The sequence below is a fragment of the Ictidomys tridecemlineatus genome, chromosome X (assembly GCF_052094955.1).
Source record: "Ictidomys tridecemlineatus isolate mIctTri1 chromosome X, mIctTri1.hap1, whole genome shotgun sequence".
In the NCBI taxonomy this organism is placed as follows: Eukaryota; Metazoa; Chordata; class Mammalia; order Rodentia; family Sciuridae; genus Ictidomys; species Ictidomys tridecemlineatus.
Window position 1 is genome coordinate 88,481,966 of NC_135493.1, and position 288,358 is coordinate 88,770,323.

The 288,358-nt window shown below is 37.9% G+C and overlaps 4 protein-coding genes and 3 pseudogenes across 15 annotated transcripts; 2 read left to right on the top strand and 5 right to left on the bottom strand.

Moving 5' to 3' along the window:
* Window positions 1-14,534: 14,534 nt before the first annotated feature.
* On the top strand, window positions 14,535-154,948 carry Slc9a7 (solute carrier family 9 member A7). Its single transcript, XM_040276594.2, has 17 exons — window positions 14,535-15,042; window positions 79,060-79,259; window positions 81,639-81,716; window positions 88,165-88,241; window positions 91,493-91,605; window positions 101,885-101,990; window positions 102,989-103,130; window positions 104,993-105,098; window positions 106,931-107,019; window positions 107,111-107,224; window positions 109,540-109,651; window positions 113,071-113,224; window positions 122,825-122,884; window positions 130,150-130,213; window positions 138,398-138,480; window positions 143,430-143,535; window positions 148,321-154,948. Exons 1-17 carry the CDS (start codon window positions 14,715-14,717, stop codon window positions 148,570-148,572), a joined length of 2,184 nt encoding a protein of 727 aa, XP_040132528.1. The 5' UTR covers window positions 14,535-14,714; the 3' UTR covers window positions 148,573-154,948.
* A 786-nt stretch (window positions 154,949-155,734) lies between these two features.
* Window positions 155,735-174,784, bottom strand: Chst7 (carbohydrate sulfotransferase 7). 2 transcript variants are annotated; one of them, XM_005324000.5, is made up of 2 exons: window positions 173,100-174,784; window positions 155,735-156,364 (listed from the first exon to the last, which is right to left on the bottom strand). In XM_005324000.5, the coding sequence occupies exon 1, from the start codon at window positions 174,585-174,587 to the stop codon at window positions 173,130-173,132; it is 1,458 nt and encodes a 485-aa protein (XP_005324057.1). In that variant the 5' UTR covers window positions 174,588-174,784; the 3' UTR covers window positions 155,735-156,364; window positions 173,100-173,129. The 2 variants fall into 2 exon arrangements, with proteins under 2 accessions (XP_005324057.1, XP_040132625.1); XM_040276691.2 differs by lacking the exon at window positions 155,735-156,364 and adding an exon at window positions 172,388-172,516 and having other exon boundaries at window positions 173,100-174,783.
* A 37,519-nt stretch (window positions 174,785-212,303) lies between these two features.
* Krabd4 (KRAB domain containing 4) lies at window positions 212,304-267,318 on the bottom strand. Of its 11 annotated transcripts, none has more exons than XR_013431862.1 (7): window positions 266,976-267,318; window positions 264,311-264,355; window positions 261,540-261,666; window positions 261,127-261,222; window positions 214,766-214,876; window positions 214,107-214,479; window positions 212,304-213,290 (listed from the first exon to the last, which is right to left on the bottom strand). XR_013431862.1 is itself a non-coding variant. In XM_078034916.1 (7 exons), exons 1-6 carry the CDS (start codon window positions 267,105-267,107, stop codon window positions 214,421-214,423), a joined length of 570 nt encoding a protein of 189 aa, XP_077891042.1. In that variant the 5' UTR covers window positions 267,108-267,318; the 3' UTR covers window positions 213,302-214,280; window positions 214,373-214,420. The 11 variants fall into 11 exon arrangements, 8 of the variants coding, with proteins under 8 accessions (XP_077891042.1, XP_077891041.1, XP_077891043.1 ...); XM_078034916.1 differs by lacking the exon at window positions 212,304-213,290 and having other exon boundaries at window positions 213,302-214,280; window positions 214,373-214,479; XR_013431864.1 differs by lacking the exons at window positions 212,304-213,290; window positions 214,107-214,479; window positions 214,766-214,876 and adding exons at window positions 252,018-252,101; window positions 253,693-253,736; window positions 254,091-254,114 and having other exon boundaries at window positions 266,976-267,254.
* LOC120890570 (testis-expressed protein 13C-1 pseudogene) lies at window positions 219,195-223,032 on the bottom strand (annotated as a pseudogene).
* Window positions 229,608-231,456, top strand: Znf674 (zinc finger protein 674). The gene is given in 6 exon segments (XM_078034153.1): window positions 229,608-229,627; window positions 230,456-230,725; window positions 230,727-231,068; window positions 231,070-231,129; window positions 231,131-231,308; window positions 231,310-231,456. Coding segments are annotated over 6 exon segments (1,017 nt in total).
* Window positions 232,619-251,828, bottom strand: LOC144371762 (mRNA decay activator protein ZFP36 pseudogene; annotated as a pseudogene).
* Window positions 267,319-279,682: 12,364 nt separating the features above from the next.
* LOC106144828 (histone H3.3C-like) lies at window positions 279,683-280,096 on the bottom strand (annotated as a pseudogene).
* Between the last annotated feature and the right edge of the window lie 8,262 nt (window positions 280,097-288,358).

Sequence of the window (288,358 nt, forward strand, 5' to 3'; positions counted from 1 at the left end):
AGGATGATGTCTGCAGAAAGAACTCTTAAGGTATATTGTAGTTTAACCCTAAATAAGGTCTGAGATAGCACCTTTGTAACATGGCTACTGAATCATAAACATACAGTCTCTATGCATTTGTACAGGCATGAAGGCAATGGTGCTTGGGTATTCCCTGTGTCTTTCTGCCCATCTTACTTTCAGAAAAGGATCATCTATTTATACCTATGGTAGTCAACACATTCAAGAAGGTTCCCCAGGGGCTGTTTGACCTTGCCTATCATCAACTCAGAGTGGTGCACTGCAGTGGGAGCTCTGGATGGAAGCCCAAATCTGGAGGATGCTAAAAGGAGCTGAAAATGCAATACCTACATTTTACTTAATGTAGTGAGACAGAAGCAGGAAGATACAAGGAACAAACTTGAACTGTTTGTTACATCTTTAAGGAGTATCTTGAACTCTCAATAGGCTCTTTTTGATTTTAAAACATCATGATAATAAGGATATTCTCACAAGCATTTGCTTAAATATTTTCCAATGACTTTAAGATAATTAAAAAAGAATCTGGAAGTTTCCCAAGGCTTTGCTTAAATGACTCACATTTAGAAGAATCTTGATGTGTATAATGAGAAACATAAAACAAAACTACAAGTGTCTAGAAATGACTTTGCTTTTGTTCTAGAGAATCTGAATTGAGACTGTTTTGCAGTTTAGTCAGGAAGTAGAATTTAAAATGAACAGCTCTGATTTGGGGATGATAAGCAGCTGAAAAAAACCAAATCTTTTCTTTTGTATTTAAAAGTAGCTTTAGTTTAACTTGGAACATGTTATGTGGTATATTATAGCACTAAATATACAAAAGATATTTAAACTCTTCAAGTTTCCCAGGACTACACTGAATTTTAACAATCTGTATTTACCAACACAGATCAACTAAGCGAATGTTGACAGCTGATATTCCATAGAGACACAGCAACAAATGTAAGGAGGGAGCAGAAAAGATATTAGACAAAAGGGAATGATAACTAAGATATGAATTGTAAATAAAGTAGATGATCAAGAATCTACAAAAATGATTCCCAATTAAATTGCATTTTATATATACATATGAATATTTTTAGATCCTGCTTTATATATTTGATATAAAATCAACATTTCTTTTTTTATGTTATTTCAAAAAAAATTTTTAGTTGTCGATGAACACAATACCTTCATTTTATTTATTTTATGTGGTGCTGAGGATCAAATCCAGTGCCTCACATGTGCTAGGCAAGCACTCTACTACAGAGCTACACCACCAGCCCCCAAATCTACATTTCAATAAATATCTCTTGAACATCTACTATGTACCTGGCATTGTGCTGAATGTGTTGTTTTGCTAGAGCTATATAAATGAACAAAACAACAAAATACAACAACAAAAAAACCCACAATTACTGCCTCCAAAGAGCATACTGTAAAGTGAGGATATTAACAAATAATCAGATAATATGATACAACATGGGAAGTGTCATATTAGAAGTAAACATGGGCTATTAGGGGAAAATACAGGAAGTACCCCAAACCCAGATCCAGAGACTTCCTGGAGTAAGTAGCATCTGTACTTGACTTTGAACAACTAGCAGTAAGAGTCAGGTCAAAATGATTGATAAGGCAAAAGGAGGAGCATATGTTGTTGCTCAAAGATGTAATATATCTTGATGTACTTAGGGAACAGTGAGAGAGGAAGAACAGTGGCTTGAAATTAATCAAGAGAGGTAGGCAAGGGAGAATGACAAATACATTCATCAAGATAGACGAGATTATGTAGTCAAGCCTCTGTATCTGTGAATTTTGCTTCCATAGCTTCAACCAACAGTGGATTGAAAATATTCTGATAAAGAAATAAAATGTTACTTTGTTGATGACATGTACTTAGGCCTAAGATTGTTGGATCTGTCCTGAACATGCACAGACATTTTTCTTGTCATTATTCCCTAAACAATACAGTATAACAACTTTTTCCATAGCATTTACATTGCATCAGGAATTGAGTCATTTTGTGTCAGCTTTCTATCCCTGTGACAAAGTACTTGAGATTAAAAAAAAAAAAAAAAACTTAAAGGAGGAAAGGTTTGTTTTGGCTCATGGTTTCAGTGGTTTCTATGCATGGTTGCTTGGCCTTGTTGTTTTGGGCTGATGGTGGCATAGTACATCATGGCAGGAGAGCATGGTTATGGAGGCTGCTTACCTCATGGTGACTGGGAAGAGAAAGAGAGATATAAACAGGAAGAGGCAAGAGTTCCAATAGTCCCTTCAACGGTATGCCCCCAATGACCTAACTTCCTCCAACCCTGGCCCTACTTTTTTTTTCTTTTTCCTTTTTTGTGTCAGGGTTTGAACCCAGGGGCATTTTACCACTGAGCTACTTTCCCAGCCATCTTTTATATTTTATTTACATACAGGGTCTCACTGAGTTGCTAAGTGCCCCACTAAATTGCTGAGGCTGGCTTTGAACTTATGATCCTCCTGCCTCAGCCTGCTGAGTTGCTGGGATTACAGGTATGTGCCACCAGGTCTGGCCTGGCCCTACTTCTTAATTTAAAGGTTCTATCACTTCCCCACAGTGCCATGGTCTGGGGACCAAGCTTTGAGTACTTGAATCTTTGGGGGGCATTTCAGATCCAAACCATTTTTACGTATCTAGAGATGAGTTAAAGTATACAGGTAGATGTGCATGGGTTATTAGAAAATACTCATCATTTTCTATAAGGGACTTGGGTATCTCTAAATTTTGAATCCTGGGACCAGTATCCTGTAGATACTGAGGATAGCTGTATTGTAGTAACAGTTCAAAGAAGCCCTAAAATAAAATAATTGTAATAATCTCCCAGACCACATGTTGTACACAGGTTGTCTGCCTTAGAATGATGCCACCTCAACCTGAGGCTCCAGTACTCAACACTGAAAGTGGAGAGAGCACAGAGAATCATGCATTTGCCCTTAAATACATGCACCTAAAACTGAGATTCACCACTTCTGCTCTTCCTTCATCAGCCACAGCAAGTCATAAAGTCACCAAAAACTTCAAAGAGGTGAAAATGTAATCCTCCCTGTGTTTACAAGAAGAAAATAGGAAATATTAGGAACTGCCAGCAAAATCCTCCATAAGCCTCATGTACCTTGCTTAGGAATTGTGATTCTTATACTCAAAAACAGGAACAAATGCAAGTCAGAGGCAAAAGAAATATGAGGAACTCATGGTCAGTCTTACCTTTGCTTGCCTTCTTACTTTATGCTTTAGGTTTCCAGAGACTGGACTATCAGTCAGGGAAACAAAATCACTAGAGGTTTTCACAGAGGAGGGTTAATGTAGGAAATTGGTTACATAGGTATTGGAAAACTGAGAGAGTGAAAAGGCTACTCTGAGAGAACTCAGAGATAATAATTAAATGGGGCAACTACTACCTTTAAGGTTGGGAGAACAACAGGGAAGACATGGGATTACCAGAACCTGGGGATTCAGAGTAAAGTGAGGCCCTGGGGAATTAATATTAAGGCTCCTTAGGAGGTCTGGTTGCTGGGCTGAGGCTGGCTCTGAAAGTGCTGAAAGAAGCTGCAAACTAGTGCTTGTGGAGCAAGGCAGACAAGAACAGCAAGAACCAGGAAGGAAGCCCTTTCCCTGTCTGGCTGCCTGCCATCTCCCCCCATGAATCCCTTCCATGGATAGCATCTACCATGACAGCCTGCTATGGTGCTAGCTTTTCTCATATGATCTGATCCCAAGTTTGGAAGGAGAAGGGAATAAGAACTATCAAACTCCCTCCTCTTCGTCTTTCCAGCCAAGGGCCTTCTTTGTGCTAATCCCTAGTAGTATATCTTGACCCCTAGTTGGTGTCTCAGCTCTTCTATCAACTGTAGAACCAATTACTTGCATTAAATTTTCTCCGTTGAAAATACTCAGTGTTCTTTTCATAATAAACCCTGAATAAATTATTAACTCTCCAACTTATTTATAAAAGTCTACCACAGAGCTCTTTTTGGACACTTCTAATTCTACAAAAGAGGTCCTTAACCATGCAGCTAATGTTTATGGGCTGGGGATGTGGCTCAAGCGGTAGTGCACTCGCCTGGCATGTGTGTGGCCTGGGTTCAATCCTCAGCACCACATTCAAACAAAGATGTTGTGTCTGCCGAAAACTAAAAAATAAATATTTAAAAAATTCTCTTTCTCTTAAAAAAAAAGATTTTAATTCTCCTCACCTGCTACATCCTAAAACATCTCAGGCTAACTGAACTCAAAGCATAGCTCTTGGGATTTCTTGAGGCCTTCATTCCTTCCTTGAACTAATATAAAATTGGAGAATGCCCTACATCCTTGCCAACATTTATTGTTGCCTGTATTCTTGGTAATTGCCATTCTGACTGGAGTGAGATAGACTCTCAGTGTGGTTTTAATTTGCATTTATCTAGTTGCTAGAGATGTTGAACATTTTTTTTCATGTATCTGTTGACCATTTGTATTTCTTTTTCTGTGAAGTCGTTCAGTTCCTTTGCCCATTTATTGATATTTGGCTTTTTGGTGTTAAGTTTTTGAGTTCTTTATATATCCTGGAGATTAATGTTCTATCTGAGGTGCAGGTGGCAAAGATTTTCTCTGATTCTGTAGGTTCACTATTCAAGTTCTTTTTTTTAATATAACTTTATTTTATTTTTATGTGGTGCTGAGGTTTGAACCCATGGCCTTGCACATGCTAGGCAAGTGCTCTACCACTGAGCCACAACCCCAGCCCTCAAGTTCTTGATGGTTTCTTTTGCTGTGAAGAAGCTTTTTAGTTTGATTCCATCCTATTTATTGATTCTTGATTTTACTTCTTGTGCTTTGGGTGTCTTGTTGAGAACTCGGTTCCTAAGCCAATATGATAAAAAGATGGGCCTCTGTTTTTTTTTTTTTTCTAATAGGCACAGGGTCTCTGGTTTAATTCCTAAGTTCTTGATCCACTTTGAGTTTTGTGCATGGTGAGAGACAGGGGTTTAATTTCATTTTGCTACATATGGATTTCCAGTTTTCCCAGGCCATTTGTTGAAGAGGCTATTGTTTCTTCAATGTATGCTTATAGCACCTTTGTCTAGCATGAGATAACTGTATACCTGTGGGTTTGTCCCTGTATCTTGTATTCTGTTCTGTTGGTTTTCATGTCTGTTTTGGTGCCATTTTTTTTTGTTACTATAGCTCTGTAGTGTAATTTAAGGTCTGGTAGTGTGATGTGTCCTGCTTTACTCTTCTCACTAAGGATTGCTTTGGCTATTCTGGCCTCTTATTTTTCCAAATGATCTTTGTGACTGCTTTTTCTATTTCTATGAAGAACATCATTGGAATTTTAATAGAAATGGCATTAAATCTGTATAGCACTTTTGGTAGGATGGCCATTTTGACAATGTTAATTCTTTTTTGTTTGTTTTCATAAGTTTTTTTATTAGTTGTTCAAAACCTTACAAAGCTCTTGACATATCATATTTCATAGATTTGATTCAAGTGGGTTATGAACTCCCATTTTTACCTGGTATGCAATGTTAATTCTACCTGTCCAAGAAATACATCTTTTTATTCCCTTAAAAGTGTATTTTATAGTGTAAAAGCTTTTATTTATTTATTTATTTAGGTACCACAGATTGAACCCAGGTGCACTAAACCACTGAACTACATCCTCAGCCTTTTTTTATTTTTTATTTTGAGACAGGGTCTCTCTAATTTGCTTAGGGTTTTGCTAAGTTGCTGAGGCTAGCTATGAATTTGCAATTCTCCTGCCTCAGCCTCCTGAGCCACTGGGATTACAGTCATGTACTACTATGCCCAGCCCCAAACTTTTATCAGTCTTTTGGCAATTTTTTTTTTTTACAGAAGAGTTGTACATTTGGTGTTATGTCTAAGTACTCTTTGCTTAGCTCAGATCACGAAGATTTTCTCTGTGTTCTAAAAGTTTTACATGTTACATTTATATCTATAATTTACTTAAACTAATTTTTGTAGAAGGCATAAAGTTCAGTTCAAGGTAGATTCTTTTTGCATATGGATGTCCATTAATTTCAATCCATTTTTTGAAAAGAATGTACTTTTTCTATTAGATTATATTTCCAATTTTGTCAAAAATAAATTTTGTTTGTAAATTTATTTCTGGATTCAATTCTGTTTCATCAATCAATCCATAATAGTCCTTACTCATATCACCCTCCTTTGATATCTTTGCTACTTTATATATTAGCTTTATACTGAATATTAAATTAAGTATTGTGAGGCCTCCAATTTTGTTCTTTTTCAAAATTGTTTTGGCTATTGTACTTTGATTACTTTGATTTTCCTATTCATTTTAGATTTGCCTTGTCTATATTTACTAAAACTTCTGCTGGGATTTTTTTTATTGAATTGCATTAAATATAAAACATCAATTTGGCGAGAATTGATATCTTTGCTAAGTTTAGTCTTCCAATCCACGAACATGGATGTGTCTGTATTCATTTTAGGTCTTCTTTGATTTTTGTCATTAATATTGTGTAGTTTTCAGCATATATATCCTAAACATGTTTTGTTACATTTATATCAACGTATTTTTTAAAAAACATTTTATTTTTAGTTGTAGTTGTACACAACATCTTTTATTTTATTTTTTTATGTGGTGCTGAAGATCAAACCCAGGGCTTTGCATGTGCCAGGCAAGCGCTCTACCATTGAGTCACAACCCCAGCCCATATATCGAAGTATTTCCCTTTCTTTTGTGTGCTATTGTGAATGATATATTTTTAAAATTTTCATCTCCAACTGCACATTGCTTGTATATAGAAATATATTTGCCCTTCATGTGCCAACCTTGTATCCTGAGATCTTCCTAAACTCGCTTATTTGGTTCTAAGATTTTATAGTTTCCGTGGAATATCCTCATTATCCTTCTTTTTACAGCATAATTCTTCTAGAGATGAAGTTTTAATAATCCACATGAACTTATTATTCACAATTTTTTGAAGACTGACAGGCAAAATGGTCTCTCTGTTGTTAAGAGTGTCAACAGAGCCCAATTATGCAGAGTTTCTTATAACAATGGAGCAAAATGTGCATACTTTACAGAGGCAGGGTCAGCAGCCACTGTCACCCTTTCTAGGTAACAGAAGAGGAAATTCACACATTCCTCCATCTGTCCATACAGTCATTCAGGGTTTACTGGGCTCTTATTATATACTAGGATGGTAAAGTGCCGGATAAAAATGCTAAGATACAGAACTTTAGTCTCCCAAAGCTTACAGTTAGTTGAAATGTCAGCAGGGGATTTCCTTAGAGTGTGAGAAATTCAGGAGGGGAAATTCTCCCCTCCTGCCCATCAGGCAGAAAGTTGTCTTGGTCCCCTTCTTAAGGGTTGTTCACTTCATTACTGGAACTGAGATATTATAGGATCAAGAGCCTTGTCCCTAGTGGGTGAGTGTCCCATTCCTTCTGTTTGGGGCCTGCAGAAATAATGAGAGGGGAGGGGACCCTCACTCCTTGGAATCTTCTAAGTAGACAATAATGTTATTTGAGGATAGGAGAAATATTCAAATATCCCTCGAGACCACTTCTTTTTTTTTCCTTTCCTGTCTTTTTAAAAAATATATTTTAGACGTTGATGGACCTTTTTTTTTTTCATTTATTTATATGCAGTGCCGAGAATCAAACCCAGTGCCTCACATATGCTAGGCAAATGCTCTACCACTGAGCCACAACCCCAGCCCCTCCTGACTTTTGTTCTCTGTTTTTTTTTGTTGTTTTGCCAATATTACATTGAAATTTATATATCGTGATTTTTTCTCTATGTTTATACTTTGTATTTTCCTTTTTATGCCTCATACACTGATTAAAAATTCCAGTACAATTTCGAATCTGAGTGGTGATAGTGGATTTTCTTGCCTTTTTCCTGATCTTAGGGAAAGAGAATTCAATCTTCTACCTTAAGAATAATACTAATTATTTTGTACATGCACTTTATCTGTCCTATTTTGCTGAAAGTTATCATGAATGGATGTTGCATTTTGTCAAATGCTTTTCTGAATCAATAAATATATTATCATGTGATTTTTCTTCTTTAGATAGTTAATATTGTGGATTGCATTGATTGGCTGATGTTGAATCACCCTTGCCATCTCAGCATAAACACCACCTGGTTAGTGGATATATTTCTTTTTATACATTGTTTGATTTAATTTGTAAATATTTTATCGTGGACCTTTATGTCTGAGTTCATGAGAGAGAGAGAGGACTGTAACTTTCTTTTCTTCAACTGTCATATAATATTTATGTCAAAAAATGGGAAGTATTTTCTTCTCTTATACTGTATAGAAGTGATTATGTCATAATGATTAATTTCTTCATCCTGAAAGCTATTTTTTACTGTATATATTATTTGAGGTTGCTAATTCTTTGATCATGTAAAAATGCTTTGTCTTTTTTTATGATCCACTTGGTTCCTGATGAGAAATTCATATTCATTCAAATAGTTACTGCCCTACATATGATGTGTCATTTTTATCTTTCTGCTTTAAGGATAATTTGTTAGTTTTTCTTTTCAGCAGTTTGAATATACTATATCTGGGCATTGAGTCTTTTGGACTTAACCAGTTTGTGGTTTGCCAACATTCTTGTTTCTGCAGCTTCATGTCTCTTGCTAAATTCGGAATGTTTTCAGTTATTATATCTTCATATATTTTTGCACCATGTTTTTCCCTCCCTTTCAGACTCCAAAGACAAACATTTCAACTGTTTTTTTATTATCCTACAGGTTCTTGAGGCTCTGTTGATTTATTTCTCATTTTTTCCTTTCTATTTCTCGGATTGGATAATTTCTATTGATCCATCCTCAAATTTAATGACTCATTCACTCCATTCTTCTTTTATTCCCACATTTTTATTGGTACATTAGATTTGTACATAATGATGGAATTTGTTGTTACATATTTTCATGCATGCATACAATATAACAATATAATTTGGCTCCCTAGCACTTCCCCGATCCCTGCCCTCCTCTCACTCCCTGGTCCCTTTTTCTATTCTATTGATCTCCCCTTGATTTTCATGAGATATCTCACCAGACCTTTCTTTTTCTTTTTCTCTATAGCTTCCTTTTATGTAACAGAAAACTTAGGACCTATGGCCTTCTGAGTATGGCTTATTCCACTTAACATAATGATCTCTAGTTTCATGCATTTTCCTGCAAACAGCACAATCTCATTCTTCTTAATAGCTGAATAAGACTCCATTTTGTATATACACCCCATTTTCTGTTTCCATTCATCCATTGATGGACACCTAGGCTGGTCCCATAGTTTGGCTATTGTGCTGCTATAAACGTGAGTATGAATATATCATTATAGTATGAAGATTAATAATATAATAGTATAGTATGATTAATTCTTTAGGATAAATACCAAGGAGTGGTTCATTTCCATTCTTATATTGCATTCATGTAAAAATTTTAGTTTGAATTGAATTTCAGTTTGAATTTTGTTGAAAATCTAAAAATTCAGTTATTATAATTTTCTGTTTTTAAAATTTAAATTTTTTCTTTCTTTATTCTTTTCTTCTTTGCTTAAACTTTTAATCTTCACATTCATTTGAAGATTTTTTGTATTTACTTGTTGAGGCATTTTGTTTTGTTTTATTTTTTGGTACTGGGTGCTTAACCACTGAGCCATGTCCCCGGCCCATTTCTAACCTTTTTATTTTGAGACAGGGTCTTGCTAAGCTGCTTAAGTCCTCACTAAGTTGTTGGGGGCTGGCTATGAACTTGTGATTCTCCTGCCTCAGCCCCCCAAGCCACTGGGATTAGAGGTTGTTGGACCATTTTTATAATAGTTGCTTCAATATTTTTTTCAGGTAATTCCAACATCCAGGTTATCTCAGCATCAGTGTCCATGAATTGCCTTTTCCACTCAAGTTTAGATTTTCAAGTTCTTCAGGTGCTGAATAATTTGGAATTTTATCCTCGATATTTCAAATATTACTTCATGAGAACTTGTAGCCAATAGAGGAATGTTTGTATTTTTGTTATAGTTTATCAACATGATTGGGTTTAGATCACAAGTTCTGATCACCCTTTTGTGGATCATTGCTTCAAAGCCAAATCAGTTTTCAAAACTTTTGCAGTGCTCTTCAGATCTATTCTACCTGTGTTTTATCTAGTACCTAGCCTAGGACTTGGGTGGAGATATGTTTCTTAGTTATCACAATCTTTGGCATGATTTTTAGTATCAGATCCATGGAGAAGGTCAAGGTGAACCTAGAAATTTGTAAACACCTTTATGGAATTTTTTTAAAATTTCTAATTTTATTTGGACACAATACCTTTATTTTCTTTATTTATTTATACATGGTGTTGAGGATCAAACCCAGGGCCTCTCACATGCTAGGCGAGTGCTCTACCCTTGAGCCCCAGCCCCAGCCCTGGGCTTGTTTTTTAATATAAACTAAATTGTACTTTTTTATAGCTTTATTTTATTCATTTATTTTTATGTGGTGCTAAGGATTGAACCCAGGGCCTCACACATGCTAGGCAAGTGCTCTGCCACTGAGCCACAAACCCAGCTCAATGTGCTTGTTTTTTTGACCTTCTCCCTCTCCACAATTTCTCTGGTACTTTTTGATTTCTTGTAGTTCTCTTCTTGATCTACTAGCAAGAATCCTGGGTCTTTATTTACTCTTCTTTGCCATGTACATAATGCAACTTTGCCCATATTTTCTTCCAGGTAACAGTAGAGAGAGAGAAAAAAATATCATTGAGGGTTTGCCCCCACTGTCTTGATGATATGGGATCCTGGGATCTTTTGACTTGATGATGATGAAAATGACTTCAAGTCAGGTGAGTGAATAGGCAGGCAAGGCTTTTTAATGGGGCTTCCATTTAGGAAGGGAGACACAGTTCTGACAAGATGTCTAGCTGGCTCTGAAAAAAAGAAGGGAGCTTGTTTTATTGATTATTTGCAGGTGTGCAAATGCTAATTGTCTTTAGATGTACTCAACTCAATCATTTTACCCTGGGCTAGAGATAAGTTCCTGCAGCTGTTCAAGAGAACACATACAGGGCACCCTGATCTCATCAATGCACAGTTGATGGTGGTTGAGGGTAGTGAACACCAAGCCTTCTGGGGTCTGCTGTCAGGCCATGAAGCAAGGCCAAGAAGTGCATCTGCCCTTGGTCCCTATGGCAGTCCCTGTTGTTAGGACCACAACCACTCCAACCAGGGGGAAGAATTTTCCCTCTCTTGGCATTTTGAATGCTTGTGGGTTCTGTGTCCTCCATTATCACTGACTCAGCTGCCACAGTAGCATTGTTTATTGGTTAAGGCTTAAGAGAATTAATAGTAAAAAAGGGAAAATGGTATTTATCAGAGTTTTCTGAACATTAGGTGACTTATTTCCTGCTCTTCCTGAAGCTCTCTCTGTCCATGTCAATCCCGCTTCTGGGATTTTGGATTTCCTTGGGTCCAGTCCAGTGTAGACTGGAAGAAAAAATGGTAAACTCAACACCAGTTTTTACTTCAAATTCTGATTTTCTTCCTAAACTTACCTAACAAAATTACTTTTCAGAACCTGTAAAGAGTTCCTCTGTGCATTCTATTAAGGATTTTCTCTCTCTTTTTGAGATGGGGGGTCTCACTCTGTTGCCCAGGCTGGTCTTGAACACCTGGGTTCAAGCAACCCTCTTGCCTCAGCCTCCCAAGTAGCTGGGACTACTGGCACATGTCCAGATCTGTTTAGGTTTTATAGCTGCATTCATTGGGAGAGAATGGGTTGATTAAGATTATTCTGTATTAACTGGAATCAGAAACCTCTGTGTTTCATAAGTTAGTTTGCATATATATGTATAGATAATGGAGTGTTTGGCGTATATTTATGAAAAGTCAGGTGGAGATTTTCATGTTCTGACTTGACTACTTTATACAATAATTACTCTTCTGATTATCTATTACTGTGGAAGAAGTCACCTTCAAACTCAGTACCCTAACTTAAACTAACATCAATCATTTCATCAATCAGGTTCAGGTGTTTAGGCTCAGCTAGATGATTCTTTGGTTCATCCTTTTTAAATTTTTTTTAAAATTTTTTGTTCCGGGGGATTGAATCAGAGGCTCTTCACCAATTTATACCTGAAGCCCCCCCTTTAAATTTTTTTTGTAGTTGTATATGGACAGGATGCCTTTGTTTTGTTTATTTTTATGTGGTGTTGAGGATTAAACTCAGTGCCTCATGCATGCTAGGCAAGCGCTCTGCCGCTGAGCTACAGCCCCAGCCCACCCTGCAGACCTTTTTTATTTTTTATTTTGAGACAGGGCCTCACTAAGTTGCTAAGGCTGGCCTCAAACTTGTAATCCTCCTGTCTCAGTCTCCTGAGTCACTGGGATTATAGGTGTGCACCGCCATGCCCAGCAGCTAGATTGTTCTTGCTTGTGGCCTCTCATAGATTTATAGTAAGATTGTGACTGAAAACAAAATAATTTGAATGCTCAGTAATTAACATATATGACATTTGGGCTAGGAATACTAAAAAGTTGGGGCTCCTGTGACATCTGCTTCTATTGATGGATGGGCTTTCTATATGAATTCTCTTGCATGGCAGCTTCAAGGTAGGTAGATTTCTTACTTAGAAGCCCAAAGTTTCAGAGTGAGTGGAGAGTGTATGAGAAGGAAAGTGAGACTGAGAGCAACACACACATAGGAGCTAGACCACCTTTTCTGACCTAGCCTTACAAATCACATCAATTGCTACTTTTTGTTCTTTGAGATAGTACCAAAGGTTCATGTAAATTCAAGGGGAGGGAACATAGATGTCATCTCTTGATGAAGTGTGCTAAGGTTCTAGGATTGAAAATACAGTTGGAGTCCATTTTTGGAAAATACAATCTGTCTCAAATACTAAGAAATCTGTACTATTTTTGTACCAGGGATTGAAGCCAGGGGTGATTAACCAGTGAGCCACATCCCCAGCCTTTTTTGTATTTTAGTTAGAAACAAGGTCTCACTGAATTTTTTTAGGGCATCACTAGGTTGCTGAGGCTGGCTTTGAACTCAGGATCCTCCTGCCTCAGCCTCCTGAGCTGCTGGGATTACTGGCATGTGCCACCATGCCTGGCTCAAAATCTGTACTTTTAAGGTAGCTTCAGCTACAGGGAAAAATCCTGTCCTTGATTTCTGGGAGTTCAAGAGGGCATAAGATTATGATTGATTTGACCAGTTTTTAGTAAAGACAGCCTTTCCGTAACTTTCCTGAAATTAGATCAAAATTCCCCATTGTTGTCTAACCATCTGGGTTTTTAGTATTGGCAGTTTCACTGGAACCTGCATAGGACTTCTAATTGCATATGAATTTTTTTTTTTTTTTTGGCAGGGGCTGGGTGACAGTCTGGAGGAGTAGAGAAAGGCACTGACTAAAATATAGATGAAGAGATTTCCCTGTCATAAAGAGGGCACTCACTGGACACTCTTGGCAGAATGTTCACCTAGAAGGGAACAGGGGAGGCAGCAGTGATCTGAATAGCTTTCCTAACTTCTTCAATGAATTTTCTTAAAAATGCAAAATCCTCTGGGAGAGAAAACAAGGAGAGTTGATGGGAATTATTTCATAATGATTCAATAAACATTTTTGAGCATAGTACTAAGCATCAGGACTTCAATAATTAAGTTGATTTCTCTTTTTTTCTTTGACCAGAGGGACAAGATGGATTGGAAAATTCTAGTTTCTAAGGATTTGTTTCAAGAGGCTTGTTGTGAGGCCAATTCATAAATCTTTTCAGAGTTGAGCTTTGTTCTAAGATTCAAAGACTCCCTGAGCTACCAGGAAGTCAAAATAAAAGGGTCATCAGTGTAAACCCCCTCCCATTGGTCCACCGATCTGTCTTAGGGCCACCTGCTACTCATCTATCCGGTGTGGTGTGTTCACTTCTTTCTGGTTCAAACTTCTTCCCCAAGGGACTTAGCTGCAGTCTTTTTCCAAGAATGTCAGTCTATTTTTTTCCAAATAATGAAGGAGGTATTTCAACGCCCTCTCCCGATTCTGACCTCTATCAATCCTCACATTGACCCAGACTGGAGCAGAGGTTTGAATGAAGCCTAGCAGATTTTGGGGAGTCCTAAGAGATGGAAAGCGATATGAAAGGAGAGGAAAGAGGTCTAGGGGGTTATTTGGCTTCGTGGGTCCTCAGTTCCTTCAGGGTTCCCACTTTACTGGGCCCATACTGGCGTGAGATCAAACTGTTTGCGGAGGCACCAAGAACAGGACTAGAGACCACACCGCGAGGGAATCTAAGCTGATGCTCCTGGCTCCTGCCAGGAGCAGGCAACCTCTGCCGTCCCGTTTAGGCAGCGCGGTGGCGACCCCAGAAGGTCTGGCCAGGTACGCCAAGACCTGGTCAGGAACAGAGACAGGCAAAGGGCCGGCGACCCGCCCGTGGATAGGAAGGCGACAGCTGGCCACGCCTCGGCTGCCTGGTCTGCGCAGGGCGCGGCTCCGCTCAGCAGGGGGATGAACAGGTGCGCGGGCGGGGGGCGGTGCTTGGGGATCCTGCGCACTGTGCGCGCCCCTCCCCCGCGCAGCTCCAGGCGCAGTCCCAGCCCCGGCGCGAGCAGGAGGAGGAGCTGCGGCGGCCACGGCTACTCCAGCAAGTCCGCGGCGCCACGGTAACCCGCCGACGGCGCGGGCTACTGGTACCCGCGTGGAGGAGGCGCAGGCGGCCCTGGGGCAATGGAGCCTGGTGACACGGCGCGCCCGGGCCCTGGGCGGGCTGTCCGTGCGCTGCGGCCACGGCTACTGCTGCTACCACTGTTGCCGCTGCTACTGGGTCGGGGGCTGCGTGCTGGGGCCGCGGCCTCCTCTTCTGGGGCGGCGGCTGAGGACAGCAGCGCCATGGAGGAGCTAGCCACTGAGAAGGAGGCAGAGGAGAGCCACCGGCAAGACAGCGTGAGCCTGCTCACCTTCATCCTGCTGCTCACCCTCACCATCCTCACCATCTGGCTGTTCAAGCACCGCCGGGTGCGCTTCCTGCACGAGACCGGACTGGCCATGATTTATGGTGAGCACCCCTGCCGCACCCCCCACCCCCACATCCCTCCAGCAGCGGGGCCCCTGCGCTCCTCCCAGCGCTGCGCGGTGCTCCCCCTTCACTTGCCAACGTGTTTGGTTTCTTTTGCGTTTCCCGCTGCGACGATGTGAGCTCCCAAGGTCAACTGTCTGCCTTTTCTGGCTTTCTACTACCGTTAAAAAGAATTCCACCCCGTTTCGACGTTTCTTTACCAGGGACCAAGGAAAATGAAAGGCATAGAGATGGCCCAGTTCCTTCCGCCCGGTTCTGTCTCTGTTGCGCCCCTCTCCATCACCCGCCTCCCCACCCCAGTTCAGATCTACATAGAGTGTGTGTATGGGCCAAAGGTGGTTGACTTTTTGGGAGGCCACACCACGTAGGGGTGGGGATGAGGGCTGAAGGTGTCTCTGCTTGGATATGGGCTGGCCCGGCCTCTTATTTGCCACATCCACAGTCAACCTAGGTAGGCGCCCACTTATGAGGTCCGTGTTCCCAGGTCTCTTGTTAATAATAAAGCCAGAACATTAAATGCTGTGATAGGTGAGTTTGGTCCATAACCCAGAGTGATGGCACCACCGTGTTAAGCTTCTAGACTGGAGACAAGTTCACGTCCTTCTCTTAGATCCCAGTGGGAAGTTATACCTAGTTACTTGCTTTTACTTAAGCAGAGAGGAGCTTTTGTATTCCTAAAATGGTAACATGGAACAACTTTGAATATACATTTCTGAGTGTGTGAAGAGGAAAAGTAGTGGTTTTAATTTGAGAGTCAACCTGATTTTGTCGTTAAGGATGGGCTGCTGCCACCATCCTTTTCTGGATTTAACAGGACACTGTGTTATATGCGTGGTGGTCAGTATAAATCTCCTGTTATTATGTGGATAACAACACAGCAATAATCTGAGTCATCCCTCTCCTCTATACCCCCTCTTATTCCCCCATGATTCCAAACTAGAGCCACATACATGTTCTTTTGAATTTAATTCAGTGATGTTAAAGCCCATGCTGGCATCCTCCAGTGAAATAGGTGAACCACTTAATGACTGTTCCCAAGTAGGAACGTTTTACTTCATCACTTACACTGAAAGGATTTATTCACTCAATTTCTATCCAGGGTTTCCTGATAGAGTGGAAAGCAGACACCTTCATATATATATATATATATATATATATAATTTTTTTAAAATTTGTGGTTGTAGATGGACAGAATGTCTTTATTTTATTTGTTTATTTTTATGTGGTGCTGAGGATGGAACCAAGTGCCTCTTGCAAGCTAGGCATGCACTCTACCACTGAGCTAAAGCCCCATCCTTGACACCTTAATCTTTAATGTGCAAATTACCCTTGGCCCTGGGCATTGCTTCTCCTGGTTCTTGGTTTGTTGCTGACAGCCAGGGCTCATGACCTTTTCAGACAAATTTTGTTAAGAGGCAAATGCTTTCAGGAGCCCTCCAGCCTTGAAGAAGTAATGGCTTAAGCAGGTCTTGAATCAAAACAACCACATCTAAAATGAAGTTAGTTATCGTACATCATAGATTTCAGGAGAGACTTTGGCCTCCATACCTTCCTGTTCTTGAGCCCTGTGCTTTGGGACACAAATGACTGATGTGAGGGTGGTAGGTAAGCCTAGAGAATTCCTGAGTAGGGAATTAAAGCATGTTGTCATTTCAGGTGATTGACTGAGAGCCATGTTGCAAAGAAAGACTACCTTTATATGTATGTAGATAGCCATGAAAAAAAAATATATTTATTTTATAGGCCCCAGATCCATCTCCTTAAAGGACAATGTGCAACAGAAGTAGATTTGACAGGCTCATAAATGCATGTGCTCAAGTGAGGATTTAAAAATATATTTTCTGAGGAGTACTCCATGTTCTTAGGGATTTGGTCACTTATGTTAAGGCTTAAAAACAACAGTGGAATTTTCCTTTGCTGATATATACTGGTTTGTGGTGTGGGGACTGAGCCTCATGTATGCAAGGCAAGTAATCTACCATTGAGCTATGCCCCCAGCCCTGCTCCTACGTACTTTAAAAACTCACCCTAACCTGTTAGTCATTAGGGATGTGCGCCTGTGTGTGTGTGTGTGTGTGTGTGTATGTTATGGACAAGGCAGCATCATCTTATAGCATTCCTATGTCATTTTGTTCTATATGTTCAGTTCTTGGTGTTACTTTTAAATGTATCAAGAAATTTATTTTGTCAATGTGTAACATCTGCGAATGTCCCAAATATTGATATTTTGATTTGCATCATTTGTAATCATAAGAAAACATTTTTCTTTTTCTCTCAGGGATATTTGGTCTTCTGTTTCAGTCTCCCCCATCTGAATTCTAAAGTCATCTGATTAGCTAATTATTCATTATATACTGCAGATTATTGGCATGGGGATTCTGTTAAAATTCATTTTGATAATATTTTTAAAATTATCTATTTAAAAAGGTGTGCAACATGATGTTTTGATATACACAGTGAAATGATTACTACAGTTAAGCCAGTCTTTGAACGTTTAAGTGAATGCAGTACAGATTTTTCAGGACTTCCCCTTTTAAATAGTAAGAAATCAGATTTTTATTTCTTGATATCAGTAGAGGAAGTGAGTAATTTTTCAATTGGCTTTGAGTAATAAAGGACAGAAAGACCTAAGTAATCATTTGTTAAGTATCAGCTGTGCGCTTGGTACTTGTTAATTTCTGGAGGCAAACAATTAGATTTTTAAATGTTGGTAAATTGTTTTAAGTCAAAGAGTTCAACTGTGAATTTTAAAATGCTTTATGTTGAAAAAAATTTAAAGTATAATTTCTATTTATATTGAAGTGATGCTTCAATTTGAGAGGGGTGTTGTTAAATATTTAAAAAATACATATAAGCTGGTATAATCATAAACTATTTCTGGAAGGGCATGCAATAGACTAGTAATATTAGTTTCCTTGGGAGGGAGGAACTAGCTGGACATGAGATAGGAGTGGGAGGGTGATGTCACTGTATACCCTTTTATGGTTTTTGGTTTTTGAACGATGGAAGTGGAATCACCTGATAGTGTGTCCATGTCTCCATTCTGTGTCACTTGTGATGGTATTTTAAGGTGTTCCTCAAATCCCTCAATTTCACACCCACTTCCCCCTGTTTAAATCACATGTTATCATTTTTCTGTGCCCTTTCAGTTCCTGAGATGGAGATAAAATGGGGCAAGAGTTTCCTTCCTCTCCTCCTTATTATTCCCATTGTCCCCAGGGAAGAGCTGATGTTTACTTCAGGAGAGGTATGCCCAAATAGACCCTGTTGTAAATGCTTGCTGGGATGCAAAGGAGGTGAGAACAATAGGAGACATGTTGTGCAAGCTTAGCATTTAAACAGAAAGGAACTCCTCTAATCAGCAAGGTACAGTTCTAAGCTCTTCTGCTAGACCATAGGTGGAGGCAGCTACAAGAAAAGAGTCCCTCCAGTGAGGTTGAAAGCAGCCCCCAGACCCTACCATGCCAGCTGCAGGCATGGGGCAAGGCATCAGTCTGGCACCAGTCTAACCTGTTTTGTCAGGCCAGGGAGCTCCGAGCTGGCTTTGTATGTGATTGAAGTGGCATCCTATAGTTACTGAGCCCCGCATGTCTGCACAGCAGAAACAGTAAGTGGTTGAGGTATGGAAGGGTGGCATAAACAGGCTTTGTCAGTAAACTGTGATTCTCTCTTAAGTGTATGATAGTTCTACTTCCTCCACGATATTTGTTTTTTTTTTTTGGTGACAACTGATATGGGTTCAAAATATCCACAAGACCCCACCACCTGCTTCTCACTTCCCCTTCCTCCACTCCTATCAGTTTTCTGAGGACTTGTTGATTTGCCCCTCTGGGTTCTGTGGATCCTGGGCTCATTGCTGCTCTGTTGCTGGGTTGGAGCTGGATTGCTAAGCACAGCTTGGGAGTGGGTTCCTAGGGTAAGTCTCAGAGGGGAAAATATAATTCTTTGAAATAACAAGAAATTAACATTTGAGCCTGTGAATAAACATTTTAGAACCACCGTCTTCCTGCTTAATCAGAATTCCTCCCCGTCCTTTTTAAGGAGCCCCTCACTTTGGCCCCCATTTGGGGCAGCTATGTATGGTCTTGCTTTGGTATCTTTTACCTCTGAATTCAAATGGTAGTCTTGTTCCTTATAAAGCTTGAGCCTTTGTTTCCTCTTTGGGAAAATGTAGATAATGTTACTCAACTCAAAGGATTGTTAAAGTATTGTTGAGATATTTTAAAGGGTCAAGGGTAGTGTCTGGCACTTAAGCACTTGGTAAATATTAGTTCCCATTCTCACTTTTGACTTTGTTCATTTTTTTCTGGTGTGGGGATTGAACCCAGGGCCTTGTGCATACAAGGCAAGCACTCTACCAACTGAGCTATGTCCCCAGCCCTCACTTTTGACTTTGTGATTCTTTGGCAAGCTATGCTACTTGAGGTTTGTTCAGCAGAGGCCCTCTGTGATTTTAAAATGCATTAGGACACAGTGGGAGTGAGGAGAATTGTGTGTTTTTGGTGGCCTATTTATTAATACCTAGAAAAAGATCTACAATGTACCTACTCCCCCCTTTTATCCAACAGTTTCAAGACTTGCACTTTATCCTTCAGAAGTACTTGCATTGTATTATATAGACAGCTGTTTTAGTCAGCTTTTTCACTGGTGTGACCGAAAGAGCTGACAAGAACAATTTTAATGGAGAAAAGTTTATCTATTGCTCAGGGGTTCAGAGATCTCAGTTCATAGATTGCCGGCTCCATTGCTCTGTGCCTAAGGTGAGTCAGAATGTTAGGGCAGAAGGTCATGATGGAAGAAATTATCTCAGGACATGACAGTCAAGAAGCAGAGAGTGAGTTTCCCTCACCATGGACAAAATGTATATCCCAAAGGCATAGCCCCCAGTCCTCCAGCCACACACTGCCTGCCTATAGGTACCACCCAGTTAATCCATACAAGTGAATTATTGTGTTAATCAGGTTGAGGCTCTCATAACCCAATCATTTCACCTGTAAACTTTCTGCTTTCTGACATTGTCTCACACATGAGCTTTTGGGGGATACCTCATACCCAAACCATGATAACAGCAATATTAGTTTTAGCAGTAAAAATTTGGACTACTTGTCAGGAAAGGACTGGTTAAATTGCAGCACATTCACATTAAGGAATACTATGCAGCTGATAAAAAGAGGTGTTTTGAGATGTGTGTGTGTTTTTTTTTTTTTAGAGAGAGAGAGAGAATTTTAATATTTATTTTTTTTAGTTTTTGGCAGACACAACATCTTTGTTTGTATGTGGTGCTGAGGATCGAACCCAGGCCACATGCATGCCAGGCGAGTGCGCTACTGCTTGAGCCACATCCCCAGCCCCTTGAGATATTCTTTTAAGGCAGCTGTTCATATAATAGTGGTATGGGGAAATAAGGGATAGAATATTATGTATATCATCTTCTTTGTTTTTCCAATAATTATATGCTATATGAACATAAACAAGGATGGTTATCCTTTGGGAGTAGGGCCAAATGTTGGGAGAGAGAGTGGGGAGATGTTACTTTTTCTTTTACGTTCTTCTGAATGATCTGAAATTTAACATTGACACATTACTTTTGCAATTTTTGTTAAAAACTGTGGTGCTGGGGATTGAACACAGGGTTTGCAAATGCTAAACAAGGATTTACCATTGAGCTACATCCCCAACCCATTAATTTTGCAATTATAGGTTGTTTTAAAATAAAGTAAATAACTTATGCAGCAAAAAATGCATTAGAACTATGAGTTGTATGTTTGGGCAGGATCCTCTTGAATAGTATAATGTTCTTTCTAAAAAAGTCTCTGGGCATAAAGCATATTTTTACTTATTTAAAAGTTATAAATGGAAGTGAGATGTTTTTGTCTTAAAATTAGAAAAATGGTATTTCCTGAAAGCATTTGTTAGAGCTTGTAATCAGTGGAGGGTTTGGTATTGGGGATTGAACTCAGGGGCACTTTACAAATGTGCTGCATCTCCGGTCATTTTTATTTTTATTGTTTTTAATTTTGAGACAAGTTCTTGCCAAGTTGCTTAGGGCTTTGCTAAATTGCTGAGGCTGGCCTTGAACTTGGGATGCTCCTGTATCAGCCTCCTGAATCACTGTGATTAGAGGCATGTGCTAGAACTTGTAACAAGTTAACCTTTTTGGAATTTTTTAATTAAAAAATCACCATTTGTACTCCCCACCCCAGTGATAACTGATTTAGGCAGGGGTTTTCAATGAATTCTAGAGTTAGAGGTGAAAGTTTGTTAGGGAACACAGTACTTGTATGGAGTTGAGTATTACCCCACAGATCACTTGTCTATTGCAAAGGAAAGAAGTTATCTTTACAACGGAGAGGTTTGGTAGTTACCATCTTATAACCAAGTCATCAAATTTATCCTGACTCATCATGGGACTATCTGGTATTATGTGCCCTGTGATACGATGTAATAGGAAGCATACAGCTTCACCTGTGTAGTGTTATTTCTCTGAATGTTTACTCTGAATCTCATCAAGGATTTAGACACAATTTTCAGTTTACAGGAAATACAGGCGATAAACAAGTTATAGAACAATGAGAAAACAATCATACAAATCCAGAATATGGGACAAATTTTCGAATCCTGCTCTTTTAAAAAAGTCAGTGTCAAGGGAAATAGAGTGTTCTAGATAAAAGAGACTAAAGAGACATAACTAAATGTAGCACAGGAACCCTGATTGGCTCCTGGTCCATGAAAATGAACTATAAAAGATGTTTTGGGGACAGGGCTATTTGAATGTGGACTGGGTATTAGATGATACGATATTAGGGAATTATTAGTATTTTTCTAAGGATAATTCAGGTCGTGGAGGAGAATGTACTCTTTCTTTGGAGATGTAGGTTAAACTATTTAGTGGTGAACTATATGAGTCCTTATGCATGCAACTTTTCAGAAAATTTAGTCAGAAAATATACCACATTTATGAGGAAAACAAATATGACCACATACTAGGAATTATTAAATCTATGTGATGGGTGAAAGGGTGTGCATTACCTTCTTGTTTCAACTATTCTTCACGTTTTGAAATTTCTTAGTAAAATAGGTTGGGAAAGAAGTTAGCGGCCCCCCCCCCCCCCCCCCCCCCCCCGTTAGCTCACCCTTCAGGTGAGGCTGTATACTTCCTGTTACTTTCCTTATCTTTTTGACACTTATCAACACTTTTTGACTAGATGGGCACTCTGGCACACACCTGTATTCCCAGCAACACAGGAGGCTGAGGCAGGAGGATATCAAGTTCAAAGCCAGCCTCAGTAACTTAGTGAAGTCCTAACCAATTTAGTGAGACTCTGTCTCAAAATAAAAAAATAGAAAGGATTGGGGGATGTGGCTCAGTGGTAAAACACCCCTGGGTTAAATCTTTAGTACCAAACTAACATTGTTTGACATTAGTTTACATGAGATAATACTATTCTTAACTGACCTGATAATAAGTGACTTCTTTTTAATTTCATTTTTTGTATTGTTTTCAAGTCCATTTGCTTTACTGACAAGAGAATATATGTTTGGAGACTTCTGGCTTTTAGTTAAAGCATTATACTTGGCTTTTAGTCAATGCAGATGGTTATATTCGGGTAATGCTAGTTGTTAAAACAAACTAACCCCATTTCAGTGACCAAAAGTAATAGAAATTCATTTTTACTCATATCATGGGCCATTGCAAGGGACTGGTAAGTGGTTCTTCATATTGTGATTCAGAGACCTGGTACCTTCTATCTTGTGGTTTCCTCAGCCCTCAGGGCTTTGGAATCCTCCCCTTCCAGATGATGAATGAGGAAAGGAAAAGAGGACCAAGTGGGAAAGACACATGTGCTAAGTGTGGAAATGTTGTATGTTTCTTTGTCCACTTCCGTTGGACAGAATTTAGCACAAGGCCACATCTAATTGGAAGGGAGCCAGGGAAACGTAGTCTACTTGGAGGAAAAGGAACATATTTGGAAAGCAGCCAGCCACTCTGTTGCAGTATTTGATGAATACTTTGTCATACGTAATCCAGAAAAGATAAATAGGTAGCAGCATTTGTGTGTAGTTTATTTTTTATGTGTTGGTTGCTGATAAACTAAATTCTGTATTTTAAACAATCCAGTTGGCAGAGAGTATTGTCTTTGAGTTTATGAAATTGTTTTCATGGTTCCACTTAGTGATGCTATTCGAAGTGGTCCCCAAACCAGCAGCATCAATGTCATTTGGGAGATTGTTGATAGTGAAAAATCTTGCCTCCAACTTACCCAGACATTTTGGGTAGGGCCCAGAAATTTGTGTGTTAACACACTGCCAGGGTTTTTGCTTGTTTTCATTCTGAAGTCACAGACTTACTGGTATAGAATAATTTAAAAAAAAGACTTTAGTTTCTAGGGCAGTTATTAAGTGCACAATAAAATTGAGCAGACAGTATAGAGATTACCCATATATTCCTTGCTGCCAAATGTGCATGACCTCCCCAATCATTGGTATCCCCACCAGAATGGTGGGGATAGATGAACATATATCAACATTATTACCCAAACCTGTAGTTTACATAAGGGTTCATTCTTAGTATTGTACATTCTATAAGTTTGGATAAAAATATTATAACATATCCATAATTAATACATCATATGGAGTAGTTTTATTGCCTATAAATCCTCTGTGCTCTGCCTGTAAATTTATATTTCCCTCCCTCATCCCTCTACCTCCTGGCCACCACTGATCTTTTTTTACTGTCTTCATAGTTTTGCCTTTTCCAGAATGTTATATACTGAGAATCATACAAAATGTAGTTTTTCCATATTGGATTCTTTCATTCAGCAATGTGAATTTAAGCTTTCTCCATGTCTTCTCATGGCTTGATTCATAGCTCATTTCTTTTTTAGCACTGAATAATATTCCATTATCTGGATGTACCAGTTTACATTCACCTACTTCCTGAAGGACATCTTGGTTGCTTCCAACTTTTGGCAAATCTGAATAAGAAAATGTAAACTTTTACTGTTCAAATACATTCACTATGTTTTTCTTTTGTAATAAAATGATAGTGCTCAACTGTTTATTGAGCATTTGCTATTATATCCAGGCACTCTTTTAAGTATTTTACCTACATAGAGTTACTAAACCTTCACATCAAATGTGTTGAGATTGTATTATTAGTCGCATTTTGACAGAAGAAGAAATTGAAACTTAGGTCGAGTATCTCCTGTGGTCACTGTCACAAGCTTGAAATTTGGAAGTGGGGGTTTATTAAGGCATGGGATCAATATGGCTTAAGAGGCATTTGACCAGGATAGTTAGTGTAGAGCCTGAATCCTGCTCCATTACCTGTTTCTAGGAGGTCTCGGGGAAATTTATGCCCAGAGTATAAAACAAAGCAAGGTAACTTTTATGTTAGCTGAGGCTTTAGCCCCAAACTCCAGTGCAGAACTACACAGAGTGAGGTTGACTGATGTTGAAGACTCAGTTTTCCTATGCTAGATCGGGCTGAGGGCTCTAAATCCACGTGGAAGCACAAAGCCTGCTCCTTTTCAGCCCAAAGATCATTATTCCAGGTGTTACTCCATTGATGACAGACGGCTACTAGTATTTTATGGGAATAGAAAAAATGTTAAGAGAAGTGTTCAGAGTGGCTGCCCCAGGTCTTCTCAGGTAGAAGGAGTTGCTTAAAAGCTTTCTCATCTCAACCACAAAAATAGGATCCTAATTAGAATAAATTTTACTCCGTGTATATACAATATGTCAAAATACACTCTACTTTCAAGTATATCTAAAAAGAACAAATAAAATTTTTTTTTTGGAACTGGGGGTTGAACCCAGAGGCACTTAACTACTGAGCCACATCCCCAGCCCTTTTTATATTTTATTTTGAGACAGGGTCTCACTGAGTTGCTTAGGGCCTTACTAAGTTGCTGAGGCTGGCTTTGAACTCAGGATCCTCCTGTCTCAGCCTCCCAAGCTGCTGGGATTATAGGTGTGTGTCACTGTGCCCAGCTAAAAAAAAATTTAAAAAGCTTTCTGAGCTCTATAACTTGCTTTTATGGAGGTGGATAGGGTGGGGCCTGTGGCTTTCTTTTGGCTGTCTTCTCTTGCTGTGATATTTGTGCCTGGTGTATGAGAATCTGCTCATGAGCTTTTACAAAATACATTAAAATGTAAGCCCTGGGCAGGCATGGCATATCTTTTTTGTTTGTTACTATCTCTCCAGCCTCTAGAAGTCTGCTTGTCACATTGTGCGTGCTCTGAAATATTGTTCAATGCATTATTTTCTGCAAAAAAATAAGGTGCTCTAATGCCATTTAGCATTAGGTCCTTCCTTCAGGTTCTTGTGCCTTAGATTCACAGTGATGGTGAAACTTCTGAAAAGGAAACCTTTGTGTATGAAAACGTCTCCCTGAATTGAAGTGGACTGTTTAAGGAAGGAAAATGAAAGGATATGTAAGTATATGAATATCCATGTTTGTAGAAAACTGTATTTGGCTGATGAACCACATGGCGTTTTCTTGTCTTTTTTTTTTTTTCTTCTTTTGGACATGCATAAAACTTCAACTTAACCTTAACCATTTTAACAACAATTTAGTAGGGTTTGTAACATTCATACAGTTGACCCTCACCACTATTTCCAAAATTGTTTCATCTTCCCAAATATAAACTCTGTATCCTTTAAGCAACAACTCTCCATTCCTCTCTCCTAGTCACTGACAGCCTGTAATATACTTTTTGTCTCAAGGAATTTGCCTGTTTTGGATATTTTATGTAAGTGGATTCCTCTAATATTTGTCCTTTTATATCTGGCTTATTTCACTTAGCATAGTATTCTCAGAGGCCATCTCTGTTGTATAGCATATGTATTAACTTCACTCTTTTCTATGGCTGAATTATATTCCATTGCTTATATACATACCACATTCTGTTTATTCATCAGTTGATGTACACTTGGGATATTATAAATTATGCTGCTATGGGCATTTACACACAAGTATCTGTTCTCCCTGTTTTTCAGTCCTTCTGAGTATCTACCTAGGAGTGGAGTTGCTATGTCATATGGTAGTTCTGTTTGAATTTTTTTTGCAGTACTGAAGATTGAACCCAGTATCACTCTCCCACTGAACTACATCCCTAGCCCTTTTTATTTTTTGTTTTGAGACAGGGTCTCCAGAAATTTCTGAGGGTCTTGTTAAGTTGCTGAGACTGGCCTAGAACTTGTGATCCTCCTGCCTCAGCCTCCTGAGTCATTAGGATTACAGGTGTGCTCCTACCACACCTGGCTGTGTTTGATTTTCTGAGGAACTGACAAACTGTTTTTTCATAGCAGCTGCACAATTTTGTATTCCCACTGCAATGTACAAGGATTCCAGTTTTTCTCTATTATGTCTAAAAATTGTTATTTTCCATTAAAAAAAGAAAAACAGTTATAGCTGGACACAGTGGCACATGCCTGTAATCCCAGTGGGTTGACAGGCTGAGGCAAAAGGATCACAAGTTCAAAGCCAGCCTCATCAGCTCAGCAAGGCCTTCAGCAATTTAGCAATAAAATATTTTGTTTCCAAAATAAAAAAAAAGCAAAAAGGGGACTGTGGCTCAGTGGTAGAGCTCTTGCCAAGCATGTGTGAGGCCCTGGGTTTGATCATCACCACTGCATAAAAATAAATAAATAAAGTAAAGGTTTTGTGTCCATCTACAACTAAAAAATCCCCCCAAACCAAAAAGGACAGGGAATGTGGCTCAGTGGTTAAGTAATCCTAGTTCAATTCCCAGTACCAAAGTGAACAAACAAAAACCAATTATAGTTACCCTAGTAGATGTAAAGTAGTATCTCATTGACTGATGATATTGAATATCCTTTCATATGCATATCTTACTTGGAGAGATGTCTATTAAAGTCCTTTGTTCATTTTTAAATTGGTTTAGTTTCTTTGTCGTTGTCCTTATTGTTGAGTTGTAGGAGTTCTAAATATTAATCCCTCAACAAATATGTAATTTTCAAGTATTTCCTCCCATTCTGTGTATTGCTTTTTCATTCTATCAGTCTTATCTGCAGGGAAAAGCCTATCCTAAAACTCAATAGTATACTAACATTCTGCTCTTACAGTTTGCCCCTGTCCCTTTATATTATTATTGTTAAATTTTATATCTTTATACGGCATGTGCCCATTAACAGATTTATAATTATTGTTTTGCATTTGCTTTTTTAATCATAAGAGAAAAAAAGCCTTACAAACCAAAAGTTTAAAATTTACCTATTTTTTAATGTGGTACATATATACACAATGGAATATTACTCAGACATAAAAAAGAATGAAATTATGGCAGTTGCCAGTAAATGGTTGGAACTGGAGACTTATCATGCCAAGTGAAATAAGCCAGTCCCAAAAAACCAAAGGCCAAATATTTTCTCTGATATGCGGATGCTAACTCACAATAAGGGTAGGGTGGAATACAAGTTCATTGGATTAGACAAAGGATAATGAAGGAAAGGGAGGGGGATGGAAACAGGAAAAACAGTAGAATAAAATGGACTTAACTTTCCTCTGTTCATATATGAATACATGACCAGTGGAAATCCACATCATGAACAACTGCAAGAATGGGAAGTGATACTCTATATATGTATAATATATCAAAGTACATCACATTCTACTGTCATGAAAAACTAAAAAGAACAAATAAAAGGTGAATTGAAAAAATTATCTGTTTTTGGAAAACCAGTGTTTTTTTCTTCTTCATATGACTTTGAGTTACTTTCTAGAGTTCTTTCATTTATTCAGTTGAGAAATCCTTCAATATATCTTATAGCACAGGTCTAATAATAATTGACTCCCTTACCTTTTGTTTATATGGGAATTTCTTCTTTATTTTTTAAATTTTTTTGTAGTTGTAGATTGACACAATGGACTTTTATTTTATTTATTTTTATGTGGTGCTGAAGATCAAACCCAGTGCCTCACATGTGCTAGGCAAGTGCTCTACCACTGAGCTATATCCCCAATCCCTCTTCTTTATTCTTGAGGGCTAGTTTTGCCAGATACAGAATTCCTGGTTGACAGAGGGTTTTCCCTATTTGATTGTTTATTTATTTATTTATTTTTTTACTTTTGGTACTTTAAATATTTAGTCATCCCACTTTTCTTCTTTCTTCCAAGGCTTCTACTGAGAAATCAATTTTATCATATTGAGGATCCTTTGTATGTAGCAAGTCACTTCTCATTGCTCCTTTTTTTTTAAAAAAGTATTTCATGGATGTTTATTTATTTATTTATTTATTTATTTATTTACTTATATGCAGTGCTGAGAATTGAACCCAGGGTCTTTCACATGCTAGGCAAGTGCTCTACCATTGAGCCACAACCCCAGCCCCTCATTGCTACTTTTAACATTCTTTCTTTGTTTTCCATCAGTTTGATTATAATGTTTTCCAGTGTGTATCCCTTTGAGTTAACCCTGCTTGGAGATATTTTTGAGTTTCTTGTATGTATAGATTCATGTATTTCATTAAATTTGGGAACTTTTCCAGCCATTAGGTCTTCACATATCCTTTGTAACCCTTTTTCTTTCTGTTCTGGAATTTTCATGATGTGGATGTTGGTTTGCTTGATGTTTTCCCACAGGTCTCTTAGGTTCTGTCATTTTTCTACATTCTTTTTTTCTTTCTGCTTCTTAGACTTGATCATTTCAATTGTCCTATCTTCTAGTTTGCTAGTTCTTTCTGCTGCCTGCTCACATATGCTGGTGAGCCACTCTGGTCAATTTTTCATTTAAGTTACTTTACTTTTCAACTCCAGAATTCGAGTACTTGGTTTCTATAATTTCTATCTCTATCAATATTTCCATTTTGTTCATACATTGTTTTCCTGGTTTCCTTTAGTTCTTTATTCATGATTTTCTTAAGTCCTATAAGCAAAAAAGATATATGCCTTATAGTTGTACATATTAGTGGGGCTCATTTTGACATTCATAAGTGCATTTAACATAATTTGCTCCCATTTGAATCCCCAATCCCCACTACTTCCCCTTTTCTTCTCCCTCTCCCTGGTCCTCTTCTCTACTCTACTGGTTTCTAATAGTTTTCCTTCTATTTTATTTTATTTTATTTATTAAATAATTTATTTTATTTATTTTGATACTGGGAATTGAACCCAGGGGCACGTAAACACTGAGCCATATACCCAGCCATTTTTAAAATGTTTTATTTGAAGACAGGTTCTTGCTAAGTTGCTGAGGCCTCATTAAGTTACTGAGGCTGGCTTTGAACTTGTAATTTTTCTGCCTCAGCCTCCCAAACCACAGGGATGAGAGGTGTGTGCCATCATGCTTAGAATGTATTGTTTTTAAATTGGTACATTACAGTTATCTTTAATCATATTTAGATTTAAAGTTTTGCCTAATAAGTCCAGTGTCTTAACCTCCTCAGAGATGCCTCCTGTTATTTTTTTTTCTCTGAGTGAGCCATTCTTTCCAGTTAGCTACTGGTTTTTCATCTTCTAATGATTTAGAACAAAGCCTACTGCTTCTCTGCCATGAGTGACAGAGTTGGGCACCTTGAGTCATTTGTTTGTGTAATTCCCAAATAGGTTAGAAAAAAACAAATGCAAAAAATTTCAAATCAGTCTATTTTGCTCCCTCTGGAACCAGACACCAGGGCCCTACACAGGCAATGTGGGCTGCTGTCTTTTGGTTCTGCTACTGAGCTAGGGACAGGGTGAAGAAAGGAGCAAGTAAAACGACACAAAGCTTTTCTACCATTTTAGAGTTGGCTTGTTCTTGAGTCAGCTGTAAACCTTTTACTGTTTCCCAGGATCCTGGCAAAATTAGTTCTGACAGTTTCTGCTTGTTTTTAAATGCTTCTGTGGAAGGATGGAAATTTGGAGCTGACTATTCTGCCATTTTGCTGTCACTCCTTACCACATGGTATTTTTAAAAATTAAGATTCTGTATATTTTCAGAGGCACTACCATCTCTGGGGAAGAATAGTGTTAAGCCTGGTGTTTTGTTAAACTTGTTTAACATGTTACTAAGATAATAAGTGTCATGGGGTATTCTATTGAATTTTGCTGTAGGCTCCTATCACATTTTTGCTAAGAAGCTGCAAAGTGAGAAACTTCTAATTAGGGTGTCAGTTTAGATTTATACCCAACAAATTTTCACTTCTTATCCCCTTAATACTTCCCTTACATAAAGATACATACTGAGTTATTAATGAATTAATTCTCAGATTACTTTGTGTTAAGAGAACTAACTAGGTATAGCAGAGACTGCAGTTACCTCGTAGTATACATTCTCCCTTTCCTTGTTCTATCAGAATCCTGAGTTTTAGCTCGACATATTGCTGTGCAACGAAAGCACAATATTTCCTGGATTCTCTTGCAACTAGGTATAGTCATATAACTAAGTTCTAGGCAGAGGTAGAAGGACAAGTGTTGAGTGAGGTTTGTATAGAGTATCCTTAAAGGGAGGAGCATGCTCTTGTTCAGTGTCTTCTGTCTTCTTGGAGTATGGGTATAATGGCTAAAGCCCAGCAGCAGTATTAGATCAAGAGATAGCCTTGGGAATGGAAAACACTTCTGGCAATGCAATAAAATAGCACTAGAGCCTCCGGCAGCATACAGCTACCATTCCGGGCTTGGATTGCATACTTATGTACTTCTTGAAAGTGAGAGAGAAATGAGTCTGTTATTTTCTTCTGAACTTAATTGTAACTTAGACACCAGGCCCTGAGTTCCACTTGGAACTTAAATGTGACACACAGGGATGTTTGTTTTTCCCCATAGTTTTTATTGTTGCTTTATAGTTGTACATAAGGATGTGATTTGTTGTTATATATTCATACATGCACACAATATAACAGTATAATTTGGCTGACATCATTTCCCCTTTCCCCATTCCCCCTGGTCTTTTTCTTCTACTGGTCTCACACAGGGCTGTTTTGAGGACCCAATACAGATGTTCATACTTACTATGGATATGACACTACTTGGGATTCTCTGGGATGCCAAAAAGTAGGCAGTATAGGTTCAGAGAAAGGGTTTAAGGGAAGGGTTCAGATTAAAATGGTACTGTAAATTTATTTGTTGACACTTTGGGGCACCTGACAACTACCTACACGTTAAATGAAAAGAATCACAGAATTCAGAAGCATTTGTACTCATGGCTATGACTTATTACAGTGAAAGGAGACAGCAGAATCAGCAGGGGGAAAAGACATAATGAAGGGAATCTGGAAGTGTCTAGGAGTGGGCTTCCAAAGTTCTTTCTTAGGGGATTGAGAGTGAGGTTGAACAGAGCAAACTACTTCTTCCAGCAATTAATTACAACAACATCCTCAGTGTTTCTCTTTAGGGAAGCTTGCTTAGGACTCAGGCTTTCTTATTGGAAGCTTCATAAGCACTCTTACTGAAACTTCTGATATCCAGAAAGAAAGCAGATGTTCATGCTGGTGCAGTGTGGTGCACACTTGTAATCCCAGCAAATTGGGAAGCTGAGGCAGGAGGATTCAAGGTTCAAGGCCAGCCTCAACAACTTAGTGAGACCCTGCCTCAAAAAAGGGCTGTGGTATAGTTTGTGGTAAAGCCCTGGATTCAATCCCCACTGTCCTCCCCTAAAAGAGAAAGCAGGTGTTCACTATAAGTCAAATGTATATGAACAGTCTAGTCAGGCCATTATAGCAAAATTAACAGTGTTCTAGATACACAAACCAACCTTATCAACTGTGTGCATAGGATATATCTCACAGGCCAGGTATCCAGGCGCTGTTGCAAGGATTAGTCATATAAGCAGGCCTCCCTAGAATTAGTAACACATGGCCTGTTATACTAACTTTTTCCTTTAGAGTAACGTGTGCTGTCAACTGCTTATTAGCTTTTTGTGTTCTTGAGGCTTCCTTAGGTTTATATCCACACCTAATTTATTGTATTTATTTTATTTATTGTTTTGGTATTGGGGGTTGAACCTAGGGTCTCTAAATTGCTGAGGCTGACATTGAATTTGTGATCTTCCTGCCTTGGCCTCCCAAGTTGCTGAATTATAAGCATTTGCCACCGTGCCCAGCACACTCCTATATTTTTTAATCATTACCTTCTTAGATTTATTAATTTTAGTTTTGCAGTAATCACAATTAAAATGGACTTTCTACTTATGACATACAGTTTTATGAATTTTAACATATGTTTAGATAGGTAACTACTACCGCATCCAAGATGAAGGCTACTTTCATGCTATCAATTCACTCAAGCAATTGCTGTAGTTTTTTTTTCTTTTCAAGTATGTTATATAAATGGAATCATACAGTATAGCATAAGGCTTTTGAGACTCACCTTGTTGCATCCATCTATCCAATAGGTCATTTTTATTGTAGTGTGAGATTGCACCTTATGGATATAGCATTGTTTATTTATCCATTTGCCAGTTGAAAAATATTAGAGTTGTTTACAGTTTTTGGTGATTATGAATTGGGCTGCTATAAACACTATTGTATAAGTTTTTTTTTGTGTGAATGTAAGTTTTAATTTTTCTGTGGTGAATTATGAGGAATTGGATTGCTGGATTATAGAGTAAATGTGCTTAATTTTATAAGAAAACAGTCAAACTTTTCTAGAACAGTTGTACATTTCATCAAGCACATGTGAGAGTTCCTGTTGCTCCACATTTTTTTTCCCAGCACCTGGTATTGTCAAGGTTTTTCATTCATTCATTATTCCTGTATTGGATCTTCTGACTCATGAATCTATCTTTTCATTTACTTAGGACTTCTTTAATTCATTTCAGCAGTGTTTTCTAGTTTTAAACACACAGGTCTTGCACATATTTGATGGTATGTGTTTAACATTTGTGATGGTGGTGTTATAATTGGTATTATTTTTATAATTTCAATTTCCAGTAGTTCATTGCTATTATATAGAAATACAATCAATATTTTTTTTTGCATAAGGATCTTGTATCCTGTAACTTGGCAAAGTCAGTTTTTAGTTTTAGTAGGTTTTGCTTATTCTATCAGATTTATACATAGTTACATCATATGTGAATAAAGACAGTTTTACTTTTTTCTTTCTAATCTGAATGTCTTTTTTTCCCTTGCCTAATTGCACTGGATACAACCTTAGTACAGTGTTGTCTTAGAACTGGTTTGGGAAGTCTGTCTTGTTTCTGATTTTAGAGGAAAGCCCTCAGTGTGTGTTTCACCATTAATGTTATACATGCCCATCATCAAGTTGAGGAAGTCCCCTTCTCCTTCTATTCTGCTGAGTGTCTTTCAGGAATGGATATTGCAATTTCTCAAGCGTATCTCCTTCTATTGTTTTTGTTTCGCAGGGTAGAGATTAACCGTGTTATGCAGGTGCTCTACCACTGAGTTACGCCTCCATATCCTTCTGCTTCTGTTGAGATAATTATACAATTTTTCTTTTTTATTTTGTTAACATTGTATATTATACTAATTTTTGGAATAACAAACCAACCCTGGATTCCTGGGATTAAATCCCACTTGATTTTAATATATTGTTAGAATGATTTACTCAAGTTTTATTTGGATTTTTGCATTTATGTTTATGCATGACATTGGTCTGTAGTTTTCCTGTCATGTCTTTGTCTGTTTTAGTGTCAGGGTAACACTAGCTTTTTTTGGATCAGTTTCATTTGATTGATTATTCTCCTTACTATAGGTTATAGTTCCTTTTTGCATGCCTTCTACTCTTCAATTGGATTCCAGATGCTACAAGTTTTACTTTGTTAGGTGCTAGACATTTTTGTATACCATAAATTGTCTTGAATTTTATTCCTAGCTGCAATTAATTTCCTTTGAAATAGTTTAATTATTTGGGGTCTTGCTTTTATGTTGGGTTACGCAGGTCTAGAACAGTCCTCAGTCTAGGGTCAATTATTCCCACTGCTGAGGCAAGACCATCTTGACTATTCTACCCAATGCCCTATGTGTTGTGAGTTTTTCCAATTTGATTGGTAAGGACAGGCAGTCTTCTGAGACCTTCGTGATTGTCATGAAGTATTCTCTCTAATCCTTTCAGTTAGAATGTTTTTTCCCCTTATCTGCATATGATAATCTCTCCTGAATACCTGAGGGAGAGATTTTCTATGTATCTCCAGGATATTCTCTCTGTGCAGGTCTATTTTCTGGTACTCTCACCTTTGAATTTTAACTGCCTTTGTATCTAGACTCTCAACTTTCTCAATTAGAGAGGTCTGCCAGAATTTGCCTCTGTTCCCCCTCTTTTTTCTTTGGGCTGAAAAGTCTCTCAAGGCAGTAAGATGGGCAACCAGGGCTCAACTCATATTTTCTCATCCCTCAGGGACCACTGTCCTTTATTTCCTAATTACCACAATCTTGCAAACCATTATTTTATGTATTTTTGTTGTTGCTGCTTATTTTTATTTATCCTAGGCATGAGGATAAATCCAGTCCCTATTTCTGTCTTATCTGAAAATAGAAACTTTAATTCTATAAAAGAGTTTGGATCTCTCTTCTTTTTCATACACATACACATTGTCTTTTGATATTTATCTTTTTTTGTGCTGTGGCCTTGTGTGTATGTATATGTGTCTTTATGTAGAATGTGTGTTTAAGCATGTTTCTATACACACTGCCGCATGCCTAAAACATGCCTACCATGGATTTTCTTTTTCTAGTCTAGGACTCTGTTGGCTGCTGTACATTTTTGCTGCTGAGAGAGCTGGGAAAAGAAAAGATTGCATTGATTCATTAATAGAGTAGGCTATGAATGTGCCAGAGTGATTCTCAGTAGTATGAATAAGAGAATTGTCTATTTTCAGTGACATGTTGTGCAGATTCGTTATGGTAGCACTGAAGAGAGACACAGACAAGATGGTAAAACTGCAGTGATTTTTATCCATTGCAGGGAAATCTGGTAAAGAATAGAGTTCTGATGTGGCAGATGAAGTCCTCCTAGTCCAGTCAGGAAAAAAGAAGTAGGTAGTTCAGTAGGAGACAACTGTTAACTAAGGCATTGAAAGAGCTGAGAAGTCACATAGAGTGTTGAAACAACTTAGAGAGGAACAACAACAGACAGCCACTTTCACCCTCCCAGCTAACACAAGGAGAAGGTAGTAGTATTTATTACCAGAGCCCAGGAATGAGGTCACCTGGCAGGGACCGGAACCATGATGAAGGCTGTATGGTGAGATATGGGATTTATAGAAAGGGCTCTGTGGTGGGAGCTTCAGCCATGGAGAATGAGAGGGAGGGAAAGAGAAGAGGAAGAAGGAGGAGAGGGAAAGGGAAAGATATAACAGCCTTGATCTCTCCCTTCTTCCCACTCTCTAGTCTCTCACCTGTGCCTCTCATGGGATGAATCTAATCTGAAGCTACTTGGAAGGGCATGTAGAAATGTAGTTTGCAGGAATTTCCCTGTCCCTTCATCCCTTCCCCTCTGCAACATGTAGCAGAGTAAGACAGTGTACAAAGTACATCTGAGTGCACTTAGGCCCAAGACTGGCATGAAGGTCTGTCCTCAAACTGAGTGCCTATTGTAGGGTGCAGTATATCCAATATTGGGGCACAGCCCAGAATAGAGGGGAAATGTTGTATGATCAGGGTCAAGAATAATCCATATCCCTATCAGCAAATTCTTCTAGAAAGGAAATCAGGTGCTGAGGCACAAGCTGAAGATGCTATGGGAATATATGCTAAAGGGTAAGATGAGGTAATTATAATATACATTTGTTCATGTTTAAAAGATCTAGCATATGCTTTCGAAACTTCACATAGACTATTTTGTAAGCTTACCCATTAGTGCTATTTTATTGAGTTCATATGTATTTGGGGAGAGGGGAGTGGTTGTATATAGGAGGGAAGGACCCTTTTTATAGTATAGCAAATATTGTAATTTAATGCTTATCATTAATCTTTGTAAGTAAATTGGTATTTCTGTAACAATGTCTTTTTTCACAGTGATCTCACCAGAGATACCCTGGCAGTCTCAGGCCCCTTATGGATGAGTTCAGCCAGGGAAACTATGCCTGGGGAAGGTACTAATCTCTTTGAATCAGTGTTGTTTGTCTTTATAGTGATGTTTCTTCAATTCCTTACAATTCAAGCAGTGCTTGAAAAATTCCTTATTAGACTTGGGTTTCTGTAAAAGACATTTCCGTGGGAGTAGGGCAACCAAACTGCTGCTGGGTTCTCATTCCCTCCTATTGGTATGGAAGGCCTGGCTGAGCCAGAGATGCAAGATCATAGTGGGGTTGGAGCATTTTTTTCCACCTCAAAAGGGCAAATGGATAGCAAGTATTGATGTATTACAAGACCATACAAGTTAATGAGAACAAGTGCTGTCTTTAATGGGAATTACGACTCAAGTGAGAATTACTTGTTTCAAACTGATCAGAATCCTGAACTGGCTATTAATACTATAGGAATTTCTAAACTTTCTATGTATGTCTGATAAACAAAGTGTTTAGTGCATTACTACTTACTATATTATAATTTACTTGTTATAGTTTTTAAGTATTTCAAATATCCAGTCCTTGTGGGAAAAGATTTTATATGATATATAAGTACACTTGAAAAACTAGTAAATAGACATCTGGTTTTAGCTCTGAGATGTCATGCATGCAGTTTTTATTCTTCAAACAAGAAAAGGCTGGACAAATAGCAAATTAATGACTTTTGTTGAACCCAAAAGAAAACGAGTTTTCAGGCAAACAACTGACCCCAAATCATAGGAGAGAGAGGGGAAATCTTAAGGAGAATCAGGACCTGAGCATTTGCTTGCCTGGGACAAACACTGCTGAATGGCACATACTCCAGTAAGAAGATTAAGCTAGAAAATTTTAACAATTTGTCAAAAATTGGGCGGTCATAGGTATAGGGGGTTCTCACCCTCTTGCAGGCTTTTCTTCCAGGATTTCTACCACGAAGAATCCTGACAAAGTTTACTCCATATGGTGACTGGGGTAGGAGAAAAATAGCCACTGCCAAATCTGCCCAGAAATCACTCCCAGTCCCCCTAAGGAACAAAAGTTTTAATCTGTAGGAAGAAGGATAACCAAAACCAAGGGCGCTGGGGGACATTGTATGTGGGATGGGACAATAGGAAAAACAAAGAAGCTCTACTCTTACAGAGGGATAGGAATTACCTGCTAGGCCTAGCATAGCTCATGCAGGAGGAACAAGACCCAGGTTCACAGTGTCTGCCTGATATTGAGCATCAATTGGAACATCAGGGAATGTGCCTACCTTCTACTTCTCCACTACTGAGCTAACAGGCATCAAGCAAAAACTGTAATGGAATATAGCTTGGAGAGCTACAGGAGAGAGATGGGCAACAGTGAAAAAATTCAGAGCCATTGGAGAGACTCAGAGCCAAGTGAGGAGAAAACATTGAGAAAAACCTTGCAGCAAATTACTGTACTTCATAACAAGAAGGTACCACTAGAGGAATTTGAAGGCTTTTGTGACCTGAATGTAACCATAGAAACAAAAACCTTCAAACCCAGCCTACCTCCTAATTATATTGTCACAAACAAAAAAGAAATCTTGAACAAAAAAAGAAATGTTGAAATAGTCTTTAAGGCTTTATGACGTGTGTGTAGAACTTAATAATATATTGTTTAGTCTTGCCTATTTTTGCCCTTCTGAAGTCTTTTTTGCAATATTTTGAGCCAGGGTCTTGCTATGTTGCCCAGGCTGTCCCTGAACTCCTGGGCCCAGAACATCTTCCTGCCTCAGCCTCCTCTGTAGCTGGGAATACAGGCATATACTACCATGCCTGGCTTTTTTTCATATATGTATTTATAATTTTTTTTGAATAGGTAATACATTTACATCGTCCACATATAAAAGGAAATTTAAGAGGAACGTAGTGAAAATGGATACTCCTTTCCATTTCTCCTTGACATTATATTTAATGTTTGTTGTTCTGTTGTTTGTTTATATAAATATAAGCAAATATAAATACATGTGCTAATGCCCACCTTTTCTCTCACAAAAGATAGTGTGCCATGGGTTCTGTACTGTACCGTGTGTGTGTGTGTGTGTGTGTGTGTGTGTGTGTGTGTGATTTAAGTTGTCCAGTTAGTGCAAGTAGTTATTTCTCATTCTTTTCTTTTATAGCTGCACAATGATCTGTTGTGTGGACATGCCATACTTTTAGTCCGTTGTTGCTAGGTGGAAGGGTTTCTAGTCTTATGGTAATCAAATAGTACTGCAGCAGATAACCTTGAACATCTACATATACTGATATATCTGTGGGATAGATTCTTAGATATGGGATTGCTGGATTAAATGGCAAACACATTTGTAATTTTGGAGGTTATGGCTTGATTCTTCTCACTAGAGATTATATAATTTTTTATTTTCACCTTCAGTGAATAAAGGTGCCTGTTTTCCCATGGTCTTGCCAGTGGGTATATTGACAAACTTGGATTTTTGTCAGTGTGAGAGAATGGTATTTCAGAGTTGTTTGAATTTGCTTCTCTTACAAATAATGAGTATCTTTTAAAAAGTTTGTCTCCTTCATATTTTTCAGTGAATTGCCTACTTAGTTTTTTTTTCTGGTTTTTTCCTATGATCTTGACCCTTTCTTGAATCTAAAACTTTTTGTACATTAGGGAGGTTAGCCTTTTATCTGTGATAAGTTGCAAATATTTTTTTCAGTTTGTCATTTGTTTTTGCTTTGCTTATATATTTCCCCTCTTTGTTGCTATCCAGTAGTTGAAATGTTCCATTTTTTTAAAAGAGATGTTTGGACTTCATGACTAGAAAGGTATTCCCCAAATGACTACTACGTGTCCCAACACCATATAGATCCCACTGATTTGGTATAATTTCTCTATCATATAAGAAATACTTGCATGTATCTATAGACTTTCCATTCTGCTCCTTGTTATGTCTCTGTGAATTAATACTGCAGTACCAATCACTAAGGCTCTTAGAATATATTTTTAAATCTGGTAGGGTAGAGTCCTCTCATTACTCTTTTGTTCTTTATTTTCCTGGTGGTCTTGTTGGTTTGAATTGGCATGTGACTCTAAAATCTCCTTGTCTAGTTGCTGCCAAATGTGTAGTGGTGCTTTTATTAGGATAGTATTTAATTTATGGGTGAACATGGAAAAAATCATTTTTATGGTCTTGATTTTTCCTGATTCAAGGACCTCCTATGCTACCTTTCCATTGGTTCAAACCTTTTGTTTTCTTCTGGAGGGTTCTTGAGTATTCCTCAAGTTTGGCACATTCTTTAATTTTATCCTTACATATTTTGTATTTTTGTTACATATACATAAATATTTTCTTTACTTTGGTTTATTTAAATTTTATTAGTATTATAAGTGAGATCTTTGCATCCATGATCTTTTTTTTTCAGTTGTAGGTGGACACAATGCCTTAGTTTATTTGTTTGTTTGCTTATTTATTTATTTATTTTTATGTGGTGCTGAGGATCAAACCCAGTGCCTCACACATGCTAGGCAAGTGCTTCACCACTAAGCCAAAACCCCAGCCTCATTATATATATTTTTTAAAGTTTAATTTTTTTTTAGTTGTCGATGAACCTTTATTTTATTCATTTATATGTGGTGCTGAGAATCAAACCAAGTGCTTCACACATGCTAGGCAACTGCTCTACCACTAAGCCACAACCCCAGCCCGCCCCCCCCCATTATGTCTTTAAACTATAGTTGTTCTGGATTTTCTTTCTTTTAAAAAAAATTTGGGCTGGGCATGTAGCTCATGGGTAAAGTGCTTGGCTAGCATGTACGAGGTCCATCCTGGGTTCTAATCCCCAGCACTGCAGTCAATCAATTAATAAACAAGCAAGCAAAAAATTAAATTCTAATTTGGATTTCTAGCATAAATGTTGGTAATGCCGTGTTGATCGTAAGTCCCTAAAAGGAGGGAAGTGTTTTTTGACATTGGTTCTGTGGAGGCTGACTGAGCATGGACCAAAACTTAAAACCTAAGAGTTAGCAGCTTGGTCACTGAATAATTATGTTGGTTAAATATTGAATGGCAAGTGTCAGTATTTGGGTAAGGCCAAACCAAAATATTACCAACTTTGAATGAAACTCTGAATTAAATAAATCTGAAATTTTATTCAGAGATATATGATTATTAATAATACTATAGTTTTCATTAAAAGTGTCAATAGTCATTTTAAAAGTTTCATGTTTACAGAGCAAGACAATTTCTTCGCACCATCAGCCACTAGAGATTGCATGTGAATTTGTTAGATTCCCTGCATTTAAGAAATCAGATGCAATTCTAAAAGTTGATTTTGTAATAAATGCTAATGCACCAAACAATTCTACAAAGATTAGAATTTTGGTATAATATGATATGCATTATTTTATCTTATAGTTACTTAAATTTTTAGATATTTGTTGTCCTAACTGGATATATTATTTCTCTTTATATTCTTTAACTATTAATTTATTTTTTATATTGTTGTAAGAAGCCATGTTTATTGAGGCATAATTTACATATAATAAAATTTATTCCTTTAAAATATATAGTTCAGTAAGTTTTCACACCGTGTACACTTATCTAACTAAAACCACGATGTGAAGATACAGAATATTTCTATCCCTTCCCGTGAAAAATCCTCATGCACTTTTGCAGAAGATGCCTCTGCTACTCATGAGCTCGTGGCAGTTCAAGTACTGATCTATTTAACATTTTTATAATTTTGTCTTTTTTTTAGAAATTCAAGTAAACTAGGTAGGTATCCTTGTGTTTCTGACTTCTTTTCACTTCGCATAATGCTTTTGAGATTCCTTCATCCATGTTGTCTATACAAGTAGTGTGTTCCTTTTTTGTTGCTGAGTCGTATTCCACTACATGAATGTTTCACAGTTTACTTACACATTCACCATTTGTTGAACATTTTGGTTGTTTTTACATTTGTGGTATTATAAATAAAGCTGCGATGAACATTTGCCTACGCATCTTTGTGTGGGCATGTATTTTCATTTCTGTTGGATAAATATCCAAGAGTGAGATTTCTGGGTTGCATGGTAAGTGTATGTTTAACTTTATAAAAACCTGGCAACCTTTTTCAAAGGGTCTAAACACTTTTTTTTAAATTCCCAGTAACAATGTATAAGATTTTCAATTGCTCCACATCCTTAACCAATGTTTATTACTTTCAGCCATTCTAGTGTAAAGTAATATCTTATTGTTTTAATTTTGTATTTCCTTTTTAGCTATTTTCATTGGACCTTTTCATGCGTATTTGTCATTGGATATATTCTTTGATGAGGTCTGTTTATTTTTTTGCACATTTTTATTCTTTTGTCTTCGTTTCTGTGTATGCTTGGGGATTTGATCCCAGGCCTTCATGCATGCCAGGCAAGCACTTTTCCACCGAGCCGCATACCCAACCCTTGTCTTGTCTTTTTTTTAATATTTAATTTTTAGTTGTGGTTTGACACAATATTTTATTTGTTTATTTTTATGTGGGCCTGAGGATCGAACTCAGGGCCTTGCACATGCTAGGCGAGTGCTCTTCCGCTGAGCCCTATCTGCAGCTCCCCTTGTTTTGTCTTATTGTGTGTTTTATATTTTCTGGGTTCTTATTCTTTATCAGATAAGTGGTTTGTAATATTCTCTCCCTCTCTGTGGCTTGTCTTTTCATTTCCTTAGCAATTTCTTTTGAAAAGTAGAAGTTTTAAGTTTTGATAAAATCTATTTTTTTCCTATATGGTTCGTGCTCTTTGTGTCCACATTAATGCATTCTTAATGAGTTACTATTTTGTATGTAAACTGAACAGCTCTCATTCATTAATCATCATTCTATTCTTACAATAATAAAAATGAATATATCCCTCAAGAGATGGATATAATTTATGCATGTAAAACACAAGGCAATTTTCACTTCAAATTGGAAATACACTTAATAAATACAAATGACACATCTAATTTATATTACTTAGGTTGCTATGCTGTTCACATGTGATAATAATCTTTGCTTATCACATGGTCCTTTGTCACTAATGAATTAATGGATACCAAAAATGATATTCTGGGAGACATTCAGTTACTTTTGAATCCTGGAAATGATTTTTGCCTAAGTCAAACTTTGAGACATTCCTATTTCATATTGTTCAGTTTCTTGTGTGTTTATGTTGGTACTGTCTCTAAGTACAGATTTCAATCTGTGAAGAGACTTTGCTAAGCTCAATCATGATTTTCACAAGATTAAGTCATAGGTGGAATATCTGAATGTTTATTGACTTTTTTTTGTATAGGGGTATAGACCACACTCACAAGGATTGGTATGGGAGTGCTGTATACAAGGGGTTATTAAGAAATTAGGTTTATGAGGTCAGGAATCTAGCTTAGTGGTAGAGCATGTGCCTAGCATGTGCCAGGTCCTGGGTTTAATCCCCATCATTGCACAACCAAACAAAAGAATACAAAACCAAAACAACAACAACAGTAAGAGAAAGAAATATAAATTAGTTTTATGATCCCTTTGGGGCTAGTTCTTCCTCCTAGGAATTTGAGAATGGTTTGGATGAGATTTGTAGCCTTTAACATTCCTGTGTATTAGGATCACTATCATCCAGGCATTGGGACTTAAAACAATTCTGTAACTTTCCTTCATTCTAGCAGAATATTTGTGACACAGCTTTGTTGGTTGTTTAAATACAATTTCTGTTTTTCTCAGTTTTAATATTTGAGAGAGTGTACTATAGTGCTTGGTGCTAGGAATAGGAAATAAAGAAAAGGTTTCTGGGGCCCTGGGTTTGATCCTCAGTACCACATAAAAATAGGTGAATGAAATGGATATTGTGTCCAACTACAACTAAAAGATAAATATGAAAAAAAAAGAAATGGTTTCTTCCCCCAACAAATGACAGTCTGATTAGGGCACAGCTGAGTGTGGCTGAGTTAAGAATCAATCATGGAGATGAAATAGGAAACATTCAGTGAACAGACTGTGAGTGGGGCCCTCAATTGCCCTTTTAGGGCCTGATCCTCCATTAATTAAAAAAACAAATAAGTGTTGGCATTCGTGATGAGCAAAGGCTTGGGATGATTTAGGCTTGTCTGCAAATGACCTTGGTTTCCCATATTTTGTGTCTTTGAAAACAATAAAGATAATTGGGGGATGTTATAATCTGCTATGGTGGTTGTATGGAGTTGCCCCTGGGTATGCCTAGGGTATCAAAGATTGGCAGAAAAGGGGTCTGTGGTTTCTTTTCATCAAGAAGTCCCCCAAATACATTGCTTGTCATCTGTGCCAGCATAGGTGACCTATGTGGGTGAGGAGGTGGAAGAAGCAGTGTATCTGAGCCTCTCAATGAGATGCAGCTGGTTTTCCTGAATCCTTTCAGAAAACTAAGTAAATGTTGTCTTAAATGGAAACCTGTTTGTGTCTTCAGGAGTCTGGTTGCCAGCTTGACCCCATCACCATATCTGTTCTGCTGCCCTGATGCCTTGAACTGAAAGGTTAGCATAACAAACTAGGATTCTGTCAGGGATGAATGGGGGTCTGATCCAGGGTCAGGGCAACAATAAAGTGAGAAGAGTGAGGAATATCTGCCCTTGTGACAGTTGCCAAGAGTCCTGTCAGCAATTCTGGAGGTGATCTGGGGCAGAAGGGAGAACAGAACCAACTAAACCTTGGCAAGAGGTCTGAATGGAGCCAGAGGTTCTTTCTACTTGTATCAATATTTTTAAAGTTTTATTTTGATTAAAAAGCTTAACAGTACTTAATGTGGATATTTCTCGACTTGTAATAGGGTTACGATCTGATAAACCCATAAAGTGGAAAATATGTTGAATTCACCTAACTTACTGCACCAGCTTAGCTACACAGCTGAGCTGTTTCCCCTTGTGATCTGAGGGCTGACTGGGAGCTGGGGCCCACTGCTCCTGCCCAGCATGGGAGAGACAATTGTATTGCTAGCCTGGAAAAAGATCAAAATAGAAAATTCAAAGTACAGTTTCTATTGTATGTGTGTCACTTTCACACCACTATAAAGTCAAAAAAACTTAAGTCAAACCATAGTTTATTTGTTTGTGCCAAACAGTATTCCAAGCATTTTATAAATATCAACTCGTTAATTCCTTATAACAACTCAATACCATTTTCACTTTTTGATGAGAAAATTGAGGTATAGAGAAATCAAATGACTTTCCCAGGTCATCTGACTTACTAAATTGTGAAGCTGAGCTTTAAACCCAGGCAATGCGGCTTCAGATTCCCTGCTAGGAACCTTTCAATTCTAGTAGTTTCTTTTCCCCATTCTTCCTCATAGGAAATGAGTGGAATTAAGAGTTTTTAAAGTCATTATTGATGAATGAGTCAGAACACTCACGCAGGTTACAGCTGCACAGGGTTATATTATTGTGCAGTTCTACAGGAGCGTGAATCCCTTCTGCCTTGCTTAGGTGAGGGTAGTATCTACCATTTGGCTTGTTTCTCCATCCTACTACCAGATAAGGCTGGTGTTATGGTTGTAGGACCTTTAATCATTTCTGTTTACTCTCTTGCCTACTGAAACAACCCCCCTCCCAAATTCTTGGGCACAGAAGGCGTATTTTCTGTTCCTCTTGACATCCTTTGCAGAAGTCTCTTTTGCCTCTTCCTAGGATGCTTTAGGAGGAAACCATACAAGGTTTGCACTTGTGGCTTTCTCATGGGTTCAGAAATTGCCTTATGACAGTGTTTCTGGAAGAAATCTCATTGTTAGTACATAGGCTGCCCCACCCAGTCATTTTAGTACATAGCAAAGGAGGCAGATTGTTTTCTAAAAGAAAGCTCTTAATGCATTATTACTCCTTATATAAAGTCCTCCCGTTTTGTGTGGTGCTGATGGTATTTTATCCATCTTTCCTTTGTTAGGTGGCTAGATTAACTGTAGCTTTTTCATCATGATTTTCATTCCTTGCTATGAAGCAGTGATTTGGTTTCTGGGTCGGCATGGCAAAGCAGCCTAATGTTTTATCACAGCTGTCCAGCTCCTCATACTGCTAGCTGAACAGAGGCTGCGGAAATTGATTGAACAAGTTTTTTTTTTTTTTTAACTCATATTTTGTACCGAATGAAGCATGACATATCCCACTCTGTGACAGAAGCTGTGAGTGACAATTGGTTTCATGTGGTGGCCTAAGATGACAGAATTTTACCTGCTGACTAAAAATCTTCTGGAGGTTGTTCCTGTGCCTCTGCTTTCAGCCCACCACGGAACTTGCATAAGGCCTATAGTAAATTTCAGATCCAGTGTTACAATGACTTGCAAGCACTGAGGAGGAGTAATTTTGTCATATAAAGCTTTGCAGTTCTCAGATCACCTACTTAATGTTATTTTAAAGCACCCATCTCTCCTTTGATGACTTTCTTTATTATTCCAGTTCCTTATGTGTAACACTCAAGTGAAATATCATAAACAGGGTTGATGAAAGTCTTTCTTTGCTTCATGGAATAACCTTAGAATGATTCAGGTAACTGAGGTTTCAGAGGGAAACAGTACTTATTACTCTCTACTTTCTATTTTTCCTAAAATAACTTTATTAGATAGATTAATAAGTATTGTCATAGAAACAGTGCTTTTAAAGAAACTATTGATTACTACACTTACATTTATCAAAAATCCATAAACAGACAGGCTTTCTTCCTTATCAGGCAGACTTTAGTGGTTATTTAAACATTAAGCTAGTGACTATTCTAAAACATAATGAAACTCTAAGGCTTTGTGTTTATTTTGAAATCCATATTCATAGGCTACTTTTATGTAAAACATCTTTGCATTTTGGAGCAAAGTGCTAGTAAGGCTATTGTTGACCCTACTACCCAGTACTCCCCCCACCCTTCCAAAAAAGCAGAGGCAAATTTTTCTTAGAGCCCAAGATCATCAAAATAGTCTTTAAATTTATCAATCCTTGGACTACAATAGGAAACCCATCTTCCTTCTGGTCTCTGTACATTTAACAGTTCAAACCATGAAATTTTATGTTGATTGAGGATGTGGGAAGCAAAATGAAAAAAGATGCATCTTGCCAGCAATGCCAACTGCCTTCACTAACTGCATTTACCACAATGCATCATCATGTTTTTTTTCTTTATTTACTGGCTGCTCCTCCCTTCCCACACTAGATTGTAAGGTTGCTAAAGGCAAAGCCCTTGATTGACTAGTTCATGATTGCACAAATGGTGGATATATGAGTCTTCACAGCCTTTGGTGGATTGGTGGTAAAGCATGGCAGGGAGTGTCTTTTCTTAACTCTGGGGCTTCACTTTATTTTTTTTTTAATTTTAAAAAATATTTATTCTTAAGTTATAGGTGAACATAATATCTTCATTTTACATTTATGTGGTGCTGAGGGTGGAACCCGGGTCTTGCCTTTGCTAGGCGAGTGCTCTACTGCTAAGCCACAATCCCAACCCCTGTTTTTTGTTTTTTTGGGTTTTTTTTTAGTGTTGTGGATGGAACCCAGGGCCTCCCATACTCTAGGCAGATGGTTTATCACCATCTTTGGGCCTTCACTTTGGAAGCTGTGCTGTGTTTTGATAATTATAACTTAAAACCTGCAGCATCTGAAGATGACTCCACAGGAAATCAAATTTTCAGGCAAACTTACTTATTTCTTGGAAGCTTAATGGATAGTTGTTTTTTTTTTAAGACTCATTTACTTCTAGCTTTGGAAACCAGAGAAACCAGAGTCTGAGGGGTGTGCCAGGTGTTTTTTCCCCTCAGTCTCCTATTCTTTTGAAGCTCTAATTTCTATCCAGGGTAATATGACCAAGGGGAACTGTTTGCATCTTTGAAAATTCCACTCTTCTGCTTGGTGATTGGAGTAGAACAGTGGACATTACCAAAGTCTCTTTCTGTCAATTTTCATTAAGTGATTTAATTCTAGAAGTGGAAAGAACTTTATATATTGGAGCATATGAATCTAAACAGAGTATTCTCTTGAATTCTTTTAAGAATTATTTCTTGGGGCTGGGGTTGTGGCTCAGTGGCAGAGCGCTTGCCTAGCATCTGTGAGGCACTAGGTTCAATTCTCAGCACTGCATATAAAATAAACGGTCCATCAACAACGAAAAAATATTTTTAAAGAATTATGATTTATTGGAATTTTATAAGTTCAACTCCAAGATAAACTTGACTATGTCTTTACAGAGGACCACAAAGATAATTTCCATCATCATAAGAAGTATTTTTAAACCATTATTAATGTCACTGTATATGTTTGGACTAGAGGTGATCATTTTGTGAGAATACTGATTTGAAGTCCTTTGTTCAGTCCATTTATTCCAGGAAATGTCACCTTCAACATCCACTCATGTGATGATGTATCACTCTTTGGAGAAGTTTTGTTCTAGGAATCAAGATATAATCTTGGCAGTATAAATAGGTGGATGGTATATCAGAGCACTGATCATCTCCGAGATCCTCATGGTTTATTTGGAGGATAGGCTCCATCAGCTGAGAGCTCCATTTCTGCCTTTTCTCTGCCAGTGCTGGGAGGGTGGTCGTGGAGGTCAGAATTGCCAGATAGAGGAGGACAGCAAGGTGTGTGGGGGAGATTCTAAGGAGTGAATAAGACAAGTGTTTATGTGTGGGGACAGATGGTGGTAGAAAGTGAAACTGGAGAATTTGAAGATGCGGCATCTATATGGGCCTTGAATGCCATGGTAAGGAACTTAGATTTTGTTTTCCATGAATGATGAAGTCACTCAAGAATTTTAAGCATGGCTGTGGCATGGTTAGCTTCATTTGTGATTCAGAGAAATTCTTTTGGTGGCTGTTGGAGAATGGATGGTTAAGTTAAGAAGCAAGGGAGGATGGTTAAGAAATTATGGGGAAGTCCAGGCAGGAAACTTGAACCACTGTAATGATAGTGAAGAGAAGAGGGAATAACCTACAAAAATGCATGAGAAGTAGAGTTGCCAGGACTGGAAAAGAACAGGATGTAGGGCTGATGATGTGCTGCTCAGTGGTACCAAGTTTCTGTGCTTGAATCAAATAATTGTTTAAGTCCTTGAACCAGAGTTGCTTTCTGAGGAAAATCTTGTTTGTGATTTTAGAATCTCTCTTCAGCAGGCAATAATATGAAAATCAATTTTTAGTACAATAAATATTTTTATTAGAGCATTATAATTATACATAGTATTTTGGTTCACTTTGTTAAACAATACATGCAGGGAATTTGATTTCATTCCCCAATAGGTTCACACATACTAGGCAAGCACTCTACCACTGAGCCCCAGCCCCAGCCCCCCTTTATTTCATTTTATTTTTGAGAGAGAGAGAGAGAGAATTTTTAATATTTATTTTTTTAGTTCTCAGTGGACACAACATCTTTATTGTATGTGGTGCTAAGGATCGAACCCAGCATCTCGCGCATGCCACGTGAGTGTGTTACTGCTTGAGCCATATCTCCAGCCCCCCTTTATTTTTATTGGTATTCTCTACATATACATACAGGTAAAATTCTTTTGGTACATTTATATATGTATACAATATGCAGTTGTTTAATTCATTCAGTATTTTTACTCCTTTCCCTTCTTTCCTCCCTCCCTCTCATTCTTCTTCTACTCTATTGATCTTCACTTTATCTTTATGATATCCTATCTCCTCCTCTGCCACTGTCTTTCCCTTATTTTGTTCTAGCTTCTACGTATGAGATAAAATGTTTGCTCTTGATTTTCTGAGTCTGGCTTATTTCACTTAGCATGATTTTCTTTCTTTCTATCCATTCACCAGCAAATGCCATTATATCATTTTTCTTTATGGCTATATAAAACTCCATTGTGTATATATGACACAGTTTCTTGATCCATTCATCTATTGACAGGCCTCTGGGCTGGTTCCATAGTTTGGCTATTGTGAATTGTGCTGCTGTAAACATTGAAGTGGTTCTATCACTATAGTATGCTCATTTTAGATCTTTTGGATAAATCCTGAGGAGTGTATTTTTTTTTCACAACTGACATACTTGGAAGCTGTAGTTCATAGATCTTTTAAATTATCAGCCATTGAGGACCTTAGTAATAACCTATTATTTTTGTCGTCCATTCTGCTCTTTTTAGAAGCCTGTCTGAAAAGCTTGGTGTTTGAGAGAGGAATGTTCTTAATATTACTTGATAGTTCTTAAAAAAAAGGTTTAATCCAAAGTATCAGGAAATTGGACCATGTTATTTTGCCCTCCAATCTTTCATCCCTAGAATTGCCCTTAACAATCTAAGCTAACATTATGTCTCTCATTTTCTGTTATAGATTCTTAGACATGGAAGGCCCTCTCATTTTAGAGAAAAATACTATTAAGGCCTTTGGTGATCTTAGTGGCCCCTTTCTCCCACTTCCCACAAAAACCCTGAGATAGCTTCTTCTTAGACCTTAGGGCCAACAAAATAAATTTTTTGATTTATTAAAACTTAAACTAGAACAGGAGATCCATTCCAGTTCTAGTGTTTTCCATTTTGTTCTTGTCTACAAGAAACACAAAGTTTTAAGCTTATTTTCTTTATTTTCCCTGAGGCAACTTTTTTTTTATTATCTTGTCTTTTCTTCTGTTCTTTTATTTATTGGACTCATTGATGTTTTAACTGGATTTGTGTTTTTAATGTCTCTTGATAAGTTTGGTAAATATTTAAAGAACTTTATAAGTGAATGAAGATTTTAAATGACCCTACATCAGTATTTTTTGGGTTATTTAAGAAAAGGCCTACTCAAACATCCTTGCCCAGTCATTTTTTCCCAATAACTTCAAAACAGTTTACTGCACAAACATAAGGGAAATTAACAAAAGCAATGTTAGGGTAATTTTGTGGTATGACATGGATTTTTGATCAGTTAACCCCCTTGTGCAATTAATGTGATAATGTTTCTATTTTATGAGGCTTTGAGCAACTCTTGAGTATTCTGCAGGAATATATAATGTAATTGCAACTTTGCTTTGTATGACATAGTTCCCATCTGCAATGCTGATTATTTGCTCAAGAATGGGACACTCTTTTCCCAACTGTTGCATTATTTCTTTGGGAAAATGAAATTTGATTATTCTGGTGAATGCATCTTGGTGTAACTCATATGATCAAATGTTCAGGATGGAGAATTAGGGTATGTTTTTATGTTCTGTTTTTGTCCTGGGCAGAACCTTATCCATTTGGTGATAGTTTGGGTATTATTCAGAAGAACAAAAACAATTAAGAAAAGCTAAGTTATGATCAGAGTAGCTTCAAATAGGGTTTTTAAAGCCACTTAAGCAGTATTCAACTGTTTATATGAGACTCATCCTATTTTAATCTGTTTTTTTTTTTTTGGTGGTGGGATACTAGGGGTTGAATCCAGGGATGCTTAACCAGAGAGCCACATCCCCAGCCCTCTTTTTTATTAGGTATTTATTATTTTTCTTTTGAGATAGGGTCTCACTAAGTTGCTTAGGGTCTTACAGAGGTTGGCCTGGAACTTGCCATCCTCATAACTTAGGCTCCCAAGTTGGCTAGGATTACAGGTGTGCACCATGGCGCCCAGCTAGAGTCTTCCCTTTTTGTATGAGTAAGAATTCATTAGATCTCTGATTTGCCAATTGTTATGGTCCATATTTTGAATCAGAAGATTCCATGCCTTTGTGATAGGCTTGGAGTCTGCACAGTTCTATAGTGTTTAGGGGGTGGTGTGAGTCAGTGGGGGAGTTCTGGAACACATCTGACCAAGGGAATCCCCCTCCCCTGCCATGCTTTGGTAGCATCTGTTTCTGTCATAGCACCTTGTGCCATATGCTAGAGCTTCTGGTCTTGCTGAGGAGGATATTACCTGAGTCATCTCAGGGCTTGCAGCATCTACTGGCAAAAAAAAATCAGTGAAGGTTAATCAAAATAAGGCAGGCATCAGGGTTACCTTTCTTGGTTCATCAGTGTTTCTGTCTTAAATAAACTGTGATTTTTATTTATATGCACAAAATAAGCATAATTTTCCTAAATATTACTAGAAATCAGAGCTCTTTAATGTTTTACAGATGTTCAGTTTACCAGTTAAACCCCTTGGCAGTGCATAAGTTCATCTAAGTCTGTGCATCTGGGCTCTGGCTTAGGACCCAGAAGTCTTGGATCTGAATCACTGCTTCTCTCTTCAGTACTCATCTGTACTTCAGCAAACCACTTAATATCTCTAGATTTCAGCATCTTGATTTGCAAAACAGGATCAATATGTATACTGCCTACCTTAGAAGGTTTTTGCTAAGGATACAATTAGTAATGTGGGTGTAAAGGCTTCTCAAGATTGAAAAATCCAATTAATTATTTTGAGCTAAATAAGAAGAGAGGCACATTCATAAAAATTTCATTAGATGAAGAACTTAACCTTATACCAGTGGACTCATAATTTAATTTTGAGACCAATCACTCATAAGGTTGTTATTACAATACTGTGACTATATCCAGAAGCTTAACTATACTTGGGCCATTGTGGGAAAAGCTGTTTGGTTATAGTGACCTATAAATATACCAAATCAGTCAAATGGTTATTGAATGCCTACTATACACCTGGTACTTATGCTATTTGATGTGGGAAATATAAAAAAAAATCTTATTGCTAAGTCTGATCCTCAAGGAATTTATAGTCTAGTTAGGGAGATGGAATAATTTAAGAACTGAATTAATCTGTAATACAAATACTTATTCTTTTAAAAATTATATACAGGGTACTTGTTGAGAGAAATGATATATCCACATGAATAAGGGTAGACATTAGAGAGTTGACGGTAATCCTTGGAATGTAATGCAAGTAAAAAGGAATTTTGTGATGATCCAAGGTGGAATAATTGTATTTAGCACAATGTCAGGTACATAGTATATGCTTAGAAATATTAATTTGCTAGGTGAATGAATCTCTTTCAATAAGTTAATCTTCTAATTTGCCAGTTTTCTCTTCCACTGTGTCTAGTCTGCTACTGAACTTGAATATGAAGTAAAAATCCTAAAAACATGTTTTTTTTTCTTTTTTGCATTTTTCTATTGGTTCTTTCTAAAATCACAACCCTCCTTGCCACACTATTTTCCTTAATTCCCCACTCTGCTTTATTTTCTGTCATAGCACTTACCGTATACTAACATACCATGTAATCTACTTATTTTGTTTTTGTGTTTCTACCCTCTTTTTCTTCCTTTCTCCCATCTCCATATACATAAACACACCACACATACCTATATATACATACATACATATATACATACATTCAAGAAGAGCAGGAAATTTGTTTTGTTTACTGTTATATATATCTATACACTAGAACCTGCCTGGGACATAGTAGGAACTCAATAAATATTTGTTGAATGGATACTCAACAAATAAATGTGTAGATAATGATGAAACCCACCAGATTAGATTAGAGTAGAAATAGGATCCTTGTAGAGTCCAGTAGGAAATAAGATTTTTAGAGGGGGTCTCATTATGACCAGATTATACCAAGTAGCCTAGTGTTAAGGGGAGGTTTGGGATTTCATCATAGTAGGCACATAAATTATTTAAAATCTGAGTGAAAATATACCCCAACTTTACTTGTCATCTGGAATACATCAGGAATTAGCAAAAAGAACAAGTTGGAAGTATGTGAGTTTGAATCTTAGTTCTACAGTTTATCAGCTATGTGATCTTAGGCAAGTCATTTACTCTTGAAGATCCTGTTTTCTTGACTGTAAAGTGGTATTACTAATCCCTACCTCATAAAGTTGTGGTGAAAATTAAGAGATAATATAGTAAGTAAAATCCTTAGTACAAAGTGGGTGTTCAGTGTTTCTTAGACTGCCATGGTTGATTTGAAACTCTTGTTTCTTGACATACTAAAATGTAGTTTTTCTGTTTAGGGCAAAAACAAAACCAAAACCAAATGATATCAAGGGTAGAATATTGGGGTAGATTCACATAACTATGGTTTAAAAAAAGAGGTTTTTTTTTTTTTGGTTTTGTTTTGTTTTTGGTACTGGGGATTGAACTCGGGAGCACTCAACCACTGAGCCAAATCCGCAATCCTATTTTATATTTTTATTTAGAGATAGGGTCTCACTGAGTTGCTTAGCATCTCACTGTTGCTGAGGCTGGCTTTGAATTTGTGATCCTCCTGCCTCAGCCTCCCGAGCTGCTGAGATTACAGGAGTTAACCAAAAAATTTTTAAAAATGTTTAAGGAGATAGAAATGTTTAACTACCCTGACTTGACCATTACACAGTGTAAACATGTATCAAGTTATCACATGGTACCCTATACATTTTTACAATTGAGATAGTAATTAAAATATATAGTGAAAGAAAAAAATTACCATATCCAAGTAAAAATGAAAAGAAATATACTATATTTGTGTATTTCATAGTCATGGAAAACAAAAACACAGAAATAACCAGTGTCTTTTCACTTCTCTAAAATGGATTGAAACTTTGAGTTAATTACAGAAGAAAGGAAAAATCCCCTAATATTCAGTTACTAATTGTATGGTCTCTGAAAGTACCAAACCACAGGGAAGCTACTAGGTCCCAGGGGAGACTCAGTCTTTCTGAGTGTTCAGGTGTTCTTAGGTGTCCCCTTCTGGGCAGCATTCCCATATTGACATTTACCTGAGGCACTAATCTGACCACGAGTAGGGAAAAAAAAACCTTTCAACTCTTCCTCCTGTAAGGGTCAACCAAGAATCATTCTCCTAGAGAAGCCTTATGCCTTTTTTATATAATTGGTTGGAAAAAACGTTACCCTTTCTTGCTAGCTGAGCCTTGGGTAAGGGCTAATGCAAAAGTTTCGTTTTAGTATTTAGGACTAAACAAACATTTATTTCTCTTAACTGGTTTATTTCCTTTTATCAGATGATGAGAATTAAATGGCACACAATATTTCCCTTTTTGTTCAGTTGTCAAGAAACCCAGAACACTATGCAGTTCTTGATTACAATAACAGAAAGTCTGGGAGGACCAGAAATTTATTTCCTCCTTCTATATCCTTCAGTATTGTCAGTTTCTGTTTTAATTGGCCTGCTGTAGAGCACTTTAAAAGGTTTACAAAACAGCCAGAGTGTACCTGAGACTGATCCATATAATTTAGCTTTTAACTAATTTTACATTTCTCCTGATGTGATTCAAACATTTTGTAAATATATTGTGTCTAACAGTAGGGGAATGGTTGACTAAATTGTGGGGTATTTATATACTGTATTTACAGTTTAAATCCTAGTTTCCAAAGCAAATCTGTTACCTGAGCCCTTATATAAGATTTAGTACACAATATGCAACTGAACAGCATGTGCATTTTTTACTTTTAATGAAGTGATTGGATTAAGAGAAAATAGGGATATTGTAGGTTCAACCTTAAAACAAACAGGAGGATAGCACCATAGTTGTCATTACAGGAGCAAACTGTGTAACTGAACTGGAAAAATAGATGCTGTTGCAGTTGGATATTAAGGCCTGGGGCACAGGTGTTGCTGGCAGGCTGCAAGAAGCATGGCCCAGACTCTAGACATTGACATTGCTGGGTTAAAAGCTGTAATTGTCAGCAGTGTGGTGGCTGACCATCTCTCAGTGCTGGCTCATGTTTACCAGGTTCAGAGAGCCTGAACCTAAACTGAGTGCCAATTGATTCATTTATGATAAGAAATTTGATGGTTAAGCAGAGCAGGAAATAGGGTCAGGCTGAGCAGAGCATTTTCTTTTGTGTAGGTTAGCAGCTGGAGACTTAGCAGAAGGTTGCTTAAAGAGGAACACAGGCATTTGGTTATGTCTGCTCATACATAGATTGGGAAAGGCTGATGAGTCCATCTCCTTTCTGGGATGGTCTTATTCCCTCACTCCCATTTGGCCCAGGCCAGGTCCTGTATCCTCAGATGGATGGTCTCACCCTCTGACTTTTTGAGGTTTTCTTTCCTTCCTCTTTTTATTTTCCCAAAACTGGATATCACACAGTGGACTGGGTTTCCCTACGTGAAACTCGGGTACATTCCAGGTGAGTCACTTTGTGGTTTGTGAATTCTTAGACTCTTAAAAGCACATGAACTGCTGAGCACTGGGTTTACTCCCACAATTTGCCAGTCAAATCTAATGTCTGCCAATTTGGCTGGCTAGCACTAAGGAAAACCTTCATTTTCTTCCCTGTAAATCTGTGGGGCCCTTTCACTCTTCACTCCCCGATTTCAGGTACATTCCTCAGTGCATTTACTCATCCTATTTTTGAACGAGGTTCTTCCTGTCACATAGTCCTTCTTTCTGCCCAGTCATCTGTGCTTTCAATCTGTTTGTCTAAATGTAGAGGTGCCCAAGGGGCAGACCTTGCCCTGATATTTTTTCCTCTCTGATTTGTGGCTTTATATGTCATTTTTGCATGGCTGGCTTCAAGGTTTTATGTTGAGTCCAGTATGTATTCCTATAATACAATCCTGAAAGTCAGTAATTTAAAAAATTATTTTCATTTTTAAAAGAGATGGAGTCTCACTATGTTGCCCAGGCTGGCCTTATACTCTTCTGGGCTCAAGCAATTCTCCAGTCTCAGCCTTCTGAGTAGCTGGGACTACAGGTGCAGGCCACCATACATGGCTTTAAAATTAATTTTGACAAGACAATATATATATCATAGTATAGAAAAGTTAAGAGAGAAGACAAACTGAAAAATCAGCCTCCTCCTTTCTCCCTGGAATGAAATTTATCACCTTCTCTTCCTTGGAGGCGAATATTCTCATCATTGGGCCATTTCCCGTTGAACATGCCATTCTCTGAAATCAATATATGCAATAACATAGTTATAACATTGCATTTTATTTACTTATTTATATACCCAAGCATTTAAAAAATTATTGGTTCTTGTTAGTTATATATGACAGTAGAATTTATTTTTATATATTTGTACAAACATGGAATATGTCTTATTCTAATTAGGATCCCAGTCTTCTCAACACTGTGTACATTCACCTTGCACTTTTAAAACCAGCTGTCTCACTGGACCTTTTCACTTTTGAAAGTGATATCCACATCTTACCAGTGCACATGAGCTCAAAGCCTTGAGCTTTGACTTTTTCCTTGTACCTCTCTATGCCTGTTTGCCTCATTCATATTTTCTTTTTTTTAAAATATTTTTTAGTTGTCAATGGATCATTAATTAATTAATTAATTAATTATTTTATATGTGGTGCTGAGAATTGAACCCAGTGCCTCACACATGCTAGGTGAGCATTCTACCACTAAGCCGAAACCCCAGCCCTCATTCATACTTTCTTAATCACCATATTCCATTGTTTCACTCCTGATTGTATGTTTTGCAAGAGATCTGTCCTTCTGTTGCACTAGACTGCTGTCATATCTTTGGGTGCCCTCCATTCCCTCACAGTGTTTAACTGCCTGATGGTTCCCCTGAGAACCTTGAGCATCCCACTGCCATAATATAAAGTAGAAGTATAGTTGATGGAAGTTTTGTCTAGTCTTTATTTCTTTTGCACTATTGGTCTTCCATGGGTCATGGACTCTCAGTGGATGGAACCATGGTGTAGTATTTCTGGCTTACACCCTTTCATGCCTTAAGACAGCTTTTAAAAGAGAGTGGGTTCTCAGTATACATGTTTGCCAAATGATGAGATGAACGCTGTTTTGTTGTTGTTGTTGTTGTTGAAGTAATAGATGTGGGCATCTTATTTTTTAAGAACTTGGAAAAAAGTAACTGTGGGCAGATGATCAAATGGCAAGAAGATAAGCAGATAATCTGTTACATCATGAAAATTTATCACCTTTTCTTTCCCACAAAACCTCATTTCTGGCTCACTGATATTGCAACACTATCCTACGCTGGCACCACCCATGACACTCCCTGGGTTCCTTCGTCCTTTATTTTCCTTCTTACTACTCATAACATACCATTTTACTCAACCTTATTTTAAAATTCTTCCCCTTACTAGAATGTGAGGCATATAAAGAGGGGCAGGATTCTTGTTCCTCTCGTTGACTGCTGTATTCCCAGAACCTAGCATGTGGTAAGTTGCTTAATAAATATTTGTTGCATATATCACTTGGGGAGATACCAATTGCTGTGTTGTCACTGAATTAATTGCTATCACCAATCCTAGATTTCTCTTTATTCTGTTCAGCATTACTGGATATCAGTACTTTGAGGCCAGGGAGACATTTTTTTATCTGTCTGCAAGCACAATCTTTAGTTTGGGACTGAGCGACTGAGAGTTACTTGGAAGGAAGAAATAAACAACATAATTGATGGAGCTGGAAAAAACATCTTGAGCTCTGCTCTCAGTGACTGACATTCTCCAAACATCTCCACTTGTACTTTGATAACCTAGTTTGAGTACCTTTAATAAAAGTGACTCATGTCTCTAATTCTGGTCCCAGAGTATGTCCTTTTCCATGGCTTGATTTCTTCACTTTTTTTTTTTTTTTGCTAATAACTGTTGATCCTTTCGCTAGGGTGCTGTCACTCTGATATTGAGGAAGAGGCCAGTTAGTTGGGTTTGAGTTTGAGCCATTACTAGATCATTTAGTCTCAGAGAAAAATACTGTTTTGTGGTGAGATTTGGTCTAGGTGGTCAGGCAGCTGCCATGAATGTGTGGGCCTTCAGCTCTGGCTCCTGAGGGGCAGTCGGGTAGGTAGGTCTTGGCATGGGTACAACACTGAGAAGGATGCTGTCTGGTGATGGTGGCTTTCCACTAAGGGCTGCCTGGCCACTTTGCCTTAGGAAATCCCCTACTATGACTGTGAACATCACATGCCTGCTGACTGTGTCACTCACTAATCAGATCTTTCATTAGCTCTAAAATGGCTTTCACGTCCTTTGTGAGGACTGAATTCACTAAGATGGTGTCAGGAAGACCTTAGCCCCTTATGAACGTGAAGAGATCCACAGATTTTGCTTTGCTGAGGAGTCAGGCTTTTGTCCTCTTGATGGCAAGGAGCCACTATGTACCTTTAAGCTAGGCAGAGAGATTCCTTTTAGAATTACTATCATTGCAGCAGTTTTGAGGTAGACTGCTGAGGGTTGTGATGTGGATGTAGGGAGGTGAAGAGGCTGTGAAAAAAAAGTTGATGTGAGAATAATGGCTGCCACTGTGCAGAAGCTAAGTGACTCCTGTGGGTGTAAATGAGTTAAGAATGACTCACGGGTAGCTGGCTTTTGCAGGGACAGGGAATGGGGAAGAGAAATAATGCTTACAGGGAGGAGTGAGAGTTACGTCTTAGACTTGTTGAGTTCAGGAAGACAGTGAGCAGATATTTGGATGAACGTTCTGGAGCTCTGGGGAAGAAATCTGTGCTTGACCTACCATTGCTAAGCCACTCTATAAAGTGTTATGCTAGCTGGGTGAGTTTTTAAGCTTAATTTTTTATTATTCAAAAGTTTTAAACACATAGAAACAATAAGATAATAAACCAAATCCATGTGCCCACTATCCTACTTCATTAATTACCATCTCATGGTCCTCTTGTTTTATTGGTACTCTCCAGCTACCTTTTCTTATGTCAAAATGATTTTGATAAAAATTCCAGATATTGAGTCATTGTATTTATAAATATTTCAGCATCTCCAAAACATAAGGGATCTTTAAAGGTATATAGCCATAATACATCGTCATCCATTAAAAAATCACAGTAATTTTACAATACTTGTCAAATATTCAGTGAATTCACATATTTCCAGTTGACTTTTTTGTAATTTGATTTAAGATCCAAATAAGGTCCTTCTAACAGCATTTGGTTGCTATGTCTCTGTCTTATAAGATTGGAATGGTAGCATTTCAGAACATTCAGACCCCTGTTTGTGTGATCCTGAACAATAACCAGCACTTGAATGAAAGAAAGAGGTGGAAGAATATGGGGTTATATTGAGATCTTCTGCATTGGAGGAAGGATGCTTTTAGGAAAGTCCCTAAACTTGTAGCCTCTCTTTCCTTCAGTTAATTCTCCATTCTACTGCTATAAATAGTATCTTCCAGAGTCAGGCCTGATAGTGTGCCTTTCTTTGCCCAGGAGTCTGTGGTCTCTGTTTCCTATGGGGCGAAGTCTGATCTCATGAACTTGGCTCAAAGGGATGATTGTCTTCCTTGTACCAATCTCACTTCTTGACACTTGGTCTCCAGCCTTTTTCTGTCTCCCTGGCATCAGCCAGCTCCAGACATGCTGCTGTACCTACTGTTTACTTCCTGCCACACCATCACATGCTGAAGACTTTCTCTGAAATCTAATTTATGGCCCCCTTCCTCTTTCTTCCAAACAGTCTGACTCATCTTGAAAGGCCCAATTGAGAAGTCACCATTTCTGTGAAGTTTTCTTCCACTACTTTTTTCACATGAGAAAATTACTTATTCTGTGCCTCACTATCTCAACTTTTTATGCCTCTCTTTTTGTAGTACCCATCACAGCTTGACTGTCTTCATTTTTTGTTATATGTGTACAGAGGGGACAGATGTGTGTGTCTATGGTAGGGCTCAGGAAACCAGGCCCTGTGTCTTGGCCAGCTCTGTGTCACTTTGCGGACACCCAGCCTAGACTCTCCCCTCCCAGAATGCAAGGTCCCCTGTTGACACAACCTTTAGGAGGGTGAACAACAGATTTTCTCTTATAGTTACTCCACTCTGTGTTTGTTTAACATAATTTTATTGGGTAACCTGTTCAATATGACATAGTCTCGGCTGAATTAAAACCACTATGCAATTATATTTTATTCTGCCCTTGTAAACACATAAAGGACTTTGCTGAGTATATGATATGAAACATTGTTTTTTGTGTCATTAATATGATTCTGGTTGCTGACTTTGGCTGCTTCCCAGATACCAATTTTGTGACTTAGGAAATTGCAACAAAATTAGAAAACTCTAATCTTTCTAGATACTGTTTGGTTGCCTGCCAAAACCTGGACATAAATTGCAGGGGAAAAAAGCATTATGTTCATAATTTAGGGAACTGATGCTTCCATTTGTGTATAACCTGATAATGTTATTTGTAGTCAAATCACAGCTTTGAATTTTTATGATTTCATTCTTTCAGCAAAAATTAATCAAGTAGTGACCACATTCCAGGCATTGTGCTGGGTTCAGTGGAGCTTTTGGTCTTGTGAGCCAGACACACAGTAACAGCTGTGTGGACAACAGCAACACAGAGGAAAGAATGGTTGATTTTGCGATAAAGATGGTACTGTTTCAGCCAGTCTTGCAGGGTGAACAGGAACTAATGAGGTAGATAGGAGAAGAAGTTTGAGGAGTAAGAGACATACCTGAAAGAGGACAGTGTATGCTAAGTGTGGACAGATAGCAAGTGGCCTGCTTCACTTTAGTATGTAGCTATCATTTTTATTTTTATTTTTTTTAATTTAAAATTGTAGATGGACACAATACTGTTATTCTATTTATTTATTCTTATGTGGTGCAGAGGATCAAACCCAGTGGTGCCTCACATGTGCTAGGAAGATGCTCCACCACTGAGCTACAACTGCAGCTCCACATTTTTATTTTAAATAGGAAATATACATATACATTGTACATGATTAAAACTTCAAATGACTTAACAGTGAAATAAAATCCTATCTTTTCTCTGACCCCCTGCTACACAAGTCTTCTCTATAGAGGCAACAATTGTTACCCTTTTGTGACTACTGTTTTAGAGATTTTTGATGCATTTATACATTGGAAGTAGATTTTCTTTCTTATCTCCTATGCTGATGGTAGCATGCTATCTAATCTGTGTTTTGCTGTTTTCTGCTTAATGCTTAGGACCCTGAGTTTCCATATTCTTTTTAATATATTGGCTATAGACTCCATTCTCTGAGTGGGCCATGGTTTATTTAGTTGGTACTCTTTAAAGGAGACATTGAGTCCTTTTACCTGTCCTCTGAAGTACATTGGAATAAATGAGCAAAAGCCACAGTTCAGAGCTGAGGATTATAAATATTTCCAACTCTGAGTTCAGATTCTGTTAAAAAATTGGGCATTTTGGAGAAAGAACCAAATAGAATTTGAAGAAGCAAAAAAAAATAGTCTTTAAAATTGCAAACTGAGTAGATAGGATAACAAACTGAAGAGAAAATTGTTGAACCAGATGATAGATGTGAAAAAATTATCCAGAAGGTGTCACAGACATGCTGGAATACTACACAGCAATAAGACTTCATGAGCCAGAGCCACATATCCATATGGATAACTCCCACAAAAATATCATGGAGTGAAAAATAAAGTTACAGAGTAATCCTTGCCATACGTAATTCAGTGATATGCAAAGTTATATGACATATATCTTAAGTAATACTCTAAGAGCATAATAAATACCAAATTCAGACTAGTGTGTCTAGGGAATTGAGGAGGGGAAATGATGGACTTCATTGGGAAAGGACACAAGAGAGTGCTTAACCTTCTTGGTACTGTGTTGATTAAGCTGAGTGGTAGACACAAACATGCCTGGTGGACCATTCTTATCCTGATAAATTCTTGCAAAACATACTAAATATGCAAAATAGTCTATGTAATATGCAGGTAAGAGAATAGAATAACTAGGTCTGTATTCTGTCCAGGTAAAGAAACAAAAATGACCAGTACCTTTGAATACCTCCCCTGTGTATTTCTTCTCAATTATAGTTTGTCTGTTATAGTTTGTCCCTTCTGTGCTATATTTAGTCTTTTGTATATCAGATACATTTCATAATATTTTTTTTAAAAAAGGATGTTCTATAGTTTTCTTTTAGTTATCTTACCAGTACAGGTTGAGCATCCCTAATCCAAAAAAATCTGAAATCCAAAATGCTTCAAAATCCAAAACTTTTGAGCACCAACATGATGCCACAAATGGAATATTTCACACCAACTTCACATGAAAATGCAGTGAAAATGAAATCACACCAAAAATAGTGTGTAAAATTAACTTCAGGCTATGTGTATAAGGTGAATATGAAACATAAACAAATTTCCTATTTAGACTTGGGTCCCATCCCTTAGATATCTCATTGGGTATATGCAAATATTCCAAAATCCACAGTATCCAAACCACAAAACACTTCTGGTACCAAGCATTTCAAATAAGGATATTCAACCCATATATGTAATAGTCAACTTGAACTTAAATATTTGTCTCCCCTTTTTAAAATTGTTACATTGGCCATCTAAGTAAAAGATCATGTTATGTTTCTATGATTAAAACATTTTTAAAATATATATAGTGTTTTAGTTATAGGTTGACATAGTACCTTTATTTTATTTATTTATGTGGCACTGAGGAACCCTGTGCCTCACAATTGTTAGGCAAGTGCTTTACCACTGAGCCACAGCCTCAGTCCCCCTGTGATTAAATTTTAAACACGTATTTTCAGCATCTCCCAAAATATGTGATATTTTAAAAGCATTTATGAAAATTAATCCTTCCTTTGACCCCATCAGTTTTGAACAGGGAGAACAGAGGCATGGTAGTTTATTGGTTAGTGCCTTAGGATAATACTTCCTGTGAAAATGGAGTTTATGCCAGGAAGTCATACGGTGAAAGTTTTTTTTGGAAGATCAGCAGATCATATTGTAATGGTAGTATAAGGAAAGGAAAAAAAAATCTCTAGAGTAGGGCTTAGGGACCCTGTGTTGGAGTGGTGGAAATTTAACTTACCTGTAAAAGAAACATTTCCTCCTTGGGGGATGGAGTCTAAATTAGCTATAGGGATATTGTTGATGGTCTACAGAAGTTGCCTTCAGTCTCCCCAAAAGATAATGTATTAGCTTGGACTGACATGACAAAATGTAGGTGAATATCCCTTATGCAAAAGGCTTGGGACCAGAAGTGCTTCCGAGTTTGGAACTTTTTTGAATTTTAGAATATTTGAATAGACTTTATTGATTGAGCATCCCTAATCTGAAAATCCAAAACACGAAACTTTTTTTTTTGGTACCAGGGATTGAAATCAGGGGTGCTTAACCACAGAACCACATCCCCAGTCCATTTCATAATTATTTTGATACACCACTAAGTTGCATAGAACCTTGCTACTGGCCTCAAACTTATGATCCTCCTGCCTCAGCTTTCAGTTGCTGGGATCACAGGAGTGCACCACCATGCCCAGCTAAATGCCAAACTTTTGAGCATCATGTCAGTGATCAGAGAGTTTTGGATTTCAGAACGTTTTGGATTTGAGATTTTTTAAGTTTAAAAATGCTCAATGTATAACACAGATTGGGTGGTTTAAACAAGAGAAATTTATATTTTCACAGTTCTGGAGACTGGAAGTCCAAGATTAGGGTTGCCTGCATGAGCAGATTCCAGTGAGGGCTCTCTTCCGAGTGATATCTACATTGTGGCTTGAAGGATGTTTAAGAGTTAATCTGGTCAAGGTGTTTAGGAAGGTGAGTGGGAAGAAAGTTACAGGCACAGGCTCACAGGAAAGACTGATGGATTTGTTTTGAAGCATTGCTGGTGTTTGGTGAAAAATCTTGGTTAGGACTTCCAAAGAGTAATAAGCAAGAATCTCCTGTAGTGACCTGTGTAGTCTTTGGGTAACTGAATTGAAGTTGATTAATCTGTTTAATTAAAGTAGAAATACACAAAACAGTGATAAAAATGAGTGGAATGAGAACTTGGCTACAGGCACATGGTCCTTAATTTAGGAAAATGTCAACTATGAGGCAGAAACAAGTAAATATTCATATATCTGATTTCAAATTGAAAACTGATCCTATCATTCAAAGGTCCTCAGACCTAATCTAAGACTCTGCTAAACTCCCATTATCAACTATATCTGTGAGTTCAACTATATCTGTGAGTTATTTTAAAAAATTAGATAAAATGTGTTTAAGAAGATCTCAGGTGTGTCGCTGAGTGGTAGTGCTTGCCTATCATGCACAAGGCTCTGGGTTGGATCCCCAGCACTGAAGGAAAGAAAGAGGTTATTGACAAAGTCCAGGCAAGAGATGAGGATAGGATGTGGATTGGCACATTGCCTATGAACAGTTCTGGGACTCTGGAGCCAGACTTACCTTCATTTAAATCTTAGATCTTCCATTTGCATGTGACCCATGTGCAAATGGGAGCAAAATACTTGGTTTCTCTTTCTCAGTTTTATTTATTTATTTTTAGCTATACAATGGGGTTAATAATTGTAATAATAGATAAATTTTAATTCTGAAAGAATTGTATTATGTCAGTTAACATGCACAAGTGCTTAGAATAGTTATGGCACATGTGTGTTAACAGTATTATTTTATTTTATTGGGATTTAACCAAGGGTGCTTTATCACTGAGCACCCCCTCTTTTAATTTTGAGACAGGGTCTCATTGAGTTGCTTAGGACCTCACTAAGTTGCTGAGGCTGGCCTTGAACTTGCGATCCTTCTATCTCAGCCTTCCAAGCTGCTAGGATTACAGGGGTGTTCTACTGCACCTGATAGTATTATTGTTTTTTAAATCTGCTCTTTCAGACTATAAACTCCCTGAGAGTAGAATACATGTTTTACTACCATGTCTAAATTCTGCCATAGGGCCTTATGCTCAAATATTTTTGAATGCATGAATGAATGAAACATTATTAATAAGTACATTAATATATAAGTAAATAGAAGAGGTATGGAAGGAAAGAAAGATGAAAACAGGAATGAATATGAACTATGTTTAGTAGGCAAAATTTGGGCTATGATATTGGATAGTTTTCACAGAATAGAATTAGGGATTTATTTTTCTGGTAGCTCCCAAGTGCTTGGCTGGTAGAAGTTTTCTTGTATTGTAATGCTAAAGCTCTGTTTTGGGAGCAGGGTCGTAGGGGATGGGATTTTCATTTAGGAACATCTGTGATTCAGGAATATTAGATTTGTTTTTTTTGTTGTTGTTTTGTTTTTTTTTGTCCAGGTGGCATTTCCTTTATTTTAAAGTTGGAGAAATAAGATCAAAAGAATTTTTTTGTTGCTCTTCTGGGGATCAAACTTAGGGCTTTATATGTGGTAGACAAATACTCTACCACCAGTCACATTCCAGCCCTTTTTATTTTATTTTGAGACAAGGTCTTGTTGAGTTGCTTAGGGCCTTGCTAAGTTGCTGAGGCTGGCTTTGAACTCATGATCCTCCTGCCTCAGTCTCCCAAGCTACGGGTATTACAGGTGTATGTCACTGTGCCTCGATCAGCAGATACTTTTTGAACACCAAATATGCCAGGTACTTCTAAGCATTAAATAAGAGAATTCCAATATACACCTTCCTCTTCCCTCCATGGAGCTGATAGTGGGGTCAACTAGTCAGACATACTACTTAAATGCCTTTAACAATGCACAGTGCGATGGGAATACAAAGCCTTGGGATCTAACCTAGCCTAGGGAGTCGGGGAGGGCTTCTTGGAGAAAGTAGCATTTTAGACTGTTATTCATTGGGAAGGTAAGCATGAAGTTACATTTAAATGTACTATCTATATAGTTAACCTGCTGTTACTTTCTGAGTCATATATACATTCCTTTGTGTTTCTTCCAGTCTTGAAGAATTGTGGTTTGTGTATTTGACCTGCTCACAGATAATTCATCATGAAGCCCTTGAAGTACAAAATATATACTATGCTGGGCTTACATTAGTTTGGTTCTCCCTTTGAGAGACCTTAATGGAAAAGCATGGAGTGCTAATGCTGGAAGGAATTGCAAATGTGTTCTCTAGGTTCATTCTCTCAGCCCTTCTTTGTAAAACTACTTTCTTATATGGCATATAATTGACATATCATAAATTCATTAATTTGTATATATACAATTCATTGATTTCTAGTCAAATTACTAAGTTGTGCAACCATGACCATCATCCAGGTTTAGATTTTTGTTTTGTTTTTTGGTACCGGGGATTGAACTCAGGGACACTCAGCCACTGAATCACAACCCCAGCCCTGTTTTGTATTTTATTTAGAGACAGGTCTCACTGAGTTGCTTAGAGCCTCACTCTTGCTGAGGCTGGCTGAGAACTCATGATCTTCCTGCCTCAGCCTCCCGAGCCACTGGGATTACATGTGTGCGCCACCATTCCTGGCCCAGTTTTAGACTATTTTATTTTTATCATTCCAGTAGGATTCTTCCTGTACTAGCCTCCGGCCATCACTAATCTACTTTCCATATATATAAATATGTTTGTCCTAGACACGTCATAGAAAGGTAATTATACTATGTATGGTATTTTGTGACTGGCTTCTTTTACTGAACATGTGCACTCAGCGTAGTATCTTTGTTTCATCCATGTTGTGGCATATATGTGGAATCCATTCCTTTTTCCACTATATGGATATGCAACATTTTATTTATCCATTCATCATGGACATTTGGCTTGTTTCCATTTTGAGGCTACCATTTTACATAAGGGACTTGAATATCCATAGATTTTTGTATGGTGGTATGATTGTCCTAAAACCAGTCCCCCACAGATTTAAGGGATGACTGCAATCTCATGCTATAAAACTTGAAGATCAGTAATTCTCATTTCTGAGTGTGTTGGAACCAGATGTAGAATTTCTTTCAATATAGGTGCCTCATCTATTCTTCAAGATCAGAAATTACATGGGAGACCCTGGGCACCTGTATTTCAGCAAGTTCTCAGGTGACTGACTCTGAACACCACAATGTAAGATCTATTGTTGGACAGAGTGTTTTATAAATGTGATGGTTATACCACATAGCTGTACCTTCCAACTGTGACATTTTACAGTGGCATGAAGTCTGGATAAAATGAATATAGGGCTACTACAGCCATTCTGTATATGTTTAAGAAACATAGGGGGAGGGCTTATCCTTTGAAAAACAGATAGGACCTGTGGGTCTTTTTGTGATGGGCCTCAGATCTCAATTTCAGGTGGTTTAGTGTCAGGGTTGACTCTCAAGCAATACTGAAAAATTATTGTTAACAATACAATACAGATCACCTGAATTTAAGTGACCCAAATGCATTAAAGACATTTAGCAATAAAAATCAGTGACTTGTGTTTTTCTTGTTGAGTTAAGCTTATTACATGGCAGATAACTTCTCATTCTTCTGGTTGTATGTGATGTGGAATTACACCAGTCGTGTAGTCATATATGCACACAGGGTAATAATGTCCAATTCATTCTACTGTCCTTCCTATCCCCTTACCTCCTCCCCTCCTTTCACTCCCCTCTGCCTAATCCAAAGTACTTCTATTCTTCCCTAACCTCCCTCTTATTGTGAATTAGCATCTGCATATTCAGCCCTTGTTTTGGGGGGGATTGGCTTGATTTGCTTAGCATGATATTCTCCAGCTCCATCCATTTATCTGTAAATGCCATAATTTCATTCTTCTTTAAGGCTGAGTAATATTAGTTTGTATATATATACCAAATTTTCTTTCTCCATTAATTTATTGAAGGGCATCTGGGTTGGTTCCATAGTTTGGCTGTTGTGAATTGAGCTTCTGTAAACTTTGATGTGGCTGCATCACTGTAGTATGCTGATTTTAAGTCCTTTGGGTATAAACCGAGGAGTGTGATAACTGGGGCAAATGGTGGTTCTATTCCAAGTTTTCTGAGGAATCTCCATACTGCTTTCCAGAATGGTTGAACCTATTTGCAGTGCCACAAGCAATGTAAGAGTGTATCTTTCTCCCCACATCTTCACCAACACTTATTGTTGCTTGTATTCTTGATAATTGCCATTATGACTGTAGTGAGATGAAATCTTAGAATAGTTTTGATTTGCATTTCTCTCATTGCTAGAGATGTTGAACATTTTTTTCATATATTTATTGATTGATTGTATTTCTTCTGTGAAGTGTCTGTTCATCTGTTCAGTTTCTTAGCCCACTTATTGATTGGGTTATTTGTTTTCTTGGTGTTTAGTTTTTTGTGTTCTTTATATATCCTGGAGATTAATACCCTGAGGTGCATGTGGTAAAGATTTTCTTCTATTGGGTTGGGGATGTGGCTCAAGCGGTAGTGCGCTCGACTGGCATGCATGTGGCCCAGGTTCAATCCTCAGCACCACATATAAAGAAAGATGTTGTGTCCACCGAAAAACTGAAAAAAATAAATTAAAAAAAGATTTTCTTCTATTCTGTAGGCTCTCTTTTCACATTATTGATTGTTTCCTTTGCTCATAAGAAGCTTTTTAGTTTGAATCCATTCCATTTATTGTTTTAAAAAATGTTTATATGAATATATATATATGAATATATGAAATAAATGAATACCCTTATTCATTTATTTTTATGTGGTGCTGAAGCTCAAACCCAGGGCCTTGCACGTGCTAGGTGAGCACTGTTCTGCTGAGCCACAACCCCAGCCCTATTCATTCATTTTTTTTTTTAGTTGTAGATGGATACAATACCTTTATTTATTTATTTTATATGGTGCTGAGGATTGAACTCAGTGCCTCACATATGCCAGGTGAGCGCTCTACCACTGAGAGCGCTCATCCACAGCCCCAGCCCAGACTGTATTGTTTTATTACTGGCTGTTATGTACTGTGGGATTTAGATTCGAAGAATCTTCTAAAATAGAATCAGCATTTATAGATAGAGAATGATGACTACCTTGAAATTTCCCTCTAGTCAAAACCCTTTTTAGCTGTAAATTGTCACACAAATGCTCATTTTATTGACACCCAGAAAGCTGCTAGATGGGCAAATAAGGAAGTTATGGTATCTTGTCCCTCTACTGGACAGGATAAGTTCAACAAGAGAGGGAGTCTGTAGTGACTTTTCTAAAGGGGTATTTTTCCTACTGCTCCTCCCATATATCACTTCCCTTCCTAATTCCTGTTTCCCCAATAGGCAATTTTTTTTATAGCAATAGAGGTAATGCAAGGAAAAATAACTCTTCTTTAGGGCTTATAAAAAGCAGCATTTGTGCAGCCTTTGACAATTTATAAAGGTTTTGGTATAACATGTTCCCCCTGCATTTTTACAACAGCCCAATTTTAGAAATGAGTAGCAAAGAGATACCATGCACTGGATGGCAGCTAAGTAAAAAGTGAATTTACAAACCCAGGTTTTCTGTCACTAAATCTACCAGATTCTTCTCCTTTTTATTACTTTATTTTCCATTTACTACCAGAAAAAGTAAATATATCAGGAAAATTGTTATAAAGTGACAAAATGCATTAGAATTAATTTGCTATAACATACACAACCAGCGTTTTCTGTAAAATAGTGGTATAAACTAGCAAAATAACAAGCATGGAGAAATTCTCTTGTTTGTGCTCATACAGATAGTGAGGGTACATGATTTATAGTAGGACTTTGGAATGGCCATATGAGTTCAACAAATCATCTCCTCAAACAGGGCAATAAAACTGGAAAACATGTCAAAAATAACAATTTAAAGTCTATGAAAATTGACCAGTGATTGAGTAACAAACCGGGGGGTATTTATTCAAGAAAATTTACTGCATCTTGGTAAAACAATGGGTGTATGTGGCGTTTAGACTTGGGACTGCTCCCATCCTCTCTAGTTCCATGTTTCAGGCAGATGGAGTGAACTATGATGACCACCAGATCTTGTTTCTCTCACCAGCTCCAGAAATAAACTATTATGTTCAGTTGATTTTTTTGAAAAAGGTACTCTTATGTTTTAGATATGAGGTGTTCCCCCAAAGCTCATATGGGAGACAAAGCAAGAATGCTCAGAGGTGAAATGATTAGATTATGAGAGTCATAAACTGATTAGTGAATTAATCCACTAATATGGATTAATTGGGCAGTAACTGTAGGCAGGTAGAGTGTGGCTGGAGGAGATAGGTCATGGGGAGGTGTGACTTTGGGGTTTCTTTTTTGTCCTTGGTAAGCAGAATGCACACTCTTTCTCTCCCTCTTTCTCTCCCTCTCCCCCCTCCTCCCTTCCCCCCTTCCCCCTCCCCCCCTCCTTCTCCTTCCTGGTTGTCATGTCCTGAGGTGTTTTCTTATACCATATCCTTCTGTCATGATGTTCTATTTCACCTTGGGCCCAGAGCTGTGGAGTCAGTGGATCAGGGATTAAGTCTTTGAAACTGTGAGCCCAAACAAGCTTTTCCTCCTCTATGTTGTGCTTAACAACTTAGTCACATCCCCCGACCTTTTTTATATTTTATTTAGAGACAGGGTCTCACTAAGTTGCTGAGTACCTCACGAAGTTGCTGAGGCTGGCTTTATCACCTCATTTTGTTCAAACTGTGGTGTATGCTTTTTTATTTTCATTTTCCTTTTGTTTGTTTTTAAGATATTCTTTAGGGAATGCCTGATATATGTTAAAAGTAGAAGTAGTAAAATACAACACATTTTGTAAAGATCTTTTTGTTAAAAATCTTTTTTTTGAGAGAGAGAGAGAGAGAATTTTTAATATTTATTTTTTAGTTCTCGGCGGACACAACATCTTTGTTGGTATGTGGTGCTGAGGATCGAACCCGGGCTGCACGCATGCCAGGCGAGCGCACTACTGCTTGAGCCACATCCCCAGCCCTGTTAAAAGTCTTATGAGATGTTTTAGGGAGGGGGCAATAGCCAGATACCCTGTTGAGTAGTACATGTTGTGTGCTGGTTGTCCACAGCGCCATACCAATGTACTTGTAATGAGGCAAGAGTAAACAAATTAATCTGTGTGTTTCATTTTATTGTGCTGCGTGCATAGTGTATATAAAGGAAAATGAGTCTTTATGTCCATTTACTCTTTCTAGATGCTAAAGAGGTTGGCAGTGTATGACAAAAGTAGAATTGGTGTTTTAGTCTGTTTTTTGTTGTGCCAGCAGAGGTACGGACACAGTTGCTGTGACTAAAAGAACTGACAAGAACAATTTTAAAGGAGGAAAAGTTTATTTGGGGGCTGAGTTTCAAAAGTCTTAGTCCATAGACAGCTCCATTCCTCATGACTTGAGGTGAGGCAGAAGGTCATGGCAGAAGAGTGTGAAAGAGGGAAGCAGCTCACATGATGATTAGAAAGCAGAGCGAGACTCCACTCACCAGATACAAAATATATACCACAAAAGGCATGCCACCAGGGACCCACCTCCTCCAGCCATACCCTACTTGCCTTCAGTTACCACTCAGTTAATTGTGTCATGGGATACATTCACTGATTGGGTTAAGGCTTTTCTAACTCAATCACTCTCCTCTAAACCTTCTTGCATTGTCTCACACATGAGCTTTTGGGGGACACCTCATATCTAATTTATAACAGTTAGTAAATAGATTTTGTGGATTTTGTGTTAAAATTCCCAGGAAGGATTGTCTTCTGAAAATTTAAGCACTATAGCCCACTGAGTCTGTGAAGGGCCAGAATGCTCATATTTTGAAGACTTCATTTTCAAATTAGAACTATTGTTACATGTGTGCAGTTTATTCAAGACTATCATGGACATAGTGGACAAATTGAGTTCTTACTTGAAACATCTACTCTGTCAAAATGTTTAGAAGTGCCTGATGTATGTTAAATGTAGAGGTAGTAAAAAAGCTAAAGTCATATGAAATATCATCGCAAATCATGTAAATATCTAAAATATCTAAAATCTAAATATCTAAAAATATGCTAAAATTCATATGAAATACTCTCTTTGAGGAATGGAACTGTTAAACCACCTCTGTGAGAAGTACAGTACCATCTGTACTTGTTCAGTGATATGGAGGAGGTTGGAGGGAATTGCAAAAGGAAATATGTTAGTGCAGCCATACTTGGATATTCTCAGACATCAGTTTTATGAATATTTTGTGCATTTTGTTTTGCTCTGTATATAGTGTATATAATGGACAAATGAGTCCTGATTTTGTAACATCTAGTCTCTAAATGTTAAAGAGGTTGCCAGTGTATGACTAAGTAGTTAGTAAGATTAGCACATTTTGTACATTTTGTGTTGAAATTCATAGGAAAGCTTGTCCTCTATAAATGACTTCTGGATATGAATTTTTCAACCATCTCTAAGCATAACATATGCCTATACTTGTCCACTGGATTGAAGGTAGAGAGAAGGAAGTGAAAAGGGGAAGGTTCAAAGACAAAATGGTCATATTAGAAGATACTTCAGATTATAACCATTGCTACATGTGTACAGTGCTGTACGCACAGTGGACAAGCTCTTATGTGGAATATCTAGTCCTTCTAGATGTTTAGAAGTGCTTGATTTATTTAAAAGCAGAAGAATTAGAGTAAAACTTGTACATAAGTTTTAAAAACGGATGGGAAATACTGAGTTTGGAATTGTTAAACCACCTCTGAACAGTGTACTCTCTGTACTTGTTCGTTAGGTTGAAGGAGGTGAGAGGGAAGAAGTTGCGAAGATGTTTTGTTAGAGTGTGCTAGAAAACTTAAGCTTGTCCATTGCCCTGTAATGTACATTTCATTTAATTTTGCTCTACTGTGCATATTATATAACATGGACAAAGTAGCCCTGGTTTTATAATATCAAGTCTCTAGATATTAAAGAAGTTGCCAATGTAAAAAAAATTAAAATAGGTATAATCATAAGACAATGATAACTGTTATTGAGCCTGTAAACAAACTATAAGTCCCATTGCTAGTGGGAGTATATAATGGTACAGTTTCCCAAATGGAAAACAGTTTGGCAGTTTCTTAAAGTATTAAACAGATTTACCATATGACATAGCAGTCTACTCTTGGTTAATACCCTAGAGAAATGAAAACATATGTCCACAGATTTGTATGCAAATGTTCATAGCAGCATTATTCACAATAACAAAAAGGGGAAACGATGCAAATGTTCATCAACTGTTGAAAGGATAAGCAAATGTGGTATAGCCATACAATGAAATACTACTCAGCAATAAAAGTAGCGAAGTACTGATCTATACCACAGCATGGATGAACTTTGAAAGAAATGAGACACAAAAAGACCACATATCATATGATATCATTTATATGAAATGTTCAGAGAAGGTAAATCTTTAGAGACAGAAACTAGGTCAGTAATTACCTGGGGATGGGGGTAGAAAACAGGGAATGACTATGAATGGAAATATTACAAAATCAGATTGGGGTGATGGTTGTACACCTCTGTAAATATACTAAAAATCACTGAGTTATACATTTGAAATGGATGAATTTTATGACATATAAATTGTACTTCAATAAAATTGTTTTTAAGTGAGTGTTTCAGCCAGGCACAGTGGTATAGGCCTGTAATCTAGTAACTTTAGAGGCTGAAGCATGAGGATTGCAAGTTTGAGGCAGCCTCAATAATTTATACCTCAAAAAGTAAATAAATAAATAAAAAGGCCTGGGGGTATAGCTCTGTGGTAAAGCACCTCTGGGTTTAATCCCCAGTACCAATAAACAAAATGAATATTTCACTGACTGCATTTTTCAAAACAAGCAACAAAATATTTTGAATTAATTCTCCTTGATGAGTTTTAATAAATCAATGAATAGCATGGCTGCATAACAAACAAAACAAGTAGACAAAGGCATTGAAAAGATCTGTAGCACTCATTCTTAAAACCAGTCATGTAAATGACCCCCAAATGTGAAAACTAATTATCAATGCTGGAATCTGTTGGATTCTTTATTCATTGGATTGGAAATACAGTTTGAAGGAAATAATCATATAAATCATTAAGTTTAACTCTTCTGTGCATACAACCAATATAAATATAGTTGACATCCAGATAATGAGATAAAATATTTTGTGGTATGTGTTTAGACATACCACAATAACTTTGTCATGAATAAATAATGTCATTAGATTTCCTTTATACAGGGTTTAAGTAATCTGTCCAGTTTTACCAAAATAATTTGGCAAAGATTATGTCAATTTACATTTCTGCCAACACTTTTAAGTAGGTTCATTTCTCTATGTCTTACATAACATTGGATATTATCAAATTACCTAAATCTTTGCCAATCTAGTAAGTGCCTCTTTCATTTTGATTTATATTTCTTTGTCAGTGGTGTGTATCTTTTTACATAATTATTGTAGATTTGTATTTATTTTTCTAATAACTATTTGTTCCTTTGTTTCTTTTATTTCTATTGAAATATTTCAATACAATTAATAAATTAACAACAACAACAAAAACAACAAAAGAAATACAGTGGAAGGGGAAGGAAAGGGGGATGGGGTTAGCAATGATGGTGGAATGTGATGGTCATCATTATCCAAAGTACATATATGAAGACACAAATTGGTGTGAACATACTTTGTATACAACCAGAGATATGAAAAATTGTGCTGTATACATGTATAAGAATTGTAATGCATTCCAATGTCATATAAATTTTTAAAAAATAATAAAAAATAACTAAATGAAAAAAGAAATAGAGTTTGTTCATCTTGTTATGGTTTGGCTATGAGGTATCCCCCCAAAACCTTATGTTTGAGGTAATGAAGGAATATTCAGAGGTAAAATGATTAGATTATGAAAGCATACTCTTATCATTGGAATGGATTGCTGGATAGTAACTATAGATTGGGGCATGGCTGGAGGAAGTAGGTCACTGGGGTAACCACTGGGGGTGTGCCCTTAGGAATTACTTGTCTTGTCCAGGACTCCTCTTCTCAGTCTCTCTGCTTCCTGGATATCCTGACCTGAGCAGTTTTCCTTTGGGCCCAGAGCAATGACTTCAGCTGACCTTGGATGGGACCTCTGAAGCCGTGAGCCCATATAAACTTTTCCTCTTCTAAATTGTTCTTGTCAGGTATTTGATCACAGCAATGTAAAACTAACACAATCTCTAATCTCAAAGTCTGAAGTGTTCCAAAAATCCAAGACTTTTTGCATGCCAGCATAAATCAAAAGGTTTTGGATTTTGGAGCATTTCAGATTTTGGATTTCCAGATTAGGGATGCTCAACTCTTAAAGGCCATGCAAATATTCCAAATTCTGCCCCCCCCCAAAAAAACCCAACCCCAAACTCTCAAAAACAACTCTGAAATTTGAAACACTACTGGCCCCAAGCATTTTGGATAAAGGGTACTCAATCTGTAATTATCACTGTCTTCAAACACTTTGTAACTGGATGCAAAATGGGATGCTTTCTTTTCTCATTTCAAATGAAACTTTGGAACTCAGAACAATCTGTATTATATTCTAAACAACCCTAAAGTGGTGACCAAAGTGATCTAGTGATCATCTATCCTTAGTAGCTTATAAGAGAGAAGGTGAGGTCTCACTAGAAGAGAACAGTACATCCATGCACCTGTTCCCCTTCTTCTTAACAAAGGCTTATTAATAGAGATATGCACATATTGCAGCTGGTGGATGACTGTCTAGAATTACACCTTACTTCATGTCCACTTGTTCAGTTGCACTCCTAACAATCTTAGTCACAAAAGGAAAACTGGCACCAGACTAACTGGGCCTAGTTTCTTTAATCACCCTTTGAGCCATACTTGGCTTATGATTATATTCCTTCCTAGTACTACTCATTCTTGGATAGGCACATATATAAAGTATATATAGTTTTTTTTCTGTTTGGTTATGTCTTTAAAAATTAAAAAAACCATCGGTGGAATGTGATAATACAGTTGTGAAATGCATTTTTTTCATACCCATACATTGAAATAGTCCTCACCTTCTGCATCTTTGAGTTCATTATTTTATTTTTTAGCCACATAAAATATCAAAGGAATTTCACTCATATTTGTTTTCTGTAAAAAATAGTCCCAAACTGGATTATTTTCTGATATTAGTCATTTACCTTTAAAAATAGTGATTTTGTCTTTATCAGGTGACATCTTCTGTGCTATTTTTCTCTGGCCCACATACACTATAAGTTATTTCTCTTTGTAATCTGGGACTCTGCTGTAGGATGCAGTCAAATCAGTATTTCCTTCTAAATATTCTTATAGTTGTTGATGAACCTTTTTTAAAAATTTATTTACATGTGGTGCTGAGAATCGAACCTAGTGCCTCACACATGCTAAGCAAGTGCTCTACCACTGAGCTACAACCCAAGCCCCTAAATCAGTACTTCTGTGGTTCATTTTGTGTGTGTGTCTGTGTGTGTGTGTATCTGTGTATGTATGTATGTGTGAATATGGAGCTAAAAAAAACCCTCATGCATGATTTAATCCTTGTAGTTATGATCTATTTACAGTTCCTGTCAGGGATGTCTTCAGATCCAGCAGATGAAATATGCTATTCACTTACTCCTAGTCTTTATCATTTTCTCACCAAAATACCCCTCTACAGTATTCTTTAAGTGGAAAACACTAAATGTGAACTCAGTATCATGACATGGAATATAGTGATAACAAACAAGTATGAATCTAAAATGTTTGGGGAGTTATTAAAACTGTACCTTGAGTTAGTGGTGTGCCCTGTGGCTTGGTATATTTTTGATCAAAACTGTCCAAATGGTGTTAACCTTGAATTTTTGCTGTGATGTTTTGTGTTGCTATGTTTTATCTACAAAGGGGCAGCATCATTACTTTCAGTGTCTTCCATCTTTAATATGGGTGCATTAGGTAGAGAAGGAAAGGTTTTATAACTTTAAATAACAATATTCATCATCTGATAATGATTCTAGATATGATAGTGATGATTACTAGGAGATGTTTTAAGAGCATTTCCTATAATGGATGAACCTGTCTGCAAGCATAAACCTCCTCATTTGTTAGAGTAGTATTTATTGTAAGGACCATATGGTTTAGTCTTTCCATTAACTCTGCTAATAAATCAAGTTAGTAAAGTCAAGTAACAGTAGGTTCCATGAAGCAGGTTTTGACTTGGGAGAAAGATACATTTTTAAATGACTTATTTTGATTTACTGATGAAGACATTTAAGTTAAATCATGTTACAGGTAGCCTTCTCCAAGCTTTAGAAATCATTCTGTATTATGATGAGGGTTGAAGGGCCATGGAATTGCTTTTTTCATGTAAAACTTCATCAGAAAATAACTGCCTAACCAGGGAATTAAATAAAAATAAAAAGCACCTCAGAGTTTCATCTGGATTGGAGAGGGAAGCCCAGAGAACTCTATCACCAGTGCCACCGGCAGCTTCAGGAGGAGGCACCATTGTCACAGCTGGCCTCAGTCATCATCAAGTCCTAAATCATGAGCATCAAGGCTGAGATACTCAGTGTGGCACCATGCGCAGAGGGAATGGCAGCCCATAGGAGACAGGAAGGTCATTGCAGTGAAAGTTTAGGAACAGTAAAATGCTTCAATATAAGAAACAGGTATGTTTCCACACACAGGAATGGCAACAAACTTGATGTATTTCTACAATAGATTGCCACAAAGAAGAAGAACCCCCAAGTAGCACCTCCATAATATAGAGGATAGAGAATCTGTGGAGTTTGATGTTGTAGAAGGAGAAAAGGGAGCATAGGCAGCAAAGATTGCAGGCCCTGGTGGAGTTCCAGTGCTAGGCAATAAATATGCAGCACACTGTAATCACTGCAGATATCATTATCCTAAGTACATGTATGAAGACATGAATTGGTGTGAACATACTTTATATAAAGAGACATGAAAAATTGTTCTATATGTGTAATAAGAATTGTGATGCATTCTGCTGTCATGTATTTAAAAAATAAAACCAATAAAAATAAATTGTTAATCTGCTTAGGTTGAGATTATTAAGAACCTCATTTTAAGTCTGGAATAAAACCTTCAAGACTGATTTTTTTTTTCACAAAAAGCAACAAATTACAAGCATCTGTTAATAAAGGTCTTTAATAATAATAATGCAATACAGAAACATTTTGGTTTAAAGGACTGCTGTGTTTCTCTAGATTTTATATATGATTTGCTATTCAACAATGTCTCATAAGTTTATATTTGTCTTGCTGATAATAGATATGATAAAGCAAATACACTATGTAAAATGTTCTCATTTTCTGCAACAAAGTGCCTGCAATAATTAAGAAAAGGAAAGGTTTATTTTATCTCAGTTTTGGAAGTTACAGTCCATGACCTGCCCTGTTGCTTGGGTCTGTGGCAGCACCTCTTGGTGGGAATGTGTGGTGGAGCAACCCATTCATCTTGTGACTGGGAATGAAAAAAGGAAGATGAAAGTTTTGGGGTCTCATTATTTGCCTCAAGGACACACCTTCAGTGGTGTAAGACCTCCCATCATGCCTCACCTCTTGAAGGTTTCCACCAAGCTGAGGACTAATCCTTTAACAAATAGGCCTTTGGGAGACATTCAAGATTGAAACTATTACCCATAGAACATAGTAAGAAGTTCTTTCTTTTTCTGATATAACTTTCTCCATTAATGGCAAATGATATGAGAGATCATTTTTACCATTATGTATTTTAATATTGTTAGCCAAAGAACTGAATTTAGAAGTCTGAAATTTCCCTCCTAAGAGAAAATTATAGCAAAGTGTCTAAGAGTCATTTATGGTTTTTTGGGTCCCCCTCCCCCGACATTTTAATCATTTTTGCTTAGGTCTGTTTGACTCATGTGTAGGACCAGGGGAGCAGCACTCCTTCCTTATTCATAGAATTGAATGCTTATACATGATTTTGCTGTTTTATTTTTCCTAGTGAGAAAGCCCTTGAGGGAATGAGGCTTAAATACTTGCAGCTGATTATCTTAGCTGTGTCATAGCCACAGCCCCAATAAGCCAGCTCTCCAGCCCCTGAATCATGACTGCTCAAATTTATACTGCAGCATTTAGCTTCCCAAGGGGTGTAATTACTTTCTCCATGATTTCTAGTGTTTGAAATGACCTAATCAAAAGCCTTCACCCCTGCTTTCCTCTGGTGTGTGGCAAAGCAAGCTGCATTTATAGCAACTGGAAATTCCAGCAGCCTGGTTCTTGCTGGCAGATGGCAGCAGGACTGGCTTGAGGGAGGCTTCTGGGAAAAATCAAGGGCTCAGCAGTTCTGTCTTGTGCTGTCCTGGGCAGAAAAAAACTTGACTACTTATCATCCCATCCTCCTCCACCATAAGCCTTAGAAATGAGACATGACCCAGTGTGCACACTGCTCAGCGTGCCATAATAACCACCAAAGGTACCATTCTACCTTGTCCTTCTGGTGGCTGAAGGACTTGAATTAGACCAGAACAGATGATGCTTAACCACTTCTGAAGGACCATGCATTTAGTCACTCCTAAAATTTACACCTTAGACCTGGTTTCTAAGATTTTCTTTGTGTTTTTTACTTGTTGAAAATCGGTGGTAGCATTATGGCCATGCTCTTCATATGCTTCCTCAGGCCTGATGGATTTTTTTTCTCACTCTATTTCAGGACTCATTGTCGGGGTGATCTTGAGATATGGCACCCCTGCCACCAGTGGCCGTGACAAGTCACTCAGCTGTACTCAGGAAGACAGGGCCTTCAGCACCTTATTAGTGAATGTCAGTGGGAAGTTCTTTGAATACACTCTGAAAGGAGAAATCAGCCCTGGCAAGATCAACAGTGTAGAACAGAACGACATGCTGCGGAAGGTGAGCTGGCATATGGTTATCTGGTTGTTGATTCCTTGGCTCCATCTTGACCTTATGGAAATCCTTCCAAACTCCTGGAATATCAACATTCCTGGTTCTCAGTTTTGCCAGGAGGCTTTTGGGCCATTACGAGAAGATAAGAACCTTATTTTACTCATACCTTTCAGATTTGTGGATGACCTCCTGGGCTTGTTAGGATCTGTTGTAGATGTGGGCCCCTGATTATGCAGTGAGTTTGTATATTCACATTTATTTTCTCCAACTGCCATTTCTTCCTTACTATTTTTTCTTATCCTTGTGGTTAAGAGATGAGATTGTTTCTTTCTTAAAATAACATTGATTTCATTTAAACTTATTTATTCAGAATTCAGAAATGTGATTCTTAGTTTTTTCGTGGTTCTTTTCCCATAGTCTGCAAATATTTGAGGGCTTACTCTCATTGAAGACTGATGCCAAAGGCCCAAAGAATATTTAAGGGAAGAAGAACTTGTTGTCTTAGAATTTGAGTCTAAGCATTTTTTCCTTTGATATCAGAGTAATAAAAATATTTCACAGGAAAAAATATTGTGTCTTTTCATGTGGGTGATTTCAAAGATAAATGTGATCTATACTTATTGACACATATTCCATTGCCTTGGAGACTAGGGCTTATCATTAGACAGACTTCTGTATAGCAGGTCAGGGGAATCCAGGTTGTGGAAAGCCCCTTTTAATGTAGAAAAAGCTAATATGTATAATGACCTGCATTATACACAGGTGTGCTCCAAAAATTAAATTCTTGTTCTTCAAATATATTGTTCCTTAGAGCAAATTATTCTCTATCTGGAATATTAATTATGACCATCTTCTCTCTGTCCCTAATGGCAGTACTGTTGTGCTCTTTGCTCTCATTTCATAATAAAGCATGGAATTTCCATTAACATTGTGAAACTAGAAGCAACTGAATGTATATACCATGTGTATATACCATGCTAATCACTGTTTTGAAATGACAGCATGAATCCTTCATATTGGATTGCATAGAATAGGGGAAAACAAGGAAATGATACCCACTTATTTTCACCTTTTAGGTTGTGATAGAAGATGAAGCTGACTTCTGCTCTTTTTATCTTAAAAACATTTATTCAAATCTCTTCTTTTTGAAATTCTGCTACCAGAGCAAAGGTGGGAAAACAAACAAGGTAGAGATAATTATTGCTAGTTGAGGGCAGATCAGGCATATTAAGGCAATGAGGTTGGTGTGAAGAACATTGAACTGTGATAAGAAAATCCTTGTGCTTGTGGGTACATTATTTGGTTTTTTGATATCCATCAAGTCTGACTATTTATGGGCCCAGGTTCCTCATTGGGTAGGTACTGCCCAAGATTTACCCCCACTCTGACATTCCCTCTTTTGTAAATTATTCTTATTTTTAGCAAGAAGATAGAATAAATATAACTTGCAAGAATCACTCTTGTTTTAATTAGGCTGATTAACATCTCCAGTTTCTAAAGAGAAAAGCTAATTTTTAATAATTAGAATGAAGATTTAAAATAATTAATTATAATAAAAGCTGATTAATCCACCCACATGAACAAATTCTTTAAAAAGGTTAGTGTGTTTTTAAGATATTTAATTCTTTTTGGAATGTGGTTAAGACATTGCTGTCTAGAAGTTTCAGAGTGATTTCCTTAAATAAGCCTTACAGATAGTTTCATCCCATTGGAGTTACTGAATTTATGTTGATGTTCAGGAAGCTACTAAACTCACTAATGACTTTGATCTAGGCCACATCAAGTATTACAGAAGGCTGATCACTCAAGAGACTTAAATTCAGTAGAATTATATCTATAAAGGATTACATGAGAGGATCCAGAGAGTTAATAATCATGACAATATTTTTAATGCAGTTAAGACATAATAAAGATGATAAAAATCAAGATGTTTTCATTTATTGTGGAAAAACATTGGCCCACAGCTCTCTGTGAGTTCTTAACATTGAATTGAACCGTTATGTCTTAACATGTGTTAAAACAACACACGGAGAGGGCCTGGGGATGTGGCTCAAGCGGTAGCGTGCTTGCTCGCCTGGCATGCGTGCGGCCCAGGTTCGATCCTCAGCACCACATACAAACAAAGATGTTGTGTCCGCCGAAAACTAAAAAATAAAAAAAAATATTAAAAAACACATGAAGATCATACGTCAGAAGTGCTGTGGGGAGAATATGCCAGTCCACAAGGAAGACATGATTTTTCTGCTGGGATTAGTCCAAGATTTGTCACACTGATGTTATTTACACCAAATGTTCAAATTCAGTCGTGACTTCAATATTGAGCAAATAATATAGCACTAGTTGGCATTAAACTAAAGGTTGACTTTTTTTTTTTTAAACTTTCAGGTAACATTTGATCCAGAGGTATTTTTCAACATTCTCCTGCCTCCAATTATTTTTCATGCTGGGTACAGTTTAAAGAAGGTAAGAAGGTTTGCTACTAATGTTTTAAGGCATATGAATCTCTGTGTTAATTTACCTGCATAGTTTTCCAGTTTTTCCCTTCTCTCAGATTCCTTATTACTGTCTTCTGCACCCACTCAGAGACTATAGGTGACTCATGATCAGTGATTCATTTGTGTTTCAAAATCTAGAACTTTTCTATACTTCCAGTATGAAAGTAACTTGGTGCAGCTATTCTGGAAAACAAAGTAGGAGTTACCTATAAAACTAAAGTTGAATTTGCCATAAGACCCAGCAATTCCATTGCTTAGGGTTTATCTCAGAGAAAGGAAAACTTATATTTACACAAAACCTGTACCTGACTGTTCATTCTACCTTACTTATAATAGACAAAAAAACTGGAAATAACCAAAATGTTCTAAGTAGGGGAATAGCTGAACAAACTGTGGTGCATCTATACCATGGAACCGTACTCAGCAATAAGATCAAACAAACAATTAATACTGATACCCAGTGTATCAGTATCAGTATCACTGGGTGTCAGTATTGATACTGTGATATTGGTACTGTGTATCAGTATCAATAGGTTTTTCTTGATCATTTTGGATGGACCAAGAAGTCATTATTAAAATCAGCCTGAAAAGATTACATACTCTATGATTTTATTTATATAGCATTCTAGAAATGACAAAATTATAGGATTGGAGAACAAATTAGTGGTTGCCACATATTAGGGATGGTGGGAGGGTCAGGGTTGGGTGAGTATAAAAGGATACCATAAGGGACAGCTTTGTGATATGGAAAAATTCTGTATCTTTTAAAAAATATTTTTAGATGTTGATGGATCTTTATTTTATTCATTTTATTTATTTATGGTGCTGAGAATCAAACCCAGTGCCTCATACATGCTAGGCAAGCTCTCTACCATTGAGCCACAACTCCAATCCCATAATTCTGTATCTTAAACAATGTCTTTTTTTGTGGTGCCAGGGATCAGTCCCAGGACCTCATGCATACTAGGGAATCACTCTACCACTGAGCTACGTCTTCAGCCAAGTATTGTATCTTGATTGTGCTAGTAGTTGTGCATATCTGCACATGTGATAAAATGACATTGAACTATGCACATGCACTGTACCCATGTCGTTTTCTGTGTTTTCATATTTGCCTGTAATTATATAAGATATAACCGGTGGAGGAAACTGGGTGAAGAGTACAGGGGACTTATCTGTACTGTCTTTGCAACTTCAGTGAATCTATAATTTTTCTAATTTTTTTCTGCACTAGGGATGGAACCCAGAGGTTCTGTACCACTGACATACATCCTCAGCCCTGTTTAGTTTTTACTTTGATATGGGGTCTCACCAAGTTGCAGGCTGGTTTTAAACTTGAGATCCTTCTGCCTCAGCTACCTGCTTCAGAGTTGTTGGGATGACAGGCATACACCACCACACTGGCTACCAAAATAAAAAATTTTAAAGAACATAGAATCATTATTATTGAGGGTTATTGTGTTTGATACCAATATTAGACCTAAGCCTCAAGTTATTTAAGATACTAAAAGTGTGGGTGGCTCTTTCCCTCTTCCTTTGATGGAATATTGTGTGGAAAATGAACCCCCAAAAGGCTTCCCTGAGATAACTTAAGCCATAGTAGTTATTTCAGCTCTTGTTTCAGTGAGTCTAGAAAAGGGAAATATTGGCTGACAGTAAAACTGAATGATATCTTTAGGAGCTAGACAATGCTAGGATCTATTGGGGGGAAAAAGAAGAAAGAAACAAATTACCTATATTAGCAATGAAAGAGAAGATGTTACTAGAAACTCTTCAGAAATTGAAAAGGATAAAGAGGAAGTACTAAAAACAATTTTGATGCAAGTAAATTTGACAAGCCAGGTGAAATAGACAAATTCCTTGAAAGACAAATTATGAAAACTAACCCAAGAAGAGATAGAAAACTTGAACAACCCTATGCTAATTTAAAAAATAAGTTCATAATTGAAAACCATAAGCCAAGCTGGATTCATTGGCAAACTATAGCAAGCATTTAAGGACAAAATAATGCCAATTCTACATAAACTCAGAAAATAGAGGAGGGACCACTTCCTAAATCATTTTATGAGAGAATGCCTGCCTATCAGTCTGGTTCTTCTGGCAAAGCCATTTTGCAGTTTTTAAATTATTTCCAATTGATACAAATATAATTATAGTTTTTGGAGTGTCTGCTATGGACAGGAACTTTGCACATATTTATTTGTGTTTTTCATACATTCTGTGTAATCCTCACCGAAACTGGAAGAAAATGATGGTGGTTATATGTTAGCTCACATTGCTTTCTCCCCAGACTTTTAATGGATTGAAAACAGATACAAAGGCCAGGCACGGTGGTGTATGCCTGTAATCCCAAGTACTCAGAAGGCTGAGAGAGGAGGATCAAAAGTTCAAGGGCCAGCCTGGGCAATTTAGTGAGACCTTGTCTGAAAATTTTAAAAGGGGCTGGGTTGTAGCTCAGTGGTAAAGTGCCCCTGTGTTCATGCGAAAAAAAAAGGAAGGAAGAAAGAGGGTGTGAGGGAAAGAAAAGAGACACAAGGAATTAACTCATGATTAAAAATCAATTTATTATCTAAAGTCTCTGATTAACCTGTGTTGTACATAGCTTAGTCGTTAATAACAGATCTCCTTACAGCCATTTCAAGAATTGAAGACAGATGCCATTTAGCCACTGGCTTGGTCATAGCCACAGGTAGAGAGGCTAAAATGCAGAGATTATAGAATTGCTGAGACTGCCAGAGGCTGCCTCTTTTGCTCACAGCATGAAGGCTTGAGGAGCAGGAATGATTCCCCACCTTGTACAACAGGGTTAAGTCATTTTCTCCTTTCATAGGTCAATTGACTCTGCCTTACTACATCACCTTCAGGGTGGAAAAAAGAGTTGGGAGAGGAATGGAATAGAAGTCCTCTTTCTACTATGGGTACTTGAGGAGCAGGAGGCTGTGGGTTTCTGCACATCAGTCCAAAACACATTTGTGCACTCACATGTAGCATCCATCATTTCACTGATGATGAAACTGAACTCAGAATGATTAATGGTGCAGATGAGGTTACTTAGATGGTATGGGACTGAGTCAGGGTTATGTCCTCTCTGTCCGACTCCAGGGCCCAAGGTCTTCCTTTGTGCTGCACTGCCTCTGGATTTAAATTTTCTAATAAAACAAACCATATCATTTTTCTGACTTCATCTACGAGGTTGCCAAAATCATCTGAAACTGCATGTCACTTGTTGACACCTAATGAATAGGAGATGGTTATTATGAGTATAAATAATGTTATTCTTCACCTAAATGGAAATTCTTCTTCAGATCAAATGGGTGATGAATAATTTGGTATTTTAAATAACTAATCTTAATGTATAATCAAAATAATAGTCACTTTAAAATGATACCAAATCATGGGTTGTGAAAGCCACTCAGATGCTTGAAAAACACTTTATTTTTGCAGAACCTTCTCTTCATCAGCCCTATTTTCTCAAAAGGAAAACAAATAACAGGCTGTGCCAGTTCCCAGTCAAAGTTGTTTTTGACATGCTAGTTTTTTGGATTATCAAATATTAGTCACTTTCTTTTTTAAATAGACCTCATAAAGGTACTTAAATAGTTGGTTTTTGCTATGGTTGCCACCTCTGATTAAGCCTATTATCAAATAAATGTGTAGTAAATATTTTACCATTTAATTGATGCTTTGTAAAAGGATACATGGAGACCATTTAACCTATGCACATATAGTCCTCAGGCAGACAAGGCTTTTTTTCTGACTTGAAAAAGGTTACCATTGGAATTAGCTTTGGTTTTTGTGCCACCCCTCACAGTTTGCTTACACGGCATTGGATGGTAAAGAATACATTTATGAAAGCCTTCATTTTTGGTGAACTGCCCCCACCAAACACTGCACACATATGCACATGCGCATGTGCGCGCACACACACACACACACACACACACACCCCGTCCCCCACTTCCTTTCTCCATCCCTCTCATGGGTGCAGGTACAAGTTATGTAAAACATATCAGTGGGAAATGGGAGAAGGTAGGGTTTCCGAAGGAGTATAAATATAAGGCTTAATGGGAATCAGGTGGATTTTTACCAACAAAAATCTTCTTGAAGGCTTTACCAATGCATGCCACCATCTCCTTTGTCACTTTTGGCCATTTGGTATATAGTAGGGGAGACTCTGTTCCATCTTATCTGTATTATAGCCCAATAGGAATAGGATGAAAGATGTAGCATTTCATTCCACACCCCCTGTACTTTCTCCCCTAGAGAGAAGTGGTCAGAATTGAGGAGTTCAGTAGCAGAGCAGCTTATGCAGTGAGAACACGACGAACTGGGGTCTGAGGACTGGCTCTCCAATTTGGAGCTGTGATTTGGTGGATATATGACTTTAGGAAACTCATGTCATGCCTATGAGCCTTATGTTTCTTTCATATAAGATGGTTCAAATAATAATTTCATACTAGGGCATTATGAGAATTGAATGTTCTAATGTATGTGAAAGTACTTCGAGAACTGTGAAGTACACATTTAAATACTAGATCTATTACAGAAATAAGTGGCATATCTCTTCAAGGCACAGTAAAATTTTAGTTCATGTCAGCAGATATGAATGGAAGATGGATAATTTGTGTGTGTGTGTGTGTGTGTGTGTGTGTGTGTGTGTGTTTCTAGAATATATTATGAATGTATTTTTGGTGGTAGATTTGCATTTCTAATTTTGTGCTCTGGTTAATATCATGAATATGAATTTGTCTAATGCATATTCATACTAATCCTGGAGATGATTACCCAAAAGAAAGCTGAATTGCAAAGAAAGCACATCTGGGATTGAAATTTGTTCCTGGATACTTCTCATGGTCTCATGTCTTGTCCTTGATGCACTCCTAACACTTCCTCATTTAAGCCCTTAATGGAGTTTTTAAATGGAAGCAGGCTCATAGTTGTTGTTGTTTTAAAATCTGTTTTTAAAATGCTGGTGTATGAATGCATTAGCATCAAAACCATTAGGGACAATGAATTAAGAGGCAAACATAATGTGTTCATAATATGTCCAGGCAGCACCCTCATTTGGCAAGGCAAGTCCTTGAATAATTCTCTTCTGAGCAGATGGCTTAGGGACATTAGATGTTCTTTGTCATCTTCTTTGCAGCCCCAGATAGGGCCAAGTATTGGGGAAGGCCAAAGCCTAAGTCTTGGACTCTATCTGTGACACTGGCCAGAGGACACTGACAGCTCTTTGGTCCTATTTCATGGTGGCTGCGTGTTGTAGGTTGGGTTATTCTTCTTGTGCCCTGCTTTTCCTTGACATTGCTCAACTGGCATGTTGGGGATATGATGCCTTTAAAAAAATTAACGTGTTCCTGGCCTTTGTTTGATTAGGATTTAGTTCTGATTGTCAAATGAGAATAGCTTTTGCCTTGAGAAGAAAGAAACAGGGCTGACAGTCTCAAGAACAGGCATAACTTTTCCCATTATTAGAATTTTCCATGGGCCTAATGACATAAATGTGTGTGTGTGTGTGTGTGTGTGTGTGTGTGTGTGTGTGTGTGTATTTTAAGGTAAGTATTATGGTAAGTAGTAAATGTGCAGAAGCATTAAAGATTGCAGTTTCACCACTTCTTTCTGAATAATTGTTACATCTTATATTGTTATGGTTTTCTTCCTATATAAATTTACCCATCATAAATGCAGCCGTCTGTTTTCATTTCTCCACTTATGTCTCTATTGTCCCTCTTTCCAAAAACCCCCAAATCGATTCAAGTGTATATAAGGATATGTTTCAGGTCCCATGATAGATATTTAGGACTGTGTTTTCTGATCCTAAATTAAATAGAAAACTCCTTAGATGGTACTTTCCTACTTACTGATTTCGTACATATATCTGTGATGATCTCAGGTACCACCAGAACTGGAAGTAACTAGCTGCATCATGAAGCAGAATGATTTAGGTTAAAACTATAAAAATTATTGGTCTATTTATGCACATACATGCATAAATACATGCATATACACTTAACTAAATATAATAAGCTAGAATAGTTTTGTCTGAAGCTTTACTAAGTCTTTACTTGCTTGCTCAGCAATTAGCAATGCAGATGATATTTTAAAACTATGATGTTTAAGGCAAAATAGCATTATTCAGGAGTGAATTTAGTTGTTTGAAATAATGGAAGGAGTAAGTAGAGTTTCACTTTTTAAAATTTTTTAAATATGTTTTTAGTTGTTGATGGACTTTATTTTATTCATTTATTTATATGCAGTGCTGAGAATTGAACCCAGTGCCTCATACCTATGAGGCAAGCACTCTACCACTGAGCCATAACCCCAGCCCTGGAGTTTCATTTTTAAAGACTTCTAAATGTATTTCTTATGCTTGCTGTCAAACATAAAAATGTAATTCCTTTTTTTTTTTGATTTAGAGACACTTTTTCAGAAATCTTGGCTCTATTTTGGCCTATGCCTTCTTGGGGACTGCTGTTTCTTGCTTCATTATTGGGTAAGTGAATCTCTGTCATATAACCAAAGTGATATGCCTCCTAAAGAGATGAGATCCATTTGGGAACACAGAGCCCAGTAATTTAAAATAGTTTTATTTTTTTATGAACTTGTAAACAAAAAATCCCTCCCGTTCCAAAGTAAAAACAAAATTCTAGGTCACATGGAAGTTTACAATGATTACATTTATTTAGACAATATACATACATGTTTGGTTGTAAGATGTTAACTAGATTTCTGTAACAAATATGTTTTTTAATACCAAAAACATTAGAGACTTAATGAAGAATCCTAAGGATAACCTAGTAGTCACTAAGTTTTTCTTAAGTCTTTATTTTAGATGCTATTATAGCACAGGTAACCAGGCAGTCTTTCATATGTTCAAACACTGGAATCTTTGGCTGGTACCAGATCAGCTGAACTTGCAAATGGGAAGCCAACCATTTAAAGAAGGTTTTAAGTTAACAACTTACAAACCCCATGAATGGAAAAGCCCTAATTGAAAATTTATAGCTATCACAACTATGACTGATGATAGAGTCCAGTATTTTGATGTTTGTGACTGATGACAAGATTGAGAGCTACCCTATCAAGTATGGTAGTTGTTAGCCAGGTGTGACTATTTAAATTAAGACTAATTAAAATGAAATAAAATTGTGCCCAGTTCCCATATCTTGGTTTCTAATATCATTCTTTGATAAAAACAAAAAAAAAAGGCTTAGTCTAGGGCTAGGACAGGAGACATACATGAAAATGGAGCATCTTGTAATGCCTGAAAATAAAGAAGTACTCAAAAGTCAAACAGATAGACACAAGGATGTAGAGCATCTCAAAGGGATACAAGTGCTAGCTTGAAAGCTCCTATAATGGACAATCCCCTTTATGGCTGAAGAATAACAAAATCAATGACATTGTATTAGATTATCACCAAAATATGAAATATCCCTGAGTCCACGCTGATATAAATAAATGATTGGATGAATAAAGAAATGGTTGAGAAGAGGCAAATCTATGCTGAATTCCAGATAATTTGTGTAGATACATCCCCTTCAAGCTACATTCCTCAACCCAACTTCACTTTAAGTGTGGGTGAGGAAAAAAGGGTAACTTTAAAAGTGAATAAAATGTGGAAGATAATATTTGAGTCAGAAGATCAAGGTCAACATCAATGATGATAAGTGATATGTACACTTGATGTTTGTGATAAAGGCACTTTTTTACCCTGCTCTTCTACCCTAGAATGCATCACCTTAGTCTAACCATGAAAAAAATCAGGTAAATCCCAGTTGAAATACACTCTACAAAATATCTGCCTAGTACTCCTCAGAACTGCCAAGGTCATCAGAAAACAAGCAATGTCTGAAAAACTGTGTCACATCCAAGAAGAGAAGAAAAAGATCTGATCATTAAATATCAAGTGGCAGCCTGGGTAGGGTCCTAGAGCAGAAAAGGGACATTAGGTAAAAACTAAGAAAATCTGAATATAGCAAGGACTTTGATTTTTTTAAAATTAGCTGGAAACCTGGAGATAAAGGTAGGGATCTTTTATTCTATCAAAAAAGGAGGGGCTTGGGTTTGTTCTTTAAGAGAGAACAAATTACTGAAGAGCCAACAGGTTACCTAATTGGCATTAATGACAGTGAGAGGCAAGATGGGGAAAAGGTATCTGAGAGAATTCTGCTGCCCAGGTCTAAGATTGTGGTGGGAAGAAATGCAGAGGAAGGTCTAGTTTAAGGAAATGTTTCAAAGGTACATGAAAGAAGCCTTTGATGAAAAACAAAGGGAAAATCAAATCTGCATCGTAGAGTTGCTATGACCTGAAATTGAAGTGGGTAAGTATCTGGAACTATGCCTGGCACACCCTAGGAAGCATTAAGTTATGGCTATTTCTTCTCATAAGGATCATATTCTGCAAATAGTTATTATGCTCTTTTCTTAGCCAATCACTTTTCTAGGCATCCAGGACACAAAGATAGGCAATGGCATGGTCCTTATTTTCATAGATCTCATTATTAGAAAGTTGGCTGTAGCATACAATGAGTTAATTACATGGTCATTTTTACTCCTAATCCCTGCAGGTATTGTTGTCACTGGTACTACTCCTCCAAACACACATGTAACACATACTAGGCCTTTTAAGTACTCCTCACTGTTCCCAATTTGTAAGCTGTCATATAGGAAATATGCTTTAGCCAAGCTGAAAAATTGAACTTGGTGATCCCTGCTGGACCACATCACATTCTGAACAATATAAGGAGGGCTACTGCTGGCCTGCTTAATCCAAGCAGAGCAAGAAGCCATACATGTTGATGGGAACACTGATGTAGTCTAGTAGGATATTTGGGGGATTTGCCTCTTTGACACAGAAGGCTGGGATAGTGATAGGCTGACCATTTGGATCTTTATGACCAATCCATTTTTTTTCTCTCCAAGTATATCCAACCCATTCTTTTTTTTTTTTTTTTTTTTGATTCTGGGGAGTGAACCCAGGGATGCTTTACTACTGAGCCACACCCACAGTCTTATTTATATTTTTATTTTGAGACAAGGTCTTGCTAAGTTGCTCAGAGCCTCACTAAGTTGCTCAGAGCCTCGCTAAGTTGCTGAGACTACCATCGACCTTGCTCCCTTCCTGCCTCAACCTCCCATGTTGTTGGTATTACAGGCATGCACCACTGCGTCCAGCTCAACTCATTCATTTTCTATGACTTTAAATGCACTATGTTAGAATTCTGTGAGTTTTGTAGCAATTTATTATGCATTATGCCAGGCCCTATCTTTATCTTTCCCCTCTTATTACCTAGTTGCTTAAGATGCCTTAATTTTGTTGCAAATTTTCGACCATGCTTCATAGTTCTACAGTTTTTGTTAATCACAGCTTTATAAATGAAATAGTCATATGTTTCAGCAAGATGACATTAGCTGCAAACCATTACTGCCATAATTCTGTTTGCCCATGTTACTGGTAAATGTCTACCCATTGAAGGTACCTAATGCTTTTCTAAATCTCCCTTAAAATATTGTATTCTTGCGGGGTTAGGGTTGTGGCTCAGTGGTACAGTGCTTGCCTAGCATGCATGAGGTGCTGGGTTCAATCCTCAGCACCACATAAAAATAAAATAAAGCTATTGTGTCCCTATACAACTAAAAAATAATATTAAAATTTTAAAAAATATATTGTATTCTTAGTACCAATCCATTTACATTTTGTAAGTTTTTTTTTCTTACATAGTTTACCTTGCCTTCTTACAGAAATCTCATGTATGGTGTGGTGAAGCTCATGAAGATTGTGGGACAGCTCTCTGATAAGTTTTACTACACAGATTGTCTGTTTTTTGGAGCAATTATCTCTGCCACTGACCCAGGTATTTGTATATTTGGATTTATCATTATGAAACTCCATTATTTAACCTTAATTTTGGAACAGTCATTAACTTTTGTTGCAGTAGAGAGACTGTAGTATTAACAGAATGGTGGAGGAAGGGAATAGTAGGTAGGCCTAACAGACTGAGACTTTCTAGGAAGAGTATGCATTTACCTTTTTATTATTATTTTTGTAGTGATGAAATATATACAATATAACATTTACCACCACAATTATTTCTTCTTTTTCTCTGTGGTGATGGGGATAGAACCCAGGGCCTCATACATGCTAAGCAGAGCACTCCACCACTGAGCTACATTCCCAACCCCATCTTAATCATTTCTAAGTGTATATTTCAGTAGTATTAAGTGTATTCACATATTTGGGTAACCAGTCTTTAGAACTTTTTCATCATGTACAGTTGAAACTTTATATTCATTAAGCAACAAATCCCCTTGTCTCCTTACCTTGAGCCCTTGTCAATCATCATTCTACTTCCTGTCCCTATGAACTTCACTATTCTAGTTCTCTCATGTAAGTAGAATCATACAGTATTTGTCTTTTTGTGACTTTCTTGTTTCATTTAGCATAATGTCTTCAAGGTTTATCCATATGGTAGCATATAACAGATTTCCTTCCTTTTTAAGGCTGAAAATTTTTCTGCTGTATGGACAGACCATATTTTGCTTATCCATTCATCCGTCAGTGTACATTTTGATTGTTTCCACCTGTTTTGAGAATGATAAATTTGGACATAGTTTTTATTCTTAACTGTCTTCTACCTTCTTTTAGGTAGAAGGTTTAAGCAATACCTTTTGTTAGTAGAAACATACATTGGTAAATTTGTTCTTTTTAGTTTTACATGATAGTAGGATGTATTTTGACATTCATACATGGAGTGTAACTTCCCATTTTCTTGTGGTTGTACATGATGTGGTGTTATACTGGTGGTGTATTCATGTATGAAAATAGGAAAGTTATATCCATTTCATTCTTCTGTTTTTCCTATTCCCCCACCCTCATCTTGTGAACCTCCACTCCTCCCCACCACCCCGTTATTGTGATTTAAATTATCAACTCCTTTTGTGCAATGCTCCTACATGGCCCCACACTGTGATGTGATTTCCTATTCATAAATTTCTTATCTTGTATTTTTTAGTTGAACCAGTTCTTAAAACTGGAATTATTATATGTCCCTCCTCCCCTGCAGCCCAAAAAACAATTTTTTAAAAAAATCTCTCTTCCAAATTGGAACCTATAATTAAATTTATTTGCATCAAGTAATTAAAAGCTATTCCTTTCACTAAAGTCAACTATTGTGAGAATAGTCTGCCCTCCATATGTCTGTGTCCAGCATCTGTGGAGTCAACCAACTGCAGATTAAAAATATTTTTTTTGAAATTGCATTTGTACGAACATGTAGACTTCTGTTTCTTGTCATTATTTTCTAAATAATATAGTATAACAACTATTTTCATAGCATTTACAGTGTATTAGGATTAGAAATCTAGAGACGATTTGAGGTATGTGGTCGAATGCATAGATTCAGTGCAAATACCACCCCATTTTATACAAGGAACTTGAGCATTCTCAGATTTTGGTATGCATGTAGAGGTACTAGAACTAATTTCTCTCAGATACTGAGGGCCAATTGTATATCTACAGGAGAGAATTTATGGAGAAAAAGCTGGTCCTGTCCAAATAGTGAAGATGGAAAGGTCTTCTCAAAGTATATGATGACCTCTAACATTCTGGACATTAATAACCTTAAAGATACTAAGATTTCCCAATTTCCCATTTGACCAGGTTTCTTGAGGGTCCTTTAGATCAGTGTTATCCAATTAGTCTTTCTGCAAAGATAGAAATGTTCTAAAATCTGCCCAGTCCATTATGGTAGCCATTTGCCACATACTGCTATTGGGTACTTGAAATATAGTATAGTACAACTGAAGAACTGATTAAATATCATTTAATGTTAAGCTAAATTAAGTAAGCACATGTGGCTAATGACAACCACATTGGACAACACGGCTCTAGACAATTGTGTGGTTCTAAAGAATTTCAATGTTCCAAAAAACTTTCACCTCTCTTGTCCTCAAAAGTTATCACAAATACCTTAAGTGAATTAGTATAGAAGATTTGGCTGACTGAAATCTTCTGGTTTGTGAGGTACTCTGGTTTGGGAAAAGAAGGTGGGATATTGAGTCACACGTATTGATTGGGTTGCATTCTAGCTGTGCCAGTCATGATCAGGTAGCTTGGGTCCACTTTTTCCTTTCCTATCAGACTCCTCATCTATAAAATAGAAATATTATGTTCTGTTTCCTGGGGCTGTTTTGATGATTAAGTGAAACAACACATGTAAAACACTTGGCATAGCCTTTGCTAATTATGTTGGCTACTAAACTGTACATCTGATTCATACAGAGGTTTCTGTTTCTCTTAACCCAAGCATGTTTCCAAAGAGCACTCCAAAAGGCAGCTTTGTTATTTTAATATTAGACTGTGTGACTATCTCTAAGTGTGTATCTATTGAGAAATATGTTCTTCTGAGAAGAGTTTAATCTGTCTGGAAATGTATTACTAATAATGTTTGTCTATAACTTTACTACTCACTTCTTACCAGTACTACCAACAAGTAAGGGGAGGTTAGTGTGACAAAGATTACTGATATCATTTTTCTGAGCTATTAGTGTTGCTTCATTTAATTGGATATTAAGGCTTATTTTTTCCAGATTATCTTCATAATTATTTACTTTCCCTTAATGTGCCTGTACTATGGTACAAAATAATGGAAGGCATTACCATGCAACATCATTTTTATTTTGCCTGGGAAGATTGGCACAGTAAGGGTTTTGTATAAATGAATGAAAGTTCTAGAAAATTGAAAGTTTAAACTTATTAGACATCAGCACATTAACTTTAAGTGCTTTTTAAATGGAAATCTTTCTGAAACGTAGAATGTTTTGTAAATGAAAAGTGTTTTACAACCCTTCTAAAAAGCTGTTGTTTGAAAACTTAGGCCATTAAGGAGATTAAAACTTCATTGCAGAGTTAGAGGGTGATACTGAAACCAGGCCTGTTTTGCCAATCATACAGTATACCAATCACTGAGACAACAGGTTCTGAAAAAGGGAGTTTATTTTCAGGCAGCCAAGCATGGAGATGAGAGCCCCAAGTCTCAAATCCACCTCTCTGCGGATAGGGTTTGGGGCTATTTATGGGATAAAGAATCAGGGTGATTTAAGGTGCAGGGAAAGGTGATTGGTGGTAAAGTCAGTTGTCTGTGCGTGCTTAATCCAGCTTCATGGAGACCCATCAGAAACCTGCACAATCCCAAGCGAAGAGTTGGTAGTTTCAACCAAAATGGCCTTCAAGTCCCTGAAAAGTAACTAGGGCATCTGTTGTCACTGTAACCCATACATTTGAGGTGTTATAGGTAGCAAAGCTAGGAGGAGGCTAATAATATAAAGCTTAGTTGGTGATCTTTAAGTGGCTCTTAAAATCAACTAAAGCAAGTAATCAAAGGACTGCACAGAAGCTCAGAGTCAGAGAAACAAAAAGCACAAAGAGTTGGTTAAAATATATGAAAAGAGACCAGCTGTTTGTTGGCTGGTAATTTTCAAAGTTAGGATTCTGTCCTCAGACTTGGGGACTGAGGTCTTATTCTTCTATTCATTCATAATGGCTCTCAGGTCCTTGAGAGATACTTCTGAGCTATAAAAGACATATATTTATAATAGTAAGCCCCAATTTTGGTAATGCCTAGAAGATTATGGCCCATCAAGCAAGAGCTTGGTTTAAAGGGGAACACAAAACTAGATTACCTTCTGGTGATGGGATATGGAGTGATAATAACCAATATGAAAAGCACAATTTGCCCCAATTATACCTACTTGCCTCAAATCACCAGTCTTTGGTTTTCCCGTTGAAGGTGACACTGTGTATGTGGGGTGATACAGGCTGCTTTGTGACCTAAAGCCCCCTCTGTTTTGTGACCATGTGCCATGGGTATCATGTACCATCTTTGTGGATGGCTGCTCTATATGGACCCACAGCCAAGGAAAGAAAATGTGAGATTCTACCCCATAGTGCATCCATAGGCAGCTTCTAGAGAAAAATGAGTGCTATTCCTTTCTGTGAAACATTATCAAATGATTCCCCTGATTTTATTCCTTTCACTCTTGTAACCTTGGAGTCAATCAGCCTTGCAGGTTTCAAAATCTACAATCTGTATTGTCCAAGACTCTTTGGTTGCATCACCTTGGGTGGTGTCTTTTGCTTATCCTTTGACATTTGATTCCAATAAGCCACCTGCCTGCTCATTCTTCCCAGACTCCTTCAGTGATCTGCTCCCATAGCTCTTCAAGTTAAGTCTATTTTGTACATAATGATACTTACTGATCTACATTGAGTGTTCACAAATGCTACATGCTCTTTTATGAATAGATAAGGTGATCAAGAAAAGTTGGTTAAATAAACAAATTCAGTATTTAATGGTTTTCTTTTTAATTTATTTGCTATTCTGTCATTTTTCCTACTGCTTTTAAAATACATGCACCAATGGTTTTCAGTCCGCTAATTGTGATTTCTCAGTTCATATCCAGTTACACATAACTATTGACCCTGCTATTTCTGATTTCAAGGGTTCTGCTTAGAGGAGGGCCTATTGAATGCTGTATTAGTCAACTTTGCATTGCTATATTGAAATACCTGAGGACATTAGTGTTATAAACAGAAATGGTGTATTTAACTCATGTTTTGGAAGTTCAAGTCCAGGATCAATGGTCCCATTGGGTTGGGTCTCTGGTGAGGGTGCCAGATGGCAATGGTGAGAGTGCATGTCCAAGGGAGCAATCATCTCTCAAACCAGAGACACTGAGAGACCAGGGTCCCACAATCTCCTGAGGAGCATGTCCCCAATGACTCCCACTAGGTCCCACCACTTAAAGGTCCACAGCACCCCCTAATACTACCATCCTGGGAACCAAGCCTTTATATGTGGCACTTTGAGAGACACTCAAATTATACCCTAAATCATAGCAAATCCTTTCATTTAGAAGATACATATCCAGTCAGACATCCCCATTCCATCCTCTTTTGGTTGTCATCACCCACATTCTGCATTGTGGTCAGGTGCATACTTGTTTAGGAGGGGCACTGCAGAGTTCCTGACCTGTTTTACAAGGTGATGGGAGAATGAGGAGTTAAAGTTCAGACCATTTCTATATAAATATCCACATTATTATTATGCATGCTATCCTTTATTGTCAAGGATCAATGAGGATCATTATTTATACTACTAGAAACTGTAGTATTTTAGGCAAACCACGTTTAAAAGTTGGAAGGGCTTTGGGAATTATGAAGCCAAGTCCTTTATCAAATCTTTTGACTTTGCTGTGCGCTGAATTTTTTCTAGCTAGTTGGTGGTTATGTTGGATGTTTTCTTTTTGCCCCTGTAGATTTATGCTCCCCACCCCCCATTCTCCTTCACCTCCCTCTTGTCCCTAGGAAGTTGATGACTTGTATGGAATATATCAAAGGTTCCCAGGTTCCTTCTGGTTTCCCATTGAATTTGTCCACAAAGGAGTGCCACTGGGAGGAAGATGGAGATAGAGTAGTCCACTAAGCTAGCTGTGTCCCTTGATTAGAGATCATAGCTTCTGTCAGATGACCATCTCCCTACAACTCCAGGTTCTAGTAATAGTCCTTTTCCTGGAGCCTTCAGGCCTAGGACTGGTACAAAAACTTCCTGTTTCTAGTCTCAAGTCCTGTTTTCTCCCTTGTGGTTTTCCTGTACTCTGCCCAGGCTTTTTATAAATAACCTCTTTTAAAAACTCTTCTCAAATTGCTCTCTTTGAGGGTTGCCATCTATTTTCTGCCAGGAGCCACCCTGCCCAGTAGAGTCCTAGGAGCCAGGTCTCCTGGACTGCCAAGGCTAGACTCTTTTCATTGAGACTAGTCCCCTTCAGTCTTGAGTCCCCAAGTGACTGATAGAGATAGAAGCCTCCTGTGCTAGTCCACAGTGGACATGTGATATAAATGCAAAACAAAACATCTTTTTATGTTTAACCACTGAGATTTGAGGAATTTTGATATTAGATCTTAGAGCAGCCCATCATTCAGGGCCTGTTTTTTTTTTTTCATCTTTAAATCAGGGAAAGTTGTAATACTATCCTACTTATAGAGTTTTATAGACTAAATGAGATTATAAAATGGTTAGCATGGTGGCTGCTTCATGGTAAATTCTCAGTAGTGGTTGTTATTATCATTGTTAATGTTTCTTCAACAATTGGGTTATAAACAATTACTGTGTCATATAATGGTAAACTACTAGAGTAAAGGTTCCATATCAGGAGCCACAAATATTGTTCTTGCAGTAAATAATTCAGAAAACAACTTTTAAAAAGGACTCATCTCTATAGATTTTTTTCCTGTTGTGTAGTCTGCTAAATTACATTTCAGGGTAAAGTAAAAAGGTTGACTTTGTGTCTTGTGTTAACACTTATGTTATGAAAGTGATGTGACATTTAATTAAGAACTATAGTTGGGCTGGGAATGTGGCTCAAGCAGTAGCGCACTCGCCTGGCATGCGCGGGGCGCTGGATTCGATCCTCAGCACCACATACAAATAAAATAAAGATGTTGTGTCCACCAAAAACTAAAAAATAAATATTTAAAAAATTCTCTCTCACTTTTAAAAAAAAGAACTATAGTTGTTGGGCAGATGCTTTATTGATGTCTAGTTATGTCATGATATAGGACATTTTTTAAATCTAAATTATTTTTGTGCTTATAAATGAATTAAACTTTTTATAAATGAAGGCATATTGGGGATAGTGTCATTTTGAAATATCCCTTAATTCCTAACAAAAATACAGAAAGTAGAACAGTAAAACAAAGACAGAGATGAAACTAGCTGCCAGAGTATCCCACCAGGAACAGCAAGACTTGGGCACAGGAATAGCAGCTGCGCAGCAGGGGAAAGGAGTTGTTGATTCTTTTGAATGTCAGGGAACACAGAAATTTACCACCAATATTTACATTATAAAGGAGAAATCCCCACTGGGATTAAAGAACTATGTGGGCTGAATGAAATCAGTTAAAACTTGGAGGGGCTTTACAGACTCAAATTTATGGAAGAGTGCAAGGAGACTGGAGGAGGTTAGAGGCCATGTGAGTGATCCTGGGTTCTCAGAAATACCAAGCAAAGATCTCTCTGGAAGTAGAGTCACCTCCTAAACAGGAACTGCTAGGACTATGAACCCCGATTGACAGGGTGTTAAAGGAGAAAGGCAGCATAGATACTAATGGAGGAGGGGACCAGAAGCAGTGGATTTCAGAAAGTATTGGGGAAGTGTCCATATTTTTAATAGTTCCATGTAAAACCAGAAGAGGGAGACCTAGAGCCATGATACTAGGGAAGTCCTAGGGGCCTACTTTCTGTTCTTTATCCACTTCACTTAAATATGAACAATAGAAATGGATTGAGGTTGGACTTCATGCCAACATTGTATGAAGAAAAACAAGGATAGCCCCCATAAATAAGAAAGCAACAGATAAGGAAGTCATGGCAGAAAAATTGGACCCCTTCAAAGGATGAAACTTGATTCATATTACTAAAGAAGCTAATGCAAATTGAGAAAATGAAATTATTAAAGATCTGCATGCATCAGGATTGGAAAATTTGGAAACTAGAGAACTTTTAAATAATATGCCTTTATGAGAAGACAGTTGACAGAAGGGAATAGAGGGGGAAAATAGCAGAATGAATGAGACCCAGGGGGAAAAAAGTCCATTTTCTTTAAAATTGGCAAAAGTAAATGATAGTGTCAGGAAATGTCCCTTTGGGTGATTAAACTATAAGGAAAGGCATGCAGATGGCTACTATAAAATTCAAATATCGGTTCCTTTTATGTGAAAGAAAGGGTTTGATATTGGAATGGGACACAAGGGGAGTATGCAAATTTCATTTCTTGAACTGATGGTGGGAATAAGACTAACAGGCTTGTAATAACTCACTAAGCATCTGGTTTGGTTTTCTAATTGTATCAATTACTAATGCTTTTTACTAAAATTATAACAGAAAAACCTGGCTAATACCAGCTTTAAAAATAGACATTCATCTTAGGTACTGGTCACAGGTTAGTGTCATGGGTCCTCTTACAATAAGGCATTGGGGTATTCAGTTTGATGCACTGCCTCTGGGTTTCACTCACATCAGTTGCTCCATGGAGGAAAACTGGGTGCATGCATCTGGCTTTATTCCATATAGGAAGAAGTGAGACTCTCTTCAAGGAGAGCTGGGAATGTGAGTTCTGAGCTTCTACAGACTTTAAGGTAGATTCCAATGAAGAAGCAGGTGGTCAGGTATGAGTGTTGAGAGAACACTGCTGCATGTATACATTAGAGCCCTGGTTCTTACCCATCAATCATATTGCCCCCTGGGGAATATTTGGCAAGAGCTAGAAACATTTTGGATGTTATAATTGAGAAGAGCTGGGACTAGGGTTGTGGCTCAGAGGAAGAGTGCTCCCCTAGCATGCATGAGGCCCTGGGTTTGATCCTCAGCACCACATAAAAATAAAATAAAGGTATTGTGTCCACCTACAACTAAAAATTAAATAAATAACAATTGAGAAGAGCAGTGCTGCTTACTGGCATCTGATAAGTAGAGGCCAAGGATGCTGCTAAACATCCTGTGATGTACAAGCCAACCTCCCTCAACAAAGAAATTATGTTTCTTTGTCAATAGAGCTGAGGTTAAAGAACCCTGTTCTGGAGATGTGATTATCAAAGTATAGTCTGGGAGCCCTTGGGAATTCCTCAAAACCTTTTCAGTGGTCCATCAGATCAAAATTGATTTAATAACATAAATATATTATTTTTCTTTTTTATGCTCCTCTTTCACAAGTGTACAGTGGAATTTTCAAGAGGTTGCATAACATGATATTGACTGTCTGTTGCTTAGGTACAGAAACAGGTGTGAGAAGCTTCTCCTTCCCACTAATCCTCAAGAGGTTTGCAAGAATGTGAAAGCATGGCTCCCTTTTCACTTTTTTGATTTATAAAATGTAATTATTTTTATTAAAACATCTCATGTGGGGCTAGGGTTATGGCTCAGAGGTAGAGTGCTCGCCTAGCATGTCCAAGATCCTGGTTCAATCCTCAGCACCACATAAAAATAAATAAAATAAAGGTATTGTGTCCATCTACAACTAAAAAATAAATATTTTTTAAAATGTCATGTTAATACAATAGATTATTATTATTAACATCAAATGAATAAATGTTCAGTTTTTCATGTTTATTCAATATAATAAATATTGGTAGCTATAGCCCATGAAACTAAGGCTCTTTGTGGGCCACACAAATTTTAAGGTTGTAAAGGAATTCTGAGGTAAGAAGTTTGAGAACCACTGATCTGGAGACCAGCTGAGTTTTAAATGACTAAACAATGTGAAAACTATAAGAAGCATAATAATGGCTGGTCACAGTAGCACAAGCCTTTAATCCAACCTAAACGTGTGGCTGAGGCAAGAGGATCACAAGTTCAAGACCAGCCTCAGCAAGTTAGTGAGACACTGTCTCAAAAAATAAGAAGGGCTGAGAATGTAGGTCAGTGGTAGAACATCCCTGGATTCAATCTCTAGTACCACATAAAAGTAAAATTTAATTTAAAAATAAAAAGTTGGGCTGGGGCTGTAGCTCTGTAGTAAAGCACTTGCCTTGCATGTGTGAGGCACTTGGTTTACACCACATAAAAATAAATATACTGTGTGTTCAAAAAAATAATAATAAAAAAATAAAAGAAGTATAATTATGTATAGTGAAGACTCATTAATAATGAAGACTTTCATTATTTCACAAACATTTATTATAGTCTTCTGTGTACCCTGACATTATCTGGGTTCTGGGAGCACAGTGCTCAGCCAAACAGGGTTTCTGCCTTCAGGGAGATTCTGACTCACCAGAAAAGCCAAAGTATTTTAGGGGTGATCATCATTTTTTTTAAAGTTCTACACCAGGCAGTTTCAGAGTGTGATGGAATTACAGTGGAAAGCATGCTGTTCTGGGACAGAGTCCTTAGACACAAAGATCACATCAAACTTCATTTAGATTAGGAAGATCGCCAGTTTCCTTTCTGTTATAGACCAACACTCCATCTTTGACTCCCTTGCTGATTCCACCTATGATAGGAATTGCCTGTATAAAACTGTAATCAGTGCTGTAAGGGCAGAAACCAAAACTAATTTCTGTGCTTTGGGCCCACTTTTCAGTGACTGTGCTGGCGATATTTAATGAATTGCATGCAGATGTGGATCTTTATGCACTTCTGTTTGGAGAGAGCGTCCTAAATGATGCTGTTGCCATTGTACTGTCCTCGTAAGTAACAATGTTTCTACTAGGAAAGAGAGACTTTGGTTTCCTGCATGTTTTGGGGCAAATTCAGAAGACTATATCAAAAGTGTTAAATATTGAATTGGGTGTTTTTCTAAATGAGATTTACCAGCTTTGTTTTTAAAGTTTTATTGTTTTGTCCATTCAGCAGCAATCAGAATTCTGACGTGAGCTTAACATGGTGGCTGCAGATTAAATTAAATGAATTTGCCCTGGGCAGTGCTTGGTAGAGTGTGGATACTTCTATTTGTTGATACTTTCAGTTACAATAGTCCCCCCCTTATCCTTAGGGGATGTATTCCAAGACCCCCAATCGATGCCTGAAGCCACAGATACTACTTAACCCTATGTATACTTTGTTTATACTGTCTCTATGATATTTGTACATACATCTATGATACAGTTTAATTTGTAAATTAAAGTAAGAGATTAGCAATAATAGCTAATAAAATAGAACAATCATTACAATATGGTATAATAAAAGTTATGCAAATGTGAGCATATGTATGCATGCTCACTCTGTCTTGCTCTCTCAAAATATCTTATTGTACTTTTGCCTTTTCACTTATGGGAAGCACTTTGTGACTTCTCTTTGGCATAGTTGAGGTCCCAGCATCCCTACTCTTGGGTTGCTTGAACATAAGCAGTATGATCTGATAATCTTGAATGGCTGCTTAGTGACTAATGGGTGAATAACATACAACATGGATATATTGGACAGAGGAATTATTTATGTCCTGGGTAGGATAAAGTTGGACAGTATGAGATTTCATGTTACTCAGAGCAGCACATAATTTAAAACTTATGAATAATAATTATAAATTATTATTTCTAGAATTTTCCATTTGTATTTTCAGACTGTGGTTCACCTCAGGTTAACTGAAACTACAGGAGTGAAATAGTGAATGAGGTGTGACTGTTGTATCATCATGTAAAACCAGTACAATCTTTTTAAACTTTCTTTTTTTTTTTTTAAACCTCAGGTCTATTGTTGCCTACCAGCCAGCAGGGCTGAACACTCATGCCTTTGATGCTGCCGCCTTTTTTAAGTCAGTTGGCATTTTCCTAGGTATATTTAGTGGCTCTTTTACCATGGGAGCTGTGACTGGTGTTGTGACTGCTTTAATATCCTTTTTATAGTTTGTACCCCTGCCTGGGTATGCGTATGTGACATTACACTTTGAGAGTTCTCAGATCTTCCTTTCAGATCAGATTCTTAAATTGGTTGTTCCAATGGGGTGTAGTGATTCCTGAAATGTGTCCCTCAGGTGACGTACCATGGTTGGGCCCCTAGCTAAGAGTCTAAGAAAAATATTGGGAGGGAGGCTCTAATACTCTGCTTTGTCCTCACTTTTGCCTACCCCTCCTTGCTTGTGAACCAATTCGAGTATCCATTGAAGGGGGGTAAAAAAAGCTGAGAAGTATGTAGGAGACTAGGGATCAGGGACCACCAGCTTGGCAGGACTTTAGCCTCAGGTTGCTGCTACTGTCTGCTGATCAAGGCCATGTGGGTGTTAACATGATCAAAACTGGGGGCCATCCGTGGGAATTATTCTACAGTGGTCTTCCATGAGCAAATGATGGCACAATCTTTAATTTAAAATAAACAAACAAAAAACACAAACAACCAAAAAATGCAAAATGTAGAAAGAGCTCCACAAATGTGTTCTTTCATCATATCCTCTTTGATGAGCATTATAAATGTAGTGTGAATCACATCAATTCAATAGGCGATCAGTGTAGATAATACAAGAATTATGATAAAATTATTAATGAGATTTTGTGCATTGAATTTGTGCTCTACATCTTTGAAATATGATGAGTATTTTGCTCTTTGTACATCTCAGTTCTGACTAGTTGCATTTTAAGTGTTTAGTAGCCACATGGGGGTAATGGATACTGTGTTCAATAGTGCCGGTTTAGGTGGTCTTGTTCACTGAGGCCTTTTTGGTACCCTGGAACTTATTGCTCAGTGAACTCATTCATGAGATGGTTATATGACAGCCCCATGTTGAATGGTAGTGTCAGAAGATGAATCTGTGCTGTTGCCAAAAGGAGACACCAGCACCTGGTAGCTGATTTTAAGACTTGCACATTTCTTTCTTATTGTCCCATGTCTTCATTAGGCATAATCTGTGACCCACAGGGTTTGTATTCTTAGGCCTGCCTGCCTGAGGCCCTCCCAACTCTGCCAGAACTAACCTACCAGGCAAGCCTGAGGCCAGAAATGTATTCATATTAAGTATAATAAATAATTCACATATTGTACAAGTCACCCACTTAAAGTATAAACTTCAATAGCTTTTCTAACCATAAAGTAGATGGTCAACTGTAGTTATTAATTTAAAAAAAATCCTAGCCAGGCACCATGATGCATGAGTGTAATCCCAGCAGCTCAGGATGCTGAGGCAGGAGGATTGTAAGTTCAAGGTCAGCCTCAGCAACTTAGTGAGGCACTAAGTAACTCAGTAACACCTTGTCTCTAAATAAAATATTTTTTAAAAAGGGCTGAAGATGTGGCTCAGTGATTAAGTGCCCCTGGGTTGAATCCCTGGTTTAAAAAAATCATGGTAAAATATATAACAAAATTTGCCATTTAACGTTTTAAGCACACAATTCAGAGACAGTAAGTATATTTGCAATTTCATGTAACCATCCCCACTATGTAGTCCTAAATCTTTTTCCTCATCTCAAACAGAAACTGTGCCCATTCAGTGTTAACTCCCCATTTCCCATTGCCCTAGCCACTGGCAACTTCTTTTCTGTGGGAAAGCATAATTTTATTACCTAAAAAATATGCCTGGACTAGGGGTGTAGTTCAGTGTTAGAGCACTTGCCTAGCTTCAGCAGCAGTAGCAGCAGCAGCAGCAGCTGCCGGACCCCAAAAGAGGAGAGGAAGGCAATGGCTAGACCTTAGAGAGGAGTCCTGGGCTGATCAGAGGGTGGATCTTGGTGCCTGGAGCTGCGGTCCTTGACGGGGTGCTGACGTGACCAAGTTTACCAAGCTGCACTGCTTCCCCCTGCTGGAGACGGCGCTCTTTTTCCTGATGTCTTGGAGTACATTTCTCTTGGCAGAAGCCTGTGGTTTTACAGGTAGGTTCTCTCTTCCCTCAAGCCACCCTTCCCCTAACTGTAGTGGGGGCTGTGGGACTTTGAGTGGCCAGAAGAATTCTTAGCAGCTAGATTTTGTTGATTAACTGCTCGATGAGTATCCATACGGAGGATTGCTGACCAAGGCTAGGGTTTGGTCTTAAACATCAAGTTTCTAAAAACTACATATTTTTAAGGGTAATGTTTATTATTCCAAACTCAGCTAAGTTTTTTTTTACACATTCTAACCATAAAGTAGGTGTTCAGCTGCAATGGCTACTGAATATATTCAAATCTTATTTATATCATTCCCCAGATTACTATATCATTTTATAAACAGCAATAATCAGCAAATATGTATTCCTGTAAAGGTAATTTTGCATCTACTCAGATGAGGATGGACACATTTTTTCATTGTTTTGTCTCTGAGCTATTTAATCATTGTTTTTTCAATACTAGGTATTTATGGTGTCAGTGAAATATACAGGTTGAGTATCTCATTATTTGGATTCTTTTAAAATTTCAGACTATTTCTATACACATAATGAGTTAGCTTGAGGAAGAGACCCAAGCATAAATTCAGAATTCACTCATGTTTTATATATACCTTATACACAGATCCAGAACATAATATTTTTAATAATTTTGGACATAACACAAAGGTTGTACAAGTCACCCACTTTATAGCTAAAAGAGCTAGGAGGCTCTTTTTTTCTTGGAGGTGCTGAATGAACTGTGTTAAGCACTTTTTTTTTTTGGTGAGGGGTTACCAGGGATGGAATCCAGGGGCACTGGACCACTTAGCCACATCCCAAGCCCTATTTTATATTTTATTTAGAGGCAGGGTCTCATGATTTTGAACTGACTTTGAACTCACGATTCTCCTGCCTCAGCTTCCCGAGCCACTGGGATTACAGGTGTGAGCCACCACACATGGCTGCACTTGTGTTTTGACTACATCCCATCACATGAGGTCAGATGTGGAATATCCTACTTGTGGCATCATGTCAGTGCTCAAAAATTTTTGGATTGTAGAGCAGTTTAGATTTTAGAATAGGAATAGGGTTATTCAACATATGTAATATTAGTGTGGTTGATAATGTGAGTTTTTTGTCATATTCTCTCATTTGAAAGAAATAACTGATTTTTTCCACTAGGAAACTCAAGTACAGTTACTCTATATGATCCAGATAGTTACAGAGAACTTTTATCATCTTTTCAAAATAATACAATGTCTTTATATGCATCATTACTAAATGGCTTACTTCCTTAAAACTTGACTGTTCTCTGGGAAGTATAGTCCTATGTATGTCAGTTGTGTTGCACAGCAAAATGGTTACCACTAACTGGAAATCTAGATCATCAAGCCTTGGACAAATGGAATAGTATTCTCAGTCTATTTTGTCTGAGGCCCCAGACTATTAAAAAACATGAAGCATTGGTTTGAAATGAAATACACTCATTCTAAAAACAGACATGAATATGACAAAAGTGTATGAATGGCCCTCGCAGCCTCTTTGGGGAAATGAATGCTATGGTATATGCCAACTACAGATGGCAAATTTAGAGAGAGAAAATGTGCATAACATTGGAGAAATGGAACGAGTTTGGGGACCTGGCCTTGAAGGAAGGGAGGGCAAAGTTGGGAGAAGGAAAGTTTGATATTACTGGTGAGGAGCAAAGGGAGCTTTCAATAATAGGAAATCTCAAAAATATTTTTGGAAGTTGAAATATGCTAGGTTTGCCTACTACCTTCACTTTTTGTTTCAGCAGGGGTTTTTTCCTGCCTCTTTTTTCTCCATTGACTAAAAAAACCCCCAAATCTCTCCTTACAGGTGTTGTAGCTGTTCTTTTCTGTGGGATCACACAAGCTCATTATACCTACAACAATCTCTCAGTGGAATCAAGAAGTCGAACCAAGCAGGTAAGACAGGGCCTTGGTATTGAGCGTTGCCTGGTAATACAAGGAAGGGGAGTGCAAGGGTTTACAATCTCCTTTTCCCTTCTCCACGCAGCTGTTTGAGGTGTTACACTTCCTGGCAGAGAACTTCATCTTCTCCTACATGGGCCTGGCGCTGTTTACCTTCCAGAAGCACGTTTTCAGCCCCATTTTCATCATTGGCGCTTTTGTATCCTTTTCTCATTCTACCATTTTCTACATGGAGAGGTGACCACAGCTGGGGAAGCTCTGCTAGTGCTCTTAATTGTTATTGTTGTTATTTTATCTGTTTCAGATGCAGGAATAGGCCAGTTCTACTGATACTTTTTACTGTGAGAAAAAGAAGGCCTAAGTGGTGCTTCATAAAGCTAAATGTCTTTTATTTTAAATACTAGTATTTATGTTTAGGTCATCCTTCCTGCATTTTCTGTAAAAAGGATGGCCTCAGTGTTAAGCTGGGGCTTGAGGGGTGATTTTTGTTTTGAGTTCCCTTTTGGGTAAGTCTAAAAGTCAGCAGCAATATCAATCTCCACAATTATTTTTGATATTTCATTGTCATGTGAATTCTAAAACAGGGCCTTCTATGATTTGGGTGGCTGGAAAGTTGCAATCTACTTGCTCTCAACTACCCACCTATCGTGGGCAGCCTTTCTTCACACTGCCCTGGGGTGCTTACAGGCTACACTCTCACCCAAGCTACCCTGCTGCTATGGATCACAATGTGAAAGTCTCCTTTGCTTTTCCCAAAAAAGAAAGGAAGGAAGGAAGTGATGGAAGGAAGAGAAGATACTTGATTTCTTGACTTGGCCCCATTGTGAATATAGTTTTGGAAAGGGAGACATGGTTTTGAGAAGGGAAACACAGGTTTGGGGATGGCTTTTCTTGAGCAAGGAGGAATTCGAGCGCCTAGCAATTAATATAGTAGCTGAAGGTTTCACTCACTAGGTTTCAAATACTATTGTTTTCATTGGGGTGAACTTTTCTGGGGCTTGATTTTAAGATCCTGAGCAGAAGTCTCCTGTTGTTGGACATTTACTTTCACCTTTTTTGAGGCCTCAGAGTAATCTTTAGCTCTTGAAATTTTGGCAGCAAGGAGTGATTTTCTCTTCTGGGCTTTTTATTTTAATTGGTTGTTCAAAACATTACAAAGCTCTTGAAATATCATATTTCATACATTAGATTCAAGTGGGTTATGAACTCCCATTTTTTTACCCCAAATACAGATGATTGACACTCCTCAAGCTGCTAGATAGCAGTAATGTTGAAATCCTTCTAGTTACAGTGTCCTATGCTCATACTGGTGGCTCATTTCTTAGATTTACACATTCACCAGACAAATAGCTCAAAATCTGAATGATCAGTGTTTTTCTTTTTCATTAAGAAGGAGAGGACATGTTGTTTTGATTTGTATTCCTTGCATGCTATCCTGTGAGAGCACAGCCCATGTTTACAGATCAGGGCCTGTGGCCGGGTGAGCAGAGTCCTCTGGAAATCCTAAAGGCTGCTGACCACTTAAGATCTTCTGCTTCATCTCTGGAGTAGAATTTCTTTTATGAACACTACCTGTTTCCTTTTGTTTAAAAAAAGGAAAGAAAGAAAGAAAGGAAAAGAAAAAAGAAAAACAGTGCCTTACCCTGGAGGAAACAGAAGATAGTTCCGCCCTGGCTTCTGTCTGAAACAGCTGCAGTTCCTGCAGCTGGCGCTTTGCCTAAACGGAAGCTCCCCATTCCTCTGGCTCCCACAGGGGGTTTCCTTCTCTGACCAGGGGAGTGAGAAGCTCTCTCTGTTGAGTACTGTCTAAACTTGGCAAGTGACAGATGACTGGTTTCCCTGAATTCTTTGCTTTGCACAGTAGACTTCCTTTTCCACACTCTTCCTTTTCTGTGTTTTATATCTCAAAAAGACATTTCAGCCATTTAGGTAAAGGAATCTCCCTGGGTTGATTCTTATGAGTTATCTGATCATCTCTTTGTTGTATAAATACTTTTAATGTTCCACATCTCTTATTTATAGGTTCTTCCTGGGCATTGAAGTTCCTGGTGTTTACTTGCAAGTGAAGTTTGCAAGCTCTTACCCAGAAAACTTCCTCTTTATAGTTGTTCCAGGATTAGTAATCTTTCTTTCTTGTGATTTTTCTTGCAGTAGAGCCCAATGCACAATTTGCTTTTATTAACTCCTCATTTCTGCCATGGTACTTGAACTTATTTTAGACTCATTTTTAGACAGATTGAAGAATTAATCAGTACCATTTGAATTAAGTCAGAAAGTTATAACAGTGTGTTTAACAAGCTAGAAATTATCTCTATGAATGGGAACCTGGGGAACATTGGCCAAATGATACCCATTTTTTTGATGAGTGATTTGTCTAGGGGGGAACTACATAGCCTGGCTTCTTTGGGTAGTTCCCTGGATCATAACATTCCTAAAATTCTCTGATCAACCAATTTGTGTGAAAGTGTCTTTCTGGAAACCTGTTGGTCCCTTAACCTTCATCCTGTTGGTCAGGTTGCTATCTTCCTGGGCAGAGCTGCACATATCTACCCACTCTCCTTCTTCCTGAACTTGGGCAGAAGGCATAAGATTGGCTGGAATTTTCAACACATGATGATGTTTTCAGGTAAAAAAAAAAAACAAGTATATGTAATGAAAATTAATTTTATTTAGCAAGCAATGATAGTATGATTAAAATATAATCAGTGAGGTTCATAAAAAGACATTCAAATTTCTAGTTCTTTTGTATTACCTACAATGCAGAGCAGGACAGATATATATGTTCAACTGAGTTAATATTGATTTGAAAACCTTACTACCAAATGTGAACATTCTCCCTATCGGTATTTGCATATTTACCACCCAAGGGAAGTAGAAATATATAAGTATTCAAAGTGCTCGATTGTTTTCTAGCAGTTGTTTATAACACACAAGCTTCTTAGAAGGACTCCAGACCTAAAATTAGATGGAAAATATCTAGTGATGAAACAAAGCATGGGTCACATCACTCAGCACCTCTCAGCTACAGTATCCTTTCTTGTAAAGTAAAGTAATTGAACCAAGTAGCATAAGTCCCTCTTTGTTCCGTCTTTCTATGGAGCAAGAGGAATAAAATACACTCAAAAAGCAAGATAAATCCAAAGCTGGATTTAACAGCTGTGACAGTTCTGTTTGATTTACACTGTTGTAAGCCTTTTCACTATGAAGCTGAGAGATTCAGAAAAGCCACTGAGGGGACAAAGGGCAATAAAGAAAGATGTAGAGGTAAAGAAGGTAGAAAGCAATTGCCATGAATAGATGATAAAGTGAGAGTGGTAAACATCATATGAGACCCAGGTTAGAGCAAGCATCTCATCACACCAAAGACAGAAGATATTGGGGGCAAAAGACCATCGGGACCCTTAAAGGTACCTCTGACTTGTGGGGTATGGAGAGAGGGGAAGTACCAGAGGACAGAGTGGGTAGTAGCCACTTTACTGGGATGTAGTGGTTTTAGGGGGGCTCACAGAGATGCCTGGAGCCTAATAAAATCATACTGAAATGACACCAACAGGCAGTGCTCCATACATCTCTCTTTCTGTCCCAAGCAAGCTTGCCATGAGCATGAATCTATTCCCTGCCATATTGATTGCCTTTCACTCTGACAAACGTTTTTAGATGTCCTCTTTTTATAAGCCAGAGTTCTAGTTTATGAAAGATACAAAGACCAGCCTCCTTTAAGGAGAGGTCACAGTCCTCTGGGGGTGTGGGGAGACAGATGCACAAAGAGCTAATTTCCTCTCAAGAAAGGATGACAGCTTGTGCAAAGATGTGTAAAAGACAGGACAAGAAGAGGAGTATTCAAGGCCATTTTCACAAAAGGGGTGGCCTTCAAACTGGCCTTGGAAGAAATGTAATTTCAGGAGGCAGCAGGTGGAAAGACAGATAAGCATTGCTCTATGTGCTTTTTTTTCAAGGAAGGACAGCAGTTGTGTTGAAATGTCAGACACATGGAGCAATGCAGAGAGTGAGGTTCCAAGGGAAAAATGCATCTGGTGATCCGAAGCCTTTTGTTTTTATCAAACTTGCCTGTTGGGCTTGTTAAAGCAGATTGTAGGTTCTACTACCAAGGGTGTCTGATTCTGGAGGTGAGCCCCAAGAATTTCCATTTCTAGCACATTCTCAGCTGCTGCTGCTGGGTAAAGGACAGTACTTCAAGAACCACTTTTGTTCAGAGGAGACCACAGAAGCTCCAGAGTTGTCCTAAAGCGCTTGGGTTTTACTCAAGGGCAACAGGAAAACATTGAGAGCTTGATGAAGAAGGGCAGTGACAAGCTTCTGCTTACATATTAGGAAGATGCCAGTGGACAAAAAGAAGACAAATTGGAGATAACTGTCATCTAGGCAAACTTCAAATAGATGAACATTATCTTCTTTACCAAAAGATTGAGATATACACAGTACTATTTAAAGATGCCACCCAAAATATTTTACACTGGGAGAAATTTGGCTATCCAAAGGAACCTATTCTTCAAGGCTTTGAAATGCCTGAGGTTCCCCTTTCATATTGCTTATAGTTTACCTATTAAATTAAAGAAAGATGTCATACATTATCTTTCCCTAGCCCCCCAAATTCTCTTCTTGGTGGCAACATTCCTGTTGAGGCTTAAATATTGACTGATGACCTTGTTGGCTAAAGAGTGATCTAGCTGTATCTAAATAATTCACAGGACAGAGTAATAGAAATCATCAACTTTTTAATTTTTTTTTAGTTGTTGATAAACATGAAGTATCTTTATTTATTTTTATGTGGTGCTGAGAATTGAACCCAGTGCCTCACATAAGCGAGGCAGGTGCTCTACCACTGAGCTACAGCCCCAGCCCCAACTTTTCTATTTTTTAAGGTAACTTTTATTGAGTCACTCCTTTGTGAATTGTAGTGAAGGTCTCATATTAATTGTGAAATTATTGGGAAAGGGGAAATTTATAAACAGATATGATAGGTCTAACTTTTTCTTCTCTTGTATAATATACACATTGTCTTGTACTTGGTAAGTAAGAATTTATACTAGATGAGTACTAAAGACTGAGAATTTTGTCTTTACCATAAAACAAATTATGAGCATGGCATGAGAACAGAACAGAGGAGCTTAGAAAGTAAACTCTAAAACATGAAAATGTTGGTTAATCTTAATGTACCTCAAGGATCAACAAAGTACAGCTCCAGGGCTAAATCTGGCTGTTGATAATTAAATAAACCTGTTTTTATATACCCCACCAGTTCAGAATTTCTTTTATAGATGAATATTTACAATCTATTTGAGGAGAGGGAACAGTAACTTTGAATCAAAATATCCCTCTGCAAAGAATTCTATTCTTTTCATTAGTAGACCTTCATTACAACAAAGTGTACCCAATTGTTCTTATCATATTGTTAATTTTAATCAATAATAATTTGTAGCAACCTGTTTTCTATCTTTTATATAAATACCTATAATAACATCCTTGATTTGGTCTCTTGGTCCACCAAACCTGAAGTATTTAATGTCTGGCCTTTTAAAGAAAGAGTTGGCAACCCCTGATATAAGTCAGGCTATATTTTCACTTCTCTGCATGGCTTCCCCCTTTGCTAAGGAAATGCTGCACTGTTTTCCACTAATGTACATTTGACATATTCAGAGCTAGCATGTGTTTTAAGTTTATGTTGACTGGGTAGTGTTTTGATCATAGACTAAGAGAATGTGTGTTATTAACATTTATTTATACTTCTTTTTACTTTTGGTTACTAGCAGGGAAATTATTTAGACAATAAGTGTGTCAGTATCCTAAAATGTGCTGTACAAATTGATGTAGTATTTTTCTCATTGTATTTGGCAATTTTGCAAAACATATCTTCAAAGAGGAGACAGCAATATATGTTTCAGGTTTTTCTTTCTAAGTAAAACAACTTGGCCCCCAAAGCACAAATGACTGGAGTTTATTACCCATAAGTGGCAGTACTGAATTTTGAGAAGACATTGCCAGTTGTCTTTATCACTAAGAGATCTTCCTCTTTGGTCCCTTCAGGCCTCAGGGGAGCCATGGCCTTTGCATTGGCCATCCGTGACACAGCATCCTATGCTCGCCAGATGATGTTCACGACCACCCTCCTTATTGTCTTCTTCACCGTCTGGATCATTGGCGGAGGCACAACCCCCATGTTGTCATGGCTTAATATAAGGTCAGTTTGGAACCAAGGCCAGTTTTATATCTCAATATGTCAGTTTCTACTGTTCTTGAGAATGTTCAGTGTACCTTGCAGGTTGTATGCCACAGCTTAGTTCATGAAGGTTTTTAGTCTTTTGTTTTGGAGGGGGATTAAATTAAGTTTGGAGTAATGGGGCTTTCCAACAGAAACAAAAAATGTCGTCATTAAAACTTTTGTCAGTACAAACACAGAGAATTAGAATCACCCGGATTTTGCTAGAGCAGTGATATCAGGGCACAAATTTAGAGTGTTAAAACTGCAGGAAAGAGAATAGACCTGTAGCCTCTGACAGTCTTCAGTATTTCATGTCCCTTTGCAATGAAACCTGAAGGATAAGCTCATCAGCCAGAAATAGAATTAGAGTTTTGTTTTAGCATGAGATTGTATGCTGTGTCTCTTCTTGCTTGAGTGCACAAAAGGTTGACATTTCCTGTGTAACTCTCATTTGTTGCAGCTGTGTGTCAGTAAAGAGGAACACTGACCCGAGTTTGGTTTTCTAAGAGCATTTGAACTCCAAACTGTGTTTGCAAGCTCCAACACCAGCATTGGAACATTTCCAGAGACCCACAGCTTAACTTGGACTCTGGTTTAAGACAAGCCCCTCTTGCCTTTGAAACTCAGTTTTTCTCAATGTTAAATGAAGGCACTCTGCCACATTACCTCCAGGGCTCTTCTGCTCCAAGTTTTGCAGTTTCAGATCTACAGGGAATGCCATGATGGTGATGGGAACCAAGAGATAATTGTGTACTAAGATGTGAGGAATCATTCTGTGAAAAGCCACCAGGTGGCAATGTTTTTCCTTTCTCTGCTGGCTTTTAATTTGCATTACCTTCTCCAGATGTAAAATAGCTTGGAGGAGAAGAAAATGAACAAAGATCTTAGAGCCATCCTTAGAGTGAGGGAAAAAAAGTAGAACTTGAAAGAATAGCCTCTTCTACCTGAGGCTTTTGTATTGATGGCAGGTAGGGATTCCTGGGCTTGAGCACTACCAGCTACCATTTCTGGGTTAGGATGTCTCTACTTACAGATAAAGGTGGGAGCTTATCATTGATAGTTATAATCATCATTACATTTGTGTTGCAGGTATTGTTTTAGATATCATGCATGTACTAAGATAATTCTCATAACATTCCTGTAAGGGAGATATACTATTATTTCTATATTATTGGGGAAACTGAGATGCAGAGCAACAACTTGCCCAAGGTCACAGAGCTTTAAGTGAATGAAATAGGATTTGAACTCAGGCAGTCTTACCAGAGTCCACACGCTTAAAAACTGTGTTGTACGTCCTGTTAAAAGGGTTGCTGTGCTAACAACTACTTTGATGTCATGAAATTTGGAATGGTTAAAATTTCAGCTTCCTGACACGAATCTCAAGGGTTAGATGAAATAAAATAATCCATTCTGGGGAACATAAACCTGAGGAAGAAAATTTACAGTCTTGTGGTTTTAAACTTGAGACATAAGATAGTACCATCTTTGGGTTGCGGCTGTGGCTCAGAGGTAGAGTGCTCACCTACCATGCATGAGGCACTGGGTTTGATCCTCAGCTCCACATAAAAATAAAATAAAGATATTATGTCTACCTATAACTAAAAAATAAATATTATAAAAAAGATAGTACCATCTTTGTTTTGTGTAGCAAGATGAGGGTAAGAAAGGGGGATTGGTTCTGCACACAGTTTAGAACCTTTACCTTAGGTCATCTCTGAGATTATTTCTTGTTCCTGTTTGTCTGATCACCCAGTAAGTGCCCTGGATGCTCAGAGCCTGATTAAATCATATTTGATTTTCTAAGTCTTTTTCTATTTCCACCCTCATCCAAACATATGCAGGACCAAATAATTTTCTACAGAGTAGAGAGTAGATTTGTTTGTATTTTTCATGACCCTTTTCAAAAAGTGGGTCATTAAAACAATCCTAGCCAGAGCTGAGAACATGAGCAGCTTTCCTTCAGCTACATAAAATGTAGGTAAGGGAAGGATGTTGAACTAAGCTAGAAATGGATAGGAAGGAGGTAGCAAGAATTGCTACTGAGCGAGCAACAAACAGTATTTACTCTAGGAGTCATTTTCTGACATCTTACTGTGTACTAGGTGCTATTTTCTAAGTGCTTTCTGTATATAGTTGGCCCTCATTTTTGTAGGTTTCAATGAACTATGGATTGAGAAATTTTGGGAAATATTGTTTCTGTGCTGAACAGGTGCAGACTCTTTTCTTGTCATTATTTCCTAAATATATAGTATGACAACAATTTACATAGCATTTGAATTATATTTGGTATCATAAATAATCTAGAGATGATTTAACCTATCTGGAAAGGTGTGCATAGGTTTTATGCAAATAAGATGTTCTTTCCTATGAGGGACTTAAGCATCTGAAGATTTTGTTATCCAAGAGTGTCCAGGAACCAATCCCCTGTGGATACTGAGGAATGACTGTATTATGTTAACATCTTTAATAATGCAATTATGTATTTATAAATATACACTTTTATTCTGGTGTTGTGAATATTCTTTGAATGAGGAAACCAATACATAAAGAGGTTAGGTAGCCTGGCTTTGGTCTCATAGTTACATGATGACAGGTCAAGGTCTTATGCAACTCTGAAGTCTGTGCTCTTATTTAGTCTTCTAGAATACCTGGGTAAAGCAACAGATTCCGATTTTGTGGGGCCTAGAGCTTTTATACAATTTAGGGAGCTCCTTTACTTTGCTCCTACAAAATCAGGTATAAGTTAAATATTTGCTGAAAATATATAAAGGTGAATTTTGCTGAATAGAATGAGAAATAAATTATAGTATGTTTCAAAGTTTTCAAAAGTTAATAATAAATATAAATATCAGTTTCCAGAAAAATAATAGAACGTTTTATTTATTAGCTGTCTGACAGCTGTACAAGTTGAGCATCTCTAATCAGAAAAATCCAAAATCATAAATACTCCAAAATCCAAAACATTTTGAGCACTGTGACTCTCAAAAACATTCAGATTTTAGAGCATTTTACATTTCATAATTTGAGGTTAAGGATACTCAACTAGTAAAGTCTATGCAAAATTTGAAAATCCAAAAACTCTAAACACTTCTGGTCCTAAGCATTTCAGATAATACTAATACAGATAATGTGTAATACTTTTTTCCTACTTTAAAAAATCTGCCTACTTTTTGATCCCCTTTTCATATGATAATTTTATTATAATATATAGAGAGAATAGAAATATAAATCAGTCTTTTCTCTCAAGCATAGGTGGTCAATATTTGCTATTATTTGTAATTTGTATTTTAGAAAGCATTCTTTCAGCTTTATTACTTTTTATTGGTAATGTCACGTAACATTTTGAAATTGTCAAATTTAGGAAAACCTCAATCAAAATTTTCTCATATGTGAGCCAGAAGATTTGAGGGCATAAAATTTTTTATGCAGCATCATTTTTAAAAACCTTATTATATTTTGAAATATTTACAGATTCACAGGACATTGCAAAAATAGAGCCAAGAGATGCCATATGTGTTTCACCCATTATTTTTCTGTTCATTACATCTTGTATACCTATGGTACAATATCTCAGGAGCTGGCATGGGTTCAATGTGTGTGTATGGTTGTATGCCTACTTTTTAAAATTCATATTTGATTTTCTAAAGACTATCTTTGTATACCTTCTTTGGTAAAATATCTGTTCAATGTTTATCACATCTAGGCTCACATAAGCTCACATAAGGCTCACACTCAAGATAAAGAACTTTTCCATCAGCATGAAGATGTCCCTAGTTTCACCCTGTATTTCATATTCACCTCCTTATCCACCACCATCCATAACACCTGGCAACCTCTAATTTGTTCTTCATCTTCAACCTCTAATTTGTTCTTTTGTCATTTGAGAACATTATATAAATGGAACCATACAGTATATAATCTTTTGAGATTGACTTTTTTTTTCCTACTCAGCCTAATGCCCTGCAGAGGTTGTCTCATGTATGAATGGTTTATTCCATTTTATTGCTGAGTAAAAGTCCATGGTATGGATATACCATACTTTGTTTAACCATTCACCCCTTAAAGGAAATTTGTGTACTTTCTGGTTTTATGGCTATCATAAATAAAACTACTGTGAATATTTGTGTATAGTTTTTTGCATTGGCATGTTTTTCCTGTCTCCAAGATACATGTACAGGAGTATGACTGCTAGGTCAGACAGTAAATGTGTGTTTAAATTTCTAAGAGCCAGGCGTGGTGGTGCACACCTATAACCCAGCAGCTTGGGAGGCTGAGACAGGAGGATTGCAAGTTCAAAGTCAGCCTCAGCAATGGCAAGGTGCTAAGCAACTCAGTGAGACCCTGTCTCTAAATAAAATACAAATAGGGCTGGGGATGTGGCTCAGTGGTTCAGTGCCCCTAAGTTCAATCCCTAGTACCAACAACAACAACAACAAATTTCTAAGAAATTGCCAGTTTTCCAGGGTGGCTGTACCATTTTATATCCCCACCAGCAGTATACAAGAGATCCAGTTTCTTAGCATCCTTGCCAACACTTGGTATTGCCACTATTTTTCATTACATCTATTCTAATAAGTTTGTGGGGATAGGTCATTGTGATCTTAATTTGCATTTCTCCTCTCATGGCTAATGATGTTGAACATCTCTTCATGTGTTTATTTTCCATAAACATACTTTCTTTGGTAAAATATCTGTTCAATGTTCAAGTTTTTTGTCCATTTTTAATTGGATTATTTATTTTTTATTGATTTTTGATAATTCTTCATTCTAGATGCTAGACTTTTGTCAGGTATATGATTTCTAAATATTTTCTCCCAGACTGTAGTTTGTCTTGTTATCCCTTTAATAGAGTTTTAGAGCAGAAGTTTTAATTTTGATGATGTATAATCTTTTTTTTTCTTTTACAAATCATGCATTTGGTGTCATATCTGAGGACTCTTGACCAAGCCCTAAGTCCTGAAGGTTTTCTTCTGTGTTATTTCCTTAAAGTTTTTTTTTAATTGTGTGGTTTAATAAAATGACTCAAAGTTACTTTTTTGTAAAAGAAGTGAGGTTAGGTTGAAATATTATTTTCTTTACCCATGACTACCCAGTTGTTCTAGTATGATTTATTAGAAAGACTATCTTTACTCTTTTATTTTACTTCTTTGTCAGAAATCAATTGTCTATGTGCATTGGAGCCATTTATGTTCTGCTCCATTGATTTGTTGGTCTGTTCTTCCTGTAATACCTTGCTGTTTTGAGAACTATAGTTAATACAGTAAGCCTTGACATTAGGTAGAGAAATTCTGCCCACTTTCTTATTCTTCTTTTATTAGAATTGTTATAGTTATTCTAGTTCTTTTGCACATGAATTTTAGAATGAGCTTGTCTGTATCAAAAAAAATCTGTCTGGGACTTTTCTTAGGAATTACATTAAACCTATATATGCCAGTTTGGGGAGATTGATATCTTCATTACGTTGTGTCTTTCAATCCATGAACATAGTATGTTTCTAAATTTACTTTGACCTTCTTGGATTTCTGTCATTGGTATTTTGTATTTTCCACTGTACAAGGCCTTTACATGTTTTGTTAGGTTTTAGTATCCTGTCACCTTGCTGAACTTACTTATTAGTTCTAGGAAGACTTTTTTTTTTCATAGAGTCTTTGAGATATTCTACGTAGACCATCTTGTCACTTGCAAATAAAGACAATTTTATTTCATCTTTTCCAACCAGTATGTCTTTTCTTTTCTTGCCTTATTGCTCTAGTTGACTTTCTATACCGTATTTATTAATTATTTTATTGATCTTGTTCCTGATCTTAAGAGGGAGCATTCAGTCTTTCCCCACTAAGTGTATTGCATTAATTATAAGATGTTTTTTTTTTTGTAGATTTTCATCAGGAAATTTCTATCTCCTTTTTTGTTTCTGAGAGTCTTTGCAATTAATAGGTGTTGAATTTTGTTACTTTTCCTGCATCAGTTGAGATGATCCTATTATTTTTCTTAATTAATCTATTACTATGGTGAATTACATTGATAATTCTCAAATATTGAACCAGTATTGCTTCTCTGAGATAAATCTCACTTGTTTGTGGTACATTGCTTTACATTGTACTACATTCTGTAAGCAAATATTTTGTTAAGAATTTTTATTTCTATATTCATGAGGGACATTGATCTGTAGTTCCCTTTTTTGTACTTCCTTTATCTGGTTTTGGTGTTAGGGTAATATGATTTCACAAAGTAAGTTGGGGCATGTTCCATACTCTTATAGAATTGGTATTATTATTAGTTTTTTGAATGTTGAGTAGAAATCAAATCTCTAGTGAAATCATTTAGACATGGAGGCTTCTTTCCTAGGAATTTTTAGATTGTGTAGTTATAGGGCTATTCAGATTATATATTTCACACTGCATTTTGATGGATTGTGAAATTAGTCCATTTTATCTGATTTGTCATGTTTGTCTTATTCATAATATCATTCCCTTATTATCCTTTTGATCTCTTTGGGGTTTACACTGATATCCTCTGATTTATTCCTGACACTTTATGATATTTCATTCCTTTAATGTATACTTTCTCTCTTTTTTGTCAGTCTTGCTAGAGGTTTATTGATTTATTGATCTTTTCAAAGAACCAACTATTTATTTCATTGATTTTTCTGTATTCTTTTTCTAATTTCCATTTAATTGATATTTGTTCCTGTCTTTATTATTTCCTTCCTTTTGTCCAACTCTACCCATATAGCATAATGAAGCAAAGTGTGCCACCGTTGAAAAATACAGAATCGATTGGTTAATTGCATTTTCTAGATGTGTATAAATAGTGTTTGTGTAAATGTAGAAACTGGCATTTACAGAGATTACATCAAAAGAAATTCCCTTAAAAATAGGGTAATGAGACTGACTCATTGGTTTCTTTGGCTTCTGGTGTTACTTGATGGCCATGAATCATTTTTGTAACCCAGGTTCTTATTTTAAATTGATTCAGAAACCCCCTAATGTTCAGTGTGGTGTTTTGACCCCTGTGAACTCAGTAGGATTAGTACCTACTTGTTCCTTATTTCTCCAGCCTGCTGAAAGAGGCCCCGATTAACTGTTAAGTAATTGTTCAGAAGTTGGAAGCTCAGAATAGGTCTTGGAATTCCATCAGAAATAATTAGGATATGGCCTTGATTCTTACCCATGGCTTAATTCAAGTCTCTGTATAAATGAATACAACTACAAATCCAAAGCCAGGTCACTGCTTTCTATAAGTCCAACTTATATGTTTTAAAAACTGATGTTTTATGATTAATATTTTAAAACATAATGGCAGAATGCTCCATTTTTTTCTGTTAATCCATAAACTACATAATATTTTTCTTAGTCTCTTGAGTAGGTGTTGTTATTCACAATTTTGGCAATTTAGACAAATAATTGTGGGATTATTTTAGCAGATGAGCCTTATTACATTGTGATGGCATAGTGGCTGTCCTTTTAGATTTCCTAACCTCAAGTGACACAAGTGAAGTGATAGAGATGTTGGGGTGGGATGGGGTGATAGAGATGATGGGGTGGGGAGGTGATAGAGAGATGATGGGTTAAAGTGGACCTTTGTATCCTAAGGGCAGTAATGTAATCATCCAAGAACAAGTAAGAACACTGGCATAATCCTGTTAGACTAAGAACTTTTGGTAAAGAACTTTGCGAGATAATGTGAGGAATAAAGGTAAGAAGGAGCTCTGAGCTCTTTATGTAATAGCATTTGTTAATGGATATTTTTAGAATTTACAGATGCTACCTTGTACTCAAAAACAGTGTCCTATAAGGGGAAGAGCTGAGGTTCTGGGGTCCAACTGCCTATGTTGGAGTCTTGCCTCCACCATTTTTATCTTTGTGACCTTGGGCAATTTATTTCATCTCTAACCCTTGTTTCCTCAACAAATTTTAAATAGGGACAATCATAGCATGATGATAAAAGTAATTATGTAGATGTGATGAAGAATTCTTTCATTAGAGGATGGGGATATGACAGTGGTAGAGTGCTTGCCTAATGTGTGCAGGGCCCTGGGTTCAATCCCCAGAACTGAAAAAAAAAAAGACAAAGAAAAATTATCTCATTAAATGTGCCATTTGACACATGGTAAGTACTTAGCATATTTTAGCTGTTATGTTTTCCGATGTTACTGTTATTACAATTACTCACACAGCAATGAATCTTACATTAAATAAATCCTGGCTTGTTTTTCTGGTATTTGTTATATTTCTTAATGCTATAGTAATATAGAGTGGTTCAAGTCACATTTTGAACATGTAAAAATAGAAAGATCTACCTTAAGAAGTATTATGTTGTTACTAGCATATTTCAGGAAACGTAAGTAGCATGAGTATGTGGGCATTGCTGGGCACAGTGTTTCTCAACCATTTTTTCATTGTTTCTCTCCCTAAAGAACCTTAAAATTTTTTCTTCCCAATTATTTCCTCCAATAAAATGTTAATGCCACAGATCTGCTATATATCTGTTTCTGTATTATAGCCCTTGGATGGCCACAAACCATTATACTATCTAAGATTTTTTTGTCCCACAAGAACCAATTTTCATATCCACAGGAACAACATCACCCCCATTGAGAATACATGATTTAGTGCAGTGGTTTTTAACTCAGGGCAATTTTACCACCCAGGAGACATTTGTGAACATCTGGAAACATTTATGGCTGCCACAATGTGGGGTGGGTTGCAGGGGGCTGCTGTTGTGGGTAGAAGCTAAGGATATTCCAGTGCACAGGAGGATGGTCCCCCACAACAGAGAATTATCTAGTCCCAAATGTCAACAGTTTTGAGTTTGCCAAACCCTCTCTAATTTATATGATAGTCAAATTTAATGCACTTTGAATAGCCCAGAAATCATTAAGGAAGTCACTGTGAAAGTGGACCATGTCAAGTCAAAGGCCACAAGGAAAAGGGAATTGTAGAAATGGAGTTCCTGACCTTCAGGTTGAAACTGTGGGCATTGTGGTTTGCTTATCTAGAATAAAGGGTCATCTGTGTCTTTTTAAGTATTGTTATTCTTATCCAATAGTAAAATGGTTTTTGCTCTGTCAAATATGTGTAAAAATATGTTTAAATGCTTTCAAATATGTGTTTAGTAATGATTAACTGTTTTCTATTTTTGGTATGGGCATATCTTTCTTTATGAAATAGATGAATGCCTGGAAAACTGTATAAATTCATTTTGTATAAGATGTATTTAATTCCTCTGGCATTACTACGTTATATTTCAAGAGACTTAACTTCATTCTTAGTTGATTCTTATTTGACCTGGCTTCTAACATTGTTGATTTACATTTAAATTTAGCAGCTCCTCTGCCTCTCTCTGGGTTTTAGAGAATGGGGACAGTTTAAGAGGGATATGTAGCTTAGTAGCAGAGTGCATGCTTAGCATGTAAGAAGCCCTGAGTTCAATCCCTAGCAACAAAAACAAGAAGGGTATGGATTTATATAGAAAGTGAGATGGCCTATTCTTTCATGCACATGGTCCAGGTCATATGTCCAGGACTCATGGCACCCCTGGTATCCCTATCACACTCACATTCCCTTCTTTGCTGCCCAGAGTTGGTGTGGAGGAGCCCTCCGAAGAGGACCAGAACGAACACCGATGGCAATACTTCAGGTGACACAAGGGCATCCTCAGAAAACAATTAACTGGGCCTGGCTTTTTTCCTTTCTAACCTCAGATATTTCTCTTTATGCTGATTGTTTCTTTTAGCCAAGGGGCTGGAGGTTAAATTAATTCTAATCATTCTTTCCCCCCTTTCTCTGGATTGATTGATGTGTCTCAGTGTTGCTGGGATTCTTTCCCCTTTCCCCATATTTTGGACAGTGTATTGTCAACATGAAAGCCTGAGTTGGCAGGTGTCTCCTTTTGGTACAACTGAATTTAGTGTTAAGAACAGCTCATTTTCAGTGACACACTTTTTCTGTAACATCCTGCTTATGATCTACTAAATAAGGTTTGTGACTCATATAGGGTACCAGAATTTCCTATTTCAGTCGTGAGTGAAGCGTGACTTCTTTCATCCTAACTAAATACACACGTTCTTGTGTTTTTTAGAGTATGTATTTGTGTGCTTATACCTTCTCATGGTGATTCAGAAGGTATGAAGAATATTTTTAAAACAAAATGATAAATATCCCTCTAAATGCAATTTGTTTCTCAGTATCCATTCAAGTTTATGATATAATTATGCTTAAGGGTGGTGATGTAGGAACAAACAGAATACAAACTTTAGTGTTTCTTCTTTCCTTTCTTTAGCTCTAACTGGTATGCTTTCTTCCTGATCTGATTCTCAGTACTGGTCGATAGATAAAATGCAAAATATGCTTGAACTCTGTTCTTGGCATTGTAAAACTATTTTACTTCCTGGAGGCAGTGGTAAAAGCAGCAGTACCATGATTCTTGGGATATCACGTCTGAGATATACACTGTAATGACATGCATGAAATTAACTATAATCGTTAAGCTCACTGGGTTCTACTATTAAAGACACACACACACACACACACACACAAGTTCATTTTTGGATACCTCACTTTAGGTACCCTATAAGTTACAGATGAAACTCTTTCCTTTGGCACATCCTATATTTATTTTGAGACACGGTCTCACTACATTGCTGAATCTGGTCTTGAACTTGGGATCCTCCTGCCTCAGCCTCCTGAGTCACTGGGATTACTGGTGTGCACAACCACACCTGGCTGAAACATCCCATCTTTAAGAAGGAAGTATAAGTTATTATACCTGGGACACGAGGGAATTCAGAATTATGACTTGATGTTCAAGGTTTTATATGAAGGTGTGGTACAACTCGGTGGGGGAGCACATGCATAGGGTACTGGCACCACCTCCAAAATTTAAATTAAAAAATTAAAGTAGAATACTTCTAAAGCTTCTGAGATTTCAAGACATTTTTTCTGTTAACCAGAATGAACAAATTATTATACCAGAAGGAAGTTATTAATTTTTGGTATTTATTCATTCATTCATTCCAGAATGAGCACATCAGTTTGATTGCTTTATTTTCTCTTTGGTGTAGGAAATTTCCACATTTGTCTAATTCTTAATGCAAGTAAGTATAATTCAGTTTATTCTGAAAGAAGAGACTGTTATGTGTGCTCCAGTGAGCTCAGCCTACATGTATCAGGGGAATGCTAAAATATTATATAATAAAGCAGAACAAAAGTTCCATATTTATATAATGTCCTAGGTCAAAAAAGCCTTGCATCAGGTCAGGAGAGAAAATATATATATTATGAAGTCACCTGAAACTAGGAATTTCAGAAAGTTAGGGGACCCTGACAAGTCTTCTGAGGCTTTAAAACTGAGATTAAAATCATCTATCTGGTCTTTCTTGCTGCCTAGCACCACATCAAACACCCTGGCCCATTGCTTTACCTCCTGTTCCCAGAGGCCAGTTTGGTTCTGGGCTTTGCCCCAAGGGTGGGGCCTTATGTAGGGAGTCTCAGGGTCCTGTGTCATCCTTGGGGATTGGTCCAAGGGGCCCTCAAGCCTGCCAGAAGAGTAATTATGAAATCACCCTAAAGTAAACAGCATTGAATGGAGAAAGAATTTGCAGAAGGATGATATTCGTGTCTCATAGCCCATGTTCTGTTTTCTTTGGGGCATTTAAAAGCAGTAGCAATCTGGGAAGCAGATCTTTGTTTTCTTTCTTGGAATTTTCATATTAAGCACTTATACCAGAAGTAGGGACCTCCAGGAGACCCCAAGTACCTTCCCTGGTTACTCTGTGGGAGGGCCCAGGAGATTGATCCTTTCAGGTTCTGTGCTATCAAGAGTTTTAGGCTATAGTTCAGGTTATATGTGGTTGATAGCAAGTGGCTGCAGTGAAGGTTGGAACTTCCATGGCAGAAAAATGATAAAAATAAGGAAAAGGCACATTGGGTAAGACGGTCCTTGAAACTACAGATTTCCAGGGGGTATATTCAACCAGAACTGAAGATGATTATATTGGTTGGAGTTTAATTAACTATCTCAGTTAACTAGCCTTTTTTCCCTTTTCCTTTACATTTAAGAGAAAGGGAATCTCAACAAAACATTCCAGAATTTACTGGAAAATGTTTAAATTACATAATTACTGGATTCTCTATTTGTCTGTTTCCTATATTTACCTATTATTTAGCACCCTGTGATCATGAATCCTTATAATTTGTGGTTTTTAGATCCTGAAATAATATGAGCTCATGAATCATATTAGTAGATTGAATTAGAAAGGAAAGTAGACTGACATGTTTTTGAAACATTTTCACCAAGGATATAATTAAGTATTCTTTTTTTTAATTGTGAAAAAATTTAAATCTAAAAAAAAGAAAAGAATAAAACAACGAATACCTACATACTAACCTGGATTTACCACTTAAGATTTTTATCATTTCAAAAGGTCATTTATGTGTCTCCCCTTACTCTCACCTGTTCCAAAATACCTCAAAATACATTGCAGACATCATGACTTTCCATCCCTAAATACTTTAAAGAGTATCTCCTAGAAATTCAGTCTACTATATGACCATAATAGTTCTTTTACACCTAAAAAAAGTAACTTGAATTTTACACACACATAGACACACACATCCAGGATCCAATCACAGCTTACTTTGTCATGTCTGTTTAGTTTCTTTTAATCTAGAACAAACCCCCCAATTTTTGGTCTCTTATGATATTGATTTTTTTAAAGCATTCATGGTAATAATCCCACAATCTGGATTTTTCGGATGTTTTCACATGACTAGAGATGAATAATCATTCTTGTTAAAATACTGTAAAGGTTATACTATACATTGTTTGTTGCATCCTATCGAGTGGCACATGTTGTCAGGCTTCCTCTTAAGTGATGTCACAGTTGATCACTTGGTTAAGGTAGTGACACCAGTCTCTCTACGTATCAAGGTACCATTTTTTTCTTATTAATTAAAAAGTAATTTGTAGGATGATCTTTTAACATCATATAAAAGGCCAAACTCCCTACAACATTTACTCAGTGGTAAAATCATTCACTAATGATCCTTGATTAAAAGAGTGATTATACTGGGGGTGGAAAAATGGAGATTTTCTAATTCTGTTATTCCTTTCACTTTGCTGCTGCTGCTACTATTACTACTATTACTGATACTGGTGATTGAACTTACGGGTGCTGGGTTCAATCGGGGCATACCACTGAGCTACATCCCCAGCCCATATTTTTTTTTTTATTTTGAGACATGGCCTTGCAAAGATTTTGAGGCTGGTCTTGAACTTGTGATCCTCCTGCCTCAGCCTCCTGAGTCACTGGGATTATGGGCATGCACCACTAAATCTGGCTATTATCTTTTCACTTTGTAAGATGATGTTCCCAATAGAGAAGAATATTATAGTATTTTAAATTTTATATACTGACAAAGTAAGGAATCTTTCCAATAAGTAATCAGTTCAAGAAAAATTTTACTTAATATTTATACTACTTGGGGTTGTGTCATCACAGGAGCCTGGTGTTATCCTTGATAATAGGAATTTGGGTGTTAGTGAGCAAGCAAAAAGTTAGCAGACAGTTGTTGCTTTTTTAGTTAAAAAATGTGATAGTGGAGAGACATGGCTAGAATTAGTTCATTCTGGAATCTGCACAAGTCCAACTTAGTAGCCACTAGTTACAGATGACTATTTAAATTTTAGTTAATTGAACTAACATGTAAAATGCAGTTCCTCAGTTATACTAGTTCTATTCCAAGTGCTCAGTGGTCACATGTGGCTGGTGGTTACCATATTAGCATAGGGATAGGACACTTCCATCACTGCTGAAAGTTCTGTTGGGCAGTGTAGATCTAGAACAATTCTTAGGTTTCCCCAGAACAAAATGGTGAAGTTCACAGGTTTTGAATGAGATCAAGGAGACCTTAACTTCATGAGTTCATCAAGTTTTGCAGTGTTTTGTGCTTTGATTTAGAATTCTGTTCTGACTAAATGGGCCCAGGATAAATGGCTGCTTCTAGAACTTGAATGAAAATGGTCCAAGCCTAAACTTTATATAAGCAATTCTTGTTAAACAGATTTATTTTAGTTCTGGTTAAACAGATTTTATTCTAGAAGAGATGAGTTGAAAAAATTGAGAAGGCTAAATTTTACTTGGTAGCTTTTTCTGTATTTGACTTTATTTTCTTTGTTATAATACAAGACACACTGACATCTTTTTGCCCTGTCCGTAGGCCTCCTATTTTATCTGTATTGATAAAGTCAATTTGTTTAACTGGTAGTGACATGGAAGACACATAAAAGCTAATATACCTCTTTCAAAATTCACAGTGCAAAAGGTAGAGGTTGATAGTAACACATCCGAAGTACCATATTCTTGGTCACACTGCCCTTTACACCCTTCAGCAGCCTATCTGTGGTTAGGCTAAGGGCAGGTGTGTCACCTGGAATTCTGGTAGGCTGACTGAGAGATGCTTGGCCAGTGCTTGGCCCTTCTGAATATGTACCTGGGAGCTCATCTTAAGTAAATTAGTCTAGCATTAAATGGCTTTGCACTGCTATAGAATCTACAAAATGAAGGCTAATATTGGATTCCTAGCTGTTGACCTTGTCCATTGCTAACAAAACCATTATATAGAGGATTTTTCTTTCTGAAATATACATTAAGAAACTAAAAACTGGTGAGGATTAAAGATCACAGCTAAGAATTCAATGTGTGACCTCTCTTTTGGCCACTTTTATACATTGGACACTTGGTGTGCACTAGAACTCTGGTGTGTTACTTTCATGGACAGCCCTTGGCCTCCTGGATTGGATGGCTTTCATGTCAAAAGATCTCCATGAGATTTATTGTTCATACATTCCCCAGATAATGTCCAGTGGCAAGGACCACTGCCTGGAAGTAGCCTCTATAATGTAGCAAAGTCCATCTAATTCAATACAAAGATCTCATCAAACCCCAGGCCATGGCAAAGAAATCTAGTGTGAAGCCCACTATAGGCTTTTAACTAATTGCTTAGAACAGTACCTAGCAGAGTACGATTTTTGTAAATACTGAATGTATGAATGCACCTTATGGTTTTAAACTTTGCCTTCAGCACAAGATGAGGTAACTGTTCCCTTTTCTTTTCTATCACCCTTCTCAGGGGTATGCACCTCAGGTGAGTGCTACACAAGCCCAGAATAAGGTAGAGATTGGCTTTGAGAGGCGAGGCACTTTTGTGTTGACTTCTTACATACACTCCCATTTCTATATAGTCTCTTACCTTAGAAAAGATTCTGGGTGCCATGGGAGCGAGGGAGAAGAGAAAGAGGAAGAAAAGTAAATGCTTGCACATGGGGCTTTGTGCATCCCTTGTCTGCTCATTAGAGTCAATGCCCTGGTAGCAGACAGCAGAGACAATCCTGCCAAACCCACTCACACCTCCCTTCTAGCACAATGCTGGCCTATTGTATTAAAAACTTCACTCTTGGTTTGCCTTTTATACACGGTACATTCTTTGGACACTGGAAGGAGTGAAGGGAGATAGAGGGTTTTTTTGTTATCTCTGTTTTCTCCTTGTTCCATATTATCTACGTCATCAGTATCACAGTTCTGTGCCTCAGAATGAGGAAGGTGCGTACAGCAATAGTTGGTATGTGACTTAAACCAAGACAACAGTTCTTCCATGCTTTTCTGGAATTTGTTCTAAGTGGATTTTGTCACTATACCTTTTCTTTCTATCTTCAGTTGTTACTTTTAGTTGTGTGAGTTCTAAAGATCATCTTTGGTGCAGGAAAGTTTGGGATCACTGGGAAAGCAAATCGAGATTCTAGGTAATAATACTGTTAAAGAAAGCATTATTCTGATACTTGTTAAAAGGGTAAGCAGACTTTATTCAGGACCATCACAGTTGGTATAGGAACTATGATGGGGTTTGACAGTAGAAGGAAAAAGCTAGGGCTCAAAAGATAGACCATTACAAAGAGGAAACATCAAGGTAAGAGAGATTCTGGCTAAACTGACCTGATAGGATTCTTGCTGAAGTCGGGCCAAGATGATCAGTCATCAGCCAGGGTTTGGTAGAGGATGGAGAACCCCATCAGATATTTCAGGGGATCAGATATCAAGGATGGGGATTCTGGCTAAACCAACTCAGGAAAACTCTTGCTAAAATTAGGTGATGCAAAGACAGACACAAAAGCTCAAAAGTCAGGGAGAATTCAGGAAAAGGATTCAGAAGAGCCTGACTCAAATTTGGTCAAGGAAAGACTCAGTCAGTATGCATGCTGATGTAGTCAGGGGAAATGTACTGATATCTGCTGCTTAATTTGAACACATTAAAAAATAGTAAATAAACTATAGGGGGCTAGGGATATACCTCAGTCAGTAGAGTGCTTACCTCGAATGCACAAAGCCCTGGGTTCAATCCTCAACACCACAACAACAACAAAAAAAAAAGAAAAGAAACTGTAGTAAAATGTTACTGGTAGAATCTCATGATGGTGGCTATATAGATACTCTAAGTTCCTTTAACACTTCCAAGTATATCTGAAAAAATTTTGTAACAGAATGTTAAGGACATCAAAGCTGGTCAGAGCAGAAGTGTGGAGGCAGTCAAGAGGAAGGGACCCACATTTGGGTAATGGGGACTGCCTGTTGCAGGAAGGCAGATGGATAGTTAGCAGCATGTGCCATTTTCCAGGGGGCTTGCTAATGCCATATAAGCACAGAAGATTGATTGCCCTCCAACCCTCTAGGACATGATGTGGTCTGTGGCTTGACTTTGCATGACAGCCTTCCTCTTCTTGTAGCTAACAACTCCTTCTGTTTTGGGAAGATGGTCAACCTTGTGGCTACTTTTCAGCCAACATAGCTGCCATCGGCCAAGCTAATATTTTCTGTTTTTGTCCTTGTCTTCCTCCCTGGTGACTTTTAGAGTTGGTGTTGACCCAGATCAAGATCCACCACCCAACAATGACAGCTTTCAAGTCTTACAAGGGGTAAGTAACATGAAATGCTTCTTTACAGGGAAGACATAATTTAAAGTAGCTAAAATTCAGTGAGTATTTGCTACATACTAGACATTATACCTGGACTCCCTCATTGTCATCTTGACACTGACCTTTTGACATGGCTACTGTTTTCCCTCATTGGAGGCTAAAGAGTGAGCACTTAAAAAGTGGTTTTAAGTTAGAATTAAAAAGTGGTTTGTTTTGTAGGTGAAACAGGCCGGGAGTTAGCTAGATAATGAAGATTTTCAGAGATTTCATCTTGACAGTTGCAGACCAGTCAAAACATCCTCAGCTGTTCTACTGTTTCCTGTTGTTCCTATCTTTGTACTGAAGCACCTGTAAAAGGAAATTAATGAAATGATTTGGTTGGTTTTATGTAGCAGAACTTGCTGTACATCTCTCATAAGACCTCCATGCTAGAAACACTGGGCCTGAAATGAGACTTAGTAAAAAATTTACTGTTGCTTTTCTATGGAAATATTTGAGAAACAGCAGGTCGTAAGTGCTAAGGGTTCTGACATTTGGTCCATGCACTGACAGCTAAAATAGCTACCCTCACAGGCAGGGTGAGCCTCCCTGGATGGGCCTGAACAGGTTAACTCAATGTTCCTCTCAACTCCTAGAAGACCCTTTGGCTGTGAGCACTGCACATTTGGCCCTGTGAATGGACTGGCAGTGACTTCTGCTACACTTCTGGTGGCACCCCATTTGTCACACTGGAGCTATGTCACAGCTTCCCCCAACCTCCTCCTTCCAAATATCTCACACAGTCAGGAAGAAGGGCCTGCAAAGTCAGTCCTGCTGACCTTTTGAAAACTGTCAAGATTGCTGTCAGACTGGGAAAAACAGGCGAACTTTAGGCTTGGTTCCCCAGGAAACCCTCTGCTAAATGACTCATGCCCTTGTGCAGAAAGGGCCTTATTTCTTCAAATCCTTTTGGCCTGACCCTCTCTTTCCAGTGAGGCACTAACAGGACTGGGAGTGCTCAGTGATCATGAGAAACAGAGAAACAGAAATAAATGGGCTTGTCATGTTTGGGTGAAACCCTGGGTGCTTGCAGTTTCCCCTGAAATGGATCCAGGTCCTGTGCTCAGTGTTGTCATGAAACTGAGATCAGAGGTAGGGAAAGTCCAGATGTTTGTCCCTCACTAGAAAAGAAAAGGCAGTTTTCTCTAAATTAGCATCCTAAAAACAACAAAGAAATGGAGAGTGATATTTGATAGGAAAGCATTTCTTAGAATAAGGACAATTTTCCTCATTGGTTCTAGAAGCTCAAGGTTATAAACAGAGTCATGGCTAGAGAGCTACAGACCATTAGTTCATGTGGGAGAAGGAAAGGAGCCATTGGCTGGAACTTCTGGCTCTATGTGAGGGAAGCATAAGAATATTTTAGGCAGACTTCAGCATTGTGTCCCTGGCAAGTTTGACTCATTAGAACAAAACAAGACCAAAATGTAGTTGCTTTGTTTGTCCAGAGGTCTTGGTGACTTTGCAACCAAAACAAAAACAAGCCCAGCTGGAAGCAAGCTGCCTGGGCCAGGATGGCCTCTCACCCCATTAAAGGGGGGGACTTTTCATGCCAGATCAGACACAGCTGAGATTTCTGTTGGCCGGACATACAAACACATCATTCACTTCCTTCCCTATGTTTCCAGAAGAGCACTCATTGATGGAGGCCCCTTTGGAGCAGCAAAGGGAATGGGTTTATCATGTCAGCAGGACCAGCACATAAGCCGGATATTATGGAATGTGGAGGAAAGGAAACCCTAGTTTCTGAGTGTGTATGCATGTGTGTGTGAGTATGTTAAGAACTGTAGAACTTAGCTATTTATATTTGCATTGACATAGGACTTGGTAAGCAAGTTTGTTTCTGGCTCCTCCTCTAGTTTTCCTACAGGCTGAAATCTGATATCCAGTCACCTAAATCTTTAACTTCAAACAGTTGCTGAAGTGACTTTCCTCAAATTACTGCTCTCTGACCACTCCCCTAGTTTTTTTTTTTTAATTTTTAGCTGTAGATGGACACAATATTTTTATTTCATTTTTTTTACGTGGTGCTGGAAATCGAACCCAGTGCTTCACACATGCTAGGTAAGCACTCTACCACTGAGCCACAACTCCAGCCACTAGTTTTTTTTTTCTATTTGTCTAACAATTGCTTCCTTTGACCCCTCGATTTTCCTTTCTGCTATTTTTTGTTGTTGTTCTCTAGAAACTCAGAATTAATACTAATTTATTCATTCACTTGACAAATATTTATTGAGCACTTGTTATATATCAGACCTTCTTTCAGACTCTGGCAATACATCTGCAAAAAGATAGATGAATCTCTGTCCTGAAGGGTTTGGTGACAATGTTATGGAAGAGGAAGATGAAGAGAGGCAGAAGGTGGAAAGCCTTATCTGCTTTTCCTTCCAGGGAGCACAGACCTGTCATTACTACTACTAGTGTCCCTGTGGCCCAGTGGCATGGTCCAACAACTTGGAAGTTAGGGAGAGAATTTGCTAGAAATGTTGTTTCTCAGGCCTCATCTAGCCCTACTGAAGCAGCATCTGTGCTTTCACAGTATCCCCAGGGGATTTGTGTATAATTTGCAATTTCAGAAACCTGGTGCGACTCTGGGAATAGTTTTAAGTAGGGCTGAGATATTTTGGTTCATTGGTCTCATAAAAAAAAAAAAAAAGCCCAAATCAAGTTGCATCGTTTATTTGCTTTTCTGCTCTCTGTTAATTTTGTGGGACTACTATAACAAGTCACCACAGAGTTTGTAGCTTAAAGCAACACAATTGTATTGTCTAATAGTTCAGTAGATCAGAAGTCTGTTGGGCTCAGATGGTTTCTCTCCTTCAAAGCTAAAAATCAAAGCTTGGGCAGATGTGGGCACTAGAGGAAAAGCCACTTGCAGACTCATTCAGATTGTTGATAGAAGTCAGTTCCCTGGAGTTGTAGCACTAAGATTCAGTATCCTTTCTCTCAGTTTCATAGGGACCATGCTTAGCTCCTGGAAGTTACTAGCATTTCTTGGAGTATGGCCCCTTCTGTCTTAAAATCTGGAAACAGTGCTTTTTTTTAAGGGCCTATGATATTGTACTGAGTCTACCTGAATAACCCTATATCCATATACAAAGCCCCTTTTGCCATTTATGTAACATTACAGGCTCCAGAGATTAGGATATAGAATTTGTTGGGTGGCCATTGTTCTTGCCTACCACATACTCCATTCCTGGAAAAGTAAACTATTATTGTTATTGTAACTTTAAAAATTTTAACATATAAGAATTGAATAAAATATGACTCTATGAAGACATCGGTATTCACTAGTTCTAGAGAAATTAATTTAAAAATAATACTCTTTGCCATTCCTCAGGTTTTTTTGGTTCTTTTAATCAGCTTTCTTTTTCTTCATGACGTTTGTTACTCTGTGTGTGTGTGTGTGTGTGTGTGTGTGTGTAAGAGAGGAGAAAAAGAGAGTATATATGTATTTGTTCCATCTCTCTCTGGAAAGGAGCAAGTGTTGAGTCTTTTTTCTTTTTCTGTTTCCAGCACTCAGCATGATGTCTGGCATATAGTCGGCACTTAATGAATGAATAAAAATATACCCTCAGTGTTATATACTCATGCTAATAAGCAGGGTCGGCATTATTTTTGAGGAGGATTAATAATATCAGTAAAAATATTAAGAGTCCCTTGTGTAAAAAGCCACACAAGATAGCCTAATGACATTATGAGTAGGGTTTTCCCCCCAACAAATGTATGTTGGAAATGACATATACAGTCTTTAGAAATGAACTAAATTAATAATATAAACTCTAACTGTGCTAAATAGTTTACAAATATTTAACCAGCATTGAAAAAGTCACATGACTAATAATGAGTTAATATTTGTTGAGTATATACCACATGTCAGACACTGTCCTAAGTTCTTTAAATGTAAAAATAATTTGGACCTCTAAAAGAAAAAAAATTGTTTTTTCTCTGTACTCACAGCACTTCTAACACCAGTATGTGCAGTTTTTCCTCACAAAAACCAATTCTTCAGTTCTCAGTGGACAACAAGTTGGGGTCCTCTAGTTTAACTTGATCCTTACTACTAATGGCTTGAAGGTAGGATCAGATCCCATAGGTCAAAGGCTCAGTCCTACAAGATTGCCTCCACTTCAGATATCAATCATAAATTCCAGGTTTTAACCTGAATTTCTTTCTGGCAATAAATCAAGAGTTCCTGTGACCTCTTCCTCAGTTTCAGTAATTTGCTGGAATGACTCATGGAACTCAGAAAAGCACTTTATTTGCCATTACTGTTTATTATGGATGATACAGCTCAGGAATGATCAAATGGAAGAGATGCATAAGACATCTCTGGGGATGGGGGTACATGGAGAGTCCATGCTCTTTTCTGGCATCCCATCCTCTTAGCACCTCCATGTGTTCGCCAACTCAGAACATCTCCAGATCTCTTCATTGAGGGGTTTTATGGAGGTTCCATTACACAGATGTGGTTAGTTAAATCATGAACTATTCATGAATGACTAAATCTTCAGTCCCTCTTTCCTCCTTGGAGGTGGGAGTGGAGCTGAAAGTTCCAGCTCTCTTAGCACAAGGTTGGTTCCTCTGGCAACCAGCCCTGAGCTGCCAAGAGTCATCTCATTAGCATAAACCTGGGTGTGGTTGAAAGGGAGAATTAAAAAGGATGCTCTTCTCACCCTAGTAATTCAGGAAATTCCAAGAGTTTTAGAAATTTTGTGCCAGGGGCTGAGGTGAAGACCAAATGCATATTTCTTGTTATATCACAATATCACATTCTCATAATGACCCTGCAAGGTAGACAATTTTTATTGTGAGTGTGTGCATGTGTGTGCTTCTGAGAATCAAACCTAAGCCCTCACACATGCTAGGTAAGTGCTGTACCGCTGAGCTACACCTACACCCTCCCCCTAATCATGGTAGGTAATTATTAACATCTTCATTTTACAAACGAGGCCACTGAATGTTAGTGTAACTTGCTTAGAGTTATATAGCAAGGCAGAAGGCACAATCAAGACGTAGTCTGTTGAGAGGGCCTGTGATATTCACTCCAGTGTCTCTTAGAACAGTTTGTTGCTTTGGAAACATTTTCTAGAGAAGCCAAGCTTCTGTGGTCAGTCTTGAAGGATGAATAAGGGATTGGCCAGCAAGTCAGTATGGGTGTGAGAAAGTGAGAGGAAGAAAGGCCCTAGAAGTGGCTAGAGCCAAAGACGTGGGGCGTGAACAGTTCTGGTGGGAAAGCAGGTTGTGAGGAGGGGCCTGTGAAAGAACAAATCCCTGCTTTTGCTGTGGGCAGCACAAGAATGGAAATCCCAGGCTCCAAGTGCAGGCGGGAAGGAAGCCCCGCCTTCTCCCCCAGTGACCCGTGCTCAGCCCAGTGCTAATGGGAGCCCACAGGAAAAGCTCTCGTGATTTCTGTGTGATAAAGCAGTTGTGGGTCATCTTACAGATCAGCTTAAGAAATTAGTTCTGTTTCACAGAACTGCCGGATTTCCTCAAAGCCACTGTATGTGGATTTATCTAAGTTCTTCCTGTACCTAATCATATTTCTGGCAACATCGCTTGGAATTAGAAGCTGTTTAACATCCTCTTTACAAAGTAACACTTTTAGGTTTGTCCTGAATTTACCCTTCTCAGAGTCATCTCTTTTTTTTTTTAATTCAGGTTTTGCTACAGAATCTGAGGTCACTTTCTCTTATTTGTAGATTGTAGGGATATATATCTCTTTGTGACCTGAGAAGATCTTTTGTAAGTTTATTCTCAAATAGAAGCCTTTGTCTGGCTTTATTAGTTTTAATTGTCCCTTTTGGGGGCTTACAGAAATCTCTGTAGCTTCCTTGAGGTGAGAGGGCAAGAGCTTAAGTGTTCCAGGGGTTAATAACTTCATTGTGATTTTACAGAGGCTAAAATGATAGAGTAGGGGTGATGGTTTTTATTGTTGATTTAAGAGGAGTTGAAGAAACCAGCCTCAGGGGTTTCTCCAATGCTTTATAGTGTCCTTCCTGATCATGTTTATCATTTTGCTAGGTTTTTATTTCTTTTATAAAATTCTAGAGTCTGTCACTTTATAAAGAACCATTTAATTTTTCCATAAAGATATATACATGCCCTACAGAAAGGTTATCTATCACTTTTCTACTGACTCATGTGGCATTTTGAAATCTTCCTAGAGTTGTCATTAGTTAGCAATCAGTTACCTAAAGGAAGGAGTGTTGTCAGCAAATGGAAACATTTCTGTGCCCTTTTTCTTCCACATGATTTTAAAACTGTAAAATAATTGGTCTCTGTGATCTCTCCTTATTTATGTTTCCTCATGCATAGAAGGGCACATTTAATGAAGCCATTTCCCTATCCATCTCTAAACATTCCTCAATTATCAGGGGGACTCTATTTTTAAAAATAATTTTGTTGGAACTTTTGGAATTTAAATAGTGCTTGCTAATTTCTCTCTTCCTACTCACCTATATGCTTATCTTTTGAATGACCTCCAGTTAATATTTGGTGTCCCTGTTGCAGGTATAATTTACATGCACTGTGACTTGGGATTACTTGTGGTTTTTAGTTCAAATTTTCTTTGGTTATTGTTAATTGCCCTTCACTTGCAGAGTTTCCTCTCACAATAATATTAAAGAGGGTTATGATTAAAATGCCTGTGCTTTACCAGCACTGTGTATTTTCAGAGCTTGTCATCCAGCAGCATACAATCGCATTAGTACCTTGAAACTACTGAAGGAAACCCAATTTGTTCCCACAGAAAAGCCCATTTTAATGCCCTAAATTCAGGTTATTATTTGAAATACAAAGATGAGGACTCTTTTGTTTTTCATTCTATTATAAAACAATAACAGTGACCAAATGGCACTTTTGGGGTCTTAGTGCCATGCATCACTTCTGTTTCTATCCCTATTTTTACTTTGAATCTGTATTGGTACATTATAATTACACATAATATTGGGATGCATTATGCCATACTCACATGTACACATGATATAATTTTATCAGTCTCATCCCCCAGTACCTTCCCTTGCTGTCCCTTTCTCCTTTCTGCTGATCCGCTTGCTGTACTGTACTATCAACCTGATTTATTTTATTTTATTTTTTATTTTTTTGCGGGGGCAGGGAGAATCAGGAATTGAACTCAGGGGTACTCGACCACTGAGCCATGTCCCCAGCACTATTTTGTATTTTATTTAGAGACAGGGTCTCACTCAGTTGCTTAGGGCCTTGCCATTGCTGAGGCTGGCTTTGAACTCATAATCCTCCTGCCTCAGTCTCCAAAGCTGCTGGGATTACAGGCATGTGTCACCATGCCCAGCTCAACCTGATTTTTATATTATCTGTGGTTCTTATAATACTTGCACAGAACAGACTTTCCAAACCTCAAATTAATGCCGTGATTTTTCAGGTTACTTTCAAAGTTAAATGATGAGGATGGTTGAGTTGGAATAACAAGGAATTTGCTACTTCGGGGTAAATAAAGTATCAGATTTTCTAGTTCTGGCGCTTTTCCCCTGCCTGCTAGCCCCATTTCCCTAAAGCTGGAAGGGAAACAAGTTACCAGATAACCTGAAGTACCTGGGAGGGACCTTCAGAGAACCCTTTGATTAGCTGGTCAGGAAACTCAACAAAAAGTGTGGAATTTCTAGGTCAACCTTGAAGGAACCTGGAAAGTTGTTTTTATAGAAGCTTTCTTTAATATTTGCTGTATATTGATTTTTGACTTGCAAAGATCTAGACTATTTTAGAACTATGTAATTATTTAATATTTAATTACTGATTAAAAGGCACTTTGAGGAGAAAAATACAATAGAAATACCAGAAGAAATTTTTTTACTAATATTCAGTTGATCTACCCACAGAACTAACCAAACCTTTCTGTCTTTGGGTTTACTCAGTTTCTGCTAAAGTATTATCTTTCAATATATATTTGAAGCTTTGGTAGCATGAATATTTGATAATGTTTTCTAGATTTATAAACTTATAGTTCATAGGCTTGGGGTATATAGCTTGGTGGTAGAGTCTAGCATGCCCCAAGCCCTGTTTCCTTCTCAGCACTCCAAAAAATGTTACAGTTTGAAAAGAAGTTCCCCCACTATCTTTCAGATCCCTTTTCTGCAACTAAATATGTGTCCTCTTGTTTGTTCCTAGGATGGTCCAGATTCTGCTGGAGGAAACCGTACAAAGCAGGAGAGTGCATGGATATTCAGGCTGTGGTACAGCTTTGACCACAAGTATCCTTTTAAGTGGCATCCCATGTTCATAATACATTGACAGTGAAATTCACTTGTTGACTTGTCAGTGAATGAGTTCTGATGAGTAAAGAAAGATGAATGCTTGGAACAGGTATACTCAATCCTGTCTTGGGACACATACATTGATCATTCAACTGTAGGTAGTCCTGGCAAGCATCCTCTGGCCAAGAGGTGTGGTTGCTTTTTGTTAGAGTAGCCAGCCCGCAGCCTGGTTGACTTGTGGCTTTCGAGAGCTTTGTGCCCAGGGGAATTTTACCTTTGTAAGTTAATTGGTTAAAATTACACAGTGAGCCATGTTTTAGTCAGAAAGGAAAATGGAGCTTTAGCAATTAATCCATGGGGGTGGGTGTGATTGCTGTTGGTTGAACTTGGCCAAGTCTGATCTCAGTGGTATAACTGGGCCACATGCATGGCAGACCCTATCCTTGGTCCCAGGTGAAAATTAAAAACCAAAATGTTAAACTTACATGATTTTTTTTACATTCACATAGTGATCAAATGGGCAGATGGCTTTTTATAGATAGTTTTGGGAGACATTGAAAATGCTCGAAAAATTTTTGTTGAAATATAACAGATGCACAAGTATTTAAGTCATAAGTGCTTTGCAAATTATCATTTTAATTTGATACCAAACCAGTCAAGAAACAAAATTACCAGCTTCTCTCATGCCATAACTCCATTACTCCCTTTCTTCCACCCCATACATAGCCACTCTTCTGACTTCTAGCAACACTTAACAGTTTTACCTGTTTTTCAACATAATGTAAATGAGATATTTTTTTTGTGTGTGTGTGTAGTGTCTGACTTGTTTGTACGATTCATCTATGTGATGTTTGTAGCCCTAGTTCATTTGCTCTCATTGCTACATAGTATTTCATTGTGTGCCTATGTCACAATTGTATTGTTGATGAACACTCAAGATTCCCCTTTGGAACTGCTGTGAAAATACTGCTATGAACATTCTTATATACATCTTTGATGTATTATGCAAATGTTTTGTTGGGAATATACACAGGAGTAAAATTGTTGGGGCATAGGATGTGTGTAGGTTTAATTTCAAAAGCTAGTACCAAAGTTTTCCAAAATGGTGATACTACCTTACACATTCAATACTAGTCTATGAGAGCTCTAGTTACTCCATATTTTCATCAACAATTGATATCATCAGCCTTTTTAATTTTCGATATTCTAGTGGTTTTGTAATGATATCTCATTGTGGCTTTAATTTACATTTCTCTGATAACTAATAGGGCTGAGCACTTTTTCATACATTTACTGGCTATTCAATATATTCCTTTATAAAGTACCCATTCAAGCATCTTGCCCTGTTTTATCTTGGGTTGTCTGCTTTTTTCTTAATAATGTGTAAGAGTTCTTTATGTTCTGGATATGAGTCTTTTGCTAATTATGTATGATAAAAATACCTTCACCCACTTTGTTTTTTTACTATTATGTATAATTATGCATAATAATGGGATTAATTGTGACATATTCATATAACATATTTGCTTCAATTCATTCTCCAGTACTTCCCCTTTTCCTCTCCTCCTTCTCCACTCTGTAATTTGCCTGTTCCCCTTAAAAACTATCTTTTGATGAACAAAAGGCCTAATCCAATTGATTGATCTTTTCTGTTCTGATTAGTATCTTTGAAGCCAGTTTCCTGTGTTATCTTCTAGAAGCTTTATTCTTTATCTTCTGTGCATCTGGGTTTTTTTTTTTTCTGAGTGATAGACATGGACAATGAAAAACTCTAGATAATCTGAGATGCTCTGGATGAGGTCATCATCCTTCAGAGATGATTTAAGCTTATATCTGCCGAGTGGTCAGGTTGTGGGCAAGCAATTTCAGATCATCTTAATGAGTTTAGAAATAAAGGTGATTTGAAGCTGGGCTTGAGTTCTCTGAGGGTTAAATATTTTCTCTTTGCCTTTTGTGTAGGGTCCCAACCTAAAGCCTTGGGTGTTCACATTTTCTTCTTTGGTGGCCTTAGGCTCGTTATTGTAAGAGTAGATTATTAGAAAATTGAGTAAATCAAATAAGAAGTTCTTGGAAATTAAAAGATTTCTGAAATTAACAGTAGAAATTTAATTATTACAACTTGAGTGTGGTGAAGACTGAATTGTTGATTTGAACGATAAAGTTGAGGGGGAAAAAACTTAAAGAATTAGAACAGAAAGTCAGAAAAATGTAAGAGAAGAGTGTCAAGATGTGGAGTTTAGACACAGATGGTCCAGATCACTTAGGATCTGAAAGGGAAAGATGGTAACTATGGAGGAAAAGATATACCAAAGGAATAACAGAAGAAAAATTCCCATTACTAAGGAATATACTTGTCTCTAAGTATAAGAGCTCACCAAGAGTGTGAGTAGGGTGGACATATTCTGGGGGGATTTCATAACAACAAAAGGAAAAGATAGAACTTTTAAGGCTTTCAAAGAGAAAAGACAGGCAAAGAACCAGAGACTTCTCATTGTATATTAGAAGACCATTGAACAATGTCTTCAAAGTTCTATGATGAAAAGTCTAGACCTACAATTCTACCCCTAAACTCTCAATCACAACTGAGAGAATAAAGAGTGTAGTTTCCAGATGTGCAAGAATTCAGAAAGTTTAGTATCATCTAGACCCTATAACATATAAGAAAAATAACGTATGGATCAGACAAAAAATAGCCTAAAAAATGGGACAATGCTGGAGAAACTGATTGTTATAATTTAGAAGAGGTGAATAAAGAAAAAAATGAAAAATTCTTTATTTAGCAACACACTCTAGAGTTTTCTTTTGACAAAGTTTAGATGACACATTATTATTTTTCATTTTATGTTACTATAACCACTGGTTATACAGTGAATAATATTCATACAGTGACATTATTGCATTTTTGTATGTGCCAGAGATGGAACCTAGCACCTTATGCATGTTAGGTAAGTGCTCTACAATTGAGCTACATCCTTGGCCCTCTGATATTATTACAAATGTTGCTTTATTTATTTATTCTATAGCAAAAAATAGAGAATTTATGTATTAGTTATAAAAGAGAAAGCATATCTTCAGTGTAAAATTAATTATAATAGAAATTGGAAAGAAGAGACAAGGAGTATTAATGACTTAAGTTTATCATTCTTCATAGGAAGGACTTAAAGCTTCAGAATATAGCTTGTAAATCAAGAAATAGGAAAATGTGTTATTTATAAAGATTTAATGTCAGTTACCAGATCAACTAGTGCAGGAAAGAGAAGTTTAATGTTATTTTTTTTTTTTTTGCCCTTCCAACAGTTGAGTATTTTAAAGTATGTATATTTATTTACTAATCTTTTTAAGGAAGTTGTTTTAGGCCTTCTGGATTGGGGAAGTGGGGCTTACTGGCTGCCCCTTGACTCTTTTTTAAAAATTATTTTTATATATACTTTTAGTTGTTAGTGGACCTTTATTTTATTCATTTATTTATTTTTATGTGGTGCTGAGAATCAAACCCAGTGCCTCACACATGCTAGGCAAGTGCTCTACCACTGAGCCACAACCCTAGCCTTGACTCTTGACTTTTCATCATTGTACAGATCAGAGCCCCTGTCATCTTCTGAGTAGGACAGGAGAAAACTGATAGACCTGTAGGGGCTAATCCCAAACTGAGTGATTTCCTCCTGTCCTTCACTTGTCCCCAGGACTGTGATTAAAGGACAGCAGCCAAGAGACAGCTCATTTTGTCTGTAAAGAGCTCCAGCAGAGCCCTCATGTCCATCCTTCTTCATTAAATAATTCCCAACTGAAAGCATACCTCTGTGTCCCTCTTCCATTTCCTCCTTGGAGAAAGCTTCTTCCATGTGTGCTGCTCTAAATGAAGACAAGAATTGGGGGTGCACTGAACAGCCTGTTCTCTTAGGCACAGACCACTGGGACATCTTCTTGTCTTCCATTAAAGTTTCTTGTCCATCCCTGTGGTGGCCATATGAGAGTCCAACTTTTCCACATTGCTTAGGATACAGATCTTAGAATGGGCTTAGAATGGGCCTCTTTCATAATGGGGCAAGTGTTTCTTGGTGCTTCCAATATAGGGCTATGTATTTGGCCTCACAGATAGTCATTAACTGATGAACCCTGAGCTCTCTGCACATCAGTTGACCTTTATGTTACAGCAGTGGTCTTGACCAAGCCTGTATTTGCCTCCTGTGGGACGTTTGGCAATTTTTGGAGACAAAAGTTATTGTCATAACTTGGGGAGGGGAATAAGGGTGCTGCTGGCATCTAGTGGGTAACAGAGAAGGTGCTCAACTTCCTGCCACAACAAAAAATGACCTAGTCCCAAATATCAATAGTGTCAAGGTAAAGAAGCCCTGTGTTAAGAGTCTGGGAGAAAAGTGGCTGGTTCTCTATAATGGGAAGTTGGGAGATTTATGGTCTAAATAACCTTACTGAAATAATTTCACCATGCCAAGTCTCAGTTTTCTCTTTTATAGTAGCCTCAGGTTGCTTTTGAGGTCCTGTCCAACTCAAACATCTCCACTGTATGCCCTGTAGTTAGAGTGGCTTAACAAGGATACTTACAGAGAACAAGGGCAGAGGAGACACTGTAGTACCTGCTCCCCAGGGACACTATCTCCTTTTTCCAAGATCTGAGTGGTGTTTGTCAAAATCTGAAATGCTAATTGGAACTAAAACAAAGTCATAAGTGTGTTCTAATCAATCAAATATTCTTTTTAACTGACAATTGGAAATCACCAACCTGTGAGTTACTAGTTACCATTTAAGCCTAATTGAGGTATACTGTTGCAGGTACAAGTATTTCCTAGGTTGTACTGATAAAAAGGAGAGAAAGAAAGCTTTTTGTGGGTAGAATGTAGGACAGTTTACTTTTGGGGATTTTTAAACAAATTTTGTTGTGCGTGTGTTTCCCTTGCAGCCATTTATCCTTAATTCTCTTTTTAAAGTTACTTGAAGCCCATCCTCACACACAGCGGCCCCCCTCTAACCACCACTCTTCCCGCCTGGTGTGGTTTGCTGGCCCGATGTCTGACTAGTCCCCAGGTGTATGACGTAAGTACAGCATGTCAGTATGGTGTTCTTCCTGCTCACTCTGCCAGGGAAGCCTCTTACCTAGGAAGAAAAACCAATCACACTCATACCTCTATAGCTTCATATTTTCCTTGTATAATAAGATGATTAGAAATGGCAAATTTACATATGTTTATATTCTTTGCACAGTAATAAGAGAAATCTTTTACCGGGATTACAACTGCCAAGTTACCAAGTATTGTAACCCACTGCTACTATGCAATCAGTGAGCACAGTAGTTCTGTGTAGCTGTCATCCCAAAGCCTCTAGGGCCTCTGCTTACCCCCTTCAGAGGAAAGCAACTGTTGAAAAGGCCAAATGACAGAACTCTACACCTTCAAAGCCAGCTGAGTTGCCTCCTTGGGGAAGCAGGTTCTGCCTGGTGAGAATGCAGTTCTACCCTGACCTTTTCTTTGAATTTTCACCAAATGTGAGAACAGCATTCATGAATGTCTCCTTCTCTTAAAGACAATTGAGCCCTCCAGCATCCTCAGGACCTCCCCATATAAAAATGAAAATCCGCCAGGCACAATGGCACATGCCTGTAATCCCAGCAGTTTGGGAAGCTGAGGTGGGGGTATCATAAGTCCAAGACCAGCCTCAGCAACTTGGTGAGGCCCTAAGCAACTTAGTGAGACCCTGTCTCAAAATTTTTAAAAAGGCTGGGGATGTAATCAGTGGTAAAACACCCCTGGGTTAAATTTCCAATACTAAAATAAATAAATAAAATTAATGATAATAATAATAATAATAATAAGTCCTGTGCCACATGTGATAAACTGTTTTCAGATTAGAAAATAATGGATAGTGAGGATAGGGATACTGTAGCTCAGTGGTAGAGCATGTGCCTAGCATGTATGAGGCCCTGAATTTGTTCCCAGTACTGACAAACAAGCACAAAAAAACACCTTCAGTAAAATGGTGAGATTATCATTTTCCCAGAATTGTTCTTGCTTTATAAAGTGGTTTTTAACAATAATGGTAACTTTTTAATATAATATCTATTAGCCTAAACAATAATACTAGTGTTATTTTGTATCAGAAGGACTCAAACCAACAGATTAAAAAGTTAGTTTTAGAATTTCTTATCCAGCACTACTGTGTATAAGAAAGGTCATGTTAATTCTGAAGGCTAAATGGTTTGCTTATTTTAGACCTCTGTTTAAAGTGGAATTATGACCACTTGAAGGCATGTCATCACTGAGACAAAGTGTGCTGACGTGCGACCATTGCATCTTCCACTAATGAAGCTCCAACTAATTATACCTTAAAAATATTTTCTAATCAAAAGTTTACTAACTATTCCCTTGTTCATAGATACGGGATATCAGTACTAGTTTGGACTCAGCATAAACTCAGCCAAATGGGGCACATGATGTCATTTACAGTTATATACCTTTAAAGTGCTTCTCTCACCAGTTCAAGAGACTACTCAAGGTTTGCTTTCCAGAATAATGTTTGGGCTCTGGACTTGTCACAGCCAACTTAAGATGGGTTGACTTGGGCTACCAGGAACAGCCACCCTCAATGCTACTGCTGGCCTTTTGTGCTGGGGTCCTGCCCAGGGTCTCAGCCAGCTCCAGATACAGTGAGGACTGCTGCTGAGTGAATGGGAGCAAAGGATCTTTTCAGAGTTAGCAGTTGAGGAAACCAAAGTTGAGAGAGACGGAGGGGCTCCCTGTGGAGTGGAGTGCTGGGTGAGAGTCTCCCACTCAGAGTTCTTGTGGCTGTTTTGATACTTGTTATGTGGTTCTCACCCATCACCTAGGGTGTTTTACATTTGGTCAAGTTTATTTGGAGGTATATAGGATGTTCGGTATTTCTACAAACTCCAGACTAATTAGGTTTGTTATCCACCAAGAAAACAGTGTTCTTCCACTTTTGAAGAGACCTATGGTTGGGGCTCGGTGGTAGAGTGCTCGCCTGGCATGCTTGAGGCACTGAGTTTGATTCTTAGCACCACATAAATGTAAAATAAAGTTGTTGTGTCCACTTAAAACTAAAACATAAATATTTAAAAAAGAGACCTATGGTTATTTTCAGTGTACAAATTCCCACAACACACTTGTTTTTAGGGTTATTTCACTGCATTTTTATAGCAGCCTTTACTAGACAACTAGTTATATAATGATATACACCTTCAGCTTCCTAAAGTTCCACGGATCCTATCACCTAGAATTCCAGGGAGTGGGTTGGTTTCATCAGCTTTATGTGACACTCATTAAGCTTTTTTTTTATGTTTTTAGTTGTAGATGCACACAATACTTTTATTTTGTTTATTTATTTAATTTTATGTGATGCTGAGGATTGAACCCAGTGCCTCACAGATGCTAGGCAAGTGCTTGACCACTGAGCCACATCCTCAGCCCTCCTTCAGCTTTGATATAGGAGTCACTCTCCAACTGGGTCTCAAGATGTCTTTGTTTCTGAATGACTTTTCCTTAGGTACTATCTGGGCTGGTGGGTGTCATAAATGGAATGGGTCAGTATCCAGTCTTATTTTCTCCCACCAGTGAATTTTGTCCCTGTGTTCCTCTATAAGAATAATCAGGCCACACTGAAGTTCATGTCCAGGGTGCTATGTGGGCTTTCCTTCATTTGTAGAATTACCCTCACATGTAGTTGATCTGTATTCCTCTCTATCCCTTTTTGGCTTTAAACCTTGAAACGGTAAAGTATGTATCAGAACTGTCTCCCTGAAAATTGGTAGCTAAATATTTTGAAAAGATGGACAAAACCATTACTTAGCACATGTCTGAATGGTAGAACTGGGACATGCTAAGACAAGGAAAGAGGACTCCCTGGGAGCTGGAAACCCAAATGGGGCACATGATGTCATTTGTTGTTAAAACTATCAGAAGATAGATTGAGCTTCAGGGCTTTCTGAACACTAAGGCAGAGGAAGAAATTTGGGAGTTTGGAGCAAGTTTTAGAACTGTGCTCTAAATATCAGCCTGAGTATAGAATTTGTTTTTCGTCATGCATCTCTATCCTGCCTCCTTCCAGTGGATATTTGAGGCAGCAAGTGAAGTTTGAATTGTGTGTTTGCCTGTTAAAAATGCTAGAGCACTCACAGGGTTATGTGGAGTCACATTGTGCACTGTGTATGGAGAAGTAAGTTGACATCACTGACAAACAGTGCAGAAAACAAGCATGTGCTTGTCACCAGTAAATACACAGGAGATGCACTGGGAGAGAAGTGAGAAAGACTCAACCCAGGAATCCTCTTAGCTCAATGTGTTTACCAAGCATTCATGTAGCACCTATTACAGGATGAGTGTCCCTTGACCAAAAGACTTAGGACCAAAAGTGTTTTAGATCTCAGAACTTAGATTTTTTAATATTTGCATATATGTAATGAAATATCTTGGGTATGAGACCAAGTCTAAACACAAGATTCATTTATGTTTCATATATACCTTGTATGTATGGCCTGAAAGTAATTTTAGATAATATTTATAATAATTTTGTGATGAAACAAAATTTGAGAACTATCAGACTTCTATGACGTCAATACTCCAAAAAGTTTCTGAGTTCAGAGCATTTCAGATACACGGATACTTAACCCGTATGAGATAAGTTCCATTAAGGAAGGACACCAAGAAGAGGGAAAGAGGTCAATGCCCTTTGGTAGTTTATCATCTAGATGGGGGCATGTCCAGGTTGCACTTGGGGCAGGCAATGGACCAGGGTGGTATCCCAGACAGAGGAGGGATACATGAGACTTCAGATGTGTTTGCCATCCAAGTTGTATTCTTTGACAACCTTCAATACAGCAGAGCCATGACCCTCCCTTTGTTTTGCTGGTGTAACCCATTGGAGGGAGAAAGGTTTTATCTGACATTATTCTGTCTCCTGACACTCTCCCCACCATTTGTTACTTTCAGGAGGCTATGACTTTGTTAATGCCTGCCTTGTTTAGCCTTGTTTGTTTTGCTACAACTACTGCTTAGCATGAGATGCTATTCTAGTCCTTTTCCTGAACAGCTGATTTTTTCACATCCTTTATGTGGAAAAAATGAATCTAGAGGCAGTATCAGTTCTAACTCTGCTTCCTGTCAGCTGGACAACCTCAGGCAGATTTTACTGATTCACTAGTTCAGGTTTTCTTCTAGGGGTAAGGATCAAATGAGGGCTTATGTGAAGTTCCTGGCAAGTGTGTTATAGAAGCTCAATAAAATGTACTCTTCCTCTTTATCATTTGCTTCATGCTCCTGAGGACAGGCTTTCCATCAGGGTTTTTCTGTGGAAATACCACAGGGAAAATGGAGGAAATGCTAATCATGGTTTGTCCTCTCTACTCAATTGCTAACTAGGGCAAAGACTAGTTCAAATGTAAACAAAGTGGGTTTAGGATGTTTTGTGTAGGGCTGTAGGCCCACCTGAAAGACCTACCCAGAGAAAGAGTCCCAGGAACCTATTTCCAGTGATTGCCCAGTTACCTTACCCATAACTTCCTGTCTTTATGGACTGAAAAGCTGAAATTGAGCTGGTCTCCCTTCTTTATTTTGCCACTAATTCTGACCTACCAGGCATTTGAAATGAAAACTGCTTGCTGGTGCTCAAAGTCTTGGTTCAAAGTCCAACAACAGTGCTTTGCATTGAATAATACTACATAATTTCCATCCCATGACTGCACTAGAGGCACAAGCAGGCAATTTTCATAACCCCTAAGTTGCTGATGAGGACTTAGGATTGGAGGGTTCCTGCCCAGGAAGATATAAGTGTCCCACTTTTATTGTTATTGTTGTTATTTATGCCTTCCAGAACCAAGAGCCACTGAGAGAAGAAGATTCTGATTTCATCCTGACGGAGGGTGACCTCACCTTGACCTATGGAGACAGCACAGTGACTGCCAATGGCTCCTCAGGCTCCCACACAGCCTCCACGAGTCTTGAGGGTGGTCGGAGAACAAAGAGCAGCTCTGAGGAAGTGCTGGAGCGAGACCTGGGAATGGGAGACCAGAAGGTTTCAAGCCGGGGTACCCCTCTTGTGTTTCCTCTGCAGGAAAATGCGTGACTGTCCCCCAAAATCCTGAAATGCTGGGGTAGGCCCTTGGAGTTGAGGATGGCTACATGCCCCAGTGTTGTTTGAGGTGGGGCACTGACTGGATTGAACTAATGCTTCTATTTTGTTGGGGTTTGAAGCTATCTTAACACTTAAAATTTAACCCAAGACTCAGATGGTGAAGCTAGAGTGTCTCTAAATCAAGACGAAAGCAGATCTATCCCCACTTTTTCACATTGTAGTGCGCTGTTTCAGAGTTAAGCAAACACAAAAATAGCATGCTTTCATGGTCTCTTAATTCATCCACCCATGCTCTTTGAATAAGGCAGGGCAAGTATTGGAGATTCTACCCATGAGAAGCTTCATCTCAGCACATAGCAGTGCCAGTCTAGCTGGCTTGAGGAACATCAAGTCAGGGGAGAACAGGCTAGAAGAAAGACCATGAAAGAAGGCAGTTGAGATTGGCCCACCAAGAATTCTGGGATGCTGGTGTTAAACGGGACAGAAAAAGCTATTTGAGTGGAGGCCCTGGCACTGAAGGCTACAGGACTGCATTCTCCTATCAGGATCCCTGACTTTATGCAACCTGTGTTTTCTTCTAGACTGAAGATTAGAAATGATATCCATGAACATTTCAGTGTGGGGAAAAGAATTCTAGTTTCTTCTCTGGAAATCTTTGTAAAGAAGTTACTGGGATGTTTAAAACCAAAGGCAAATTGTGTTATTCTATTGTTTTTAAATTAATCTGAGGACAGAAGGGGTTTAGAAAACGATGGTATCACTGCAAGAATCATTTAACTTTTGAGGGCTACCAGATAGCCCACTACCTGGAAAAATGATCAGTAAGACTGGGGTATATACCATAGAGTTAGAGATAACACCAAAATTTGTAGGATGCTTTTATCAGGGAAAGAAAAAGCAGCAAGAACCCAAACAGGCAATAGGCTAGTATTCAGAGGGAAAGGGATCTCAATGTGAAAATAAAACCTGCAAAGAAAATACAAGATAGGCATCTTAAGACTCAGTAAAATTCCAAACTTTGAGCTGATGTATGCATGCTATTCAGTGGCTACATGAGAAATCTGAGTAAGCATTATTCAACCCAATAGAAAGTTTCATCTTAGATAGGATTAGGAATCAGGTGTCTTTACAGCAAGTATCATTTTCTGGATATCTGGAGAGAGTATTGCACCAGCTTAATTTGTGGATGTGGTTTGAAACCTGGGTTTTCAATTTGTGTTCTTTCTGGGTGAAATATTCTGCCTGCCCACACCTGTGGTAGGTGAAATACTGAGAGAACTCTTGGGACAGTTTTTTTCTCCACTCATCTCTGTGCTTTAGTGCTAGCATTGTTGGCAAATCAATTTCTAAAACAAATGTCTTCAAAATGTGAGTATTTTTCTTCCTATGGTAGACAAATTAGTGTCTTAGTACCATACACCCATAGTGAATCAGCCATTTAACCTTCTTAACTCACATCTTTTTTGTTGTTGTTTATTTTTTTATTTATTTATTTTATGTGGTGTCGGGGATTAAACCCAGTGCCTCATGCATGCTAGGCAAGCTCTACCACTGAGCCACAACCCCAGCCCCCTAACTCACACTTTTCATGGTTAATTTCTCTCTTGCCCAGGCTGGCCTTGAACTCCTGGGCCCAAGTGATCCTCCTCTCCCAACCTCCCAGTAGTTAGAACTATAGGCTCGGGCCACCATGGTAATTGTTATTTTTAAAATAGGTCATAGCTTTACAACTTTCAGAGTTTTAATTGGTAATTTGTTTAAGTAAGGAAAAATTTATTTGATGAGGTTGAGCCACATGAGATTGATGATTTTCAACTATTTTTTCAAAATCTAAAATAGCAGTTTCATATAGATTAATATAAGATAATTGAATGCATTTTATTCATCTCTCTCCTTTCCATAGTAAAGTACATTATGATTTTATGGTCATCTGTGGACTTTGTAAGTCTGCTAAAAGCTAAACAATGTACCTAACCCCCTGAGACCTCAGGGTCACTAGGCTAGCAAAGGACTTCAGAAGACCTGCACCCCACAGCCACAGAATAAGCTTTTTTATGTTTCAGCCCCTAGAAGGTTGTGGGTTCAAGTTGTAGACAACAGCTGCCACACTTAGCAGAAGGTTGGAATTTTGTCCATGTGATTAGACCCAGAACCATCAAGCAGTGTTTGTTTTATAGTTATCTCAGTAATGACCAGTACACAATATAAACTTAGAAGATGAGACTGGGGGGGGGTTGGATTTTTTTTTTTTTTTGAGATGGGGTTTCACTAAATTTCCCAGGCCAGCCCTCAGCTTGTCATCCACCTGCTTCAGCCTCTGAGTAACTGGGATTACAGGTGTGCACCTTCCTCTCTCTCTCTCTCTCTCTCTCTCTCTCTCTCTCTCTCTCTGTGTGTGTGTGTGTGTAGGTTAGGTTGGTTTACTCTTTGGTTGGGTCTGTATAAAGCCTTTGCTCATCCTTTATGCTGGAGGGGAAAAGCTTAGACAAAAGTCCTAGTGATTATTCTTGAAAAAAACCCAACCAAGTAGAATACACCCAGTCTTCATTCACTGCAAAGCTTTGTTATTCTTTTGGGTTTCTAGGAAGCGTTCAGAAGATGGTAAGAAATTATCTTCTTAGGGAAGAAAAATAACCATTTTGCTTCCCAGCCTAGTCTTAGGTCAATCAATAAATTGTTGTGTTTTCCCCCTAAAGGCCATCCTTTAGTCTTCATTGAAAACCCTTTGTTCCAACCTTATTAAATATAAGTAAATACAGATTTTCCGAGACCAAAACTAGAGTTATAATTATTTGATTGAGTCTTTTATTCAGCAGATTGAAGTAAGTCACTTGGACCTATGGTCCTAAGTTTTGTGTGCAAAGTGTGGAGAATTTTGACCTTACCAAGGGTTTGGGAAGGGGAATCCATTTATTGAAATGGTTCCATATCAAAAAGCATTATGACTAGGCTGCATGGAGAAAAGTAAGAATGCCACAAAGCCCAGAAATCATCTAGCTCAAGGCCAACCAGCTGCTGTTGGACTGGCATAAAAAACAGACTGATATTGCTGAATAATGGTGTATCCAATTAAACAAAGATCTTCTGAGAAAGTAATCCCAACTCATCCTTCACACATATTTGTTCAAGTTAAGGGGGGGTGACGTTTCAGCCAAGTCAGAGGGTCTAAAGCAGAGGTTCTGCACCCTGCCTGCATATTAGGATCACATGGCTGGTTGGTTTTTTTTTTTTTTTTTTGACATAATGACATTACTTTCCAAGATTTGGATTCACTAGCTTTGGAATAGGACCTGGCATCCACACTTTGTTTTGAAGCTCCAGGAGTTCCTAATGTGCAGCCAGGGTTGAGAGCCTTTTGGCTAGAGCTTTCTTTGGACTCTGTTTGGTACTTTAGTCAAAATAATGGCCTAGCAAGTTAAAGGTTTATTTTTAAAAATTTATTGGTGCATTATAATTATACATCATAGTAATATTATGATACAGTCATTTATGCACATAGCATAAATTATTCTTTCATTCCCCCTATACCTCCCCTTTCCCTCTCCTGATCCCTTCTCTACTGATTTCACTTCTGTTTTCACAAAGTCCCTTTTCTCTCTAGCTTCTGTGTATGAGAAAACATATAGGACCCTTGACTATTAGTCATGAGGAACAAACCAAGTCAGTAACACAGCCTTGGCAGCTATGAGAAAGTTTTGAGTTAATCTTTGCAGAACTCAAGGACATACTCCAAAAAATTCAACTGCAAAGATTACATTTGACAGCCTTAGAGCCTCCAAGGAGATAAGGAGAACAAGTGTGTGTGTGGGGGGGGGGAGAATTGAAAACTTGTCATCTTCCTTCCCATTTGTGAGGAGAGGGGGAGGAGGATTTTTGTCTTAACTGAGCTTCTGATTAGTCAACATGAAGGTTTCTGGGAGTCTGGCTTTTAAATTTCATATGGAATTAAGTTAATAGCTTGTTCCCATGCCTGAATTTGTGTTGGATTCCTGAGAATAAGGGTGGGCCTGTTGAGTGCCAGAACACAGGGGAAAGTTGTGGTCACTTTGCTGTCACATGATGGACAGCAGATAAAAATTCCTGCCATTCTTTTTGATAAGAATGGTAGTTCCCAGTCTTTGTGGGAACTACCAGCAAACCCAACCTTTGCTAGAGAAGGAATTTTGGAATTCAAGTAAGACTACAATTCTCAGGAAACAAGCACAGGAAGGGCATATGGATTCTGAGCCTCCAAGGTACTCACTAGGGTGACGAGACAAATGAGTGTTGATGCCTCGAAGTCAAAAGTCACACTGAAACATCAAATATCTCATCAAGCAAACAGCACGGGGCTCTTCAGGCTATTTTCTAGACCCAAAAATATCCTATGTGGTTTGACAAATGAAGTCCCTTTAGAATAAATGCAAAATGATATCTCCGCTATCCATGAACATTTCAGTCTGGGACAAAGAATGAATAGTTCCTTCTAAAATAGAGGCCTGTTTCACATTGTCCCACCCCCAACATTTCACTCCCTCTCTTTGTCTTAAGTGGAAGTTAATGTAATCATATCAGATCTTTCATGTGAACCAGTGATTTCTAAATATAGAAACACCACCAATGTATTTATTGAAGATCAGCAGGGCCATTGAGCGACTCATCAGAGGTGAAAATACCCACTTGGAGACCTGCCTTATAAGTTCTAAGAGTTGTATCAGAAAGATGACAGTGGCATCCATTGTAAAATGCAGCCTGGAATGAGGGCTACTGGTAAGTCAGCTTGCCAACAAGATAAGTATGTGACTTCTTTTTCCACCCTAGAAGTAGAGAACTTGACGATGTCTTTGATGCCTGCCTTTTGACATTGATTGTGTAGATTAGTTATCCAGAGTCAGATAAATTACCCTGGTATCATTGAGTTCTGATCACTTCTGTTGGTTTCTAAGTGAGAAACTAGCTTTCTGGTATCAGCTGCTGCATGCTGGTAACAATAAGTTGAAGGAATTTAGTAGCCAAGAGTCATAGTTTAGAAACAACACATCTGAATGCTGCTTCCACCACTTTGATATCTGAAAAGATCTTCCCCCACTTTAAAGCCTAGTGAAAACAGTATGGAGAGAAATACTGCAGAAACCAATGCTACCATCTAACTAGGAAAAGACAAGTAGATTCTTTTGACAATCTTTTAAAACAAGACCTAGACACAAACCATTTTTTTTTTTTTTGCAAACATGTCTTGTCACCCAGGGGTAGCAAAAATTGAAGAGAAAAACCAAAGTTGTTGATCTTAGTTTTATTTTCCTAAGCAGGGTATACTATAACTGGCCCAGATGGAATGCACAGGCTGTCAGATTTCAGCCACCTGAGCCTTGGGGAAGATGAGAAAGAAAGTCTGTCTGCTGTGCTACCTTCTGAAAAGGTCTGAAGCAGACCTGAGTGCATGCAGCAAAGGTCACCTTCTCATTCTGATGGCCATCCTTTAAAAAAAGGCTTAATGGAATTGCCAAATGTCACCATAATCTCTCAACTCTTGGCCAGTGGAAAAATTGTCTAAGCCTCTGTATGTTGGAGGAACTCGGAAAAGGACTTGTAAACAGCACAAAGCGTCATCTGCTGTCTAAAGCACTTTTAAGAAGTTACCATCCAGGTGTTACTGGGTGATTAACTGCATGTACATTTGGGGACTAACTTTTGTTATGATTATTTCATTGTGGGCTTTGGAGAAGTAGAGGAATGATTTTCAGTTGTATAGGTGTGAAGTCTATGGTTTTGTAATTTTATTACTGAAATCGATCCTTCAAAGTGTGATTTCAGCTCCTTCTAGATTATCTCTTTATGTTTTCATAAAATGCATCTGATACTACTTACTTGGGAAGTTTTGTTGTGTCCATTAAAATGATTCAATGGGAAGGCCACAAAGATCCATTTAATAACTGAACAGCAACTTTTTGAAGTAGAATAGGGTGAATTTAACATGGAATGATGTGACCTTCTGGGGAACTTTTTATAGAGGGCTTACTTATTGTATTTGGGGAGATTTTGTTTCTTCTATTTCCATTCAATAGTAGCAAACTGGTGGTTTTATAATATTAAAATTATACTATGTTGTATAAATATACATTATAAATGACATTGAAGTATGTTATAACTGTGAAAAATTAAAGACCTGAAGTTATCTACCTTTATGTGCAATAAGGAAAACTGCCGTAGGCCCCCCAAAGTGGTATCTTTTCCCTAGCATTTTACTTAATGTTTGCCTTTGTGTAGATGTGTAGATTGCTGTTGTAAAGCTAGCCATGTGTTTTCCTGCCCTTTACTGATATTTAACACATTTTTTTCAAAGCTTTTTTTTTTTTTTACGAAACTCAAAATAAAAAGATTAACTGGCTGAGCTGTTCTTATTTTGTATTTTTAAAGTGTCATCCACTAGTAGAAGAATGTAGTATGACCCTATTTCTAGTCTGTTTCTTTCCCTCATAGAAAAGTTCTTTTCTGGGTGGAAGCTATTCCTCTCCAAGGGAATTCATTTAGACTAGGGTTGGCAAACTAAAGTCAGCTTCTGAACCAAATCCAGCCCACTGCCTGTTTTTGTAAATAAAGTTTTATTGGCATCCACTGCACTCATTCATTTGCATACCGTCTGTGGCAGTTTTCATGCTGCTGAGGCAGAGCTGAGGAGTTGTGACAGAGTTTATACAGCCCATAATGCCTAAGCTAATTACTATGTGGCCCTTTCCCAAGAAAGTTCTTGCCCAGCCCCTGATTTAGATGCTTGAAGAAATTCAGTTTTAAAAGAGTATAAAAATCGTGGCAACAGATTTTTAAGATTTTTTAAATGTGCCTTAGAGTTAAAAGAATTACTTCAAACTTGGCCTTTGCCTGTGACTTTTCTGTAAGAGGAGGGCCTTCCAAGAGTCTGACAGGCTTTGAGTACAGAACCCAAAGAAGGCATGACCAGGTACGGGCAACATCACGTTGTAAGACTGAGAGGAATAAAGTCAACATTGCAGCTTAACCCATAGGTTCTTGTTGAATAATTGCTCAAATTCTTGAACCCAATATAGGTTTTCCTTCATAGTCTTCGTATTCCTTTGCATGTAGATACCTTTACATGAACCATGTACTTTAACTATATCCTAAAATATGCTTGTAACAAAACACAATAAATCCTGTCTTTAGCATGACTCTAAAGTCATTTAATTGCATAAAAAATCACAATAACATCAGCTAGAACAATTTAAAAGCAAAACTTAGGTTTAAATTCATTAGAGATCTCCCACCCCAGGGAGCAAAATTACTTTTTAATAATTGGTCCCAGGGGAGGGGGCTATTTGAAGGAGAGCTGGATGAGTCAGGTTTAAAACAATACCACCCAGACCTTTTATTTAATATCAAGTAATTTAATCAAGACAGACAGGACTGCACTTGGCCCTTATTCACATTGATGTTTTTGTCCAGACATCTGCTGATGTGCAATGTAACTAAATCACATCTCTTCTTTGTTGTGATGTTTTGTTGAAATGGCTCCAGCAAAAGCAGGTTCATTCAGCCTGGGAACTAAAGCTCTTCTTATTTTATGGCCATAAATATCCACATTGCACTGTCACTTCCTCCCTAGAAACTTCATCTCAACCAGTGTGTCCATCGATATTTAACAGCTTGTGATATTCCTGCCCAGCAGAATTGCACAGCAGTTGGTACCAAGCAAAGTCCCAGTCTCTGACAGTGTGATAGATTGCCTTCACAGTGCTGCTACTCCTGTGCTGGGACAGCATGCTGAGTGGCCCGGTTCATGGTGACTGACCTGGAAGAGAAGGAACAAAGGACATTTGAACTTCAGAACCCAGAAATCCACAGACAGAAAGTCTTTTGAACGCTGATGATGTGAACTTTGATTTTCCTTATCTAAGCTAGATTTTCCAGTACTGGAAACCCATACCAAATCAGTATCTTTTCTGGTTTGTGAAGACAGGCCAGGAGAAAATGTGACCTAAAAGGTGTTTGGTGAGGGTGAAGACAAAGATGACAGAGCTCCTCTGTCAGTTTGGCTGTGCTTTATGCAGCTTCTGTTGTGGGCTGCCTATTGAGAAGAATAGAACTTTCCAGGACCTGTTAGGTAGAAGAGGAGGAGAAGCTGGGATTGAAGATTTATGCTTAGGTATCAAACATGTATCCAACCATTCTTCACTTGTGTACTAGTTCATATGTACAAAATATACCTTTATTTTGCTTATTTATTTTATGTGGTGCTGCAGCTCAAACCCAGTGCCTCACACATGCTAGGCAAGCACTCTACCACTGAGCCATAGCCCCAGCCTGAGCATAATTAAAAAAAAAAAAAAACTAGGTCTGGGAGCTGGGGTTGTAGTTCAGCTGTAAAGTGCTTGCCTAGCATGTGCGAGGCCCTGGGTTCAATCCTTAGCACCACATAAAATAAATAAAATAAAGAGATTGTGTTCAACTACAACTAAAAAAATAAATATTAAAAAAACTAGGTTCTGAACCCAGGGCCTTGAGTATGTGTGCTTTACTACTGAGCTACAACCCCAGCACCAAGTGGGCAAAATAAATCACACCAACAACAGTCAGCTGTTCAGTAAAATTGAAGCTGCATTTGGTAACATTCCCAAACTTCAACCTTCATGGCACCTGGACTTTCTTTCATTTAAACATACTGCTCGTGTCACTGTGAGCAGTGGAGTGTGGGCTAACTCTGGATATGTTTGTGCTACTTCTGCCACCAGATTCTTGATTTTTTTAGATCCTTTGATCCTGGATGTGTATCCAATTTGACATTTTATAATATGGTTAAACTGCTCATCAGCGTCTAATGATGCAAAGTTTGGAAAATAAATACTTTCAAGATTATTCAAAGCATGCAATAAAGACTAAGCCTTAAGGAAAAACTAATTCCATAAACACCATGAGGCCTTTCTATGGATCTTGAATATTCTCATAGTACAGATAACTTACATAAAGAGCCATCATGTCAAGTTTATTTGGTATAAATTAGTTTAATAAAAACCAATGTTCAGGTGGGCTGCTTTCTGGTTCAAGACAAGGTGGGGCAGAGCAATTTTCCTTATTCCTCCCACAAAGTGCAACTAAAAACTCAAAATATGGGCTGGGGTTGTGGCTCAGCAGTGGAGCGCTCGCCTAGCACATGTGAGGCCCAGGGTTTGATCATCAGCATCACATAAAAATAAATAAATACATAAATAAAGGTATTGTGTCCAACTACTAAAAAATAAATACTTTTTAAAAACTGAAAATATGACAAAGAAGACTAGAGGGTTGAGAGATAAATGCAGACTGATTAGGAACCTTGGTAATTGAGGAACAACAATATGAGTTCCCTGGATTTTCTTTTTGCCTCCTTTATATCCTGGAGTGGGTGCTAAGAAAGCCAGCAAGCCAGAAATGGACAAGTTTTTTCCAGTTCAGACAAGAAAGAAGCTACTAAATGTCAGGTGCCATGGTGCATACCCAGCAACTCAGGAAGTTAAGGCAAGAGAATCACAAGTTCAAGACCAACTTTAGCAAGAATTAAAATTTTAAAAAAGGACTTGGGATGTAGCTCAGTGGTAAAGTGCCCCTGGAATCAATGCCCAACACACACACACACACACACACACACACACACACACACACACACAGCAGAGAAGCCCCTAGAAAAGCTTGTTATCTGTAGCCAAAGGACAGGAAAAGGTTAGCTTACAAAGACAAAAACCAAGCACCACAGGAAAAAACACTACCTCCTGTTAGCAGAGGCCTGGTGGGCCTAATGGAAAGCCACAACTTTTGGACTGCTGCCCTGACCTGGCAGTAACTAGGTGGTACACCCCTTCCTCCACAAGTGTGCCGTCTATGGAATCTTGCTAAAGTAGAAGATTTAAATAAGATTCAGAGATGCATAAGGTAATATCCCAATGTCCAAGATACAATGAAAAGAGTACTTGTCCAACTAAGAACCAGGAAAATTTCAACTTGAATAAGAAAAGAAAATGTGACTGGTAGATACTAACACTGAGGTGACACTGGTATTGAAATGATCCAAAAAAGCTTTAAACAAATATAATTAAAATGCTTAAACTAGCAATTACAAACACACTTGAAACAAAAGAAAATTATTTTTTCACCAAATAGATATGTTTTTGAAAGAACCAAATAGAAATTTTAGAATTATAAATTACAACAACCAAAATTTGAAAGCCTTACTAAATGGGCTCAATAGCAAAACAGATGGCAGAGTAAAGAAGTACTGAATCTGAAAACAGAACAACAGAAATTACCCAATCTGAACATCAGAAGATAGAATGAAAAAAGATAAACAGAGTCCCAAGGGCTGATGGTATCACAGTAACGGATTTACTATTTATGTTAAAGTTCTAGAAAAAGATTGGAGTTGAAAAAATACTTAAATAAATATGGTTGAAAATTTCCCAAAGATGATAAAAGACATAAACTTCCAGATTCAATAAGCTATGAGAACCCCAAACAGGAAAAACCCAAAGCAATCTACTCCAAGGCAACATAAACAAACATCAGAAAAACAGTCCAAGAAAAAAATCTCAACCACAACTAGAAAGAAATGACACATTATTTATGGCAACAATTTGAATGCCAGTGGATTTCATATCCAAAAACCTGGCAGTTCAGAGGAAGTGGCACAGTTTTTAAACAGTGAAAGAAAATAACCATCAAACCAGATTTCTATATCCCATGAAAATATCCTTCAGGAATTAAGATGAAATAAAGATATTCACAAATGAAGGAAAACTAAGAGAATTTGTTGCAAATACAAGTGCTACATAAGAACTGTTAAAGGGCTGGGTGCCATGGCACACACCTATAATCCCAGCAGCTTGAGAGGCTGAGACAGGAGGATCACAAGTTCAAAGCCAGTCTCAGCAACTTCAAGGCACTAAGCAACTGAGTGAGACCCTGTATCTAAAAATACAAAATAGGGCTGGGGATGTGGCCCAGTGGTCAAGTGCCCCTGAGTTCAATCCAGTTTAAAAAAAAAAAGAACTACTAAAGGAAGTAGTAGAAAATAAATGATAAAGGAGGTAAATTGAATCATCATAATCATCATATATGAAGAACAACAGAAAGAGTGAATAAACTTAATAGACTATTCTCTTGAAATTTTAAAACTGTTTGATAGTTAAGGCAAACATTACAACATTGTATTTAGGTTCTCAATATATGTAGAAAAAATATTTTTAAAATTATAGGAGGGGAAAGATAAAGGAACTTCAGTGGAGATTGGTTTTTTAATACTTCACTGGAGGCAGTAAAAAGTTGACATAAGTAGACTGTGATAAGTTACATATGTATAATCCAAAGGAACCACTAAAATAACATACAAAGAGATACACTAAAAAACACTACAGATAGATCAAAATGAAATTATAAAAAAAATGTTTATGTAACACAGGAAGGCAGGAAAAGGGAAACAGGAACAAAAATGAGGAACAAAATATTTTTAAATGGCAGAATTTTTAAGCTCTACAATATCAATAATCATAAATAGTTTAAAACAGTTTGTCAGTTTGGATTTTTTTTTCTGCAGTGCTGGGAATCAAACCCCAAGCCTACCAAGTGCTAGGCAAGCTTTCTACTACTGAACTACACCCTCAACCCCAGAATGTATTTAAAAACATGACCTAATCATATACTGTCAATAAGAAATTCATTTTAAATATAATGGTATAGGTAGGTTGAAAGTAAAATGATATAGCAAACAAACATTAATCAAAAGAAAGGAAAAGTAGTTATATTAATATCAGAAAAAATCGATTTCAGGACAAAGAAAATTACCAGGGACAAAGGACATTACAAAATGGTAAAGGGGTTAATCCACCAACACTACATAGCAATCCTAAATGTGTATGCACCAAACAACAGAGTTTCAAATTTCCCAGAGCAAAAACTTAAAGAACTGAAAAGAGAAATACACAAGTCCACATTTGTAGTTGAAAAATTTAATACCCCATCTCAATAATTGATAGAATCACTAGACAGAAAATCAACAAAAATATAAAAGTACTGAAAAATGCCATCAATCAACAGGATTCATGTGACATTTATTAAACATTTCCTCTATTAACAGTAGAATGTATCTTCTTTTTCTGTGTATATGGGGCATTCATAACATAGACCATATCCTGTTTCAAAAATCAAACCTGAACAACTTTAAAAGAGCTGAAATAATAATAGAATGTATTCTCTAACTATAATGAGATGAAACTAGAATAGCAGAAAGATAGCAAGAAATTCTTCAGACACTTGGAAACTGAAGAACACACTTATAAGTAATTCAAGGGAAGTTAATATACTGAATGAAAATGAATATGCAGTGTATAAAGTTAGTGAGGCTGATAGGGAAAATTATAACACTAAATGCTTTCATTAGAAAAAGTATCAAATCAACTATCTCAGCAACTACCCCAAACTAGAAGTAGATTTTAAAAAACAAATTGGAAGTGAGATTATAATTAGGAGAAGAAATTGAAAACAGAAAATAAAAAACAAAATTCTGGTACTTTGAACAGATTAAAAAATTGATAAACTTATATCAAGCCTGACCAAATAAAGAAAGAAGACACACATTACCAATATTAGCAATGAAATAGGGAAAATATCACTACAGACCTCAAAGACATTAAAAGGATTTAGAAAAAGACTAAACTAAGAACAACTCTGCACCCAAAATTTGACAACTTAGATGAAATTGACTAATTCCTCAAAAACAAACTACTATAAGTCACCCAATAAGAAATAGATGATTTTAAAAATCCTATAGCTACTAAAACATGGAATAAGTAATTAAATGACTCCCCCAAAAGAAATCTCCAGGCCTAGATAATTTTGATGGAAAAGTCTACCAAATGTTTAAAACAGAATTAATATTGATTTTGCACAATCTGTTCCATAAAATTATGAGGCCAGTATTATCCTGATACCAAAACAAGACAAAATACAAAAAAAGAAAATGTCTGACCAACAACTCTTAAGAAAGTAGATGCAAAAAATCTTTAACAAAATATAAGCAAATCAAATTCAACAAGATATAAGAAGATTTAGATATCATGAGCAAATAGTTTATTTCAGGATACAAGGCTGGTTCAATGTTCAATAATTAATCCATGTAATCCACCGCATTAACAGGTTAATAAAATTGCATGGTCACATGAGTTGATGCAGATAAAGCATTTGACAAAATTTAACATCTTTTCAAGATCAAAAAATTCAAAGCAAATAGGAATAAAAAGGAAATTCCTCAACTTGATAAAGGACATTTACATAAATCTACATCTGGCCTCATTCTTTATAGTGAGAGACTGAATGCTTTCCCCCTAAGATCAGGAACAAGGAAAAGATGTTTAAACTCTCCACTTTTATTTCACATAGTATTGAAAGTTCTAGCCCATGCAATAAGACAAGGAATTAGAAAGGAAGAAGTAAAATTGTCCCTATTTAGCAGATGATATGATTGTTATGTATAGAAAATTTAAGGAATGTAACAAAACTTTCCTACAACTAACAAGTGAGCTCAGCAAATTTTCAGGATATAAGATCAATATTTTAAAATCAATTTTATTTATACATACTACAAGTGAACACATTGAAACCCAAATTTTAAAATTCATACAATTTATAATAACTGAAAAAAATGAAATTCCTAGGTATAAATCTAATGGAACAGGTAAAGGACTAATATGCTGAAAACTGTAAAATACTAGTGAAAAAAGTCAAACAAAATCTTAATCAATAGTCATTTCATTCATGGATTGGAAAACAGCATAATAACAATTTCAATTCCCACATGGATCTATAGGTTTAACAAAATTCCTATCCAGTGCCCTCAGTGTTTATTATAGATACAGAGAAGCTAATTCTAAAATTTATATGGAAAGGGAAAGAAACTAGATGGTTAAAACCTTCTTGAAAGAGAATAAAATAGAAAATTCACTCTACCCAAAGTTAATCCACCAAATGTGGTATTGGTGGAGGGAGCTGCTTAAGAGTAATGGTAAAATAATCCTCGAAATACCAGCAATGTTGAAGTGCAAGCATTCCTTCAATGTGACTTTGAAACAAAATGCAAGAGGAAACAGTTTGCTAATGAAGAACTTTGTCCCCAAACAGCCAGGGAATCTACTTTAAATGGCAGAAATGTTATAATTTCCAGATAAGTGGCAGTGGGAGGGATGCCAGTTATATTTGCATTTGTCAATAATAGCTTCAGTCCTATTGAATTTGAAACAACTCTCAAGTCAAAATAAAGCAAGACAAAAAACAGACAAAATACATACCTGGGAAATATGGGATGAAACTAACAGAGAAGCCACTTGTGGAGACCTGGGCAGCCTCAGAGGATGGCTAAGGAGATTTAATGCTCCAGTCATCCCCACCCATCGTGGGAAAAATTCAGAGTAAAGCCTCAATCCACATGAGTCATTCAAGCTCCACAGTATATCAGTGCCAAAAATTAAATGACCATTATATTTCCCCAATAGGTTAAAATACTAACATGCATCTTATTTTATGATATCCACCAAACAAAATTTTCCCAAAGTTTTGCACTCACTTGATAACAGATGAATGCATACCACACCAGTATTAATAAAACTGGGCATTAGTTATGTATAATTTTATGTTTTTATGTATCAGTTGAAAAAAATAAAAATAAAACTGGGAAAGAGCTGAGCTTGCCTAGTTGACTTTTGTTTATTCCTTTCATTGAGCTGCTCTGAGATATAGTTTGAGTTGGCATATGTGATCGCTTTGATGAGTAAACTCCAATAAAGGAACTGAGTCAGTATTTTATAATGTATATTCAGATGGGCCACCTGCAGATGTTCACCATCCACCATGTGGGGGTTGGAGGATTTGAGAGGACATGGGACTGGAAGTGACTGGAATTTAGACCTGCAATTCAGGCAGCAATTTGGTCCCCACAGGGCCTGGAGGTCAAATGAGTGCTGGAAGGTAGTCACTGGGGCTGCCCATGAGGACTTCCCCTCTGTCCACCAGCTTTAACATTCCCAGATTAGAATGGCTAGTCAGAGAAGAGAGTCTGTGGTTTAGCCAAAGTGTAGCAATCACTTCCAGTATCTTTCTGCAAAGGAAGGCATTCTGGTTATTCAACCCTTTCTATCCTTTCCTGCCCAGGGTCTAATGTAGCAAAATGGCCTCATGGCCAAGAGCAGATTTGTGAGGGAGCAAGATACTGGATCCTGTAAATGGGTTGTCTCCCTAGCTTGTAGGATTGCTAGAGATTGCTACACCTAGTATAAAGACACAGATTTTTCCTGAACTTAAAACAATTTTTCTTCCTTTTTGACTACTGAAAAATAAGACTATTTAAAAGGCATTTTTTAGTGCCATATATTTTGTTATTCTTTGGGGTGGTGTTTATATTCCATCAACCATCGCCTATTTGTAAAGTTATCTATTATTAACTACTGTTTTACATGTACATATTTTTGGGGTATCCTGTGATAATTTGATGCAAGTATACAGTATATACTGGTCAAATTAGGGGAGCTAACATTTCTATCTCCTCCTTTTTAAAATTCTTGCTCAGGGCTGGGGTTGTGGCTCAGTGGCAGAGCACTTGCCTAGCATGTATGAGGCACTAGGTTCAATCCTCAACACCACATAAAAATAAATTTAAAGAAAGGTATTGTGTTCATCTACAACTTAAAAAAAGTCTTGCTCAACATGTAATACTTGTATATCCTTATGGAGTATGGTGTAATATTTCAATACATGTACATATAAGGCACTAATCATTTGAGGGTAATTAATATTTCTATCTCATTGTAATTCCTAGCAGTAGTTGGGGGAAGGGTACAAATAGACAATGAAGTCTAATTTTTTTATCATTTGCAGAACCTGAAAAATGTTTTCATTTTTACATCCATGTCAGTGATATTCTTTATTACAACAAGAGACAGTGTCTACCTTTATTGCTTCTAATATGTGTATATTTAATATACACCAGCCTTGGGCTAGTCTTAAGTCCTATTTTTAAAATATGTTTATTTTAGTATTTTTGGCTTACTGTTCCTGCAGTCTCTCTGAGGCAGTAAAGAGCCCTTTTTGATGCAGTCTGCTCTCAGTCATGGGAAAAGTGACCTCAAAGCTCTGGGACATGCTTTCCTAATGTTCACCTTATCTGTCTGTTTGGAATGACGTCTTCAATTAGGCTCTCAGTTCCCTCCTGGGGCTTCTCAGAACTTTCCTCACTTTGTTATCTTTACTAAAATATCTATGGTCCCCACCCCAGATGTTCTCCCCAAGCCTTACAAATGTTCTGTCATGTTCTATGTCTGGGCAGAACCACATGATTCAGACCTTCACTGAGACTACTTTCTCTGCTTCCAGCCTGTGGGATACTATGACTGAAGGGTAATGATCTAACAACAGCACTCTCTGGAAGTATTCCCTCCACAGGTTTTTATTTCAGGTCAGACAGGGAGTTTTCTTTCTTTTTTCCTTTTGTGGTGCTGGGGCTCAAACCCAGGACCTTGCACATGCTTATGTGAGCACTTTACCACTGAGCTACACTTTCAGATCCAGACTTGAGGCTCCTTACTTATAGAAGCCAGAGACTACCCTACCTCTCCCAGGACCTTTAAACACTCCCTCCTTATGGCAATGCTTCGCAGAAAGGGCTTCCATTCCATAAGCAAAAACTGGTTAGTTTTGGAAAGTGGCTCTACAGGAAAGTCCTTGTTGCCTGTGTCCATTTTAAGGAAGGGGGTTCTGCTGGCTTGGAACACAGTCATCATTGAAGTTGAATGTGATGGTCCTTTTTCACAGCCTTTTAACCTCTGGATTTAAAAATATTCACCATCCACTGAAGCTCCAATTTATTCTGAACCCTCAGCAGGATGGTCTTTAATATGAACAAGGCCAGCTGCAGAAAATGTCAGGGCCTGTTGCTGGCTTGGTGCCTGGGGACAAAGGCGAGGGGTGGCAAGCAAAGCTCAAGGATTCCAATTCTCATGAAGACATTACTGAGCTCTGTAACTTTTCTCCAATTGAAATAGCTTCCTGTTCAGCTCCCAAACAGTTCTTTACTTCCCAGTGTTCTTGAACTTGGGCCAAGGCTGTTTCTTAGTCTCTACTGTTCATATTCTATACCCCACTTGAGTAGAAATGTTTCTTTCAGCAGAGCAAGTTTCTTCAGTTCCACTATGAAGCAAGAGGATGGCAAGCCAGGAGACCTCACAGAGGGAGACAGAGGTGGGGTGGGGGGGGATTGAGAGAGAGAGTGAGCACTTCATTTATTAGTCACCTTGTTGGGCTAGAATGTCAGATGCAAACGTTTAGATTCTTTTATTTCATTCTTTTCTGGGCTGTTCATGCTGAGAGCAGGCTGAGATAGAGGCATACTGGAGAATTTAAAACCAGCTGTTGTAAATGTTTTTTTAAAAAACATCATTCCCAACTATTTATATATATTTGTGTTCATGGGAAAAATATCTGCTTAGACTAAGAAGAACCTCTTAGAAAACCCTCTGAAACCTTCCTCTAAAACTGCAAGGGACGAGGGATGTAGCTCAGTGATACAGCCCTTGCCTAGCAACATGTGATGCCCTCAGTTCACTCCCCAGTGACTCAGACAAACCCTGCAAATGGGCACTTCTGCTTCCTTCTGTCCCTGCCTCTGTGAGACCACAAAGTGGGCTTTCCAGAATACAGAGAAAATGTATGAAGGGTTAGAACTTCTTTTAAACATTCACATTTCTCCAATGATAGTGTCCCCAAATGGTTGATGTATGAGTCAATTGTCAAAAGTCAATTGTAGATGATCAATAATCCACACCAATAGTACCAGAACAAGGCCATCTGAACAAAAACCTGGCTGAAATCTGATGCTGCGTGCAAGTGTGGTTTTGTAAGGGAATGATAAAATTGTTGTGTCAAAATGTATCAGTCCTTCAAAATATCATAAAAAAATGACACTCCCTAAATACATGTGAACTGCGGAAGGGCTAAGAAATTAATTTCATCTTGGAATCCTAGTTACCACAAACCCAAGGTACAAGGCAATCATTCATCATCTGAGGTGAACTGTGGGGGTCAGTGAAAACCAGGGTGCAAGCAGAAAGGATTTCCCACCCATCAGACTAGCCAAAGTGAAAAAAAAAATCCAGCTTGTTGAAAGTCCAGGAAACAGGCACTCCAAGAAACCACTGATGTGAATGAAATTTGGTGCAACTTGAAGAACTTTACCCCTCAAGTTGTAGAAAGTGTATACCTTTTGCTACCCTTCTATTATAGAAGTTTTTCTGACTGGTATTCTTATATGTATGCAAAGATAATATAAGGATTTTACTAAAAATGCAATGAAATATAGCAAAACACAGGAACAACCTAAATGTCCTACATTATGGACTTAGGAACTAGGTAAATATGTTACAGTACATTCCTATGATGAAATATAATATGGTCACTAAAAAGGATATGACATGGGAAGATTTCTAAAGTATTAAGTGATAAAAAGTACAGGACAATAAATACAGTTCAATTCCACTTATATATTAAAAGGTAATATATTCTGCTTAAATTTGCATAAAACATTTTTAGAAATATACCACAAGAAATGTAGTGATTTCTTCTAGGAAATGAGACTGGCAGATATTTTGTACCCTTTGACACTGTTGAACTCTCTTTTTACCTCCTGTTTACATGGTTTCTACAAATTTTAAAGATAATGATTTAAAAACAAAGAACACCCAATTTTAATCTTCTGGCTGTGTTATCCTTGACAATTTACCTAACCTCTCTGAGCTTGCTTCACTATCCATAAAAGGGGTTACAACATACTTCACAGAGCTGAGATGAGGCTTGAAACCATATGTATTAAGCATGTAATACAATGCACAAAATAGGCACTCAATAAAATGTCACCTCCCCTTAGCACCAAAAAGCCTTGGAAATGTCTTTCAATCTCTTTTTGTTTTCCTGTTCTGGGAATGGAGCTCAGGGTCTTGAGCATGCTAGGCAAGCACTCCACCACAGAGCCACAACCTCAGCCTCCAATCTCTTCTTATACTTAATCAAGTATTAACTAGGAGATCCTGGCCCTATAGCCTGGCTCCCTGCATCCTAATATAAAAACTGATATTGTAGCTGGGCGAGGTGGCCCACGACTGTAATCCCAGTGGCTCAGGAGGCTGAGGCAGGAGGATCATGAGTTCAAAGTCAGCCTCAGCAACTCAGTGAGGCCCTAAGCAACTCAGTGAGACCCTGTCTCTCAATAAAATACAAAATAGGGCTGGAAATATCACTCAGTGGCTGAGTGACCCTGAGTTCAATCCCTAGTACCCTCCCCCCCAAAAAAAAAACTGATATCATATGAACCAAGAAATGACTTTGCACACACACCTCATTTTGCAGGATCAGCCTCCTCCCCTGCCTCACTCACCAGACTTGAATCTTCAACTTTTCCTAAGCACCAAATCCACCATCAACTGAGGAATCCTGCAAGGGAAGGTGGGCCCATACAGGAGCTCCAAGAAGGTCTGGATCAGTGGAGCTCCCAGGGGGCAAAAATTGCTGAGAGCCATTGTCAAGTAGGAATGACGCTTCAAAATTACAAAGCTGTGTGGTGGCTCGTGATTCTGTGCCAAGCCGAGACATTGGCATTTGGCAAAAAATGACTTGGACTTGGATGTGCTTTAGAAAACTAGTCTCACCCTACTGCAGCAGTGCCACTCAGACACCTATCAATGTACACACACCCCCATAATCATCACCACCATCATCATCCTTTCAGCCCTCTAACTTGAGCACAGCACCCAGGTTGATTTGCCACTGAGAGTCTCAGCAAATTTTGTTGAATGAGAAATTCAATATAGGAAAAATGTTTTTCTAAAATTTTTTAGTAGTTAATAGACCTCTATTTTATTTATTTATATGTGGTGCTAAGAATTGAACCCAGTGCCTCACACATGCCAGGCAAGTGCACTACCACTGAGCCCCAGCCCCAGCTGAGGAAAAATGTTTTTAAAATGCTTATTCTTTAACAGAGTTTAAGCCATGGGTTGTCTTTTCAGTGATATGTATGCATATGCTTACATAGAATGTTTGTGGCTTGGTCCCCTGATTAAAATGCAATAACTTTCAGATGGATTGTTAGGGATTTGGTGGTGGCTGGTCATTTCTTTTTCTGTGTGAATAATTGCCTTAGAAATAAAGCTTCCCAGCCAGGTGCAGTAGTGCATGCTTGTAATCCCAGCAGCTTGGGAGTTTGAAGCAGGAGGATCTTGAGTTCAAAGCCAGACTCAGCAAAAGCTAGGCCCTAAGCAATACACACACACACACACACACACACACACACACACACACACACACAGAGAGAGAGAGAGAGAGAGAGACACACATATTGTCAAGAACAAAGAGCAAGGTGTTCTAAATGCCTGAAGGGTGTTGTGGCTGGAGCCTCAGTGGTATAGCATGTACTTAACGTAGCAAAGTTCCAACTCCAGAACCAATAAAATAAAATGTTTATAGGAATGAAATCTTGGGTCCCACCAAGGATAGAGGTCAAAGGCAGACATGCCGAAAAGGACAGGATAAAAGATCAGTCTGTTTACAACAGTAGTGCCCAATGTATGTACAATCATGGACTCTTAGATGAGAAACTACAAACAACTACATATTTGAAAGCATATGAAAGGGTGATAAACAGACCCATGTGTAATTTACCTTTTCAAAATAATACCCCACATTTCTGGGGTACTTCACAGCTTCAAGATCTTTTATATAAATCACCATGGCAGACAGTTTGCCGCTCAGCAACAGTCTGATTCCCCATTCTGATTTTGCTCTAGTACAAGCAGCTGGGCCCAGGGGGATGAATCATTGACTGATCAAGCCAGTGGTTTTCAGATTTGGCTGTACAATAGAATCACCTGGGGAACTTTGACAACATCCCAATGTCTCAGTCTGGGGAACTCACAGAAAAACAATTAAATTAGAATCTCCTGAACTGGGAATATAGCTCAGTGGAAGAGACCTGCTTAGCATGTTTGAGGCCCTGGGTTCCACTCCCAGCACAAAATATAAAGGAGAACAAGAAATTTCCTGGGGTGGAGCTCAGGTGCTGGAATTTTTAAAAAGAAGTCCGTTGGGCTGCAGTTGTGGTTCAGCGGTAGTGCACCTGTCTGGCATGTGTGAAGCACTGGGTTTGATTCTCAGCATCGCATATAAATAAATAAAATAAAGGTCTATCAACAATTTAAAAAATTTAAAAAAGAAGTCCCTTAACCATGGCTTTATTTTCTGAGGTTTGTTGCCCACAGTCCCAAGATATTATAGAAAATCCTGGAAATAATTAGTAAGTTTGCTGTTTTGATAATGAAATGTTACACAGTCCTGCTCAATCCTGTCCAAGACATAAATCATCGCTTCATCCAGCATACACACACTGTATATACTACCTGCCTGATGACAGTTGAGAAAGACTATATTCATAGAACTTATGATATATTGTTGTAATTGCTCTATTTTATTAATAACTATTGTTGTTTATCTCTCATTGTGCCTAATTTAGAAATTAAACTTTATCATAGGTATGTGTAGAGAAAAACTATAGAATATATAGGGTTTGGCACTATGGGAGGTTTCAAACATCCTTTGAGGGGTGACTTACAACATATCTCCCAAGGATGAGGAGAGGGGGCTACTGTAATTTCAGCCAGGGCTGAGGACTGCTAATCTAAATCAGCCAAAATGCTCTCATTCTCTTTTGCCAATTATTGGTCTGGGGTAGACCATGTGATCCAATTCTGGCCAAGAGGGAAGCTGGTGAGGGTAAGAGGTTCTGCAAAAGGTTTTTATAACCAGATTAAATGAATGAGCATTGCATGAGGGAATACCTCTCCACCTGATAACCAGCTTTTTTCCTTTCTGCACTTTACAAACCTTGGGTTATTTGGGTGAGGATGTGATACTTGGCACTGTGGCTACTATTTTGTTACAATGAGAACATAAGCTAAGAAAATGTACAATATGGGAAGAGCTTGGGTTCTTGGTGACTTGGTTCTGGATGCTTCAGTCCTCACTTAGCTATGAGAAAATTTGATCTATTCCCTCCCTTCTAAATTTTGGTTATTAGGTCTGGACCACCCAGCAGATCCTTGGGTTAACTCACATGCAGCCTCTCTTCACTGCTGCGCCAAGTGCCTGATGGAGAGGATAGCTATAGAGCCATCAGCTTTTCTGTGGAGGTGCTGTTGGCAGCTCAGGGATATTTTATTTGCTCACGGTTGTGACATATTAGTAATAAAGTCAAGGGTATTTAGCACTCCAAACTAGCCTATAAGCCCAGGTGGAGTGCCAGGTTTGCTGCCAGGGGTAAGTTCCACCCTGGGGTAAGTCACACATTACCCCAGTGTGACTTCTCGGAAATTACTTCTCTGAGTCCTCATCTGTGAAACTGTTATAAATAACCATATATGTACAGTGCGTAACACAATGAAGGGCACACAGCCCTTTTTATAAAAATTCATTCCCTTCTTTTTCCTTCCCTTCCCTAGAGTATGAAAAACTTTTTAAAACTCCATTAATGGATCTGTAACACTTTTCCTAGAAAGGAATACAACTTTTTTTAACACTTCCCCTGGTTGGTAGTAAGTGCCCAATGCTGGAGGAAGGGCTCAGTCACCAACTTTAGGAAGAGCCTAAAGTTCCCACCCATATGTTCCTGCAGCCCCATAAAAAGGAAGCCTCACTGGCCTTCTAAACAGCAGCATGGACACCTTATCTCATAGTGTCACCTGCACAGACTTGCACTTCCTTAGAGGGGAAAATCTATGTTCTCTACCCTGCTCTCCATTTTCTTCATTTCCTCACCCCAGCTGGCATTCAATAAATGTTAGTAAAAATGTTGGTGGGGGAGCAAAAGTTTCTGGGAGATTGTCATGTCTTAAAACCATAAAATGCCACAGCATTAGCCTGGGGGAGGAGTTCCCTGAGGCCTGTGAAGGATGATTAGGGACCATTTTGTTCCAAGTGTAAATACAGACCTAGCAGATGAAAGGATGTTTTTGTTAAGATGTGACAAGTCACCCTATGCCTTACCTTCCTTGGCTCTGGAAATCAGGAAAGAACACAGACTTCCTAGCAATTACAGAAACTCACCAGCAAAACCTCTTGATTAGCCAGTTTCCAAAATCACTCTATAACCTTAGCTCTATTAACAACAGCAAACTCCCATCTTCATTAACATCTTCAACCTTTGCCCCTGCTCCAGCATCATCCCAGGGGAATACTGAATTACACTATAAAATAATGAATGGAAACTTTAGTCACTTCCGTCCACCCAGCATTGCTTTTCCTCCTCTAGTCTGCATAGTGCACAAGGTGGCACTCTTCCAATTCACACAAAGTTTGGGAAAATACATTCCCATGCCACTAACTTGACTCCCATCATCAATATCGTGCAGAATAAATTCTTCTCTCGGCCCAGTGTTACACACCATATGTTGACCCCAACACTAAACACATTCTGAGATCATTCAGGGCCCACTTTAACATCTTCAGACATACACTTTTACAGAGAAAGAACAAAAAAAAAGAGGGGATGACTTTTCACAAGCTGCTACTGCTGATCTAAGGTCCCATCTCTCAAACGGATGGGGTGGAGTGGGGGAAACACAGTCCTGAAGTCTTGTCGGTACTAGAGGAAGCTGACCAGGCATTCTTTGTGACCTGATACAAACGGGATATGGCCAAATATCCTGCAAACACTAGCGACTGGGAAGCGGGTGGGTGAGGGGGAGGGGGAGGGGCACACATGAGCCAAGAGAAAGCAGTTTATTCTATTCCATTATACCAAGGCCTGAGACACACAAATCTGCAAAAACTGTTGCAAGACCCGCCGGACTGTGCTTTGCATGCTTGGTACTCAGGAGGAAAGCCCTGGAACCTGAGCATAAGAGAGAAAGAGAAGAAATATTAAACAATGATTTGGGTTAGGTAGGGTTATGAAGTCAATACCGGTCCACCAAAACTTGCTTTTGGCTTTCTTTGTGCCAACAAACACTTCAAGGCAAAAAGTTGCCCCACATGACAAGTTGGCATTGAGATAACTTCAAAACCATCCACTTCAAAGGATTCCCTTAATTCTAATAGTCTAGGTATTAATTCCCGACCTCATGTTCCATTACACTACTTCAGACATTCTCTACTGTCCTCAGACCTCAGATATGTCCTACTTCATAAAGTGGACTGGGAATGCAGAAAACTGGGTTCTGCCTCAGCAACACTGAAACATTCTCTTAACTCGGGGTCCTCCTCTGTGAAGGTGGGTGGTTCATAAGCTGGAGAACTGATACAATCTCCTAAATGCTACAAGCAGAAATTTCCTATCCCTTTGGCCCTGATCTGATAGCATGGTATTCAGGATAGCACCATCTCCTAGTGCCCTCTTCCCTCTCCTCTCCAGCAGGCCTGACGCAGGCTCTCCGAAGACCCTTTCTAGAACCCTACCCTGCCCAGAGCCACCTTACCCGGATCCGCTCCGGGGGCGAGGGTGGGGGCTACGTAGCCCCGACAGCCTCAGTCTCCAGTGAGGTTTCCTCTTCCCCGGGTGACTCCGCGTCACCCTCCTCTCCGCTGCTAGGGTAGGCCAGCAGACGCATGGCTGGAGCACAGGCGGCCTCCACTTGGCGCACCTGTTCTCGGCTCAGGCGCTCGCGCCAGGCGTGCACTGCCTCACGAGCATCTCGTGCCGACAGGTGGAAGGGCCGATCCGTGCCATAAGCCGCTCCGCGAGTCATGTTGAGAGCAAAAGTCTCAAGCGCGGCTATCGCGCGCAGCCCGGCAAAGCGCAACAGGCGGCGTAACTGGGTGCGAGGCTGCCTAACCAGGTCCTCATAGCGCAGCCTCAGGTAGCGCCGCCTTAGCCAGGATGGAGCACCGCGTGCAAAAAGCAGGTCGCGCAGCCAGGCCTCGCAGATCACCTCAAGAGCACCAGTCAGGAAGAAATCTGCACGCGGCGCTGCGGGCAGCGCGCGGGACTGACTCCCCGGACGAGCGCCCACGCCGTGCGCTAGCAGCACGCGGTGAAAATGGTCGCCTTTCTGGCGGGTGCGCAACACCTGGATGCTCTCGCGCAGCAGTCCCTGCCTGGACTTGAGACGTGAGTTGTGCACAGCCCGAGGGTCGCGGAAAAGTTGCACCACTTTCAAGTTGAGACCTGGGTCACGCAACAGGGGCACCAGCACACCCAGGTCCAGCAGACGCACGTCCTTGATGACCACCACTGGATACTTGCGGCACTCGGCCTCCAGGGCGCGTAGTGCCACCGGTGGGCAGCTGCGTTCACAGGCGGAGTCCTCCACGAGGCCGACCTCGGCTCGGGTCCGGGTCGCTCCGGGGCACAGCGGAGGTGAGCAAATGACCTTGTTGGTCCGCCAGCGGAAGAGGGCAGCTGTAGTGAGATTGGCTGTGTCCGTGGCTCTTGCGGCGGGGTCCCCAGGAGGTGCATACAGCTGCAGCACTGAGAAGTCACAACGGAAGAGCGAGCGCAGCATGTCTCGAAGAGCACCCTGCAGGCTTTCAGCGTCGCCCGGATAGAGAGCCTGCCACAAATGCCACATGGGCTCGTACAAGTAGAAAACGTCCGGGTGTTGGTTAAAGAGCTCTCCCAGGAAGGACGAGCCTGTTCGCCAGGTGGCGTGCACGTAGATGTGTTGTTTCTCCTGGACCACTGTCTCCCCGACGGAGCTGAGGTTGCCTGGGGTCTTGGGGAACTGGTCTGCGCCCCCTTCTGCGGCAGATTGCGCCTCAGCGCCTTGCTCACGTTCGCCAGCCGCCGCTGCCTCCAGACTCCATACTCCCAGGCTGCGCTGCAGGCCGGGGCAGTGCCCGACGCCCTTATCCTGGTCGCGACCGCCGTCCAGTACCGAGGGGATGAGCAGCAGCACCAGCGTGTACAGCACCAACAGCAGCGCGAACTTGCAGTGTTCTCGGCGTCGCCGCCGGCGGCCTTTCATCTTTTAGCGACCCCCAACCCCACCCCCAGAGCGGGTCAGAAGCAGGTCCGGAGTCCGCTCCTCTGGTCTCTCCCCGTCTCTGTGCACCGGGAGGAGCAGAGCAGCCAGGCGGTGCATCCACAAGGGGAAACTTGGGAGGCGGTGGTGCTAGTGACGGCGCCCCTGTCCTCTCAGCACAGCCTCTGGAGAGCCGCCTATTGGCCGGCTTGGCAACCGCCCGCCCCGCCTTTAACCTCCGCAGCTTCTCCCCGCCTTTCTACCCTACAGTTTGCCCATTGCTCTGCCAGATCTGGGCGGGGCTGCAGCCGGGTGGGGACGCCAGCTGGGGCTCACTGAGCCAAGCCCGACCTTTCCCTAAACCTTCTGTAATGAGGTCAAGTCTTAAGGAATTGACTGCAGTCAAGGGAGGGGCTTATGTGTACAGAAAGTGCCAAGTGACGGGACGTGGATCCCACCCGGAGAACTCCTCTCCCCTTCAGTTTTATATCCCCAGCCTGGCCCTCTGTGTCCTAGGCCACTCGCCACGATAAAATAAAAATAGGTGGCTGCACATTGCATGGTGGTCCAAGGGATTTGGAGGCACTACTGCACTCATACAGCACATTTAATGATTAAGATCTAGGCTTCGTGAAATTCTAAATGTTGTGTTCCTTAGGATTTTGCCAGTCGAGGTCCCTGCATATTTAACAGACACTCCAAGGCTCAGTTTACTCAATTGTAAAATGTTATTAATTTTTAGTGCCCACACAGTTCCTGGGGTTGTGAGATGTAGGGTTGTTGCCACATTATATCCCAAATATAAGCAAGGGACATTTAAAGAATGAGAGTGTTAGGATGGTGAATTTTCCCAAGAGATGGTGTTTAAAAGAACGCATAAGGAGTGAAACATACCAAAGGATACATGAAAAAAAAATGACAGGAAATCCAAAAGGAAGATTAAACTTAGAGTTACTAAAATTCAAAAGAGAATCAAAAAGGCTAAATTTTGTTCTTTTGTAGTGGAATAATCAACAAGGAAAGGAGAGCTTTCTCCCACTTCCTTGGGTGGTGTTGAAAGGTTAGGAGAAAAGAGAAATCAAATCTATTCATCTCCACCAGGGGAAGTAGTTCAAATTGGAAAAGTAACATCTCCAAAGATCTGTTTTTCTCTTTTCTTTTATTTTTATATGGTGGAAGTCACTCCACCTCTAAAACAACTGGCTCAATTGGGAATGTAGCTCAGTGGTAGAACACTTGCCTAGCATGCACAAAGGCCCTGGGTTCCACAAAACATACACACACACAGAAAACTAGCTCAAGCACTTTGATTTCTGTCCACAGTTCTCTCCCCTTTCCAGCCACTTGTTCAGAATGCTATCCACCAATCTCACTGAGTACTACTCCCCACAGTTTCTTTTCTGCATACTCACCTAAGAGGTGGCAGATTTATGTGAAATGTATAGCTTTTAGAAGAAAATCTTTCTGCCCTGAGGTTAGACAAATCATTCTTAGATATGACATCAAAGGTGTTATCCATAAAGGTAAAAATGATAAATTAGACTTCATGGAAATTAAAAGCCTTTGCTCTGTAAAAGATGCTTTTAGAGGATGAACATGCAAGATATATGCTAGTAGAAAACTACTTATAAATAACAAATATGATCTTACAGTCAGCTATTTTTGTAGCTGTAACCAAAAGACCTGACAAGAACAATCTTAGGGAGAAAAAGTTTATTTGGGAGCTCATGCTTTCAGAGGTCTCAAGGCCAACTCCAATACTCTGGGCCTGAGGTAAGGCAGAGCATCATAGCAGAAAGGCATGAAGAGGAAAGCAACTTGGATATGGCAATCAGGAAACAGAACATCACTCACCAGATACAAAATATAATCTCCAAAGGCATACCTCCAGTGACCCACCTCCTCCAGCCACATTCTACCTGTCTACAATTACAACCCAGCTAGAGCACCAGTCAATCAATCCACTGATTAGGTTATAACTCTCATACTCTATCCATTTTGCCTCTGAAAATCCTTCATTGTCTCAAAAACATGAGCTTTTGGGAGACATCTCACATCTAAACCATAACATCTGACAAAGAACTTGTGCCTAGAACAAAGAATTCTTGAAACAATGAGGAAATGGACAACTCAGTATAAAAACGGGTAAGCAATTTGAACGATTCTGCACCAAACATAGACTGATGCCTATAAAGACATGAACTTGGGCTGGGGATGTGGCTCAAGTGGTAGCGTGCTCACCTGGCATGCGTGCGGCCCAGGTTCGATCCTCAGCACCACATACAAACAAAGATGTTGTGTCTGTTGAAAACTAATAAATAAATAAATATTTAAAAATTCTCTCTCTTTAAAAAAAGAAAAAAAGTATTAATTAAAAAAAGACATGAACATCTAGCTGTATACCAACAGTTAAATGCAAACTGAAGCCACGATAAAATACCACTAACAGACCTTTTACAATAGCTGACAGAAACTGACAATACTAGCTGCTGACAAGGTGGTTGAATAACTGGAACACTCATGCATTGCTGGTTCAGCAATTTGGCAGTTTCTTGTAAAATTAAAAATACCCTTACAGAATGACCCATCAATTCCATGCCTACACTTTTACCCCAAAGAAACAAAACTAGTGTTCACATATAATCCAATATGCAAATGTTCATAGATGTGTCAGTCATGATTGCTATAAAGTGGGAGCAACTTGAATGGGATTCCACTGGTGAATGAAAAAAACAAACTGTAGTGATCAGTACAATGAAATACTACCCAGTAATAAACAGAAATTCACTATTCATATACACAGCCACATAAATGAATTGCAAATGCATTACTCTGTGTGAAAGAAGCCAGGTTCAAAGTCTGTAAGATTCCATTTATATATGGAGTATTTATATAAATGGGGTAGGGAGGAAGAGCAGGAGAAGAAGATTACCTCTAGATAGGGAAGAGAGGTGGGAGGGAAAGGGAGGGAGAAGGAGAATTGCACGGAAAATGGAAGGAGACCCTCATCGTTATACAGAATGCATGTATGACTATGTTAGGAAAAGAAAAAAAAAGAAGTGTGTCACATTAGTTTGGGTAGAGAGAAGTGATGGGAGGGGAGAGGAGGGAAAGAGGGGAAAGGAAGGACAGCAGAATAAAATAGACTTTATTATTGCTGTGTGTATATACGTGACTGCATGACCAATGTGATTCTTCAACCTGTATACTCAGAAAAAGGAGAAATTATACCCCATCTGATTCAAATGTATATGTCAAGATCATTGTCCTGTCATGTGTAACTAATTAAAACAAAAAATAAAATAAAAAATGTAAATTTTATTGTAGGTAAATTTAAAAACCAAATTTTAGCAACTCAGGTGGTCTGGTTTCTGTTTTAATCCAATCACCAAATTGTCCTGAGTTTCTGAGATCAAATGGATGAAAATGGGCACAGGGTTTGCCTGAATCCCATGTTTAAGCTCTGTGAGTTCAGCCTTGGTATAGATTGAGATCTCTGGAAAGCAGGCTCTGAGAAGGAGATTAGCACACAGATTTATTGGGGTGAGCCCTTGAAATCATCCCTTTGAAGGGAAAGGATGAGAAGGCTGCAGAATTGGGCACAGAGAAAACCTGGGTAGCAACTCAAGTTCAACATCTCGCTTAGTCTACCACATGGTAATCATTGAAGATGAGGTGACTATTTGGAGGTGTCCCAAGTCAAGGGGAGAGGGCCAAGCTCAATGTCATTTAGTTATGAAATGCAGGCTGACTCCTAGAAGGATGTGACTTTGGGTGAGGCAGCTCTTTTCAGCCAAGGCAATCCCTAAAAGAGCTGACAGCTGGCAGTACCACTCCCAGCACCTGGGGAACATTTCCTTTATTCCTGAAGGAAAATTTGGACAGCATCCACCACACTCCCTGACCTCTTCAAAAGAGGAAGTATTCTGGGCTGGAATTGTGGCTCAGTGGTAGAGCACTTGCCTAGCAAGTGTGAGGCACTGGGTTCGATCCTCAGCACCACATATGAGTGAATAAATAAATAAAAGGTCCATTGACAGCTAAAAAATATTTTTTAAAAAAGAGGAAGGGGTTGGGATTGTGGCTCAGCGTAGAGTGCTCACCTAGCACAGGTGGGACCTGGGTTCAATCCTCAGCACCACATAAAAATAAAGGCATTGTGTTGTGTCCATCTATACCTAAAAAATAAATATTAAAAGAGGGTGATTTTTTGGTTGAAATTCAATGACAGCACACTTATCAAGTCCCTTTGGCTTTTCTAATAAAAACCTAAAATAATAAATATTTTCTGGGCAAAAAGTGAATTCTCACAGGGATTTTCCAACTTTCTATATTATTTACTCCTTCTTGTAATATGTATAATTTATCCCATGGAAAGGAAACCATAAGTTATGATGGAATTTACTTTGTTAAGCATGCTACTTTCAACAATTTTCTTAACAAAAAAGAAAAAAAATAGTTAATGACACAGTGTAGGTCAGAGCATCTTTCATAATATTTTCACTTCTGCACATTTATAATATATTGGGTTTCTCATATTTTAAGGACTGGACAGGCTTCCAAGGTCTGGCCACAGTGGGCCAAGGATTATTCTAGAAAGATTGTTAGGATATCATTGTATACTATGAAGACAGAGGTAGCACAATAAAAGGAAGAGTAACTCACCATTTTTCCTCCTTAAACATGACTCCATTCCCTGTGGTTCCCTTCTTACCTCTTAAGCTTCTCTTTCTTAATCTTTATAGATTTCATCTCATCCCAAATACTGAGAACCCTAAGGCTCTATCCCTGTATTTCTCTTCTTATTGTACTAAACCACCTGAAATTTTCAATTCCTATGGCCTCTCCCAATAAGTTTACATTGTTGACTCTTAAATACCATTTCCAGATTTCTCTTCCCATTAGTCTCATATTCCCAATTATGTCTCAGTATCTTCACCTGGGTGCTCTCCAGGAACCTCAAGTTCATATTTTTCCCAAGCCAAATCCTCTATAATACTCTAAAAAATCTACTATTTTTCATAGGTTTTCTGTTTTTTTAAACTTTAAAGAATTAGTTGTTGATGGACACAATACCATTATTTTATTTATTCCTTTTTTAAATGTGGTGCTGAAAATCAAACCCAGTGCCTCACACATGCTGTTGGCAAGCACTCTACCACTGAGCCACAACTCCAGCCCAGATTTTCTGTTTTGAATAATGCCCTGGTAATATAATTAAAAACCAAGATGCCAGAATTAGAAACCTCATTGTCATTTTTGAGTATTCCTCCCTTTTTCTCAGATATCACATTCAGTCACCCTAGTCCATACAGTTTACCATGTGAGACTTCCTCTCTCTGTCTCTCTGTCTCTCTCACTGTACTGGGGATTGAACCAAAAACGCCCTACCAGTGAGCTACATTCCCAGTTCTTTTTATTTTTATTTTTTTTAATTTTAAGACAAGTTCTCACTAAATTGCTGAGGCTGGGCTCAAACTTAGAATCCTCCTGCCTCAGCCTCCAAAGTCTCTGAAATTACAGGCATGTGCCACCATACCCATCTTGAATGTTTTCTATATATGCCTCCATCAGTATCTCTTTCCCTCCTAAAATAGAACCATTCAATAACCCACACCTGCTTTTCCTTTTTTCTTCCATATTTTTATTGGTACATAATAGTTTTACATAATGATGGGGTTGTTACTTATTTGAACATATGCTTGGTTTTCCTTTTTAGCTAGGTGTGACCCATCATCTCTTAATCGGTCTCTCTACTCCCATCCTCTATTGCCTACACACTGTTATAAGATGGCTCCTAGGCCAAGAGGATGAAGCCTACACTCTTTAAAATACCTCATAAGTGTTTTTACAATGCCGTTCTCACTCCTTACAATGCCTTGTAAGAATTTTCACATTCTGGCTCTAATGTACCTCTATAGACTCACTTCCCATCATTTCCTTCCTATTCTTCCTCCATCTTCCATTTTAGTTCTGTTGAAACACAGTACGCTTAATATTGTGTATTCTAGTCAGACTTCTGGGTTTTAGAAAAATGCTGCATTGTTTGATGCTTCTAAAATTGAACTTCAGTTCTTCATTCTGCCTGAAAAGCCTTTTGCTCACATATCAGTCTATTATATCCCACTCAGATTTCATGTTCATATATAAAGTTCTTTTGATAGAATTAATGATTCATTTTCTGAGTTCCCATGAAAGCTTATGCATTAAACCTTGTGCCTGAAAACACCTTCTCACTGTTATGAGGTTGTGTCCCCTGCTGGAAGGACTGTGAGCTTCACAAGAAAACCTGGAATATAATAGCTGTTAGGTTTGAACTAGTGAATTAAATACCCCCCATATAGTTGATATATTAAGCTGGGATTATGAATTGCATGAATCTAAAAATGAATTTTAATTATACACTGCACTCTAGGATATAAGATAGAAAACATTAATGTATTGAACTTAAGGGAAAGGGGAAGTACAGTGGTCTTCCTTAACTATAAGAAATATGTTCCAGAACCCCAGAGGATGCCTGAAACTGTGGATAGTACCAAAACCAATATAAACTATGGTTTTTCCTATACATATATACTTATGATAAAGTTTAAGTAATAAATTAGGTACAGTAAGTGATTAACAGCATATTGATAAAACAGAAAAATTACAACAACATATTATAATAAAAGCTATGTATAATTTCTCTCAAAATATCTCACTGTACTGTAGATCTCAGAAACCTCAGGATACAATGTTTTTATTTCCATAAGTCAAAGATATTTTTTCCTTTTTAATTAAAGGAAGCACTTTACAGCTTCTTTTTGGCATATCCAAATTGCCATCATCACTACTCTTGCCCTTTGAGGCCATTATTAAGTAATATAAGAGTTACTTGAACACAAGCACTGTCATATCATGACCATTGATCTGATAAATGAGATGGCTAATAAATGACAAATGGGTAGGTACAGTGTGAATACACTGGGCAGTGGAATGATTCACACTCAGGGAGTGATAGAGCATGAAGACACAAGACATAATCACATTACTCAGAATAGCATGCAATGTTTAGAACGTAGGAATTGTTTATTTCTGGAATTTTCCATTTAATATTTTTAAACCAAAGTTGGCTATATGTAGCTAAAACCATAGGAAGTGAAACTTCAGATATCGGGGACTACTAGAATTCAGAACTAATTTGGGAAACAAACAAGAATGAGGGGCCTTTGTGGAAGAAATGAATGAAGAGAAACCAGAGGTGGACATTATTTAAAGACACATTTGTCAATTTTAACATTCTATTATTGCTGTTCTATTTTTGTAAATAGGTAAGTTGATGTGACCTAATGGCAAATAAGAAAATATCTGGTGAAAATATATTATGCAAACTAGGTATTGAAGAAGTTGAAAGTTTTTATTTTTTATTATTTATGGTTTTTGTAATTGTTCTTTTTTAAAATGTTTAATTTTTAGTTGTAGTTGGACACAATACCTTTATTTCACTTATTTATTTTTAAGTGGTGCTGAGGATAGAACCCAGGGTCTCGAACATGGGAGGAGAGCACTCTACTGCTGAGCCACAACCCCAACCCTGTAATTGCTTTTGATGAATGTCTTTTGTAAAAGAATTCAAGATGTAGATAAAGGAGAAATGAAATAAGAGACAATTCTATTTTAGTTACTTAGATCACTGGTTCATTGAGACAATTTATCCATATTCTATAAAATGTCACCATCTGCTGGGGAAAGAAAAAATGTGCAATTCAACTTTATTGTGTGAGTGCTAATTCAAGTCAACATGATTATATAGAACTATAAAACTTTTCTTTTTAGCAAGATGATTACAATAACACAGCTTGTGAAAAATTACCAGATCACAAAGGCAAATATTACTCACCACACTGCTTTGTTTGAGGATGTGCTTCTTCTGGTAAGCAATTCAGATAAAATAGCCTTTAAAATGTTTTTAACAATCAGCTATTTCTCAGGACTGCTCATTCTCTGTTTTTTGCTCTTTTTGGTTACTACTTGATATGGATGTATTAGGTATTAAAACCAGGTATTATATAGGTGGGACTTCTTGAATGCCTTAGTGACCAGCTGAACAAATCCCCTCTTCTAAAAGCAATGATAGCTTCACATGGTGGTGAACACTGATAATCCCAGTGATTTGGGATGCGGAGGCCAAAGGGTGGTAAGTTCAAGACCAGCCTCTGAAACTAAGCGAGACTTTGTCTCAGAATAAATTTTTTTAAAAAGGACTGGGGATGTAGTTCAGTGGTAGAGCACCCCTTGGTTCAATCCCCAATACCCGAAAAAGGGAAAAAAATGATAAAAATCAATAAGACTGAAAAAAAGAACGACTTCAGGACTCTGGAAATTGACCAGGAAACGAAAGAAAGTGGAAGAAAAATTATTATTATTCAGAAATAATGACTGGAAACATCTCAAACTTTATAAAAATCATTGATTTATATAAGCAATAAGTTCAGTGAATACCATGTAGGATAAACACAGAGAATTATACCTAAATGCATCCTAGTGAAACCATTAAAATTCAATGGGAAAATCATGAAAGACACAAACCAAAACAACTCATCAGGTACAAAAGAACCACATTCCACACAAGGAAATCACAGTGACTTCTCAGCAACAAAAATGGAAGTGAGAAGGCAGTGAGATGACATGTTCAAAGTGCTAGAAGAAAAAAAGTCAACCTAAAATTCTATATATATAGTAAAATTATCTTTTAAAAATGAAGGCAATGACTATTGTCATATATATCAAATTAAAAAAAGAAGAACATGACTTTATGACATTTGCCAGTAAAAATAAAAATAAAAGCAATGAGCAAAGGATCTGAATAGACATTGCTCCAAAGAAGATATAGAAATGTTCAAGAAGCACATGAAAAGATGCCCAACATTATTATTCTTCAAGAAAACCAGTATCAAATTACAAAAAGATATCCAATCATACCCACTAACATGGCTATAATCAAAGTCAGACAGACAAAGTGGAAGCTACATATACTGCTAGTGGGAATATAAAGTAGTATGGTCACTTTAGAAAATGTTCTAGCAGTCCCTCAGAAATTTGAAAATTGAGTTGACATATGGCTCAGCAATTCCGCCCAATAGAAATAGAAACATGTCTATATAAAAGCTTGTTTGTGAATATTCATAGCAGTATTATTCATAATATCCTAATCCTGCTGTCCACCAATTGATGAATGGACAAGCAAATATAGTATATTCATATAATGAAATACAATGTAAATGAACCTTGAAAACATGTTAAGTGAAAGGAACCAGTTACAAAAGACCATATATGATGATTTAATTGTTAATATTTTTTAGTTTTAGATGGACACAATCTTTATTTTGTTTACTTATTTTTTTAAATATTTATTTTTTAGTTATAGGTGGACACAATATCTTTATTTTATTTTTATGCTGGGCATCGAACCCAGTGCCTCACACATGCAAGCACTCTACCACTGAGCCACAATCCCAGCTTCTGTTTATTTATTTTTATGTGGTGCTGAGCATCGAAACCAGTGCCTCACACATGCAAGGCAAGTGCTCTACCACTAAACCACAAACCCTGGCCCTGATTTAATTTTTATTAAATGTCCAGATGATGGGTGACTACTATGCTGGGGAATGGGAGATGGCAGATGAGTAAAACAAATTCTACAGTAATCTCTTACTGAACATAGTAGTCTCTTTTTTCATTAGTAATTCACTTGGTTGTGTTTTGTTGCTGTTGTTGTTCTGGTACTGTGGATAGAACCCCAGGCCTCGGCATGCTAGGCAACTTCTCTAATACTCTACATGATCATTATAATAGACAAAAGAATTACTGGACAAAAATCTAACACCCATTTATAAATTAAAAAACTCTCAGTAATTTAAAATAATATAAATTTCTTCAATCTGATAGAGGGCATCTGTGTAAAACCTATAGTTAGCAAAACCTATAGTTACTTAGTGAATGAGTAAATTGTCTCTGCCTAAGATCAGGAACAAGGCCAAAATGTCTTCTTTAGCCACTTTTATTCACCATTATGCTTGACATTCTAGCTGGTACAATTAGGTAAGAAAAATAAAATTCTTGGATCTGACACCAAAAATATGTACTGTAGAAAACATTGGTAAATTAGACTTCATCAAAATTTAAAACGTTTGCACTCAAAAGATAATGTTGAGGGGTTGGGGTTGTGGCTCAGCGGCAGAGCGCTCTGGGTTCGATCTTCAGCACCACATATAAATAAATAAATAAATAAATAAATAAATAAATAAATAAATAAATAAATAAATAAATAAAGGTATTGTGTCCAACTACAACTAAAAAATAAATATTTTTTTTAAAAAGATAATGTTGAGTTAGGCACAGTGGCACATGCCTGTAATCCAAGCAACTCAGGAGGCTAAGGCAGAGGGATCACAAGTTCAAAGCCAGCCTCTGCAACATATACTGAGATCCCATCTCAAAATAAAATATGGAAATGGCTGTGAATGTAGCACTTTTGGGTTCAATCTCCAGTACTAAAAAGAAAAAGAAAGATACTGTTGAGAAAATAAAAAGCAAAAAGAAAGGAAGTAAAACTATTTGAAGACAACATGATCTTGTACATGGTAAAACCTAAGGAACCCACAAGAAAAACCTATTAGAACTAATAAATGAGTTCAGCGAGTTTACAGTATACAGGGTCATAGCAATGAACAATTCAAAAATACTAAGAAAAGATTTCCATTCACAATATAATCAAAAAGATTAAATAGGAATAGATTTTTTAAAAGAAATGCAAGATTTGTACACTTAAAGCTACAACATATTGCTGGGCATGGTGACGCACACCTGTAATTCTAGTGGCTGGGAGGCTGAGGCAGGATGATTGTGAGTTCAAAGCCAGCCTCAGCAACTTAGCAAGGCCCTAAGCAACTCAGTGAGACCCTGTCTCTAAATAAAATACAAAATAGGGCTGGGGATGGGGCTCAGTGGTCAAGTGCCTCTGTGTTCAATCCCTAGTACCAAAACAAACATACAAACTCCTCCCCAAATAAAACTCTACAACATATTGAGACAAATAAAAGCAGATTTAAGTAATTTAAGAAGCATTACCATGCTTAATATTATTAAAGTACGAGTTCTCCCCAAGTGATATAGATTCATCATACTCTCAGTCAAAACACCAGTAGAATTTTTTGTAGATACTGACTTGCTGATCTCAAATTCACTTGGAAATGCAAAAGACCCAGAGGACCAGTATGTCACTGATATAGTATAGTCATATATATTACTAGAACAGAATTGAGAGTCCCAAAATAAACCCTTTTGTTTATGATTTTTTTTTATTGGTTGTTCACAACATTACAAAGCTCTTGACATATCATACTTCGAACAATAGTTTCAAGTGAGTTATGAACTCCCATTTTTACCCCAAATACAGATTGCAGAATCACATAGGTTACACATTCACATTTTTACATAATGCCATACTAGTGACTGATGTATTCTGCTACCTTTCCTATCCTCTACTATCCCCCTCCCCCCATCTTTTCTTTCTATCCCATCTACTGTAATTCATTTCTCTCCTTATTTTTCTTCCAATTCCCCTCACAACCTCTTTTATGTAGTTTTTTATAACAATGAGGGTCTCTTTCCATTTCCATGCAATTCCACTTTTCTCTCTCTTTCCCTCCCATCTCGTGCCTCTGTTTAATGTCAATCTTTTCTTCCTGCTCTTCCTCCCTACTCTATTCTTAGTTGCTCTCATTATATCAAAGAAGACATTTGGTATTTGTTTTTTAGGGATTGGCTAGCTTCACTGAGCATAATCTGCTCTAATGCCATCCATTTCCCTGCAAATTCCATGATTTTGTCATTTTTTAGTGCTGTGTAATACTCCATAGTGTATAAATGCCACATTTTTTTAATCCATTACCCTTTTGTTTATGGTCAATTGATTTTCTTTTTCTTTTTGGAATTGGGGATTGAGTCTGGGTCACTTTACCACTGAGCTATATACCCCCACCCCTGTCCTTTTTATTTTTATTTTTTTTAATTTCGAGACAGGGTCTTACTAAGTTGCTTTGTGACAGACATTTCGCTTAGCATAGTGTCCTCAAAGCTTATCCATATTGTGACATGCATTGGAATTTCATTCCTTGCCGGATGTGGTGGCACATGCCTGTAATTCCAGTGGCTTGGGAAGCTGAGACAGGAGGATTGTGAGTTCAAAGCCAACCTTGGCAACTTACTGAGGCCCTAAGCAACTCAGTGAGACCCTGTCTCTAATAAAATTTTTTTAAAAAGGGCTGGGGAATGGCTCAGTAACGAAGTGTCCCTGGGCTCAATCCCTGGTACCAAAAACAAATAAATAAAATAAAAGAATCTCATTCCTTTTATAGGCTAAATGACATTCCACTAGATGTACATACCACATCCAATACATGCATTCCTCTGTCAGTGGACATTTGGGTTGTTTTTACATTTTGGCTATTGCAAGTAATGTTGCCATGAAAAATGGTATATCTGCTCAAGTTCCTGCTTTTAATTCTTTTGCGTTTATCTCCAGAAGTGAAGTAGCTGGATCATATGGTAATTCTATGCTGGACTTACATGAAGAAAGTAGGTCAATGGGGGCATGCCCTTAAAGGGTATATTAGGATGATGGCTCATTTCTGCTTCTCAGCTGCCATGAGGTAAGAAGCTTTCCTCTGCTACACACTCCTTACCATGATGTTCTGCCTCATCACAGGCCCAAAGTGATGTGGCCAAGCAACCACAAACTGAAATCTCTGAAACTTTGAGCTAAAGTAAATCACTTCTTCTTTTTTTTTTAAAGAGAGAGTGAGAGAGGAGGGAGAGAAGAGAGAGAGAGAGAGGGAGAATTTTTAATATTTATTTTTTAGTTCTCTGCGGACACAACATCTTTGTTGGTATGTGGTGCTGAGGATCGAACCCGGGCCGCACGCATGCCAGGCAAGCGCGCTACTGCTTGAGCCACATCCCCAGCCCCTAAATCACTTCTTCTAATGAGTTGATTATCTCAGATATTTTACCAAAAAAAAAAAAAAACAGAGAGCTAACACAAGGCTGTGTGATAGGCAAGAGAGCAGTTGAGAAATTGAGAAGCTAAAAGAAAGGATTAACAGATAAAGAATATGTCAAATGGTCAATGAGTCATTCTGAGAGACAGTTTTTTTAGAGGTGAGGAGTTATGCTATTTTCATTTTTAAAACTTTGAGCAGTAATGATCCTGAATTGTATCTAGAATCACCCCCTATCTACTGGGGTTCCAATGAGAATACTTCTGCAATAAGAAGTCCGTTGAGCCACTGGTTTGACCCAAAGATTTTCAAGGGCTTGGATTGTGGTGGGGGCACTGAATTGCTTCTGGCCAAAACTAGCTCCAATCTCACCCTGGCCATGTTTGCTTGTGGAATAAAAGACTAAGGGTTCCTAAAGCAGAGAGAAGGTGGTTAAGTTCATCAAATGTTGGTAGTAAGAATAGTTTCTAGTTAGCCAAACATAATTCCTATCCGTACTTCTGTCTCCATGTATACATTATGTAAGCATGGAGTAGTGCTTATAAAAAATTGAGACATAGATCAGTTGTCCCTGAATCTTTAAAAACTGACCCTGTTTGTAAAACACCAAATGCAAAATAAATTAGTAAATAATGCTAATTGTTATGAAAACAGAGGAAACTGTTTTGTGAGACTAACTCCTAACTATAGCATATAAAATCAGATTCGTTTCAAGGATTACATTTTAAGATAATTTACCTCTGAAATAGAAAAATTTAAGAAAAGTTATAAAAACCTTCCATGCCTCTATAGGGGAGAAAGAGCTCTTCTGTATCCCCCTAAATCCTTAGATTATTTCTTTGGCTGGTTCTAGAAACCCAATTAATACAAAGGCTGATTAATAAAAGAAAAGACTAAAAGTTTTATTTATTTTACAAGTACACAAGGATCTTCCCAAGAGAGTGAAGTCTGCAGAAATAACCAAGGCCTGCTGTTCTTTGTTTTTTTTTTAGACAAAGAACAATAAATGTGTGAAGGAATGACAGGACAAATGGATATCTGGAATAGGGTTGTAAATTCTAGGGATGTAAATTGCCAAGAGATATCTGGGGAGGGGATGTGGAAGCTAGTAGAAGATAAGGGTTATTTCTGAGTTTGTTTTTTCAGGTTCACTGCATCCTCAATTAGCAGTCTCTGCTAATCAAGGCTGTTTTCCAGCCTTGGTATGTGAAGGACATCCCTCCCCCAAAGAATCTTTGTGCTCTGCTGCTTGTAGGGAGAGTCAAGCCAAATGGTCCTTTCTAAAATTACAGTCCCTCAAGTGATTTCAGCTTCAAAACACCAATTTGGTGTATTTTGCCTTAACCCTTTCATATTCATTCAACAAATATGTATTGAGCATTTTCTATATTTCTAACAGTATTGTAGGCAATGGAATACAAAATATACAACAATCCCTGTTCTTATGGGAGATTATATTCTACAGATGTGGTGAGGGGTGGCACTGTACCCCAGCTTGAAACAGTTGACCTTGTGAAAGGATTTGAGGTAACTTCTTAAAATCCTTTTGAGATAATTCTTATAGCAAAACATTTAACATTACAAAGGGCTCAATTCAGAGGCTTTTAGTATATTCACAATTTTGATTGACCATCCCCCCTATCCAATTCCTGGAATATTTTTATCACTCCCAAAAGAAACGCCATACCCACTTGTATCTTTACTCAATCCATATGTTCAAGTCCTAACCCCCAGTACTTCAAAATATGACCTTATTTGGAAATGGTGTCTTAGTAACTGTAATTTTTTATTTGTTCTTTTTAGGTATACATAACAGTTGAGTGTATTTTGACATACTAGATGCAATTATTGAAGGTGAGGGCATTTAGAAGTAGGGCAGGTTCTTAATATGAGCAGTATCCTTATAAAATGGGAAAATTGGGACACAGACATAGAGACACACACACACACACACACACACACACGAAGAACACTGTGTGAAAATTAATGCTGTTTTGCCACAAGCCAAGGACCTTCCAGAAACCAGGAGAGAAGCCTGGAGTAGAAGCCCTGCCATACTCCAATTTCTAGTCTTCAGAATGGCCTTCTGTTGAATAAGGCCATCAGGTTGTGGTACTGTCTTTTGGCAGCCCTAGAAAACTAATATTTCATTACCAGTTATTCTCCATTCTTTCTTCTCCTCAGTCCCAGGCAAACAGTAATCTAATTTATATCTCTATAGATTTGCCCATAATGGATATTTCACACATGGATTGAATCATACAATATGTGTCTTTTGTGTCTGGCTTCTTTCACTTCTCATGTTGTAGTGTTTATCTATTTATTCTTTTATAGGGTTGAGTAATATTCTATTGTATGACTACACCACAATTTGTATATGTATTCATTCGTTGATGCTCATTTGGGTTGTTTCTACTTTCAGCTATTAGGAATAATGCTACTACGAACATTCAAGTACAAGTTTTGTGTGAACATGTTTTTAATTCTCTTGATTATTCTGAGAAAGAAAAAAATTATTCTGAGAAAAAATTAAGATATTTGCCTCTCTTACATAGTCAGTTGATACATTACTTCTGACATTGGATATGTGGGAGTTTCTCCCCACACACAAAACAGTCACTTTTCCAGTAGATCCTTCAGTGTATACCACCTAGATGTCTTATAATTCAATTTATTTCTGATGATATCTACCTGGAGATACAGAGTCAGATCCCACAATTGAAGCTCAGTACCATAAGACTGTTCCTCCACTTCAGATGCCAGTTATAAGCACAATTTTTGACTGGCTAAGTTGAGGTTCTCATGACACCCTCCTTGGGTTCCATTAGTTTTCTATAGCAGCTCACAAAACTCAGGGGGAAAAGTCTATTCTTTTATTATAAATGATGCAGGGAACATCTAGATGGAAGAGAGTCATAGGGCAAGGGTTGGGAGAAGGATCATTGGGCTGGGAGCAGTGGTGCATACCTGTAATCCCAGAGACTTGGGAGGCTGAGGCAGGAGACTTACAAGTTCAAGGCCAGCTGGAACAAATTAGTGAGGCCCTAAGCAACTTGTTGAGACCCTATTTCAAAATAAAAAATAAAAAGGTCTAGGGATATAGATCAGTGGTAAAGCACCCCCAGGTAAAATCCCCAGTATTAAAAAAAGAACATAGGACTGGGGATGTGGCTCAAGCAGTAACACACTCGCCTGGCATGTGCGGGGTGCTGGGTTCGATCCTCAGCACCACATGAAAATAAAATAAAGATGTTGTGTCCACTGAAAACTGAAAAATAAATATTAAAAAATTCTCTCTCTCTCTCTCTTTAAAAAAAAAGAACATATACTTTAAAATATGTATCATGGGGCTGTGGTTGCAGGTCAGTGGTAGAGTACTTGACTAGCATGAAGAAGGCCCTTGGTTCCATTCCTAGAACTCAAAAAAAAAAAAAAAAAGATGAATTTGTTTGGATTTGGACGTGTGTGTGTGGGGGGTGCTGGGTATGGAATCCATGGCCTCACACATGCTGGTTAAGCACTCTACCACTGAGATAGCATCCACAGTACTGGATTTAAAAAAAAAATTAGAGGTATGAATTAGATTTCCAAGATTAAAAGTGCAGTAAGCAATTAGAAATGTGGAATTAGAGTTTGATAAGAAAAGATAAAAAATAGGAGCTATTCTAATAACTGGATACTAAATAATATATTACTGAATGATGAATGGATAGCACAAGAAATCAGGAGTGAAATAAAAAATACTTAGAGATAAATAAGAATAGTGATATAAAACATCAAAATTTCTGGAACATTATAAAGGTGGTTCTAAGAGGAAAGTTCATAGCATTGAACTCATTCATTAAAAGAATAGAAAGACATGAAATAAATAATCTAACATTACATCTCAAAGCCCTAGAAAAAGAAGAATAAATCAACATCCAAATCAGTAGAATACAGAACACAATAAGAGGTCCAGAATAGCCAAAGCAATCCTTATTGAGAAAAGTGATGCAGGAGGCATCACAATACCAGACCTTAAATTATACTACAGAGGTATACTAACAAAATGGCATGATATTGGCACAAAAAGAAATATTATTGAAGACCAATGGAACAGAATAGAAGACACAGAGACACACCCACATACATACAGTCATCTCATACTAGACAAAGACACTATAAATATACATTGGAGAAAAGACAGTCTCTTCAACAAGTGATGCTGGGAAAAGTGGAAATCCATACATAGTAGAATGAAATTAAATCCCTATCTTGGACTGGGTTTGTGGCTCAGTGGTAGAGTACTTGGCTAGCATACGTGAAGCACTAGACTTGATTCTCAGCACTACATAAAAATAAATAAAATAAAGGTCCATGAACAATTTTAAAAATATTTAGTTTTTAAAAATCTACCTCTCACCCTGCACAAAACTCAACTCAAAGTGGATCAAGGACCTAGGCATTAGACCAGAAACCTTGCAACTACTAGAAGAAAATATAGGCCCAAATCTCCATCATATCTGCTTAGGAACAAAATTCCTCAACAAGACTTCTAAAGCACAAGAAGTAAAATCAAGAATCAACAAGTGGGATGATATCAAACTAAAAAGCTTCTTCACAGCAAAGAAAACAATCAAGAATGTGAACCCAGGGGCTAGGATTGTGGCTAAGTGGTACAGCATTTGCCGAGCATGCATGAGGCACTGGGTTCGATCCCCAGCACCACATAAAAAATAAATAAATAAAATAAAATAAAGATATTGTGTTCATTTACAACTTAAAAAAACATAAAAAGAATGTGAACACAGATCCTATAGAATGGGAGAAAATCTTTACCACCTGCACCCCAGAAACATCAATAATCTCCAGCTTATACAAAGAACTCAAAAAACTTAACACCAGGAAAACAAATAACCCAATCAATAAATGGACAAAGGAACTGAACAAACACTTCACAGAAGTCATACAAATGGTCAAAAAACATATGCAAAAATGTTCAATATCTCTAGCAATTTTAGAGAAATGCAAATTAAAACTGCACGGAGATTCCATCTTACTCTAGTCAGAATAGCAATTATAAAGAATACAAGCAACAATAAATGTTGGCGAGGATGTGCGGAGAAAGTATTTTCATACATTATTGGTAGGACAGCAAATTGGTTCAACTACTCTGGAAAGCAATATAGAGATTTCTCAGAAAACTTGGAATGAAAGCACCATTTGACCCAGTTATCCCACTCCTTGGTCTACACCCAAAGGATTTAAAATTAACATACTACAGTGATGCAGCCACATCAATGTTTACAGCTCAACTCACAAAGCCAAGGTATGGAAACAACCTAGGTGTCCTTCAACAGATGAACAGGTAAAGAAAATGTGGTATATATACACAATGGAATATTGCCCAGCTATGAAGAAGAATGAAATTATGGTTATTTGCTGGTAAATGGATGGAACTGGAGACTATCATGTTAAGTGAAATACATCAATCCCTAAAAAACCAAAGGCCAAATGTTCTCTCTGATATGTGGAAGCTAACCCATAATAAGGGGGGAAGGAAAGAATAGAAGCTCATCAGATTAGACAAAGGGGAATGAAGGAAAAGGAGGAAGATAGGCATAGGAAAGGCAGTGGAATGAATCCGACATAACTTTCCTGTGTACATATGTGAATACACCACAGTAAATCTCCATATCATGTACATCCACAAGACTGGGATTCTAATTAGAATAAGATATGCTCCATGTTTGAGTAAATATATCAAAATAGATTCTACTGTCATGTAAAACTAAAAAGAACAACTAAAAAAGCTATAATTGGAATGGTTTTTTAAAAATATTTTTTAAATTTATTTTTTAGTTTTAGGTGGATACAATATCTTTATTTTATTTTTATGTGGTACTGAGAATCGAACCCAGTGCCTCACACATGCTAGGCAAGAACTCTACCACTGGGCCACAATCCCAGCCCCATGGAATGGTTTTTCTTTAAAAAAAATCTAGGTTGAAGATATGAATATGGGATTAATCACACTGCCTCCTCATAAACATGGACTTTCTATCCCTTTGAAATTATATCTTTGTGGCATTTCATTTCAAAGAAAAACAAAACTAATTGTAAAATAGCTACACCGTTTTTCTTGTTTTGTTACTTACCTTTTCACCTCCTATCCCTTTTTGTATGGATGGATATTGTTTATTAGATATATCAAATCCTTACCAAAATTTTTGCAATATTTTTCCCAGTCTATAGCTTGTCTTTGATATTTTAAGGTGTATATTATGTTGTTGGTTAAAATGTAAAATTTTTTTATTTGTAGATGGACACAATATCTGTATTTCATTTATTTATTTTTATGTGGTGCTGAGGATGGAACCCAGTGACTCACACATGCTAGGCAAGCGCTCTACCACTGAGCACAGCCCAGTCCCTTAAAATATTTTTGATGAGGTCTAGGACTTACTTTATGTACCTTCTTGTTTATCCGCCACCACAAGGTTATATAATGTTCTCCTATGTATTATTGTGATATTTTATTGTTTCCCATATTCAATTTAATCCTTTGTCATTGTATATGATATTGTGGAGAGCAGATGAACTCCGGTTATTGGTTGATCCTGCAGTGTAGGCAAAAGCCAAGTTTGGGAAACATTCTTTGCCAAAAGGCAAGGATGTGAACAGCCTTGATACTCGGCTGTGACGCTAATATTTATCGGATGTTCCAGTTCAATGGGTTTTCTGGGTACAGCAAGATAGTCACAGGAAATTCCTAATACTGTTAACAGCAGGATAGTTACAAAAATGTTTCTAGATCTGTAACTTTTTAGTGCACAAAGAAGCCTCTTAATAACTCGGAAGCCTTAAACAATTTATAATGCCCCTATAGTTTAACTTCCTGATTATGAGACCTTATATAATAAACTTGCACAGCTATTTCTCGGCCACTTTTCCTCCATCAGAGGGCCCAGCTCTGCTTAAAAATGAATCTGTGCTTTCTTTGTCTCTGTGTTTTTCTCCATCTCCAGTTGTCCCTGCTCGAGATCCTTTGTTGATGCTGTACTGGTGGAAGCATGGTATGATATAGGTATTCAGATTTTTTTCCCTTATAAATAGGTTTACATCATAGTAGCCCTGTTGATTTCTACAAACTGGAAACATCTTTGTCACAGAATATTTTCCACATATATGAAGATATACATGTAATTCTGCCTTCTACTGTCTTTTTTTGTTAATCACCATAACCTAGTATTAAGTAAATGTATTTTAAAAAAACTTTGCATAATAAGGCAAGTTCCCTTCTCAAAAAATTCTTATGTTTTCATATTTTTCTTAGCTAAATTTCAGACATTTAATCTTCTATATGCTTGATGCTGATTCAGCAGTTTAAAAGTCTTTCTTTTAATATTTTGAATATTTTTTTTTGGTTGTCAATGGATCTTTATTTTTTAATTTATTTATTTGTAGGCAGTGCTGAGAATCAAACCCAGTGCCTCACACATGCTAGGCAAGCACTCTACCATTGAGCCCCAGCACAGCATTTAAAAATCTTTATCAGTCATCTCTTTAAATCTGCTCCATGTCACATTATTTCACATACAATAGCTTATAAAGAGTCCCTATCTTGGAGGATGAATTATATCCCTTGTTACCTTTATCCTCGAAATATTCTTGGCTGCTCTTATTTTACTTCTGCCAATTAAAATGTAAAATTTTACTAAAGGCTCTGATCCCATTTTGGATATCCACTTAAATTGCCTTAACTTCATGGATTAGGTTTAGGGATAGTTTGGTTTTTACAGTATTGACTATACATTCAGGACTATCATATATTTATTTTTTATTATATAGATGATGAACAACCTTCCTAGTTTATTATTTATAGTTGTATTCTTTCTTTTTATGGTGCATTATTTTTCCTACTATATATATGTTACTAGTATTATTCCTGTACATCACAGTGAATCTAGATTCTATACAGCCCCTATTTGATATCTAGATAATTTATTTATGTACATAAGCCATGATTCCATTTTATTTCAGAAACAAAATGTGACAATGCAGAGGTTGATTTGTGGTATCTAAGGGAAAAGGAATCTGGAAGACTGGTATGCTATATGAAATAAGCCATACATAGAAAGTTAAATACTGTATGATCTTTCTTATATGTGAAATCCAAAGAAGTGGAACCCCTAGAAGTAAAGAGTAGAAATGGGTTTGATCCTCAGCACCACATAAAAATAAATAAATAAAATAAAGGTATTATTCCATCTTCAAGTAAAAAAAATTAAAAAGAATATTGTTTTGTGGTTCACACATTATTAACCAACAGGAAATTCATGTGGTTAATTAAAACAGAAAGAAGTGCAAAAATATATTTGTGTGTAAGGATTGCTTTCATTGCATTAACCAGTATCATCACAAAAGTTGCCTTTTGAAAAGACATCTGGAGAAACAATTCTTAAAATCCTATGAGTCAGTGACTTTCACATAAGGCTTTACTACTAGAACAAAAAGGACTGAAGAGAAGCCAGGCACAGTGGCTCATGCCTGTAATCAGCAACTTAGGAGGATGAGGCAAGATTACAAGTTCAAAGTCAGCCTTGGCAATTTAGCAAGACCCTGCCTCAAAATAAAAAAAGGGCTGGGGGTGTAACTCAGTGGTAGAGCGCCCCTAGCTTCAATTCCCAGTACTACAAAAAAAAATAAAAATAGAAAAAGACTGAAGAGACTAGCACAAAATGAGGAAAGGGCCTTCATTTGTGATTATACCAGCTCTATTCAATTTAGATACTCTGCTGCCTATGAAAATTCACAGGGGCTACCACAGAGGGAGAAATGCTGTCCAGCCAGGAGATGAGCACTGGCAGCAGACCTTCCCTTCTCTACTGGAAATCACACAGTTCAAAAAGTGGGACATCATCAGAGCATTGCCTGATGGACCTGTCATCACACTCATTACGGGAAAATATCCAGGAAGAGGCAGGTACTGGGAACCCTCAGGAGAACACCATGCTGCAGCAAGAAAGTAAGCATGACCCAATTCACACCCACAGCAATTATTCAGGACCCCTGTTCCTGTGGGAAAAAAACAATTGTGCTCTCTGTTGCCGCTGCTTAGGTCTGAAACTTTCTGACAAATGTCATAAAAGTGCACTGCTGAGGACAGAGTCCAACAGGTTTTTAAAAGATCCACCTCACTGAGATGGTTGAAAGAAACTGCAGACTGTGTGCCAACCTAACTAACATAGGGTGTTAGGGGTCCCCAAGACCACTCTCAGGCTTGATGATTCCCAGAAAGATTCAGAGAATTATATTGTTTAAATTTTTTGAGTATAACAGTTTTTTGAGCCCTTCTGAGGCATTATATGCACATTTATGATTATCAAAATTAAGGTATGAAAATTTAAATTGGCAAAGGGAAAAGGTGCATGGGCCAAGTCCAGGCGAAACTAGGCACAAAATACCAATTGTTTTTTTCCCAGTGGAGTCATATGGACAGTGCTGAATTCTTCCACAAACAATGTATAACAATACATGCAAAATGTTGTCAGCTAGCAATCCTTGGCATCAGGGGTTTTATTTTTTTTAAATTGTTTTTATTTTTTGGTACCAGGGATTGAACCCAGGAGCATGTGACTACTGAACCACATTCTCATCACTTTTTATATTTTCTTTAGAGACAGGGTCTTGCTAAATTGCTCAGAGCCTTGCTAAATTGCTGGGGCTGGCTTTGAATCAGGGTTTTTATTGAAGGTCAGTCACAGAGGCATGCAGTGCCCATATGACCAGCTTTGGCTACTCAGTCTGCAGCCACTAGAGTCAAACTACATAGTATGGCCCAGGATCTCAAGCATAGAAAAGCAGATGTTCATTGCAAGTCACACTATTAGCAAAAACTATCTGATCCATGCTGGGTGCAGTGGCATACACCTGTAATCCAGCAGCTCTGGAGGTTGAGGCAGGAGGATTGTGAGTTCAAAGCCAGCCTCAGCAATTTAGCAGAGCCCTGAGCAATTCAGCGAGACCCGGTCTCTAAAGAAAATATAAAAAAGGCTGGGGATGTGGCTCAGTGGTTGAGTGCCCCTGGGTTCAATCTCCGGTACCACCACCACCACCACCAACAACAACAACAACAACAATAACAACCAAAAGCTATGGGATCAAAGTAAAGTAGTGATACCCGAAATACAAATCACTCTTATTTTACAATAAAAAATTAAGGTTTTAAATTAACTTCATTGTGTATATTTGAGGCTTACAACATGATGTTTTGGAATATAGATAGTAAAATTACTACTATAGTAAAGCAAATAAATATATCTATCATCCACATAGTTGCATAGTTACTTTTGTGACAAGTACAGCTAAAATCTTTTTAACAAAAATCCTTACTACAATGTGGTTGGATTAATGGTAGTCCCCACATTGCACCTTAGATCTCCTCCTATATATCTGCTACTTTGTATCCTTTGACCTACATTTCTCCATTTCCTGTCCCCAACAAGTTATAAAGTGTTTTGTTCTTTATCTCTGCATATTTGACTTTTTCTCTTTCTAATATTCTTCATATAAGTGAGGTCATGTGATATTTGTCTTTCTGTGTCTGGCTTATATCACTTAACATAATATCCTCTACCTCCATCAGTGTTGTGGCAAAAAGTAGGATTTTCTTTATTCTTTTTTTTTGTAGTTGTAGATGGACAGAATGCCTTTATTTTATTTGTTTATTTTTATGTGGTGCTGAGGATCAAACCCAGTGCTTCACGCATGCTAGGCAAGCACTCTGCCACTGAGCTACAGCCCCAGTCTTGATTTTCTTCTTTCTTAAGGCTGAATAACATTCCACTGTGTGCATGCGCATGTATGTAGTTTGGGCATGTATACCACATTTTTTTATTCATTCATCTGTGGATGGACCCTTATTTTCAAAAACACTTTCTTATCATAGTTTGATTTCATTTTATTTTTATTATTGACATATTAATTACATAAATTAATGGGATTCATAGTGATATTTCCATACATGCATGTATTGATCATACCAACCACCCTTCTATCCCTGCCCAGTCTCTGTGTTAACATTGTTACTAGGGTTCCTGGTCAGAGGCTTGGCTCTGGTGGTACAAATGGGTTGGATTCAATCACCCACTGACATCAAGAGTAAGAGAAAAAGAATAAAAAAAGAAAAATGAGCCAGCTGACTCATGCTTACAATCTCAGCTGCCCAGGAGGCTGAAAGAAGAGAATTGAAAGTTAAAGGTCAGCCTCAGCAATTTAGCAATGCCCCATCCCAAAATAAAATAGAAATGGCTGGGGATGTAGCTCAGTAGTAGAGTGCTTGCCTGGCACACAAGAGGCCCTGGATTCAATCTCTAGTACAGAAAATAATTAAAAGAAAAAAATGATAGAAATAAAATGAATTTGTTTATTCTGTGTTACCAAACTGCAAGGACAGCTAATCTGCCTTCCCTTAAGCTCACAAAAGAATCAGTATTAAATAGAGAAAGAACAAATGGGGCTGGGGTGGGACAGGGTAAGGCTGAGATATATGTATGCTTAAGTACCTGGTTGTGTGAGGTTAGGTAACTGGATTTTCAGGTCCTGATGGTATCCTCTTGGGACAAGAGGCCAGGGGTAGGGGGCCAATTTCCATTCAGCTTCTATTTAGCTTCCATTCTCAGCATGAGTTGATTGCCTATGGGAAGCTAAGGTGGAGAAACACTTAAAACATGGGTTAACAAGACTGGGTCTTTAAAATTTTCAATTATAAAGGAGAAGTTCTTACACTGGGAAGACAACTATTACACTAGCACCCTTCCTCCTCAGTCCTTAATCAGTTAATTACTCTTCTAATTCCAGGTTGACCTTTTTTCCTTCCTTTTAGGTGTTCACATATGAGAAAGAATATGCCATCCTTGTCTTTCTGTCTTTAGCTTATTTCATGTAACAATATATCCTCCAGTTCCATCCATTTTGCTGAAAATAGCAGCATTTTATACTTTTTAATGGCTGAATAATACTCCTTGTGTATACAGACCATATTTTATTTATCTATTCATTCATCGATGGGCACCTACACTATTTAAATATTTTGGTTAATATAAATAGTGCTGCAATTAACATGAATACGTAGGTATCTGTTTTGCATGCTAACTTTGTTCCCTTTGGGCATATACCCAGCAGTGGAATAGCTGGATCCTATAGTAGTTCTATTTTAGTTTTTGAGAAACTGCTGTACTGTTTTCGATAGTGGCTCTACTAATACTGCTTCCGGGGTACATGCTGAATCTCCCTCCATCCTGACCAGAGTGCAGAAGTATATTTTTAGAGTTTGGAATTTCAAAGCAGTCTCCAGGCATGCTGTCATCCAGTTCTGTTGCCTCTTTTTGTTTTCGAAATGGCTTGAGAAGGTGTCTTGTTAAGCTCCCCAGGGCTGACCCTGTTGTCCTGATGCTGCTATAGTGACTGTTGCAGCGTAGGATGGTTACTCTGCATTGGAGCTCCTTGCTGGATCTTTCTTTGGAAAACTGCCCAACAAGGAAGAGCATGGCAATCCAAATGTCAGTGGTGTGAAAGGAGGGATAGATGGTGAGGAGCCAAGGAAGAGTGGAGGGCCAGGAAGGCAAACACAGACGCACAGTAGTTTTCAGCTCCCCATGGAATGGACAGTTCTGGACTGTGACCCACCCACCTGCTGCAGCCACCCTCCCGGCTCCCTGTTAGTCTCCTTCTGCTGAAACACATCAAGGGATCCTTCTCATCCACACTTTGCTGAGGGCATTTTCACCTCTAGGGTTGGTGTGATAATAACTAATGTTAAGTGTTTTAAAACTTTTATTTGGCTAGTAATTAGTTTCCATTGTCAAAAATGAGAGAATACAAGTAGAGAAAAGAAGAAAATTGAAACAAACACTGAAAGCTAACCATTGCTAATATTTCAATAATGTGCTCTGGGATCTTGTACATGCACATATTGCTTAACACAAATGGGATCACACTGTAAAGAAGAAACATTGTTTCTTTAAACATTGTTAAGCACTAAAATCAAAGTTCCCTAGAATCCTTCAAGCCTGTGCAGCATACTCGTTTTGGTATCTGTCATAATTTTAACAGTATCCTTTGCTGAACATTCAGTTGCTTCCAAATTTTTGAATGGTGGAAATGACTACAGTAACATTCTTCAACTTTTTATGCATTTATGATTGTTTGATTAGGATAAATTTCTTGGAATAAAATTGTGGAGATAGAGGAGGTATCTTTAAACACAAGACATACATCTGTCTCATAAAGTAAATAAAATTTCATGCACAAAACCTGCATCTTCACAGAGTACCAAGGAATAGGCTAGAACTACCAGATCATGTTTCTGGTAGTTCTAGCCTATTCATTCCAGGTACAAGGCTGATTGTTATTAGTCTAGCTGGTCTCATGGCTGTACCTACTGATCTTGAATCCCCTAATTCTGTCTTTGTGCACCTCTATCTATTGTCCACAGCAGAACAGGATTACTTTGTTCTGGGTGAATCCCCAAGTTAACCATGCTTTGTCTTCTCATGAACTTGAGCAACTTTGCAGACTCTCTATAGTAAACTCGAACAAATCAGTTATCCCCTCTTTTCTGGCTATTTTCTACTGAACCTATTATCTACCTCAGATTTCTCTAGTCTTTACTGTCACCAGGAGAAAGGCAGGAAACTAAACCACATTCTACTTGTTTCTCTGAGAACTGTGCATCAATTTTGCCTTCTCAGAGAAAGTTGTTCAAATACATAGATTTGTCTGAAGATGTCACTCAGTAGTAGGATACATGGGCATGCATGGGGTCATGGGTCCCATCCCAGCACAGAAGAAGAATAAGAGAGAGGAGGAGGAGATAAATCATAGAATCATTTTACTTTTCCCCCTCTTTTTACTTCTAGATCATTTTAATTAACTTTTAAGATAATAAATGTAGCTAGGTGTGATGGCGCAGCCTGTAATCCCAGCAGCTTGGGAGGCTGAGACAGGAGGATTGCAAGTTCAAAGTCAGCGTCGGCAAAAGCGAAATGCTAAGCAACTCAGTGAGACCTGTCTCTAAATAAAATACAAAATATAAAATAGGGCTGGGGATGTGTCTCAGTGGTCAAGTGCCTCTGAGTTCAATCCCTGGTATCCCCTCAAAAAAATATATAATAAATGTAAATGCATGTAAAAGCTTTTAATGTGTATGTAAAAAAAATAATAGCCAAAATGTTTGTGTCTTCTCCCACTAATACCACATTCTTCCTCAGAGATGCTCACTGATAACAATATGGTGATACTGTGGCATAGATGCATTTATATCAAGTTGATTTATATATATAAATTAATAATATATTTAATAATATTTAATAATTAATAATATAATTAATATATTATATATATAATTTTGTATCTTTTTACAAAAATGACATCATACTCCTAAACCCATCTTTCTTTTTCCTCCTAGTTATATTCATTGTGGTGTTCCTTGTCAATATTCATAAATAAGTATATTTCAATTCCTGTTTCATAGTATAGATGTATCATTTCATTATTTCTCTATTCATAGATATTTAGGTTTAAAATTTTATTTTAATATCATAAACAGTGCCTCATGAATAATTTCCTCTGAATCTATTTGCTAAGCAATCCAAGTATTTATGGAGGTTAAACCTAGAAATCAGATTTTTGACTAAAAGGGACTCAAATTTTAAACTTGTTCTCCCAAATCTTTCATAATTACTCCTTTCACTAAATTTAAAGACCAGATAATTTTAGTGTTCTGATTTTCCAGGCTATTAACGATGAAAAGGCATCCAATTCATTTTATGAAACCACTTAACCTTACATTTGATGAAGACAGTATAAAAAGAAAATTATAGACCAGTTTCAATTAAGAATATGGGTGCCGGAGTTCTAAAAATATTCTGAATAGAACTTTAATAAAATGAATTGAACATTTTTAAAGCAACACATACACAAGGCAAAACTTTAAACCAAAAGATTTATTCAACAAAAGAAGAAAAATAATTCTCCCTCTTAACCCCTTCTCTACGACTCTTTCATTTTTCATACATTCTTCTAGAGATCATATTATGCATATTTATCTCAGTATATGGATCTTTTATAGTTCCTTCTCTTTCTTTACAAATTCAAGAATATTCTTATCCTAGATATCCTTTCTTTTTTTAAGAGGTAATACATTTGTGATGGGTTTCTTTTTCTATAAGGACTTTTAATTTTTTTAATACTTAATTTTTTAGTTGTAGGTGGACACAATGCCTTTATTTTATTTATTTTTATGTGGTGTTGAGGATCGAACCTAGGGCCTCGCATGTGCTAGGCGAGCACCCTACCACTGAGCTACACCCTCAGCCCCCTAGATATCCTTTCTTAGTGATCATTTCTTTTTACTTGCCTATAGTCTGTCCCAGGGATTCTCAACTGCAGCACTATTGGCATTTTGGTTCAGATTGTTCTTTGTTGTGTGGGCTGTCCCATATACTATAGCATGTGTAGTAGCATTCCAGACCTGTATCTGATACATGCCAGTAGAACCCCCTTCTCAGGTTCTTTATTTTTCTCATGTTTTAGGTACTGGTGATTGAACCCAGGGGTGCTTAACCACAAAGCCACATCCCCAGTCCTTTATTTATTTATTTATTTATTTATTTGAGACAAGGTCTTGCAAAGTTGCTTAGGACCTTTGCGTAGAACTTGAAATCCTCCTTCCACAGCCTTCCAAGCTACTAGGATTACAAGCATGTGCCACTGTGCCCAGATTTCCTAGGGTTTTTTTTGTTGTTGTTGTTTGTTTTGTTTTTTGTACCAGGGATTGAATGCTTAACCACTGAGCCATATCCCCAGCCTGTTTTTTATGTTTTATTTAGAGACAGGATCTCACTGAGTTGCTCAGGGCCTCACTAAGTTGTCTCAGCTGGCTGTGAACTTGAAATCCTCCTGCCTCAGCCTCCTGAGCTGCCGGGATTACAGGCGTGAGCCATAGCACCTGGCCCTCCTAGTTTTTTGAGAACCAAAATGTCTCTAATCATTGCCAAATATCCTGTGGGAGTTAAAATCACCCAGTGTTTAAAACTAGTGCACTTCATTTTTAAAAAAGCCTTGATATTCAACTGGCTGGATATACCATTATTTATATACCTTCTTCTAATGGAGGACATTTAAGATATTTCTGGTCTTTTGCAACTGTAAATAATGTAGCAGTGAATATTCATTTACATGCCTGTTGTATGCATGTGACTTCATCTGTAGGATAACTTTCTAGACGTGAGGTTTCTAGATCAAAGTTATATGTGTCTTAAATTTTGATTCATAACGGTCAACTTGCCCTCCAAATAACATGCATAGATTTGTACTCTTAGCAACAATATGATGCCTTTTCCCAAATATGGCCAATCACTGTGTATTATTCCAATGCTTTGAGTTTTGCCATTGTGAGGGAGAAAAAGAGTGGTGCATTTCAGTTGTGTTACTTCAACTGAGTGTCTTTTTCATATTTTAAAATGCCATTTGTACTTTTTTTCTTTCAAATGTTTATTCTTGTCATTTGCCTCTTTTCTTCTTGGTCATGGGATTAATTTGATTGCTAGATACCAACTCTTTGTTAACTTAAGTAAGACCTCTGTCATATGTTGTATTTTTTTTCTTGGTTTATCATTTGTTTTTACTTGGTTTATCATACATATTGGGGAGTACACACTTAATTTTTTTAGTTATAGATGGACACAATACCTTGTTTTATTTATTTATTTATTTATTTATTTATTTATTTATTTATTAAATGTTTTAGTTGTTGATGGACCTTTATTTTATTTATTTATTTATATGTGGTTTGAACCCAGTGCCTCACACATGTGAGGCAAGTACTCTACCACTGAGCCACAACCTCAGCCCATTATTTATTTACTTTTATGTGGTGCTGAGGATTGAACCCAGTGCCTCACACTTGTTAGGTGAGCTTTCTACCACTGAGCCATGACCCCAGATAAAATAAAGGTATTGTGTCCAACTATACCTAAGAAATAAATATTTTAAAAAAGGTTAAATCTGGGCTGAGATTGTGGCTTAGTGATAGAGTGATTGCCTAGCATGCAAGAGGCGCTGTGTTCACTGCCCAGCACCACATTAAAAACGAAATAAACAAAATAAAGGTATTGTGTCCATCCACAGTTAAAAATATTTTTTTAAAAATGTTAAATCTTATATAGTCAAAAGACATATTTGAAGCTGATAGAAGCCTCATCTCCAGTCCTTTTTATTTTGAGACAGGGTCTTGCAAAGTTGCTTAGGATTTAGTGCATATTATACACAGAGGATTAATATACAGAAAATGTAAAATGATGATAAGGGGAGAAAAGGCAAAAATGTGGTAGAAAAGATAGGACAGGTGCTTTATAAGGAAAAATTGAAATTCCAGCTGGTTGTGATGGCACGTGCCTGTAATTCCAGCAATTTTGGAGGTTGAGGCAGAAGGATTGCCAGTTGGAGGCCAGCCTCAGCAACGTAGTGAGGCCCTAAGCAATTCAGGGAGACCCTGTCTCAAAATAAAATATAAAAAAGGACTGGGGATGTGGCTCAGTGATTAAATGCCCCTGAGTTCAGTCCTCAGTGCCAACAAACAAACAAACAAACAAAAAAAGGAATGCTACATGGAAAGATGTTTACTATCCCTAGTGTCATGTAAGGGACAAATCCCCAGGAAAATAGGGTGTATGTTCATCCCAACTTTACTGTTGCTTTCTAACAAATGAAACAACTATCAGCCCTTCTGATAATTCTTTGCCTTCTAGGTATTTTTTTTTTGTTTTTTTTTTAATATTCATTATGAAAAACACAAAATTATGCATGGATTATCTTTAATGAAGTTATGCTCCTCCTAAATCCATCTTCTGCAATTTGCTTTTTGCATTTTGACAAAGAATATTCCAGAGATCCTTATATGTCTGTAAAATCTTTTCATGGCAGTTCCAGAGAATACATGTAGCAATTCATTTACCTTTCTGTAGCACTCCCAATCCAGATGCAGTTTGTTTACCCATTGGAGTAATTTTTTTTTTTTTTGAGAGAGAGAGAGAGAGAGAGAAACCTTTTTTTAATATTTATTTTTTTGGTTCTCGGCGGACACAACATCTTTGTTGGTATGTGGTGCTGAGGATCGAACCCGGGCCGCACGCATGCCAGGTGATCTCGCTACCACTTGAGCCACATCCCCAGCCCCTGGAGTAATTTTTATGATAAGCAACATCACCTGGTAGTACATTTGTCATTCTATTATTATGTTCCCAGGAATACGGGCCAATTTAGGGCTGTCTCCCCTATTTCTTGCTAATAGTAATCTTGGACATCTTTGTTTGCATATAAATATTTTGAGGCTGAGGATATAACTTAGAGGGAGAATCCCCAGTACTGCAAAAATAAAACAAACATATGTGTGTTATGTATTGTGTGTGTGTGTGTGTGTGTGTATTTCAGTAGAACAGAGTCCTGTAAATGCAACTTCTGCTTGTAATAAAAGAAAAACTTATATTGGCACCTTCAAATTGCCTGTCAAGCACCCTTATTTGTGAGTACTCATATTCTAATGCTCTCATCAACAATGGCTCCTATCTATCTTTTGTATCTTTACTAATTTTATATATTAAAGGCAGTATCCTTGTTTAATTAGCATGCATTTGAATTTTGGAGATGTAATAATCTGTTTGTTGTTTACAGGACACTCATTTCTGTTACTATGAATCTTTTGTATATTCTTTTGGGTTTTCTTTGAACCTAGGGCACTTTACCACTGTTCTATGTCCCTAGCCTTTTTATTTTTTATTTTGAGATAAAATCTCACTTAATTGCTGATAACATTCCTGTGTTGCTGAGTCTGGCCTTGAAGATCCTGCTGCCTTGTCTCCAGAGTTGCTGGGGTTATAAGCTTGCCACCACGCTTGGCTTATTATCAACCTTTTTAAGTTTTAAGAAACTGAAGGGTGATGCATGGCATACTAGTATACATTTATTAACACATTACTTCAGTTACATATTAGGTTGTAGTCTTCTTTCTTTTTTGGTACTGGGGATTGAACCCAGTGGTGCTTAACCACTGAGCCCTATGCCTAGTCCTATTTTGTGTTTTATTTAGAGACAGGGTCTCACTGAGTTGCTTAGACCTGCTTTTACTGAAGCTGGCTTTGAACTCCCCGTCTTCCTGCCTCAGCTTCTTGAGCTGCTGGGATTACAGGTGTGTACCACCATGCCCAGCCCCAGCAATTTTTTAAAATATTTTATTTTGAGACAGAACCTTGCTAAGTTGATGAGGCTGTCTTTGAACTTGGCAATCCTCCTGCCTCAGCCTCCCAAGTTGCTGGGATTACAGGAGTGCACAGCTGCACCTGGCAGTTTGAATTCTTTGTGTTAAAGATACGTTTGAATCAATCCTGTATAAAGGAAATTAGCCCACTGTTATGTCTATCATAAATACTTTTCTCATTTTAACATTGGCATTTGATCATCTTTTATATTTATTTTATTTTTGCTGTTTAGAAATTTCTAACATCTAGATAGGGTCAAGTTCATCAGTCTTTAGCTGTGTGTCTCATGAATTGGGAGATGACTTAGAAGGGATTTTATCACTCCAAAATCATAAAAACTTTTAACTTATCTATTAATTTTATGGTTACCCTATACACACGTTTCTAATCAATCTGTAGTTTACTTTGGAGTTCAGAGATAGGTAATCCAGTGCTTTGAGTTTTTCTCCCCCTTCACAAATTCCTACCCGCTTTCCTAACAACATCTTGGATACAAAGATTTAAGATACAGATAGTCCCTGACTTATGACATTTCAAATTTTTATGGTATCAAAGCCATATGCATCAGTAGAAAGCATACTTTGAATTTTAAACTTGGATTTTCTCCCCAGCTAGTCATATATAGTGTGATCCTTAAGATGCTGAACAGTGGCAATGATGGCAAATAAGCAATACTCCACAATGTGCTGTAATGTTAAACTGTGATGTTCAGTAGTTTAGGCATATTAAAATAATTTTATTTATATTTTCAGTTTTTTATAGATTTATTGGGACTTCACTGCATCATAAGTTTAAGAGCATCTGAACATTGTTTTTTAATTTTGGTGCTGGGAAAGGATCCCAGGGTCTGGTGTATGCTAAACACTTGCTTTACAAACACTGAGCTACCCTGGCCCCCTGGGCCCCATGAACTATTTTTTAAAAGAATATTGTTTTTTCAGTTGTAGTTGGACACAATATCTTTATTTTAATTATTTTTTATGTGGTGCTGAGAATCAAACCCAGTGCCCTGTATGCACTAGGCAAGTGCTCTACTGCTGAGCCACAACCCCAGGCCAGGCCCCAGGAACTTTTAGTTATGAACTAAATTCTGACATTGTATGTGTAAGATATGTTAGTGGTTTTTAACTTTCATCATAAACATCATTTTTAGTTTTATGTCGTTGTAGGGACAAACGAGCCAAGGCACCGAAGATAGCAGGAAACAGTTTTATTAGGCTGCAGCCAGGTTTAGAGGGCACAGCTTTTGCTGTAATCAGTTAATCCCCTGAACCCTGAGTTCAGGGAGTTTCAGAGTTTTATACCCAACATGTAAGGGGAGGGGCTCAGAAGTTCACAGTCTGCAGAAGTTCACAAAAAGCAGTTTTTTCTTCCACTGTTCTGAGTAAGTTAATGCTTCAAGGACAACACCTGAGAAGGGGAGAGCTTCTTCTCCCCTTTCTTTCCCCCACCTGCCAGCTGTGACCATGGAGCCCAATTGTAATTTATCTTAAAAATGTAGACAACTCTGTGACCCAGCTCAAGGCCAGAGGCCGTGTTTGCACATTTCTTCATAGTACTATACTGGATACGCTTGTGAAAAACCAGTAAGGGGGTGTCCAGCACCTGGAGTGCTGGTATCTTCTTGGCCAGTGGCCAAGTAAACAGGGTGACACGAAAATAGGAAGTTTATCTACTTTGGACTGTTTCTCAGAGACTCTTTTGCTGACAGTCCTAAAATCAGCCATGGTGAAGAGGGTTTTTCTGTGGAGAAAGGAAGTGCCACTTCAATGTTATTGGAAACCTGATAATGGTAGGATGATAGCTACATTACCAGGCACAAGAGATAGGGAGAAAAGGTGTTTTTCCTACTTTCTACTCTTATTCAACAAAACACTTCTGCATTAAATGTTTGGAGGTTATTCCTCCACACAAGCAATTTCTTGAATTCAATTCTGACACTGTCTATCTGGAGATAGCATAAGATCCCACAGGTTGAGGATTCAGTTCCATAAGACTGCCCCTTACTTCAGATATCAGTTGCCATTAGTAGATCATCAGATATATTTGTCACTGATCAGCTATAAATTAGGATTCCTAAAACTCTTTCCTCAGGCTTAATAAATTTGTTAGAGTCACTCACAGGACTCAGGGAAACACTGTACATACATTTACCCATTAATTATGATCAGTAGTACAAGGATTTAGATGAACCCAAATGGAAGGGATGCATAGGACAAAGTACAGGGAAAAGCACCTGGAGCTTCTATGCCCTCTTGGGTGCACCACCCTCCATGGACCTCTGTTAGGGTCTGTAAACAAGTCAGGATGGCATGCCTGGCATTTTGCAGAGGGAGTGGTTTGTGAAGTAACGCCAGCGAGCCATTAAGTGTGGAGATTCCTTATTGGTTGACTGCTGTATCTAGTTTATGTTAATTAAGATAAGCTGTGTGTAATGTATAAATACCACTCTTGTCCTACAATAAACAGCTCCTACTCCTGCTGTATCAATCTACACAAGTTCCTCGTCACCCCTCAGTTACTTTGCTGCAGCCGGACTTCGGCAGACCTCCATGTGTTCTGCTATCCAGAAGCTCTCTGAATCCTACCCTTCAGATCTTTATGGAAGCTTTATTATGTAGGCATGATTGATTACACTCTTGGTCATTGGTGATAACATAACTTCCAATTCCTCTCTTTCCTCAGTGGTTGGGGGATGGGATTGAAAGTTCTAACCCTCCACTTCTGTGTCAGTCTCTACCATGACCAGCCTCTATCCTGGAGGTACCTAGGGGCTGCCAGCCAGCAGTCATCTCATTAACATATGAAACAACCACTGTTACCACTCCCCAGGAGACTCCAAAGATTTTAGGAGCTTTTTGCCAAGAAGCAGGGACAAAGATCAAATTTATATTTTACAATATCACACCAGGCAACAATACTTATGATGAAAAATGACTCCAGATTGGTGAACAAATTGCATCTAGATTGGGAGTTCTGTGAAGCCATAGATTTGGGTTCTCCTGAACGTTGACACTCTTGTAAATGGGTTGAGTGACAATGGATTTACTGGGACCCTGGAAGCCATGCCAATGGTACTATTAAATGAGATATTGGTATATGGAGTAGTTTATGAGTTTTTATCCTGAAAGCCCCTTATGCTCTTCAGTGTGGTTTTGTTCCCAGGGCACCCAAGCTATCACATGGGAGGGGCAGTTTGAACTCAGCTGCTCTGAGAAGCCCTTCTGCTGGGAAAACCTGCCGATCAACCACCACTCTGACATCTAGCTTTCCACTGAGCCATATAATCTGTCCTTTTTACTTTGAGAGAGGGTATCCATAAGTTGCTTAGGCCTCCTTAGGTTGCTGAAGCTAGCCTTGATTTTGTGCTCTTCTGCATCAGCCTCCAAAGTTACTGGGATTACAGGTGTGAGCCACCATGCTCAGCCAGCTTTCTTGTCCTCTGTCATTATGCACATCATAGTTAACTGCTTCCAGCTGGGACCAACTGGGACCTTTTGGATGCAAAATGTCTCATTGAATTGAAGGCAGGATGGAATCCAGAGCAAAATCAGATGGGTTCTTGATCTTTAATAGGAATTAGGGCACTTCTAGATGTGAGTACCCCTTTTGCTTGAGTCAGTCACCCAGGCCACAGATCTTCTAGCTTCCTGTTCTTTGTTTTATGATTGATGAGCTCAGGTTAGAATAGTTGGTCATGATTGATTAGCTAGATTAAGAACTATTTGTTCTAGCTCGGTATCCCCTGCACATTCTTCATTGTCATACTCAAACAGAATCAACTTCCTCCTTTCTGGGTCACCTGGACCCAGTCCCATATCTCTCATTGCCCAGGTAAGGCAGGCCCCTTCCCACCCTCTCCTACATGAACCTGTAAATATTGTTTTACTTTCTCTACAATAGCAAAACTCCTTGAGTTCAGGAGGTGTTTCGTTTTTATACTAATCTTTACATCTACATGATTTACCAGCTTGGTCTATATTCAATAAATATGTATTAAATTCATGCATTGCCATGGGAAGCTATGTCTGTCTCCTTATTTCCCCTATAAAGTTTAAAATGACTTTAGTTACATAAGTATATAGTCTATGATGTTTTAAAAGGTGGGGGGATGCTGAAGCTAAACCATGTGGATTTAATCTCTAGTTCCCAGCTGTGACCTGGGATAGTTACCTTATGTTCTGTGCACTGTACATTCCACATCTGTCAAGTTTCTCCCAGGATGATCATGAGGATCAAAATCTTTAGTACAGTTAAAGTCTCAGACTGGGCACAGAGTATGCCCTCAGTGTGCATGAGGTGTCCCGTCCCGGTCCTCCCCCCCTCCCCAACACTGATCCCTTTATGCTAAAGAGGAATGTGCTATTAAAGGAATCCCTGATATTCAGAGGCATGTTGGTGGACTTCATCCTGGAGGATTGGCAGCAACTGGACCCTGCTCAAAATGATAGGGGGCAGACAGATTTGAATGGTGGGAACAGAAGAATGTGAGGTTAAGGGAATAAAATGGGCCCATTGTACTTATCCACACATGGTTTCTTTTAACTCTATTTTCCAGTTGCTGACTCTGTGATATTTACCCTCCACAAACCTTGTGCAACTTACTGATGCACATTCCTGTAATCCCAGCAACTTGGGAGGCTGAGGCAGGAGGATTGAGAGTTCAAAGACAACCTCCAGCAGATTAGTGAGGCACTTATCAACTCAGTGAGACCCTGTCTCTAAATAAAATACAAAAAAAGGGCTGGGGACATGACTCAGTAGTTAATCGCCCCTGGGTTCAATCCCTGGTACCAAAAGCAAAAAACAAAAAACAAACATACAAAACCCTTATACAACTAACTGAGATACACTACAACTTGTTTACTTTATTATACAAAATACTTTCTTATCTAGAAATATTTTCCATACTGAAGTATATTTCCACAACAATAACTTTCTTATATCTCTTTTTTCCAATTTCTTTTTTTTAATACTTATTTTTTAGTTTTTGGTGGACACAACATCTTTGTTTGTATGTAGTGCTGAGGATCGAACCCGGGCCACACGCATGCCAGGCGAGTGCGCTACCGCTTGAGCCACATCCCCAGCCCTTTTTTCCAGTTTCTTAAGTTTACATTCTGAAACAATTCTTATGAAATTTCTGAATATTTTTGTCAATTACTCCTTTTAATAATCACTTTATAGTTTTTACAGTACTTTGACACACATCTGAAGCTTTTTGTACTCTTTGCATATAGAATTATACCTGTTAGAATTTTAACTCTTACTAATCTTACTTTTAGTGGAGACCCAGAAACAAAGGCATCTTAAACTGTTTTTCTACTTATCAATTTATAAAAACACATTTAATAGAACCAAATGTATATTACTTTATGGAATTTAAGAAGCCAAGAGTACTTGAATTTTTATTTAGTAGTTGATGTTTTAGTATTTTAACTTTGCAAATTAGTCAGACATCTCTTTTAACAAATACATTTATGAAGATTAATCCCATTCATATTAAATCTAATTTACACATTTTTAACTGTTAACTGTAGGTTACCCATGGAAACCAAGGTATCAGACAAGTGTAGTTACCATTGTAAACCATTTTTTCCCTGCTGAAGAAAACTCCTAAAAGCAATTGTTTTAGTCAGCTTTTTCGCTGCTGTAACTAAAGGATCTGACCAGAACAACTGTAAAAGAGGAAGAGTTTATTTGAGGGCTCACAGTTTCAGAGGTCTTGGTCCATAGAAGGCTGGCTCCATTCCTCAGGGCTCAAGGTGAGGCAGAACATCATGGTGAGAGAGTGTGGCAGAGGGAAGCAGCTCACATTGGGAAGCAAAGAGAGAGACTCCATTCTCCAGATACAAATATATATCAAAGCCACATTCCATTCCCACCTCCTCCAGGCACACCCTACCATTAGGGATTAACTCACTGACTAGTTAAGGCTATAACTCAATCATTTCTCCTCCAAACTTTCTTGCATTGTCGCACATGTGAGCTATTGGGGGACACCTCACATCCAAACCATAGCAGCAATGAACATTACACTTCAAACATTTTATAGAAAACAATGCTGTTGATTGATTACCCAGAAATCATGTGGGTTAATGATCTTTAAGACATCTTACTCTTATCTCACTGAAATTGAACTTTTTCTCAGAGGTTTAAGTCATGTGACATAAAAGGCATTTGGATCCATTCTTTTTTTTAAAAAAGTTGAGTGTTCATTTATTTACATGCCAATTTTGGTACCATGTAAGCAATATATAGACAAAAACACACATGTAGGTACAACCTGAAATTCACAGGTATGCACAAATTTACATAAAAACCAACAGGAAACAAAAGATTTTAGATCTTCTCCTTGAATAATTGACCTGTGAATAAAGACAGCAGGAAAAAACAGAGGCTAGTAAAAAACTCCAGTTAGACAAAACAAGACTAATCAGAACAAAATATATTAATTAAGGTGCACAGGACCAAATGTGAATTCTCCACAAAAACCATGAGCTCAAAAAAGACAGAAATTCTGAGGGAAAATGGAAAGCCATAATTACTCTAGTAAAGGAGAACATGGAATATCTATATTAGGCCAGAATGCACTTTTGGATCCTATTAGAGTCAGTCCAGATATTTAAAGATCTTGGGAGTCCATGAGGTCCTCAGGAACAAGTTCTCAAGGTAAAAAAGACTTGTACATATGGGATCTTTCCATTTTCCTTCTCTGTGCCCAACTGGAGAGAAGAGGAAACCCTGCAAGAAGTAGGGCATCCCCTGACCTTCCCAGGCCTATCCAATCAGCTCCCTGAAGCTGAGTCTCTGTGATTTGAGGTAACACCTGCTGCATTATTCCCCAAACAAAATGTAGACCTCTTAAAGAGTCCTCAAAATTCCAGGATCTCTGGGCTGGGGATGTGGCTCAAGCGGTAGCGCGCTCGCCTGGCATGCGTGCGGCATGGGTTCAATCCTCAGCACCACATACAAACAAAGATGTTGTGTCCAAAGAAAACTAAAAAATAAATATTAAAAAATTCTTTCTCTCTCTCTCTCTCTCTCTCTCTCTCTCTCTCTCTCTCTCTCTCTCTCTCTCTCTCTCTCTCTCTTAAAAAAAATTCCAAGATCTGGCATAGCCAGCCTTTCCAGATCTCCTCCATTTATCTCTCCTGTTCTCTAACATTTAGGGAGGAACTTACTGTGACAGCAGAATCTCAGAGTACAAGAACAGATAGAGCAGTCATTTATGTCCCACAACAGCTTGGATTTAAAAGCGACATTTTTCTTCTGATCTTGAACTGGTTTTAGTATAATTGCTCATGCAGCTTACATTCCAGATGCAAGCCTCGGAGATATAGAGGTCTGACAGAAAGCTAAGGAGCAAGGAAAACTGTCATTTTGAGCATGGGAAGCAAAGAGCATTAAATAGGGCACCCAGACCCAGAAATGAAGGTCACCCCTTTACCTTAGGTAATTAGAAGCCTTGAGTGAGGTCCCATGATTTTGTTGCTCCCTAGGGACTATGAAATCCAAATTCCAACCAAGAAAACTTTGGTCTTTTACTAGAGTGTGCTTTGGACAAAAACCCATCAATTATCTCAAGAGTTTGGAGAAGAGAGCTTCAGAAAAGGCTGAACAAAGAATTGGGGTAACTGAGGATAACCAATAACCAATGATAGCCGATGATAACCAAGTGATGGCATCAAATGTTACAAGGTTGAGGCCTTCTGGGAAACTGAGGCAGTGTGAAGACCCCCCTTCAACCCTCAATTCCTGTGATCAAGTCAGATCCTATTAGAGTCAGTCCAGGAGCCCAGCTCTTACACATAACTGGGTTTCTTATCCTGGCCTGACGCACCTGGATTCTGCTCACTTGGACAGCTCTGTATCAGAGTCTTTCTATCTGCCCTCCAGGCCTTTTCTCTTTGTCCCAACCTGAAGATCATATCTGGTTGGGCAAATAGATACCCTGTTCAGGGGAAATGACATAAGACTGTGGCATTAATGCTGCGGGCATTCCAGACTAAGGTCCATCCCTTCAGGCTGAAGATGGTGCAGCCCCGGTGACTACCCCATGCACGCAGCAACCTGCCCCTGTACAGAGCAGTCACCTAGAAGGCGAGAGCACAAATGTCCTATCCAGTGACCTAATGGAACTATGAATTGTTGACACTGAGCCTCCTGCCCAAATTCACTGAGGGATTCAATGCCACTGAGCTTGCAGCAGCTTAGAGAAAGAGATACTCCTGGGGGCATTCCATGTCACCCTGTGCAGCAGTCCCTCACCCAGAGACACCAGGTGGCTGTAGTTCTTAATCTTAAGAACCCTGTAGAGGTTCTTTTTGATAGGGGGCAGACAGATGCAAATGGTAGGAACAGAACACAAGGTTAAGAGAATGGTCCAGTGTACTGACCCTCACATGCTTTCTTTTCAAAGAAGCAATTTAGCTATAGTCCTGCCTGGCTTAAGTAGGATATGTCACATTCCTCAACAAACTACCTGTTAGTCTGTAGGAGAAATGCAGGCCTGAGATAAAGTTGATAAGAGGAATCCAAGTTACCCTGAAGGGGGACTTTTGTGACCTTTTCCACAGACCAGATTTCAAAACTCTGAGAGATAAGGAAAATTCCTATTACAATAAAATCTGTAAAATAAAATAAAATCTGGGCTGCACTTAGGAGCTCTTCTCAGCCCCCAGACTTGTGACATGACTCTGGTCTGAAGAATGAGCTGTGGTGATATCCAAATGAGGCCCCTACCTTGTTGGCCTTTTGTGGTCTCTAGTGTTCTTCACCTGGCATTCACACAGAGGGTGGTCTTTCTGGTTCTGAGATCCCACCTCTCTTCCAGCCTCCTGCTTGCTAGGGAGAAGTGCAAAGTCCATTCTCATCCCTTTCCCCCTCCTTTCTGGAAGCTTTTAAGACTTTGTTTCCCCTCCATGGGCTTTTGTGTTTTTACTGGAATGGATGTACATGAAACACCAATTTCCTGTCTATTGGGCATGCTGTAGGCCCTTTCAGTATGAAATCTGGAATTTTTTTTCGCTATAGGGAAATTATGCTGCCTTTCTTATTGGACTCAGTATGGACAAAAAGTGTTGCTAGTGGCCTTTAACTGTACCAGGCCAGATACCCACACTTTGAGGCCAAACACTAAACTCTCATATGGTTGCTGTTTTCTTTTTGGCACCAAAAATTGAACCGGGGGTGCTTCACCACAGAGTCACATCCCCAACCATCTTTTATTTTTTATTTAGAGACATGGTCTCACTAAGTTGCTTAGGGCCTTGCTAAATTGCTGAGGTTGGCCTCCAACTTACAATCCTCCTGCCTCAGTATCCTGAGTTGCTGGGATTACAGGTGTGTGCCACCACACCTGACCTATATTCTCTTTTAATTTCTTCTCCAACTCTTACATATTTGACTTGATGCAACCAAATATCAGTTTCCTTCTCTCAACTCTTTTTTTAATATTATGTTTTAATTTTAAAAAACCCCACAAACTTATCCCAGTGGCTTGGGAGGCTGAGGCAGTAGGATCACAAGTTCAAAGCCAGCCTCAGCAATGGAGAGGCACTAAGCAACTCAGAGAGACCCTGTCTCTAAATAAAATACAAAATAGAGCTTTGGATGTGGCTCAGTGGTCAAGTGCCCCTGAATTCAATCCCTGGTACTGAAAAAATAACAACAACAACACACACACACACACAAACCCCCCACAAACTTGAGAGGATATTACTTTCAAGGTAGAATACTTTATAAGACACTACCACATGGCCCTTCCATTTTATTTTCCCACCAGCAATGGATTGGAGTACTAGGTGTTTTACATTGTTGCCAGCACTATTACTAATGTTGTTAGTCTTTGAGTAGGTGTATTGAGGTGTAGGTGTATTGTGATTTTCATTTGCATTTATTAAATGATGAATGTTGTTGAGGATCTTTTCATGTTCTTATTTGACATCTGTATATCTTCTTCAGTAAAGTGTTTGTTGTAATGTTTGCCATTTTTCTTTGATCTTATGTTGTATCTGTTCTTTTTATATATTCTGGATGCAAGTTCTTTATCAGCTATGTATGGTCCTAGTTTCTACTTGCAGGCTGGGACTTGTTTCATTCTTTTTAAATTTGTATCTTTTAGTTATACTTGTTTTATTCTTCATAGTATCTTTTGAAGAATAGATGTTTTTAAAATTGATTAAGTCCAAGTTCTTCTTTTATATTTCATGCTTTTTGTATCCTATCTAACAAATCTACAATCCAAGGTACCAAAGGTTTCTCATATTTTCTTTTAGATGATTTATAATTTTATCCCTTACACATAGGCCTATAAGTTTTAAAATTTGGTGTGAGGTATCAGGTTTTTTTTTTTTTTACATACACATATCCAATTTTTCCAGTTGTTTCAGGAGCATTGTGTGTATGTGCACATGCATGTGTGTGTATGTTACTGGGTGTGGAATCCAGGGTCTCACACATGCTAGGCAAGCATTCTACCACTGAGCTGTATATTCCCAGCTCTCCAGTGGCAGGGTCATTTCTTTGTTTCGTTTTGTATTTTTTTTTATGGTACTGGGGACTAAGCCCAGGAGTGTTTAACCATTAAGCTACCTCCCAAGCCTTTTACCTGTTTATTTTAAGATAGGGTCTCAGCCAGGCTTGGTGGTGCACGCCTATAATCCCAGTGACTTGGGAGGCTGAGGCAGGAGGCTTATAAATTCAAGGCCAACCTCAGCAATTTAGTAAGACTCTCAGCAACTTAGTGAAATCCTGCCTCAAAGTTAAAAAAAAATTACAAAAATGGGCTGGGGATGTGACTCAGTAGCACAGTGCCCCTGGGTTCAATCCCTGGTTTCAAAAAAAGAAAGGCAAGGTAGGTCTCTTGCTAAGTTGTCTAGCTAACCTCCTACCTCTTAACCAAGCCTCCTATTAACTGGCATGACAGGCATGTGCCACTGCACCCAATTCCAGCAGCATTTTTTAAGAGAGAGAGAGAGAGAGAGAATTTTTTTAATATTTATTTTTTAGTTTTCGGTGGACACAACATCTTTGTTTGTATGTGGTGCTGAGGATCGAACCTGGGAAGCAGGCATGCCAGGCGAGCACGCTACCGCTTGAGCCACATCCCCAGCCCCCAGCATTTTTTTATAAAGTCTATTTTTTCTCCATTAAGCTACCTTTGCACTATTGTTGAAAACAGTTGAACACATATGCATCAGTGTATATACAAATACTTTTAATTATGATAACCTTATAAAGTGTTCAAATCAGGTAGTATGAATCTTCCAATTTTTTCTTCCCTTTTAAAAATGTTTTGGCTGTCCCAGGTCCTTGGCATTTTCATATAAATTTTGAGTCAGCTTGTGAATTTCTATATAAAAGCCCACAGGGATTTTGTTTGGAATTATATTGCCTCTGTGGATCATCAATACATTGGTAATATTAAATCTTTGAAGTCATGAATATGTATGTCTAATTATTAAGGTCTTTTCAAATTTATCTCAGTAATGCTTTGTAGATTTGAATGCACAGGTCTGGCACATGTTATTTAATTCATCCCTAAGTGTTTTGTATTATAATAAGGCATTATAAATGGTACTTTTTTGGATTTTAATTTCCCATTGGTTAATGCTGTAATTGACAGAAAAAATTGACCCTGTATCATGGGACATTCCTAAGCACAGTCATTGTATAATACTTGTAGATTTTTTGTAGATCATTTGGCATTCTCTATGTAAATAATCATGTAGTTGTAAACAAAGACAGTTTTCTTTCTTTTCAATCTAAATCTCTTTTACTTCCTTTTTTTTTTTTTGCTTTTTATAGTGCTAGGATCTTCAGTACAATGTTGAATAGGAATAAACATAATGACATCTTAGCCATATTCCTGATCTTAGAGCAAAACCATTTACTTTCTCACTATTAAGTATAATTTTTCTGAGTTTTTATCATGAACAGATGTTGAAGGTTGCAGATGCTTTTTCTACATCAGTCAGAATGATCATGCTTGAAAATATAGTGAATTACATTTATTTGCAAATATTGAACCAGGCTTTCATCCCCAATAAAAATTCTGCTTGATCATGACCTATTATCCCTCTTATATATTGCTAGTTCTTTCACTCATTTTCTGTTGAATATTATTGCTTCTATGTTTATGTGTCATAATCATCTGTTGTTTTCATCAGTCTCATGGTTTGTGTATGATTTTGACATAGGCATCTGCTGATTATCTTTTTCCTTTGAAAATTGATCACATTTTGCTGGTTATTTGTCATGTTGAATAATTTTGGATTCTATTCTGCCTAGTGGTAATAATGTTGTTGCTTTTAATCTTTGTTTATCAGTTAATAAATGGGTTGGGTTGAGCCCACTAGTTCTGTCTTGCCTTCTCTGGGTGTTGGTTCTAATAAGTTCAGTTTTCTATGCTCCTTTGGTTCTAACTTGTACAGATTCCACTCAGGGATTAGTTTGAGACTTGAGTGGTGACTGTGTCTATGAGGTTTTTGAACCCTTTTCTGTACTGCTTCAGGTTTGTCTCATACATTTTTCACTCAGATGTTAGTCTCAGACTTGAGCTGTGGTTTAAATATTAGTTCAGTTTTCAAAATTCAGTATGCACTTCTGCTTTCTCTTGTACACACAGCCCCTGCATTAGCTTAGCACTTAGAAGTGTTCATATTCCACTGGTACTTTTGGGCCAAAGTCTTAAGAGAAAAGAAAAAGGATAAAAGGGGATCCCACTGGTATACTGGGTGGCATGTTTACTTAATTTATTTATTTGGTACCAGGAATTAAACCCAGGGGCACTTAAGTACTGAGCCACACCACCAGTCCATTTGTTTTTTTATAAGTATAAACTCTTTATAACTAGTTAGGATCAGAAAACCTCCGCAAAATGGTTGATCTTGGTGAGCTGTGCTGGATCTCCAGGGGAACTCTGGGAAACCTGTTCAGAATGGCACCTCCCACTCCCTGGGCTCTACCTTGGCTCCTCCTTGCTTTGCAGCTGTCTTGGTGAAGCAAAAAATCTGCAGATAACATACTCAGTGGAAGGCAAGGGGCCCAAGGGCATTCTGGAGATTTCCAGTTCTATTTATAGCCCAATTAGTCCTTCCAAGAGAAGCACCATACATACATAGTACAGCAGCCCTGAAGTCTGTCTTTGGAATGCATTTTGTTCTTCATCCACTGTTCATTGGAAAGGAACCAGGGATGGGGACAGCTGGAGGCTGAGGACTAGAGTATGTAGAAAATACCTCCCCCAACCCTGTCTTTTTACAAGACAGCCCGGTGATCTTTCAGGCAGGCTGCAGGGTAGCCAGGAAAAATAGATGTGTCTCAAGAAAGGGAATCAGCAGAGGGTAAGAAAAGCCCTGCCTGTCCTTTTGCCAGGATACTTTCCTGATTTTTTGCGACTGCTCATTCATCTTCTTTGGGATTAATGTGACAAGCAATTGGTCACTCAAGCCCTTTCATGAAAGCGTCTTTGACATTGCTCCCCAGAACCAAAAACGTGGAATCTTTTTTTAAATCCAAAATTGGATCTTGATGCTATTTTTTTCTTTTTTAAATCTTTATTTTGTTTATTTATTTTTATATGGTGTTGAGGATCCAACCCAGGGTGTCCCACGTGCTAGGCAAGTGCTCTACTGCTGAGCCACAACCTCAGGCATTGATGTTATTTCAACTGGGTTTAGCCAAAGGTCACATTTCATGCAAGACAAAGGAGACACCCCGCTCCACATATCTCAAATTAGGCTCTCTCTTGTCATCTAACCAATCTCACCCAACTGATTATAATGTGTACACTAGATATTAACAGAGTTATAGTTTCTAACACATACTAGGCCATCAGTAACTTTTTGTTTATTAAACAAATGAATGAAATTAAACAAATTTGCTACAATCTCTAAGATTACCATTCTTCTCTCAACCCTTTTGTACTCTGCAATGTCAATCCCTTTTCTCCAACACAAGGATTGAGTTCTAACAAAATTGGTCTGCTCTGTCTTGTTCTAAAATGTGTGCCAGAATGTCTCCTTCTCCCTGATACCTTCGTTCTCTTTTTAGCTCCAGCCAGTTGAGGTCTTAGGTGACGGCTGCTGACAGCCAGAAGTGTATATCATGAGGAGTCACACACTGGGGCCCCGAGCTTCTTCAGTTTCACCCAAATTTCCTGGAGCTGTTGGAGACGCCATCTGGGCCTCAGACTCCACATCCTACGTACCCTTTGACCCTGTGGCAAGCGCCTCTCTCTGTCCCCCTGCATCCACAGGCCATGCCCCAATCCTGTGCGGCTCATCTGGAGACTCAGGAGCAACTTCCTGGGACAGCTCCAACTGGATCAGCCTCTCACGCAGGGCATCGCGCTCCCCCAGCGCTTGCTTCAGGTCATCTCTGGCGCTCTGCAACTGAGAAACCACATCGTCCCTCTCCTCACGCAGCCGCTGCAGTTCCGAGGCCAGAGCCCAGGCGGCTCCTTCACACTCCTCCACCTGCCCCCTCAGCCGCCGGACCCGACGCGCCTGCTGCTCCCGCTGCCTCGTGCGTGGCCACTCGCACCCCGAGGGCCCTGGAGCTCCAGGCACACGCCCTGTTAATGGCGCGCGGCGCCTGAGGGTCGGCCATGAAGGACTGCAGGTTGTCTTCCACCTCATTCCAGGGCCGTGAAGGGAAGGTCAGGTAGAAGTCTGGGTTACCACCATTACTGAGCACCTCTTCGTTGAGAAACGCCACCACTTCGCTGTGGCGGAAACCGCTTCTGGAATTTCCGGAAGTCGATGGCCAGGGCCGCCGCGGCCTAGTCAGCGGAGCTGCCCCCACCTACTGTAGCCTTGGGCAGCCAACTGGCGCGCCCCTCAGTTCCTGTCTCTGTGGTGTTTCAGTCCTTTCCCAGCCCTATAGCCTCTTCCTTCGCCTCCTACCTCCGCCTTTCTGTTCACAAAGCCCCAAGCCTTAAAACCAGTTCTCTCTCACATCAACCCCTTAGGCTTCTAAAGCGGCAACCCCATTTTTTTTAGTATTTATTTTTTAGTTGTAGTTGGACACGATACTTTCATTTTATTTATTTATTTTTATGGGGTGCTGAGGATCGAATCCAGGGCCCCACATGTGTTAGGCAAGCACTCTACCACTGAGCCACAACCCCAGCCCCCCCAGCCCATTTTTTGAAATGATTTTATTATTATTATTTTTTAATACATGACAGTGGAATGCCTTACAATCCGTATTACACGTCAATTTAGGTCATTATACATGTACTTTGGTTTTTTTCGCATTATAATTCTTATTACACATATATACCATAATTTTTTATATCTCTCTATATAAATCATGTTTACACACAATTCGAGTCTTCATACATGTTCTTTGGATGATGATGTCTATCACATTCCACCATCCTTGCTAATCCCCTGCCTCCTCCCTTTCCCTCCCACCCCTCTTCCCTATCTAGAATTAATCTAATCCCCTCATGCTCTCCCTCCCTACCCCACTATGAGTCACTCCCCTTATATCAGAGAAAACATTCAGCATTTGTTTTGGGGGGGGGGATTGGCTGACTTCACTTAGCATTATCTTCTCCAACGCCATCCATTTACCTGCAAATCCTCCAGCCAATTTTTATTTTTTATTTAGAGACAGGGTCTTTTTTTATATTTATTTTTTAGCTTTAGGTGGACACAATATCTTTGTTTTTCTGTGATGCTGAGGATCACACCCAGTGCTTCACGTATGTCAGGCAAGTGCACTATCACTTGAGCCACATCCCCAGCCCTTTTTCACACTTTATTTAGAGACAGGGTCTTTCCAAGTTGCTTAGGGCCTTGCTAAGGTGCTGAGGCTGGCTTTGAACTCATGATTCTCCTGCCTCAGCTTCCTGAGCCACTGGGGATACAGACGTGAGCCACTGGGGATACAGACGTGGGCCACTGCACCCAGTTGGCATCCCTACTTTTTGATTCCCTTTCATAGTCTGTCTAATTCTGTTTGCTTGTCAGAGGCCTCAGGTAGTTGCTTTATGTATTTTGTCTGGAATTTTTGGGTGCAGTAATCAGTAGGAGAGGCCATAATACTCTCCCTTACTCTTTTGTGGCCAGAAATGGGACCCTCAGTTTCATTCATTCTTGATTTTATTGATCTCAACCTTTATTGATTCTCTTTTTCTGCTAGTTTAAATTTAATTTTCTCTTAATTTCAGAAGGTAGAAGCTTAATTCATTGATTTGAAATCTCTCTTTTCTAAGGATGGGAGAGGAGGGGAGGAGTAGGGAGGATAGGAAGGGCAACAGAATAGAATAGACAATATGATTGATGTATGTACATTCCATGTATGTATTATATGTCAAAATACATTTTGCTGTCTTGTATGACTAAAAAAATAAAATTTAAAATTTAAATAAATAAATAAATGACAGCAGAATGCATTACAATTCTTATTACACATATACAACACAATTTTTTATATCTCTGGTTGTATATAAAGTATGTTGACACCAATTCGTGTCTTCATACATGTACTTTGGATAATGATGTCCATCATATTCTACTATCATTGCTAAGCTCCTGCCCCTCCCTTTCCTTCCCACCCCTCTTCCCTTTTTAGAATTCATCTATTTGGCATATTGATACAGACAACTGGTTTGTTCCTTTGATTTGCTCTATTCTATTGTATGAATGTGCTCCATTTATCTATTCTGTTGTTTGACATTTGAGCTATTTACACCTTTTTGTCATCGCAAACAATGGTGCTTGAGCTTTTTTGTACAGTCCTTGGTGTGTTTATGTAAGAGTTTCGACTATATACCTGGGTTTAAAACTGTTGATGTAGCAGTTGTTTTCATTTTAATGTTTACTATGTAATGAGTATAGTAGTTCTTTCACTTACATCCCTATCAGTACAGTATTAGATTTCCTACTATTTTATATCTCTGCCAAAGCACACTATCATCAGGTTTTAATTTTTTGCTAGTTTAGTGGGTATAAAGTAATAAACGGTGAAAAGAAATCTCTCTTTTCTAATATAGCATTGTCAATGTCGTTACTACCTTAGTACTGATTTAGCCGTTTCAAACCAGTTATTTCGGGTGAATTGGCGTACAGGAGATTACACATTTTTAAAGTGAATATTTTGATAACTTTTGAATTTTATATCTATAATTTCATTACCACAATAAAGATAATGAAATCATACAAGGAGTTGGGAAGTATTCCCACCTCCCTTCAATTCTTTGAAAGAATTTGTGTAATATTGGCATTAATTCTTCTTTAAGTGTTTGATGGATTCTCAAGTGAATTCTTCTGGGCTTGGAGTTTTCTCTGTGGGAAGGTCTTTAACTAAAATTTCAATTCATTTAATAGATGTTGGGTTATTCAAATGATTTATTTCTCCAGATGAGCTTCAGTAATTTTGTCTTTCAAGGAATCTGTTTTATCTAAGCTGTCAAATTTATTGGCATGAAGTTGTTCATAATGTTCTCTTATTCTGTTTTCAATTTCTGAGCATTAAAATGAAAGCTATATTTGAGAAGACAGATATGTTTAAACTGATATAAACATTATACAATGTGTGCGTGTATTGAAACATCATATGGTATCACATTAATATGTAGTATTTTATGTTTTTAAGTATCAGTTAAAATTTTAAAATGAAACCTAGGTAATCATTAAAACTATGAACTTCATTTAAATGGAACTTTTCTCTCCCCACACCTTAGTTCTGCCTTTTACTGGCAACATGGGCACACTCAGTTTTGTCTTTTCTTTTTTGGCACCAGTGATTGAATGATGGGTGTTTAACCACTGAGCCACATTCCTAGCCCTTTTATTTTTTATTTTTAGACAGGGTCTCCTAAGTTGCTTAGAACCTCACTAAGTTGCTGAGGCTGGCTTTGAACTTGTGATCCTCCTGCCTCAGCCTCCTGAGTCACTGGGATTTACAGGTGTGTACCCCACACCTGATTAGTCTTTTCTTTCTTTATTCTTCCAGTTATCCCTTTTCCTAACCTCCCACTCTCCTATTCAACTACTAGACCATCTCTGGCTCTTTGAGTGAAGCAGGGTAAGAAAGAAGGGAGACTATAAAGAGTAAAAAAAAAGTCTGAACTATCCATATAGATGTAATCTGATACTGGTACTCTCTGCATGTGGCAGATTCCAAAGACTGAGTCTGCCTGTCCTTGGCACTTTTATGCTGTCCTTGGAATGTCCCAGTGTTCCTCCATTAGGCAGGTCCTCTTTTCCAACCAGTTATTTAATATATTCTCTGGTTCCATGAGTGACCTTCAATATCATTCTACTGAAGTCACCTCAATCCTACCAGAAAGCCCTCTTTCCAATGTAACCCAGCCCTGTTCATATCCAGGGTGCATATCTGGCTTGTAGAATGAGTGTGTGTGTGTGTGTGTGTGTGTGTGTGTGTGTATGTGTGTGTGTGTGTGTTCTGTGGTGGTAGTGAGACCTGCAATTCACCTCCCTTCAACCTCGTTGCTGCCATATGATGCCACAATCTGTCAACTGTACAATTTTTGTAGGTGGAAGTTAGGTGCCAAGTGCTCTGTGTCCCTTAAATGCTAATGGACATATGTCAAGTAAGTAATCTCCCTGAAGTCCTTCTTACTAGACTAGGGTGGGATGAACATATATTTATTTCGCCTATTTTAGGAGAGAAAAATATCACAGCTTTGCAATGATTGTTCAAAGAAATTTTTTCCTTAGATTATTCAACCTTACTTAATACACATACTTTTCTTTTTTTGTACCATGTATTGAACCTAGGGGCTGCTTAACCAGTGAGCCACATCCCCATACCTTTTTACATTTTATTTGGAGACAGGGGCTCACTAAGATGCTTAGGGCCTCACTACATTGCTGAGGCTGGTTTTGGACTTGTGATCCTCCTGCCTCAGCTTCCTGAGCTGCTGGGATTATGAGCATGTACCACCATGCCTGGTTTAACACTCATACTTTTAAGGGGTATATTTCAGCTGAAGGACATTAAGCAGTTTTTATCTACTCCTTTTAAATCCTACAAAAGGCCTCTGGACTGGAAAAGTACTTATCATTTATTGCCAGCCTTTGAAGCAAAAAGAGTAGATTTTACCATCATATGAAATCAACTCCCTTAGAGCATGGATTGTAGCCTGGTGGGCAGATTTAGCTTCCTGAAAAATCTAAAACTTCAGCTTTTGAATAGGAAGCATCAATGTTAAAATGCAAAGCTCTGTAGCCTTAGGTGGCAAAACAAATGGCACAGAAAGCATGTGATTTAGGCCAGGGCTGCATGATAGAACTAGAACTTACTGCAGGAAACAGAAGAGAATTGTAGATGCTTTAAATTTTGGTCCTTTAGTTAGTATAAATTGGTATCTTCTTATAATTTTTATTTCCTTGATTACTAGGAAATCTAACATTTCATATGTTATTAACTAGTTAGATTTCCTCTTCTAAGGCCTGCCTGTTTATATCCTTTGTCTATGTTTTTGTTGAGCTGTTTATCTTTTCTTTTTGCTTTGTATATATTCTTTGTATATTGTAGACTTCAATTTTGCGTATAGTCAATAGCCTATTTAAAAATATATTTTTAGTTGTAGATGGACACAATACCTTTATTTTGCTTATTTAGTTTTATGTGGTGCTGGGGATGGAACCCAGGGCCTCACACATGCTAGGCAAGTGCTCTACCACTGAGCTACAACCCCAGCCCCTCAACAGCCTTTTCTTAGTCTAAGCCGTTTATGGAGTTGTTTTGAAATAAGTCTTAATTGCAATGTAATCAAATTTATCAAAGTTTTAGTTTGCTTTTTGTATATATAACCTTAAGTAAGGTTGTACTTTTTAGTTGAGTACACACACACACACACACATTTACTCTGATGTTACTATTTTCATATTTTATTGTATTATTTATATAGCCAGCTTTTTCATGACCTTTTTTCTTGCCTTAGATGGATTTTCTTTACCCTCTGCCTCTTGCCCCTTGAGTCATTATCCTTCTGAGTGATTCAAGTACTAAGCATTATCTTTAGCCAGGCTTTATTTATGATAAATTATCTGCTTTATTGTCCAAAAATGTCTTGGTTTTGTCATCTTTCTTTACAATAATTTATCTGGGTACAGGGTTCTAAGATGACAGCTTCTGTCAGAACTTTGAAGATATTATTCATTAAACTTCTGGCTTCTTTTTATTTTTTCCCAAAAAGACTGACAAAAATGGGCTGGGGCTGGAGCTCAGTGGTAAAGCAATCACCTAGCATGTGTGAGGCACTGAGTTCAATCCTCAGTACCACATAAAATAAATAAGCAAAATAAAAGTTATTGTGTCCATCTACAACTAAAAATATATATTTTTAAATATCTGACATTGATATAATTGTTTATAAGGGATTTAAATTTTTCTCCATGGAAGCTTTTAAATTTTTCTTTCTGATTTTTAAGTCTTGTGGTTGCACTCAACTTTATGTGAGTGAGGATTTACTTTTATTTGCCACACTGAGGACTGTGGGTGTAAGATTCATGCCTTCCTTTCACTCTAGAAAACTATGTCATTGCCTCTTCAAATATATCCTGGGTCAGCGATCCCCAAGACTACTCCCATATTCTGAGATTTTCTAGAAAGAATTATGGGACACAGCATATAGTTGTATTCACAGATAAGTTTATTGTAGTGATGCCAAGAATATACAACCACATTATAAGGGGAACAGCACAGGCAGAGTCTGGAAGAATCCATTTGCAGGCTCCCTTATGCTGTCACCCTCCCATGAGGGGGCTTACAGAGCACTCTTCACCCAGCATCAAAATTGCAGCAACATAGGTGTGATGTTTATTATGCCCAGGAGAGACCATTAGAGACTCAGAAACTTTGGTTTTTATTGGAGGCTGTCATACAGACAAACTGCTTAGCATATACCAAAATTCCAGACTCCCAAAAGGAAAACAGGTGTTCAGCATAAAACACAGTGTTTGTATAAACAGTGGAGGCACACAAAACCACGCTTACCAGTCAGGAAATTATGAGAACATTCCTGAAATCCAAATTCCCAGATGTCAGCCCAGGGCCAACTTGTAGGCTGGCCTTTGTAAGGAGAACAGTATCAGGGCTGCTATATTAATCTTTTTCTTGGCCTACAGCCCCACTCCCTTTTTTTTTTTTCCTTTTCCTTTCCACTTGGATCTCTTAATAAGCTTATGTTGGAGCTTCTAATTATTTTTATTTCCCTTATGTTTCCATTTCATTAAGCTTTTATGCTATATCCTGGGTGGTTTCCCACAATCCATCATTTAACTTATTCAATTTATCTTTATAGTGTACTGTTCAACCTCTCTATTTAGAGTTTTTAAAAAATTTATATTCATATTTGTATCCTAGCTTGTATCCAAGTTTTCCCCCACAGTCTAGTTCTTAACTCTTTGTATATTTAGAATATTTTAATTTATTTTTATCTATTTTGGGGGGCTGCTAGGGATTGAAGCCAGGGGAGCTTTATCACTGAGTTGCAATCCTAGTTTATTTATTTATTTATTTATTTTATTTTGGAGACATGGTCTCGCTAAGTTGGGTGAGGTTGGCCTCAAATTTGCAATCCTCCCGGTTCAGCATCCTAGGTTGCTGGGATTAGAGGTATGCATTACCACACCTGGTGATATCTGGAATATATTTACTTTAAAATCTAGATTGTTACATTATCTACAGTTCTAGAAATGGGAGAATCTTTTAATGTATCTGTTGATTCTCTTTATTGATGATTCATTTCCTTGTAAGGTCTAAATTATTTTTACATGTTTGATTTGGTTTCCATAGATGTTCTGTGAGCCTTAAGCTATAAAAACATGGGAAATATTTTTTGGAAATTTTTCCATTGCTGTGAATCTACTAATAACAAGACCAATTTTATGTTAATTTTTCGTTATGGGCTCTTGTACTACACTTGTAATCATGCAGATTGAATCACAGAACTAGGCTTCTGATTTCTTTTATCTAACACCATTCTTAACAATTTCTTTGGCCAGCAAGGAGTGTTTCTAGTTTGTATTTAATAAACATGCAGGCCCCTTGTTATGCCAGCTTGAAGCAAAAAATAGGTTCTCCTTTCTTGAACACTTGTGCCCTGAGGTCTGGATTCCTATGCAAGGCTCCAAGCTTCACTTTCAGTTTACCCCATCATTGTACATTCTCACTTCAATTTTTTATGGGTGGTAAGGATAGTACCCAGGACCTTCTGTATGCTAGCCAAGTGCTCTACCATTAAGCTAAATTCCCATCACTCTCACCACTTCATTTTTGACACATAATACATTTTTTTGGCTTTGTACTTGGCTGCATATTACATTATTTTTTAGAATTCATGGTAGCATTCTTTACAATTGCAATTGGAAACATGGGGTGGTGGGCATGGGGAGGATCCATCCATATGATCATAATATTGATAAGAATTTACCATAGGGCATTTAGAGATCCATGTTATCCCATATATTGTAGCAAATTTTAATGATTCATCGCATTTTTCTCCTAGAATTCTGGGAAGTTGATGAGCAGATAGATAACTACAAGGAAAATCAATACAGACCTCTGTGGCAAGCTGCATTCATAGACCAGGAAACACTGAAAGATGAAAATGTTCAAGAATGCAGAACATAGAGAAAAATCATTTATCTAAGCAAATTCTTTGTTTCTATAACACAAAGATACCCTAAATATTCATGGAGAAGATGTTTAAAACGTAATATAGGGCTGGATCCCCAGCCCTATATATAGCTCAGTTCGTAGAGTGCTTGCCTCACATGCACAAGGCCCTGGGTTCAATCCCCAGTACCACAAAAAAAAAAAATAATATAAATGGTCTTAGTCAAATGTTCTCTCTGATGCTAACACACAAAAAGGAGGGAGGGGAAGAGTAGAAGTTCATTGGATTAGAAAAGGGGAATGAAGGGAAGGGAGGTAAATGGGAATAGGAGAGACAGTGAAATGAATCTGACATAGCTTTCCTATGTTCATATATAAATACACCACCAGTGTAATTCCATATCATGTACAACCACAAAACTGGGATCCTTATTAGAATAAGATATACTCCAATTGTGTATAATATGTTAAAATATACGCTACTGTCAAGCATATCTAAAAAGAACAAATAAAAAATAAATTTAAAAATAGAAGCTTTGTAAGAAAGATAGATTACAGATGTAAGGTAAATTGGAAATTATGTCTCCCTTCTAATCTTGATAAATCCTAACCTGCAGACAAATCTGTTGAACCCAATCAACAAGGAAAAGCCCCCCACCAGAAGCAATAAAATAAAAGTCAGAGAATTCAAACTGGGGAGAAATTCTATGAATGTACTGAATATAGTAGAGTGTTTATCCAGAAAAACCAACCTTATTTTCCATCAAAGAATTCACACTGGAGGGGTTGGGATTGTGGCTCAGTGGCAGAGCACTTGCCTTGCACCTGTGAGGCACCGGGTTTGATCCTCAGTACCACATAAAAATAAATAAATAAAATAAAGACATTGTGTCCATGTATAACTAAGAAAATTTTTTTAAAAAAGAATTCACACTGGAGAGAAACTTTATGAATGCTTTGAGTTTGCAAAAGCCTTCAGTCAGAAGATAGCCCTCACAGCACACCCGAGAACTCATTCAGGAGAAAAACCCTATGAATGCAGTGGATGTGGGAAAGCCTTTATCCAGAAGGCAACTTTTATTAAACATGAGCAAACTCACATGGGAAAGAGACCATTTGTATATGGTGAATGTGCAGAAGCCTTTAAGAGTTCTTATCATCTTATTAGACATGAAAGAACACATATTAGACAAGCATGCTAAGTCAAGCATTATACATCAAATGTCTCACACAGATGAGAAACCTAAGTGCAGTAAGTATAGGAAAACCTTTGATGAGAAGCTCATCACCATTAAACATCAGAAAACTAACAGAAAAGAGAAACCTTGTGAGTGCAGTAGATGTGGGAAAAACTTCAAGAGAAAGTCACACCTCTCTGTTCATCAGAAAATTCACACAAAAGAAAAACCCTATCAATGCAGCACATATAGGAAGACTGTTAGTGCAAAATCACATCTGTTTGGCCATCATTGAAATCATACAGGAGGGAAACCCTACAAATGAAGAAGATGTGGGAAAGCTTTCAGTGAGAGGCAACCCTATTGTCTATTAGAGAATTCATACAGGAGAGAAACCCTATAAATGCAATGAATGTGGGAATATTCTGTGAGAAGTCACCACTGATTAAACAACAGAGAATTCATATAGGAGAGAGACTCTATGAATGCAGTGACTTTGGGAAAGACATCAGTAGGAAGTCGACTGTCATTAGATGTCAGGAGATTTATACAGGAGGAAAACCCTACAAATGTAGGGAATGTGAGAAAGCCTTCCATGTGGAAATCAATTCTCCTTGCCTATCACAGAACTCACATGGGTGAGAAACCTTTTGAATACAGAGACTGTGGGAAAGCCTTCAGTAGGAAGTCAACCCTGAATAAACATCAGGTAAGTCACACAGGAGAGAGAATGTACAAATATTCTTGAAAAGTTAGATAATTTCACTAGTAGTTGTGACTCATGCTGTACATCAAATAATTCATCCTGGGGAATCATTAAGAATGAACGTTAGGGGGCTGGGGTTGTAGCTCAATGGCAGAGCACTTGCCTAGCACATGTGAGGCACTAGGTTTGATCCTCAGCACCACATAAAATAAATGAATAAAATAAAGGCATTGTGTCCATCTACAACTAAAAAAAATTTTAAAGCTAACTACATTAAAAAAAGAATGAGGGCTGGGCATATAGCTCAGAAACAACTCATATTTTTATTTATTATTAATTTTTTTAAAAAAATAAATGACAGCGGAATGTATTACAATTCTTATTACATGTATACAGCACAATTTTTTCATATTTCTGTATATAAAGTATGTTGACACCAATTCATGTCTTCATACATGTACTTTGGATGATGATGTCTATCACATTCCACCATCCTCGCTAATCCTCTGCCCCCTCCCTTTCCCTCCCACCCCTCTGCCCTATGTAGAATTCATCTATTCCTCCTATGCTCCTTCTCCCTACCCCACTATGAGTCAGCCTCCTTATATCAGAGAAAACATTTGTTTTCTTGGGATTGGGCTAACTTCACTTAGCATTATGTTCTCCAACGCCATCCATTTACCTGCAAGTGCCATGATTTTATTCTCTTTTATTGCTGAATAAAATTCCATTGTGTATATATGCACATTTTTTAATCCATTCATCCACTGAAGGGCATCTAGGTTGGCTCCACAGTTTAGCTATTGTGAACTGTGCTGCTATAAACATTGATGTGGCTGTGTCCCTGTAGTATGCTGTTTTTAAGACTTTTGGGTATAAACCGAGGAGAGGGATAATTGGGTCAAATGGTGGTTCCATTCCCAGTTTTCCAAGGAATCTCCATACTACTTTCCATATTGGCTGCACCAATTTGCAGTCCCACCAGCAGTATATGAGTGTACCTTTTTCCCCACATCCTTGCCAACACTTTTTGTTGTTTGTCTTCATAATAGCTGCCATTCTGACTGGAGTGAGATGATATCCTAGAGTAGTTTTGATTTGCATTTCTCTAATTGCTGATGATGAACATTTTTCATATATTTGTTGACTGATTGTGTATCCTCTTCTGAGAAGTGTCTTTTCAGGTCCTTGGCCCAATTGTTGATTGGGTTATTTTTTTTTTTTTTGGTGCTTAGATTTTTGAGTTCTTTATATACCCTAGAGAGTAGTGCTCTATCTGATGTGTGAGGGGTAAAACTTTGCTCTAAGGATGTAGGCTGTCTGTTCACCTCAAAGATTGTTTCTTTTGCTGAGAAGAAACTTTTTAGTTTGATTCCATCCCATTTATTGATTCTTGGTTTTAATTCTTGCACTATAGGAGTCTTATTAAGGAAATTGGAGACTAATCCCACATAATTAGGGCCTACTTTTTCTTCTATTAGATGCAGAGCCTCTGGTTTAATTCCTAGGTCCTGGATCCATTTTGAGTTAAGTTTTGTGCATGGTGAGAGATAGGGGTTTAATTTCATTTTGTTGCATATGGATTTCCAGTTTTCCCAGCACCATTTGTTGAAGAGGCTGTCTTTTCTCCAATGCATGTTTTCGGCACCTTTGTCTAATATAAGATAATTGTAATTTTGTGGGTTAGTCTCTGTGTCCTCTATTCTGTACCATTGGTCTACCACTCTGTTTTCAGGCTAATACCATGCTGTTTTTGTTAGTACTGCTCTGTAATATAGTTTAAGATCTGGTATAGTGATGCCACCTGCTTCACTCTTCCCACTAAGGATTGCTTTAGCTATTCTGGGTCTCTTATTTTTCCAGATGAATTTCACGATTGCTTTTTCTCTTTCTATGAGGAATGCCAAAGGGATTTTGATCAGAATTGCATTAAATCTGTATAGTGCTTTTGGTAGTATGGTCATTTTGATAATATTAATTCTGTCTATCCAAGAGCAAGGTAGATCTTTCCATCTTCTAAGGTCTTCTTTGATTTCTTTCTTTAGGGTTCTATAGTAGAAACACCTCATTTTAAGAATGTCAGAAACTCTTCACATATTGTTTAACATTCATTTAAATTAACAAAATGAACAAAATATAATTCTGGAAGTGTACAACAAATGTGACCAATTTTCACTATTCTTCATCAATGAATTCATAAGAGGTGAAATTTAGAGTACTGATGTGGAAAAGATTTCAGAAAGAATTAAATGTCATTGCCTATCAAAGTACTTATGTTGAGGAAAACCTGCGAGTTTAGAGCTAAGAAACCCATGTTAAAAATTATTAGAAAAATCATGTTTCATATTACCAAACATTTTGTGGAGAAGATGCTGAGGTGACAAATAAGCACTCAACTATAATGTTAACACATGCTCATTGTGGGGTAGAGCATGACATTGTTAAAAGAACTTTATAAAGCATAAAATATCAAATGTGGGGCAAAATCCTAGGTTATTTCTTAAACAGATAAAAAAGTACTTCCTTAACTAGGATAGGAGAAAATGAGTCATCTAAATCCCTGAAACAAAGGAGCTAAAACAAAGGACCTTGTATATATTATTTACTCATCAACTTCTTCAGTACAGAAATGCATATGCCTTACAGAAAAGGCATACAGTAGTCTTTAACACACTTTTCTTAGGAACAGTGCTTATACTTTAATATCTATCTTTTAAGAATAATTATTTCACAGTGGGAACGTAAACGATTTTACTTTTCAGAGTATCTTCTGTAGCAGAAGTAGTATTTAAAGTAGTGAAAAAATAAAATTAAATTGAATATTCAATGACAGAGGATCCATTAAATTTTGGTATGTCCCTGGGCATGGTGTCACATACCTATATAGTTCCAACTACTCAGTAGGCTGAGGCAGGAGGATTCTTTAGCTTAGGATTTCAAGGCCAACTGGACAATATAGCAAGAACTTGTCTCAAACAAACAAACAACAACAAAAAAATTACATGGTAAACTAGGTGAAAAAGGAGATTATAAAATTATATGGTTTATATTGTGAAAACATAGAAGGATATGCACCGTTATATTGTGATTCTGGGTGACAGAAATTTTATAATGTGGATGTATACCATACATATCCATATATATATATGTGTGTGTGTGTGTGTATGTATGTATATATACACATTCAATACAGGGTATGTATGTATATATATGCATATATATACATTTATATATGTATATATATATATATATGTATATATACACACATATATATACACACACTATATTGTATGTGTATATGTATATAAAGATAGACATAGAGTAAAAGTCAGGGAGGAAATACATCAAGTTATTAAATAAGTTAACATTTGGGTATGGAGATTATTAATGATTTCTCCTTTTTAAGTTTTTTCATTTACATGCAGATTCCTTGTATTTAAAAAGTTAAAAAAACACAAAACAGACTTTTAAGATAACAATGTCTTACTTAATATATTATTATAGAATACTTATAATAATTAAACCATAATTTCCAATATTACAAAAAAGAAGAAGAAAAACACAAAGGAAGCAGATGACTCAATATATGTAAAAACTATAAAATCTTATTAGAATACATAAAGTCATCATAAATATAGGGCCCACAGGTTTGGGAGGAGGGATTTGGCGAAGACTTTGGCTACTTACTTGTGGAGGGAAATTTGAGCACCAGAATTCTCCCTCAGGAAGGCTCCAGTCACCAAACACTTGAACCTTGATTCTAGGAAAAAAATAGGAGGGGGCCATGGGGGCCTACTACTCCCAGCACAAAGGCTTCCAGGAGACAGAACTGGGCAGGGGAGAGTGCTTGCCAGTTCCCTCAAATATGCTGCATCTTTTTAAATACCCCAGAAAACACTGTTCCCCAACACCATGAACACTGAGATTGCACACTGGGGACCTGCCCCAGTGTGGCATCAGGGGAGTGGATTAATGCATTAGGGAATGTGGAGGGAGGGACATTTGATTAAATTAGTAGTCCCCCAGGTTCCCACAGCCTAAGTGTCTCCCCTTAAGATCCAGGGGATGCATACTATGTAGGTACTTTTCACTCAAAAACAGAGGTATGATTGAAGATAGGGAGTCATGGGGCTGCAGGTGGCTGAGGTGGCCCCCAAACCCCAGCCTCAAAGACAGGTGAGTCAGATCCCCCAGGCTGTTGCTGCTGCTGGCATAGTCATCAGGTCAGATCTCAGGTAATAAGCAGAAATGTGCACCCAAGGGCCCCTAGATGCTGCCTGGAGTGACCCTTCAGTTACAGGGGCAACAGGCTGGGGTAGGGTCCCTTTAAGCCACAGGGGTCCTAGGGGTAGCAGAGTAGGCAGAAGGTGCAAGTGGAAGATCCCAAGATGGTGGTGAGGACCTGTAGGGTGAGAAGTAACATGAGGACAGAGAAGGGCCTGCCAGGCCTGGTGGTGGTAGAGAGGTTCAGCGGCTAGAGGGCAAGCCAGAGAAGCTGATGCTCTGGCACAGCACATGGGCATGGCCAGGGGCCGCCAGGTCCTCTTTAGGGTTGTGAATGAAGTCTCATTCTAAGCCGCAGGGGAAGTGGCTCTGGAGGTAGAATTTGTGGCGAGTTCCATCTTTTACTTGGGATGGTGAGTGGTCTAGGGCAGCTCACCCAGACCATGAGCAAAATGGCACTTCACCCCATAGCAGCAGTGCCTACTCTCTGAGAAGGTTCAACAGAGCTCAGTCTCAGGGAGAAAGTAGTAGGGGCAGCAGTAGGTGAAGTGGGTGAGGGCGACTGCTCAGGGCCCAGGCCAGGCACAAGGGATGCAAAGCCAGTGGGTACAGGCACCAAGCCACAGCGACGAACCTTCACTAGGCTAGTGGAGCGGCCAGGCAGGTGGGAAGTTACTCCAGATGGGTTGAGGCTCCAGAATCCAGAGGACTCAGTTCTGTGGTCGGATGATAGGTCAGGGTTCAGTGACAAAAGGCTCTGGTAGATGGCAGTGAGATCCATGGTGGCACAGGTGGCCATGAAGCGTGCGCCAAAAGTTGGAGCCTAATTTCTACTTTAAAAAAAAAGTCTCTGGAAACTACAAACAAAATACATTGTTTAATTTAATCTTGTGGATGCTTAGTGACTCTCTCTTCCCACTCATTCTCCCATACAGTTTTACCTTTAATACATGACATCCTCTTCTTAAAATCATCCCATTTTCACACATGTATACATGCTTCATATTTGTTTTCCATGTGATTATGTGAATCTTTGGCATTGAGTCTATATTTTGCTCTTTTTTTGTTGTTGTTACTAAGGGTTGAACCAGGAGTGCTTAACCACTGAGTCACATCCCCAGCACTTAAATTTTTTTTTTGTTGTAGATGAACACAATACCTTTATCTTATTCATTTATTATTTTTATGTGGTGCTAAGGATTGAACCCAGTGCTTCACACTAGGCAAATACTCTACCACTGAGCTACAACCCCAGCCCAATTCTTTAAAATTTTTTATATATAGACAGGCTTAATTGCTTACAGCCTTGCTAGGTTACTGAGGCTGGCTTTGAACTTGAGATCCTCCTGCCTCAGCCTCTTCCTGCCCCAGCCATAGGATTACAGGTGTTCAGCACCACATCCAGCACTGTATTTCACATCCTGACAATTGATATCCTATGATTTAATAAAACTATATCTATATGTGAATATATAAATATACATATATATAAATATGTATATATATATTTATATATACATATATATATGCATGTCCATTGCATTTAGTCTATGACCATCAAATCCTATGACATAACTTCAGCTAACAAATTTTGCAGATGAGAGATGTAGTGAACACTAAATGTACCAAAAGCAATGAAACAAAATTATAAATTGACTTCTAAAGAAACCTTTCTTCACCATGACATTTGTGAGCACTACTAAATGCTCATAGTTCCTCTTTTGTTCTTTTCCTTTGTCAACAGTTGTGGCAGATACATCCTCAGTGACCTTCAATGGTTTATGTCCTATATAATCCCCTCTCTGAAGGTGGGCAGAAATGACACTGTTTCTTATCAATAAATTATGGCAAAGATGACAGGATGTTACACCCATGATCTTAAATTATTTAAGATTTTAGGCTATCTTAGCATATGGAGGCAGCTTTACCTTGGCAGTGCAACAAAGTAAGCAGCCATGTTGTAGCTAGCTCTTTACCATAAGAGAGCCCTAAGTTAAGACAGTAGGACTTGAGTGGCAAGATCATTGACACAAAGAAGTGAAGAGAAACATGTCCAATATACCAAGTAACTTTTCTCTCACAAGGAGTTAAGTGATTGGTGAATGGCATGGGGCAAATTTGGAGGTGCACAGTGGCTAAGTGCAGAACTTGTACCAGTGATGATGGGTCTTGAAAAAAAAACACAGGCTTTCAGTTTGAACCTCTGAAGGACTTTACCTAACAATTAGAGGAAAGTCAATATAGACAGGATCTTATATTTTATTTATTTGTTATTATTATTTTTATGGAGCTGGGTATTGAACCCAGGCCCTCATACATGCTAGGAAAGCATTCTACCACTCAGCTACATCCCCAAATCCCTTAGACAGGATCTTACAAAGATTAATAACCCACTTTGTTTCTTTTTTCTTTTGGTATTGGCAATTGAACCCAGGGGTGCTTTACCACTGAACTACATCCCCTAGTCCTTTTTATTTTTATTTTGAGACAGGGCCTTGATAAATTTCTGAGGGCCTCACTAAGTCACAGAGACTGTCCTTGAACTTACAATCCTCCTGCCTCAGCTTCCCATATTGCTTGGATTACAGGCATGTTTCACTACACCTGACTAATGCCCCACTTTGAATTAGATCAATAGATAACTGAATTAAGGTACCTTGTCACTACCATAATTACCTGTCAGAAACTAAAGCCCATCTAGAGCTTGTACAATTTCTCATGCAGAGTGACATTCAATCAAAAATCTCCAGTTGGAAATGAAAAGTTAGAAGCAAACCCACAAGTCATTCATATGTAGGAGTTATGAGTCATGGACTTTAACTGCATAATAAGTTGAAGAAAATACACGATCAAATCCATAAAATGAGTTATTTCTAAGTTTCTTTTAAAATAGTTTAACATTATTTGAGTTTCTAATTGCCCTTTATTTTGGGATCACCAGGGTCTCAAACATACTCTTATCTTTGGAATTTCCCTTCTCTGTCTTTGATATTAGAATTCTAGAGTTACTCACTTTGAGGGAAGGACTGGGTAAGCACAAAGATACTGCATCAATAGCAAGCTAGAAACATGTCCTCTAACCCTGACCTTACTATAAAAAAAATATAGGCCCAACTCTCCATCATGTCAGCTTAAGAACCAACTTCCTCAACAAGATCCTAAAGCACACAAAGTAAAATCAAGAATCAATAAATGGAGGACTGGGGTTGTGGCTCAGTGGCAGAGTGCTTGCCTCACACATGTGAGGCACTGAGTTCGATCATCAGCACCACATAAAAATTAATAAGCAAAATAAAGATAGAAAAAAAGAAAGAAAGAAAGGCAGGCTGGGGATGTGGCTCAATCCCCTGGGTTCAATTCCTGGTACAAAACAACAACAACAACAACAAAAAGAATAAATGGGGGGCTGGGGTTGTGGCTCAGTGGTAGAGAGCTCACCTAGCACATGCAAGGCCCTGGGTTTGATCCTCAGCACCACATATAAATAAATTAAAGGTATTGTGTCCAACTACAACTAAAAAAAGTAAATATTTTTAAAAATGAATCAATAAATGGGGTAGAATCAAACTGAAAAGTTTCTTCACAGCAAATAATCAATAACATGAAGAGAAAGCCTACAGAATGGGAGAAAATCTTTGCCACCTGCACCTCAGATAGAGCATTAATCTTCAGGATATATATAAAGAACTCAAAAAATACACACACAAAAATAACCCAATCAATAAATAGGCAAAGGAAATGAACAGGCACTTCACATAAGAAGAAATACAAATGGTCAACAAATACATGAAAATCTCAACCAATTAGATAAATGCAAAATAAAACCATACTGAGATTCCATTTCACTCCAGTCAGAATGGTAATTATCAAGAATACAACTAATAATAAATGTTTTTGAGGATGTGGGGGAAAAGGTTCACTCATACATTGCTGGTAGGATTGCAAATTGGTGCAACCACTATGGAAAGCAGTATGGAGAGTCCTCAGAAAACTTGGAATGAAACTACCATTTGAACTAGTCTATACTCAAAGGACTTAAAATCAGCATACTATAGTGATGCAGCTACATCAATGTTTATAGCAGCTCAATTCATTATAGCCAAGCTATGGAACCAACCTAGGTATCCTTCAACAGATGAATGGCTAAATAAAGTGTGGTACATATACACAATGGAATATTATTCAGCCATAAGGAAAAATGAAAATATGGCATTTGCCAGTAAATGGAGTAAATGGAGACTATCATGTTAAGTGAAATAAGCCATTCCCCCAAAACGAAAGGCTGAATGTTCTCTCTGATGTATGGCTACTAACATACAATAAGAGGGGTAGGAAAGAATAGAAGTTCATTGGATTAGACAAAGGGGAATGAAGGGAAGGGAGGGGGATGAGAATAAGAAAGTAGAATGAATCAGACATAACTTTCCTATGTTCATATATGAACACACAACCAATGAAACTCCACATCATGTACAACCACAAGAATGGGATGCTAATTTGAATAAGTTATACTCCATGTATGTATGTCAAAATACACTCTACTGTCATGTATGTCTAAAAAGAACAAATTTTAAAAATGAAAAAAGAAACATGTCCTCTAAAGAATAGTTATCTACAGAATATGATATTGCTTTGTTTCAAAATCATAATGGGGCTGGGCATGGTGGTGCATGCCTATAATCCCAGGGACTCAGGTGGCTGAGGCAGGAGGATTGCAATTTCGAGGCCAGCCTCAGCGACTTAGAGAGGTCCCAAGCAACTTAGTTAGATCCTGTCTCAAGACAAAAAAAAATTAAAAAGGACTGGGTATGTGGTTCAGTGGTTAAGTGCCCTTGGGTTCAATCCCTGTTACCAATTAAAAAAATGCTGACTGGGTGTACTGTGACTCACACTTAGGGATTTTCCAAAGGCTCCACACATCATTTTTATCTGCCATAGATACATAAAGCACCAAATAGTATGCTAGGTCATAAGGCTAAAGATATAGTGTGCATGATAGATCAGACCTATTTAAAAGTGTATTCTTGCCAGGCATGGTAGCACAATCCTGTAATCCTAGTGGCTCAGGAAGCTGAGGCAGGAGGATCGTGGATTCAAAGCCAGCCTCTGCAATTTAGCAAGGCCCGAAGCAATTCAGCAAGATCCTGTCTGTAAATAAAATATTTAAAATGGCCTTTAGATTCAATGTTAAGTGCCCTTGGATTCAATCCCTGGTACCAAAAAATAATAATAATAAAAATAAAATAAAAGTGGACTCTTGTTCTAGACCACAGTAAAAATGAAAATTTGCAAATTTGTGTTATTCAGTAAGTGGACCAGAAAAGCATGTTAAAAAGAGGTTTATGGAACCTAACAGAGAGTGGTTTCTCAAAAGTATCATAGTTCTCTGTTGTAGATTCCATGGCCTTGCTCTAAAATCTCAGAGATGCATCCTCATACTTCATCTTTTCCCACCACTCACATCTTGAACACCATAGGGCCAGCCAGAACATACGATCTAAGAAACAACAGCCTGGATATGCTACAGAGCATTTACTACTCTAGGATCCACTCAGAGCTGGCAGCCTTCTGTATCAACTGTTATATGGGCCTGAGAAGCTTTTCTAGGAATATGTTACCTCTAGATCCTAATGCAGCTTACCTTAATTTGTGGTAGTCTACAGTCATTCTCTAGGAACTAGCTGGTTTCTAAAGTGGCCAGAATAGTGAATTAAATATATAGGGACCACCATTCCTTTTTTCCTTTTGATATTTAATGGTGGCACTAATACTTGTCACCCCTAGGGTGAAATGTTGTTTTTAATTTACACTCTTGGTTGGTGGGGGAAGGAGGAGGAAGATACTTCCATTGGCTCTCCCTACTATGAAAGATCTTTCTGCATAGAATAAGGGACACCAGGTGGAGAGGAATCCAACCTCCAAGTATGTAAATTTCAATTATGCACTTGGAGAAGGGAGACATGATCACTAGGAAGGTTTGCAGATGCAGTGGGCCACTATGAGTCAGGTTTACATTGTATTCCATTTATTATCTGGACCCAATAGACCCCCACTCTGACAAGAGGCCACAATGCTTTGAGTGCTGAGAGCCACAGCCGAAAGGGGCCCCAGCAAACTTCCAGCTGCCAGCAAACTTCCAGCTGTCAGCTGATGATTGGCTCACAGCAGCCCCAGCAAACTTCTAGCTGCCAACTGATTGGCTCCTCTGTGGTGATGCTCATTGGGCTGTTTCCCCACCCTTTCAGACCATGGAGCTGCTCATTGGGGAACTTTTTTTTGGCTCTGCCCATGAGACCCAGCCAATCAGCCTCAAGAGCAGGAGGAGTGGGGGAAGTTGAGAGGCTTGTGGGAAGCCTGTGGTGGCAGTTGCTCTCTGAAGGTTTTTCCTGAGGAGCTGTGTGGTTTGGTGTGTGTGTTCTAAAAATAAAGTTCATTTCTTTTGACAAGTGGCTCCTGAATTGTGCCCAGCCAGACTGCGGCATTTGATCATCTTAATATAGGTGCCAACTCAGAAAGCTGTGTCTAAAAGTTTCTGGGCATTCCATTTTGCCTAGTGTATAGTCACCCAAATAAATGGTCATAGTTTCCTTTGGGGAAAATGAGGGTAAGCATTATAAATGTATGCCTGCTACAATGTTGTATAATCCTTCCTTGAAGAACATGGGCAAATCTTGCTACAAATGGTTCTGGGTCTGAAGATTGGCTAGGATCTGGAAACTAAGAAAAGGACCCTCATTTTTTAAAGGAGGCAATTGCCCTAAGACTACTGCTTTTTTAATCTTGATCTTTTCCAGTGGTAATATTAAACAGCTATCTTACTAGAAGCCCATCAATTTTACTTTCAGGGATGCCAGGCTTGTCAGCAAAATTGACACAGATGAAGAAAAATTAATGAGCTTGAGAGAAAGTGTTTAAGTTTTCAACATTTAATATGATATAGGCTGTGGCTTTTTGTAAATGTCCTTTAACAGACTAAGGAAGTTCTCTTTTATTCCCTGTTTACTGAAAGGGATTTTTTTCCCCATGAATGTACACTAATTTTGCCAAATAATTTTCCTGTATCCATTGAAATGGTCATGTCTGTCTATCTATCTATCTATTATTTATTTTGTAGTACTGGAGATTGAACCCAGGGTGCTCTACCACTGGCCACACCCCCAGCCCTGACTTTTTTTTTTTTTTGTATTTTAAACAGAGGCTCACTATATTGCTGAGGATGGCCTTGAACTTGTGATTCTCCTACCTCAGCCTCCTGGGTAGCTGGATTTACAGGCATGTATCATCATGCCTGGCTTTTTTCTTTATTCTACTGATATATTTAATTAAGTTGAAATATAAATGTTAAAACAGTTTTACACTATTATAATGTAGCAACTCTGGAAATAAAATTCTCCCCTTAATTAAGGGCTTGCTTTTTCTTATAGTGGTTGTTTAGTAACTTTTCTAAAATAATTTTTTTGTACTAGGAATTGAACCCAGGAGTACTTTATCAGTGAACTACATCCCCAACCCTTTTTATTTTTAATTTTGAGACAAGGTCTCACTAAGTTGCTTAGAATATTGCTAAGTTTCTGCGGCTACCTTTGAATTTGCAATCTTCCTGCCTCAGCCTCCCAAATTGCTGGGATTACAGGCATGTGTCACTATGCTGGGCTTCTGAACTAATTTTTGACATAGGTTTTCTTTGTTGTGTGCAGTTGCTGACATCTCTGTTCAGTTAGCCTAGCAGTGTTCTATTGGATAAAGATTTACTTAATGCTTGAAACCAAAAATCTGTCTTTGCAGAGTGGCTCTCTGTTTTGGGGCACACCTTCACCATGTACCCAGGCAGTTTACAACTCTGTCCTAGCCTTGACATCCTGCTTGTGCAGAACTCAAAGGTCAGAAGAACCCCAAGGTCAGCCAAAAGTAAGAAATTAGTGCCTTCCAGAGCATGAACACTCCACTGAGCATGTCCTTGGCATTCTAGTTTCCTGGCAATACTTAGGAGTTTTTGAAAATCAATTTCCCAAAGTGTTTAATTCAGAAGGTTTTCTTCCCAAGCATTTTATCAGAATATTGTTTTCTTCAACTGTCATCTATTTCCTCAGGTAACAGGGAATAAAACATTTGCCTGTAAATATTTTAAACAAATGCTCTGCACTGTAGTTAAGTGATTTTTGCATTTGGAAATTTCTGAAATAGGTAAAGATAAACTTTTGTAGTGAGTCTTCCATGAAGCCAGTAGACAGATTCTTAAGGATAATTCTTTACAAATGAGGTCTATTTTGCTCCCTCTGTTATTGATACTGTGAATTCAGATTATCATTTTCTAAATGACTTCTGAGTTAGGGAGCATGGGATGGGACTCTGGTAAGTTAAAATGTCACAAAGTTTGCTGTTTTTACTGAGATTCAGGGTTTTTTTTTCCTTGAATACATGCTTCTTGAGTTGCTACAAGCTATTTGTTTTATTCCTAGAGGGTCAAAAAGTTGCTAGTTTTGATACCAGGTGCTCAGTCTATTCCCAAGGTCAACCCAATTACATGGACACGGTTTGGAGGAAAAGAAAAAAAGAAGTATTATTGCTTTGTTAGCAAAGGAGAAAAACAGGGGACTCCTTTCCCAGAGCCTGTGGTTCTAACTGCCAGAGGGAGACCGTGGACTTTTAAGGAGGAAATATAAAGGCTATGTCCTGTCAGGAATCATAATTCATTTGTATCCTTGAGATAGAGCCATTTCTTAGATTCACAGGTGCCAGCCCCAAAGTCTGGATTTCTTCATTCCTATGGTCAGTAAGCCAAAGGCCTAGAATTGGAAGGTTAATCTTGCTTCTCCCACAGTTAGGGACAGGGAGAGAGAGAAGAAAAAATCATGTCAATTTTAAAATAAGCCACCACTGGTAGAGCAACCAGGGTTATATTCAAAGCATGAAGTGGACTCCATTATAGTCTTTTCATTAATTTTATGAAGAGGTAGTGTTTTAAGAGTTCTTTATTGTACCATTTTTGATGACAATAAACATTTCTAATATTTGTCATTTCTTGATGTGTTGTTAGCTTTCCATTGTTGTGATAAAATATCTTAGAAAATAAACTTAAAGGAGGAAAAATTTAATTTGGCTCATTTTCAGTCCATAGTTACTTGGCCCCATCACTTTGGGTCTGTAGTGGCATAGTACATCATGGCAACGGTGTGTGGTGGAGAAGGCCTGCTTATGACAGGGTGTCAGGGAAGCAGAGGAAAGATAGGATAGGAACGGGGGTCCCAAGAGCCTCTTCAAGTTTACTCCCCTAGTGACCTCACTTTCACTATGTTCCACCTCCCTAAGATTTCTCCACCTCCACAGGTGATGACCAAGGCTTTAACATATGGGCCCTTGGGGGACACTAAAGATCCAAAACATAACTCTTGATCTGTTTCTATCATCTGTTTTTACTTCTTAGATATGCAATACATTTTCTCATATCTTCATTCTTTAGTATCTGAATGACAGACATAATAAATTTACATTGTTGAATGCATTGTTGAATTTTATATTTTTAAGGAGTACTGGACTTCATTCTAATAAGGAGTTATGATACTTGTGAATCAATTTCATTCCTTCAAGCCTTAATTTTAGCATTATTAGGCTAGGTTTATGGTTGCCTTCACTCCAGAGCTCAGTATCCCCATTACTAAGACATAATTCCCTCTAGGGTCTCCATTGATGGCCTGGGATGATTAACAAGAATTCTCCACTCTGGCACACACTCCAACCCCATATGACCTCTAGAAACTGTTCAGTTATAGTTCCCCAATTGCTCTTTTCCTGGCCTTGAGAAGTTTCACTTTTCACATACTTAGCTAAATATTCAACAACAAACTCAAGGATCTCCCATGCACCTTTCTATTGCTCCTTCTTGTCAACAACTCCCTTCTTTGCAGTACAGTGCCCTGAAATTTCCAGCTGTCTCAGCCTTCCCAAACACTAATCTTTTTCCTCAACTCTGACCACCACGCTCTTCTAGGGAGTGCTCCCCCACCCATCTCATTTTACAAAGAGCTTCCAGGCATAAAACCAGGGCAAGTGTGGGACTCACATCATTTGTATTCCTTTTTTCAGTTTTATAATACTGTGTTGCTTTTGTTTGATATACAGAAACTTACCTCAAATATTATCATCTACTATTTCTAGTTGTTTATAGGAGGTGGGTAACTTGGACCTCATTACTCCATCATAAATGGAAATTAAATTTGAGGTGTTATGATTCATGCTTGGGATTCTCAGAGCTTTTTTATTCCTTAGCTTGATATCTTTCACTGGCTTTTCAAAAATATTCTCTCAATTATTATTCTGTCTTTAATATTTCTCTTCTGGGATCCCAATTATATATGCCTTACTTTTTAGCTGTGTCACAAATGCCTCTCATAGTCTGTATTTGCATTTTCCTCTGAAATCAATCTATTGATCTGTCTTCAAATTCATGAATCCTATTTTCTGTTGTGTCCAATGTGGTATTAAAACCCATACAGTAAGATTTTGGCTACTGTATTTTTTAGTTGTAGCATACATACTTCATGCATTTTTAGATATTCCAAATATTTTTAAATCCTCCATCTTTTACCCATTTTGCTTTATTTTTGCCCTTAGCATGGCATTTAAAGTGCTTTGTAATTTCAGAATCAAAACCATCTAAATTTGCCTAATTAGTTTTCTATTGCTGCCAAAACAAATTGCAAACTTAGTGGCCTAAAACAATATCTATTTATTAACTCAACAGTTTTGTAGGTCAGAAGTTCAGATTGGTATAGCTGAGTTCTGTCCCACAAGGGGAAAATCAAGATGTTGGCCGGGTTGGGCTGGTATCTGAAGGTATATGGGGAAGAATCTATTTCTAAGTGCATGCAGGTTGTTAGCTAAATTCTGTTCCTTATGGCTGTTAGGACTGTGGTCCTCATTTCCTGGCTGCCTCAGCCAGAAGATACTCTCAGATCCCGGAGCGCCACTACAGTTCTTTGCCGTGAGATTTCTCCATTTCAATAATAGAAAATATCCCATGTGTTGAATCCCTCCAATCTCTGATTTCCTTTTGCCAACCAGCTAGAGAAAACTTTGCTTTAAAGAAAAGGTTTGTGTGAAAAGATTAAGCTCACTCAGATAATTGCCCTTTGGCCATTATAATAAAATATAAGCAGAGAAGAAATATTTTATTACATTTACAGGTTGCAGGGGATTACAGAAGAAAGAGGGGTCCTTTGAGATCATTCATTCTTATGATTTCAACTACTGCAACTGTTGTTAATTTTCTTAGTTGCATTTCCCTGCCTTTTCTAATACCTAGTAATACTTTTGTCTGTTTTTGTCAGACATTGTGTATTTAAAAAATATAGAGGTGGTCTGGGGTGTAGCTCAGTAGCAAAGTTTTTTCCTGGCATGTGTGAGGCCTTGGTTTCCACCAGGTGACCAGCATGCTGGTTTCATTAAAGAGGTTCCTGTCATAGAAGTTAACTAGTGAGATCAAAATAAAACACACAGACTCAACTACCTTTTTCAGGTCCAAGACGGCTCTTACCTCGAACCAACCCGTAGGGCAGCAAGGCTTACTCAGGGCTAGCAGGAGAGAGAGAGAGAGCACGCCAGGGAGTGGCCTTTTATTGCAGAACAAGAAATTCAGGGGAAAATTCCATCCAATGAATATATATATATATGAATATATATATATATATGAATATATATATGAATATATATATGAATATATATGAATATATATATGAATATATATATGAATATATATATATATATGAATGACAACCCAGCTCTTGTTCATCACTGTTCCTCAGGATTTTTCTTCTGAATTTTTTCTTGAGAGCCTGTTGGTTCTGTCTCCTCAGACTTGGAAGACTGCTTGAGTTTTAGCTCTCCCCATCATTGGTTTTGAGCTAAGTTCTTATCCTATTTCACTATGACTGTAGCAGGCCCCTTCTTTTATTTGGACTGTTTCCAAATACAGTGGAACTGCAGGTTTCACTTTACCTTTCTGACTCAGCTTCTAAGCCTCTAATACCATCACAAATTCAGTAAATGTTCTATGGACCAAAAAAAAAAAAAAAAAAAAAAAAGACGTGCTCAGAGATCTTCTAGACTTATATAACTTCTGGAATCACTTGTGAATTTCTTTCCACCTGTACCGTTCATTAGCCTGAGCCAAACCCTATCCTCAGCACACCAAGAATCAGCCAATGCTCCCAGATAAGATAATGGAAAGCACTTGTCAGCTGATCTAGAAAAACTACTGCAGCTGGACATGGTGGCACACTCCTGTAATACCAGTGATTCTGCAAGCTGAGGCAGGAGGATTAAAAGTTCAATTTCAGCCTGGGCAGCTTACAGTGAGACCCTGTTTCAAAATAAAATAAAAATGGCTGGGAATTTAGCTCAATGGCATGGCATCCCAGGGTTCAATCCCCAGTACCATATGTAAAAGCACTTCGCTTTCTCAGATTTTATTTCATCTAGACCTCATTGTTTCTTCAGCTCTATGACTTTTAAATATGTTTTCAACTTCTCCCCCCACCCCTGTGCCAATTGTTGCAGCATAATTGCTGGCCTGGCAAGACTAACTACAGTATACATGGAAATGAAAGTCTGCTCGTTACTTTTTAGCTTGGAGCTGAGGATTGAACTCAGGGTCTCACATAAGTTCTACCACCAAATTATATCCCTTAGCCCCATTACTTTCTTTTTTTTTTTTAACAAATTTCATACCTTTATTTCTTATTTATTTTTATGTGGTGCTGAGGATCGAACCCTGTGCCTCACATGTGCTGGGCAAGTACTGTACCACTAACCTACAATCCCAGCCTGACCATTACTTTCTTTTTAAATGTTTAAACTCAAAATAAAAATGAAGAGATTAAATAAACAGATAGGATGTCCCCTCCTTTCTTCTATTGGGTAAGGTCTAGAGGGATGAACATTGTAAAAACCACAAAAAACTTTCATTGAGCCTTGCTATACTGCTTACATCAAGTTTTAAGTAGAAATACTATGATTTTGTTTCATCTATAAAATATTAAGATTTGTGTGTGGTTGGAGATGTGTGTGGTCTGTCATTACCCTCCTTACTGAATAGTGTAGCCATGAGAATCAGAGGAATTCATTCCTGATTCTCATGGCAGCACCATTACACAATGTAGTTTTTATAAAATGAACAGCCTTTACTTTCATAAACAGTCAATATTAAGAGATACTAACCATAGTGCATTTTGAGAATTAATGAGAAAAAGTAGGGATAAAAGAGGAAAAAGAAAATGAGTATCCAGTGGCAATCACCAAGAGCAGAATGAAAAGGGCTTTGCCTTTTCATATGGGAATTTGGGTTTGCATTGGTTTGTTCTTATTACCTATGGGACCTTGAATCACTCACTGCAGGGCTTCCCATCTATAAAATATGGTGGCTTATGATTTTGGTCATGGGATTTGGTGAGGAAAAAGTGTAAAAGAAAGTATGAAGATATTATAATTCTCATTGGAAAAATCACTCTACATGTTAAAATTGTGAGATATCCATTCTCAAAGGTGTATGATATTTTAACATTGAAATCAAACAGATGACCACATGGGAAAGTAATAAATATGTAAATATGTGCAGATATGTCAAAGTAAGATGATATGAGCAGAACAGAAAGTAGCAGAATAGTCATGTATTAAAAAGAGTTCTGGATAGGAAAACATGAGAAAGCAAAATCAGAAAACTAAGCAAAATATATTTAAAATAATTATATAAAAATCAGCAATTCTAATATCCAAATTAACCACTGTTAATATTGGAATGCATTTTTCTTATTTTTCTGTGCCTCTCTCCACATATGTGATAAACACATACACATACACAAAAGACATAAATGCAATATAAATGTATATAATTTTTAAATTTGCCTACATTCACACAACCAAGATACACTGAAATCAAATAGTGCATATCATTCCCAAATGTCATTTTACAACACAGATCATAAAGTACAGTTCTGTAATCCTGAACATTTTCTAAAATTCTTAATATATGAATGCATTAATGGCAGCATATTATTCAAACTTAAGAATGTATCAATACTCAATCACCTATCATTGGATATTCAACTGGCTAATAATTTTCATTTCAATTAATACTGCTGGGCTTTGGTGGCACATGCCTGTAATCCCAGCTTCTCTGAAGACTGAGGAAGGAGGATCACAAGTTTGAGGCCAGCCTGGGGAACTTAGTGTGACCCTGTCTCTAAAAAAAAAAAAAAAGAAAGAAAAGGGATAGAGGGATGTATCTCAGTGGTAGAGCACCTGTGGGTTCAATCCTAAATACTATGCAAAAAAAGAAAATGAAAAAAATATTGCTCTCATAGAATCTTTCCTATAAATCTGAATCTCCTATTACTCCATCATTAAATTACTTAAAATAGAATATAATGACTTTTCCTAAGAAAGGCATCCCAGAAGGGTATAACCTTTCCCCATAAGATATTTACACTTTTGTACTTTTTTTTGACAGATAAAATCCATGGGTAATTGCTCCTTTTTGAGTCCCTTTTGTTCGGGGATCCTGCTACCTCATCCCCTTTCAAACTAATTTATTTAAAGATTCTTGCTTTTTTTGGTTTTTGGTACTGGGGATTGAACCCAGGAGCACTCTACCCCTGAGTCACATCCCCTGCCCTTTTTTCATTTTGATAGTCTGGCTAAATTGCTAAAGCTGACCTTGAACTTCATATATATTCATTCATATATACATATATATATACATATATATATTCATATATATGACCTTGAACTTCATATATATATATATATATATATATATATATATATATATATATATTAGTTGCTGATAGACCTTTATTTATTTTATTTATTTATATGTGGTGCTGAGAATTGAACCCAGTGTCTCACCCATGCCAAGCAAGTGCTCTACCACTGAGCTACAACCCCAGCTCCTGATATTGAACTTTTGATCCTCCTGCAGGCATGCACCATACCTGGTTCATTTAGAGATTCTCTATTACAAATTAATCGGTCAGATCAACCAAGCAAGGATTGTTTTTATAGTCTTCCTGGAATATTTATACTTTCAAAGGTTTATAACATATTCACAAAGAATATGTATATAATTGAGTGTTTATATAATAATAAACCTGTGGTCTTTTCTATAAAATGTATAATGAGGTATCTGACACATGATTTTCCTCACAGTACCTAGGAAAACTGGGCTCTTCAACTTATGAAATTGATAGCATCTCCTGAACATAAGAGCTCTGATATAAAATGAGATTTTCTTTCCAAAATTTCACTATATTCATAGTTTTGTCCCTTCATAGATTCTTTGATGAACAATATATTACAACTCATAAATGAAATTTATGTTTATTACATTCTTTAAATATTACAACATTGAGGTTTCTTAAATCAAATGAAGGCTGAGCAATATCTGAAGGCTTTCTGATATTCACTGGATTTACATGATTACTTTCAATGAATTCTTTGATGCACAGAGTGTAACAATGTATAACTAAAGTATAGTTATTCCACCTGAAAATTTATTTGTAGACTTTAGGTTTTATGTCCTGTGTGACTTCTCTGATGTTTAGTGAGAGGTGTCTTCCCACTGAAGTCTTTCCCAGTCATCATAGGGCCTCTCTCATCTGTATGAGTTCTATGATACACAATGAGAGTTGATTTCACACTGAAAAGTTTTCCACATTCATTACATTCATAATTTTTCTCCCCTATATGAATCCTCTGATATTAAATGAGAGTGAATTTCCTATTGACTGCTTTCTCACAGTCACTGCATTTATAGTGTCTCTCTCCTATATGAATTCTCTGATTTTGGATGAGGGGTGCCTTCTGGAAAAAGGTTTTCCCATACACTGCATTCATAGAATTTCTCTCCTGAATGAGTTCTCAGGTGTGCTATGAGGGCTATCTTCTGGCTGGTGGTTTTTGCAAATTCACAGCATTCATAAGGCTTCTCTCCAGTGTGAATTCTTTGATGGGCAATAAGGTTGATTTTCTAGAAAAACACTATCAAATTCAGTACATTTATAGAATTTCTTCCCAGTTTGAATTATCTTTTATTAAGGGCTTGCTTCTGGTGGAGGCCTTTTCCTTGTTGACTGGGTTCAAAAAATTTCTCTGCAGGTTGGGCTTTATCAAGATTAGAATGCAGACATAATTTCCAATTTACCTTACACCATCATTTTTCTTTTTTACATAGCTTCTGATTTGACTAAGAAAATTAAAATTATGGTTTGAACAACTTTTCCATGAATAATACTTAGGGAGTCTTCGTCTTACAGAAACAAAGCATTTGCTCAGATAAATGATTTTTCTGCATGTTCTGCATTCTTGATTACTTTCATCCTTCAGTGTTTCCTTGTCTATGATTGCAGCTTGCCACAGAGGTCTGTCTTGACTTTCCTTGTAGTTATCTATCTGCTCATCAACTTGCCAGACTTCTAGGGGGAAAATATGATAAGTCCTTCAATTTGTAAGTCTTTTTAAACTATAATATTATGGGAAAACATTAAGCCCTAAATGCCCTGTGGTGAACTCCTATCAACATGACTTGAGCTGATGTGGATGGATCCTCCCCATGTTCCACCACCCCTACTTGTGCTGACTGCAAATGCAAGGAAATGCTGGCCCAAATTTAACCAAAAAAATATAATATGCAGCCAAGCTAAAAACCAAGAAATTTACTAGGTGACAAAAATGAAGAAGAAATTTAAAGTGATAGGGTGAATGAAAACCAAATCTGTGTGGCTTTGCAGTTGAGAGATTAAGGCTCTAATCATGAGTGTGAATTCCAGGCCACAGGGGCATAAATATGCAAAGAACTAGAATTGAGCTCCCAGTTTAAAGCTGGGAATCATGAAAACCATCTCTGTTTGTGAAATAGGAATTAGAGTGATGTCACCCACTAGTTAATGAAAATGGTAAGAAGAATAAGGAGTTACTTATAAGAAATCAGAACCCTACTCCTCTACCACATGTGGGAGTACATCCCAAATGGACATTTGAAGTATCATACAAGACCCCCAAAGTTGAAAAATACACCTAAATTGATTCTACATTAGTGAAACTAGTGGGCTCCATTTCTAAACCGTTCTACAGTGATGTTTCCATAGCTTTCATAAAAAAGAACTCTCACTGAAAAGGAGTTCACAGTAAAAAATAATCCTAAACTTCAAAGGGAAATGATACACAATGAGTTGAAAATATGTCCACAGAAGTCTGTACATGGATGTTTATAGCAGCTCTACTCATAATGGCCCCAAACTGGAAGCAACTAAGATATCCTTTAGTAGCTGAATGGATAAACAAACTGGTACATCTATACAATGGAATATTATTCATCAATAAAAAGAAATGAGCTATCAAGCCATGAACATAGAGGAAACTTAAATACATATGCTATTTGAAAGAAGCCAGTCTGAAAAGGCTATATATTGTGTGATTCCAAACATATAACATTCTGGGAAAGGCAAAACTACAGAGACAGTAAAAAGATCAGTGCTTGCCAGGAGGGAGGGGAAAAAGGATGAAAAAGTGAAGCATAGGGAAATTTTAGGGCACTGAGATTATTCTGTATAATGCATTAATGGTGGATTTTTGAGCATTTCCATAGAACTGTACAACATAAAGAGTGAACCCTAATGTAACATATGGACTTTAGTTAATAATGTATTAACATTCACACATAAATTGTAACAAGTATACTCCACTAATGCAAGATGTTACTATTAGGAAAAACTGGGGTTGGGGAGAGGTATAAGGAAACTTTTGGTACTAGCTGGTCTATTTTACTATAAATATTTTACTATAAATCTAAAACTATACTAAAAATAAAGTCTTTCAATTTAAAATATGTAAAGGGATGGATATATAACATGAAAACCTAGCTAAGAGAAAGCTGGAGTAACTAGAATAATTTCAGACAATGACTTCAGAACAAGAAAGATTTCTAAGACAAAGAAGGACATTACAAAATGATAAAATGGTTAATTCTCCAAGAAGAAATAACAATCCTAAAAGCATATGTACCTAATAACAGCACTTCAAAATACATGAGGCAAAAATGGATACATCTGAAAGAGAAACAGACAAATCCACAATTATTGTTGGAGACTTCAACACTCTTTGTCTCAATAATTGATAGAATGAGTAGACAGAAAATCAACAAGAATATAGATAATGTGAATGGCGCTATCAGCCAACTCCACTAATTGACATTCATAAAACACTACATCCAACAACAGCAGGATACACATTCTTTTCAAGTGCATATCAAACATTCACCAAGATAAGACATATTCTGGGTCTTAAAACAAAATATAACAAATTTATAAGAAATAATATGTGCAATAACAGTATCAATTAAATCAATGAGAGAAAGATACTTGGAAAACCCCATATATTTGGAAATTTAAAGACATACTTACTTCTAAATAAGCCTTAAGGGACATCTAAAATATTTTGAATGAAACAAAAATTTAAAAACAACATATAATTTGTAGGACATAGCTAAAGCAGAATTTGGAGGGATATTTACAGCTCTGAATATATATGTTAGAAATGAAGAAAGATCATCAGAAGAAAAGAGTAAAAATTAGGACAGAAATCAACAAAGTTGAAAATAGGAATATCCTTCAAAGGGGGAATGTTAAACAAACTATGGTGTATCCATTTGGTGAATTACTACTCAGTAATTGAAAGGAAGAAACTATTGGAACACACAACAGGGTGAATCTGCATAGAATTATGCTGGGTGAAAAGCTCCAATCCCATATAGTTTCATACCACATGACTCCATTTATATAATAATTTTGAAATGAAAGAATCATAGAAATGGAGAATAAATTAATAATATAAGGAAGAGTTGGGAGTGGAAGGAAATAGGTCTGGCTATAAAATAGCAATATAGAGATCCTTGTGGTAATAGAAATATATTCTGTATCTTGATTTTAGCAATATCAATATGCTTGCTGTGATTTATATCAAGGTTTTTCAAGCTGTCACCATTGTGGAAAACAGGATAAAGGGTACATGTGGTCTCTCTGTAGTATTTCTTACAAGAGCATGAGAACCTACAATTACATAAAAATAAAAAGTTAAATTAAAAAAAATAGTCAAATATTCCAAAGAGTAGAACAGTGAAGCAGAACAACAAACAAAAGGAAGGAGGTCAAACAGAAAAGAAATAATACAATGATAGGCCTAAATCTAATAATATCAATAATAATATAAAATGCAACTATCTTAGGGAGAAACAATACAATGTATCAATTGATCCATAAAAAGTATGTTCAACATTCATTAATGATAAAAACTTGGAGAAAACCAGGATTAGAAGGAAATATCCTCAACTTTTATCAGGTCATCTATGAAAAATCCTATAAGTAAACTTATACCTAATGGTGAGAGAGTGAATGTATTTGTCCTGAGATGAGGATCAAGGCAAATATGTTGCCCTCCCTATTCCTTGTCAATATTTATAGCGAGGATCCTAGCCAGTACAATAAAGCAAGAAAAAAAGTAAAGGCATCTAGATTGGGAAGAAAGAAACTCTCCTTATTCATAACATGATAAATTATATAGAAAATGCCAAGCCATATATAAAAGAGCTACTAGCACTAGTGTGAGCTTAGAAAGGTTCCAGGATACAAAAACCACATAAAAAATCAGTTATATTTCTATAACTGGCAATGACCAATGAGAAATTGAAATATAAAACAAATATGTATGTGTATATGCATAAACACACCATTTATATTACCTTCTATGAACATAAAATATAGGGGTAAGTTGAAGAAAATATTGCAAGACCTGTTCATTCAAAACTGCAAAATATTACAGAGAACAAATTTAAGACACAAGTAAATGGAGAGATATACCATATTTATGAATTAAAGGACTGTATATTGTTAACATATCAATGATCCACAGATTCAATGCAATCTCATACAAAATCCTTTGCAGGCCTTTGACAGAAGTTGAAAAGATGATTCTAAAATTTGTAAGAAAATATTAAGGACCTAGAATAGCCAAAATATTATGAAAAGGGAAAGAAGGTTAGAGGACTCACACTACCTGATTTAAGCACTTAATATAAGGCTACAGTAATTAAGACAGTGTGACTGGTATATAGGTTGAAACATAAGTGCTCAAATAATTTTCAAAAATGATGCCAAAGTAAATTAATTAAGAAAGAATGGCCTTTTCAAAAATGTTACAGGAACATTTGGAAATGCATATGCAAAGAATAATATAAAAGAATGCTAACCCTTACCTCACACCAGATACAAAAATTAACTCCTTAAATATAAGAATTAAAATGATAAATCTCCTGGAATAAAACATGTGAAAAAAAATCTTTGTTACTGGGTTAGAGGTTGCTAAATAGGACACAAAAAAGTATGATCACAGAAGAAAAACTTGATAAACTAGACTCTATCAAAAACAAAAAACATTTATGAAAGATATTATTAATAACAAAACAAGCCACAGCCTGGGAATAAATACTTGGAAAACACATAGCTGGTGAAAACTTATAGCCAGAATGTATAAATAACCCATACGATTTAATAATAAACCAAAATAGCAAAATATTTCAACAGATACTTGACCACAGAAGGTACAGAGATAGCAAATAAGCACATGAAAATGTGCCCAATATAATTAATTATTATATAAATGCAAATTTAAATCACAATGAGATCCCCTACATACCTACTAGAAAGGTGAGTTGCTGGTGGGAAAACAAAATGATACAGCCACATTAGAAAATACTTTGCAATATCTTACAAAGTTAAATATGTGCTTACCATAAGACCAGGCAATCCCACTCTAAATCTCATATTTCCCAAGAGATATGAAATCATAGGTCCATACAAATACCTGTACAAGAATGTTCACAAGCTTCATTCATAATAGCCAAAAACTGGGAACAAGTCATATGTGCATTAACTGGTCCATCGATAAACTGGAACACTACTCAGCTATAAAAAGGAACAAACTGCTGATGTATGCACAACATGGATGAACCTAAAAAGCATTAAAGTAAGTGAAAGAAGTCATATATGACTCATTTATATGAAATTCTAGAAAGAAAGAAACTAGAAGGGAAAGAGTTGAAGCCTGGGGTGGAGAGAAAGTTTAATTATAAAAGGAAACAAAGGTGTTTTGGGAGAGATGAAAATGTTGAATATCTTGATTGTGGTGATAGTTACATAATTATATTTGTCAAAATTATAGAACTGTGTACCTAGGGAAGGTGAACTTCATACTGGACATTATTATACCTCAATAAATCTCACTTGGAAAAAAAAAGCAACACAGTAACATCAGCATAAATATATAATGACTATACAAAGAAAATATATACAGAGAATTATATTAGAATATTACAACATATAGCCAAAGATCACATGCCAATAAAGCATATCCTTTTATTAAAATACCTCATAAGCACCAATGATATGCCTATAGGAAATTCAGGGGGCGAAGTGTACTAGTCTCTGCAACTTACTTTGAAAAGCGCTGCAAAAAAAAAAGGTAAACTGATGGAAGGACAGAGGAATTCGCAGACAGACAGGAGATAAATCAAATATAGCAAAATGTTAATTATTGAATCCAGGTGGAGATATTATATGTGCATTCAATCTGTAACTCTTTTACTTGTTCTTTATGAAAATTTTCATAATAAAATGTTGGGGGGGAAATCTGGGTAAAGAATAGCAAAGCAAATCCAGCAGCCTAAATAGAAAAGAGGAAATAAAAGTAAAAGAAGAAAAATCAACAAAACAAAGAGAAACCACAGAGAAATTAACAAAGCTAAAAATTCGTTCTGTGAAAAGATCAATAAATGTTACATAAATTTCAGAGGTTCTACCACTACATGGGATTTGATGATAATTTTTATTATGATAGTGAGGTTACTCTTGAGACCAACAGTTCCTAGGAGACTTTTATTATCTGAAATTAACCTAGAGAACTATCAGAGACCTATCCAGGCATGGGGGGGGGGTGGTTTACAGTCCCCAAATAGATTAAGTATGGAAGAATGGGAAGCAATTCAAGTTGCTTTTTGCATCCACCCTTGGGAATTATGAGCAAGTCCACATGCTCCTGTATTCCCATCCCATCCTGATCCCATGCTTTTGGATGCTGGCTTTGCTATGTCTCCCATTTCCTTGAAATCCCTCTAGCAGATATGTTAAGCAGCATACCTTTAACTAAAAATGGACATTAGAACTCTCTGGAATGTTATTCAAAATCCTAACCAGGCCTAACCCAGGTTTCTGAAAAAAATTCTAGAGAGTGGGGCCTACTCATGACTATTGTGAGAGTTCCATAGCAATTATGTAATATATCTCTGGTTAACAATCACTCCATGAAACAAAACAAAGAGAAAACTCCCCTTCTGTATGGGTAAAAACAGTGATGAAATTTTGAGTGCTTCTTTTATGCCAGGTATCATTTCAGTTGCTTTACATACATCAATACATTAACTTTTGATAATCACTAAGTTTTATCATTAGCCCCCTTCTACAATGAGTGAAGAGAGGCAAAGCCATTTGTCCACAGTGACAGCTACTGAGAGAAATGGCCAGATTTTGAACCCAGACTATGTGGCTACAAAGTCCATACTCTTAGCCACTTGTGTGTGGATGAATAACAAGTCTCCTTCCTCTGCCCAGGTATAAAACGATATAATATTTATTCATTGTCTTCCACTAGTCCAACACTGGGTAAATGAGATGCACACTCTTCTATCTAGGGTTCTGTGTTTTCAGTAGAGAAATAAGCTATAGGTTTTTTTTTTTTGTATATGTGTGTGTGGGGGGGGGTACTGGAGATTGAACCAAGGGACTTTACCACTGACCTATATCCCCAGACTTTTTCTTTTTTTGAGACAGGATCTCACCAATTGCTGAGGCTGGCCTCAGGCTTTCAATTTTTCTGCCTCAGCTTCCCAAGTTGCTGCAATTACAGGCACACTCCTCTGTGTGCTAGGCATTTTATTTTTGGTACCATGGATTTGAACTCAGGGGCACTTAACACTGAGTCACATCCTGAGTCCCTTTTTGTATTTTATTTAGAGACAATGCCTCACTGAGTTACTCAGGGCTGCACTAAGTTGCTTATGCTGGCTTTGAACTCATAATCCTCTAGCCTCAGCCTCCTGAGCTACTGCATTTGAAATTACCATGTGGAATGCAAAAAAATGTTATTTAAAGTTATAAATGTAACAAAGGAGATAAGAATTTAAGTAACATGAAGAGCTGAGAGCAGAAAGCCAAAGGGTAAGTAAGCTAATTCTTATCTTTCATTGAGGGGAGATACAAATGAAAATTCAAGAAGTGTAGGAATAAAGCTATTCCCTAGACCTATGGTGGTGCTCAACAGAAGAACTGAAAACAGAAACCTTTAGTTAAGGCTGCTCTTGGGAGGTGTAACTTGGAATGAATCTAAGATTACATTTTATCCTATGTTCTGCACTCAGACTGTACATGTGCATGTCTATATTAAATTTTAATAGAATGCAATTTTAATATAAGGACATTGTGCTGGGTGTGGGGGCACACACCTGTAATCCCAGTGACTTGGGAAATCGAGGCAGGAAGATTGCAAGTTTAAAGCTAGCCTCAGCAATTTAGCCAGGCCCTAAGCAACTTAGAGAGACCCTGTCTCAAAATTAAAAAATATAAATGGCTGGAGATATAATTCAGTGGTTAAGTGCCCTTGAATTCAGTCCCTGGTACTAAATAAATAAATAGGCATTGTGACTCAGGAGGGTGGACTATCCTGAATATAGTTTTCATCCCTTTCAGGATACCAGTGAAATGAGAACATTCATTCTAATTCCAGGTATCACTGGAAATTAAGAAATTGTGCCATCAGTACACCTGGAATCCTCATGCACCTCTGTGAGGCAGCAGATATGGTGGTGCACTGAGCTATAACAACAATACTATAGCTAAAAAAAACAACAACAACAAGGAGAAGCAGGAGAGCAGTGGGGGCCACAAAGACTGGTCCAGGGTTCCTCTAAGAGAGTGGGTATATTTGCCCAGTAGGACTAGGCACTGGGAAAACCACCTGGGGAATCACCTATAGGTCCATGTGGCCAACATTTGACCAAGAATGTTGCTCTGAAATGAATCTCTAAAAAGCAGTGCTTCTCAGATTGTGGGTGTAGCTCAATGGTAGAGTACTTGCCTAGCATGTGCAAGGCCCTAGATACTATCATCAGCACCACAAAAAATAAAGAAAAGAAAAATAGAGCAGTATCCTCAGCTGTCCTGTGCCTGCAAGTTCTCTGAAGAGCTTGCTGAAATATACAATCTGATTTAGTAAATCTTCAGTGAGGCCTGATACCATAGAGTCCCAGAAATTCGCAGGCTGCTGGTTCATGGGCCACACTATGAAGAGTAAAAGCATTCTAATCAAATTTCTCTGGGATGGGCTCATGGAGAGGATTAGTACAAATGGGAGAGCAAAAGGAGACCAATAGATCTGGAGTTTCTGGATCCCCACAAGCAGCTCAAAGTGAAAATAAACAACCAACTAATCAAAGAAAAAGGCAGCTCCATCCATCCAGGACTGAAACATGGTTCAACGAAATATTCTACCTGGAAGCAATGGCTTCTCAAGTTTATGTATTTTTTGAATAATACAAAAAGAGTTGAGAAGGAAGGAAGTATTATTGAGAGAAGCAAATGGATGGATGGCAGTGGCATCAAGTCAGATTTGTAAGAGTCTGAGAAGAAATAAGAAAACAGAAACAGTATGAAGGTTTATGGTATCTGGGTTCAAAGCAAAGACAGATGAGAACATAGTGGGTACCTGGCCTAAAAGAGTTAAAGGTTGCTAGCAAAGCTTTGTCGTCCATACCAATGGAAAGTAACCAGGTAGAATAATTTTCTTGAGGCTAAAACAAAGACTCCAAATTTCAGACTGAAAGGGCTTGGAATGCTGTGGGCATTCCAGACCAAGGTCCATCCCTTCAGGCTTAAGATGGTGCAGCCCCGGTGACTACCCCATGCACGTAGCAACTTGCCCTTGTACAGCATGCTCAATAGACAGGAAATTGGTGTTTTGCCTACAATTATTCCAGTAAAAACACAAAAGTCCAAGAAGGGGGAATAAAGTCTTAAAAGCTTCCAGAAAGGAGAGGGAAAGAGATGAGAATGGGCTTGGCACTTCTCCCTAGCAAGCCAGGAGGCTGGAAGAGAGGTGGGATCTCAGAATCAGAAAGACCACCCTCTGTGTGAATGCCAGGTGAAGAACACTAGAGACCACAAAAGGCAAACAAGGTAGGAGCCTCATTTGGATATCACCACAGCTCATTCTTCAGACCAGAGTCATGTCACAAGTCTAGGGGCTGAGAAGAGCTCCTAAGTGCAGCCCAGGAGCCCAGCTCTTACACACAACTGGGTTCCTTATCCTGGCCTGACACACCTGGATTCTGCTTACCTGGACAGCTCTGTATGGGAGTCCTTCCATCTGCCCTCCAGGCTTCTTCTCCTTGTCCCAACCTGAAGATCACATCTGGTTGGGCAAGTAGATACCCTGTTCAGGAGAAATGACATAAGACTGTGGCATTAATGCTACGGGCATTCCAGACCACGGTCCATCCCTTCAGGCTGAAGATGGTGCAGCCCCGGTGACTACCCCATGCACGCAGCAACCTGCCCCTGTATAGAGCAGTCACCTAGAAGGCGAGAGCACAAATGTCCTATCCAGTGACCTAATGGAACTATGAATTGTTGACACTGAGCCTCCTGCCCAAATTCACTGAGGGTTTCAATGCCACTGAGCTTGCAGCAGCTTAGAGAAGGAGATACTCCTGGGGGCATTCCATGTCACCCTGTGCAGCAGTCCCTCACCCAGAGACACCAGGTGGCTGTAGTTCTCAAGCATGACATCCCTGTAGAGGTTTTTCTGAGCAGGGTCCAGTTGCTGCCACTCTTCCAGGGTGAAGTCCACAAACACGTCCCTGAAGGTCAGGGATTCCTGTAACAGCACATTCCTCTTTAACACAAGGGATCAGCTGGGGGAATTGGGACATGACACCTCATGCACACTGAGTGCATACTCTGTGCCCATTCTAAGACCTTTACCTGTACTAAAGATTTTAATCCTCATCACCATCCTAGGAGAAACTTGACAGATGAGGAATATAAGGTGCACAGAACATAAAGTAACTATCCCAGATCATAGCTTGGAACTAGAGATTAAAATCTATGTGGTCTGTCTTCAGCACCCCCTTTTAAGACACTACAGTATTTTGTCTTTCTCTATACATTTGTTCTTATGTTGTTCACTAGTTGCAATATGGCAGAGTATTATAGTAGTCCTCCCTTATCTGCAGGGGATATATTTCAAGACCTCCAATGGATGCCTGAAATCATGGATAATACTGAATCCCTTTACATACTATTTTTTTTTCCAATACAGACATACTTAACGATAAATTAGGTATAATGAGATATTAACAACAATAATAAAACAAAACAATTATAACAATAAACTGTAAGTTATGTGAATGTGTTTTCTCTTTCAGAATATCTCACTGTACCATACTTCTTATGATGATGTGAGATATGGTGTCTATATGATGAGATGAAATGAGGAAAATGACATAGGCATCTAATATAATGTTACTACATAAGAGTTATATGAACACAAGTACTGTGATAGTCTGTCAGTGGATCGGATAAATAAGATGACTAATAAGAGACTAATGGGTGGCTAGCATACACAATGTGGATAGACTGAATAAAGGGACGATGGAAGCTTGACAAGGTTGAAACAAGAAAGCACAAGATTTCATCACATTATGCAGAATTATATCCAAGTTAAAACTTATAAATTGTTCATTTCTGGAATTTTCCATTTAATATTTTCAGACCAAAGAACTGCATGAAACTGAAACCACAGAAAGCAAAGCCATAGGCAAAGTGGGACTACTGTATACACAGGATTATATACTTAAATTATGTTAAACTTTGTAGGGGAAGTAGATTGTTAAAATATCTTATACATTCAATGCATATTTACTGAATAGACACTGAAGTGTTAGGTCCCGTGGATGTCAAGATTAATAAAATAAATAAATCTCCTGAACTTGTGAAGCTTAAATCTAGTAAAAGGAAAAATAATAACATTTATACATATGAAAGAGAAAGAAGCTAGACATGGTAGCATATGCTTGCAATCTTGGCTACTCTAGGGAGGCTGAGGCAAGAGGACAGGAAGTTTGGAGTCAGCCTCAGCAACTTAGCCACACCCTGCCTCAAAATAAAGAAAAATATTAAAAGGTCTGGGGATGTAACTGAGTGGGAAAGTGCCCCTGTGCTCAATCCATAGTATCAAAAAAAAAAAAAAGGAAAAAGAAACGAAAAACTGATTCATGTATCTAGATAGAATGTAAGAAAACTGAAGGAGAGAAAGACTTGGGGATGGGTGACAGGAAGAATTATTTTTCTTCTTTTGTTTAACAAAGCTTTTGCTTGAAATTTTGCCATGAGTAAAAATTACCTTGAAACATGCTCAATTACAATTATTCACATTCAACTCAGCATATGGTTTTAGAATTTTGACATCTATATCCTAAGTGAAATTGGTCTATAATTTTCTCTTTTGTAATATCTTCATCACATTTAAGGTTAAATGCACTCATAAAATAAATTTGATTCCCTTTGATATTTCATTAGCCTGGAAACCTTGAACATAGAAATTATCTGGTATTTTAACATTCTGTGAAAGTAGTAATTAGTAAAGACTTAGGGCAAACTTAAAGTATGAATACCTTTGTCTCAAAAATCCAACTTTCAGGTATATCCTCAATAAACATGTTACAGAACAAATAGAAACATTGCTTATAAGGCACTGTTTTGATATTAAAAGAAAAATTAAAACCTAATTATCTATCAATAGACAAATAATTAAATGATAATATCCATTCTATAAAACTGGAATTGAATTAATCTTTTCATATTGACAAGGAACACTACTATTAATAATAATAAGGTGGTAAAAGATGGATAGGAGAGTATGATGGCAGTAATGTAAACACTTATAGGTATTCACATACATAGTTACATATGCATATATAACATGTACATTTATATACACATACACATATATATTTTTGCTTAATTAAACTGACATAAAAGCATCTACACCAGGATATCACTAACATGTTAATAGCGTGCATCTCTGAGGAAGAATGTGGGACTGGGGGAGGAAAAATTGATAGTTTTGACTATTATTTTTGTGTATGTACATTAAAACATTAAGGGCAAATTTACCTTTATATTTTAAATGTAATGAATAAGAACAAGTGACCTAGAAGTGAAGAAAGGGAAAAAGCAAGATGAATCTATATAGGTAAATACAGATTTAAGGAAATGTATATTTGATAAATATATGGAAAGATGAGGTACATATGCCAAAGGAAGGAGTAGAGAAACTGTCTTCCCTTTCCCCTGTATCTATATGTCTGTCTTCATCTCTCTGTCCCTGAGGTAGACAGGTTCAGTAGAAAACAGGACAGAGGGGATAATTAGGTGTTTTTTTTTAAGTTTACTATACACATTACAAAAAGCTGCTCAATTTTACTAGAAGACAAAGTAGGGAGAAATCAGGGACTTACCTGGGAAATGGCCATCCTGTTCTGCTCTGGACAAAGGATGGAGGCCTAAAAGGGCAGAATTAGGAAGGTCAATATCAGTGGGGACAGTCATAACACCACCAGTACCAGCCTAATAATAGTCATCTTTGAACCCTGCGGAGAATGATCTAGAAACATGGCCTGGTATACCCAGTCTGTTTCCTTGGGATTACGCTAAGATCATGTGGGTTTTACAAAGGGATTTTTGTTTTCCTTACTGGAGAGAAGTATGACTTACGTTTAAAGATACCTCCTCTATCTCCACGATTTTATTGCAAGAAATTTATCAGAACTAAACAATAATAAATGTGCACAAATCTGCAAGGATGTTCACTGTAGTCATTTCCAAATTTTGGAAGCAACTAAACTTCCAGCAAAGGATACTATTAAAAATAAGAAATATAAAAAGACACATTTACATATGCTTTATTTAAAAAAAAAAATGTAGTTGTAGATGAACAGCATGCCTTTTTTATTTATTTATATGTGGTGCCGAGGATTGAACCCAGTGCCTCACACATGCGAGGCAAGTGTTCTGCCACTGAGCTGCAGCCCCAGCCCCATTACATAGGCTTTTTAAATTACTGTGCTTAGAATTTTAAAATCAGGTTACAAAAAAAACAAGTACAATGTGATCTCATTTATGTTAATCAATATGGTTCCAAAGAGCAGTTTTTGAAATGGCACTGATTACCTTTGAATGATGATTTCAATTTTCTTTTTTTTTATTTATTTGAGAAATATAAAAATTTAAAAATATTAAACATCACTTATAACCACACTCAGATGAAGAGACCTTTGGCAGACAGACGGTGAATGAGAAGAATCCCTTGATGTGGTTTAGAAATGAAATGGGATTGAGAGAGCTGGGGAAAAGGACAGCTGAGGACAGGTCAGATTCCAGCACTGTCAGTTCTTTGGGAAGCTGAAAACTACTGTGCGTCTGTGTTTGCCTTCCTGGCCCTCTACTCTTTACTGGCTCCTCACCATCTATCCCTACCCTGTCGCTTTCTCCTTTCACACCACTGGCATTTGGATTGCCATGCTCTTCCTTGTTGGACAGTTTTCCAAAGAAAGTTCCAGCAAGGAGCTCCAGTGCAGAGTAACCATCCTGCACTGCAACAGTCACTATAGCAGCATCAGGACAACAGGGTCAGCCCTGGGGAGCTTAACAAGGCACCTTCTCAGGCCATTTCGAAAACATCAGAAAGAGGCAACAGAACTGGATGACAGCATACCTGGAGACTGCTCTGAAATTCCAAACTCTAAAAATATAAAATGTATTTCTTCATTTTGTTCAGGATGGAGATTCAGCATGTACTTCAGAGTGTGTGATGCTAATGCTAAGGGACCAACTCAAATCCAGAAGGCTCAGTGACAAGAGAAGGGAGCATAATGCTGTGAACTTATATGTGCTAGGGAGAGGAGAAAGGTGTAACTGTTCCCAGCTTCATCCTGCCATTGCAGCCACTGTAGCAGCACAGCTGTTCCATCTATGCCTCCAGCCACCTATGACATTCATCTCTCTTTCTCCCTGTTAGGATCAAACTACCTACTGGCACATGGAATTTGATGGCACATGGAAGTTAAGTCAGCCTTGCTCTCTCAGCTGAATGGAGGGTCAAAGGCCACTGTAGGTCCAACTTTTCTAGGACTGTTGTTCTGTGAGTCTCCAACTCTGGGCTGAGGCTTCTCCTCCAACTCACCCAAGAGGAACTCTCTTGTTCCCAAGTAGGCAGCACCAAGGAACTCAGAGACAAATGCAAATGGCTGGGACCATCATTGCAGCAGTAGATTTCTGCCTCCCACCCCGAGAGCTCACCTCCTCCAGAGGTCTCAGGCTGGGGCTTCTTAGACTGACTGAGGAAGCCAGGGCACTGATAAGCTGGAGTCTGAAGTTGGTTAGCAGTGGTCTCAGTTGTACACTCTGCCCTGGAAACACAATGACCACAGGAGATTCCATTAGCGATCCCTATGCTACTTTTCATGGAGGCATAGTGACTCTTTCTAGTTTCAAGATTTAACATTCATGATGAGCTCCAGTATTGCCAGAGTTCAACACTGCTGTACTAGGAGTCCAGACTCTAGAACCAACTGATGGCCAGCTGTGCCACTTCTATTAATTTAAGGCATAAGTTGAGTAACTTTTATGAGCCTCTTTTATGTATTGGAGACATATAAGTGAACAAAACCTGATTTCTATTCTCTTTTGGAGCTTATTAATTTTAGTAGGGGAGACAGGAAAAGATAAACATAATAAATAAAGGACAGGACACACTGGAAAGGGCTAAGTGTTACCCGGAAGGAAAAGTAAAAGGATCTCTAGAGATTAACACCCACGTGACTTCAGACAGGTGCTGAGCCACACTGTCCTGCTTTGTCTCTAAAATAAAGCTAATTGTAGCACCACTGCATAGGGCTCCGGTGCAGATTAGTGTGAGAACCGGTCTGGAAGCCTGGCCTTTAATAGGACTCAGTAGTAGTCACTGAATGACTCAATGCCATCAGTCCATCCATGACTCGCTGACCCAAGAGCCAACATACCCCACTGCCGGGGTCACTCAATCCCCAAAGGTGCGCCAACACACGACCCCACAGCCCCGCCATTCCTCCCCATCAAGCCCATCACCATCACCCCTCCCCTTACTTCTCTGCCAAGTCCCAAAACCTCAGTGGCGGATGACAACAGCTTCTGTGAACTAGAGCCTCCCTCCCGGGCGCTCCGAGTACTTCCGCTTCCCGTCACCCCCTGGGAACACGAGTTAGCCGAACTGGGCATGCGTCATAGCTTGGGGGCGGGAGGCGAGGGCGTGGCAACACTGCCAATGGCGCGCTTGGCGCCTGCTAGGGAACGTGGTCCTGAGTGTTCACACTGAGGCCGGAGGGAGCGACTAGAGCTTGCGACCGTATTCCGTAGCGAGTTGTAGGAAAGGCCTGGAGAGAGGAGAGGGGAGCCGACGCCGCGCGGACTTCCCAGCGGCCCTGTTCCCTTCCGCGCCCGGGCAAAAGCCAGTTTTCTATCTGTAGTCCCGCGCTGTTCTATCACCGAAACCACACTTTCGGCTTCCTTTAGCTCCTTTGAATAGGAAGAAGTCACGCTTCTGGAGTCAATAGCAGCAGGAGGGCAAGGCCACGTACAGACCGTGTGGGGCTGTGCGGAGCCAGAACCTGGGTCAGGCTGAGTCCTGGCAGCCCCAGCACAACTTCCCGCTCTGGCGGGAAGTTGCCCGGGAAGAGGGGCTTTGAAGTTGTGCTGCAGGACCAGGAACCTTCTGAAATGAGGGAAGAAATCTAGATGAATCATTCTCCTGTAACATAAATGAAGGTTCCTGGCACCATAGATGTCCTGGAACAATCTGATGTTTACTTTTTTGGGGAAAATACATTGTAAAGTAGCAGAGAACTGTGTGCTCTGGGGGTGCTAGCCAGTGACAAAGTGGCTTTGAGAAAAGTCTTCTGTTGCCTGTCACTTTCTGGGAGAAAAAAGCCAAGTGTGCACTCTGTGCTTGTTATAAATGACTGGTCATTGACATGCCTCCTTGGGTCAGGAATAAAAGAGTCCCAGCCCAGGTACACCTTGAGGTACACCTTTTGTGCTGGAGCTAACACATGCCAGGCACTTTTCATAGATGTGTCAAAGATGATCATGGAATCAATCAGATATTTAATTTCTATTTACATATGTATCTTCCTCCTCATTCTCTTTACCCTCAGCAATTTCCCTCACATTCTCCAGGTATTTTGGATGAATTAGAGCCCAGTTCTGAAAACTCAGTACAGAAATCTCCTGGGAACTAGTTCCGTCTAAGCCATGTGCAGAAGCCCTAGGAAAAGAGCATGTTTTCACTAGGACATGTGAGCAATGAATTATTTCTCACTCTATTTTCTGTGCATATGTCAAGGATGGCCAGGTTTAGAGATACCAACCTATTTATTTTTAGAGGAGAGGTGTCTAAATAACTGTCTTTTCATACATCACTTCCACTAGGCAGAAAATACTTATGTTATTATGACAGTGTCCTGAGGACAGTGGAGAAACCCCAAGCTGCAGAAGCATCTGGTCTGTGGCTCTAGCCAGATTGTCCCCATATCCTGATTCTGCAGGAACAGGTGCTTACACAAAGAGAAGAGTTAATGCTTTGGATAGGGCATAGCATTCAGGAATTAAACACATGAATTAAACACTGTTTGGGCTGTTGGGATCTACTAATCTATTGGAAGAGATGGCGTGGATCCAGTGTTTACTGGGCCTCTTTTCTGCCTCAGCCAAGTACCACCTGCCCTAGACAGCCTGCTGATGTTCCTTTAAACATCTCTAGAACTCCAACCCCAAGAATAGCTCTTGGCAGATACCTGGTAAATGGGACTAGTTTTTGTTATTCTCTCCCCTGCAATATGAAACATGCTGGTACTTTGGCGGGACTTTTCCATATTGTGGGAAATTGCCCTCTCCCTGCACAATTGTGTCTGTGCCTGGCACCATTGTTGCCCTGGATCACCACTTACATCCAGCTGCAAACATTTTTATGCAAAAGTTAAGCTTAAACAGGGAGGATAAAGGGAGTGTGGATAGGAGTAGCAAAAGGCTGTTAAATAGGAGGAATAGATTTTAGTGTTCTAAACCACACTAAAGAGGCTGTTGTGAACTCTGCCTTCCTCAACAAGACTTCTGAGGCACTCTGCTCATCACCAGTCCAGGAAGTGAGAAAGAGTATGGAGGAACATAGATCAGGAATCACCACCAGCTTTCAGAATCACCACAGTTCAGAAAGTCAGGAAGTTGTTTCTACCACCCAGAGGTCATAAAACTGCAGAAAACTATTGCTGATAGCATGAATGTCCCATGGTTCCAAGCTTAGAAAGGAGTTCAGCAGGATGCCATGGAAATTCACATCTACTGAAAAACACTTATTTGCTCTTCCTGTTAGAGCAAAAGTATGGCTTCTACCTCCCTTTACCAAATTTTGTACAGAGAGATTGCATTGACAAGGGAGTATGAGAAGTGTCTCAAGATTTTCAGCTCCTATAATCCAGAGAAGAAGATGGCAGTGGGAATGTTGTGGAATGCCAACAGATAATATTTGGTACATATTTGAGAATCCTGTTCAAATTGAAATATTTGACTCCTTCTTCCAGATTGAATTCAAGGCCAGCAGAAATCTTCAGTGTTATTCCGCAAATGGAGGCATCAGCTGCTGAGGCAAGCAAAACTGGTTTGTGTCATTGTCTTTTTTCTCCAGACCCTAGTCCCCCTAGATATTGAGTCCTAATTTGTGCTCCCCATTCTTCTGATATACACTTGTACACATTTGTCCTTGTAGATGAGCATGTATTTGCACTCACAGATTCACATTTCAGACAGCAAATCCCCTGGTGTCATGGTGAAGCCCTAAACTAATTCATTGGGGACAGGACCTAGGATGCTTCAGATGAATTGGGAGAACTTCCTAGATTCTTCCCAAATGCCATGGAGGTCAGAGACTGAGTTTGCAGTCATAGAAACATCAGGCATGGAGCATCTTCCTGTATGCTGAGCTTGGAGAAAGAGTCCAGGGTTTATTTTGTATGGCTTTGTCAAGAGTATACCCATCAATGGAGAGAAACTGTTTGCCCTCCTGAGGGCCCCATTTACCCAGTGAATATTCAGCAAACATAAGCAAACTATAAAGAAATAAGACTCCCATTTCATGAGTTGGGTTCCTGTTTAAGGAATTCTTGAGTCACTGATTCTGACCTAGAGGAATCTCTTTCCAGAGAAATGAAGCTAAAGAACCTGGATTGAGAAGGGTAACCTATTGACCTTGAGCCACCATTACAGTCTTCTACATCCACGGCAGCTATCATTTGTCAATATATTAGTCTCCCTTTATCTGTGGTTTCACATTCTGTAGTTTCAGTTAACTGTGGTCAACTGTGATTCAAAAATATCAATTGGAAAAATTCCAGAAATAAACAGTTTACAAGTTTTAAATTACATGCTGTTCTGAGTAGCATGTTTGAAATCTTCTACTGTCTGGCTCTATTCTGCCCAGGATGTGAATCATTCCATTTGTCCAGCATATCTGCAGTGTATATGCTACCTACCTGTTAGTCACTTAGTAGCTATCTTGGTTATAAGATCAACAGTTGTAGTATTGCAAGTGCTTATGTTTAAGTAACCCTTATGTTACTTAGTAATGTCCCCAAGACACAAGTGTAGTGATGCTGGCAAAAGAGAAACTGTAAGGTACTTCCTTTAAGTGAAAAGGTGAAAGTTCTTGAATTAATAAAGAAAAAAAATGTATGCTGAATTTGGTAAGATTTATGGTAAAAATGAATCTTCTATCCAATTTGTGCTAGTTGTACTTATCATACCTCAAACTGTAAGAGTTATATCCACAGTGCATAATGAGTCCTTGATTAAGATAGAAAAGGCATTTGATTTGTATGCATTTGTGTAGGGTTTGGTACTATCTGAGGCTTAAGGCATCTTTGGAGGTTTTAAAACATTTCCCCTGTGGATAAGGGGAGACTACTGTAATTGTACTCCATTCAAACTACTGAGGATAATCTTTACTTAAAATCGTCTGATTTTAGATGTTAGTCACATTTCTGCAATACTTAGATTTGTATTTGTTTGAAAAGTGGATACTATAGCCCAGATAAGCTGACATATAAAACTAACCATCACAGTTCACCCCTTGGCACCTTGGCAACATATTACAATTCCTTGAACTATACTTAATCTCCAAATAAGGACAAGAACAAAGTCATACTTCTACCTATCATGATCTAACTCTCCTGCATACAATAAAAAATACACCAATCTTTTCTCTGGAGGAAGATGCAAACTTTTTCTCTGGATGATGCTCACTTTTCTTGATATCCTGTAACTTAATTATAGCCTCAAAGCATTGGAGTGGTGATGTTACTGTGATGTAAAAATTAACTCTTGTTAATATGCTAGATGATCTTTTTGGTACTGGGTAATGAACCCAGGGACAATCTACCACTGAGCTGCATCTCCAGTTCTATTATTTAATTTTGAGACAGAATCTAGCCAACTTGCCCAGGCTGGCCTGGAATTTGCAATCCTTTTGCCTCAGCCTCCAGAATCACTAGGATTACAGATGTGCACCACCGTACCTGGCCTTATGTTAGATGATAAGATGATAAGAAATCAGAAGACAAAAATATTATACACACACACATATATATATATGTATATATACACATACATATACATATATATCACATATTCATATCAAAAGAGAGAAGAAATACTTGTAACAATTACAGTCTTCATTCTTGAAATGGGTCATGTGGTCATAATTAGGTACCTATTTATAACTAACTTTTTTCATTACCATTTCATGTTCCCGTAATTACCCTCAGCAAACAGCTCAGCTGGTTTTAGTTATTTGCCTGGTGTTGGTACCCAAAACCATCTCTTAAATGTCTGACTCATTAGCAATCCTGCCTGAATTGAGTTGCTATAGTTTTCTGTTGACTTTGATCACAGGGTGTAGTAGTACTAAGAGATGCCCTAAGGAATTTTGCACTCACAGACTCACATTTCAGACAGCAAATACCCTGGTGTCACAGTGGAGATACAATCTTCCTTACCTCCATTGTCTTGTAGCAGCCCAATTTTTCCTTGGTAATCAAGACAGTCATCCCAGCCAGTATTGCAACTTCCTTCTTTGCCTGTTGATTTAGAAGCATGAGGAGCCAAACCAGCTGGGTGGTAGTTGTAGCTTCCAGTATAATGCAATCATTGTTGTGTATTCCTGGTGGAAGCTTTCCTCCCTTTGAAATTAAGAACTCCATGCCAGTAAAGTATAAGGTCACAGGGATGGGAAACAAAACTTTTACTGGTGGGTCACTACAAGTGCTGGATTCTGCCCTTTGATTCCTGACTTTTGCTGAAATAGTTGAGTAGATTCATGTGTTGCACACTGAATCTCTTCAGCAAAAACTTATCTAGCTATACCCTTTTCCTTCTCTGCAGATCATGTTCTCTGGACAGTGAATTTCTTAATTTTAGCATCATTTACAAACTGAATATTAAAAAAAAATTCCAAATCATCAAATCTCCTTCCTTTTTGTTTAACAATTACTTTCTCAATTTGACTCTTTCCTCTTGCATTTTATTTTAAGCATCAAGGAGAGACTATGATACACCTTTAACACTTTGCTTGGAAATCTCCTTGATCAATATTTAAGTTCATCACTTAGAAGTTCTGCTTACAACAGTAGAATACAATTCAGCCAAATTTTCTGCCACTATTTAACAAGGATCCCCTTTCCTCCATTTTCAATAACATGTCCCTCATTTCCTTTTGCATTCTTAGTAGAAGTGCCTTTAATGTTCCTATGTCTACCAATATTCTATTTATGACAATATATGTAATTCTCCATGATGATAAAAGGTTACTATACTACTAATAATACTACTAATTACTACTAATACTTCTTATTTACTTCTAAGCCCTTACCAGAATCATAGTCCATATTCCACAGTCACTTCAAATAAGTCTGTGATCTTTCTATTATGCTTCTCAAAGTTCTTCCAGCCTCTATCACCCATATCCACAGCTTCTGCATTTTTAGATATATGTTACATGAGTACCCTATTTCCTGGTACAAAAATCTGTATTAGTATCCTAGGGCTGCCATAACAAATTGCTACAAAATTAGTAGCTTAAAAAGTAGAATTTGCTGTATGTATATATGTGACTGTATGACCAATGTGATTCTGCAACCTGTACAATCAGAAAAAATAGAAATGATACCCCATTTGATTCAAATTATGAAATGTCAAGATCATTATTCTGTCATGTGTAACTAATAAAAAAAAAGTAGAATTGATTCTCCCAGTTCTGGAGGGCAGAAGTCCAAAATCAAGGTGTTAGCAGTGTCATATTCCCTCCAAAGTTTCCTTCCTTTTCTTCTGGCTTCTGGTGGCTCCAGGTACTCCTTGGTTCATAGTATATAATTCCAGTCTCTGCTTATGTTTTCACATGGTTTCTCCTCATCTCTGTCTCCTCCTCCTCCTCCTCCTCCTCCTCCTCCTCCTCCTCCTCCTCCCCTCCCCTCCCCCTCCTCCTCTCCTCCCCTTCCCCCCTCCTCCTCCCCCCTCCCCTTCCCTCCCCCTCCTCCTCCTCCTCCTCCTCCTCCTCCTCCCCCTCCCCTCCCCCTCCTCCTCTCCCTCCCCTTCCCCCCTCCTCCTCCCCCCTCCCCTTCCCTCCCCCTCCTCCTCCTCCTCCTCCTCCCCCTCCTCCTTCTCCCCCCCTCCCCTTCCCCTCCCCCCCCTCCTCCTCCTTGGGATTGAACTCAGGGGAACTCAACCACTGAGCCTCATCCCCAGCCCTATTTTGTATTTTATTTAGAGACAGGGTCTCACTGAGTTGCTTAGGGCCTCGCTTTTGCTGAAGCTGGCTTTGAACTAATGATCTTCCTGCTTCAGTCTCCCAAGCCACTGGGATTACAACAGGCAAGTGCCACCACACCCAGCTGTCTTCTCTTCTTATGTGTTTTATGAGGACAGTTTATCTTTGTATTTACATCTCATTTAAGTAATCCAGGATGATCTCATCTCAATATCCTTAATTTAATTAATTGTTCAAAGACCCCTTTCCCAAATAAGGTAACATTTATAGGTTCTCAGGGTTAGGACATGGACATGTCTTTTGGGTAATCATTCAACCCACAGGTATAACAACTTTCTTTTGATTAGTACTTGAATTGTATATCCTACTTCACTTTTCTTGCTAAAGATTGCTTTGGCTATTCTGGACCTCATATTTTTTCAAATGAATTTCACGATTGCTTTTTCTATTTCTATGAAGAATATCATTGGTATTTTAATGGGAATTGCATTAAACATGTATAACACATTTTGAAAATGTTAATTCTGCCTATCCAAGAACATGGGAGATCTTTCTATCTTCTAAGGTCTTCTTCAACTTCTTTCTTTAGTGTTCTATAGTTTTCATTGTAGAGGTCTTTTGCCTTTTTTGTTAGATTGATTCCCAAATATTTTATTTTTTGAGGCAATTGTAAATGGGGTAGTTTTCATAATTTCTCTTTCAGAGGGTTCATCATTGATGTATAGGAACACATTTGATTTATGGATGTTAATTTTATATCCTACTACTTTTCTGAGTTGATTTATTTGTTCTGGAAGTTTTCTGGTGGAATTTTTGGATCTTTTAAATATAGAATCATGTAATTGGCAAGTAGTGATAATTTGAGTTCTTCTTCCTATTTGTATCCCTTTTAATTTATTTCTTCTGTCTAATTGCTCTGGCTAGTTTCAAGGATAATGCTGAATAAAAGTGGTGAAAGAGGGCATCCTTGTCTTGTTCCAGTTCTTAGAGGGAATGCTTTCAATTTTTCTCCATTTAGAATAATGTTGGCCTTAAGTTTAGGCTATATAGATTTTACTATCCCTAGTTTTTCTAGTGTTTTGAACATAAAGGGGTGCTGTAATTTATCAAATGCTTTTTCTACATCTATTGAGATGATCATATGATTCTTGTCTTTAAGTCTATTGATGTGCTGAATTATGTCTATTGTTTTCCATATGTTGTATCAACCTTGTATCCCTGGGATAAATCCCCCTTGATTGTGGTGTGTTGTTGTTGTTGTTGTTGTTGTTGTTATTATTATTATTATTATTTTGGTCTTGTAGATTGAACTCAGGGGCACTCAACCACTGAGCCACATCCCCAGCCCTATTTTGTATTTTATTTAGAGTCAGGGTCTCACTGAGTGCTTAACACCTCACTTTTCCTGAGGCTGGCTTTTTTTTTTAATATACTTTTTAGTTGTAGTTGGACACAAACCTCTATTTTTATTTTTATTTATTTTTATGTGTTGCTGAGGTTCGAACCCAGCACCTTATAGGTACTAGGCAAGCACTCTACCCCTGAGCCTTGCCCCCTGAGGCTGGCTTTGAACTTGCAATCCTCCTGTCTCAGCCTCCCAAGCAGCATTATCTTTTAAATATGTTTTTGTATGCTAGTTGCCAAAATTCCATTGAGAATTTTTACATCTATGTTTATCAGGGATATTGGTCTGAAGTTTTCTTTCCTTGATGTATTTTTATCTGGTTTAGCTTCATAGAATGAATTTGGAAGGGTTCCCTCCTTTTCTTTTTCATGGAATAATTTGAGGAATATTAGTGTTAATTCTTGTTTGAATGTCTTGTAAAACTTGGCTAAGAATCTGTCTGTTTCTGAGCTTTTCTTGGTTGATAGGTTTGTGATGGCATCTTCTATTTCATTGTTTGAACTGTGTATGTCCTCCTGATTCAGTTTGGGTAGGTCATATGTCTCTAGAAATTTGTTGGTGTCTTCAAGATTTTCTATTTTATTGGAGTATAAATTTTCAAAATAGCTTCTAATTATCTTCTGTATTTCAGTAGCATGCATTGTGATATTTCCTTTTTTATTATAAATTTTAGTAATTTGAGTTTTCTCTCTCATCATTAGCATGGCTAAGGGTTTATCAATTTTATTTATTTTTTCAAAGAACCAACTTTTTTATCAATTTTTTGAATTGTTTCTTTTGTTTCAATCTCATTGATTTCCACTCTGATTTTAATTATTTCCTGTTTTCTACAGCTTTTGGTGTTGATTTGTTCTTCTTTTTCTAGGGCTTTGAGATGTAAATGTTAGGTCATTTATTCATTGACTTTCTATTCTTTTAATGAATGATCCCAATGCAATGAACTTTCCTCTTAGCATTGCCTTCATAGTGTTCCAGAGATTTTGATATGTTTTATCACTATTCTCATTTACCAGTAAATATTTTTTATTTCATCCCTGATTTATTCTGCTATCCATTTGTCATTCAATAGTGTATTATTTAGTTTCCAGGTGTTAGAGTAGCTTCTACTTTTTGTTTTATCATTATTTCTAATTTAATTCCATTATGGTCTGATAGAATACAGGGTATTATTTTTTTTGTATTTGCTAAGAGTTCCTTTACAGAAGGATCCATGTGCTGCAGAGAAAAAAGTGTATTCACTTGTTGATGGATGAAATATTCTATATATGTCTGTTAGGTATACATTATTGATTGTATTATTTAGTTCTATAGTTTCTTTGTTTAGTTTTTATTTGGAGGATCTACTCAGTGGTGATAGAGGTATGTTAAAGTCACCCAGTGTTATTGTGTGTGGTCTATTTGATTCATGAAATTGAGAAGGGTTTGTTTGATGTATGTAGATGCTTCATTGTTTGGGGCATATTTATTATTGTTACAACTTATAGATGTCTAATACCCTTAAGCAGTACAAAATGTTCTTCTTTGTCCATTCTGATTAACTTTGGCTTGAAGTCCTCTTTATCTGATATGAGGATAGAAACCCCTGCTTGTTTATGCAATCTTTATGAGTGATATGTTTTTTTCCCATCCTTTCACTTCAGGCTATGGATGTCTTTGTCTATGAGATAAGTTTCTTGGAGACAGCATATTTGCCAGTCTATGTCTTTTGATGGATGGATTTAGGCCATTAAATTAGTCAAAGTTACTATTGAGATATGATTTGTATTCCTGGTCATTTTGGCTTATTTCTAGTTTTTAATTTGAATTAATTTCTCCTTTGATTGATAGTTCCTTTAGTGTAGTTCCTCCCTTCACTGGTCTTTATTTTTTAAAAATTTCATCTTCATGGAGTATTTTATTGAGAATATTCTGTAATGCAGGCTTTCTAGTTACAAATTATTTCTAACTTTGTTCATCATGGAATGTTTTTTATTTCGTCTTTATCTGAAGCTTAATTTTGCTGGATATAGGATTCTTGGTTGGCATCCATTTTCTTTAAGAAGTTGTATATGTTGTTCTAGGACCTCCTAGCTTTGAGTATCTGGGTTGAGAAATCAGCTGAGATCTAAACTGGTTTCCCCCTATGTGTAATCTGATATTTTTCTCTCTCAGGCTTTAAAATTCTATCCTTATTCTGTATGCTAGGCATTTTCATTATAATGTGCCTTTGTGTGGGTCTCTTGTAATTTTGTACATTTGGTGTCCTATAAACCTCTTGTATTTGATTTTCCACTTCATTCTTTAGATTTGGGAGATTTTCTGATATTATTTCACTGAAAATATTGTGCATTCCTTTGGTTTGTATGTCTGCGCCTTCATCTATCCCAATAAATCTTAAATTTGGTCTTTTCATGTTATCCCATAATTCTTGGAAGTTCTGTTCATGTTTTCTTAACATCTCTCTATGGTCAAGTCTATTTTCAAAATTCTATGTTTTGTATTCATTGCCTATAGTTCTGTCTTCCAAGTGGTCTAGTCTGTTGGTGATGCTTTCTATTGAATTCTTAATTTAGTTTATTATTTACTTCATTTTGAGGATTTCTGCCTTGTTTTTTTTTCATTATCTCTGCCTCTTTATTGAAATAATCTTTCATTTCCTGTATTTTCTCTCCGATTTCATTCCTTATACCATCATTTACTTTGCAGATCAGTTTAACTATGGACATTCTAAACTCCTTCTCTGACATTTCTTCTACCTTGGTATTGATTAATTCTGTTACTGGAGTATCTTAGTTTGCTTGGGATGATTTTTCCCTTGCTTTTTCATATCGTTTGTGTGTCTACCCATCTAACAGTATGAATCTGAGGCAGTAGAGTTTCTACCCTGTGGACTTAAAGTGTCCCTGAAAGTTTCCAGTACCTCATTTTTTAGGGGGAGACAAATAATAACAATAACCAAAGCAAGCAATATATAGCATTAAACCAAATAGTTCCTACTATGATGTCTACAATGTTAATTATCACAATAAACAGAAATAATAAGATCATTTGTTGCCTATACTAAAAACAGAAAATTCACAAAAGTGTTTACAATTTTAAATGGTGGACAAGGAGAGAACAGAAGTGATGTAGGATATGATGATTATGAGGAGGAGGAGAGAGGACAGAAGTAAAAGATTAAAGGAAGAGAGAAAGTGAGAAAAATAGAGATTTGCTGTTAGTGGAAGAAAAGAGAATCAAGGGAAACAGATAGGAAAAAATATATGAAGTAAAAATTAAAAATAAAAATAAAAAACAAAACTAATATATACTAATCAAACATCTTAGTTCACAAAAAAGTAATCTATGAAAAAAAGCTGGCTTAAAAATGCTAGAATTGAGAAAAATATGAAAATATACAAATGTCCATGACCTTCAATGTCACAATTAAACAGAGAAAAAGAGTAAAAAAAATGAAAAGAAAAAAAATGTTGATGAAAAGTTAAAGAATTATTTCCATTGGAATTCAAAATATTCTCTGCTTCTCTTTTCAGCAGTTTTAGGTGGGGTCTTCTGGAGAGTGATGCTCCACCCTCTGGATTGCTGGAGTGAGAGGTAATCCCCTACTTGGAATTCCTGGAGGCAGGGTTTAGGTTTATGTGGGGTCCAGGCTCTTCTCTGAATGCCAATTGGTCTAGAGATTTGAAATCAGCATACCTCCAGGGTCCAGTACTTGCTGGTCCATGTTGAAAGACTTTACCCCAGGGATCTGCTCTAGGTTCCACTTCTATGGTGGGGAACTAATTCTTAGTCTCCTACATCACCCATGTTTCTTGGTCTTGGGTTCAATCTCCAAACAAATTTTCTCCTGACTGCTTTTAATAAAGCTGTATAGTTTTACACAACTGTATAGATTAATAGCATAGCAGTTGCTATCCCATGATATCTTCAATAATATTTTTATAGTTTAATGTATTTTAATAGCAAATTTACAGGAACAGCACAGAAGACAGAGAACATTAAAAACATGTACTTGCATGTAGGACAACCCAGAAAAGTATAGCGAATGGATGGAATCTACTGTATGATAAAAATGCTACAAACACCATTTAGTTGCCATCAATAAGAAATTTACTTGTTTAAAAAAATCCAAATGCTGGAATTGTCCAGGAAAATTTAAGTTTTATTTATAATTGTTATAAAGTAGAACTGTTGAAACTTCTTCACTGAAATGTTCTGACTTGCATTAATGCTTTACATCCCAACATTTATATTAAAAACCCACACACTAATGAAAATGGAAAAATGGCCAATACCTGATTTCTGTCCCCTATTTTTCCATTTGCAATCATATATTTAGGTACCTTTTGACCCCATGGAAAAAATATCTAACATTCAGAACTACTGATAACAGGAAGAAGAGAAAAAAATGTTTTTTGAGAATGAAATGTTTTCCATCATTGTGAATTCTTTTTTTTTTTTTTTAGAATTTTAACATTTATTTTTTAGTTTTTTTGGCGGACACAACATCTTTGTTTGTATGTGGTGCTGAGGATTGAAGCAGGGCTGCATGCATGCCAGGCAAGCTCGCTACCGCTTAAGCCACATCCCCAGCTCCCATCATTGTGAATGTTCTCCACATATGTGGTGTGCTAGTTGGACGTCTTTTGGCATAATTGTTACACCTTTGACATGGATAGCACACATGGATAGCCTTCAAAAGACCAACCAGATAGGCCTCACTTGCCTCCTGCAAAGCACCAATAGCTGTACTCTGGAAGTGCAGATGTGTTTTTGAAGTCCTGAGCAATTTCTTGCACCAGATGCTGGAAGGGTAGTTTGTAAATCAGAAGTTCAGTGCACTTCTGATAACATCTAATTTCACAGAGTTCCACAGTACCAGGTCCATAATAATGAGTTTTCCTCACCCCTTCAGTAGAGGGTGCACTCTTGCAAGTGGCTTTTGTAGCCAATTGTTTCCTGGGTGCTTTACCACCAGTCTGCGTTGCAGGCAGTCTGCTTTGTACAAGCCATGGTATAAAGACATCCTTACTCACCCCTCTTGTCCTTTGGCTGGAGCTCTGCAAGCTAGAGGCAGTGCTGGCTTAGAGAATGATGGCAGCATGGCAGCAGCTACCCTCAATAACTTTTGAAATCACAGATTTAAATTTTAACATGTTCTTGTATTTTAACATGCTTAAATGATATTTTCCTTTAAAATGTCATATCAAATATATTTAACATATTGAAAACAGTTAAAAGCTCCTTTCTTTTGGACATCAACTTTTAAAAAACAGGAGCAACTTTTAAAAAAAATACTTTTTGTTTAGTTGTAGATAGACACACTACCTTTATTTTATTTTTATGTGGTGCTGAGGATCCAACCCAGTGCCTTCCACATGGGAGATGAGTACTGTACCACTGAGCTACAACCCCAGCCTCAGGAACAACTTTTTGAAAAACAATTTACAAATTATACAAAAGGGGATGCATATATAATACTTTAGAAGATACTAGTTTTAGCCACTTTCAGGTTTACAAAAAGGTGATGGAAGCAGCAGTTACTAATAAAATGTCAATCAAAAAAAGTACATGCTACTGCTGCCAATGTCATATACACATAGAAAATGTTCATTTTCTTATTTCTTTTTTATCTTATTTTTCCATATTTTTATTGCTTAATTACAATTAGACATAAGAGTGACATTGTTACATATGTGTACACATGCACATGGTATAACAATATAATTAGGCCAATATCATTCTTCATTATTTCCCTTTTAACCACTATCTCCTTTATCCTTCCTTGTTCTTGCCCAGCAAGTAGACAATACATGTTAGCAGGCCAGTTTTCTTGTAACAAGTCAAGAAACATGAGGACAAACAGTAAACTAAGTGGCTAAATAGTAACAATCTGGATCTCCTTATTAGGTGAGTTAACTAAACATCTTGTTTCCTTAGGCCTTTGTGAGTTAGTTTCCTATTATTTGCAGCTGAAAATATTCCTTATATAGATTGAGATTCATCAGAACTTGACTCTAATTCTAATGTGACCTGTACAGATGTATACTGTATTTCTGTATACCAGCAAAAAGACATTTAGAAAATGAAATTAGAATATTTTACACTTAGTGCCTTGATCTTGATCTCTAACCACCATTCCCACTAAAATGGAACCAGAGGTTTTTAGGGAAATGTCTGATTCTGAGTCTAGGGAGTGGAAGAATACATGATGATCATGGCCTATATTATGGTGCTAAAAAGCAAGGAAGCACTTAAAGACTAATGAGGTCTGTCTAAAGGATGTAGGAGGCATCATTAAAGGCCTTCACTGGCCACATTTGAGATCATCTGTATGCCAAACAATAATGTCTGCAATTTATTGTAACATGTCAGATAAATAAAAGTTCATTAATTCAAAGTGATACTTCAAAAATCACAAGAACAGAAAGGAGGAAAAATTGAAAGGGAAAAAGGAGCAAGTTCTTTGTCTTATTGTTTTAGCATGGGTTCCAAGTTAACAGACCCTAAGATGGAGAGTTGCATACAGAGAGAGGGTTTATTTGGGGAAAGATCTATGAAAAAGACATCATCTATAAGAGTGTGAGGAAGACAGGATTGTACAGAGGGAGAAGCTTGCCCATGGCACAGCTACAACTCTGGCCTGAGATACTCCTACAAGGGAGTTCTGGAGCTGAGATGGCCCTTCACAGTAGTCTCAAATTGAGGAGAATGGATTGCATCCTTGGCTTCCTACATCGGATACTCATTGACTTACTTGTTCTCTGAGAGGTAGGAGGGATAGGCAACCTTGAAGAGGCAGTTCCATATAGCTGAGGGCAAGTCCCAATGAAGGGCATAGCTGTAAGACCAGTATCTGATTTTTCTAGAAGCCTGGTGATGGTGTGTTGATCCTGAGTAGGAGATCTGAGCTAAGAACCACAGTATTTGCTGTAGCAATTATTTATAGAAGAATGCCACCTAATAAGCATAGAAAGAATGACATAATTAGTAAATCACTATTTTTGCAAGACTCAGTATAATAATTGATTCAGGCAGGGACCGTAGGTGATGTTAAAAGCATTCAATGAAAAGTTGTTTTTGAATAGAACACTAACATAGAACCAAAATATCATTCCACAGATTACTTGCTAATTAGAAAATTTAACATCATTAAAGCAGATTATTACCTTTGAAGCATTCTTGGCCATTATTAAATGTGTGTGTGTGTGTGTGTGTGTGTTGCTAGAGGTTGAATCCAGAGCCTTTTACATGCCAGGCAAGTGCTATACCACTGAGCTACATCTCTAGCCCCAAGTATTCTTGTTAAAAATCCTTAACCTTAGCCAGGCTGGTAGCACAATCCTGTAATCCCAATGGCTTAGGAGGCTGAGGCAGGAAGATCACAAGTTCAAAGCCAGCCTCAGCAACTTAGTGAAGCCCTAAGCAACTCAGTGAAACTCTGTCTCAAAATAAAACCTGAAAAGGACTAGGAATATGGCTCAATGGTTAAGTGCCCCTGAGTTCAAACCCTGGTCCCCCCCCTAAAAAAATGCTTAACCTAAAACTAATCAAACCCCTTGACTTAATTTAAAGTCTACAGAAAATACAGTATATAAATGAAAAGTTAGATAACATTATGAAGAAACAATCAAATTATACAGAATGCGAGGCATTCTATAAGCCAACTCTTAACAAAATTGGACTGACAGGTTGGGATGAGGAAATGATGGCAGCATAGTCTTTCATTTCCCTAAAGAATATCTTAAACACAGAAACAAAAGGGAAAAAAAGAACAAGAAATGAAAATTAAAAAATAACAGACTGCAGTTTGAACAAAATGAAGTGATAAGCATCCCCAGGAACCTCAGCATGCAACCAAACCATTAATAATTGCAAGACCTTTGTGAATCCTATGCAGGTTCAGCAGGAATACAAGAGGGTATAGCTCTGTAGTATATTTAAGGTGTGGTAGTGTGATGCCTCCTGCTTCACTCTTCTTGCTGAGAATTGCTTGGCTATTCTGGGTCTCTTAGTTTTCCAGATGAATTTCATGACTGCCTTTTCTATTTCTATAATGAATTTGTTGGGATTTTAATTGGAATTGCATTAAATCTGTATAACACTTTTGGAAGTATGGCCATTTTGACAAATATTAATTCTTCCTATCCAAGAACATTTCACAATAGCTAAATTGTGGAAACAAACTAGATGCCCTTCAATAGATGAATGGATAAAGAAACTGTGGTATATAAACACAATGGAATATTACTCAGCATCAAAATAAAACCTGAAAAGGACTAGGAATATGAGAATAAAATTATGGCATTTGCAGGTAAATGGATGGAGTTGGAGAATATCATGCTAAATGAAGTAAACCAATCCCCCCAAACCAAAGGCCTAATGTTCTCTCTAATGAGCGGATGCTGATCCATAATGAGGGGAGAGGGCAATCCAAAGGGAAGAGGAGAGGAGAAGGGACATGGGGGCAGGAAAGATGGTGGAATGAGACTGACATCATTACCCTAGGTACATGTGTGATTGTACAAATGGTGCAGCTCTACATTGTGTACAACCAGAGAAATGAAAAGTTGTGCTACATTTGTGTCCAATTACATGAAATGCATTCTGCTGTCATGTATAACTAATTAGAAAAAAATTTGAAAAGTTAAAAAAATAAAAAATAATTTAAAAAACCAAAAGAGTACTAGAGGAAATATAGAAGAATTCTCATGGTCCTAAGATCTCAACAACACTGCATGTTACAAACACTCCTTAGTTTAATTACTTATCACTTCAGATTCTACTATAGGAGTTATCCCCAGCTCCAATCTTCCACCTGAAAGGCTATCCACTTGGGTAAAGATCCTTCACAATCTTTCCAGCTTGCTGTCTTCTGTGGCATTTCCCTGGCCCCTGGGAAAACCCACACACACTCACCTCACCAAACTTTGGATGTGTTATGTCTAGAATGCTGCTCTCTTTCCTCACCCTGCCATGTGAGGTTACTATACCAGTATCCTCTCTACAGGTTCATCCAGGTAGGAGTAGTCATCAGTCTTTCTCCTTACCTACATCCTAAAACCCTGAGATACATGTCAGGTTTTATCAGAACTATCTCAAGTTGTATCCCAGAGACAGGATTGAATAGTTTGTGCTTCTACAGCTCAGCAGATGTCAATCTCCCCATGTGAAAAGCCACCTCTATTATTCTAAGTTATCAAGCTAAGCTATCTCATAGCTTCAGGTAGTTGTGCTGAGGTCTATAGGAAAGTATTGTTTTTAAATATTTTAAATATTATTTAGTAGATGGACACAATATCTTTATTTTATTTATTTAGTTTTATGTCATGTTGAGGTGCCTCACATATGCTAGGCAAGCACTCTACCACTGAGCTACAACCAAGCCCACAAAGTATTCTTTTTTTTAAAATTTTTTTTTAGTTGTAGATGGACTCAATGTCTTTATTTTATTTATTTATTTTTATGTAGTGCTAAGGATTGAACCCAGTGCCTCACATGTGCTAGGCAAGGGCTCTGCCACTGAGCTACAACCCCAGCCCCCACAAAGTATTCTTTAGTGCAAATTTTTCTTTCAAAAAATACTTTGTTAAAAAAAAAAGAATGTTCAATCTAGTCTTACATTGGATGATGGGCTAATAATCCAAGGACTTGTTGGCAACCTCAGAGTTACATTTTCCAGAATATGTAATGATACTACATGAGGACATGAAAGTGCCTGGAGTAAATGGGAATACAAATATAATATTAGTACCTTTCCTGTTTTAGCCTTGTACTTGCCTTGGGATTGGGTTGCCAGTAGTTTGTAAAGCCAAAGTAATCTCATTCTTTGTAGACAAATATATTTTTCTAGGAATTATTAAAATTCCTCATACTAATAGGAAATGACACTAGATGGTAACTCTGATTCACTCAAAGAAACAAAAAGCTTCATAAAAGGTAAATATGCAAATAAACACGTATTTGGCAGTGCTAGGGATTGAACCCAGGTCTTCCCAAATGCTTGGCAAGTATTTTACCACCAAGCTATATCTCAACCCATTTTATTTTTATTTTGAAGCAGAGTCTTGCTAAGTTTTCTAGGCTAGCCTCAAACTTGTGATCCTCAGTGTCCTGAGTAGCTGGGGTTACAGTATATGCCATCCTACCTAGCTGTATCAGAACATTTAAAAATATGTTCTTAACAGATTTAAAATACATGATTGCATACAATGAAAATTTTATAGCTCTTTTATGCTGATAGCATATAAATTTGTAATATATGTGAAAATATTACCATGAGGGGGGAATAAATACATATTAGTGCAATTTTTTATATTTTACCAGATAAGTTAGTATTAATATGAAATAGTGACAAGTAAATTTAGAGACAGTATAATCTTTAAAGCAACAACTAAGAAAATACATTTTTAAAGTATATCAAAACAGTTCAAACAATGGATTTTAAAGACAATGTAGATAAAAATGGACACATTGCTAGAAATCACAAATTACCGAAACCAATTCAAGTAGAAATAGAGAATCTAAAGAGACATATAATAAAATAGCCTAGATGAAAAAAACACAAAGTTAATGGACTTTTATTTCCTGATTTCAAAAATTACTATACAGCTATAGTAATCAAGAGAGCCCGGCATGGTGGTGCACCCCTGTAATCACAGCGGCTCTGGAGGCTGAGACAGGAGGATCAAGAGTTCAAAGCCAGCCTCAGGAATGGCAAGGTGCTAAGCAACTCAGTGAGATCCTGTCTCTAAATAAAATACAAAATAGGGCTGGGGATGTGGCTCAGTGGTCAAGTGCCCCTGAGTTCAATCCCTAGTACCAAAAATTTAAAAAAAGAGCATTGTTCAAAGGAAACAAAATTTCAATTGGATAAGAGGAATTCTATTTATTGTATAGCATAGTGATGATAGTTAATAATAATATATAGTTTATTTGAAAATTGCTCAGAAATTAGATTTTTAAATGTTCTAACCACAAATAAATGATAGGTATATAAGGTAATACATATGTTAATTAGCTTGATTTAACCATTCCACACTGTATATATACTTCAAGATGATATGTTGTGCACCATGAATACATATAATTTTTATTTGTCAAATAAAAAGTAAACTTTAAAAAGTTTTAAAAACTCCAACAAAAAGACAATATGATAGGGCTGGGGATGTGGCTCAAGCAGTAGCGTGCTCGCCTGGCATGCGTGCGGCACTGGGTTCTATCCTCAGCACCATACAAAAATAAAGATGTTATGTCCGCCGAAAACTAAAAAAAAAATAAATAAATATTAAACCTCCCCCCCCCTCTCTCTCCAAAACAGACAATATGATATTATCATGGGGATAGATGATGGTATAGAACTGAGACTGTATAGTTCAGAAATAAATTGTCAAGTTTATGGTCAACTGATTTTTGACAAAAGTGCTAAGACAATTTAATAGGAAATGGATAGTCTTTTCAATAATGGTACTGGGTCAATTGGATATCCACATGCAAAAGGATGAATTTATACTTTAACTTTACAATATACACAAATTTCACTCAAAAGTTGCTACATTTTTAAAGAAAAACAGGAGAGAATCTTGGTGACCTTGGGTGAGGCAAAAATCTCTTAAATATATTGCCAAACACACAATACATGAAAGAATAAATTGAGGGCTAGGGATGTGGCATGAGCGGGACACTGGGTTCAATCCTCGGCACCACATAAAAATAAAATAAAGATGTTGTGTCCACCGAAAACTAAAAAATAAATATTAAAAAATTCTCTCTCTCTCTTTAAAAAAAAGAACAAATTGATAAGTAGAACATAAAAATTATAAAACTTTGTGTCTCAAAGGACTCGCAAGAAAATAAGGTCAGTTGCAGTGGCATACACCTATAATCCCATCTACTCAGGAGGCTGAGTCAGGAGGTTCACAAACTGCAGGTCAGCCTTGGTAATTTGGCAATTTAACATGACTCTGTCTCAAAATTTTTAAAAATTTAAAAAGAGCTAGGGATATAGCTCAGTGGTAGAGTGCTTGCCTAGCATGGGCGAGGCCCTGTGTTCAATCTCTAATACCTCAAAAAAGAAAAAAAGAGAGAGAAAGAAAATGAAAATATAATCCACAGACCAGAAAAAAATATTTGCAAATTATATTGCTAGTAAAGGATCTCTGTCTAGAATGTACAAAAAAGTCTTATAACTCAATAATAAGAAGATAAGCAACTCAAATAATGGGCAGAAGTTTACATATTTCCCCAAAAAGATATATGAATGAACATCAAGCACATGGAAAATTGCTTGACATCATTAATCTTTTTTAAATATTTATTTTTTAGTTGTTGTTGGACACAATAAAATATCTTTATTTTATTTATTTATTTTTATGTGGTGCTGAGGATCGAACCCAGGGCCTTGCACATGCTAAGAGGGTACTCTACCACTGAGCCACAACTCCAGCGCTGACATCATTAATCTTTGGGGAAAGGCAAATAAAAACCACAATGAGACACTATTTCATACCCATTAGAATGTAGGTAAGGATGTAGAGAAACTGGATTCTTCGCACATTTTGGATGAGAATGTAAAATGTAATAGCCACTTTGGAAAAACTCCTTGGCAATTTCTTTTTAAGAATTCACTTTAAAATCTTGCAATTTTGTAGATATCTCCTCAAGAGAAATGAAATCATAATATGCAAAAATATGTACACCAACATTCATGGCAATATTTTAAGTAATCGTCCAAAAGTGGAAAGAATCCAAATGTCCATCAACATGATAATGGAGAAACAAAATATGTTATATCCATACAATGGAATATCACTCAATAGAAAATTATTCAGTAATAAAGAAATGAAGAACTGGGGCTGGGGATGTGGCTCAAGCGGTAGTGCGCTCGCCTAACATGCGTGCGGCCCAAGTTCGATCCTCAGCACCACATACCAACAAAGATGTTGTGTCCGCCGAGAACTAAAAAATAAATATTAAAAATTCTCTCTCTCTCTCTCTCTCTCTCTCTCTCTCTCTAAAAAAAAAAAGAAATGAAGAACTTCAAAAATATTATATGAAGGGAAAGAAGTCAGAAGCGAAGGACCACATATTGTATGAATCCATTTATATGACATAATAGCCAAAATAGGGAAATCTATAGGGACAGAGAGCAAGTTAATGGCTGCCTAAGCGGTAGGAATATCAATTGAAAATGTCATACAGGATCCTTTTGGAATGATAGAAATTCTTAAAATGATATTCTTAAACTGGATTGTATTGATTAGGTCCCAACTCTAT

What these genes read in the sequence shown, in the direction of transcription:
- Slc9a7 (XM_040276594.2), top strand. Translation starts at nt 14,715, where the DNA reads ATGGAGCCTGGTGACACGGCGCGCCCGGGCCCTGGGCGGGCTGTCCGT. An exon ending in CTGGGTACAGTTTAAAGAAG is followed by an intron (nt 81,717 to 88,164) that starts GTAAGAAGGTTT and finishes TTTTTGATTTAG; the next exon opens with AGACACTTTTTCAGAAATCT. An exon ending in GTTGCCATTGTACTGTCCTC is followed by an intron (nt 101,991 to 102,988) that starts GTAAGTAACAAT and finishes TTTAAACCTCAG; the next exon opens with GTCTATTGTTGCCTACCAGC.
- Chst7 (XM_005324000.5), bottom strand. Translation starts at nt 174,587, where the DNA reads ATGAAAGGCCGCCGGCGGCGACGCCGAGAACACTGCAAGTTCGCGCTG.
- Krabd4 (XM_078034916.1), bottom strand. Translation starts at nt 267,107, where the DNA reads ATGCCCAGTTCGGCTAACTCGTGTTCCCAGGGGGTGACGGGAAGCGGA. An exon ending in ACAGGATGGCCATTTCCCAG is followed by an intron (nt 261,667 to 264,310) that starts GTAAGTCCCTGA and finishes GTGCTGTTACAG; the next exon opens with GAATCCCTGACCTTCAGGGA. An exon ending in CAGCCACCTGGTGTCTCTGG is followed by an intron (nt 261,223 to 261,539) that starts GTGAGGGACTGC and finishes TCTCCTGAACAG; the next exon opens with GGTATCTACTTGCCCAACCA.